A 288,358-nucleotide genomic window follows, 5' to 3' on the forward strand; every position below is an offset into this window, starting at 1 on the left:
CAGGTTAGGAGAGTTAAGGAAGTGAGCTAAGGTGGAAATTGCATCTTCACTTTTGACTGTGAGAAGTTGTGTGAAGGGTCCCTTCTAATGCCACGTTTGGGAAATATGTTCGGGTCAAGTCTCTATAGTGCCAAGTTATTCCTAAAGATTGTTGAATGGCCCCAGGTTTGTAACTTATAGATGATGAAAGAATAAACATTGTGTTTCTTTTATTTTTTTAAATATAGTTTTAAAAGCTCTTTCACTTGAGCTTCAGGGCTTGGAATAGTCCCAGATAAAATAGTAAGTTTCACACAGGTTTGCTTTTACCAGGCAGCTAGGAACAGCCTAAAATTCACAGCCACTGGGAAATCTACTTACAGAGGTGTGTAGTGAAGCATTGCAGATGTAAAAATCATATAAACCTTTTGTAGGCACTTACAATATGCTAATTGCAGAGATGTATATAATAATATAGTAGAACTGTCTGATCTACCTTAATTACGCTATTAAAAAACATATATACTGTACATACCCTATTTCACCAGCAATCCATAGAGCATCTGAGGGCTTTTAATAGCTATCATAAAAATAATAATAAAATATGTTAAGGACAAGCTACCATGAAAATTGCAGAGGAAAATGGTGAGCTGTGTATTTTGAGATGAAGTGTCTTACCTGTATGTTATGGTGTTACTTACATTCACTAAACAGGTTATTGAAAGGATGCATTTGAGGGTTAGGTAACCTGGTGGGCTACTGCACAAGATTTCACATCAGAAGACTGAAGCCAAATTTGATTTTGGCTGTAAGTTATTTGGGTTTTGGTAGGTTCCACTTCTTAATGAATCTTTCAAGCAGCAAACTATGATGGAGTTTGGTATAATTCATCAGAATTAATCTTTTCTGCACAGGAGGAATCCACAGTAAGTGTGTCTGAGGCCATGAAACAGGTTGCAATGGAAAAGCTGAACTGCAATCTGACCAATTACGCCTTTAATGTTATCAAGCAAATAAAAAATAATTCACTGAGTTGCTGCTAGGAGCATTATTCCAGAGCTAGTAATGGCCTGGTGATAACAGAAAGCCCTTTTTACCATTAACTGAGAGGCCGGAGAATGTGATTATCTGTAGTTACACACACATCTACTGTGCAGCTCCAGGAAGAGGTCCCGGGTGGCTGGACCCAGCACTTTTAGTTACATATACTCTAGTGTGGGTTCATGTGTCCATTCTGGGAAGCAAAGCCATACTCTGTCCATGCCATCTCTGTTTGGCACTGCACTGCACTGTGCTTTGTTGGACACACCTGCCTGATTTGTGCATCTGCAGGAATTTCTTCTACAGGGCTGAAATGCACCAGGGTAAATCAGTGGTGACTCCAGGAACTGATTTACCTGGTTTCTTTAAAAACCAGAAAGCTAAAAATGCTTCACATTTGTAAAAAAACCAAAGCTTTCAATCTGGAATTATGCTTTTCACTGTCTTAACTCTGTGTTTTTCTTCCTATTAGCTTTGTGCTTCAGTCTGTCAGTGCATAACAGCAGAAAGTCACTGTGGATCTCCCATTGCCTTAGCTGTGGTATGAAACTTCCCTCTCATGATCAGGGATACAGCTCTGCCCCTGGCTGCCAAATTCAGGCTAACCAGCCTCTTGCCTACAGCACAAGAACTGTGTCTGCTTGGAGTTTGCATCAGCAGAGTGGCTGAGACCAACTCATATGCACAGAAGCTGATTGATGAAGCATGATGCATCCCTTAATTAAGCAGAAGCTACTAATAAAAATGAACTTACTGGATGATTTGTGTGATTCTTGCAAGGCAGCCATATGTGCTGCACACTGGTAGTGGGAAAGGGTGGTATGCAGCTGATGCTGGGAAACTACAAAAGAGGAAACTTGTTAAGGGAGGCAGTTTGGGTGCTGTCACTATTCAGGGCAATCCATAATTAATGCCCTCCTCGCTTATCCTTGTTTCTGTGATAAGTTGTCCTTTCCTCTCTCTCTGCACCCTCTCAGCATTAGTCCTTGCCATTGCTGCTGCTCCCACAACTGCATCTATTTTTACTTCTTCTTTAGCTGTGACTGCAGCATTTGGGGGGGATAAAATTCCTTGAATCTGCACATCTGTTCCCTTTTCCATGAGCCATAAGCATGTGTGTGTTTGTCTCAGCAAACCTTCACAACAGTCGGGGTCCAGATGCCTCTTCCTGGGCTTCTCTACAACACTTCACTGCAGCCTTTTCCAAAGGAGCTGGAATGGGAGCACACCTGATGCGCGGGATCAGGAGGAGGCTCCTGGAAGTCCTTCTCTATGCCATTGGCCACCTGCAGTTGCTTTTCCTAAGTATGCCGTTCACCTCTAAGATCCAGAGTGGTTTCAGTAAGATGGTACAACCTTGTAGGGTTGTATTGCCAACTAATCAACTAAATAACAGCCTAGAGGTCAGGATGTCGTAAAAACGTGGCAACACTTTCTTGGTTACTGTCCATGATCCACAAGAATTCCTGCTGCGCACCAGAGATACAAGCACAGAATTTAAAGGGAGAAGTGATGTGTGACGCTCGTATCCTCAAGCTCCCTACTCCATATGTCTGAGAATTAAAATATTCCTTCCAGATGTGCGTTCCTTTAACAGACTGAAGAAAACTGACTCTTTCACCTCATTTGCTTGGGGGACATGATAACATTTTCATGCAAATAAATGCTCCTTTTCTGCAATTGTCCGCAGTGAAAAACAGCAAAAAAATCCCTTCTCCAGTATAGTCAGTCAGCTTCTGTTAGAAGCAAGCTGGAAATGAGTGGCAAGAGCTGTGTAGGAAAAGAACCTGAATTTAGCACAAAACAAGAAAGGCTGTCCTTAACACGTGATACAGGCCTTTCATTCTGCAGGGCACAGCTAAGAGTGGAGCTGCAATGTTCGGTTTCCAATGCCACATTTGAGAGAGAGATGGTCCTAACAAAGGGAAAACAAATGTTCAGAAGTCTAAACAGCAGCAAAATAAAAGAACTGGGATTCCTTGGTCTAAAAAAAAAATTCAAAATAGCAGAGAAACATAGGAGTCATCTTTCTATTTGTAAAAGGCACTTGATTAAAAAAAAAGAATAAACTTTTTGCCATGTCCTTGGTCTATAGAACAAAAAAATAGCAAGATTAAACTGGAGCAGTGTTGATTCAGAGTTAAACATTAGGAAAAACTTTCAAACAACAAGGATAGTTAAACACCAGAATAGATTGCCTAGGGATGTTTTGGAATCTGTGATTGGAGCTTTATAAGAACAGGTTAGACAAACATCTGTCAGGAATGATTTAGGTATAGCTGATCTTGCCTTGGGGTAGGGGGATGAACTAGACGACCTCTAAAGGTTCCTTTCAGCCCTCTTATGATTCTATAAAAAAATACAGGAAATGATTGCATGTAGAATTGAGTTTGGCACCTTTTAGTAAATCTCATTGTTTCTGCTTTTCTGTTGTTCGCTTTGCAGCTCAGCCATGCTGAGGACTCCAGGTTTCAACAAGAATCTTAAAAGGCTGTTTGATGCCAAATAGTGCTCTGGTTCTTTTACACTGTTACATTTAATTAGGGTTTCTAATTAATCTTCTCTGTGTATTACACTATATCCAGCCATCAATGTTAATAAAATCTTTGCTTAGTTTAAAGATTCTCTGAAAGTTTTCATTTGGAAAGTGAGACCATCTGGCCTCTCTACCTCACTAGGATTAGATTCTGGGTAAGGCATACTCCATCTGTTTCTGAGATTCATGTACATACTACACAGGAATGTGTGTTGGGGCGAGGCTAAGGAGGGATTTCATTGCAAAGATAACTAAGATACACTCAGATCTGTCTAGAGAATCTCTTTGATATTCTTGAGGCAAAAAATAATTAAACTTCCTTTTCAAAGTGTTCTCACCATCTCTTCAGAGAAGGGTTATTTATTGCTTCCCATTGTGTGAGGTGAAGTCCTCCACTGAGGATATACTTCAATCCTGAACATATGTAGTATAAAATATTGAAATGGCAAACCCTGTTTGGCAACCACTGGGGGACCCAGGAAAGATTCCTCAGCCTACCCTGGTCCTGCTGAGGAATCACTGACATACTGGGAGATGTGGAACTGTGCTCCTGGCCGACAGCACAGCAGTGCAGAGCAAGCCCATATATTTAAACACAGTTTGTGAACTATGATGAGCCTGATCCCACCTCCTCGCTCATTCCTTCAGATCTTCTTAGCACCCACATATGGTGTCTGGCCTTTTTAAATAGTCAAATCAAATGGTTTACTAATCCTATATCTGATTTGGTATTGAACCACAGACTATACATTGATATGTAACAGGAATATCACTTTTCCAGGCCTTTTTTATTCAATTTGATTTTTATTCAATCACATTCTATAGACTGTATTCTCAGAAAAATGCCACATCCTATTGGATTCTCATCCTTCTTGACTGAAACCCACTAAGAGAAGAGCTTTTCAGCATTAAAACCCCTTCACTAAGAATTGCAACGAGTATGTGGAATTTCTTCCTCTTTTTTAGCATGTCCTGGTTTTCTTCATGTGCAGTTTACTGAAAAACACAGCCAAACAGGGAAACAAAAACTAAACAAGGAGCAGAAGAGTTTTGAAAGGGGAGAGTATGACAATTTGGCTCCTGGATGCAAAGAACCATTAGCTACGACTTAGCTTCCTTAGCAGAGCCATTTAGAACCTCAGTAGATAACAGTGACTTTCATTGATACTGGCAGATTTATGGGGCCATCATTAAAAAAGAGCAAAGTGGCCTTGATCAATGTTTTCAATGGATGAGGTACATACTTGCTTTCCATCAATATCAGACATGCATCACTACTTTTCCTGCCTATTCTTTTTTTTTTTTTTTTGAGAAAAGATATAAATTGTGGACAAGGGAAGACTAGATCTTTTCTCGAGGCTCCCTGCCATAGTTTTTCAACGGAACAGACAGAGATACACACAAAAATTTTCTCTGCTCTGCACGTAACTCTAATCTAATAGGTTCCACTTCAGGTCTCCAAGTAAAGATTCAGATTATTTGGGCGTTGTTAGTAGTATTTTATATTTTGGAAAAAATCAACATGATTACTTTCTTTGTTACATAAAACCAGAGATGGTATCTGTCTTAGAATCCATCACTGACTAACAAATACCAGCAGGCTTCGTTATCAGAAGGGGCATCACTGGGATCACAAGGATGAATAAACTATTTTCAGCTTCTGATTACAGTTGACATAGAAATAACTTTTGCCCTTCTTTAATGTTGAGGTTTAGGTGCACTTTTTAAAAAGTCAGCTCTGTCAAAAACTGCAAAGTGTTAAGAATATCCAATTTTGCAAACACTTTCAGCAACCCATCAAAGTATTATGATGAAGAGCTGTAAAACACACACCTGCTCCCTCTGAGGTCCCAGGAGTGGTTCACAGCAAGGGGTGGCAAACAGTGTCTGAATAGCCCAGTAAACCAAGGGAACTGCTGGATTGGGCCCACAGCCAGGACCCTGACCAGGGTTAGCCCCAACACTCTGACTTCTCAGTTAGATTTTAAATCTCTCTTGTAAAGCCATTTTTTCTATTTATAAAATTTTGAGTAAAATAAAAATAAATTTTGAGCAAAATCCTTTTGCCATCTTTAACTACTTTCTCTTGTTAGAGAATAAACTGAGTTGTTTCTAAGATTATTCATTTAAAAATTCTGCATAGCAAGTGCCAAGACTGATCCCTCTAGTCCTTGCTTCTAACTCCTAGATAGCAATAAAATACTTAATATTTGAATTGATTTCCTAATTCTATGTGACAATCTGAGTAACAGATGTATCAGCTAAATGTGTTCTTGCTGTGAAGAGACAGTTTATCAACATATTTTGAGAAAACAGCATGGCTAGACTCCTTTTATCAGTGTAAAAACTGGGGCAGCCTACTAGTTCTCAAGCTCAGCAGAAGGTTAGTAGTGACTTGTTCAAGGTGAATCTTCTCTCCATCTATCTTTATGTACACATAATGAGGAGAAAATCTGAGTCTTCCAAATTTCAGCTGTTTATATAAGCTCTTCATATTTATAATGGAATCTGAGATTCCCCAGAAGAAAGAATTCTCAAGAATCATTGGCACAGACATTGTTATTTTCTTCCCAAGTGGACATAAACCTACCATTATATATAAAAAAAAGTAAATTATTAGTTCTGGCTAGCTGCTGGACTTTGAGAAAAATCTGTGAATAACAAAACTACATCAAATATTCACAAGACTGAAACACAAGTTTCACTTTTTTCTAATTTCTTAAATTATCAGAACAATATTTTTCACCTGTTAATACAATCAGCTTTGTAAATAAATACCTGTACTTTCTTTGCCAATTCTGTATCTGCTCTTAAAAAAGACCTATGATGTAAGAACACATTTTTCCAGCTTGAATGCCCTCAACAAGAACAGCTGTGAAAATCTTTTGCATCTGATCACCTTTACAAGTTTGTCTATATCTATCAGATTTGTGCAGAGTGGAAGCAAAGACAAGTGAGATGTGAGCAGGTACTGTCAAAATCTGTTGATATTTGGAGCAATCATTATTGAAGAAGAACCAAACTAATGAAAGGAAATTATAGGGGACAGAAATAAAGATACTCAAGAGCCAGATTTTACATTAGTCATTTGTGGGGATCTCAAGATGGTATCATGGGAGAGATTTTCAAAAATTGTAATGCTCTCTGAATTCAAGCAAATTATTAAATGTACAAACCCTCACACATACCCACCCTTACTCAGAGCTTCTAAAACCTCCCACAAAAGGGCTATGCTTGCACAATGTGCCTCTTTACATTTTTAGATAATAGATAGGTAGATAAGTAAACCTGCCAGAAACATTTTCAGTCCGTGGAGATACTCTCCCAGTCCACATGTGGTCAACTACCAGACTGCTACTGAACCTCAAATGAACTTCCACATGCCATTCCTAACAAAGCTGTGAATTTCTAAGTCCATGCATGTGGAACTATTGCAGCACTGCTAGTTCCCAGTTTACCATAGATTTGTAACTTGTTTGTTAACCTGACAGAGATGTAAGTGGATTAAATATTGAGGCAGCAAAAGCAATTTGTACCTTTTGGTACAATTACACTGGAGAAGGAATCATGCAGTCTCCACTGTAAAAATAAAATGTTGAACAAGAATATGTACAATTGGAAATCTTTCAAACATCTCAAAGATGATTATTAAACTTATTTTTATTTGGTGGTTTCATCTCAACACTGTGAGCTGTGAGAAATTAAATAAGCATATTGATAGTTTTTATGAGAAATTAAATACACCATCACTGTTTTAACATTTCTAGAATGCGCTGGTGCTTAAACAGAAATAAAAACTTGAGAGCAACAGGAGAAAGTATTCTTGTTTTTAACAAGAATCATAACTTGCTATTGTAAATGACTAGATCTCACCCTTTGATGATGCATTTGTATGGAGTCATCAAAAACCTTTCCTGATTCTTGGTGTTCAGCAACAGCTGTGAGATATATGACCATGAATAGAAATGAATGAGAGCTAAATCATGTGTTAATCATTGCCAGAAGTAGGTCAGACATAAGCTCTCTCTCGATGCTAACAGACACAGCTGTCTGTCACGGTCATCCTCCACAACTGGCATTAGACTGCAAGTGACGAACTAACAGGTTTGCAGGAGCTGTGCTACCAGGCAATGGAAAGTGGTCTCAGTCAGAATTCCTGCCTTCTCGTGGGCAGCATGGGTCTACAGCAAATTCCTTACCACAGAGATCTGGCTTTGAGTCACTGTGCATAGATGAAGAAGTACTGCCATTACTGCCTTGCACAAAGCCCTCAGTAACTCATGCCATTGTCCAGAACAGTCCTTTCCCTTCCATTTTCCTGTTTAAAGCCTGGATAAAGTGCTCCCAATACTCACAGTATATGTCACTAGCTGGACTACATGAGCAGGATGGTTTCTAGGGTTCTTCCAGTCACTACTTTCTTTGCCTGTTCCCCATGGCTCTCAAACTTGCACTCTCTTTTCCCTTTGTATTAAATTTCTTTTCCTTTTGATATCTGAAAAAGGGGCAGCAAACAGGAGGATCTGTTCTGAATAAGACACATCAAAACTTGTGAAACCATACCAAGGTCTATCCCCAAAACAGACTCCTGAAAAAATGTAATGGGCAGAGAGCTGGACAAGTGTGTGTGGATATAAATATATAAATATATAAATAAAAATATATACACACACATAAATGTAACTCTAAGCCAAACCATAACCTTAGCCCTAACCCATCCCCTAACCCTGACCCAACTCTAACCCTAAGACCTAACCCTCTCAGTTGTTCCCAGTAGCTTGAAATTTGGTCCCAGTCGCTCCCAGTATGATCCCAGTCCCTCCCAGTTGCTTCCGGTAGCCCCAAGTGTGGACCCAGTAGGTGCCAGTTGCTCCCAGCCTGTCCCCAGTTGGCTCCCAGTGTGGAAACAGTAGCTCTCCATAACTCTAAGTCAGGTTCCATTCACACCCACTATAATTCCAGTCTCTCCCAGTATGATCCCAGTGTGATCATAGCCACTCACAGTATGGTTCCATTCACTTCCAGGATGATCCCAGTTGCTTCCAGCGCGGTTCCAGCTGCTCCCGATATCAACCCATCCACTCCCAGTGTGATGCCATTTCCTCCCAGCGTGATCTCAGTTGCTCCCAGTCACCACCAATATGGTTCCAGTTACTCCCAGTATGATCTCAGTTGTATACAGTCTCTCTACCACTATATCCCAATTGCTCCAGCATGCTCCCAGTTGCTCCCAGTTGCTTCCAATCTGATCCCAGTTGCTCACAGCCACTCTCAGTCACCCTCAGTGTGATCTCAATTGCTCCTAGTATATACTCATTGCCCCACAATGGGGTCCCAATTTCCCCCAGCATGCTCCTAGTCACTCCCTGTATGATCCCAGTCACTCTCAGTGTGGTCTCAGTTGCCTCCAGCATGGGCCCAGGGATTCCCAGTTCCTCCCAGTGTGTTCCCAGTGTGATCCCAGTTGCCCCTACTATAGTCACCGCCAGTACCATCTCAGTGTCGCCAAGTGTAGACACAGTCACTTCCAGTTGCTCCCAGTTGCCCCCAGCATGGTCCAGTTGTTCCCAGTGTTGGCCCCTCCAGTATCAGTACAGACACTCCCAGTATATCCCAGTTGCTCTCAGCACACTCGTTCCCAATCATCCCAGTTGCCCCAGCATGGTTCCTGTTGCTGCCAGTATGATCTCTTTCACTCCCAGTATATCCCAGTTGCCTCCAGCACACACCTGCCATTCCCAGTTGCTCCCAGTAGCCCCCAGTAAGGTCCCAGCATTACAAATGAGTGTTTGAGTTCACTTAAAGAATCACCGGCGAGGGGATCAGTAAATACCTGATTTAATATTAAGCGACAGCATGACAGAGTTCATTGGCAAAGGTTCACTCTGCTACTTAGGAGATGGTTAAGGCACACTGAGGAGAAAAAAAAGCAACAAACAAAATCCAGTCCATCAAAACAGAAATAAACTGAGAACTGTGTGTGTGTGTGTGTATGTGTGCGTGTGACAAAAGGATAGAAAGGGCAAGGACAAAAAGGAGTACAGCCTAAAGGCTTAAAGGCACTCAAAAGTACTTAAATTTGATTTATAACTTAAATTTAACTTCTTTACCAGCCTAACTTACTTATATATCTCAGGTACTTAAACATCTAAAAGAGCAGCCTTTCTCCCAGATTTGCCATAGCATTTGCACACTTGTATGCACACAGGCATAAAGAGTCAGTGCAAGGTACCTGTGAAAAATTCCCCTCGAAGGCAGTGAAATGCTCACCTTGGATGCCTTTGCATCTTCTGGAAGGGTGAAGGGCTGAGCCTGAAGGAGTTGGGGTGTCAGCCCAGGATCCATGGTCATTCAGTGATCCTCTGAGTACAGAAAATGTGAGAGTTCCCTGGCTCTGAGAGGCCCTGCTCAGAGGGAGGTTGCTGGTGGTAGCCACTGCTGTGCAGGAGAACTCCATGGGTCTCCTTTTGGACCACTGTTTATAGGCTGCAGGACAGTGGGCTTCAGTCACAACAATGCTTCTTCCTGGCCACACTTCAGGTCAGCACCCTTTCTTTGGAAGTGTGAGAACAAGGGTGTTACACCATTCAGGAAAAAAACAAAATAGCTTCCAGGGCTTTTCATAAAAAAAAGCAGGAGCTCACTAGACAGCACAAGTTCCTGGGAGCAGACTATATATATATGTATATATAGACGTATATATATGTATATATATATATTTCTCTGCTCTTCTGTATCTAGTTTAACACTACAACAACTACGTACTTCAGGGGAGTTGTAGGTGACCCCATTGATTGTAAAAGACTGGAAACAGAGCCTAGCAATATGGATAACTTAAGTAATCATTTGGACCAAGGAGGATTTAGGATTATTTGAACTTTTAGAAAATATATCATAAGATACATTGATATATTCTGAGTGGGATTAAGATATAAACTTATTCAGTCAGACTAAGAGTTGCATAATGATTATGTTTATGGTGCTGTCAAAGGTGTGTTCAGGAGACTGGGAGGAAGTCAGAAGGACCCTTCTGATTCAAATAAATGTCCGTGTTTTGTTTAAGAGCCACACAGACTGCTTCAGAATACTCCATTTGCTCTGCTGTCTAGAGCAAAAGATTGATGGCAAACCAATTCTCCTCTCATCTGCAGATGGCAACACTTGGTGGTGGAGGAGATGCAGGATCTTAAGAGGGAGAGAAATATTGCAAACAAATATTTTAAAGATTTGAGCTTTTTACTCCCAATTGATCTTCAGCTAATTTCCATTGAAGATTTTTTATGCCACTATTAGCATATAGTAAAAGTATCCTAGGATCCAGGGGAAATGGATCCAGTGAGAGGATAAAAGCAAAGCTCAAAGAAAGAAAACCATGGGGGTGAATGATTCCTAGCAGGTACACAAGAATGTCACCTACATGGATTTGAAAAACAGGAAAAATGGAGCCAACAAATGGCTTCTGAACTGAAGTGAGACCCATGTCAGTGACTGTTTGGTCAGTGCTGAAACGCAGGTGATTACTAGGCATAGGTGAGATTATTATTGCTACAAAAAGTATGAGCAGCCCATTTCTTTTTTTTTTTTAATATATTATGTGAATTTTCTCCTCTTAGCAGTGATTCACTGGCCCAGATTTTGATCAAAATACCAATGAGAAAAACCAAGAACAATCTGACTCAAGCAAGAGAAGCTACATTAAGGGCACATTCAGAGGAAATTTAGCACCTGTTTTGCTCATGAATGAATGAGCACAGACTTACAGCTCTAGCTTGCTTTCTTTTTCTTTCTTGCTTGCTTTCTTTCGTTCTTTTCTTTCTTTCTTTCTTTCTTTCTTTCTTTCTTTCTTTCTTTCTTTCTTTCTTTCTTTCTTTCTTTCTTTTTATTTCTCTCTTTCTTTTTATTTCTCTCTTTCTTTCTCTCTTTCTTTCTTTTCCTACCACTGAGTAGCTCAGACTTTATAAACCTGAAGAAAAGATGACAAAGGTTGACAGTAGAAAATGATCTCATGGAATCAAATGAAGAATGTGGACAAGGAATCACCACCATCTCATGCTACAAACTTTGAATAAGTGAGTTGACTAAACCTAGCCTCACCTTCTTCTCACAATAGTACACAAGATGCATCTCTCTCAAATTTATAAGCACTGTCCCTTCCTAAAAACTGAGTCATTGTGAGTTTGTCCAGACTGCAACTACAAGTGCCCCTTATTTGTACCATGACATATAGAATGTAAAAGGCTGGGGTTTTGACATTGTTGAATATCTTCAGCCAAAACAAGAACAACTTTAACTTTCATTAGACAGCATAAATAAATTAAGGGTGAAAAAGAGGGTTCAGTTTGGGATAATTCTGATCTAGTCTGTACATGTTATTAGCTGTTATAATAATTAAACTTGCATTTGAGGATGTGACCATGTCACACGTACAATAGCACCAGTAAATGGATTTTTTTTTAACTGTTATATACATAGAATCTCAACAATTTTCTTGAAGTGGCTGAGTGATTTATCTCAACAGATTTCTGCACTTGGGATTTTCTTTACTCAAAGATGCTCAAAGGAAGCAGTTTAATGCAAACTCTCAATATGTCACATTTTGGCAGTGATTGCTTAATGCAGCAGTGCACAAATGAATTGCTCCACTGCATCCTCTGATCATGAATATGAATCGGAGTACTATAAACTGAACTCAATGTACTGATAAGTGACTGCATCTGATTGTGCCAGCAGCCAGATGATTTTCTCATTAATGAGCTGAACTATTAAAAGATGTAAAATATGAAGCCAAGCCAGCATTGCCCAAGCCTCTTTGCTGACATTTTTCCAGGCCTACCAGAAAGCTTTGTCAACTAGTGAAAGAAAATTCATCCCAAAAAATCTTCTATGAATGAAGACAAAAGCTTCAAGGCACAAATTCTGTTTCGGATTACATGGATGTGACTCCCTTGTAGCTGTAGTGTTTCTACTTTAGTATGGGATAACCCAGATTTTGATATTAACAAATTATGCTCCTCTTTTGCTTTTCACTCTCTGCTATTCTGCATATAGGAGCCCATGGCTGCCAGGAAAAGACAGAGAATATCATTTGACTAAGCAGAACTTCTAAATTCATTAAACTGAGAGCCATGGGTTTATGGAAGGCTTGTGGCAAACAGATCCTTTGGAATAACAGTAAGCTGTTAGAAATATTTTTAATTTGCATGTTTTCAGAGTCTTATTCAATTTCAAGCACTGATGTGTAAAACTCCATTATTGTTTGCAAACATCACCATGTTGCTTTGCAGTTTAAATATGGCCCCATCTCATTTGAAAGCCCCTGCAGTCCAAGTCCAGAATGAGGCATCTAGATTAGTTGCAGATCACCTAAAATTTCTAGATCTCTGCTCCTATAGAAATGTGACATGTGGATAACTAAAACAAAAACAAAAACAAAAACAAAAAAAAAAAAAAAGAAAAATAGAAGAAAAAACTCCAAACCTGTTTCTTGAAAGCTCCAGTGTGCAGGACCAGAAAAGTGAAGAGCCTATCTGCAGGCACCACCACTACTATGGCAAATCTGCCTCTAGAGGGCATTGCAAGCTAAATGTTTTCCCTCACAAGTGTTGAGAACATCTTGGATCAGCCCAGAAGACAGTTCTTAAATTACCTAAATTAAGAGATTTTGCTGTGTTTACTACATCAGTTATGTAGCAGTCAAAAAAACTATTGGGCAGCAGTACTGAAGGATCTTTAATCCACTGAGCAACAGCAGATAGTTTTGGTAAGAATAGATGTTACCAGACATTTTCTAATATACCTGAAGCTTCTCAGGATGAGACAGGTTGTGAGCCAGTTTTTGCACATAGCTCTTTCCTTTTAATGCCTTTGCCTACATCTTTCTACGAGCACTGTCATCCCCACAAGTAGTTGAATCCAAAGATCATTGGCCATTAGCAAAGAGGTGCAAAGTAGCTTTGAACCTTCAGCACCTGGCACATAGGCCAATGCATCTGATACAAACCAAATAACATCATTATTATTAAGGTCGATGATCTATACAAATTGCTCAGATATAGGTGGGCATCAAGGTATTAGGTTCCAGGCTTTTTGTATGTAAGACGAAAATATCTAAGTGACACATCATGAGATGCTCTGGTAGTGTGCTGGGAGGATGGGTTCTTCCCAGTATGTGCTGTTTTATAAAGGTGTTGTTAAGCCTCTGCAGACACACAGTAGGAAAAATCTAAACAGTATTTTTTTTTTTCCTCTGCACATGTAAACTAAAGCAGTTCAAATTACAAAAACTACTTTTCTTCTGCTGGAAAGCAAGGATCATTCTTGTCTTGCTGGATGCTGAAGGCCCTATTTTGTTATTGCAGAGAACAGCAATGTGGTCCTTTGCTGTAGTTTGGCTATGGATGTTTTACTATTCACATTTGTTAAACTACAATTAACTGAAATACATTCAATACATTCCTCTTTTTCTGAAGACTGATATTTGTCTAATTCCTTACCATCACAGTGATTCTTCTTGATTTTCAGGTACTGCTGTGAGAGTTTTGCTAAATGTCATAGTAAACTACATTTCTAAGAGGCTACAAGTCTTGCAGGCTCATCAAGGTCCAGGAGTTCCTTACAAATTTTCAGCTCATTTTCTGGTGCCATTCTGTGTGTTAAGACTTTGTACTGTGAGAATAGATTTTAACATCTCCTATAAGACAGAAATGTCTTCTCTGAAGTACATAGCATGTTATAAAACAACCATTTCATTAATAAGGAAAACCCAGAGTATACATAAAATGTTAAAAAAAACATTATTCAAATATACTTGAAAAAGCAAGTCGATATATAAAACAGAAGGGGAAACTATATCAGTAAGAAAGTTACACAGGAGTAAAGTAAAAAGTATTTATACTGATAGACAGTTGGTTACATAAGGACGTCATCAAAATTCTTCCTGTCTTGTTCATTATATTATTGCAGTGAATAGAAATATCAAAATTTTAGCTTTAACTGGCTTTAGTTAAAACTGCAAGTTTGCTACATGCAAACATTTTGATTTAAGCAAGACAGCAAAACAAAATGGCCCCTCTAGAATAATTATTAAATAGTTTGTCTAAATGTAAATGAGTAAGTGATGGATATACTTAATGAGAAATAAAAGGATTCCGGGATTATACTGTGGCCACACAGAATAGTTTGGATGCTATATGCTCATGAATGACATAAATTCGTTTGAACTCCAGATAAAGAAATTTGGGTTCCCTGTGGAATACAATTTGCAAAAGATGCCCAAAATCCAAACCTCACAGGTAATATGTTTGCTACTTTATTAGTTTTGTGGATGTTTATTTATCTAATAAAGTAAACAGACCTGGTTTTTGTGTAAGAATGTTTCTGGTTATCTGCATAGAAACAGAAAAGTTTTGGTATTTTTTTGGTAAGAGGAGGAAAGGTGTCTGCGTATCAAACAATTCCCTTTGGAAGTGTGTAACCTCCTTCTGTGCTCTGGACCCTCAGCTATGAGCACTACCACCCTGCAGTACGGGCTGAGTGGGAGGCTTTTCTTTGTCCTGGGGTCAGAGACACTGAAAGGAAAAAAGAGAAAGAAAGATTAATCTGATAAAGGCATTGCCATTTCTAATCGGACTGATGGGAAACTGTGGTATGAAGTTAAAGAGGCAACACAGGGTGAATTACTGTAATGAACTACCTTAAAGCTGGAGCAATCAAATAGATAGCTCCCACATATAAAAATTACTGTGCCATCTTTATTCATCAACAGTTTTGCACAAGTGTCTCATGTTCAATCCCTTCCAGGAACAACTAAGGCACTCTGATACATTGGATCAGATTAAATCTTATCTGGGAAACTCAGCAGCTGGGGTGGCTGCTTCCCACTTTCCAAACTTAATTTTTCTTAATACAAATAAACTTTTTAAAGCTTCAAAACAACAAACTCCATAAAGTAATACCAGTAAAGCCCAGTGTCTGCTGTTGCAATCTGCTGGAATGGAGTTGGAAGGGCTTTTACTATGGTGTGTGGTAGCAGTAAAACTTTTTCAGATAGCCTGACAGGCAAAAACCTAGAGAAGGGAAATTTGTGACTCCTAGTTTATAGAATCATAGGATGGCTGAGGTTGCAAGGGACCTTAAAGATCATCCAGTTCCAACCCCCACGCCATGAGCAGGCACACCTTCCACTAGACCAGGTTCAGAAAGTATTGATACAAGCAGACACTGACGTTTTCTTCACATTTATAGGGCCAGAAGAATCAAATGAAAAAAAACTAGTAATAAAAAGCCTACCACTAAGTAACAGATAGACAGATATATTTGATTCAAATATAGTCAAATGATATGAAAAGCAAATATGGTATCATAGAAAACTCAGCATAAAACTCCTGTAAAAATTCACATGATTTTAAGAATCAGCTTATAGTTTGATCTTTAGATATGCTGAGATCTTCCCATGATGCTGAATTCCTTGAGCCTTTTGAAGTGGATGGGCTCTGAGGAACTCAATATTTTGCAGGACTGCTTGCTAAGGGGCAGAGGAAACAAGTATCAGTTTTGTGTCATCAAATGTGTTCTTCTGACCAAGCATCACATGATTATGTACTCACAGCATACGAGACTAGGAGTAAATGCAGAGGTAGTGATAAAGAAAATTAAGTGGAAATACAAAAACTGACCCAGTAATAAGGTATCTATGTTTTCAGAACTTTTTTTTTTTCAAGACTGAAATTCTTTCACCCACAGAAATGCTAACAGGATTTTAAATAGTATTTTATCTTCCATGTAGATGGCTATCCTGCACTTCTGAAGTCACAGATTGGTTAAGAATACCCAACAAGACTGACGATGATGAACAACCGTGATGAACCAGATACATTTATAGTTGTGAGAAAAAAAAAGAGATATAAATTTCTAAACTTTTTTCCTTTTTTAGAGTTAACCTCACTTACAAATGTGTAATAAAGAAATGTGATTCCGAGTATTTTATTTGATGACTCTGGTTTTGTATCCTAAGTTGTTTATACTAAATAAAATACAGCAGAAACAATTTTCTTAAGATACATTTTTTTAAAAAAAATATTTTTTGATAAATCTTGGAAGCCATATTGCCTAAATATCAAGCAAAATCAATTAACATTACTTCAGACACAGTACAAATCACAAAAGGTGTATTTTATGGGACATTCAGTCAACATGCTGCCGTGTATTTGCTGAAATACATTTATTGACTACTTTTCATGTGTCTTATAGTTTGTAGTTTCCAGGACAACTACACTATTTGCCCAGTGCTGGAGTAAGTTTTTCCAAACTTTTCAAAGAGAGCAATCGATGAAAACAGTGTTTCAAAGTCCTAGAGAGAAGAGAGACAAAAAATGATGTTAAGCTTAAATGGGTTTGCCTTTTTTTTAAGGTATTTCAGGGCTCTAAATATTGTCTTCTCATTACATTTCATAATGTAAGATAGAATGCAAATTATGCAAAACAGTGAATATTAAATATACTTTTTTACATTATATGAATATTACCTTGAAGAGGAGCACAAGAATTGCTTTAATTACAAGAAAATATGTATTTTAAACTCTCAGCCACTATAAGAACTGCAGAAATTTCCTGCTCTAGAAACTAGATTTTAGAGTCTTTGGCAAATCATGGTAAACAAAAGTTTATTCTCCTCCCTGGCAACCAGGTAGGTTAAGGAAAGCACAACAGCCCTGCTATATTTTAACTTTTCTACCTTGCTTAACTTTGAAATATGGATACTAAACCAGCCACATAAGAAATGGTAAAAAAAAATTAATATATATTACGTAAGTATTAGTGGCAACAAATTGATTAGGAGAAGCAGGGTGATCCCTGAACATGTTTTTTTCCCAGGAAAAGTTCTTACTTATTACATTTAATTTTTTAAATCCAAATGCTTAAAAATCTAAAGTGAATAACGGAAACACAAATGAAACTATGCCTTAAGAGTACAATGTCAATTCAGCCAACAAGCGAGAAAGTAAAACAAACTAAGTGTTCTAAACTATATTTTATTTGTCTACTTACTAATAAATACTCTGGTAAATGATTAGCAAGTCCATGGTATTTAGGATCAAGGTATTACAGCATTCCTAATAAAATTCTTTTCTCTGAACCTGAAATACTGAGGATAGTATAACAATAGAAAACACTTGGTTTACATTAAAACAGTTTTTACTTTTAGAAAGTAATATGCCACAGATGAACTCTCAGCTTTCTAGGATTTGATGGTTCATTTTTAAGAAGTCTCTCTGAATACTTTGTATTGTTTTCTATTGCCAACAAGTAGCTCTGCACAAGTGGATGAAATTGAAACATCTTCATGGGATGTCTGAGGCCATGAGTGAATGAAAGTGAAAAGTTTTATCGTTTCAACTCATTTCCCAATTTGAAAGGTTTCATTTTCTCTTAAAAAGAGAATAAAAACTTTTTTTTTTTTTTTTTTAATGACATGAAGCAGAATTATCACTCCCTGGACAATTTGGATTTAGCTGCTTCACAAACTACAGTTCAGCTGCATCTCTACAAACAGAGCACCTCTGAATTCTAGTAAACATCATGCAAACACTGACTGGTCCCACCTGCGTTTCATCTGCATTGCACGTTGCCAAACTGGAACCATATCATTTCTTACATCTCATAATTAAATTTGTTAACTATGATCCCTCCAAAATTCTGGTGCATAAATTTTAAAATATCAAGGCAGATATACACTCAAAATTAAATAATCTGTGTGTGGTGTGAAAGCGAGTACTATTCCATTCTTAAATGATTTACAAGATTTACTTTTTAATCTTTCTCTATGCCTTCTACTTGCCAATTTCTTGTTCAACAGAAACAGTCCATTTGCTTATTTTCATATTAAACTTTAAGCATGGCATAATATTCTAATTTTCAGTGTCTGTTCAGCATCACAAGCACCTTCTTACAGCAGGAAAAGTTGTCCATATAATTATTATAATAAATATTATAGTATCTCCAACACAACTGCAAATGGTTTTCTTCTAAAGTGAAGCTAGTTATACTTAATTCAGTAAATTAACCAGACTAATTCTGTTCATGGGAATGGAAAAATCAACAAACCAGCTTTAGTTGCTGAGAAAGCAAGCAGATAATCCAGCAATAATTTAGGATTAAGCAGTAATTCAGAGCAGAACACGATATCCATTATTTTTAACATAAGAAGTCTCTTATTAATTAATGCTCAGGACAGTTACGTAGAGCTTAACAAATCGTGAACAGCTTAACAAGTGGTGAACATTGGGTGAGACAGGGAAACCAGTGAAACCTGTGCACCCCCCATATCAGGATAAAATCAGGAATGGGAAGGCTGAGTATACAGAGATCTTCATTTGCTGGAGCAGACGGCTTTTGCTATTAGGATTCCTGGCCAAACAAAAACAATTGGCTGCCAAAATTACCTCCTTGGGACGATTTAGGAGCCTTTGAAGTGAACAGTGTTTTTGAGCTGGAACTAAGCCCAGGTCCAGCTTCAAACTCAAATCAAAATGACAAAGAGGAAATTTTCTGTGCCACACGCCCCCTCAGTGTAAGATTACTTTGGTTTGGCAGCTGTACTGTTTATCTTGTTATTTAAAACTATTCCACTAGATACTCACAACTGAGCATTTAAACAACTGGCTCTGATTATGACGACAGCAGTTATGTTTGACCACATTTAGGAAACATTACAGAGTCTGATGGATAAATAAAAGCATGCTGACTTTAGAGTTACATTAATCAAAGAAGTTAAGAATGTATACTAGATAAATGTTATGCTAGAATTAATATAAAATATAAATATGTTTTTAAGAAAAAGATCTTGTTTCTGTTGTTTCTGTATTTGAAGATAAAGATTTTAACCAGATTTTGACAGAGAGATAAAGTAAGGCCTGAAAACACCACCTGGCCTTGCAAGATCTACCTCACAGAACTGAAGAGAGTCTGTGTCACTGTACCATTGTAGCACCATAAAGGGAAAGGAATTGGAAGCCAGGTTCTCACATCCATCTAATGTGATGGTGAAATGACAACTCAAAACATGCAGGGAAGCCCAGCAATGCACTGCTCATTGATTCTGATAGGAATCATATTGAATTTAAGCTATTTGCTACATGGCATAGAAGTTATGAAGTTATGTAAATAATCCTTTTGAAGAACATAGGTTGTGAGTGGAGAAAAACTGGCTTCTTCAAAATTAGTTCATCAGTTCCTCACTGTTGGCAGCTGGAATGAATAGGCTTACCAATATGAATTCACACATATTGGTGAGCTTGACCTTATAGTTTTGCACTCTCGGGATCACAGGAGCATGGAGCTGAGCTTTATGGAATTTTTCCACAATGCATTCTTAAATCATGCCATATAATTCTCAGTATTGGATACCTGTAATTCTCAGCACTGAGACCTGCTTTTAAATTCCCCAACAAAGTTGTTTGTAATGATTCCTTTTTAAACTTGTCCAGCTTTGACTCCTTTCATGCTAGTAAATTGTAAGTGATTCAAGTTCAACTGACAGAGCTTAACAAAACCTAAGGACCCTTTCAATACATTTGACTACTTGAGCTTGTGAGCTCATCAGCTCGAAACAATGGAGTCAAAAAAGGTGGCATAAAGCCACCAAAGATTCGTCTCAATCAGCACTCTGATGTCATAGATTAGACTTGCCAAATGGTTACATAGTCTATATTTGGAATGTTATTAAAGCAAATTCCAAAGACATTTTTCATCTGACTATGCAGACTTACATAAATACAGATCACGTACAAATGCTGGCAAATGAACAAGACCTTGTAGACCTTCATATTGGTTTGGAGGCCTTTGAAAATGCCTTCTGTGATATTCTAGAAACAAATTTGTACTAACAGTGTTTCTTCCCAAGCAATTTTGAGAGTACTCTACAATATTCTGTAATATAAATATGTAGTTCAAAATGAGATAGGAATTACAATTGAGTATCTTCTTGGAAATGTAATGAAGTAGAAAGTCAGCTGCCTCAGACCAAAGCAAGAACAGACAAACAGCAGTAGCATATCTACTCACAGATTGTAAGGCAGAGAGCACTATTATTAGCATTTATTCTCAGCTCCTGCACACACACTTCAGGTAATTTCGTGTATCAAATCTCTGAAGTCCATAATAATTATGAAGCTGTTAAGCATGTGATAAACTTGGAACAATAAACATACAATAAGCTCACGTTATCTGATTTATAGTATAGCATAGTCTTTCCTTTCTCTGTAATGACAAAATTTGGGTTTGCTGAATAAGCAGGGATTTGGTTGCATAAGTGGAGGTTAAAGTTGTGTTTGGTTGTGCCAATATAGATTTCCTTCATAGGTGAGTAGAAGCAACATGTGCAGAAGTTTCAAATATAGATTGTATAATGAAAAGTATTGTCTGTAATGTAAAGCATTCCATCTATAGCAGATATTCAGAGCAGTGAGTCCTTTTCTGAGTCTATCTAAAAATACTAAAGACAATGTACAAATGCATTATGGCAACCATGGCACCATGTGCTGTGAGAAAGGTCAACAATCCATGAAAAGTTTGGACCTCAGAAAAACTCTTTTGTAGTGCTGGAATTGTATCTGCTGCTCCTATAGTGAATTAGGTCTCTCCTGTTCTTCTCTATATAAAACACCCATTCTAAACGTAAATTCTGTTAATTAATGGCAGAAGGAATAACTGAAAAATGAGCACAGCTGCTGGAATCATAATTCTATCTTCATGCTACTGAGTAGTAAAACCAGGAAACAATACTCTGAAACCAATACCCACAGGTGGACACCAAGGCTTTAGAGGATGCAGTGGGGAATTCTGCACAAATGTCCCTGCAGCAGGTACGTTCTTAGCATAGGGTAAGCCACTGAGCAATCTTGCTTTCCCACAAAGCCAGGAGACATACCACATGCACAACTCCTTTGGAAACCAGGCAGTACTGCCAAGTGTCACTGTAGAGCTACACTCCACAACCCCACCTGTTTAACACTAAGTGGTCATATTTAAGTGTTTCCTATGATCCTAATGCTTGTAATAGTGAAATTAGAGTCTTAAATTGAGCTGTCATAGTAAGCCTCCTGACCTTTTAATAGCCACAGAAGTCTCTAACAAGGAAGCAAACCAGAAACAGCAAGCTTTTAGACAAGTAAAATGTTGATCCAGCTAACTTTTATTCTCAGCAAATTTATCAATACTGGTTAACAATACTTCCAACTAGTACAGGGCCTTCTGACATGACAAAATGAGTGTAACAACCCATTCTGTCAATACAACACAAATGTCATTTCAAGTGCTCAAAACCCACTAAGCTACCCTAAAAAAGATTGATTTATCTGCTCCAGTGTTTCTTTGGGGCAAACTTTTCTCACAACTGAAACCAATTAGTGGGCCTGGCACTTGTAGTGCAAAATGTAGGTCAGCATCAAGTAATAAAAAAGTATTGACTTTTCTCTGTCTGTAAGCAGCATGAAAGGGGTGCCATGGCCTTGTCGTATATGAAAAGAGCTCCATTAATTTCACTTATTTCAACCAGGGCTGTCAAATACTAATGCTTCTATTGCACTTTTCACACAAAGTACATTGACACCAATCCTGGCCCCAGTGTAACAAGTTTACAATATTTCAGTCAGTGAAAGGGGTACTATAATTTTTAATTCCCTGTTGTACATTTAGTCTCTTTAAGCAGCACTGCTCATAAGACTTACTAAGAGATATGAGCTGGGACATTAATAGTGGCTTCACACTTCTTCCCATGGGCAACAGAACCTATTTCTTGGGCACAGCTTCAACAGCTAATTAGCCATAAAGTTCAGGACACAGTTGTTTGGCATAACTCTGTTTTTGTGGCTGGTGGGCACAGACTGCCAATTTTACTTTCTGCTGTGGAGAAAAAAACCAAAACCTAGGAAGAGGTCTTCCATGACTTAAGGCTATAAAATTGAAAAGCTAATGTGTAAACCAATTGGGTCAACCAGCCCATAAGAGATAATAACAAAAGCCTGGATCATGCCTCAGGGACTGGATCTCATTGTGTCAGCACAGAGGTATTGACTTCCAGGGAAAAGCGTGCCTAATCAGAGTTCCCTGCCCCACAGCTGACAAGGGACCACTGCTGTGATGAAGGGGGTAGAATTGCACCTTTCTCTATTCAGCTGACCAGCACAATGCAGAGGAGGAGAAGGAACCAACTTGTACCTCCTCCTTCAACTGTCTACTACTGCTACCCATTTGAAAACCTCTACATTTTGTTCTTTCTGGTAGGAGCAATTAAGTTTTCATGGAATCACAGGATATTTTAGTAGCTTCTCCATATTATGGATAGACACAGCAGAGGTCAAAACATTACGATTCTGTTTCCCTCTATTCTCTGCAATTTGCCTTCTAAACTGACTTTTCTTTTTTTCAAGTGAATTTTATGGTTCTTGTTGACAAGCTTGAGGACTCTGAGTGTGATGTCTAACTCATTCCCCAATTACCTCCTGCAAATGTACCAACAATAAAACTCTTTGATTTAAAAAGACTGGGTGACTATGGTAGAAGGCAATTTTCTACTTGCTTTAATGACTTTGTAAGTCTTACCCTTTGAATCAACTTGCTATTAGATCTTAAATAAAATTATATTGTACAGCCATCATAAAAGACAACTTTATAACCTTCTGTGTTACACATACATCAGGCAAGTTTCTTTCTATTTGTTAGTTTTAGTCTTTTATTGACATTATGATAATGTGTTGTAAAAAAGAATCAGGAAATTATGTTCACAGTAGGAAATTTAACAACGCTATTTTAATATCCTATCTTCCAAACAGAAAGAGAAAACATTAATTGTTACTTAATTTATGTAACAAACAATTCATTATTTTTACACTTAATTTTTCATGGATATTTATAACTATCACTGACTCTTACATGTTTTATCTTTTTATGAATTAAAAATGAGGAAGCCAAACTCAAACAGGGCTTGCTAGAAGTTATGAAAGATTTCTAATGATGGCTTATGAGTTTGAAAAAGCACTGACTTGATAATCACATAGTTTTAGATATTTTCTGTGTGATGTGTCAAGTATGAGCAGCACAGCCATGTGTGCTCCCCTGGGACAGCCTAACATGGAAATTATAACTCCATTCCTCCCTTTCTGTAGCATTTGGAGAAGTGTTCTGCTACTAATCTGTGCTCACTGAAATTTCCTTTCATAGCTCAGCAGCTAAATTGTACTAATTTGTGTTTTGGAGATAGTTGGAGACAATTGACAAAAATCAAGCTCTAAAACCTCTTGTCATCACCTGTGCAAGGTAGGAGAGGATGTGTTCTAGGCTTGAAAAGAGCCTATTTTAGCTCCTGCATGGTTAGTAGTAGTTTGGACAAAGGAACAAAAGCGTATCCCATTTCATAGCTGCACAAATTAAGCTATGACATGACAGAAAATAATGATGCTCTTCAGAATGCAACAGTTTGAGCCATTGTACAAGGAAAGCACAACTATTCCTAAACTAGTAAGATATTCTGTGATCACTGTGTTCATTAAGGATCACAAATGTGTCAATCCTTACTGCCCTTCTCACAAGCAAAGGCAAATTATCTCTGGGCTTTGATGGAAGTTTTGTGCAAGGAAGGACAAAGGAAAAAAAGGGCAAGGATTTGGTCCAGTAAATTACTTTTTCCTGTAAGTGTTGTCTCTGTAAAATTAACCTGGGATCTGAAACTAGGCTGTCCTTTTTGTCATGTGTAGTATAACCAGCAATGAAGATTTGTGGTCCAAATTTGCATTTGTTACATTTACTTAGTACCCTGCAGTCATTGTTGTTGCTCAAGGGGAAGGAAGGGTGGAATTCCCAGCTGTACCCTCTACATTCATTTATTCCATTTATTAATGATCTGTAAGCCAGGCACTGTCTGGTTCTTCCTCTCAAACATGGACTAGCTTTGCAATGCTTTAGGAAGAAATACATTCTCCCTTATAAATAACTGTTCAGTTAATTAATTTCTTTATGTGTGTAAAGGTAATCTACTGAAGAAGAAGAAGTCACCCTGATGTAGACACTTTTCAGGTTCTTTTAGACCTGTTCAGAGTCAGTATCAATATTACAAGTACAGTTTGCCACACAAAGTTACAGTGCATGCTGTACCATACTTTAGGCAATGTTATGAAACATCACCCAAATTCTATTCTGAATGTCTGTATGTGAACCAAAATTGCCAAAGATAATACTCTATTTTTTCAACTATGTAGCCTTTTTTTTACAAGTAAATTAAATTAAGAAACCAATGTGAATTTCTCCGCAAGCTATTTCATACTTGGATACCCTTGAACTTTACTGAATCTGGGCTAAAAAACAAATGTGCAGTTGAAATAGTTCAGTAAGTATTCAGAATCCCAAGAGATGTTTATTTGCTATTGTCTAGCAAATGTCTACCTCTTAGAGTGTATTTTAACAAAATATTTTTGAAGAGGGGAGTAGCAATTCATCTTAATCTATTTAAGACGTATAAATAACATTGTCAAGAATGAAAACACTCTAATGAGAAATATACAACCCTTTAAAGAAGTTATTAAATCTGAGGTGGAACTATGCCTAACACTGCATTCCTGTGTACAGAAAAACACAGACTTAAAAAGCATCTGATGAAAAAAATAAAGGACATATTTTTACCACGGTGCTTGTATTTTTAAACGAACTTCTTGTCCCGCCCATCACACACACTCTGCTAGCAACAGGACTTGCATTAGAAACTACTGCACCTAGGGATAAACATCTTGACTTATGCCATTTGTAAGCTGCCCCTTCATTGTCTAATCTGTTCAACTACCACATTCTCTTTCCAGCTGAAAATAAGCCAGTGCCAAGTGCTCACTGCCAAGACAAGCTCAGAACCACTTTTAACCTGCAAGACTAAAGCCAGAAAATGTTTAACCTGCCAAGATCAAGTTGCAACTCTCTCTAAGTTGCCAAAATCTTGCCACCAGGAGTTAAGGAGGAAAAATAAGGAGTTTAAATCCTCAAGTGAAAATATTTTTTATCTTATTTGGCTTCTGATATGCAGCAAAACCAGTACTCCAGTTAGATTTCATCTGGTTTCACATGATTCTGGATGACACTTTCTAACCTGGTTGCTTTCTGTGATGAAATGACTAGACATATAGATCAAAGGAGAACTGTGGATGCTGCTGTCTGGTTGAGCTTTAACAAGGCTTTCAACACAATCTCCCAGAGAATCCTTTCAACCAAGTTGGTAAATTATAATATAGATGTGCAGACTAATAGATGTAATAGCTTCCTGGAGTCTCAGGTTCAAAGGGTAGCAATGAATGGCTTCTCCTCTAACTGGAACCTGGGTACCAACATATTTCCTCACGGGCTGTCTTGGGGCCTATCTTAATATCTTCCTCAGAGACCTGGAAGTGGAGATGGAAGGCACTCTGCTCAGGTTCCTGGAGAACACCAAAGCAATAGGTACCATGGAGACACTCAGGGGCTATCACTCAGAGTGATGCAGACAGGCTGGAAGAATGGCACCTGGCAAAGATTCACCCCAGAAGCAAAGCAGGCTGGAGGCTGACAGGCTGGGCAGCAGCTCTGCAGAGGAGGACCTGGTGGTCCTTATGGGCAACTGGCTAAACATGAGTGAGCAATGTGCCCTGGCACTGATGAAAGGTAAAAGAGAAAACCAGCTTTCCTCTGCCAGAAATATATGATACCTTCAGGAGAGACAGAAATGATCAAACAGGAATATTTTCTTATTTTTCAGGCAGCTTACTTTGCAGATGGGGCTAATACTAGAGAAACTACTCATCTCCCATCCAGTGTTTACAAGTGTTCTCAATAATCAATAAAAAAGAAACAAAAGCTTTTAGACTAATACCTATCGCTATTTTTTCTGTCTTTACTCATATATGATAACATATCTTCTTTATATGTCATGTTTTCAATGGCACTTTTTCTCCTGTGTAAATCTGCCAGTTCTTTGATACAGTTCAGGAATAGCTTCAGCTACAGTGATTACTCACTCAGGTGCCACAGATTTGTTTTGGCATTGGCACAAAGTTAGTTCTGACAAACCTGCTGATTAGAAGCTTTGGGGAGAAGAACAGCTGGTATTTATAGCCAAACATTGTTTCAGATTCAACACTGTTCAGAAAAATTATATGGATTACACTTACTAGCACAAATTTTAAAAATAGATTGCTGACCAATTCAAAAACTAAAACCATGCTGCATTGGTTCTGATATGAATACATGTTATGTATATACTAAATGCAACAACTTGTGCTGCAATATTCTATGGTAGCCCATAAGCAAAAGTTTATTTCATTTTTCAGTTGGACAACTTCTGAACTAAATTCAACACTCCGTTGGCCACACTGAGGAAAGAATTTAGCCTGAGACTTTAACATGTCTATACAGAACTTTCAATGTATAGCTGTGTATGATTATATCTTATAAATGAAGAGGAACTGGGAATTTTTACAATGTTTTATATGCTAATTTATTCATTGACAGTGTAGTAGCAATACAAGTTATACTGTTAAGTTTCCCATACTTCTCTGAGGACTTCAGATTTGAACTGAAGTGTGGGAATTCTTTAAATAGCAACACATTTTGGTCTTCCTTTTACCAAAGGCTTGGGCATCTGCAAAAACTACAAATCATGCCAAACTCTTTGAGTGATATATGGAAGACCACAATCCACTAGGAAATAAGCTAAGACGAAGTCATTCATTTCATTTAGGTCTTTCAGTGGGATTTAAACCATCCAGCCCACAAACCATGTCTCATGAGATTGCAGTGTACATCCAGCCCACAGTAATAATGATTACTATACATATATGTGTATATGCTTTATTGCTACCTTTAGCTGGATTAAAAGCAATATATCAAATTTTATATTTCTGCTTCTTTTATTAGCTTTCTAGCACTTGATCAGCTGATAGAGGCAATAATGAAATGTTTTTTTATAAACTGGAGTTTGTAAGTCCTGTCCTGAGAATGTAATATTTCAAAAAATAGCCTAAGCTTTGGGGAAAAAACCAATTACAGAAACAGCATTAAAAATGCCAAGCACTGGGCAGAAGCAATTCTGGATCAGTTTAAAAAAGTGATTGATGAAACTCTAATCTGAGCTGAAGGAACAGTTTCACGACAAGCTGTGACCATTCCACACACTTCATTAGCTGCCATAATTAGCCTGGTGTTTCAATTTGTTAGAACTGGTGGGGACAATTTTACTCAGAATGCAAACATCAAAAAACAGGGTGCCTCAGACTTCAGAAGAGGCTGATGAGAAGCTTTTCTAGTCTCTGTTAACTAAAAGATTAATTACAGCTGATGGGAGGCTGTACTCTGATTGTCACTCTGTCTATGTGCATTACTTTTAGCATTAGAAGAAAGACATGGTTGACACTACACTGCTCAATCAAGCAGCTTTGCCTTAGTGTACAAAGTCTGTTAATGTGCAATGTTTTATTGTTTCTCTTTTTCCTTGTTTCCCCCCTGTGTTTGAGACTCTCATACCTAACAAGTTATTCTTTAAAAGAGCAGGGTGTTTGGTTGGTAATGATAAGCACTTACCACGTATGCCACCATTCCTTCACATGACTACAGGTGAGAAATCCTGACATGTCTCAAAGCTACAAGCCAGGAATGTTATTAGTTCCTATTATTGCAGTCAAAATGTAAATTCCCTCTCAAATAGTCTCGTTATGAGAAACAAAGCCAACAGAGTTGTGAAACTGGTACTCTGTGCTTCAGTCTTTATACCCTATCCCCTCTACCTGAGGTGTGGTTACCACTATACATTAACTCATCAAAGCTTGTAAGGTTATTTATATGGAAGTGAAGTCTGAATTTGAAGTGCAAAGGTTAGTCCTGAATAATTCCATACCTTTCATTCTAGAACATTAACACATGGCAATACAGCTACTCATAAAAACACTCCTTATGTGGATATGCCTTTCAGTTTCCCTACAAGTATTATGCTGAGATCAACAAAAACTGTAAGAGAAGAAATAATATAGTATATCATGGTGGAACATCCTTTTATCCTGAGTTTGTAAAGGGCATGTTGAAACCAGCTCTTCATTGCATTAAATGAATAAACAGTGTAGTGTATTCCAAAGTGAATATCATAACGCGATTTAAAATGGGTCAAATGAGTTCAGAATCGATTCATAATATAAATTTTAAAGAAAGAAGCAGTAGAAACTTATGTCAAACCATTAAGACAACAAGCAGCCTGTACTACTTTCCATGTCTCATTCACTCCAACATAACTGCACAAAGCTTTTAGTGTGGTTTTTCCTATTCAAGGAATGTAGGTTTCTCTGAATTTCATTTTTCTGCAATGAAGCTCTGAGAATAATGTACATTTGCTCTCTGCAGAGAGCATCAAAACAAACAAACCCCCCCCCAAACTTACAGCCTTTCTTTCAACTTGGGCTCATACCTGGCATAATATCTTAAAATTCTTCCAGAACACCTATAGGTATTATTAGCATTTAAATTATAAAACTATACAATCATAATGAGTCAGTGTAACAAAATCTCTATCTCAGACATCATTTCAAGATGCAACAGTCTGTAGTTCTAAGTGTATCTGTTGCAAGAAAGTCATCAAAATATGTCTCTGATCTTAGCCCTCAATTTTGCAAACTCACCAGCAATGTACATTTAAAGATGAGATTAAAAAAGTCTGTTTTTCTGAGAAAACAGGTAACACCATTTTTCCTAGAACATTCTGTCTGAATGGCATGTATTTACATATTGCTGATATTCATTACAGGCCAGATCCTTACCTGATGCCAATTAGCCTAGCTCCATGGATATATCTCAAGTATGCTAGGGCTCAGGACCAGCTCTCAAACCTGCAGGTTTCAACAGTTGTATGGCCCATGTAATTCTCAGAGGATTGTGAAAAGCTTTCGGTTATTTTAATTTCAACTCTATTTAACAAGCACAAACAAAGTCTTGGTGAGTATTATCAAATAGTAAGTAGCTTGCTTTTGCAGATAAGTTCCATAAAGAATTTTAAGTGACTTCAAAATATAGCCTTTTTAATTCAATATTGTGGCAAATTGAATTGAGTTGAAATACATTATGTTTGACATACATATAAAAAATTCTACTTAATTCCAAGAATACTGAATAGCCTATCCAAAACTGACAAGGCAAGGCCAGGGATTTCCTGGTTTAGTGTATGGATTTTGAATTCCAACAAAGAAAATCATATCAAAATAGTCAAGGCCTAAAACCAACATAAACAAAATAAATTAGGTGTAACTCCAGTATCTACTGTTTCTAGATTAACTGATTTTCTTTTTTTTTTCAATTTAAAACTGTGCCACAAGTTACTGTAATGTACTCTAAGCATGTACTGAAGAAATTGGGCAAGATACTCTATTTCGAAAGTGTTTCTGATTAAATAAGATGCTTTAAAATGTTTAAGCAATGTGTACAATGGGCATTATTTAGAAAGCTTAAACATATATACATCTCCCTCAGAGAAATACTGGTTAAAGTTAACTCTTACTAAAAAAGCAAGGTTTTCTTCTATACCACTAAGATGCAAGTTACATTATTAAATGAGGAAGATAGGCAAAGCAAGACATTTATCATCCAACAGACAAATGACACGGGATTGCTAGTTAGACAGTATAATAAGTGCCATCTAATTTTCTCTTTCGAATCAATTTATTCTTCAAAGCCTTGGATCATCATCAAGGGACTGCATTTTCCCTCTGAGAAATTACAGACCTGAAAATCAGGTTTTATAAAATATTCAACTAGTTGCCCACAAACCCTTACAAATAACCACTAGAATGGATTTGATTTGAGTAGTGATGACAGTATCTCTTCTTATGCAAATAATTGAATAGTTTGACTCTTCTCAGACACTACTTTGTAGCATTCCTTCAAAATCAGACCCTGTAACTCATCAATAACCTCCACTAGAAAGTTTATTCAGCCTTCCAGTTATCCACAGATTCTTTTCTGCATTTAGATAAACAGTAGCCAAGGATACATTTTGCATGTTTTAATTTGCTTCACGGCATTTACCATCTTTCTGCAACTAAGAAAATAATTTGAAATCTCACTTATGTTTAATAATCATTAATAATCGTATATCAAGCATAGCATTTTTCCAAGGCAACTCAACAGTGGTGATCTTAAGGATTTCTCAAAGGAAACAATATACAGCTCAAGAACCTTTCCAGTGGGAGCACTGAAAGTGATCTTCATAACAAAGTGTATTTCTGTAATTAAGACAGTCATAAGGAACCTGAAAGGATCATTAGAAATTGTCAATAGTTGGAATTGTCATTTGCTTTCCTGGAAGACTGAATGGGTGCATCTTATAATAAGAGATATTTCATTCTAGTCCTGTGAATGAGAGGTAATGTTTGGTGTTCCCATTTTTGGACATGGCACGCTCCTGCTTTCCTTAACACCTTTCCTTCGCAACAGTACATTATGACATTTACTGAAAAATAGAGAAAGAGATCAGAAGTAGAAGTTGCAAAAGTGACTTAAAGATACTTTTTGCAGGCAGTTTCAGAGACCACCTGCTTATTAAGTTGTTCTGTGATATTGAATTGGGCAACACTGCTCTTTTTCTGTACTGTCTAACCAGGTAGCCACACACCTGAACTCCAAGGAGCTCACAGCTCTGGACAGTAATGCTGCTGTGGGAATCACCCTGTGTGGAGGCAGGGAATCACTCTGGTTGATTTTCATGTGAAGATGCAGCAGCATTCTGACTCCAACTGGTTCTTCTGAGAGCAGAAAATATGTGTTGCAGGGTAAAAAAGACAGAGTTTTTGTGAATAGTACAGGATGTATTGTTGTAGGACCAGATCCTTGGACTTAAATGATTTGGTTTGATGCAGGACTCAGGATAGCAAAAAAAGTGAGAGAAAGCGGTGTTTTGTTGGAAGCAGATAGCTGATAACTCAAACTAAGGGTCCATTTGAAGCATCTGAGTAGATACATCAAGTCATGCCAGCAGTAATAACCATACAGGGGCCACGTCATTGGCCGGGGATCGCTGGACTGCATCCCACTCTGGCAACAACCCTTATTATCCCTGACATGGCTCATGAGGAAACCGGTACTGGAACAAGCAAACCCTTACAGCTCATCTAATAATTCCCTCCTGGCTGCCACATTATGTAAGCTCTGCATTGCCTGCAAAAACACACTGACTTTGGATTGGGGAACTAGGAATCTGATATTCAAAATATGTGCTAGCTCTTCTCATGCACATTAGTAACTTCTATCACAAAGCGCACTGGTAAATATGGCCTTTAAAGTTTTAAAAGGTAATAAAGCTGACAGTTCAGATGCATGTACATTAGCCAGTATTACACCGTAGTAAAAAATGTTCTTGGACAATCTTTTTTCCTAAATAAAATGAAAACAATCAAATTGCTTTAAAAAAATGAAGCCACAGTCTGAGCAAGAAAAAAATTAAAACTTTACACAGATTATACCTATTCTTAAGTCAAATCACTAGAACGTTACAAAAATGGAGTTGGGGTGGAATTTAAATAAATTTCAGTATAGTCAGGGATGGAAAAGCACAAATAGTGCATCAAAAATCCTGCCTCATAATGACATCATCCGCTAGCCATGACTGTTGTATGTGTTGGCCCTACAAGAGATAAAACTAATTTTCAAACAGAAAAAATCACTTTCCCTCTCTACAAGAATTTTTTCCGTCATCTGTTTTCCCTATTAACCCAGATTGAAAATCTGTCAGTTCTTGGACAAAGAGACAAATTTATGCCTGGTGTAAAGCAATGAAACTATATATTTTTCATTATACTTATATTGTAACATTCTTTATATAAACTCTGGCTTGAAATATACACTCATGCTCGTGTTTATCTGTTATATGTGCCATGATTTAATTAAATACTTCTGCAACTTCGTGCAATCGCAGTTGAAGGCAATCACTGTTCAACAAAATCGACTGAAGCTGTTAATTGTGCCTTTATCTACACTGGCTGAATCTGAGCCTGTAATTCTCTGCCTCTGGTGACAAAGATGGAAGTGATATAATTTATATATGGAACAACTATTGCCTGCTCTAATGGCTACACAGTACAGTGTGAAAATGCCAGCAGTGTTGACCACAGCCCTGTTTCTACTGCTCCACCAAAAGTAGAATTGTGTTGGTGGTGAATTAGAAGAGCTATTTTTCTTAGCCCAGGCAAGGCCATGATAATCACAATTATTTGAAGTTGATATTTGATTAACACTGGCAGTGCTCTATAAGTGATTTCCACTAGACAACATCTAATTATTTAATTATTTCCCATTATTAATGGAATGAAACAACTCAAAACAAACAGCTAGAATGACTGTTTTGCAGGAAGCTCATGAACATCAATTCATGCATGTAGAAATCTTACTAAAATTATATCAAGCTGGCCCGTTGAACTTGAAAGGCATATTTTATCTCAATCAATGCATAAAAGTAAAATTATCTATAACTAAGGCATGTTTCTCTGCTGTACAGTTCAGCTGTAATGATCCCCACACACTGCACTTGCACATCAATTATGATAATCATAATCACGGTCGTTAAGCTGAATGTTCATTATTATCAGGATGCTGGTGACAGCAGATTCAATCATCGGGTGCAATGGGCAGGCAGTCACAGTCCCACCCAAGTTTCTGCAGACAGCGTTGTGCCACATTAAACCTACGATGTGTTCCACATCCCACTCCATTCCAAAAGCTGTAGACGGTAAAGGTCAACTTTATGTTCTGTGCAATATGCTTAGGTTCTCTAAATTGATTCTTTGCAGTCCTGGGTATTTTTATGCGTTGTAGATAATAAAATCCTGTTTAGGGCCAAAATGCCTGTGCAAATAATGAAACCGTGATTCAGTTGTACAGTAATTCACCTATAATAAGGCATCAGACGGAAGAATCTATCAGAATGGAACATCTTAAACTATCACTTCCTGAATTTTACAAATAAGAAAACATTAAATGCTGTCATTAAGTCAGTTTTCTAAAATGCATATGCAAACTAATTCCAATACAGATTAAAGACTGTAAGCTATCATTTCTGCCTCAGCAAATATGAACATATGTGAGTGTTTTGACAGCTGAAAGGCTATAGTTAGTGTATTTGATCCCTTGACTGTCCACCTACATTGGAACCTATCATTGTATATTAAATTCCTAGTGATTAGTAAATTTTTTATATTGAAACTTCTCACATAAATTCTATCAAAGGCATTCCAATGTATTCAGATATATAATGTAAAATGTGTAAGCATTTTTATGTTTTATACTGATTTACTGAGTAAACTGACTAGGTTCAGTTTCACTAAAGGTATAGTATTTCCATTCCTTGTTTATTTATAATGAAGAATTAGAACAGAACACTTTTTCCCTTAACTCAAACTTCTTTGAAATGTAAACAGATTGAGATAAAAATTTTCTGATTATAACTAGATGAAAAAAAGAACTATTAACTTTTCCTCACATAGATATGGTAATTATTATGTTTAGAGGAAGTCTATGCTAATACCCTTTCATTTTCCAGAAGAAATGTAACAAGGTAATATTTTTCATTGTTGTTCATTTTGCTTCTAAAGTAATTATATAATTTACATACTAATCTTTTTGTGACTTGAATTAAATTGCAGAGTAATAAACACATGAAAACCTCAGGAAAATACAACTAGGACATAGTCGTGCACACACACACAAGGAAACTTTTTTATACATAATATGAAAAAAAGCCAGCTAGTATCAGCTAACATCAAATAATACCTCAGCAGCTCAGAGGGGTCACTGATCCACTGACCTGACTCCTTGGAAGAACTTACACAGTCTTACCAGCAACAGTACACTGAATTTGTTTAGCATAAGACTGTCAGAAACTGAGCTGAAATCATGGCAGTGTTATCAGGAATTCATGTTGTAATAGAAGTTGCATCCACAGAGATATAACCTCATGGGCGACTCAAAGGAGGGTTGTGTTCAGCAGACAAACTATTAAGCAAAAATCTGATTTTTTTTTTCTAATATTTTGTTACACACCCTTTAGTCTTGTGATTCATTAGAGCAGGATAATTTTGTTCATAGCACTGCTATATTCAAAGTTTTCATAGAGCTTAGAAATGAGAAAGTGACAGAGTTCTATCAAATTTAACAGTTATGAAATTATGACGTCACACCTGCCTACAGGCCTTTTTCCATTAAATTGCAGTGAGGAGCTTAAGGTTTTGTGGTTCTTTTTGGGTTTTTTTCCTGATAATAATGACCCATTAAAGCAGTAGATATGTCATAAATGGCCCTTTTCTCCTCTTGTCTCTCTGTCGGGGTAAGCGGCTCCTAATGGAAGCTTCATATTGATTTAGAATTGGGGTTGGAAGGCTCTGTGTCATGTTGGGTTAATGTATACAGCTATTCACCTCCAGAGATTTAGGCTGATAACTATCTAAGATCACAAGTAAAGTGAGTTTTTTCAGCTAAGCCCATAGTTTATATATGTGTGATATGATATACAGTATAAATATCATTAGATTTTTGATATCATCATCTGAGCCTGAGAAAGAACTGCTAAGAACTGGAAAACCAAGTCTTTACAGGACAAGATAAGTACCAGAAATAAGACATTTAGGTCCTTTCTGTATATCATGCTGTGGGACTTCAGCCAGTCATATCTTCCACTCATTGCTTTTGAAAGACAAATTCAGACCTTTTTGTTTGATTTTTAATGTTTTATTTGTAAGGAGATATAATTAATGCACGTTGAAATACCAAAATTTTACTCTGAGCTCATTTTTAAAGCTTGAAGTTTTGAGGGAAAAAACTTCTAAAAATGTTCCTTCTCAAACTAAGGTGCCTTGGAACTTGCTGTATATTTACAAAAGTTAAACTGATTTCAGGGAAGTAATTTATCATATCTTACAAAATCCCAGAATTGTTTAGGCAGGAAGAGATCTCCTGAAATCACCCCTACAGCCCCTGTGCTCAGCTAGAGCAGGCTGCGTAGACCATGGATATATCCAAGGACAGAGATTCTACAACCTCTTTGGGCGACCTGTGCCAGTCCTCTGTCACCCTCACAGAAAAAGAAGGAAAACAAAAGTGTTTTCTTGTGTTCAGATGGAGTTTCATGAGCTTCCCTTGAGTTCATTGGCTCTTGTCCTGTCCCTGGACGCTACAGAATCTGAGAAGTTTGGCTGCCTGTTCTTCCTTCACTCCTATCAGGCGTTTATGCACCTTAGTAATATCTCCCCTGTGCCTTCTCATCTTCAGACTGAACTGCTCTAGCTGTCTCAGCCTCTCCTCCTACAAAAAATGCTCCAGTCCCCTAACTATATTGATAGAGAGTGCAGCACAAAGCCAAAGTCCATTATCTTTTTTGTACTCAGAAATTTTAATGTGATTAAGATACCTAATACAAATAGAAGTAATGAAAACACTACACAAACTCATGAACTGAGAAAAATTACCTCAGGCAGCACTACAAAACCAGAAATTTATGAGATGCTCCTGACAAAGCAGGCAATTTAATGAGGTGATCTTAAAATAAAAAACAGCTATTCACTAGTTTTAAGATTTTTCCAAAGAATTTAAGCAGTAAAGTATTGTGTTGTTTTTATCAGTTTTTGCTATAATTTCTTGAAGGTTTATCTTAATGTACAAGAGTAAATATACAACCTCTCTTAAATCAGAAAAGGCAATACAAACAGAATGAAACTTAGCAAAATGCATATAACTGAAGCTTTACTTAATCAGGGTCTTAAATCCTGATCTTGTAGGACCTAAGGTTTTGAATTTCCTCAAATTGTATTTACCAGAGAGTCAAGGAAATCTGACATCTCATCACAGCTCTAACTATGCGATTTTATAACATGCTAGAAAGAATCCCATTGGATTCCATGATCTCTGGATCATACTGAAATTCACTTAGTTCTAATAAAATAGCAATCTAAAAAAGTAAATAAATCCTTGATTTTTGCAGTGACTTACCTTGTCTGCTATCCACTTCTCAGGACACACTTCTCTGAAATGTTTAGTTCCATAAGCTTCTTGGCCATATTTGCCTGATCTATGAAGTAATGGCTCATACTTTTCATCATTTTTATGGTATGAGGAAAATGGCAGAAATCTGAAATTCAAGAATATTTTAAAATCAGTTATACTCTTCTCTAGATGCCACATGATTGATGTAAATAATGGATAGCAATGCTGCAGGAGATGACATGGACATATGTTCCTGCTATTTTTCACTACCTTCTTAATGCTCTCCCTCCGTATTGTGGGAGGATTACTGCAATTTCTCCTGCAGCTTCTTTCAGATTAAACTTGGAGCAAAGAGATAGTAAGTTTCAACAGGATAAAATGAAGACTTTGTGCACAAGGACAAAGTCACTTGTTCACTTGCATTAGTAGATTATTACTTTGTCTGTATCTGCACTAACAACTGGTGGGATGTACAGGATGATCAGGGTTCTCTTTGCTGGGATGTGCATGTTGATACCTCAGGTCTTGGCAGGCAGTGCAGCCTGTGCCAGCTGTCAGGAGCAGGAACTGCCCATGCACAAGGATAGAGACCACCTATGGAGATAGGCATCTTTTGGTATCTGATAACCAAAGCTAAATAAACCATAATCTCATTTAAAAGAACAGAAACTTGCATGTATTGCTAAACCACAAAACAGAGAAATTCTTTCTTCAGAATTCACAGACTGTATACCTTACTCTTAAGTTATAATTATGTCCTAATCAGCAATCTTTTTGAGCCAGATTCTTTCATTTTTGGTCATAATGATGATGGACTTGCTGCTTACATAGTGCCAGCGAGCAGCAAAGCTCCAGCTACCTGCTGGAAGGGGTTTTCAGATGGATGTCCCTAACTGTCATGGACAGCCACAGGTTTTCTGGGTAGGTTCCACAGCAAACTGTATGGAGGAAGGTGAAAAACATCTTGTATAGAAAAGATCTGCAAGACACCCTACAAACGTGCCTTAGTTCCATCTATTTCAGTTTCCAAGAGAGTAATGAGAGCAAATAAGTACATTTTACTATAAAGTAAAACATTGGGAATTAAGCTTATCGTTGCTGGTATTCTGAAAAAAATCAACATGCATTCTGTATTCTAGAAGTGCAGGAAAAAATATTACTCAGTAGAATTAGAAATACATGCTTCAGAAGTCTAAAACATCACTTTTAACTGCCATGTAGTTAATCAGAAACCTCCCCTAGCTGAAAGCTTTTCAGAATCAGAGTCCCTATAAGAGTTAGGCAAACAAGATTCTGATAAAGATGAGGATTAAAATACCCTTCCTTGTCTCTCAGCTGATACAGATGCAGAAAATGATTTATTTTGACTGATTTATCAGCAACTGTTTGAGTGTTTTCTTAAATTATTTTTCTTTCTTTCCACCTTCTTTCCAACAAGAAATTGTCTTAGAATCTTTCCAGCTGTATCAACTTCTCCTATCACGTGTCACAAACAAATGTCATGTAAAGTTAGTGAAAGAAAAACCCTGAGTTAGCAGAGTTTTAAATAATAAAAAGCTATAGTAGCATGTGTATCCCCATGGGAAAGGACACCCTCACACAAGACAGATTAGGGCACTTGTAATGCTAATTTGCACATGGGATGGACATCACACACACACAAAAATTAATGTGGCCCCAGTGTCCCAGAGAATACATCGAAGGTGCTGTGAGCCGGCTGCTCCACTTGCAGATTTTATCACTTCTGAATTGCATTTTAATAGTACATTTTTCTTTTCTTCAGACATGAAAGAAAATTGGCTTTCTCAGGGGATTGGATAGCTGAGAAGACAAGGCTTGAAGTTTAGGGATTTGCCCATATATGCACAGAATTTAGTTAAGCCACAGCATTCATAATTTAATATGAATACCATATCTGTAAAATTTACACATAGAATGATTAAAAAATCTTGAGTAAAGCAGAAGTAAATTATTATAAGTTTTCCCTTTAAAATTTTCTAGACAGGTTTCGATTTTACTGTGGATCAGTTAATCTTTGTCTTTTTGGCAAAAAAATACTGAGAGTAATGTAGGTTCTACTACAATTCCAAAAAAAAAAAAGCCAACCCAAAATTAATACTTCAAGACACAACTAGCAGTATGTTCTACATGTAGTTAAGCACAAAAGTGATCTGCACTCTGCTGTATATCTCCTCTAAGATCATTAGCTGGAATATGTGCCATATAGCACATGGAATGTATGTGTATGGCTGAGTAAAAAAACTTGTATCAGCTATGAAGTTTTGAGGAAGAACACTGGACAATGACAAATACTTAAATTTAAATGAAAGAACAAAAATATAATAGGGTATAATGGTATCAAGTAGAAGCTTTTTCTTCTGTTTACAGTTCTGCTCTCAGAGTCAGGGGTTAGATCCTTACAGTGATGATGCTGTAACTACAAGAAAGGATGATATGCTTGTAAATTCAGTGGCTGTTTAAAGTAAGTGAGAATTTTCATTATGTGAATAAGTAATTAAAAAATTACAACAATTTTTCATGTTAAGTAGGGTAACCAAATTAATGGGAGCAATACAAAAGCCATTATACCCCCCAACCGACAATAATAGTAAGAAGTAATAGCACTACAGAACACTTCAGTAATGGTATTATGTTCTATAGCTCTTTGTATACACCTGACACAGCTTTTCCCAAAATTATTGACAGTATGTGCTCTGAAAGTGACAGAAGACAGTGATGGAAGAAGAAAATTAAATTCAGCCAATGATAGGATACCATTATCAACTGTACAAGTTTAGATTTCAACGGTTTAGAATTCAAAACATTCACTCGTTTTTCCTACATCTAGTTTTCAGCTTTTCCTTGTGATTTAAGTGTAAATTCATAAATTCTTAAAGGCTTTCAGTAAGCATGACAGAGACAGAGGTACCAATCAAAGAATTAAATTCTGTATTGATGTTTTAGTGTGCTCTAAGAAAATCAGTATAAGCCGAGACTTCCCAAAAGATGATGATTTAACAGAAGGTGAACTTTCCCTAAAGAAATATATTGAAAAACAAAAAATAATTTCATGCCAGCCTGAATGAGAGATATGCCAAAGAATACATTCAAAATGGGGAAAGGGTTGGAACCAAAAATGGAAATCTACAAATGGCTGTATTACTCACTCATACATAACCTGAGAAGGACCAAGGCTGGCTATGTCACTGATGATGAAGGCCAGCTGCACTGCTGCCAGGACCTCGCTATACTGAACCCAATTAGCATAAAAAGACCTAGAAGCCTTTGCTGAGTAGCCAGACCAGGACCTGACAGCTGCTAGTGGTGTGTATTTAAATTTCAAAGACGCAGTAGATATTTGTTGCTAGCAAAAACAAAAATTGCTTTATCTCTCCTCTCATCCTGTCTTATACCTTCCCTCAACTATTAATTTCATCTTTCCAATCCTTTTTCCCCTCACATGTTCACACTCCCCCTCCATGACTTTTGTTCCTGCATTCCTCACCTACCATTTCTTCCCTCTATTCTGTCTCTTTTATTGCAATCTCTCTCACTATTTTGACAGGAGATGGAAGAGGCCTTTATATGCTGAAGGCTTTCCAATTGGATTGGCAGAGATGACAGAAGCAGCAGCAGGAGCTGGTATCCAGTGTCTGTGGCAGTGTGAGAGGAGCACAGCAGCACAAGCAGGAAGTAGAATTTCCCAGGTCCATCACTGACTGCTGGGCAGCAGTGTCCCAATGTTATATGGTACCTTCCAACAGGACACAGGACAGAGGCAGTGACTTTTTCTTGACATTTAAATGACAACAAAAAAACAGAGTGGTCCTTCAGTGGGTTCTCTGAACCTGCCCAAGAGGAAAAATCCCAGCAGTCTACCAGAGGGAGCAGGTAATCCTGATCCCAGAAATGCTTCAAAACATACCCAGGCTTCTGAGAAAGAACTGCCAGATCTACTGCTGGACTTCCATGCATGTGGCACTGCCAGGGCACAGTAAGAAATACAAAACCCCAAATACTGCTTATGTGTTTTTTCAAACTTTCCTATTTGTATGTACCTTACATCTTTGTAACTTAATAGAAAAGATGCCAGCAAAATATTAACTCTATGACGTTGTTAAATTTTTATCTAAAGTATTCTTATGCAATAGCAATTCAATTCCTTGTTGTCTTGATTTAATTCAAATAAGACAATTTTATCTCACTTTGAAGAACTCCATGAACAATTAGCTCCAAACAAGCCATGCTTCTCTATCAGGAATCTGTGAATATTTTATCTTTTTTTTTCTTTAATAAAAAATGACATTAATTTTAAGCTTTCAAATTTGGATTAAACCTCTAAAGTAATTTTTTCATCAAATCCAACAGTGTATATCTTTTCACTTGGGGAACTGAGAAGGAAGCAAAATGGTTTTCCATAGCAAAACAACTGCAGCAGGGCAGACATCATTTAGTTTATAATGCATGTATATTAAAATCAAAGTGTTAGATACAAGAATAAAGATGGAATATTTTACTTAACATATCTAGTCCCCTTATCTTTAGTGCACTATTTTTGCCATGAGAAACCTACTTGGGTGCATTAGTACAAATATTGTTTCTGGTAATATACTAAATACACAGTTTATTGAAAAAGTATCAATCATTTTGATTGTAACATCAGTAAATCTAAAAATCCTCTGGCCATTTTTATTTAACCCCTGTCTGTGATAATGTAAAGTGGCAAATAAAAGCACAGCCTAGTTCTTGTAAGAAGTAAAAGAGATCTCTTCTGCAGCAAATTCCGGAACTTCTTAATTATACACAGACTTATTATCTGCATCCCCAGTGTTATAAAGTACCAGAACTTCATTAGAAAAATTAAGATGGAAAAATGAAGGCACTACTTCGCAAATTTCCAGTGGAAATTAGCTGGAAGAAGCAGAGGAATACTGGATCAAAAGAGGGTAATCATGCTTAACTGTGCCCTAGAGCACCCGCATGTATAATACGATTTGCACAGTAACTACCTCTCCTATTACTGCTTGTTTGGAGTATTCTGTGTTAATGGGGTTAGCTAATTTAGTATTTTAACTTAAAAAGACTCTGCTGATTAATAAATGTTGCACACTGTGCTAGTAATTAAAATAAATGGAAGAGTTACAAATAGAAGTTGAATTGTTAAGAAAACATTATCTGAAAATATATGATAATCCCTGTTTATCATAATACAATAACAGTCTGGAAAATATGCAAATTGCTGAAGTTGCAAAGCATATGACAAACTAAGTATAATTTGAAAAAAGTTTTCAGATGTGTTGTATTTGTATGACATAAAATGTAGTAGCCATTTTCACTGCAGCTAAGTCAGAAATACAGTAAAAAATTTTATAACTCTAGAAATTAAAGGATTTTTTAAAATCCTAAATCTTAAAGCAACTTGTATTTTAAGTTTTCTTACCATTACCAACAGGCAGCTCATAACATCGATGCTCTCTAAGTACAGAGCTTATTTAGGTCACTGATTTCTCTGCAAGTGTACCTGTCATGCCCAGCACAGGGCAGCACAGCAGCACTGCAGCTGCTCATAAAGAAAAGCACAATCTTGCTGAGAATAAGCCCATGAGGAGCTGGGTGCTGCAGTATTCACACAGCATGGGAGAGGCAGGGGGTGCAAAAAAGAGTGAACCAGTGTGACCAGGACCAGGCTGTGCATCTCCAGCACAGCACTGAGCACAGACATAGCCAGAAGCTGAGATGATGTTTCTGATGTCACACCAGAAGACTACAATAGAAACCAAAGCCTTACACTATTGCTATCACCACACTGCATCTCGTTCTGATGTTTGCTGACTTCATAAAGATGTTTAATAGTACACTTTGAAGTATGAGGCATATTATGAGAGACAGATTTCATCAAAGTTAATGAAAATAATTTACATTTTTATTCTCTGGAAAATTAGGCCAGCAGGCATCTGCACACAACTGAGGAAAGAACTTTCTATGCTTTGTCTAAATCTGCTGGATCCAGCAGTTGGTGTCTCAGACTAGACACTATATTAAATGGCCATCCCAAAGGAATGCAATTGTCATTCCTATCCAAGTGGAGGGGGAAATCACTTCATTTGTATGAAAAATAGTACAATAAGGTAGTAACAGCTTCAATTACATGAGAAAAAGGAATCATTCTTATTAGGCTGGATTACCCAGTTGCTCTTTCATTACAGAATAGGAAATTCCAGCAGTTGCTTTAAGTAAGTATAGTATTCTGGTTTGGTTTCATTTGTACTGTTTCTGCCTGCCTCAAACTCTCTCACAGCTTTTCCAAATTTTTTCTGCATTTTATCAAAAGTAAGAACTTTCTCAGAGCTTGCAACACTCATCCTATCATCCTGTAAACAACCACTTTAAAGAATCCTGATAATTAGAAGTGTGTGGGAATTCTGAATGTTGTTGAAAATTTCAGGTACACGCCAACAATCTTTCAGTCTCAAAAGACACCACACAATACTCACTCTGGAAATATACATATCAAGGATTCAGTCTGTCATTTCATGCAAACACAAGCTTTCTCATCAAATGCCGCATACTTCTGCTGCTCATTCTCTCCTTATTTTCTAAAACAGAAGAATAATCAGCATAGGAAGCACTACCAGGAAGAAATAAAGTCCCAAAGAACACAATTACATAGCAAGAAAGAGAAATTTGTCAATTCATAATAGACACTGCTGAGAAAAAACTACTGTAGAATCTGAGTAACCCTTTGCTGGCTCCTCCCTGGAGACCAACATCCCACACAGCAGCTGCAGCATTACTAGGGAGCGTTAGTCCTGGCAATGACCTGCAGCTCTGTCATCACCTTTTCAAGGTTACAGATGTGACCCTCGCATGGTTGGTTGAATAAGAAGCACAAATGGAATGATCACAGCCTGAAAATGTATAATACACTCTGCATTTAGTGTGCATGAAGCTGAGAATCATTGATTGTTAGGACATTGCTTCTGTGCATTAAGGATGGCACTAAATGTTCCCTTACCCGTAAGTTAAATAAAGACTCCATATCAAATAATATCTACCAAAGGTGGAGGCTCCAAATTTAAACTGTACAAGACCAAATCTTCACAATTCCCTCACTGAAGAGTCAGTGAAATATTTATTACAAGGTCTGACCTTCTGAAACTGTTGACACAGTGATGTCTGGGGTAAACTTCATCAAATAAAGACTGGGCAATGTAGTCATGCCTATAAATGAAGGACATCATTTATCCTTAGTTGTAATGCATCAACCAAAACTAATTCAGTGAAGAAAACACTTTAAATGAGAGGTAGAATATTAATTACTACCTAGTGATAGGGGTTCTTTTAAATTTCACCAGCAGAAGTTAGATAAAAAAATGAAAAGAAAAAAAGCATGAATTTAAGGTGAGATGTGAAAGTTAAGCTGCTTCCTCCTCACACCAGTACATGAAAGAATACAGAGAGGAATAGAAAAGGGAAGTATATTTGTACTTGTAAGTGAACTCAGTTATGATTTTGGTATGAAGGAATAAAAAGTGCTATATCTAACTAAATTAAAAAAAAGACCACCAAAAACATGGTCCAAAAGTGAAGAAGTCTAAAATATTTTTTTTTTAATTTCAAAATTGGTTTTGAGTAGAATTTTCATTCAAAGACACTATTAATATTAAATAAGGAGGAATGGTCCAACAATAAAAACATAGAAGCTAAACCACGTAAACACAATTGATTCTGGCACTCTTGTCCCAGTCCTGAAGCTGACACATAGCAATATGGCACTGATAAAAAAGCATGAAACAGATCAAAGATAGCAAAACATCATGTGCCAGTGAACCAGTGGATCACAGGCAGTTCATGAGGAAAAGTGTTTTCCTTCTCTCCCAAATTCTGGTATTGAAGGGTCAAAGGATTGCCAAGAGCAGTGAATTCAAGGAAAAGGGTGACAAAACATAATTCTTTTTCTAGTTAACTACAAAGCCAGAGAAGGTGACTTAGCAGGCTTTTGTTATGATAGGATAAAACAGTGTTTAACAGTCCATTGTGTTAAAAAAAAAAAAACAAAACCAAAAAAAAGGAAATATTTTGGCAATACCCTTAGATCTATTGGGACAGATGCCTTAATCCTTTGGGATGGATTATGCCTGTATTTGAGATTTTATGGAAAAGAACTGGCCTGTCTGACACTATTACAGATGCTACGGCTTAGGAAATCAAACTTCTTCAAAGATGATTCCAGTTTTTGTATCATGTTCTAACATGCAACATATGCTCCCTCCGCTTCCAAGTGAGCTGTGGTACTCTTCTGAGAGAGAAAACAAGTCTCATTGGCATGCAACACCATTTTTTCCTCCCATAACCAGTAAGCTCCCAGAACATGAAAACTCAAACAGTATTTTTTCTTTGGCAAGGTGCATGTGGGAAGACAGAATTTGCATTTGTTTTCTTATTTCCCATTAAAGCCATCTGTTGCATCACATATTATTATTATTACATGTTCTTCTACAGATTCATAGATATGGATGGCACATGTCACACAATTAAAAGATAGGGTCTCTGCCCCCAGCAGTTTATAATCTAAGGACACAGAATTTAGAAGTACATACATAAAAGGTTTCCTAGTAAGCTGTCAGGTTTGACATTTCATTTTGTCAGGCATGAAAGGTTTCTGAAAGCAATGGAATGAAGAAAACACTCTCATAACAATATAAGAAAAACCAAAAAACTTACCCATTGTCATGTATGGGATTTCTCTGTTCCTCTCTGGCCTTGGCTGGTGGTGGATTGCTTGATTCTGCTACTCGCAGGGTTGGCTCCAAAGGCTTGTAGCGCTGCCACAACACTTCAGCAGGATTGCGGAAAGGCCCCTGAAAGGTGTAGGATAATACTAATGTTTTATTTGGGGGTTACAGTTCTTTTCTTTCCCTCTTTTATTCGTGGCACATCACTGTGGAAACAGACACAGAATGTTTGGGAAGTGTAGTAAGACTCCTCTTCCAAAATAAATAAAGCAGCTCGTTTTGGTAGAGACTTACAAATAACATAAAGGTTGATAACAAACTCTGAAGTTTCAAAGAGAGTGAGAAATGTGCACTCCGATTTTATTTAACTACTAGTAAATACTTAATATTTTTAAAAATATATCATTAGAACTGATTAGGAAAACTTAATTTTTCCTTAGAAAACAATAGTGGTGAAATAAAAAACAAGCATGAACTATATCTAAATTGTGCCTAAGTAGAAAACTTAAGTATTTTACTTTGCATAGAACAAACCTTAAAGAACATGCTCTTTTCAATGTAACTATAAAGCTACCTACAAGGGAACTTAATGCATGACTTAAGATACAATTCTTCTAACAGAATTCAGACTCATGACTTCAGCAGTATAGGCATACAGTCCATTTTCAGAAAGTCTAATTTCACATGAACTTTGTTATTGTTAAAAAATATGTGTCTTTTTTTTTCCAGAGTATGTTGTTTAATAACCAATTGTATCAGTATCTACCATTTAACAACATGGATAAATAGCAGCAGGAAGTCCTCTCCTGTGCTGCTGAAGTGACATATCCTATATGTCTCACTTTTAGTATTAACTCTTAAGAACTTACATGAAATATAATTAGTGCCATGTGCCACTCAGGACAGTTTAATGGCAACCCTGGACTTAGAAGTATTACTAATTAATTTTTATTTTCATCAGTGTTGATCTTGCAATGAACTAGTGAAACCTTTTGGAACTCTGAACAGACAAAGAATCCTAATCACAGCCTTTCTTCTTAAAGACATCCTTCTTTAAATAGGTTATCACTAACAAGTCACAGCTGGAGTTACTGCAAGCACTGAGTGAAGACTGTGGGGCTAATAAAAAGAAATGATTCACGCCTCATTTATGTTCACTTATGTTTTACATTAATAGAAACCAATAATAGGAACCAGTTACCATAAAAGTCATGGACCGTAAATAACACAAATGGCAAATAAGTATCATCTAGTACTTTTCACAGCTGGACAGGAGGATTGCTATATTTGAAAGTAGTTAATGGATTTTTATTGGAACTTTACTTTTTAAAGGCACAGCACCAAGGTTTGGAGATCTTTTTAAAGGTCCCAGTAAGCAAATATGCATATTTACACTTCTTGTAGGTATTTTCTTTCTTCTGTTTTCTAAGTCTGAGTAAAAAAATATGTTCAATTAAAAAGAAAACAGAAGTCTTTAAAAACAGAATGAAAAGTGTTACCACCCATGAGAAAATAATCAATATTAGAACAGGTCATTAAAACTAGTCAACAATGTTCTAGTAATACATAACCTGATGATCAAGTCATCAAAACATTTAAAATTTATAATAAAAAAATTAATATGCTGTTACAAGATGTTTGCATTAAGTGGATATATGGAGGAAGGAAGAAAGAAAAGTACACTACCAAATAATACCAAGATAATATGTTTGCTTTTAAAAGTAGTCTTTCACAATATTGTATTTTTTCTTCATTGGAAAACATTGACTCATATCCCTCCAGGATAAGAGCCAAATCAAATATCCAAGCAAGGGGTTTTCCCCATCTTTAATTTCTGAGACCTAACTAGGAGTTAGATACATAAAAAATCCTAAGTCTATAGTTCAAATAAAATTACAACTACTAATAGGAGGAGAGGGGGAAGGGATGTAACTAAGCAAAGGTCCCCCAAAACACGGCTGTGTCATCACTAATGAAAGCAGGGTATATATATTAGACGACTAAGATAATTCTGAACATTCCCTGGAGATTTTTCCATTCCTCTGAGTCATGTACTTGAAGAAATTTACTTAGTAATATGAACCTCAGGAATGTATCTTAAATGAAGACCTCTAAAAAATCCATGTGTCTATTTCCATTTTACAAGATCAAAACTTGTGGAAACTGTGGTAGAAGAATGGTGCTTAAAAATTTTTCAAATTGACAATGCTTGCAAGCATTTCAGTCATCCTGCTTCAAAATGGAAATCTTTCTGGGGAGGTCAAGCTACGAAGGGAAGGAATCAACCAACAATTTTTACACTGAAGGAAACTCACACAGCTCTATGCTCTATGTTTGGAATTTGTACTGAGTAGCATAAATCTTCTTGATACCCACTGGTTTGCCAAATAAAGGTTAGCAGATCAGCATTCTTGGTACTTTATCATAACATCAGAAACTCAGGATAAAAAATACAATCTGAATGAAATTATGCATTCCTCACTGTCCCTATTCCACAACAGATAATAGCATGCAAAAAATCTAAATGGTAGTGTGCATTCTGTTATTAATACATTTTAAAGAATAGATGACTAATTTTAGCATTATCTGTGTTTCTATCAAACTGTAATTCTAGTTAACTCAGTAATAAAAATGATAGATCTAACTATGTATAAGCATCATTAAAACCTTTCTTTTAAATACACTATCTTACACACACTGAGCTTACCTATTAAATGCTAAATACCCACTTCCCTAAGAGAAAACTGAAAGATAGTTAATTTTTTTTCTTTTAAACATATATAATTGACATCCTCATATAAAATATCCAAACTTATGGGCAATAAAAATTTTAGATACCTGAAAGAAAGTAACAAGTGGCTCACAGTGAGCCAGACAGATATTAGAAAAAGAAGCTTGGTGCCAAAAAGTGTTACCACAAAGAACTAGGACACAAGTATATCTAGTAATTAAATTTCTTATTGTCACACCAGACAACTTTCAGGATGATGCGTTCTGATGGGTTTTCATTTCCAGCTGTTTCATCAGCTCAAACCAGTGTCCTTTTTCTTAGACATACAACCCTAAATTGTCAAAGTGTTGTGCAGGGATTTAGCCGTGTGACTCCCATTAACATCAATAAGAGTCGGGCAGCTAAATCCACGCGCTGTGCTTTGAAAATTTACCCCACAGTGTACATCCCAGGGTGCTGAAAGGATTAAAGTATTATATAGTAAATTCCCTCTTTGAGGTGCAGAAAATAAACAGAACTCTTCTGTTTTGTTCTAAAAGGCTATCTGTGCATGACTGCTGTGCGTGAGTCTGAACTTAGAAAGGTCTATAAAATATTCCAAATCCAAGCAGAAGCTTGTAAGATACTTTGTATACAGTAAACCAGTTTTGCAAGAGCACCTTAACAATGGAAGAACTGTGAGTTCCTTATTTACTTAAAAGCCTGATTCCTGCACCATGTCCACAAGGCAAAATCTTTCTTATTTCCTGAGAGACAATGCAACCAGTCATATCCTGCTCAAGGACTGTCATAGCCCCCTTGGTCCCAGAAGGTAAAGCTATAATGTCATGTTTATGTCAACTGCAAACTCCCTGATCACCCAAACTGCTTGTTGGCTCACACTTTGTCTCAATTCTAATGTGAGTCAATGAGGTCGTTCTATGAGGAAGCTCAAGCAGTCAAGGTAGGGAGAACACAAGGAGGGAAGGACAAATGTGGGGAAATGCCCTGAAGTTGATTCTTACTGTTAGAAGCAGTGGGCTCACCTCTATTTCTCCAGAGGTGTTCTCAAAGGCCTGCACCTTCTCAAAATCATAGAATCATAAAGGTTGGAAAAGACCTCCAAGATCACTGAGTCCAATCTTTGACCAGACACAACCTTGTCAACTAAACCATAGCACTAAGTACCATGTGTGATCATTTCTTGAGCATTTCCAGGGATGGTGACTCCACCAGCTCCCTGGGTAGCCTGTTCCAATACCTGACCACCCTTTCAGTGAAAAAATCCTTCCTGATGTCCAACTTGAACATCCCCGGAATAGTTTGATATTATGTCCTCTTGTCCTGTCACTGGTTGCCTGAGAAAAGAGACCAACCCCCATGTGACTACAACCTCCTTTCAGAGAGTTGTTGAGAGTGATACTGATTCGAATAAAACACCATTAAAGATATACATACATTGCTTATTGCTCAAGTTGCTACATTTCTGCAGATAGGTGATAGCTGCACTCAAAGTTACTAAGAAGGACTCATTTAGAAGCATTGCCTTTCTAAGCAAGACACAGGTAAGGAAATTTAAATATAGAATGAAGTACGAAAAGGAAAAGTGTCAGAGGTTCTGAAGAGGTTGTGTCACTCGAAGTGAAACCAGATGGAAAGTGTATGTGTGAGCTAAATAGAAGATTCAGTAGATTGGGCAAACTAAAAAATTCTTCAGAATAGAGGGAAAGACAGAATACTCCTATCCCAAAAGTAAAGGTTATCAGGCACTGACTGGCAAAAGCTAAATGTCATTGTACTGTCATCAAGTGTGGAACACAAAGGTCTTAAAAGTTTTTCTGCTGTATATATTGGTCACATTCCCAGCAGGTTTTGATAATAACGTGGCAAAAGCTGTTTTGCCATCTTTTGAGCCATTCACTGGTGCATTGCCTCACAGATGTCCATTACTTTACAAAAAAGAAAAAAATCTACCTGCAATATATGGTGACATCAACTGAAATTAAAATTGAGACCATCATGGTTGAGAATGGAAGCTGGGCAACTTTTCCATGATGGAGCACAACATGTAGAAATCATTGCAATTACAGCTGGCACACACCTATTGGACACGGGAGGGCAGGAACTATTCTGAACTGAGAGGATGCCTCAGTCTTCATATGGAAAACAATTGCAAACAGAGGAAAAAGTTATCACAACTACTTAATTTGTCCTACCACCTTTCATTTCTCCTTTTTAAATTGATTTAAGATTGGAAATTAGTATTTCTAGCTATAATGAATCATAATACTGATAGTCTGTTATATCAGGTCATACCTTTGAAATATCATAAATTATGCTTTTATCCCAAAAGGACAAAAACAATATATAAAGAACCATATTTCCCTGTTTTTACATAACACATGGATTTCTTTTTCCTTAAGTCAAATCTGTGTTTCAGACTTTATATCTTAAATGCAAGCACTAGTTTTATATTTAAAAAAGAATCCACAAAATGGATTTTCAGACCTGGTGATCCAACTTGAGATATTCTGTGACAATCTATGATAAAAGATGTGAGCAAAAGCTGCCTCAGAGTCACTGGAAATTGTTACCTGAGGTTTCTGTCTGTCAGTAGGTAGCAGAGGCAGTTCTGTGACGAAAGCTGGAGGCTTTTTACAAGTTGGCCAATCATTGAGCCCATAGGCAAAGGGACCCTTCACTTGCTGCTTTCTGTGGGTCAGTGGCTTTGACTTCCGTAGCAGCAGTTCCATTGGATCTGGGGATTTTCTGAATGGTGAATTGTAGATGCCTGGAATCTGAGCAGAAGATGGGATTATCTTTGACTTCAACTCATTTAAATTTCTACATACATTAGGAACAAAGTCAGACAGTAGCACCTGCAGCACTTTTAAAAGTAAAACAGTCATTAGTTAAGGAGAAATAAAGAGAATTTATGGAATACCAAAACCCACCAATTGCTTTTTACCCAACAGTATAGCCACAATAAGTTCCTGAATAACTACTACAATGTGTTTGGTCTTAATGGCATAAAACATGTGAGAAACAAAAATTTAGCACAATGATTTCTAAATTGTGACAAAAATTGAAAGGTTCATTTGTCACTGAATTTGATTTTTTTTTTACATCACTAATTGTATCACTAGTGCAATACAATATAACAATTACTAATATAAAACACACATTTCAAATTCTGTTCTAGTAATCTACATCATTAACAATCTGTGAATATCTGGACAATCACAGTTATGTGACAGACTGTTCCCAAATCATACCTATATATGTAGGGATTTTATCAGTTGTATATAAACAATTCCCAAATAGACATATGTGAGTTTACTGAATTAATTATGAACTGTTAAATATGAGAATTCCTATTCCATATTGCACAAAGCCACTAAATTTCCTATAAAACATATAATGTATGATTAAAATACACAAAAATTAATTTAAAGCTACTGAATTTCTTTAAAGATAATTATATTTTCCACAATGGTATACTAAAACTTTTAAAGTAGACTTGCTCAGTTAAAATATATTGTCCTTTGCTCTTATTATAATTCTAATTACTAATAAATCTTGAATAAAAATAGTAGGAAAATAAATCAGTTTCAAGATGCAGGAAAGTTAAGGAAAAGAGTAAATGTTTAAAATCTTGTATTGCTCCTTTGGAACACTACTGAGGACCCATGAGAAAACTATGTAGGGCATCAGCCTCCCCACAAAGTATTAAACTCTTGGGGCTGAGAGGATTGAACACTCCCCAATTAGCTCTACTGCATTTTTCATTAACATATCCTACTGGGAAGTTCCAGTTCCTTGTGTCAAAACAATTAAATAAGGCACATATAAAACATACTGTCTAATGGACAAAAGTATTCAGAGATGGCAGCTTATTCAAAACACTGTTGGGGTGTTCAAAATTTTATGGGCTACATTCTTCAACTCTCTAAGTGATATGGATCTAATGACAATTTATTTTGTTCCTCTGTTATATGTTCCCCTCTTAGTGCAAACCCTACAAATAATTTCACTAATGGACTAAATGTACAGCGGGAAAGAAGACACGAATAGAGGTAAATGGTAGAAACATTGGCCAAACAGCCACTGGTTGTTCCTTCAGCTCTTCAGGATGCCAAATTAGAATGGCAGGGATCCATGCTTCAAACAGCAGGCAAGCAGAATCACTGGAGTGAATGTGGAATTCCAGGTCCCTCTCTATGATCTGCAAAGTCCAGCTGCAAATCAATCTTTGGCTCTGCAAGCCTGGCTCTTACTCACATAAACATCTCCTCATGCTGTTATTATTTTTGTAGTACTTTATGCATTGTTATATTGCAATTTCCTTATCAACCCAGTAGAGTTTTGCTTGTGAACACTTGGTGACCTGTAAGTGCTACATAAAGACGAGTTCCACATCTTGTCTTGGAATTTATTGCACTCTCCCACAATTACTGAATGCATTTACACAATATACTTGTTACACAAGTTCTCTCAAATATAAAATGCCACAGTGAATACAAATTCCATACAAATGGAATACATTAGATTCATGCAAATTAGATCCCTTGCTGGAGATGAACAAAATTTCTATGCCACTGTCATTGGATCTCTTCACTCATTAGTCCTACTGCAGCCTTTGGATCTGCCTACATTCAGACCAATTTTTTGCTTTCAATATGTTGATGACAGTAAATATCCAAGTAATAGCCTGTAACTACCTTTGTTATATATTTCACTGAGCTGCTCATTGGATTGTTGCTTCATTTTTCCACCCCTTCCTGCCCCAGCCATACTCAGCTGTGGAGATTGTGTTCTAGCCATGTCACAAGCATGCAGAGGTTCCCAGCTGGGTGAGAGATACTGCTCTCATGGTAGGTCTGTGAAACACATATTTTATAGAAAGTAATAATGGCACTGAAAATGTAAATGTTTTCCAGAAGAAAAGCATCTCCATGCGCATCACTGAGAATCAGGGTGAGCCAGAAGAAAACACCAAGGCATAATAACAGCTTTCTAAAGTTGGCAGACATGGATTTGTTGATCAGTAGCAAATTCTGATCAGGGCTCTATCGCCCCAAAATTTACATCCCTTTTTAAGCCTTTTCTTAAAAAAAAAAATTTAAAAAAAATGCTGAAGAGCAAACTGAGGAGGAAATATTTTAATTTTTTTTAATAAAAAAAAAGATTATTTCAATCTACATAGCACAGGTTTGGGCTTTGGGTTTTCTTTCTCCAAAGTGGAAAAATACAATATCTGTGATAATTTAAATGCTTTTCCTCTGAATAATTAAATGCAAGAATAACTTTAAATTGATGTGCTACCTGGGCACTTTTAGTCACACTGAGAGATAGTGTAAGTGTCTCCATGAGTAAAATGGTTTTCTGAAACTGCATTTTGCAATCTCTATTAAAATACTGTACATATTCTACTTAGTGCTTCTTTGATTAAATGTTTGGCAGTAACAAAAAAACTATAGTTCATAAAGGGTTCAAACACTGTGAAATGCTATGGAATATCTCGAGGTGCACTTAAAGAATTGGCTTTTAGCACTTTTAATGAAACCAAAATTAGCTACAATAGATGTGGAAATCCATTGATTCAGTGTCTTTTGATTTATTATTGCTGAAAAGGTGTCTTAACAAAGAGTCATCTTTTGTTGCTCTTTTTTTACATACATGTCAGGTTAAATGCATACGGATACTATACCAACTACGAAAATGGATTTGGAGTTTAGGGAGGCCAGCTGGACACTTTAAAAGTTTTTGCTTCTAAAATGGATGAAACTCCTTGTAAGATCTGGGTCAAAATTGATTATAAAGTGCATATTTAAATAATGATTTTTCAAGAAATCCTTGCTAATTACTTTACATTTTAATTATATATGTTCAAGTATTCAACAAGACGCATAGCAGAGCAATCAACAGAGTTAGTATCTAGACAGATAAAATTAATACTAATTTACTCTAAATTCCCCAAGGTTTGTGGTAAGGTTAGGCCTAGATTTAAAATTGGTAAAGTTTGGTAGGAGAGACAAGGGGATGAGTTTGATTCTACTTTCCAGTTCAGATGAATCTCTGGAAAAATTGCTTCCATTCTTTTTTTAAAATATTTCTACGAATTTTGGTCTTGTTTTTGGAATTTCTTGCACTGCGCAGTGTTATGATAAATGCCCTACTCACTCTCTCCTCTGCAGGGAGCTGGCAGTCTACAGAAATCTAAGAATTTGGGGGATCAAAGCCTTTGGTACTTAATACATTTGCATATCTTCTTGAGACAAGTACAATGTATTAAAAGCATTACTTCATTTTTTCCCTACTTTAATACAATATTCTCTCAACTAAAAAACCATTGTACTTAATACTGCTTTTTCAATGGTAGAAAAGTATCTGTCTTGGATATTATCCCATACTATGATTTCAATATTTTCCCCACTTTTACTCCATAAGAAAATATGTAACACTCCAAAATATCATCATAGATAACAAAAAGTACCTCTGCTCTGCAGGGAGAATGACACATTTTTTGTACCTGTGCTCTTCAACACTAAGAAGGGACTCTGTCAAAGCCAGCTTTCAGGACTTCATTTCCAGGAACAATTTTCTAAAGTGACAAACACTATGGGGAAATCTGTGCTAACTGTTAAAAAACTTACAACTGGGTTATTTGCAGTACTGTCATGCTAACTTCCACCTTAATAAGACCAAGGAACTCTCAGGAGAGGACTCTGCTAATAGCTTCTTACTGACCTCCTTACATCAGGCCCTTCTGGTGAACAGTGGCCCAGTAGTGAATATGGCAAATGAGGTGTGAAAGCAGAGATATATTTTTTTTAAGACTATGGTTCTGACTCGTCAGGAAAAATAAAAAAAAAAAAAAAAATTGGAAAAAAAAAAAAGAGAGAGAGAAATGAGTTATACAATAGATATATTTTCCCCTAGAATTCTCTGCCTCAGACTTTCCATCATGGAAACCCAAGCATGACTTGGAATATTAATTGTGTCAGGTCAAGCATACTGGCAAATGTACCATTTGTTACCCAGTCATCCTTAGCATTACATTAATATTTTGTATCATTTTGCATTTCTAACACTCTATCATCTAGTTTCCTCCCAATCATTTTCTTATCTTTATAATTAATGGTCACATATAAAGAAAGAAAAAATCATAGAGAAACAAATATTAATTTAATGAACATTAGCAAAGAAAAGATTTGGGGTTTTTATAGTCTGAATTGCTTCCACCACTAATGCTGTATTTACTCTATGCTAAAGAATATCCATTTTTGTCTTTTCCTGTTTATCATTTCAATACAGAGAGAAAGAGTTAACTTCTTTTGTCTTAATTAATTTTTTTCAGAATAAAAGAAAAAAAATTACTAAGAAGTTGCCTTGAAAGGTAAACTACGAAGTAAGGCAGCAGCAAAAGAAATAGAAAGAAGGAAGGAAGAAAGGAAAGAAAAAGGTGCAGGTAGAAAAGGAAAGACTAGGCTGTGTTGATTATGCCGGACAATTCCTTGGAAAAGATAGGTGACCCCAAGTGGTATCATAAATCCTGAGAAGTTTAGATTCTGCAATTTTTATTTATAAATTAATTATTTTTTAGTCTTCTTTCCTACTTCTTGGCTGAGCTTTTTAAGTTTATGTAAAAAATTGCAAACCAAATATGTTCTAAGACACAGCATAGCTACTGTGCCACAAATAATTACACATATGTAAAATTAAAAACTGACAAAGTTGAGTTGGAGATAAATTGTAAGCATTAAGTCAATAGAAAGTGTATTCTAATATATTTACATATTTTTATTGTAATTTACCTAATCAATAATAAAGATAAGCTGTAGTTTAATTAATTTTTCATATCCACTCTGAAAGACTGAAATAATCAACATATATCACGAATATAAGTGCTTCATTTAACAGTCATTTCATCTTGAAAAAAACAGTTTTGAGGGAGGAAGCTTGTGCAAGTGGTTATCACAGTAAGACCCTAAATAAAGTGCTACTTTCTCACTCTGGTCTTTTAATGAGGAGTTAAATGAGCAAGAAAAGATTTCAACAAAATAGGGACTTAACTTGAAAATCCTTTCTTGCTCCATTGTAATTTGTACAAAAACCTAAGCAAGCTGAGATGAGAGGTAAGAGATCTTTAAAAGCCATAAAAGTAAAAGCATGAAGGAGAGCTGTGAATGAAATATTTGCTAGAGATGGGATTGCTGAATCAACACTGACCAGTGCACTTCATCATAATTATCAGGACATACTACTGCCAGGGGATTTATAAAAATCCCACTCAGCAAATAATTGCCCTGCTGTTAGGAGATAGTCGGAGTGTTAACACACTGTCACAGTCCAGCGTTTAGTAAGATATTCAACATTCAATTACTCTTGCTGAGAACTAAAAGGAAACATGATCATTTCTCAGCTACTGCAGTTATGCTTCCACGTGAATTCCAGTGAACAATCCTGTTAATCCCCAGATATAGTTTTTCTAGGAGGGAAAAGAAATACCCTAAAACATTAATGATTCACAAGGAAATAAGTGTTTATATAATGTTTCAAACATGCCTTAAAAAGAAAGGAATTTTAAACTTCTAAATAACTAGCTTTTTAGAGACTGTCAGAATATTTCATATTTAGTGAAAATAAAAGGACAATATTTAATATGAGATTTATTGTAAAAAGAACATCTATAAAAAATCTGTAAATACTGTTCTAGCACCAAGTACAATAAAACTATGTCCATGAACTCAAATGCAAGACATCAAAATATTTAAGCTACAATAGAATTCATTCTACTAGCAAAAATCTGCAAATTTTTAACTAATGTGAACAGATTTCTGTATTAACAATTAAGAAATACATTGTCAAGTTTATGCAGATGTTGGAAAAATACCATAGTATGGTTTAACATTCTGCTTTGAGATAAAACTTCTTTACCATGCTTGACAATAGGAAAAATGTCACCCAGCTTTATAAACGTAGGTTCAGTCCTCACTGAGCTAATGCTGCTCCTCAGGCCTGATCCTCTAATCCCTAAAAAATATACTCTCAGGAATTCATCTAAATAGGCACTGGAGGACCTAGCCTGTTATTGCACCTAAGGTATTTTACCTTTCTTTGAGATACTGCTTTTATGGAGAGACTGAAGAATTCATAAATGAGTGATGAGTAGCGTGTTTTCTTTCAAGTGGGATTAATTACCTGTCTTCTGCTTAATATATATTCTGTTTAAACAGAGTAATAGAAGCATTAATTATTGTTATTCTGCCTTCAGACTGTAAAGCTTGGTTCAGTCCTTTTCATCTGTGAAATGTTTGCTTGATATCAAAATAATAGTGCAATCACAGTTTAAATGCACTTGTATAAGTAAACCAGGCAGCTATTTTATGGACTATACAATGAGGTGATAAGGAAATATTCAAGTCTGGTATCCTGGCCACAGACCATAAAACCAACCTCTAAACTTGCAAGGCACTAAGTTCAGTTGCAGGAAACAACATTGTAATTGAGTCTCCATACAGGTACCAACTGCTTGGGCATTTAGGCACCAAGATAAAAGAGAAATATAATCATAGTTTACTGCATGAATCATTGTGGCACAATATCCAAAACACAGCAGCCCATCAGATGCAGAGGCATCCCAAAAATGCATCCACCTTTCATTGATTGTCTCTCTGACTGAGGCTTACTCTGTCAAATCTAATTCTAACGCAGGCTCTTGATGACTTGACTAGATCAGGAATAATAACTTGAATGACTGAGTGATGGCATGGGAAACAATTCCATTATGGTGAAGACACAACATAGGGACAGTACATTCAAAGTTCTCTTACTGTCTTCTCATTTGACTTCTGATTTCAAAACAAGCAGAAAAATACAACTTAACTGCCGAATGGCTTTATTTTAAAAATAGGAGTGGGAAATTCTGTTACTGTTATTTTCTCTGTAAGAAGTGCTAGGCTGAATATGGGATAATATACAACTTATAAGAATCTCTGAAAATAAACCTGTTTCTATAACTACCTTGTGTAAGTGCAAATTAAAGAACTTAGTCTGAAAAATAATCTCTAAATTCTCTAAAAGAAGAATTTATCTTCCGTGTCTCAATAATTACCTGCAAACACACAAACAGTATTTTCTTCCTTTACAGAGCTATTTTGAGGCTAAAAATATTTATGCTTGTGAGAAGTTTTCAGAGCATTAAAACACACACCTACATATGTGATATCACTCGTGTCTTTAAAATGGAAATTCCATCCACTGCCATTGTCATAATGGAAAAGATTAGCTTTTTACAAAAAATCTACTTGAGATTCACTCCTTTTCTAACTGGATTGAGAAAAATCCTTATAATTACAGCACTTAGAATCTTTGAATTTGTAACACCAGAATTTACCTGCAACAACATATCAGAAGAGAGGAGAAGCTCTTTGTAGCAGGTAGGGATGGAAATCATATGGAGATTTCCTTTGTCAAGGAAATAATTGTTAAATGGAGAATTGCTTCACTCCTCAAAAATGCATAGGTGCAACCAAAACAAAGTAACATTTCACTGCTTTTCCTTGTGCCTTATGTCTGTTGCATTGTGCTTACATGTGAGTATTCCCTCACAGACATATATTCTGACAGATTTATTCAACAATTTGCTGTAGTAAACATGTAGGATTAGGCAATGAGTAAAAACTCAGATTGTGGCAGAATGTTTAACAAAGCAGTCTGCAATGAGACCAATAAACAATGAGGGGAAGGCTTAATGAACAGTTATAGTATTGTATAAGAGAAAGAATAATGAGGGAACAAAACTATGTTCATCTGATTAGTAAAGGTAGTCAGAAATTAGTAGAAAAGAGTGATATAATCAGAAAAAAACCCAACAATGAAGACTTTACTAAAAGATTGTTGAAATGGAAAAACTGAAAGCAAAGTAAACAATAGAGGGAGATGTACAGTGTTTGTCATGTCCCTTGCAGGACAGACACAACTCCCAAATTAACAGTATGTGTCAGACACTAAAAAAAGGCACTGAATATTCAATGAACAGCGCAAGTTAATGAAAGAACTTCACTACTATGCTATTCTGTTGCCAAAGAGCTGAAAAACAAAAGAATTGGTATGTACATCACTCATCTTGAAGTCTCATTAAAGCAAGGATACCATCAGTGCCACTTCTTAATCAACAGGAAGGTTTGCTGTTGAGACATGTATGGTATTTTATCTTCATGACTTCTCCCACGCCATTCCTAACCTCTCTTCTTACCCACTTATATCTTACTTAGCATGTACTCCTAATATAACAGGAGAAAAAAATTACCTGAGCAAGACCATAGCTCACACAAACTTGGTTAAATACCAGATGGACTACTATGCATCAACCAAATTTATACCAGTAACTATTGTAAGAATGCCAGTGGAGTTTCACTGTTTCTGAATGTGGCTTTGTGAACTACTCATGATGATGTTGCAGCTGATGTTGCACTGCATTATGATTTCCTTGCAATATAGATTATTTCTTCAACGTTTTTACCATATAATACCCACAGCCAGCATTCAATATATAACTCAGTCTTACCAGTTTTCTAACCCTGCAGCAATCCAACCCTTTTGCCACCACAATTGACAGTAATATACAAAATGTGGTCATGTTTTTCTAAGATCTCAGCATGTACACTTTTTGATAGATCACACAGCTTGTCCTTTAAACTCTGCCATTAATCCTACCCACAGGAATTGAGCACGAAGTTTGTTGTCTAGAAAAAATCCACGCAAATAGGGATTATGCAATTCAGATGCTAAAAAAGACAGTTTAAGTGCAGAGACCTTCTAGCCAGTGGATTTTTAAATGACTAAAGCTGAAATGCTCAATGCTATAATTCATGGTAGATACAGAGATGTCACTATGCTATAATATCCAGCTTTGTGTGACATGGCTAGTAAAAAGCTATTTAGAAGAAGCTCTGAGAAATATTGCCATGTCTACATGGACATACCTTTAAAAACTAAGCTTGCATAGGATCAACCAGAAAACAGCAGTCAAACTTTATATTTTATTGTGTGTTAAGCTCTTTCTAATAAGAGATGAATTTTTTGTGCAAACTCTCATTTCTTTGAACAGTAAACCAGTTATCAAACAAACTGAAATGATTTTGTAACAGGCAGCCTTTAGGAAAAATAGAGTTTACAATGCTGTCATAGGTAAAGCTTAAAAGTTCATTCACTGACTATCTTTAAGGAATAGGAAGTGAATATCTTGTTTTCTGGGAAGTGGGACAAAAGGAGAAATTAGTGATTTCTGTTGGAAACACTTTTACTTACCACCTGAGCTAGACTGAGACTTTAGGGAAGAGTGAATGGGAGGGGAGTTCTATTCACTGACACTGGGAAGAAATACATCTGAAATGGTGCACAGCCATGGATTTTGCATAGGAGATATAGGTTATGGTGTCAGCAGATAGCACTTCCTCTAACCACAGCTACCCTTTTCCGGGCATGAAGACCACCATGCTCACCATCTTAGTTTTGGCTTTGACTGTACTTGTCCTCCCTAGGGAGATAACCACTATTTCTTAAAGAACAAAAATGTCTGATTGAAAAGAATATGGAAGATCTATGGAAGTTATAAATTTTGTCACTAAATTATTTTGGCAATATGTGCACCAGATAAATTTTGGAGATGTATTTTGTCTTTCAGCTCTCGTCCTCTTTTTTACATCACCATGATACTGTTGAGTATCAGAATGACAGTTCTGAGTGTCCCCAAGATTAGTTATCCCAAAAGGCAAGAGACGGACTCAGATTTTAAGAGAACTAGAGATTTTTGTGTGTGCAAATCACTTAAATGTAATTTTTGGAATTTAGAGCTAGAAATCAGGTACAACGTCTTTCAGCATCAGAAACAGCTCAGTTGCTGGCTTCTTTCAGTTTACCTTACTTTGTCCTTCTTTCTGACAGAAACATTGAGCAACATGAACCGAGATCCTTTCCAAGTGAACTGAGATTGTGTGTGCAATACCCCATGAGGCACAAGATTTGAATGATTTTCCTAGAGTGAATACCTGTGAATAGACTGATATATCTGGCTTCCAATGGGAAGTGAATACACCCAGAAATCTTGCTGATCAAACATAGCTGTCACAAGTATGGTCAGAAGCATATGTAAATTGTGAACCCTTTGGAAATATTATTTTATAAAAACAGAACACTGCAGCAGGAAATGCTTCACATACAAATGCAAGCCTGCCTGACAAGTAAGAAAGCTCACTCTCCTCTGTAATTTAAATAGGATATTTTATGGTACAAGCTTTGGAAAGTACTCAGAAACATCTGACTACTTGGCAGAGAAGTGATGAGTGGATATTAAACACCCATGGATAGGTGGGGATGTTCATTGATTGGGGCACCTAGAATAAAAAAAGAATTGACTATTTTAGTTCATCTTCAGGAAGTATTAGTACTTATAATGAATGATAATTTCATCCCCTGAATGTTTTAGAGACAGGATAATAAAATTACAACAGTAAAGAGGGAGGAAATAAAATGTAAAAGGTAAGAGCTAATTCATTCTTCATGCTAGCTCAGTCCTTGGCCTTTCCTGAACAGACACTGCCAATAGTAACAAATTATGTATAATCATTTTGTGATGTGGACTGTTCACTCGGGACTAAGCTCAAATGACCAAACTTGCAGCCTTGTCTCTTAAACTGTGGATCTGAAGATCAAAGGCTAGGGCTTTATCCACTGAGTCCTCGCCTTTATAAGAATAAAACTGCCAGCTGTCCAGAGACAGAGTGGGTGTCAAACAGTGTCATTTTAGACCAATTGTTTTTCAAGTTCTTACAGGACAGCACATTAGGTTAGAAGCATATTAATCAGTTGTGTCTCCTGAATATTCATTATCCTGCTCCAGGAAGGATTTTGTGGCCTTTTTTTTTTCTCACTTGGAACGTTAGACATTTAGACCTGAATAAGTGCAGTAACTTCAATAGAATTAACTCCTGATTTCCAGTAATGTGAAAAGGGGACAAAGGCAGTCAGTGTAACAATTATGAATTACCATCTCTGTTGACAGGAAAAATTTAATAAAAGAATACCTTAGCACTGAATAGAATTTGAATTTAAAGTATTTTACCTTAGGAACTGACAAATGCTGAATAGATACGGAAACAATTTATAGAAGTGATATTTTGAGTTCTACAATAACTACAGAAAATCAAAATGAAACTGGCCTTAGAAACAAAAGATGAAAAACTGGGGCATGTTTTTACTTCCTTTATACTCAAAAGCCTGAATGCAGAATCCAGAGAAGTTTGCTAAATAGTTCCCATTAACCTAAAGTGGAATTGCTTATGGAGATACACAGAGACAGTAAAAATGGAAAAACTTGGTTCTTGTTGCTGACATTAGAAGTTTTTGCTGTTATTCACTTGAGAATAACTCACAGCAAACATTTCCTTCCTTCTCACAGAGCATTATTCTTAAGGTGGAGGTTTTGGCCTTTTTTTAATGTTTTCTACAGTGCTAATCTACTAAAGGGTTGCTTTCTCATATGTTTATGTCTCCCTGGGAAGGATCATCTCAGTCAAGACTAGTTCCATTCAAAATACTTTCTTATTTTATAGCACCAGCTATAATATCCTTACAAGTAATCATTTCCAAACCATTATTTCAATGGGAATAAATGTGGGCCAATACCAGCCACATACCTACATGCATTAGCCTGGACTCAAGAAAGAGATAGTGACATACTCAAGCAGGCACTGAAAACTGAACTACTATGATCCAAAACCAGAACTCGTGTCTTGTTACTAAAAGGAATGTCATAGTTTCTAAAACTTCTACAATGAAAAGGGCCTATTATTACACATGGATTTTGTTCTTCCCTTGTAGCTCTAATTTACCAGGAGCTTATGAGCGGTATCTGTTCACAAACTGCCAAAGGACAGCAGGGAAAACTGTCACTCTGCTAAAGAGGGCTGCAAAGTGATGGACTTAAGTGTTGCTTGGAGTGGCAGAGGCAATCCCCAGAACCAGATGAAATTGTGGAGAAAGAATAAGGCACTCCACAGTTGCATATGCTCCTGTGACAGAATACCAGAGACAGCAAAGCTGTGAAATGAACATGAATGAGCAAAACAACACTGCAAGGAGAATGAGTGAACCTGGTCTTCCAAGGAAGCACAGCTTGAGAGCTAGTGTTAGTGCCAGATCTCTTAACCCACTCTCCCTGCCTAGGTTATTCCTTCTCTGGGTATTGAGAGAGGCAGGAATTGAAGAAATACAGAAGCAAAAAATGAAAATCTAAATATTACAAAAACAGAAGGCTGTACAAATAAGAACTACAAGTCCTTCAACTACTGTTTGCTGGAAACTGAGAGAATATTCTTGATAGTAATTATACTGCCCCATTGCTCCATTTTATTCCTCTTCCCTAGGCCATGCTTTTGTCAAAGATAGAATGCTTGGCCAGAGGAGTCTTCAGTCTAACTCAATCAGGTCTTCTAATTAGTCAGGGGCTAACAGAAAGGAAATGCTATACAAAAATCCAGAGTAGACATACACACGTAACAGCATGATTAATTTTTCTAAGGTCTCAATAGTTAAAGCTTTCAGATAGAACAGAAGCTCCCAGAGAAGAGAGGACCAGTATTAGCTGATCTACTCTCAGCATGATTTATCACAGAGCAGGAGGTCCAGGTTTAGAAATGAGGCCGTGACTCAGTCCACCAGCCACAGCAATGATAAGCTTAACTGCTGCATGTGTAACATCCCCCTATCAACAATGTACAAATACGTTCTGCAGTTGTGTGACAAAGCTCTCAAGCTTTTGCAGCTCAAAAGAAATTTGGCTTCCTGGACTAGTTGTACATTTATTTTGTCTGACAAAAAGTAATTGTGCTTATCTGTTTAGAAACAGAGTAAATGGAGAAAAGAGAATTAAAATTCTCTTTTACCTCACCCAGAACTGTTTGCTGTACAGTAAAAAACTACAGGGAAAAGATCTGTTGCTCTGCTGATCCTCCAATCCTTTTCTCAGTGACAGGAGAAACTGTAATAGCAGAAGGCCTTTTCAGCTGTGGCACTTGGAACACTGTTTCCATAGGGCTCTTTCCGTGAACTCAGTTTACTTTACAAGACACACACCACTTCTGCTCTGTATTTCTGTTACCACTGGCTTCAGCTCCCCATGCCACTGTGGACTTGCAGGTGCTGATGCACCTGCTCCCACTCACAGAATCACCTCAGCATTGCTGCTTGCTCTGTCAGCAGATACTGAAAACAATACAGGTCTGCATTCTAACTTGATACTGGATCTCCAGATTTAGACTGTCGTACTGACTCTAATCACTGTTGTAAGACAAAGACCAACTGCAAAATTTCTTGAAAGGTTGGAAATACCAAGGACCAGAATCATGCTGATGCCATGAAGATTTTGCCCTTTCCTTTATACCCCTGTTATACCTTTTTACAACTTCTGTATTCCTAGTGCTTTTTGCCTACATTCTTGAACTTGTTTGTTAAGCTAAGAGACAAAACATTTTAGAAGCTTTGTAGCCAGAGATCAGTGTGCCCCAGAGCCCAAGGTCCTCTCCAGAACACATTCTGTAAACCAAGATAGAACCATCCAGGGGAAGGTTCCTTGGGGAGGGGGGCTCACTTGAGCCTCTCACTGGGGAATCTTTGATAGATATGCTAATTAGTAACACCTATAATGTTATACCCAATGTTGGGGAAGGGGTCAGAGGTGGAGACAGAAGACGAAGACAGAGATAGACTCGGTGGGGTACATCTCGATGTATATGACCTGGACGTGTGTGTAAGAGACGGTCCAAAGATCCCTCATCTGCCTCACGATCATCGCCGAGAACAGAGACTGAGCACAGGAGTCCTGGCCCTGCTGAGGTGGGATGTCTGCCGAGTGTTGCCTAGGGGTGTGCCCGCTGGGAACTGGTACGCATTCCTGAGGAAAATTAGTGCAGGTCGCAATGGACTGCGCCGTTCTTGCTGCCCAGGCGGGAAGGACTGCGCCGAAGCGGAAAGGAACGACCTGCCCTGCACACCTGTCCTGCACACCGGTCTTGTGCGTCTGTCCTGTACCTGTTTCCCAAAGCAACAGACTCCACAACAATGGCTGTAAATTTCCCAACCTCTTGGCCAGTTGCCCCTCGCTTCTGAAAAGGACTATAAAGGGACTCTCTGAAATAACCAAGTCGGAGAGATCTCCCCCACGGAAAGAAGACGAATCTATTGGCGGAAGACCACGAGGACTTCGTCTCATCCGTTGGTAGCTATTGCCCCCCCCCCCTCTTTTTCTTCCTCCCTACTTTGTCTCTCTCTCTCTCTCCCTTTCTCTCTTCTATTGCATTACTGTGTTGTGGGCACTTAATAAAGGTGCACTGTTTTGATTTAAACTGAAATTTCTTGTGTCCTTTTTACACTCTGAGATCTATAAACGAACCATCACGACCCCCGCTTGCATTAGCGGATCGTGACATTAAACTGGCGTCACGGACAGGATCTGACAGACAGAAGGGGTTGCAAGGTTGTGTGTAGTCTGTAATAGGGGAAGGACGTTTCACTCCAGCCGCACCTAGCCCGACACCCCAAAAGGGGTGAGCGGTGTCTAGAAAGCAAGGGGGGTGACTCGAATTTCCCGCAAACTGCACACGCCTGGGTGAAAAGCACCCCATACTCAGTTGAGGGCTCTGTCTTCAGATTTTTTGCAAAGGATCTCTTAGTGTAAAAGGAGGAACTGTGTTTTTTGGTGTGTGCATGAATTTGGACTGCTTGGTGTAGTGAAGAGACAACCATAAGTAACTTAAGGAGTACCTCCCAAGCAGATTTGGTCTCTTCACCCACCCAGGGAAGTGAAGGGAGACACAGCGAAGCTGTGTGTGTGTCGCAGTGTGTAATTAACTTTACCTCCTTGTGGTGGTTTTGATCCTGTCATAAAATGACTGAAAACCCCAGTGCAAAAGTTAAAGCTGCGTTTTATGCTCTGCTAGCAAAACATAATGCCCGGCCCTCTCCGGGAGGGGAAGAATGGGCTCAAAATAACTGGTTTAATTTAGATTATGTGACTGATAGAGTATATTCTTTACAACATGAGACTAGATTTAAATTTGGCCGAAATAAAACCATAATCTGCTCTGTTTTAGGGGCATGCCTTGCGGCAGCCATAGATCATCGCTTAAAGCGATGTACTGAAGAGAAAGCGATCATAGATTCCCTTCAAAGCCTAGTGGAAATTTTACAAAAACAATTAGATGAAGAAAAAAATAAAAATCACTTGCTAGAGGCTGCTTTAAAAGAGGAATATTTTAGAAATTCGAAAAATGCTGACTCACCAAAAGAGACAGAGGAAAAGGAAACTCCTCACATTGACCAAATATACCCCCAAAAAGAACTAATACTAGTAAAAAATTGTGGAGAAAACTGCTGCCCTCGTGTGAGACCTCTGATTAAAACTGAATATAATTATATCAATGATGAAGATTTTGAACCGCATATCACCACTAAACAAATACCATACAGTGCTGTTGAATTAGCTAGATTAAAAAAGGAGTATGGGCGGCTTCCCCACGAATCTGAGACAGAATATGTCTTCCGAGTGTCTCTCACCGGAGGAGACCAAATTCAATTAACTGAACAGGAGGCCAGTGGATACTGGGGACATGGAGTTTTCTTGACAACAGGAGACAAACGTGGCACGTGGTCCCTGACTCAGCGTGCAGCCTTCTGGGCCGGGGGACTTAATCCTTTAGAAAGGGGAGACCCTTTAGCTATAATTGGTACCCCCGAGCAACTCCTAGAAAGTGTCCACAAAGCTGCCTGTTTGCAAATGATCCATGAAAGAAAATTAACTCCTGGATATGAATCCCCCATGCAATTACCTGTCAAACCTGCACTGATGACCCCTTTAATTCGAGAATCACTCAAACCTACAGCAATTGCCCTTCAAAAAACCATAGCGGCTGTAGGTCCCGTAGAAAGGCTAGATAGATTCCTTGGAAACCCAAGCGACCAAACTGGATCTACCGATCCTGGGTTTACTCCCTATTCAACCCCCTCTCAGCCGCCAGGTTCACAATCGAATTCACCTGCGGGTGATCGCAAAGTTTGGACATGGAGTGAAGTTGCAAAAGATCTGATTGATTACAGTAGAAAATATGGACCTATAAAAATTCCAGAAGAAAAATTAGACAAAACAAAAGGTGTCAGGTACATTCGGGCTCCTCATGGCGAAAAGCCAGAGAATGTAAAACAGATCTCTAACCGTCAGCATTGGTGGTTATTAGGCATCAAAAAGGGGGTCCCCAGAGATGTGATGGATGGCTTACCCCTTGATAAATTGAGTAAGGTAGTGTCTAACTGGCACTGCCGAAAACCCGTTCTACCAAATCCATCAGTTCAACCCAGTGCACCCCTCCTCCCTCAGAATCTGGGCAGTGAGTCAGACCAACCACTCCCTCAAAGTCTGTGCAGTGAGCCAAAACAACCTCTCCCTCAAAACCAGGGAAACTAGACCCTCCGTCTCTTGTCAGTGAGCGAAGAGATGGAGCATGGGTATACCTGAGAAGGCTCACTAAAAATAAAAAGGGAGATATAATGATCACAGCTATTACAGGCCCTAAACGGGCACCTGTAACTTTTCTAATTGACACTGGGGCACAAATTTCTGCGCTGACAAAGAAAGATGCCCAGAGATGTGGAATTGTCCCAACAAAGAACCGATATTGTGTTTTAAATGCCTTAGGAACGACAGAATCTATGAATGTAGCCCTAGTTAAGCTCATTTTACCTGGGGAAGAAAATCAACTCTCTATTAATATGGTGATTGGAGATATCCCAACCAATCTATTAGGGATGAATGCCCTCGTTGGGAGGCAGTGGGAGGACTCAGAGGGTCTCCTGTGGTCTTTTGGCACACCACGTTTTAACATCAGACTGCTCGAAGCCGCACCCTCCCTACCATTCAGCAAAGTAACTAATGTGAAACAATACCCCCTCCCCCTGGGTGCCAAAGAGGGCATCAAGCCAGTGATACAGGAGCTGCGAGAACAAGGAGTAATAGTTAATACTCATTCTCCTTTCAATTCTCCGGTGTGGCCAGTGCGAAAGCCTAATGGGAAGTGGAGGCTGACAATTGATTTTCGCAGGCTAAATGCCAACACAGACCCTCTCACAGCAGCTGTCCCAAATCTAGCAGAATTGATAACACTAATTCAAGAAAAAGCTCATTCAATTATGGCAACTATAGATGTCAAAGACATGTTTTTTATGATACCTTTACAGCCAGAAGACATGGACCGTTTTGCTTTCACATGGGAAGGACAGCAATACACTTTCACTAGGCTTCCCCAAGGGTACAAACATTCCCCCACCCTGGCTCATCACGCTTTAGCCCAGGAGTTAGAAAAAATACCCAAAGCTGACAATGTGACTGTTTATCAATACATTGATGATATCCTTGTGGGAGGAGATGAAATAGAAGAAGTGAGAGATACCCAACAAAGAATAATCTCCCACTTAGAAAGCCTTGATTTGCAAATTCCCTCAGAAAAAATCCAAAATCCTTCACATGAAGTGAAATTTTTGGGAATTTGGTGGAAAGGAGGTATGACATGTATCCCACCTGATACCCTAACCTCTTTAGATCAGATTAAAATGCCTGAATCCAAAAAAGATCTCCAACATGCTTTAGGATTATTAGTGTTCTGGAGAAAACACATCCCAGATTTTTCCATAATTGCCAGACCTCTTTATAACTTGTTAAGAAAAGGGATAAAATGGGAATGGAGTGCTTCTCAAGAAGAAGCATTGCAATTGTTGATTTTTGAAGCAACAGCTCACCAAGCCCTGGGCCCTATTCACCCTACAGATCCTTTCCAGGTGGAATGGGGATTTGCCTCTTCAGGGCTGTCAGTACACATATGGCAGCGGGGTCCTGAGGGTCCAACGAGGCCTGTAGGTTTTTACTCTCGTGGCTTTAAAGATGCTGAAAAAAGGTACACTACCTGGGAAAAAGGATTATTTGTGGTTAGCTTAGCTCTCATAGAAGTGGAGAAGATTGCACGACAACAACCAATTGTTTTGAGAGGCCCTTTCAAAGTTATTAAGGCAGTCTCTACTGGGACCCCCCCACCTGACGGGGTGGCCCAGAGGGCCTCAGTAAGGAAGTGGTATGCTCAGATTGAACATTATTGTAGCATCTTCTCAGTAACTGAAGGAGCTGTAAAAAATCTGGCAATCCAAGAGACTGAAAACTTGAGTAGCAGTCAGGACAAACCTGCCTCAGCCATCAAAGTAGCCCCTCCTTTTTCCCCCGAACAGTCAGCAAATTCTTGGTTTACAGATGCTTCTGCCAAGCGAGAAGGAAAGGTGTGGAAATACAAGGCTGTAGCCCTGCACACCTCCTCAGGTGAACGAATTATCACAGAGGGGGAAGGCAGCGCCCAAGTTGGCGAGCTGATAGCTGTTTGGAGTGTTTTCCAACATGAGGCACAGAATACTTCTCCTGTCTGTATCTACACCGATTCCTATGCTGTGTTTAAGGGATGTACTGAGTGGCTTCCTTTTTGGCAGCAAAATGACTGGGAAGTTAACAGAATCCCAGTATGGCAAAAGGAAAAGTGGCAAGAAATTCTAAATATTGCAAGTCAAGGGAATTTTGCCGTGGGGTGGGTAGCCTCTCACCAGACAGATGGAAATGCAGCAGGAGAGTGGAACAATAAAGCTGATGAATTAGCAAGACTAAGTCCTTTGAAAAAGGATCAGATTACAGAAGACTGGGAGCACTTATTAGAATGGTTGCATGTAAAAAGACAACACACAGGTGCAAAAGATTTGTACAAAGAAGCCCTTGCTCGTGGGTGGCCTGTTACCAGAGAAATGTGTAAAACATGCATATCAGCTTGTGAACAATGCCGCAGACGGCTGGAAAGACACCCTTTGGAAGATGACCCTCTGCATTTAAGAAAGGGTAAAGGCTTATGGGATGCGTGGCAGGTAGATTATATTGGCCCCTTTAAAAAGTCAGGAGGTAAACACTTTGTACTGGTAGGAGTAGAGATTATATCTGGGTTAGTCCAGGCCGATGCCTTTAAAAGAGCTACAGGAGATAACACTGTCAAAGCATTGCAGGGATGGTTTGGAACTTTCCCAAAACCACAAGAAATTCAATCTGACAATGGGTCTCACTTTACTGCCAAAGTTGTACAGGACTGGGCAAAAAGTGAAGGCATTAAATGGACTTTTCACACCCCTTACTACCCTCAAGCTAACGGCATTGTAGAAAGGACCAATGGTCTCCTGAAACGACTTCTGAAACCACAGGAGGGAAACTGGGATGTTCGGCTATGGGAAGCTGTGAAAGGTGTGAATGATAGATGGGGGGTAAACGGGTGTCCTAAAATCACTGCCTTTTGCCCAACAGCTCCAAGTATAATTCCTTCATTACAGGGACCTAATGATCCTAAGAATCCTGCACACTACCCTGGACAACCTGTTTTGGTAGACCTCCCTACTGTAGGAGAAGTACCATTAGTGCTGAAAAGCCCTCTAAATAAATATGCATGGGTAGCCTCTGATGCCCTAGGGAGAGAGCATCGGATACATACACGCTGGATAATTCCATCATTCTAATTTTTTCTGCCTTTAGTGGCAGACTCTGTTTGTGTTTGCTTTTCACAGAAGAACTCCGAGGGACATAAAAGACCACATAAACCATGATAAAACTGGTGATACTTTTCTGCATCCTACCACAACACCATGGCCAAAAAGCAGCTGAGTGGCCATGGTCTGGTACTACCATTAGGTACACTAGTGCTCTAAGATCCCATCCTAGAGATCGTCGCCCAAACCCAGACACTGCAGTACTGCACGACTCTAAGGTATACCATTCAAATGAATGGGGATGGGACTCAAAAGATTGGACTACAACCCTAAATGGAACAATTGGTGAGAAAATTGAGGTAAGATGCAGAAAAGTAGAAGGACCTTTCTCCGGGAAAGCTTCCACCATTACAATCACCGGGAATTTTCTAAAACCAAATGGGAAAAGTGACCTGCACCCCAACATTACGGCCGAACTCTGCCCTACAACAGAGTGGGCGTGTAACACACAAACCCTCTTCATCCTGTGTTGTCGTCAGAAGAATGTCGGTAACTACAGCCTAGACCCCAGTACCAACAATGTCCAAATCACGAAGCTTTGCAAAAATGAACCAACTGACTGCTGGTATAACTTTACTCTAACTAAATCAGCCTATGTAACATGCAATTGGCAAAATAACCAGACAGATCAGCCAGGTTTGAAAGGTTTAACTTATAAATTCAAAATAAATGCTGTAGCAAAGCCCATACTAAGTGTAGTAATTACGTACCATGGTATAAGTACCTCCCTCGTACTAGATGACAAGAACAACGTTTTTCCTCCCTTTATGGTAACCCAAGGTGATGATGTTTCAATACGATGTAGACTAATTGGTAGATCTTTTACTAAACCTATACACAGTTATAGCATTGGACCTCATGACCGCGTTTTGTTTTGTGAAATTCAAAACCAAGATTGTTGGCTAAACTTAACTGATGTGCAATTTTCCCATAAAGTCATGTGTGGTAAAAACGATACAAAACACTGGGGAAAACTCAATGTCAATGTTGTAATACCTACCACCCAACCACCGGTTATGCTGAGCCCAAGAATTTTTAAAGTTGGACCATATACAATCAGGAAAACAGGCCAACAACAAATACTATTTAATCCAGCATGGTCTCTTAAACAAGTCAAATTGCTCATGCAAAACAATGTCTCAGAAGTTCAGCCAGCTTGTTCACCCTTTCTGCAAACTTCCTTCGAGGGGTGGACAACCTGGTTGCGAAAGCGAAACCCTTCTAAGAAACGAACGCAAAGAGACATAACCGGTGTCATGGGAACAGGATTGGGAATCTTAAATAGTATTGATTCAGAAGTATTAATGAATAAATTAATTGCCACAACTACAGATTTGACTAAAATACAACAACCACTGCAGTCATCCCTATTAGCCTTGGGAAGCCATCAGTGGTTGTTATCAAACATATTACCAAATTGGGAAAAGGTAAATGTGAATGACCACAAATTGATAATTGACGCACTCGATGCTACACAAAATAACATTTCTTTAGCTCTCAGCTGCATCCAGGCTCAATTATGGATGCAGTCAGTTGCTGCCTCAATTATAAGAGAAGGCGAAGAAGGCACTTTTCCTACTGAAATTCGGAAAATAATCTGGGACAGTGCCACTGATTTTGAAAGAGAATTCCAATCCTGGTGGAACTTAGTAAACTTTACCTACGATCCCCTCACAAACACAGCCACAGCCTTTGTACTGACTATACGTAATGCTTCAGTGCATCTGATATTCCCTGTCATTGCATTAGGGCTGAACCATGATGGAGCTGTTCTCTATCCTTTCGAGCATAGAGAATGGGCCCGTCAAATTGGTGAGAAGTGGCAAACCGTTAATTTAGAAACTTGTATTGTCCGAGAACAACAAGGGTTCATCTGTGAAAGTAATGCAATTAGAGCTCAAGACATTTGTTTAGATACAGAACAAAATATCTGTCATTTTGAAATTCATCCTAACGAGACTCCTGAAACAGTGCTTGTCTATATAGGTAATGGATGTGCATGCTTAAGAACTGCTTGTGATGAAGTATTTGTAGAAAATTTAGTAGTAGATACAAAAAATCATTCAAATTTTTGTGTTTGTAACTTTACTAAAATCATAGGATGTGATTTTTCATATTTAGCCCCAGTTACTTCTTATCATCTTTTACAGTCCAATTACACATTGATCCACCAATTATTGCCTACCCCCATTGGGATGAACCTTACTTTGGTAAAGCAATTGTTGCTTCACCAAGATTTAATTGAAATTTTGGAAAAGATCAAGAAAAATGGACAGAAAACCTTAGTAACTGTTCATCACAATGTGAAAGAAATACATCGTGTTCTAGAAAGGGTAAAGAAAGATGTTGAACACAGGTGGTGGGATACTCTTTTTGGGTGGTCACCTACTGCTACAGGTGTCCTGAACAAATTGTGTCATCCCATCATTGTTCTCTTGATTTTGGTTTTGATTGGTTTTGCTTTATCAGCAGTCTTATACATCATGAATTAGAGAATGATGAAACGGCTAACACAGCTTACATCTATAATAGATGTCCACAATTTAGCCAATACCCCATCCGCTGTAGACACACCCAAGGTTATTGACATGAGACAAACTACACGAGTATTAAAATAAGATGTGATAAAAAATTAGAGGTATTTTAATTAAAAAATTATATGTGTATTCTGATTTAAAATTATTCATTTCCTTCTCTTTTGTTTCCTTCTTTTTCTTTTCTTCTCTTTCCCTTCCTCTCTTATGTTCTCTACCCCTTTTCCGGGATATGCTACCAACATTGACGAGTCCTGAAGACTTCACAACGACACTACAAAATCGTGCAGATAGAGCTCTCCTGACGACAATCGTGAGTCACGGGGTGGTGTAAGAGACGGTCCAAAGATCCCTCATCTGCCTCACGATCATCGCCGAGAACAGAGACTGAGCACAGGAGTCCTGGCCCTGCTGAGGTGGGATGTCTGCCGAGTGTTGCCTAGGGGTGTGCCCGCTGGGAACTGGTACGCATTCCTGAGGAAAATTAGTGCAGGTCGCAATGGACTGCGCCGTTCTTGCTGCCCAGGCGGGAAGGACTGCGCCGAAGCGGAAAGGAACGACCTGCCCTGCACACCTGTCCTGCACACCGGTCTTGTGCGTCTGTCCTGTACCTGTTTCCCAAAGCAACAGACTCCACAACAATGGCTGTAAATTTCCCAACCTCTTGGCCAGTTGCCCCTCGCTTCTGAAAAGGACTATAAAGGGACTCTCTGAAATAACCAAGTCGGAGAGATCTCCCCCACGGAAAGAAGACGAATCTATTGGCGGAAGACCACGAGGACTTCGTCTCATCCGTTGGTAGCTATTGCCCCCCCCCCCTCTTTTTCTTCCTCCCTACTTTGTCTCTCTCTCTCTCTCCCTTTCTCTCTTCTATTGCATTACTGTGTTGTGGGCACTTAATAAAGGTGCACTGTTTTGATTTAAACTGAAATTTCTTGTGTCCTTTTTACACTCTGAGATCTATAAACGAACCATCACGACCCCCGCTTGCATTAGCGGATCGTGACAGTGTGCACCTAAGGATCCTTAAATACCAAGGTAAAATCCCTTTTCCCCTTCTAATCGTGAATGACTCTCGATTTTAAGACCAGGAAAAGGCATCAATGCAACCACATATTTCAACACAAGTGGGCTCTTCAACACCATTTCTACAAAGTGCCATGAATATATTCAGTGCTTCTCTCCGTAGTTGACTTTAAAGGTCATTTGTCAGCACTTGGCAGGGGATGGCCCTTACTACAAATGTTGGCCTTGAAAATATGACAAAGAGCAGAAGTAAGAACCTACACAATTATAGTGAAGGTTGTGGATACAAAAAGAGGAACTACGGGGATATAGAATAATAATCTGCATAGGTAAACATGTTTATAATGGAAACCCACATTTGACAAGTAGTTAATTTATTAATGACAATTTGAAAAAAAAAGGATCACTACCACTGTAGTGGAAATAGCATACTGTGATTTTGGACTAATAAAAAAAACTTAATTATTGTAAGTTTCATGTCTCAATAAGAAATCACAATTCAGTTCACCATAAAACAGGTAAAAATGATGAAAACAAATTGTGTTACCAATAGGAAATGATAAGAAATATTCTTAACAAAAACACTTGTTAAATATATCTTTTTTATTATGTTCATCATAAAGTCAAAATTTATCAGACTGATAAGGTAAAAAACACATAAGAAAAGAATTTTGTTATATAAAAATTTTAAAACCTGAAGCACAGAGAATCTTATTTTTAAAATTGAATTTGGTTTGGAAGTCCCAAAGTTGCCATCTTATAGATTTATTTCTTGCTGTATTTCACATTAGACTCTCTTGCAGTAAGCAACCAGAAAGTGGTTTTTCTTTATAAAGGTAATAGTTATGAAAGAAATAAATGCTTGAATAGCAAGTTATTTCATGAAAAGGACAAAACATTGACTTAATCATAGGCCATGCTATTATGTCCATACCAGACACCCCTGTATATTTCTAACACTCACATTCTTCAGCTTTACTTCTTGAAAGTAAAACAATGTTAGCAATCAGGAATGGGAACACCTTGTATAAAGACATAGACATAGATATAGATAAAGATACAGATAAAGATACAGATATGTATATATAGATATATAAACACATTTCGGAGATGTTGTGGGCTTCATCTTGTAGGGAGAGAAGAATGAAACTTGACATGCCTTTCTTTACAAAAATTGAGGAGCAACAACTCCTGAATTCCTTTCTGTCAATAAGTAAACACCCTTTTCCGACCCTTTTTGCCTGTATTAAAGCAAAAATATTCCAAACTGCAGGATATATTTGAAACCATTATTGCAAATACAGATTTTGCAATGCTGTCCATATAACCTGCCTGAACACCTGAAACCTTGATGCACGGGGTGGCTCAGCTCCATCATTCCACCTCGTTATGTATGGCAGGAAGGGGAGCAGAACTAAACTTTAACAGGTCATCTCTGTAACTTACTGGGCTTTAGGTAATGCATAACTACAGTGAGTGCAGCTCATCAATGTCCTCTTTTCATTTGCTATGTGCCTTGCTTACAAATGATACGTTTTCCTTAACTCACTCAAAAGTGTTGACTTTTGCTGCCTGTTTCTACTGAGACATGAATGGTCCCTGCTCTGTAATCCAATTAACCATCCTTTGAAAACAGCAAGATGTAGCTGTAGTCAGATCAGAAGACCAGACATTTAGAGAGTAAAATGTCAGGCTCAGAGCATCAAACCAGTAAATTCTGCATGGAAATAATTTGCCCTGTATCTTAGCAAGATATCATATTCTATAACCATGTGCAGTTGTGGAATACAGACTTCGACTGCAGTAAGTAGTTAACTTCAAATATATCTTTGCTGGTTTTCAGATTGTCGGTAGGTTTTGCATTGATTTACACTTATTTATGTTTTGAAATACTACCTGCAAAAGAAGATGGCTCTTGGAGCTCAGTTCTGTGATAAATAAAAAATTCTGTGGGCTCTAACTTTCAGTATTCACAAACCATCTCAGCAAGCAAAACCAAGCATTTTTTTGTTCTGCTAGATAAAAGCACTGCTAGCTAATTCTGTAAAATTAGTAACCCAAATTCATCAGAATGTAACAGTTACTGCTGCCCTCTACCAGCAGTCCTCCAGGTGGATGGCTGAAATGAGGAACTACTTGCCGTTCCTTAAAATGTGTTACAGCTTGCTAAGCCTGTACCATTAGAGGTGAGCTGAGCTTACTAAAATCTTATTAGACCACAAGTCATTCAATGTCTCTAACCTGACAATTTTTGTACTCCAGGTAAGCATATTAATGTTTATGAATTTGTTTACACAAATTGTACTGTTCAAAACAGGAATTCCCAATTTTCTACAGTTTAAAACAATATAAGATACTGTGCAGATTATTCTTAATATCCTAGATCTGCATGTGGAAAAATAAATTAGAGTGAGCTGATTTCAGTCATTAACTAGCTTCCTTGTCTAATAGCCACTGGGAAAAATTTTATGCTATTTTTTACTTACATTATACTATGCTTTTAAAAAAAATACTTAAACAAAAGGGAAGATTAAATATTTTGTCACTAAGTGTCATGGTATTTTTTCCTGCATTCTTTAGGATTAGCAGTTCTTACGCACAGATTATAATTAACAACTTACAAAAAGCAAGCATTTAGTTCATACTAACACTTCATATTAATTCCATATCCATATGAAGAACAACCAGTTAACAAATACTTCTGGAGACAAAATCCTTTTCTGTTTTTATGAAAGTTCACAAAAGGGGACTAATAAAAAGGCAAACCCACAAACTTTACCAATCATATCAATTTTACATAAGTATATCTACTGGCATATTTACCTGCCTGTTTAAAGCAGCTTGCATAAGAAAACTTGGAATAATATACCAGTAATATAGATACAATACAAATTAATAATAAATATTTAAAATTTATGAGGCATTTTTTCAGTGAAAACAATCATGCTAAATAAGCTGATTCAGGAAGTTCTAAGACAAGCTTTATCTGAAAACCCACATTTACAATCTATCCTAAAAACAAGCAGAACACTGCACCAACCCAAGCATTAGCTCAATTAAAAAAGGGGAAAAAAAATGAAATCTCTTCTCAGCTTAATAACTTGTTAGTTCTTGACAAGTGCAACAACACAACAATAAGCCAGTCAAAATGAGTTTTTAAAGCGAGGTTATGCCCTTCATGTTGTGTTATCACAGTGGCAGATCAAACTGCTGACTTGGACTCTTTCTGCCAGCAGTGCTGATGCCGCCTCTATGAGCTACTGTCACAGAATAGTCATGGTACCTGCTCTTGCCTATAGAAAAGCACTAAATTGAACTCGAAGTAGTGTCTTTGTGATATCTTTTCAACAAGTCATGTCCCATTCAGCCTGCTAGTTTATCTCTGTCAGGCTGGGGGCCCAAGTGGTTTGCATGAGCTGTCAGGGATAGGTCTACCAACCTGCTCAGTGCTAAGGAGGTAATGCATCTTTCGCGCTTGGTATTTCTTTTCCTTTTCTTTCTTTTCTAGGTCTTTCATTTTGTCTTCATTTTCCTTCATTTCTGCATACTCTTGAAGTTCACTCCTGTAATAAAATAAGTCTGCTAACTATATTATAACAATAAACGACGTGCTACTGTTCTATTTTACTTTAACCCTTTCATAGCTTCACAGTGTTCTGTTCCTATATATTAGCAGTATACTGACACCACTGGAATGTAAAATTACTATTCTTTCAGTTCCACAGCAGTAGGATACTACATGGATATAGCTATGAAGAAACAGGATTAAAGTGATCAAAAGTAGGAGCAGTATATAGGTTCACAGTGCTTTCAGCTTGATAAAATAATATCCATATATGTCCTTTTATTTGCCTTTAAGTGTCTTTTTACTTTGAATTTCTCTAAGTGGAAGCTATTATAATACAGTGATTTTCCTTAAAACGGTTTCAAAAAAAAAGTTTTTCACTTATGTTTCAGCTAGTGCCTTGCACCACCTCCTGATCTGCAGCCAGGGGCAATTTTATGGAATGAGAAAGGAGAGTAGACATGGGATAAGAGATGACATTCACTCCTGGATCCTTGAGCCTTTTGTAAGGTTGAGAAAGTAGGCACAGAGGAAAACTGGATGGGAACCTTTCATGCATACATTGTCCTTAAGAGGAGTTTCTGTGGCATTGGGCTTCTTGCACAGCTCATTTCTGCTCTGGTTTGATGGGAGCTGTACAGGCCACCACAAGAACCAGGAATGAAACTGCTTCATGAAGCACTGCATGACAGAGGTGTGAACACAAAGAGACATCTAAATGTGTGACTCTCTGCAGAAAACCCTTTCATCATAAAAGAAATATGGAACTATACCTAATACCAGGTTTCAAAGAATGGAGAAAACTCATGATTTCAACTGAATGTTTAGAGAAAAACTTGAAGAGAAAATGGGCATAAATTTACTCTTCAACGGCTTTTTTTTTTTCAGAGCCAGGCTTGCCATAAGTTATGCAAATTCTAGAGTGAATTAATGCTCTATAAGAAACAAAATTCCATGCTATTGTGCACAGTGCACGTGTATAGAATTTTTTGACCCAGTTAAAAAAGGTTAGTTTGATTAACATCTGTTATTTTTGTTATTACAAAATGGCTAGTTCAAATTAACCTGTGTGCCAAAGACACCAAGCATATTCAGTCAAGCATTTAGATTGCTAAAAAGTTAATTGAGTAAATTGTAATCTTTTTTTTTCTTAGTATGTGTATATATGATGAAATAAAAAGAAAAAAATACTGTTCACATAACTAGATGATTCAAATACTCCTGCAAAACAGATTATTTAGAGAGGTCCACATTAATAGTCTCAGTTGTTTCAATGAGTACCAAATAAGACACTGTGAGGACATGGGTCAAATTGTGTCAAAATATGCACATGGATAAGTTTGCTGATATTAATAATCCCATGGAAAAGTCATATTGCTCCTGAAAGTGTTTTTGAGATTGGAACTCAGACTTACTCTTAATATTTTAATTATCATTAAATTAGTTCATCAAAATATGTGAAAGAGCAATAATTGCTTTACAAATACGAACACTATAAAATCAGATTCTTAAATACAAGCTGCAATGTAGAACTTTTATTTGTTTCATGCTATCTTTCAAGATTTTATCAATTAAAATAAGTAAAGTATTAAGTAATTAAACAATTTATTTTAACTATAAAAGTGAAATAGAATGAAAAGGAAATACAGGTCAGAAAAGATGCATAGGTATTTTTGAACCTCTGAAAATATTTTTTGTTGCAGTTTACTGTTAAAGGCTGCTAATACAATATTTCATACAAGGTTACTTATGAAGCACACTGACGTTTAAAAATCACCATGCTATGCTTTTGCAGCAGTGTAATTTTTTTCCAACATAAGATTAAATTGCAAAATAAATGAATTACTTAGAGTGGCATGGCCCCCATTTTGCCACCCTTCTCTTGAAAATTGCTTATTAATATGAAAAAAGAAGTTGGAAAATAGCCTGTTTTACTTTATGCATAGCATTCCGGGGCCTCAAAGCCTGCAGAGCCGGAGTAGCTGCACATTTTAGATTGTGTTGGCAAGGGGGACGATGACCTTTCTGACCTGCATCTCAAGGCTATTATTAATCGCTAAGTAACCTGGTAAAGCCAAACAAATTTGTTTCCATTGAAAGGATCTCTATCTGTGTCTGAGAATTTGTGCTGTACCAAACAAACCTCATTAACTGTGTCCATTTTTGACAAAGAACTAGGAGTTGGAGAGATTGGCGACCTTTCTTTGTCCTCAAGGTACAGATTTCAGAGTCACTACATGTAGGTACATAAGCATTTCTTACTAGGAAACTCTTTGTTCTATATCCATCAATCATAAACAAATGAATAAATAGACAATACATATAGTATTAACTTTGTTCTTTTATTTTATGCCACTTTACCTTCAATATCAAAGTGCATGATCCATGGTTTACATGTTTAATACTACTCCTTTTCGATTACAGACCCCTCTATTCAGCTTTAGTACCCCTATCTACAACTGATGAAATAATTCTCAACATATTACTACAGGCTCTTCATGTTCTTATATACTGAGGTACTTCTTCCTAACAGTGAATATGGAGGCTTTTTGATTTAGAGCACAACTGGTGATGAAAACGCACAAATAATGTCAAAAGTATAGATTTGTATTCCATAAATAATGATAATGGGATGCAAAATGTTTCCCATTGTTGTCAATGGGAATTTACCAGATTGTTTTTAATGAAGGATTAATAAGCATTACTTGCTGAAATTAAATCAAGTCTAAAATACTTGCTGAAGTTCAATTTAACTTGTGATCTTTTTAGACAGTGCCACCATCACGATCATTCCTGATTACCACGTACCCTCAGTAATACTTGTAAAATAATCCATGTAAATTTTGAGATTTTTTAAGCAGTTACAAATAATTTTCAACATAATTTTCAGCCTACACATTTTTTCAGTTCTAAAATATCTCTATCAGGCATTATACTGTGTACAGAACATGCAAACAATTCTGTCACAGGGAAAATAGCTCCCAGGATGATTCTCTCCTGAGAGGCAGTACAAAATAAGTTGTATGTAGCAGTCCTAACATTGCTTGACTGGAAACATAGATGTTTTAGCATAAATATAGATTTATTTTAAAGCTATTTGAACCTGAAGCTTTCATCTCCTTTACCATACTTTCAAGCATTTGAGAAGGAGCAACAAAAGCAGAGAATCTAAAGCAGTTAGATATGAATACACTATTTCACACATGAGCAGATTAATATTAACATGTCATGCACTGTGCAGGGGTTTCACTGTTACCATACAGAATAACATGTAGAAGGATAAGTGATACTAAAGACATAAACTTAGGCTTCCAGATGGAGCTAGGGTTCCACACAGCTTGCATGAAAATGTGTTCACTGAGCAGTTTCATGCTTGGGACCTTGTACATGTATGCCTTCCCAGAGAAAATAAATCCAAATTCTATTAAAGTCAATTGGAAATCAGTTGAAATGATTTTTGGATTTAATCTGTACACTTCCTGCCAGCCTTCTCTTTGTTCACAAATATGATGGGTTCATTGAGCAATCTTTTCTTGGGATACGTGGGTGATTCTCTGTGACATTATGAATACTAGCTGTGGCTTCTGAACCAACTTTGCTTCAGGATGAACCTTTCCTGGTTCAGTGTGAAGTGGAAGAAGGCAAATTGTTTAGCCCACTTTTTTAAAGCTTCAATAAATTTTGCAGAAGGAAAAGAGTTCTGTATATGCAGAACATGTGTTAGGTTATTTCATAATCTTGTTCTATTTTTGTAAGCAATCTGTCTGTTGCATGGTTCATAGCTGGAATAGTACTGCTTATTAAAATGTTATTACTCAAAAATTGGGTAATTATTTTAGCATATAATCTTTTCTTTATCTTAAAGCTTATCTCAATATATTAATAGCATCTATTGCATATTCCTACAAACCTGGCTTCCCTTATAAGCTTAGTCCAATCAGACTTTCTCCCACACAGATTTTTATAGAATAGCTTTGTAGAGGAAATATGTGGATATTTTAACATATGTTGTGTTTTATCATGGTCTGAAAATAATTAAACAAATCAGAAGAATATCAGTGTTTACTACTGCAAGTTTAGGATGCATTTTTTTACTAAAAAATGGTTTTGGCCAACACAAAGTGTATTGTCCTTGTCATAGGAAATGTTTCAGGTAATTGAAAATAAGCATAGGATTATCAACATATGTGCTCAAACCCCACAATTAAAACTGATCTTGTGTAACAAATCTGTTAAGTAGCTACTGAATTGTTAATGATGAAATTATTTGTCTGTATAGTTCAAAATTTAAAAAATTTCATCTGACAAGGTAACTTATTGTTATTCTGATACTTCATTATGCAGTAGGCAATGGTGTTGGTTCCTGCTATGAGATGCAAATTCAGTTGACAGTGCTCCTGCTGTCTGTATAAAGGTTAAAAATACACATATAATATTGTTCCTGGCACTTTTGGGAAGGTCTTCAAGTGATGATTTCAGTAATATACAGATTTTAATAATTCTGCATAGAACTGCATCATTTTACAAATTCACACTGACCTATGTTTCTTAAGTTTATCAAACTATTGCATTCTGTTCACATTTCCCCTGGCATTCTGTGGTCCCTTGGCCAACTAATATTACAAAATTATTATATAAATTAAAGGGCATCCAATAAAAACTAATAATTAGTACAGTTGCCTACAGTATCCAGAAAAAGTATTAAGTTATTGTGATTTGAACAGTTCAGACACTGAATCATAAAATTCCTGCAACAGAGGCAGTAGGCAACCTTAGCATACAAAGAGATAACCTAAATCTATTTAATCTTTCTGACTATATATCATTCTCCCTGCTCAAATACAGAATACAGAAGTGAAAATAAAATTAGTGAGACAATAATTTTGGTATACCACTGCATGCCACTTGATTTTACATCACATTGGTGTAGGTGAGAATGGAATATGACCTGCCATGATAATATTGTTTGACTTAATTGATTAAATTTGGAAAACAGTGAAATATATCTATAGACCAGCCTAGGATGTAAAAATAGTTTAGAGAACTCTGTACTTTGAAGGAAAAGTTTTAACAGAATGCACATACTACATATTTAAGTTAGCTATGTACCATCAGACAGCTTGGTCATCCTCAATATTTTTCTGGTTTTTTGAATGAACCTCTTCAGATTTGCTAAGCAAATCAGGGCAGCTCTGTAACTCTCTTCTCCTGTCTACCATGATGTATAGTCCTGTGTGTATCCTGACAGAATTCCTTGACCAAAATATTTGATCTCAAGTTGCAGTTAGATAGATGCTCAAAGCACCAGTCAGTTATTAGTGGTACAAGGTATCTTACTGCCTATGAGATCTACCACAAATGGATGTCCAAAATTCTCACTAATTTTAAATGTGAATGTTTACATGAATCTGTTCAACAAATTAATCATGACACTCTCTTCAAGATCTGGAGGAATGTTATTGCTTTGCAGTGAATGTCACTGTAGTGCAGCAAGTAGGAAATATGACTTCTTAATATGAAAAAAGTTAAAATAAACAAAGCCAACGTGTAGGCATATGAAAACACCCTGTATCTCCTATTATTATTAGTTTTACAGAAAGAAATTCAGAACACCTTAAAATCCCATTATAATTTGTGCATAGTAGCACACAGTCTGTCCCTCTTCCCTTAATCACATAGTGTACAGTGCCAATGGAATTAAGTGACAGACCACTTCCACTGTCAAGGCCCACAATGTGATCAATACACGGCGTAGGAAATGTGATGAACATAGTGGTGAAGGGCACACAGTGAATGAATACCTTGTGCAGATCAGGAGATCAGGGCACAGCATGTACCAGACGATAGGGAAGAACAGACTGATGCATCCTTCTTATCCTTCCAATTTCCACTGCTGCACAGTTACTCAAGAGAGTGCAACAGCCTTTCAAGCTACTGATTGCAGAGGCAGCTTAGAACTAAAACCAGAGTATTTTCCTAATCCAATATGCAGGTTCTTCTAGTTAAGGTTTCAATAACAACTCATACAGAATTTTTCCTCACATATACTAAAAACCTAATTTTTTGTCATATATAATCCCTTAAGATTATTCTATTTTCTCAAAACATGCAAGCTTCTTGGTCCAAATGTTTTTCCCTTGTGTACATATATCCTTAAGGCAAATTTACTTTATCGTCACTGGCAGCAGAAAATGCTGTGAAGTTAAAAAAAAAAATATGTAAAACGTCCAATCTAAACAATGATTTTTCAGCTTAATTATTTTGATTTAATTAAGCTGTAAACCCCACCCATTATAGATGTGGCATAAGAGTAACTCAGCACCGAAGCTTCTGTTGGTAGAGGAACCAGATCAAGGAAAATAGTTCAGCTTTATTTATCCCCAAGTCTATACTGAAAAACCTAACAGCAGGAAAAATGTTTTCACTTAGTGTCTGTTTGGTATTGACCCCTTCATGAAAAATCAGCCTGATTGATTAGCTTAAATAGTGAAATTAGTATTTGGTGATTAGCTTAAACAGTGAAATTAGTATTTGAGGGTAACAAAGCCGATCTGGCCCAGAATGGATAACAAAGCCCCAACACAATTTATTCTGACAGCAGTTTAGCAGCAGTGGTCATTTTTAGCACAGTGTCAGTGCTAAGCTGCTAAGAGAGCAGTCATGCTCCTAATTTTTCCTGCAACATATAAAAGAGGATGTCTAACCACAGCCAAATACCACTGGAAGTTTTCTAGTGAATGTCATGTGAAAGTATCTGTTATCTTTTGGCACTGCAATTCCCAGAAGACTACATATGCTACCATCTGCACAGTAATAACTAGAGGAAAGCTCACTGCTATGTTTTGCTACAGTTAAGCTGCTCCTAGTACTAGAATGAACTCATTTAAGCTAACTGTTATCTCTCTGCTGCAGTACAGTACAATGTAGACATATCTGTACTCCTTTTACTTTAATATATGGTACTTGGCAATATTTACAATATTCAACATTTTGTGATTTAGAAAGCAAACATGACGTTATAGCTTCTAAAGGTCATCAGCTAAGTTGGTTTTCCTTCTCAGTGTATTATGAAACAATTTGACTGAGGTCTACTCACTAACTCACATCTTTCACTTACTTTCACATAAAAGTCTGCATACACTTGTAAATAAAATGGTACACTTTGTCCACATTAAACAGGCAGGGAGAGCTTTTATGTAATGATCCATTATGTATAGCAGAGCAGCAATGCCAAGTCTCACAACTTCATCGTGATTTTTGTGGTACCTCATGGTTTTCTCAATTTCCTATTCAGGGAGTGGTGTTACCACTTGAGCATCTATGATGTCATTTTTATTGAAGCATAAAACATTATGAAAGACATAGCAAATGAATATTTTTTATTACAGAGCAGTTGTAATTATTTTGGGAGAGATCTGACACATTCTTTTAATACAGCAGTGCTACTTGTAAGAATGTGATTTCACAGCAGTGGCTCATTGCCAAACTGAAAATATCAACTAGATCCCAATTTTCAGAAGTGTTAGGAAATCTTATCTCTTACTGTCTTAAAAACATTGAAGTAATCAACACCAAAAAAAAAAAAAAAAAAAAAAAATCAGGCATTTTCAGTATGCCATGCAAGAAATTATACTAAGAATAAAAGAATATTCTCTGAAATTTTGGTTCTACCTAATAGATGAGACTACACTTAATTATAGATTTCAACATCCAATTATACATGCCTAAAGGGTACATCCAAAAAATTTATTCTATCTTCTATACCTAAGCACATAATCTTCTGGTCAGACTACTGCATCCTTTCCTGAGAGGCCAAGCACAATGCTATAGATGGTTGTGAGGCCTGTCACCACCAAGTAGAAGTAGGCAAATGAGTGCTGCATCATTTTGGGTGTCATACAAGCTGAAAGACCAAATCAGTTTGTTAGAGGAGGCTGTAAACATTTAAAAATCTGTGAATTAATTGGACAAGAAAAAATAGCCTTCTTGGAGAAGAGAGGTGGAAAATGTTGCTTCCTTGAAACACTTGTTTGTTTCATTTGGTTTGAAGGTAGCAGGAACTGGGAAGTTCAAGGTAAAACATTGGGATTTAGCTTCACCATCAAGGATAAACCACTTAATGGACTCCTGCAATTATCCCTACAAGGTGAAGACTCTGAGGAATTTGAAGGGAGTATAATAGTAAGTAAAAGTTTCTCACAGTTGAAGAAAAGTCATGTTCACAATATGAAGAATTATGTGGCTTTTAAAGGAGGTATTCTGAGCAGGTTTCATAGATATGAAGAAGCTCGTTCATGTGATAAAAAGCATTCATACAAATGAATGCCTAAACTGACAATACAACAGAAGGAAAAAAAGATTTTTTTAAAAATTTCCTAGGCATCATAACTGTGCTGAGTTCCGATGCTGATAGTATGTTAAAGGACATTTCAAGGTCTGTCTGAAATTGCCACAAAAGTTATTTTAAGCACGAACAACAACTTTCAGTGATCTCCATTGTTTATGTCTAGCACAGTTTTCAGTCTAGTAGAGCTGAATATAACAAGAAGCAACGGTTCAAAGATAGAATGAAACTGCTTCAGTGGGGAAATACAGGACATACTTGGAACACCAAAGGTAGTTAACTCCTGGATTAGAATAGAAAGGGTATTTACTATCTTTTGATGTTATTAAATCAAGACTAGACTGTTCAGTCAAAGCTTAATGTGCTTTTTATAGATAGTGCTATAAAGTTGATATTGATAGACATCATATTGGTGATAGATCTGAAGTCAGACTAGATCGTCCGATTCCAAATAACATCATTTTCACTATTACTAGGACAAAAACCCAACACTTTCTTGTAATTACTCACTACTGTTCTAGACTGTAAAAATAGAAGACAAATAGTTTTTCTGTTTTCTTCTCTGAGTGACCACTTCAGAGACTTGACTCTCCTTAGATAATAGAAAAGTCTATTTATAATGATTTAGAGAATAAAAAAATTATTAACTAACAATTTCTTGATCCCTTTTTTTTTTTTCCATTTTGGACATTCTTCCCTGAAAACAAAACAAAAACATGCTCATGAGAGACTACATACTTCTTTTCATCTCATGCAATTCTATGATATCTCAAGGGACATTATAGGATACAACAATATAAAGCAAAGGACTGTAATTTTCCACTGTAAAAAATCTGAAATGCCAAAGAAAGATCAATAAGCCTTCACATCCTCAGACAAAAATTAAATCACAAACTTGGAAAAACACAGTGCAAAATCACCACACTTCCAATAACAAAAACAACTGTGATGCGGCTCATTTTAAAGGTCTTCACCGCTGTAGTTTCTATTTCTCTGACATAAATGGGAAATTATAAAAGAAGTCTAATCTCAAAAGCCTTTCACTGGGTAGAGCAGTGCCAAAGAACACTTTATTTTGTTTGGCCTTTACATTCTGCTATCTCTGGGCATTTTGCTAAATTGTGAAGAATGCTACTTATTTGGTAAAGAGTTATGAAGTATGGGAACAGTAACCAGCAACTTTCTAGCAGCACTCAGACACAGTACCTTACAGAATGTTTAAAACAAAATAGTGATACTAGATCAAATAGACTGTTGTGTGCTAACTAAGAAAAATAACATTCATGTCTTTTGATTTGTTTTTTGTTTCTTTGGAGATCCCAAAATTAAGCTACATTATAGCATGTTCTGGAAAATCCATATGTGTAAATTAAGTACTCACTGATGTGAGTACCTGCAGATACACTCACATATGAGCTGGAATACTTGGGTAGTGCAGAGCAAACTTAGTTACATAATTGTATATAAAGTGCTCCTACAAATAAAAGAAATACCTAGTTTTCTTATGTAACACATAAATGAATCCATTTAAATTTTATGCTTCATTATTAAGCCAAAAATAGGACAATAAAAAGAATTATCACCTTATTTTAATAACAATAGAACTGCTCTAAGTGAGTTGAGTAAATGGCACATAAAATTTGTCATACTTCTAATGACCTAAACAGCTGAAGTGACTATGGCACATGAAAAATATTTATATACTTCTCCAGGAGTCTTCAGTCTTCAAGTGGTAGAGCCCTTGCCTGGTAACCTCGTATAGCCTGTATATAGATGGCCTGTCATGTCTCTACAATTAGATAAACCAGAACTGCTATAATGTAATCAGTTACAACCTGAAAATTATATTTTGAAAATCAAGTTTATTAATATGTAATCTTTAGGTAATCATATTTATCCTCCTAATTTACACAATATTTATGATAGTCTACATGTCCTTGAAATAGGGAACAGGGACACTACACTATGAAAAAGTGGTCTAGCTGCTGGAGTTCATAAATTTTGTTCAGCTTTGGATGAGTTCAAAGAATTGCCATGTAAGAAAAGCCTTACAGAGGGAATTTATCTGATTATGGCAGTAATAATTACCCAGCTGTTTATTGCAGATAGAGAAATAATTCATGTAGGCAATAGGCCGTGGTGGCAATGACACTCTGCATTTAGTAAATATGCAAACTGTTCACTTCTAATTAACCAAGCTAGAGGATGCCCTTATTAAATGTATAAACTAAAAGTGCCTTCCTGACAAGTGATGAATTGTTACATTGCACAAACTCTTGCCACAGAGTTACTGGAGTGAACTTGGGGCTTAACTTCATTAAGAGATCTTGTGGGATAGTTAAATGAGGATGGACAGCATAACAAGACCTATCTGACAGTCAATGATATGTAAGAGCTTAATGAAAATGTACCTCTTCCCCTTTTCTACTTATTTTACAGTGAAGATCCTACTTCAGACAAAATAGAAGACTGTGAAGTCTATCTCTATGAGACAGTTTAAAAGGCTAAGATTAGTCAATCCTTGTCCACAGAAAATGTTTTATGAGCTGTCAGTAATTCTAACAGACCTATTCCAAAATAAAAAAAATCTATCCAGACACTACAGCACCTTCAAAGCTCACAGGTATAGAACTGCTGTTATTCTACGATACTGTTTTCACACCTGTTTTTATTCTACCTTCACCAAAACTAATCATTTATTCTACCGTCATTAAAACTAATCATCTACACCACAGACTATTTGACCCAATGAGTGTACAGAGGGATCTCAGATTTCTTTCTACACCTTCAGACAAAAAAAATTTTCTTTGGATACAAGTGAAATAAAGCTTAATGTTTAATCTGTTAATCCTAATGGTGTGTTTAGTGCAATATAAAAATACATGAGAAAATACTGCCTTCATGTCATTGAAGACCTCAGTCTAAGCAGCTGCTTACATTACTTATAGTGTTCATGTTTATTGCAAAACTTCAACTATTTACCCAGAACTAGCTAAAAACATGGTAAGACTGCTTCCACCCCTTGCTCAAGAGAGACATGGACAGAGTAAGACTCATGAGGCATGTGTAGCTGAATCTGTGTTGGAAATTCAGCTTACTGTGTAAACATAATGGTTCCTACATTAACCTCACTGTATTCAGAAAGTGCTTTCCCAGGGAGTTAAAACAGGCCCATTGCCTGCTCTATGCGTTTCGACACTTCATTTTAATTTCATGATCGACCCCAAAAGCTCATTTTTTATATCTTACCTATCCTAACAGCATCAGATTTGTGGCTACAGAAGTACTCCAGGATCCTCAGTGGATTACAGTTTTAAGATTCCTAGAAATCTAGCATTATGCTTAAAATCCTTTGGAAAAGGCATAGGTATCTTAAATTATGTGACCTACCACTCCAAATTAGTATTTAAATAGAAGAAAGCATACTTGGCACTTGTCTCTATTTCTGTAGCTCGCAGAGAAAGCTGACAGCATAAGTTTACATTCAGAAAATTCAAATTACAGGTAAGTAAGTTAAAAAGCATAATGTATTTCCTCTACATATCTTTGAAGACAAGTAAAAAAAGATAGGTTGAAGATAAAGTAGTTAATTAAACATCAAGTGAAAGACAGTATTACAAAAATTAGGGGTTTATTGTTGCAAGAATTCCAAGGAGCTATATGAAAGGCTTTGGCACTAATTGAAAATAGACCACAGAATCAATTGCTTCTGCAGTTAATGATGAGGAACATTTTAATTGAATTATAAGACAATATATACATTCTTCAAAACACTTTGACACTTGAGAAGATGGCCATCACCTGGACTTACCTTTATCAGAAAGGAACAGAAAGGTGGAGAATAAGTTCTCCTCATATTACTATGACAAGAGATGATTTATTTCAAGCCCACTCCATGGAAAATAGCTATACCTCAAAAGTTTTAAGAAGCCAAGTACTTTCCATCTTAAAAGGAAATACACTTCAGTAATGGTCTAGTAATCAAGAATAAGATAGATAATGTTTTTTTCCATACTGCATTCTCAGGCATATTTACAGAATAACTAAACATTGGATTACATCACCAGCAACATGTAAGTACTATATTTCACTCTTCATTAGGATTATTAAAAATCAAGCTGCACAAATGATTTCTGAATATACATATTGCCAAGGAAGTGATTTTTATTGCTTTGTATTATCTATTTCCTGACATGCATTGAAGACCTAGAAGTTTTAATGATGACTGTGAAACTAAATCTTCTGATAGAAAAGCTAGTCAAACTTGGATCAAAGCCACACTCTCCAGGGCCACTCACTACTAATGCCAACAACGGAAAGAGGAATTTTGTGTTGATCCTCTAAGTATGTGAAATTCCTAATTTATAAAGTCGACAATGTTTACATAGACTATGATGCTTATTAAAGGTAGACTCAGGCCTAACTTGGCTACCTTTAAGTCAGTGTTCATTCAGTAGCCAAGAAAGCTGAACCACCTGCCTTGATTACATAAGAACCCCAATGCCAGTACTTTGCCACTGCTTTGTTAGTTTTCTGACACTGCTATCTTTGCCCAGTTCTGCGCCTAGGGAAAAATTTAAATGGTGCCATTCATCAGTAAATGGAACACTACATCCCAAAATCTTATCTCTACTTGCACACCTGACATATAGCAAAGTTGCTTTACTATAGTTTAAAGGCCAGTGTGTAGATAACCTTAGGCAAAGAACTGCAAGTTAATCACACAGTTGGGCAACTGACATCACCCATAAATTCTTTGGATATAATGGCACCAGCATGCTAATTTATGTGAAGTGATGTCCATTTGCTTATCATGGACTGGAAACTGTTTCACATAAAACAAAATTCTAATGCATCATATGGAGTTACAGCCTATGCTAATTGCTTTTGGCATATTTCCCCTTGTAACCATTTAGCCAGCTCTTAGAGATGGTAAATGCAGCTTTAAGAATGTTTCAAAAGAATGTATTTTCCCTTAAAATTAAATACATTAACTGCACTGAGAAGTAATGAAATTTACTTTGATGCATATATTTATAAATGAAACCATCCAACTAACCCATATTCAGATAGAATACAGTATATATTGGTACTTAAATAAAAACGGATGCTATCAATGAAGATTTATTACTAAAATATAAATAACAAAATATAGTAAAATAAATATTTAAGAACATGTTTCTTACCTGCTTCATTAAGGACTTCCTAAATATTTTAGGAAAAAGAGAACTCAGGACTAATGAAACCATTTCATTCTTACACTGAACCTAAACTGTACAAATGTTAAGAAAAATCTGAGTATGTCCTTATGTAGACAGAGTTTAGGATTCAAATTTGTTCTTTTCCATCTCTCAAGGGATTATTTCAAGCACTTCTCTACCTAACTCGTAGGGACTCTACTGGGGACACCAGCAGCCATCAGACCAAGTAGTTCTGTACTAGTGGGAAGTAATAGGAATGCTGGAGGAATTCAGCCAGTCTGGGAGCTTAAGCCAGGACTGATCCTCAGTTTGTACAAAGACAGTGCCTTAAGTCTGTTAAGTCTAACAGTGCCATAACCAGTCTGTTAAGTGAGTGGAAACTCACACATAATATGACTATTATTATTTAATTATATTTTAGGTCAATTTCTGTTAAATCAATTTCTGTTAAACTTAATTACATCCCTCTATGGCTTTAAACTGGGGCAGCTTCTATTAAGTTTACTTTCTCCTGGGGTTTTCACAGTAAAGACAAATGATAAAGGTCTGGCTACTAAATGAGGGCAGCTATTAAATAAGGACGGCTTGTATTAAAGCTGAATGGTAAAGATGTGGCTACTGGTTGAGAAAAACACTTAGTACTACATGTGTCCTTTATTTTAAAAAAAAACTAAGGTAAAGGAGGAATGAGAAGGAAATGAACTTTGGTCAATAACTCGTATGAGATACTTTTTTAAGAAACTTACTAGAATGTCCGAAGTTTCATGACAACTTCCCCTGAAACTTCTCTTAGAAATGAGTGAGGGATGGTTTGATATATGCTCCTCCTTAATGAAAGAGGAGAAAATTAAGCATAAACCCTGGCTCTGGTGTCCAAAAGATAGGAAGACTTGCAATGTGATTTTAGATAGGTGTTGACAAAAATTCTGTCAGTGTTAGTCTAGAATAGATAAGACAGGACTGTACAGTGTAGTTCACTTTAGAATTACATCATAGTTCTAGAAAGAATGCAATTTAAACAAATTTTTGAAATTAAAAATATATTTTGCTTTTTTTTGGGGGGGTGGGGGAAAGTTTATATCACTCTGGAGTTCTTAAAATCAGCCTCTGTTTTACTGTTGCTTAATTATTATTTGTGGACAAACTGGTTTCTTTACTAGCACTGATACTGTGCTCATGCACACATTCTGATGAAAACAGCTGTAAGACAAATAAGAAAAGTGCATTATTTCACGTCCCATGTTGTGCTGCTTTATGGTGTTCTAGAGATGTGAAACACTCAAAGGCAGTCTAACCTGAGTGCACAAGTATATCAGTCTCTCTGTCCATCGACAAGTAAGCTTCCATAATGTTGATGTTTTAATAAAACCCAGCTGCTTCACAAATGCATTCATTCTACTTCTGACAATTCCTTGTGTTTTTTACAGTGCACAGTTGCAACAATTTTTATATGCAAAAATATTTACGAACAGTGAGGTTATACTTGTCCAGAGCCAATGTGATGGCTGATGAAAATATGAGGAGAATCTTTCTTCCACCTGGCTAAATATTCCACATAAGAAACACAGTGGGCCACCTTGGGGCCAAAGTAGTTGGCAGCAACTTAGCCCAATGACAGGAAAAATCTGTTTGGCTGAGGGCCTACACCTAATCTTCACTAAACATCTGTTAGATTTCATAAGAAGAATGTTGAAGGTGATATACATATTAGTTTTCAAATGTACCCCAGTAAAGGGATTACTGCAGCGATCCTTGATTGCACTTGGGAACTGATGCATTTTTAAAACTGAAAGAATAAAATCCCTTTGTCCAAATTAAAGCAAAAATTAATTTTTAACTTTTTTTTAACCAAAAAGATGGATTTTTTTCACCTAAAAGACAAGTATTACATCAACTCTGGAAGACAGAACTCAAATTAGCAAACTATCAATATATCAGTTGCCAGTTAAGAGCTCACACAGACCAGCTCTGAAACATTGTGATGTACCTGGAGTCCTACTACTCACCTGTTAAAGAACACAGAAGCATTTCTTGGTTAAAACACCTATGCAGCCCATAGGCTTTACGGTTTTTAATAACCTAAACTAAGTACTAGGGAATTTGATCAACATGTAAAAGCACTGAAAACCAAATATTTTTTTAGTCCTGCAAAGTTAGGTATATCCAGCAGAGATGTATTGTGGGTGTGGGGAAATAAAATACAAAGCTCCAGCCAGTCCATGCTCAGAGTGCAGCAGGAACACCACCTGCTACCTTGTTCTGTTGGCACACAGCAAAGGTCAATCTAAGTAACAACTTATGAGCCATGGTCCAGGTTTAGGCAGGGAATGGAGATGAGTGATAAAATTATTATGAACAGAGAAGCAGGTTGTTTTTGCAGTTTATTCAGTTATATGGATTTTAAACCAGGAAGTTATGGCTTCTCTTATTTTCCAAGATTTAGTCTAGTCTTCCTAGGATTCTACATTTTCAAGAAGAGAGCATATTTCAAGGATTTCAGATCAAGAAGATACCATTGAAGATATAACAGAATTTTTAAGTCTATTTTCGCTGAGTTGTGAGCTAACTTTCTGCATAGAGTACACTTAAATGAATAATAATGAGTGATCAGAGGAAGATGACTATCAATATGATTCATTATAGGTAACAATGCAGTGCACAAGAAATAATGTTATGACAAAGAGGACGTAGCATCAGCTGTGCTATGGAAGAATAATATCATTAATAACCAGCATACAAAGAAGTTAGATAATCCTATGTTTTTTCATACAAAAGTTGCATACACTGCTTTATGTAACAGTCTTTGCCATGTGATTTAGACAAGATTTCCAGAAATATGGGTTTACTAGATTCCCTTATATTTCTCTGATTGAGAAAGCAAAGATTTGTCCCAGATGTTCTGAACTGCAAACACTGCATGGATTTTGTCCAACAGCTTTCATTTACAATGAGAGAGTAACGAGCATCATCACCCAGCATTTTGGCTGTTTGTTTCCACTGTTATCTGAGTAATGGTCATGGATCAGGATATCAAATCCACCAGAGGAAAATAATTACCTTTATTTTAGAGAGGTTTCAGCTTAAGTACAGGGAAAGACAATGGATGGATTGGAGAAATAGAGTAAGAACATACAGCAACAACCGTTCTAGACAGAAATCTGACAGGCTACTCTGTTCTCTCCTGTAACTATGAAAAAAATCTGCTTCACTGTATCCACTCATACCAGTATCTTTCCTAATTAATATTCCTAGTATGGCTCATGCATGAAACTTAAATCCAAATCTGCCCTTGCATTCATTGTCAATAATCCATATTCGAAATAAATTACGAAAAGAAATTTTTTGTTAGCTTGTGTATACTGGGCAAAAAAAATCTAGTTCAACAAACCCTATTTAGGGCATAATAACCCATGAGTTCTCAGCATAGGTGAAGAGCCAAATCCATTTTTATTAAACTAGTACAAACCCAGAGCACACCTAATTAATTCAAAGAAATTATTCTGAATTCATAACAGTGTAAATGAGAATAGAATGTGATGCAACATGAATAGGCATAGAATAAAGACAATGATGACTGATAGATATATATTTGATAATGGAGGGGAGCCTACACTCAAAGAAATAGTTTAATTAGTGCCACAAACTTTTTAGAAATAAAAGAAGAGGAAATGAATGCTTTACCACATAGAGCTTTTATCTTTACCTGACAAGCTCGTTATTCACAGAAACAGCCTTCAGGTATTTCTTCAGTGCATAAAAATTATGGTTATACTTCCGAACATAATAGCCTCGCCACGTTTTCTGGATCTGGAGGAAATAAATATTTGCTTAGTATATTTCAAATCAGAAGTTTGCATGCATATCAAATATATGTAGTAAATCCCACGTACCTCTTTCCTTAGAAGTGATACCTGGCAGAAGCACCAATAAGTTTCAATGAAGAAAATTAGGGCAGGATGTAACACATTGTAGCACTGAGTCACCACCTCACCAACATCTCCTGCTACACTTTCACCTTTATGTTCTGCAAAGGTGTAAACTGAATAAAAGCCTTCCCAGTCAACGAATCAGAGTTTCTGGAAACTTCATTTACAAATTGCAGTTCTTTCACCTCCAATGCAAAATGATTCATGTCTATTTGTCCCACATTAGTTCAATCTTCTCACAAAATACTATTCTCTTGCATAAAAGGGAAAGCCTAACCTGGAGAAGAAAAGCTCTTTATCTGTAGCTAGTTATAAAGTCATACTACAAATAGAAATTAGGTAGCATCCTTCACCAAAAATGATTAATATTTTGGTGCATTTTGAAAAGCATCCATTGGAAAAAAAAAAGAAAGAAAAAAGTAAAAGAGGAGGAAAAAAAATACTTACTCTTCCCAACTTTTCCCAAGAACTGATTTCAGCTCTCTGATACTTGAAAATTCTAATCATGATGTTTCTGAAATCATTACCTGTTTACCAGATATCTGCTTTGTGGCATGGGAAAGCAAGCATTAAGAATGGACAATTAAGCATTGGAATGGGCTGCCAGGGACATGGTGGAGTCACATCCCCAAAGGTATTCAAGAAACAAATGAACATGGCACTTAGTGCCATGGTCTAGCTGACAAGGTGTTGATCAGTCAAAGGTTGGACTCAATGACTTTAGAGGCCTTTCACAACCTAAATGGTTCTGTAATTCTGTGATTCTGTAATTAGGTAAAAAGCTATCAGGACTGCCATTTGGTGAGTTATGTTTATCCCTATGCCATGACATGTACAGGTGGAAGATGTAACTTGCTCTATTCAGTCGTGCTGAGGGCTGCTCTTGCTCCCGATTTTCTTTGCCATAAGAGGTCAGTGTACTCTAGATCTCTGCATCTGAAAAACACAGTAACCATCTTTTCCTCTCTTCTCAGTGTCTAGTTCCTCCATCTTTAAATTCTTCCATCCTTGAACTTATTAATTTTCTTGCAAAATATTCTTTACTTCCTTTGTTGCATTTTGTCTCCTTCTTTCCTCAATATTTTTCTAAGTTAAACTCCCAATTTCTATTTTCCACTCTGCAGTAGCTTCATTTGCTCCAACATCCATCTCTTTGACCTTTACAGCTTTGAAATCTTAAAAGACATAACTGCTGGAAGGCAGAATCTACATTTAAAAAGTAAGAAGTTGGAGGTTTTGCTATCCAGGAGCAACTCCAAATGAGAAGCTATTCCCCTTCACTAAATGCATAGAAGAGAAAAGTGTTGCAAGGTGCTAAGAGATCTCCTTTGCCTATGGGCCCCTAGCTACCCGACTTTTCAAGAACTTAAACACTTCAGTGTATCTATAAGGAACATTATTCTTTTTTTTTCCTTTACATCAACCTTTCTCTATCCAGAACCAAGGGACGACTTTTTAAGTGGAGTGAAATCCATGTGTTTGTGCTATTGGGTTTTTTTTCTTAGCCTACCTCTTTCTAAATAAGCTCTTTTTTTTAAAAAAATGGGGCAGGGGGGGAAAGAATGTCATGGTTTTTGTGTTTGATTTGGGAAGAAGGCAAAGAAAAAAAAGCTGCCCATTGCCCATATTATCAGTAACCTTTGTACTCAGTAACTTCAGAATCTTTATCATCAAGTCTTGGGAGTGCTCTTCAGTAACAGGCAAAATTCTCTCTACTCCTACCAGTTCCAGTGCAGCCCAATTCTGTAGCACTGTGACAACTGAGAAAAGTTATTGCAATTTTTCCACCTCCAGACTTTTACTGGAGCCATCTAAAAGGAGACCAACTAAAGCAGGGCTGAATATTTCATACTTTGGTATCATTTTGCATTCACAAACCCCCAAACACTACTCTTCAAAGTAAGAACCAACATTTGGCTTCAATTGATGACACTGTGGTACAGGTTATGATTGTCTTTTTATGTAAGATTTAACAAGAGAATAAGAATCACAGAAAAGCTTCCAGTAATTCTTTGAGATATGTGTTAGTCATTAGGAATAAGAGGACATAATCTTCCATTGTTAATATATTCTTCTATTTCCCCTTTGTGCATCAGCATGTATTTTCCTCCCTCCCCAAATAAGACTCAAACCTAATTTCAAAAATTGGTATTTTCCTTTTTTCATTTTTTTTGAATGAGTGAAAGGGGTTTGGACCTCTAGATGTTGTTATAATATGAACAAATAATAGTTCTGGGAACAAGAAAGGTTCTAGATATGCTGCTTTGCACTAGGTAGTAGTAAATTTCATATTCTTTGCAACACTACTTTCTCATACACAAGCTTATTGGGTTAAAAAGGAAGAGAGAAAGAGCAAAGAATGAGTATGCCTTCAGAGATCTAGGATTAAGCAAAAATCCTTTGCATGTGAATAAGGATCTTAGCTTTGTTTTTCTGTTTGGCTTCAAAATTTCCCAACAAGAGCAAGTTGGCTCCCATATAGCCATGTGCTCATTAATGCAGGATTATGGTCCCTTTGAAACTCTTTCTGACAGTCTTCACCTCACAGTTATAAATGCAGAACAGGATATTTCTGGGTTAAAGGATCAAAACTCAAACTGAAAGACAAAAGGCTCAAATTGTATAAAGCTATAATTACCTCCAATGGGCTCAGTGTACCAATTAAATGCTGCACTCTACCTTTATTTACACCACTTTCTGTTCAGAATGAACTCACCGATTTCAACTGAATGAAACATAAGTAAGAAAAACTGCATTGTCTCCTAGATTATTTTATGCCTGATTTCTGTTTCCCTAATACTGTATGTCAGAGACGCCAAAACTGAAGATTAATCTTTGTAGGAAAGACCATTTTCCACAAAGCTTCTGATGATGCTCATATTTTCAATGAGAAAGTTCTAAATGTTTGCTTTTATAAAGAAGTATAATGTTACGACTGCATTCCTATTTAATTCCAAGGTGAATGTTTAAAAAATTCTTGAAAAAAAAGAGACAAGTGTGTGTATGCCCTTCAAAGTAATTAGCAAGTTTCAACAGTGATTGGTACAAAACAATTATTGTCATTGATCAGCACTGAACAGATAATTTTAAACAAAGTCATTGTGTGCTCAGCAGATTACAGCTTGTTAACGGGCAAGTTCTAAATGACCTCTTAAGCTAGTCAAATCAATGATGCATATTCCTCATTAAGTAACATCAAAATGTAAGTGGTCTTATAAATAATGTTTATTTTAAGCACTAAAACAAATGGCAAAACCTTGATATATCAAAAGCCATCTGCTCGTGGAATTTTTTTTTTGCCATAGGATTACGTTTGTTGCTGAAAATTTGCAGCAACCTTAAATCTTTTAAGAGAGAGAATCATTTTTTGCCTCGAAACTGAAACTGATTAAAACAAGATATCTGATTTAATTTTAGAAGGTAAAACTGATAGCTCTTATTACAACCAAATGCAATCCAGAAAGACAAGATACGTCTAAGGCTTCAAAACTATGAGCATGTGTTTGCCCTCAATGATACTTCAAATGCCAGAATTGAAACTGCCTTTCTAAGGAGTGACTAGAAACTGAAATAAATATTTAATAATACTATGAGACAAAACTAAGTGGTTAAATAGAGAAACATACACAGTTATTGTTATATTTTTAGAACACTGAGCTATATTAATCATGAATCAAACTCATGATGTGTAAATAAAAGGCACTGTTGGCTTAGGAAGCCTAAAGTCTGAGCACACATCATCTATGCAGAAACTCAACAGGCCTGATTTGCTATTGTCCTGGACCTTGGTTAGTTCTTCAAGAAACACATAACAGAAAAAAACCCCAAAGCAGTCAGTGTTTCATATTGGTTGCATTTTAAGTCTGCTCTGCAGATATGGCTGCACAAGATTTAGACAGAGGAGAACCAGATTCTGACATTTGCAACTAAATAAAGGTCTGTTCTATTGTTTTCTACTGATTTAAATTTCCATTAAAGAAAAGGACATGACTGAAAAAATGGTACTTTGAAGATTTATATCACCTAATGATTCATCATTATATTTCCATTACAAATGAATGGGAACACATTCAATTTCTCTTAAAAATGAAAGACCAAATGCAAAACTCCATTTGACTAGAATACATAATTACCTCTGAAATTTGGTCATCAAATGTCTTCTGAAGGTACAGAGACAACTTTTAAGAGCTGGCTAACATCTTATGTTTTCTCACTGATCTCAGCTGCATGAGTAAACAGCACTTATCCACTGTGGAATACTTTCAAACTAGCTAAGTAAGAAATGAACTATAACAACAACAAAAAGGTACATTTGTGAGGTATTAAACTGCTGTTATACACCTTCAGTTCTCTAGCATGCACCAAATGTAAGAGTCTACTTTGCGCCTTTGAGAGAACCAGAACTAAGCAAAACACTTGATGAGTACAGATCTCTTGACTGACTTATTCTGGACCCAGAGAGGCCACAAAATTAAAATCTATTCTGAGAATCTTCTTACCCTACAGGAGTTTCCCTGGGTTAATTTCCTTTGTCATCATATTCCTACATTTGGTAGAATTCAAAAGGTAAGGTGCCTGGCCTAAAAAGATATAGGCCTCTAAAGTAAAGGAGTTTTATATCACAAAATGAAAGAAACAAGTAACATAAAAAGACTTAATCCCAAAAATTATTTTATGTTCTTCCCATATTTTTTTCACATATTTATTCAAGTGCAGTTTCAAAGTTCAGGAAAAAGAAAAGCTAGTTTCTAGTTAAATATGTTTTGCAGTTTCACCCACAACAAACTTCATTTGCTGCAGATTCATTGAAGTTCAAGGTCTGTTTATATTCTTCTTCATCTAGCAAAATTCACTCATAATATCATCATCAATGAGATCAGTTCACTTCTACCTGTATGTTTAAGCAATGAAATTGTTCTGTCCTAACTCCTGAGATCTAATACATCAACTGTCATGTACCAGCAAGAGAAAAAGCACAGCCACATAAACAAGCTTAAAAACCCTGTGGTTTGTCAGAACTGTAAATATATGTCTATATTTGTAAGAACACTGGCAGATAGAATGTTTGTGGGTTTTATCAGTATCATATATGATCAGGTCCAATGAACATTTAAACGGTGTAAGACACATTCAGGTACCTTAAATTCAGCTACAGTTTTCAAATACCACCCTGACTACTCAGTGTAACTTTAATTTTTAACTATGTACTATTTCCTGCTGTTGCCATCAGCATATCAATCAAGTGTATATTATTCTGCTTTGCTCATTTTATTAAAAGCAAATTCGGAGCACAATTGACTTTTCATTTGTTTAACAAGTGAAGAAATATTTACCCTGACAGCCATTTGATTGTAGAAATTCAGCTTCTTAATAAAATATGCTCTCTGTGAATCAAGAAAAAAAATGATGGCATATATTTCAGTTACACAAAGGCAGTGCTGCTACTTTTACATATAAAAGATAAGAATCTTTATACATAATACATAATAAGAGTTCTAGGCTTAGAGAGAATAAAATCAAACTTTGTATTGAAGAGATAGGCTTCCTAATACATAATGCAGCCTTAACCAGAAAAATCTATGGTAGTCAAACTAGGAGCTAATGGAGATATATGATCATAAAATGCTCTCCGCTGAGTTTGATAATCAATGGTGCTCTACTGAGAGTAGAATAACAAAGCAGAAATATTCACAAGTGCTGGTGACATGTAGTATTGTATGATTTATTCACTGGGGTTCTTTTAGCCAAAACTCACAGAAACATAAAAGGAATTCATATTTCAAGACGTCTGGTTTAATGAAAAATTCAGAGAAATGCTGTCTTCAGTCGAAATCGTTCAAGGATATGGATGCAGTGATGGAGCAAAATTGTGCCTTCCAACCATCTGTACTAAATGTTATGTACTTAGCTGCCTCCCGAGTAATCGTTGGGAATTTTGTTTCATTTAATATTCATTTTAACATCATAAAATCATAAATACAATGATACCATGTTACAGTGAATCCCCTGATATAGAAAACATTTCCTGAAGTCCTGGTTTCCTTCCAATAAAGTAGAATTCCTCTCATAGTGAACGAATCCCCTATTATACTAAGCAATCACTTGGCAGCATAGGTTATTTTAATGGATACATCACTTTAAACTAAGCTTTCACATCTGTTCCGCCCTCTAATTACAAATGCAAAATGAACATAATTCACAATTGTATCATAAAAAGTAAAATATAAGTACTTTGAATGCAAGAGTATGTCCTTTATTTAGCACAACATGCAGCTTTTATGTGTTTCTCATGTTTTAGACACAAATCAAAGGCAAAAGTGCTTTCCCCTGATATAGTGATTTTCTCCCCCATGACAAACAGGAATTCACTATAAAAGGGTTTCACTGTAATTAGTGTTATTTGAATTGCCTAGTCTGATCCAAAGCAAATTGTCTGTGGAGAGCAGCAGGACTGGATTATTTATCAACAGTCTGGGCAATTAAGAAACAGTTGGCTGCAATATGTTATTTACAAATGAACACAATGATGCTACTTCATTTTAAATTCTCTTTCTTCATTACATTAAGCAAGGCATAATTCCTGCAGTTTAATTAAGGTGCATTTTAAATGCTCACTTTAATATCATACCAATCTACTAATAATGGAAACAGTACAAAAGATATTACTTATGTGAAAGAAAATTGCAGTAAAGTTCAAAGAAGTTCCACGTGTACGTGTGGATGTGTATACATATACATACATATATACATATATGTATATACGTATGTCTATATGATTCTCTCCCCTTTAGTCTCCATAAATATTTACTGAGCTATACTAATTGTAGATGGCTAATAATGGATTGACATAATGGTTGCCTGACTCAAGCATATTCCTAAACTGTTTGATTTAATTGATAAAATTTTGTTCTGCAACTCATCTTTTCTTTCTTTGGAAGGGAACATAAGAATTACCACACCACCAAATAGATAAAATACATTTTAATGAAAGTTCCTAAGTTTAAAAATGTTCATCAGATTTCTGTCCACCAATGATTAAATTAAACAATTTACACCTTTCCGTTTATTCTTCTTATATTTGAAGGCTGTGAGCACTTAGGCCTCAATACATCCCATTTCACTGAAGAACCTAAATTGGAGACCTAACATCATTAATGCTCTTTATATCATCAATACTGAAAGACAATGTGGGACCACGTTCCCTCTGAGCTTGGCCAAGTATTGAAGAACTTTGTCTGCTATTTACAGAAATAGTCAATGGCAACTAATGTCTGATCTTGCACACCCAACAAGGTGTGAGGAATCCAGGCCTTACTTAATCCAGGCCACCACTTAAGAGAGTCACCCACAGTAAGAAGGAAGTTACACATTCCTGCTTTTACTCAACTCTTGCTCTAGATCACAAGTCTCCCAAATGCAGAATTGCTCATGCAACTGTCATACAACTTTATTCTTGCACCAAAAGCCAAAGGCTGTGTCACCATCTAGGTTCTTTAGCAAATGGATTTGGCCTCTGTTTTCTAATCCTGATTAGAAAGTTCTGCTGTTACAAATGATGGAGAATGTGTTCATCCCTATTCACAAAAGCAGAGTCATAATTTAGTGCTTCAACCCAAGTCTACGTTTACGTGCTCTCCTAATAAACAAAACATTCTTTCCTGAACTGCAGCCCTTGTCCAGAAGACTCTTTTCTTATGCTTAAGTGGAATTTCCTGAAATTCAGCCTGTGCCCATTGGATTGCCTCTCATTTTTTCACTGAGTTCCAATTCAAAGGTGATACGGCCAGGTTGACTCTCTGGAAAGAATTACTTTTCCATCTCAACCATGTGCCACCTCTACTTCTGAGACAGGATGTCTTTGTCTTTGTCATAAAATCTGATGTTTATATACAGGCCTTCTTACCAGCTTACCTTAAGTGTAGGTTTTCCAAACATATTTAAAGCCTTTTATATTTAAGCTGCTGTATTACTTTCTCCTTTTGTACTTAAAAACATGCTTGGGGATCATCTACAAATGTGCTCTGATTAGTGTCTTCTTTTGCTTTAAAGAGTTAATACAAAATGACACATTCAAAGAGAACCAGAAATCTGATTGAGTTTGAGACTGGGATCAAGGTTGAGAGAAGGAAGCAACACATGGTCTAAACTGGGAATGGGGTGGTGGTGTATTTTGGGGTTTTTTGTAGAACAAATAAGTATTTGCTTAATTCCTATTGGACTGAAACTATTTAAAACTCATTGTTGAGTTGAAGCTAAATCATTTAGGGTGGTGTCAAGCTATATAACATAAAATACTCACTTTTCTCAACTGCATCTCATTCCAAAATAAACTGAAAATGTGGCCATCATGCATGCCAACTTCACATAGCAATGAAATGTTACAATTCCCCTTGCTTTAACAAGTGATTCCTTGGCTTTGAGAAAACAGTAACAAAGAAACAATGATGTACAGTTTGTTTCACGTTCTGGTGTTTGCCGGGTTCTAAAATTCACATTTTCCTGCAGGTCATGCAAACTTTCAGAATCCAACACAATCAATGCAAACAAGTTATTAAGAAAACTGTAGGAGAGTAGTTCTTAATTTTAGTTTGAGATTAATTAGGAAACAAAGCCTTATATCAAACCACCTATATTTAGAATAGAAAGGCACATAACTTTAATCATATAAATGCCATCAATAGGTGTTGGGGTTTTTTACCCAATGTATCTTAGCAATCCAAGGAAGAGGCACTAGAGGAGAAGTAAATGAAATACTAGTGCTGATGCACATATGGACAGCCAATCTGATGAGCCTCAGCCTTTGTTATTTTCCGCATCAGTACCATTCACATTTCACAATTTTGAATATAATCATTAAAATGATTTATTATCAAGCAATCATGGGTATTTTGTGCATATGCTTTGCCTTGTTTGCTGGCAGCAGATACCAATCTAATCATTATCAGCAGACAAATTTTAAAGTGACCAGTGTATTTAAGGAACTATCATGGCAAATGTATCGTATTTCATTGTCAGGAGTCATTACAACATTTATTAGCAAGAGTTCATTGCAAACATTATCTGATCCTTTAACTTGAAAGTTATGTTACGCTGCTGAGATTTTGCTTTTTATATATTCCAAATTCAGCCATTAATTTAGTAAAGATAGTAAAACAAAAAATATAAGGTATTAACTCAAACTTTATATTTAAGTCCACCCCAAAATACACAGCAGTCCAAAGGGAGTAGAATATGCCTTTTTATCTGATACTTGTGTAGTTTTCAGGTTGGCTTCCAATCAAACTGTCCTATTTAGTCTTCTCCAATCAAAGAGATAGCAAGAACAAAATGAGGTGTTTGAGGGAAAAAGATAATTTCCTGTGCTGATTGCTGTAAAATTTGTAAGCTTTCTGATGAGATTCTCTTCCTCTAGAACCCTGGCTAGCACTGGATAAGTACTGGAATCCAGAACCTGGATGAATTCATGACCTGATTTAGAATGAGTGTATTAAGCTGCAGAATTTTTTGTCCTACATTGTTCCACAGACTTCAGATTTGGCAAGAGTTTTTCAGTTATGTCTATTTGAAGAACTAAATATGCACAAGGCTTTATTAATTAAAGACTTTTTTATCTTACTTTTCAGAAATATATCCGAGAAGGGAAACCTGAGGGGAGTTTATGATGTCAGCTCTCTCAGCTTTGTGATCACAGGAAGTACGCTTGATCATGTTGATTTCTTCCTTCCCTTGTCCCAGTGACTGCACAGATCCTTTCTTTTCATTAACAAATTTTAAGATATATTATCATGTCTCTCTTCTACAGAAGCTTTCCTAGATTAAATAAACCTTCCTTAAACTCAGGAACAATATTCAGCTCCTACTTTTTCAAAATAGAACCAAATGCAACCATGCAGCTATCTGTTCTGCATTCAAGAATTAGCTTTAGAAGATGATTAAAAACCAGAGAGTGAAAGGATGGTTCATAATTTAGCACTTAAGTAATTTCAAAGAGAGGAAATCTTTGCATAGATTACTGACAGACCTGGGGACCAAATAAATTATCTTTCAGGTACATGAGTCCTGCTACTTGAAAACATAGTTTAGTAGGGAGTATGAACTTTGGTCTGGAATATATGGTTTATTATAACTTTTTTTTTTTTACTTCTTGAATTGTCTGGTTTGACTTAAACACAGCAACTTAACAAAATTAATCAAGAATAAATAACTAACAGTATTGTAAAACATTAACATAAATTGATAAATTAGTGAAGTAAATCACATACTAAAAATCTGATTTTTTTATGTTAAATTATTTTCTTCTTAGTCCCCTAAACATGTTAACAGAGGTTTTAGCTTGTGTGCTATCATACACTTTTGCTCTCTTCAGGTCCATCACGGGAATTAGATTGACCGTGATCTGTTGTGTGCCTTAAGGCAAAACCTCAAATACTTCAAGGTTCATTAAGTAAGAAATTTAAACCACTAAAACATAAAACAGCAACGTGTAGACACATTGGCTTATTTTATTTTCAAAATTAAAAGTTCTGCCAGAAAAAAAAAAAGCCTCTTGTAAAGCTTCAATTCTGCAATTAGCATCATGTGGGCAGACTTCTGCATGAGCAGATCTCATTGCTGGTTTGGGGACCAATACTCCAGAGCTGCAAACACTTAAACACTGACTTAACTTGACTGTTATGAGTTGGCTTACTGAAATTAATGGTGCTTTTCATTACAGTAAAGCGAAGTGCGTGACTGTGTGTATAAAGGATCAAGTTTCGGCTTTTTAATTTCATGATGAGTGAATGAATTTTTCATAGTATTCTACAAATAACCAAACAAGTATTTTTCTACCTCCACTATTTCTCTGAAGTGTTTTCTTCTTAGATAACCTCTCCACCACTTCTGTATCACAGTCGCCATTTTGCTCAGACGTCTAAAATGAAATATATTAACAAAATAATGATTTTTTCAGACTTCAGACAAATTAACTTTTCATAATAATAAAAATAACATTCAGCGTATTATCCATCATACAGATGACCACTACAAATATACTGTATACATATACATATATATACACATATACACATATACATATGCACGCTAATAGACCATTATATACATATACTTATTCATACATACATACTTTATTTTTTGGAAAACATGGGTTACTGCAAACTTACCTGCATACTTTAAGAAAAGTTTAATGAAAAAGCCTTACAAATTTAATTTGCATAATAGGCTGTTTTATTTTCATGGTTTTAACCAACAAATCTGACTAGTTCAGATTTTTTTATGTTGCATGCAACATTTTCACAGCTGTACCATTTTTAACTATTTGACAAAACCCACTGATATTTGAATCTTTAGATACTATATTTGCTTTTAGACATCCTTTTGCTTTTATAAAATTACACCTAGCTTAATTGTAAATATTTACTTTGTTTTTATTTCATATATGTGTATTTATATACAAATATATATATATATGTTGCTACTGAAAATTTCATCATTGATGTCTCACACCATTTTTGCAGCAAATAATACAGTTATTACTTTGGGACTGACTAGACAAAGATGTATAAGAGATCATTTATATCACCAAACTATGGACATCAAACTTATAAGCCTTGCACTCCACTCAGTGAAGGAAGTCTTTGGGTAGCTCAGAACATTGAGAATTGGCTACATTGAGCCTGTGCTCCTAAGTAAGCCAGAGAGAATCACAGAATTACAGAATCATCAAGGTTGGAAGAAACCTTCAAGATGATCTAGCAGAACAATAATCAACCCTAAATCATATTCCTAAGTGTCACATCTAGACACCTCTTGAACTCTTCTGGAGATGGTGACACTACTATCTCCCTGGGCAACTCATTCCAAGGCCTAATCACTCTTTCATTGAAATTGTTTTTTCTAATATCTCACCTGAACCTCCTCTGGTGCAACTTAAGTACATTTCCCCTAAGTGCCCATAATGACTGCAGCCTATCATTCTATGAGTGAAATATTGGCCATTAAGTAGATAATTTCATTTAAGCTAATAATTCCTTAGGTTTGATACAGTAGGTCTGAATGATGTACAGTTACTTGCAAGAGGCAACAGGTCAAACTAGAAGATGTAACAATCCCTGTCCCTCAATGGCCCTAAGTTTTATGAAGATACGAAAGTTTGAGCACGTGAGTTTGGCCAGTTGGGCTTATGATCATAAAAACTGGAAGAGGGCTTTTTGAGACAATGGATCAACCATAGTTTCCAAGAAATTCATATCCATGTTATAAAATCATAGAATCACTAAGGTTGGAAAAACCTCCAAGATCAAGTCCAGTGCTGATACAGCATCTCCCAGAACAAAGAGGGTGAAGGGCCTTGAGGGGAAGCTGTGTGAGGAGCGGCGGAGGTCACTTGGTCTGTTCAGCCTGAAGGATACTGAGGAGAGACTTCACTGCAGTCTACAACTTCCTCATGAGCGGAAGCAGAGAGGCAGGCACTGATCTCTTCTCTCTGGTGACCAGTGACAGGACCAGAGGGAGTGGCCTGAAGCTGTGTTGGGAAGATTTACATTGGATATTAGAAAAAGTTTTTCACCCAGAGGGTGGTTGGGCACTGGAACGGGCTCCCCAGGACCGTGGTCATAGCCCAAGCCTGACAGAGTTCAAGAAGTGTTTGGACAATGCTCTCAGGCACATGATGCTACTCTTGGGGACAGTCCTGTTCAGGGCCAGGAGCTGGACTTTGGAGATCCTTGTGGGCCCTTCCAACTGAGGGTATTTTATGATTCTATATGAAAAGTCTCCGAAACAGCATATCCAAGGGACACACAGTTGTTTCTTTTTTCTTCCAGTCATAACAAAATTTCTTAAACAATACCGTGTATCTATTCTGAAGATAATTTCCATAATTTCTGGCATCATGCCTTTTTAATTGTAGACAGTTCTGAAAGTCAAAAATTATTTCTTACAGTACCACAGCATATATTTCATTCTGTCGAAAAACTGGATAGCAGTTATTGCCTTTTTTTTTTTCAAAATGCTCCCACTTTATTAAAATCAAGTAATACCATGAGAAATTTTGAAGAAAAATTCAATGCTGAAACATGGATTAAGATAGGCTTAATATACTACCTCAGATAGGCTCGGACTACGCATGCTCGAAACCAGCGCTGGATCTTGACAGCAGCTTTGTACTTCATCACTTTGTCTTCATCTATAGCTCTGAAAATATAAAAGTAGTAATACTTCTCAGCATAGTAATGTAGAACCAAAGCAAAAATATTATTCTAAAAATGTTTTATTGTTGCAGCTTGGGATCCTGTTCACCAGGTTTTTCACATTTAATTTTACATAATTCAGTGGTAGTGCAGAAAAATATAATTTGCATTAGTTGCATGATATGAAGGTAAGAACGAATATTGCAGCTCTTAGAGGATGTAAGTTTTGGGAGTGGGTATTTCTTATTCCCACACAATACCTAGATACATGTCAGCATGTCACATGGACTTCTTCCATTGTAGGTGAAATATGTGGATAGTGCTTTAACGATAATTAGGCCTGAGTTACAACAAAAATCCTGTAACTGTATAAAACTGTGTAGCTACAGTGTTTGTGACAAAGCTAAAAGTCATGTTAGGAAAATCATGAATCTAAAAGAGATTAAAGAAATATATTATAAGTCTGGAAGAGACTTTTCAGAGACTTCAGGAAGAAATCATTACTATTATGCGTTTTAATGCTGAGGGGTAAAACTCAGCTGTGAGATCACCTCTAGCATTTATTCATTTCTTGTTTGTTTCAAAATGTCAGTTATAGTCAAATCTTTGAACTTAAAATTAAATTTTAATTTTCATGGATTTTTATTCTCTTCCATTTTTATTAGGAACATATTTACCAAATTCTTTAATTTGTTACACCTGACAAAAAATAACAACCAGGTTACTATTACTTAGTTTTCTTAATTAGCTGATATTAGTTAGCTCTCCTAACAAAGTTTCGTGTCAACATTAATTGCTTCAGTAAATACCAACAAGCTTATTTTTTATCTGATAAATTAGGATTATCCTCATTATATTTCTGAAAATTAAATGAATTGCAGATTTACTACCAGAGATCAAGAAACATTAGCACCACTCATTTTATATCATCTGGTGCAGCATGTGCTCTCAAATCACATTAAATAGACACAAATTTCACTGTCATCTGATGAGCATCAGTCATTCTCAGTACCTAGAAGCTCTGGGAAACGGGCTTTTCTACCGAAAACCACAAAATGAATAGTTTTCAAAACTGGCTAGAGTTTTCCTGCTCCTTTCCTGTGCAGGTTCCCAGTCTTCACAGGAAGCAGACACCTTCCAATGCTTTTACTTTGACAAAAATGATTTTGATCAAAAGGGTAGGAGCTATATGGCCCTGGACAGGCAGCCACAATTACAGCCTGGAAATGAAAGGGATGTGGTACTGGCCGTGTCAGAGGTGGCAGCTCCAAACCCAGTCCTACCCACTTGGCAATGACAAGAGCCTTCTGGAAGAGCAGAAGCCTTCTCCTCTCTTATACTCCCTGTTATGTTTTTTATAGTTGGCATTCAGTCTTGCCTGGCCAGGATGGGATAGAAGTCCTTGTAAAGTTTATTGAAGCAGACCAACAACAGACTGTTTTTTCTCACAGGACACTTCTGCAAACACTTCCAGCTGCCCTTGCCAGCAGAAGCATTTTGAGGTGCAAATTTCTCAAGCAGATATCTGCCCTTTTTATCAGATTTCACAGTTGTCATACTGCTTGAATCAAGCTCTTGAGAGTCACAGATAATTCTCAAAGGCTGTACTGAAAGTTAAAAAGGCCTACTCAGTCACCTGACATACAGATGCTACAGTAAATAAAAGTAGGTTCTTGAACAAGTAGAATGATAAAATTGTGTAACACGAGAATGAACAAATGGATATTGTATATTCTAATCCTTATGCTGAGGGTATTTCTCAAAATATAGGCTTATGGTATTTTTGCATTGTGGCATCATTGGGCAAGTTCTTCCCTAGAAAGGTGCTTTTCCTAAAAAGCCAGTTTAGGATACCTCATACCTCTCACATAAACAAGAGCTCTGCATCAAGCACAACAGGAATGTTATTAAGATCAGAAAAACATTAGGATTTGTTGCTGAGCTGGACTCTTTGAATCCTCTCATTTGCATTCTCAGCTGCAAATCTGAATTTTCTGAAACTGACAGATCATAGCCCATTCTTAAAAGGGAAACAATTCGGTTTTTGAGAACTCTGCCAAAAAAACAAATCCCCATACATCAAGCATGCTGCCCTCCAATGGATTTCCAAGTCTGGCTCAGACTGCTCTTTCTAACCTGAAATACGTGAAATCCAAGCATAGTCTCCTGCCACTGATGTTTGTTTAGTGAACTGCTGTGTGTACAGCCACAAGAGTATGAGTGAAAGTTCAGGGAAAGAACAGAAGAACACAACACTTTACATGCAGGCAGGACTTGATCTCTGTAACTTTTAACAATGTTCAGGAGCTTTGTTATTCATGCTAATGATGTTGTAATTAGATTCAAAAATAAATGATTCATTAATTAGTGAAGAAAGAAATTACAACTATGCTAAACATGTTTGGGTTTTTTTTCTGTTTGAGCTTTTGCATTACACGTATAGCAACAATGCAGCTGAACAAAAGGATTTATAGGACAAACCACTGCAATACTTAAGTCTTAAAACATTTCATCTCCTAAAATCTGGTCTGAGAAAAGTTGGCCACCACCATTTTAGGAGTCAGAAATCTCGGAAGCACAAACTGTCCCAGTTGGTGAGGACAAGGGTAATAGATCTGATCATCTTTCAATTAAAAAAAAAAAAAAAAAAAAGGAAAAACAAAAACAAAACAAAAACAAACAAACAAACAAAAACTTTGTCCTTGCAAGAGGACAAACGTCCAGGCACAGTCACGGATCTGAGCCACGAGCGCAGGGACTGAGGGCTGGCGCGCCGGAATCCGCGGTCGCCATGAGCGATCGCCAGGGCAAAACAGCGCCGCTGGGGCGGGACAGAGGTGGGAGGCTCCTGAGGCGGGACCGGGGGCAGGAGGGCGGCTCCCGAGGCGGGAGAGGGCGGAACCTGCGAGGCTCGGCGCGTTTCAGGAATTTCCAGAGGCGCCTTTTCCCTCACAATTAGCAGGGCGGGGGGGGGGAAGAGCGGGACGTTCAGTATTTTCAGTGTATAAACGGGCCCCTTAAAGACGCTGCGCTGTGGCCACCAGGTCTCCTCAGGTCGCTCTGGCAATGTTTGGGAACAAGGCGGTGGGTTGGTGCTCTCGGGAGGGATTTTAAAGCGAAACAGTTTCACAGAATCACGTAATCATAGAACAGGTTAGGCTGGAAGGGACAACACGGTGGGTCATCTGGTCCAACCTCCCTGCTCAAGCAGGGTCACCCAGAGCACAGGATTGTGTCCAGACGATTCTTAAACATCTCCAGTGAGGGACACTCCACAGTCTCTCTGGGCAACCTGTTCTAGTGCTCTTCTTACTCATATTCAGATGGAACTTGCAGTGCATCCAGTTTCTACCCATTGCCTCTTGTCCTATTGCTTGAAACCACCGAGAAGAGCCTGGTCCATCCTCGTCATACCCTCCCTTCAGATACTTAGACACACTGATGCGGTTCTCTTTCACTCGTCTCTTTTCGAGGCTGAACAGGCCCAGCTCCCTCAACCTTTCCTCGTAAGAGGGATGCTCCAGTTCCTTAATCATCTTCATAGTCTTCCACTGGTCTTTCTCCAGGAGCTCCATGTCTCTCTTGTACTGAGGAGCCCAGAACTGGGCACAGTTTCCAGGGGAGCTGCCGCCATCTCGTTGCCGGAGAGAACGGGGATTTCCCCCCCCCCCAGCCCAGCATAAGGCAGTATATCCCGCCCCACCACCGACACAGCCCAAGTACCTCTTTATAAGGAAATACTCCTCCCGGAGACCCGCCAGCCGCTCTTGAAGCCGGGCCAGGACGGCCATGCTCCCTCCCTCCTCCCGCCCTCACGACGCTGACGCCATGGCAACGGGACCGTCCCACTGCGCTGGGGCGCGGGGGTGTCGCTGCTACCGGCGGCCCCGGAGCCAGGCACGGAGAGCGCTCCGGGGGCAGCGGGAGCTCCGCGGAGCTGTACCGAACCCGCGGCGGGGGTACTGGAGGGGATGCGGCGTCCCTGGGCAGCGGCCGGGAGAGGAAGGGGAAGAGGCGAGGTGGTCGCGTCCGGCTTCCTCCGGTGCCGCGGCTGCTTCCGGGCTCTCATCATGGGGGACTGAGGAGCAGAGCCGGCCGCCCGCGCCCTCCCCGCCCGGCCCGAGCCCTCCCGGCCCCTGCCCGCCTCCCCTCGCCCAGTCTCTGCGAAGCGGCGCCAGCCTCCTCGGGGAGCGGCCGGGGGAGGCGCCGGGTTCATGTTCCGGGTCGCTGAACCTACCCCGACCCGAGCTCAGGCGGCGAGGAAGAGCTGGTAAGCCCGGGGGGGACACACGTGTCCGCCGCCCCCGGCCGAGCGCGGGGCCGCTGTCCGCGGCAGGGGATCCGAACATCGTCTCCGCGCCGCGTGGGGGGCGAGTGGTGGCCCCGCTCCGGCCTGGCCTCCCCGCTGCTGCCCCTTAGGCTGGGGGGAGGATGATGGTGCCCGTGCCAGGCCCCCGGGGAACGAGGGGCTGGAGGTCTGAGAAGTGCCACTGTCGTGCCTCAGCGGCTGGACGCTATGAGCGTCTATAAGCGAGCAGTGGGCTGGAGGAAGAAACTTTTACGCCTTGTGGGAAAACAGGACAGCAGACAAAAGATAAATCAAAACTTTTGTCCCAAGCTTAGTTAGGTTTTCCTGTGTGCTTGGGTTTTTCTAGTAGTGGTAGGCTCTCTAAGGCCTAAAGCCCTTGCAGTGTGTGCAGGTGAGCATCCAGTGCGGTGTGTTTCCTGCTCTAAAGCTTTTCTATTGCAAACCAAGAATCAACAAGTGCTGCTGTAGCCATCGAGCAGGGAGGGTGTGGGTAGTTCTGAAAAAAAGCTCACAGATTTACTGTTTCATATAATTCCATATGCGAGCATAGTGACTCCAAAGGCTATATTGTCTTTATTGTAGCACTGTAAGGAGGGAAAGCTGAGTAACAGAATAGAAAAGGTCATTTTTGTTCATAGGCCTTGGAGATATAAGGATTGGTAGTGGAGAGACTTGATGGAAACAAGATGTTCCATGAAACCAGCTGGGAAGCCTTTTATTTTCTTCCTGAAATGTTTGGTACCTTGTGATATGTTTGGTATCAACTGGTGTGTGTAGCTTCTCACTCGTTTCAGTTATTAATGGAAGCAGGAAGGATTGTGATGGAGTTTTGTTCGTGGGGTTTTTTTCAAATGTTGATAAACATCTTTTAGAAGCTATGTTACATATGCAGATACCTGCTGGTAGATTTCCCAGATCTGAAATATATTTCCTTTCATCTTTTTCTTTGTTTCTTTTCTGGGGATGGGGAGGAAAAGAAACAAAAATATTTAGCACTTCATTTTTTTACAGAGAAAACTCCATTTCTCCTCCACTTTTTCTGATACCACCTTTTTTTTCTCTGTGGGTATTTTTTCTCTACATTTTTCTAAATGAGAAAACTTTCAAAGAGAGATTTTATTTGCCCAGCTGATAATTATTTGCTAGAACAAGTTTTCTAGTGTTGCTAGGCATCCAAATTTGCCTGGTGTAAATTTAACTTCTGTTGGTGTAGTTCCAAATGTTTTAGAGAATGAGGTATACTCCAGTGGCACAAGTATTTTTATTTGAGTGCTAATGCTGCATACAGTAGAAACATTGCCTAAGACATTCAAAACACGTATCTGTATTCTGTGAAAGTCTTCACTATTTATTTGATCTGTCATTTGTCTTTAAATTTCACTATTTTGAGTCCACATAAAGTAATTTAGTTCCAGGGGCTTTTAGAGTAGCCTTCAGCAGCATGAGGTGTAGGCATGTTATTCTGTAATTGTCATCAGACAGTAATGATTTTGCTTATGCAAGTACATTGCTCAGAGGAATTCAATACAGGGGAAAATATCGAAATGTTTTCCATTACAAATCTGACCACTCCTCAGAGCTGCTCTCTTATTCTTCTACATAAGTTATTTCAGAAGCTGTCTGTTAAAGGATGCCCATTGGAGTGGGATGCAGGAAAATATTTTTTACAGTGTCTAATACTTGATGCAGAAAATTAAGAACTTGTGCTTTCTAAAAACATTAAGATCCTAAAGAGGTGAATAAGTACAGAGTAAAATTTTTCACTTTGGGTGGTAAAGCACCTCCAAAGCAGAATGTTTTTCATTTAAATTGTGAATTCATGTGGCAATATAAGAATAGTTTGCAGTTTGGATACTCCCTGGACACTCTGATTCTTTTGATAATGACTGTGGTGCTTTAGTGTATTACCACGATTTGACAGCTCATGTGATTCTGCACCTTGACAATTAATTAACAAAGTCATACTTCGGAAAAGGGCAAGCATATCAGTAAATGGCAGCAATGGGATTGCAAGAATTGCTCTCTCTCAATGATAAATTGCTCCAAATCTCATTTCTGGCTGACCAATTCATTTGTGTTAGAGCCTTGTTAAACATAGTTCATGTCAGCATCTTTCTGACTGTATGCCGTTGCTCTGTAATGAACACTTTTTCACTGTTTAATATGAGTAGACTGATAGTATTTATTGTTGTGCCTTCTTAGATAAGCAGGAGTTTTAGAAAAGTCAGATGTACTTACTTCAAGTTAGCCTGGCCCTAATTTTTAGGGGGATCAGCAGTATAATAGGTGTGATAAAATTACATCATTCCTGAAATACTTTTTATTGTATAGGACAGAATTACTGAAACAGTCAGGCTGAAAGGAACCACAGTTCTGGTCCAACCTCCCTGCTCGAGCTGGGTCATCCCCAAGCACGTGGCACAGTATTGCATCCAGATGATTCTTGAATATCCCCAGTGAAGGACACTCCACAGCCTCTCTGGACAACCTGTTCCAGTGCTTGGTCACTTGCACAGTCAGGAAGTTCTTCGTCATGTCAGGAAAATCCACAAATGCCAGGGGTTTGTGTTCAAAAAGGAGACAGAGGAGTCCTGCACCTTTATTCAAATAAAGGGAGAGAGCCCACTGGGGCACACGCCCGCGGGGTTTTCTCTCTCTCTCGGTTTTGGAGGGCACAGCCTTGTTTTATCCTAAGCTCCCGGCTGCATGTTGCCCTCTTCCATTCCCCATTGGCTGAGGTACAGGGAAGGTACAGCCTTCCTGAACTGCCTACCACATATTCCTCCCTTTTACCCCAAAGTTCAGTAGTTCAGGCTTGTGCAGACCCTTGTTTCAGGAGCCAAGCTGAGTGGGCTCTGCAACAAACCTGCTGCCCAGAGTTAGCAGGGACATTAAGACCCCTTTGAAAGACGTTAACACCCATACCTTCACGCATCAAACTGCTTGTAAAGACATTACCTGTCCTCTGACTCATATTCAGGTGGAACTTCCTGTGTATCAGTTTCTGCCCGGTGCCTCCTGTCCTATTGCGTGGAGCCATGACAAGAGTGTGGCTCCATCCTCTTGGCACCCTTGCTTTGGATACTGACAGACACTGATGAGGTCCCCTCTCAGTCATCTCTTCTTAAGGCTGAACAGGCCCAGCTCCCTCAGCCTTTTCTCAGAAGGGAGAAGCTCCAGTCCCTTAATCAGCTTTATAGCCCTCCACTGGACCCTCTCCATGTCTGTCTTATGGTGAGGAGCCCAGAGCTGAACACAGCATTCCAGGCCTTACTAGGGTTGGGTGGTGGGTCAGGATCACCTCCCTTGACCTGCTGGCAATGCTCTTCCTAATGCATCCCAGGATACCTTTGGACTTCTTGGTCACAAAGGCACTGCTGACTCAGGGACAGCTTGTTGACCACCAGGACCCCCAGGTCCCTCTCTGCAGAAGCTGCTTTTGTGCACGTCCGACCCGAGCCTGTGCTGGTGCACAAGTGAAGGAAACTCCAGAAGTTGTCTAAAGAAGTTTCTCAAATACAGAGTTGTTTCCACGAATTAATGTATAATGTGTGATTGGAGGAGTAAAATGTTGATAGTAAATGTGTGCATTCAAATATATAAGAGCTTCATATTTGATATAGAAAAAGTTTGTAGACATTTCCAGCAAGCGTAGTAACCTGCTACGCTTTTTTTGAGGAATAGTCACTTCCATAAATTTTCTTTTTTTTTCAGAATTCTCCTATACTTTTATTATTTTGTTTACATATGTAACAGATTACAAAAAAAGGGAGTTGGCATACCTTGAAGATGAAAAATAGCCTGGGATCTTGGGGTTGGTTTTCTCTTTTTGTATATAGATGTGCTCCAGCATAGTATCCTGGTTTGTCTCACAAGTCCTCATCTTTTATAACTGTCCATCCTATCTCATATGAAAGTAAAAACCATTTAATTTCTGTAACTGTCCCTTCTGATACTGTCAACATTTTAAAATTTTATAGTATGAAAATTATATTTGCATTAAGTTTCTTTCGTCTGCAGGTCAGATTTACTTTGAATGTGTTGCCAATGTGTTGGCTCTTAGTCTTTACAGGAATGAGGATCCTCAGAAGTTGGAAAGTATGGAGCTTTTTTGGTAGGTCGCTGTTATGCCCTGCAGTGGTGGTTGATACTGGATGGAAGGGGTGGCTTGTGGTGTGGTTTTGCATACCTGGCTGTCCAGTAGATAGTGACTAAGGACATAAATAAGTGTGGAACTGGATGCTTTGTCCATCTCTTAGTGATGGCTTTTTAATGACAAGGGAGTGTAAATAGTCTAGGCACAACTTCAGTTTCTGATCATAGAATCATTCAGTTTGGAAAGACCTCTGAGGCAGAGTCCGACTGTTATCTCAGCACTGCCACGTTTGCCACTAAACCATGTCCCCAGGTGCCACATCCACACACAGTTTTTTTGAACACTTTCACCAGTGCTTCCACCCCTTCCCTGGGCAGTTTGGTTCAATACCTGACCATTCTTTCAGTGAAGAAATTTTTCCTAATATCTAATCTAAACCTCCCCTGGTACACCTTGAGGCCATTTCTTCTTGTCTTGTTACCTGGGAGAAGGGAAATATGAGCTTCTATGTAACAGGTTTATCAGTGATGCCTAATCTACATCATCTCTTGCTAGCTTTTTGATAGTTGTAACTTAATTGTGTTGCTTTGTTTTGCTTCCCCATTTGTGTGTCCCAAGAACCATGATAGCTCTCTTTTTCTGAATCCGTAAATTCTTCAAGCAAGGCAGGGAGATTTATCATATGCTGCTCTCTCCCAAATACTTGTACCTTTTCAATCCAAATTTCAGTAGCAGTCATTAATAAAGCAGAGATCTCAAAACTAGTGTTTCTAAAGCTTTGTGAAAATAACTTCTGAGGTGGGGAAATGGGATTCAAGTTAGTACCTGTCTGAAGATAAAGGTATACTGTGAGTACAGCTGTGTTACGAGACATCAGAGAATCCATATGGGAAAAGATTATAGGAAGTGAGGTTTTATAATCTCAATGTTGAAGGAACTATTTGATTTTTCTTGTGCTTTTAGCTTGTGATCAAGGTGGCTTGTGAAAGAAGCAAAACTCATGGTTCTTTTCAGAGCTGATGAGGCACAGATGCCGCATAAATTAGCTGCAAGAAACCCCAGTCCTATTTAACAGGAAAAGGCACAGAACTAGAAAATAAACGTAAATGCAGCTGTTGGTTTGGCAAGAGATAATGCCTCTCCTTAAGAGCTGTGCAACTAAATTAACTTTCCCATTGGTGTGTGTTTGTTAAATATTTTGTGAGCAGTCAGAGCTCTACATTGTTAAGTTCTGTAGGTGAGAGGTGAACACAAATGATACTTAATTTCACTTTCACTTAAGTGAAAAAGTGAGTGCCCATTATTTCCATTACGATTTTCAATTTCAGTATAGATACTGAACAGAAGCTGTGTGATATGTTTTGGAGCAGGTGAAAGCAGTTATGCTGTTTCCTGCAAACAGAACTTACATGGTCTGTTCTGGTAAGGGTTAGAGAGGAAATGAGTCAGCCTTTGGTGAACTACATTCAAATTGCTTCAGATAAATGTAAAGGTCACTGTAGGCAAACTAGATTTTCTTGTAGTAAAGTAGGATCCTCTCCTAGTGAGGACATTACAGTTTATTGCTGGCTGTGGGCTGTTGCTGTAACAGCATTTTTATAGCCTTATGTGAGTCGTGCTAAACTGTGGCTCATCTTAATATTTTATGTACCTCAGTATGTTGTTCTACATTCATTGTTACAACCTTTGAAATTTCTTATCTTACTGAACACCACTGATACTCACTGGCAATATCCTTAATACTTCTTGTAGTTATTTTTCAACTTGTTTCAAATGCAAGTATTTTTGTTATAGTAGCATCTGCAACGCTGATTAAAACTGCTTCACAGGTTTGGAATACAAGTTTGGCAGCTGGTTGCGAACAATAAAGTTTCAAAACTGAGTTTGTCTGATAAATAATGCTATAATAGAAATATGGTCCTGAATTTTGGAGATAGAACAGTTAATCTGAAATCTATCTGACTGCTGCTGCCTTTGGCTTTTTTTTCTTCAATTTTAGCAGATGAAATGAGAGCACCAATAAAATTAAGCAAAAGAGATTTTTTGGGTTTTCAGGGGAACAAATTTTAATCTGCACCACTGGCATGTTGAAAGTGCAGTGTGAATAGAAAGCTGAAGTGGTTTGTGTTTGCCTTCTCAGTATATTGCAAAGGAGCTTGCACTGTCCCAAACTGATCAAGTAATTCTCGTAATCATCCTAAGGAAACATGTTGAAATAATTAAAATATTAATTTGTCTGATCTGCATAGGAGGTGATGCAGTTATGATAAAGTTGTATTATACATTGGACCATGGCTGCAATTTTTAGGGCAAATAAGGTCACTGCCCTGTACAAATCTTAGTTCAGGAGCTGCAATGAAGAGACTTGATATTCAGTAGAAAAGATTAATTGCAGGAGTTTCATAATATTCAAAGTCACAATCTGCTGGAAATTAAGTCCCTTTGCTGCTCAGAGTCTTTTAAGAATCTTGTTATCCCTTTACTTCAAAAACACTTGAGGGTGTTCACCTTTCTTGAGTTTCATCTTTTGATCTGGCACCGTCTGTACTGCAGTATTTTGGGAGGAATTCAGAGCAAGTTTCATTCAGGTATAAAAAATCAGAGCTGGTTATATTTTGTTTGATCTTGAAGTATTTTGTGGAACTAAGGCAATTTTACCACCGTACTTGTGCCATTATCCAGAGTAAATTGGTATGTCCACTCTCGGAGCTCCATTGATTTTAGTGATAAAGTTACCCATACAGATTAGGGATACTGACTTGAAGGAATTTATCATAAACTGTGGTGCAAGGCTTTAGTGTCCCTGTCTTCTCTTTCCCTTTTGCTTTGTGTTGCAGGGTCACTAAGAGAGTGGGCTGCAAGAGATTTATATAAGCTAGTTCATATTCCGTCAGGTTAGCAGAAATCTGTTCATTTGGAGAGCTAAATCTGGGTTTAAGCCTACAAGTTCACGTTTTGTTGCACCTCCACGTCTATCAGTTTGCCATAGATGCAAAAGTCTGTGGCAGGAAGGGCTGGGCAGGCCTTTGGGGGAATTGATGTCTCAAATTAACCCAAATGTGCTGCAGTTAGTGTGTTCAAGTGTTACGGCTTCTGTTAAACTAGTACAGAAAAGCCCCTTAAATCTCAAGGGCGCCTCATTTCAGATACATGCACCTCTGGGGATACCTGTCCTCATGGGGGTTTAACAGGAAGGCTGAAGGGGCAAGTGTCCTCCTCACTGCATCTATAGCCATGGAGAAACATGGGCTAGTGCATCTATTTAAGCATCCTGTGAACCAAAAGGATTACGGAGAAAGTGTAGCACTCTTCAGAGCTGTCTCCCCATTTACAAGACGATATAATTCTGCTGTACTAAGAGCCAAAGACATCATTGAGGAAGTAATATGACTAGAGGTTACATCAGGACAGAAAAAGAGGTATGAGAAATAAATGCAAGTGACGCAGCAGTTTCAAGAATTCAAAATAAGCTTCTGTTTGTACCACTTTCTGTGCTTTTATTGTGCTTGCAATTGAAATGCTTAAAGTAAGTATTTCTGAAAATGGTTTAAAAAGAGAATATATAACTGCTTTAGGTAAGATATTTCATGAGCAGCTTGGATTTCTTCTTAAACATGTTCTTCAGTTCCGCCATTAATATTTAAGACTGCCCATTCAGCCATCACCATTAAGTACCTTTGATGTTGGAGTTTGTGCTAAGTGGCAGCTGAGAAGCGGTCTGTGATCTGTCTAGGTTTCCTCCACATCTACAGCACCACTGAGTATGTGTAGAAAACTTGTTACCATGGGTTCTTCCAGCCATTTATATTGTAAAACAAAGTGAAGAGTCTTGCTTTTAAATGTCCTCTACATAATTTGCTGAATGTACTATGTCTTCCGTATGTATCAGTTAGTGCGATGTAGTAGCAAGCATGAAAATTATTCTTTGCTTTACCTCATGGAAGGGGGTCCTCTGATGTTTTGATGTCAGAGTCTGATTGCTGTGTTTATAGAGAAGGTTCACAGCCTTCAGAGAAGGATTAGAGTTCAGCAGCAATCATTTAATGTTTTTGTAATTACATTCATGTAATGCATGGGTAAACTTACGGAAGCATATTGAGTTAAAGACATGCTAAATGCTAGTGAAATTTGAAGAGGAAGGAGCAAAACATTTAAAAGGGTGAGTTCCTTAATCTGACACTGTGTTTAGGGATTTTTTTCCTTATGCAGGCATGGGATTCTATGGATGCAAGTGCCTACATGTGGTAGGAAACTCTGCATTTAATACTCTAGAAGCTGGGTATTCTCTCAACTTAATATAGCTTCACTAAATTGATATTTTTTAAACATCAAACAAATATCAGCCATTTGGAAAGACAGAATTAGTTGCTACTAGGAAAAAAGTCATATTATCCAAGGATTGCTGTCTTAACTTCATTTTGGCATTTAGGCAGCATCAAGAGATAATTATCCTTAAAATTATTTTATCATAATGAAAGTCTTAAGCAGGACTCCTTAATATGGAATCCCTGACAGTCATATAAGTGTGATGAGATTAATTAAAACCTAACAATAACAGTGAAGCCAGAAACAAATGGGGAAACCCCCCACCTGCCTCTTCTTTCCAAGACGGAAGTTTGGGAAGATACCTTTTAAAAGGAACTTAAGTCAATGAGTTGCAAATTGCGTAGGACTGGTTAGCAAAGTTTTGTGTCTTGGCAGAAATAGTCAATGTCTGTCCTATAAAGATTATTCTACCTTGCCTAAAGTGACTAAAATGATTTTGCCAAATAAAGTTGTTGTAATTTATGCTTAACACTTTTAATTCATTTGTTTCCTTGTGTGGTTTTTTTCCCTTTGAAATCTATAGGCATTTCAGTAGGACTATGGAGGAGCTGGTTCATGATCTGGTCTCGGCACTGGAAGAAAGTTCAGAACAAGCCAGAGGAGGTTTTGCTGATACTGGAGATCATTCTCGAAGTGTGTCTTGTCTTCTAAAGAGACAGGCAAGGAAAAGGAGGGGGCGGAAAAGACGTTCCTTTACCACCCATCATCCCTGGGAGACTGGTCACTGCCTAAGTGAAGGTTCTGATTCCAGTTTAGAGGAATCAAACAAAGACTACAGGGAGAATCATGCTACTAAGAAAGACCACAGTGATTCTGATGACCAGCTGTTGGTTGCTAAACGTAGGCCTTCCTCAAACTTAAATAACATTAGAGGCAAAAGACCTCTGTGGCACGAACCAGATTTGGCTGTGGACAGTTTGGGGAACAGAACTTTGCGCAGGAGAAGAAAGGTAAAACGCATGGCAATAGATCTGCCATCAGAAGTCTCTAATGCACTGACAATAACTCAACAGCAGGATAACAGCAGAGATCAAGAAATGGACAATAACAATAAATCATACCAACACCAAGAGTTTTCCAAGAGCAAAGTGAAAAAAAGAAAAGTATCTGCAGCTCGACAGGGACCAGAAATCTTGGATGAAGGAGTGGTTATAGAAAATGAAGAAGTGAATCAAGCAAATAAGGACAAAATGGAATATGAGGAGCAAAAAGGCTCAGATGAGAACATGAGTGACAGGTTATTCTTTCTTTTCCTTTTTACGGAAACTTTGGATAATATTTGTTTGCTTTTATTACTGTTGCTTGTATTGGGAATCTTTGGCTTTTTTGTTAATTCCAGAGTTAAAATTCTAGCATCAATAGTATCTGTTTTAATAACTTAATTTTTTTACATCTACTAGTTTTTATATATTAGTTGCTCAGGTTAAGGAATTCAGCATAAAATAGAGAGTGATGTAGCACAGGAATAACCAAGAAAACAGTTTCGTGAAATAATATGTTCTAATTGTTTCAAGATTAAGAATAAAAAAATATGCATATGAATAACACAGGTTTTTCTGGATATTTCAACTGGTAACAGTTATTAGACAAGAATTTAGTGTTCTTCCAATTTCTAGACATTGGTGCTTTGATAGTTATCTCTATTCGTCAGAAAGGTTGTCAGTGTTTAGAGTCACGATTTAGACAATACGTTCTGATGTGTCATAGGCATAAAAAGTCTGCAGGTTGCCAAGGATATACATCATTTACGAAATGCAAAAACCAATTTACAGTTCAGAAACACCTGAGCTTACCATTAGAAAAATGGAGGAATGATGACCCTTTGGCAGTACACCTCATCCATCCATTCCAGACAGCAGTCATACTACAGTGGTAATGGTTTCCAGAGTACTATTTTGACAACACAGTAAGGTGTAAGTCATTTTTCCACCATACACAGGGGATGTTAACTGCAGGGCCTGGTAAGCCTGGTTCTGTTTATTCCACATGCCAGGTTCGGAATGCAGAAGTGTCAGCAGGACAGACATGTTAAAAGATATAATTTTGATCAGTTCCTTGATGACACTAGTGTCCCTGGATTTTTGTAGGCATGTTATCTATAAACTGTTAAGCCTTTTCCTTACTGGGCAGGTAGAATTGAGATGCAGAGAGTGATTTTGACCAGAGCATTTTAGATTGGTTACTGTAACAACAGCAGTGTTGGTGAGTGACTAACTCCAGTTATAGTCAGAAAAGTCCCAAGTCTTTTTGTTTCATACCAGCTCTGTCCCTTACCTGTGAACAAAAAGCAGCTGAAAGAGCTGAATAAATTCCAAGCCTTAAACATTTTTCCTTACGTCTTAATTACTAGAGCAGAACTCATCCTTCAGGGCAGCCAGTGTAACTTTGGACACCTCCCTTTGACATGCAGGTTAGGAGTCTGTGCTGTCAGGAAGCCTTTAGAAAACTTCTCTCTTCTTTGATGATACTTGGAGTCTGCTCCTCCAAGTTTGGGACCTAAAGAGAGATGTTTGAAAATCTCCTGCAAACTAGGAACCATTGCATAAATTTTCATATCTCCATAGTCTTGTAGCATTTTTTATTTATAAAAGACTTTCTGTTATGCTACAAGGGTAACAGTCAAAAATTCTGTAGCTGATTTTTAGATGGAGAGAAGAGTGATCAGTAAGAATAGTCTCTTGTAGAATCCCAGAACTGAGCTACTCTCAGGTCAGTCTGAATCTTTTCACAAAAGAAACATTATTGTTTAAAAGTTGATCTTCCTCTTCAAAATGCTTGATGTTTTGTTACCCCCAAATGCTGCAGTTGCTCAAGTCATACTCCAAATGCTTGTCTATGGCCCCAGTACATGGTCTTTAAAACCATTCTCATCTTTGTAGGGTTTTCTGCTCATGCACATGGTAGAGTGATGGTCTGTCATTCTACTGAATTTCTTTCAATGGTCAGCCGTACAAAAAGCTTTGAAAATTAAAAATTTGCTTTTCATAGTGTGATTAGAAATCTGCCATATCTAAGCCTCTCGGGTGATACTGTATCAGAATATTTTGTATGTGCATAATTTTAACTGGTTTTAATCTAACTTTACTTAAATGCAATAGTGCCTCTGTTAGAGATCATTTAGCTAGAAGAATTTGAAAGAACCAGCAAACTCCTCTTAAGAGTAAGTCCTGAAAGTGAAAGCTGAGATTTTAAAAGGGAACATGAGATTGCATAAGATACAAAGAGCTAACAAAGCATCTTGGATAACCCTGCACTTCAGCAGCACTTACTGGAAGAGGAAGAATGAAAAGTATACAAAGTTGCTTTTGTTTTGTATGCAGTAATGTGTGCAGTAGTGTTCAGTAATTCTTAAAAAAAGGACTAATTTTTTAGAAGTTTGTTTTTTTAAAAACAAAACGAAGCTGATAATTTTTAATGGAAGTTAAATTGCTTGGCTCTAAAACCAGTCAGAAGATTTCAGTGTATACATTACATTATTTGAAAATAACATGTTTTTGAAGTGCACATTAAAAATGTTAAGTGACACTTCTCTTGCAATCTTTTATCTCTGTGTGTGAGTGTTCAAACACCAAACACAGCAATAACCAGGTTTTAAGTGCATGATTCAGAAGTAGGAGGAGGAGTCTCCAAATTCTTGAAATGTCAGCATCTAAATGATCCCAAAGATGAATTCCTGGGAGGATTGTTTTAAGCACTGGAAATTAGATTTTTGTGATCAGAGCTTATCCGTCCTTATCCTCAATGCTCAGCTGTTGGCCAGTTTCAGCCAAATTCAGCAGTATGTGGTGCTCTGGGTGTTATTTAATTCCCACAAGCTTTGACACTTGTTTTTGTTCGAAGTGACTAAAGAGAGGTGAAATCTCAATTGCCTGTTTTGAAAGAGAAGCAGCAGTGAAGCTCGGAGACACCAGCCACTGACCTGTGGCCAGGGAGCTGGTCAGTTCCTGGGGACAGCACAAAACTCCCATGTCTTGTATAAAACCAAGGACCAGACAGCTTCTTAGTCATAGGAAGTGTGAATGACAAGTATTTTTTCTTTCCATAAGTGTTAAAATAAAGCTGTGAAAGCTTTTTGGATAGCTTAGCTGTTCCTTCCAAATTTTTGCTTGCACACACTATTTTATAGGACTAAAAGGAGTCTCTGGCTATTTTCTTTGTCGTGGAAGTCTTGCTGGGAGTGGAATTCTCATTACACAGCAAAGGAATTAGCAGTATACACTGCAAAATTATTTTAAAACTGGAAATAAATTCCATCATAACAGCTTTCATGTACTTAGATATTAATGTATTAATTTCAGAGGTTTTGAAATTATTCAGTGAAATGACTGCCATGTCGCAATTATCTTGACTTCAATCCCTGCCCTATGGGACTGTGGCCTGAGGAGAGTGAACGCTGTGGCTGCTATGGATATGCCAGTGTTAGTTTGAAATTCTAATTTTTTTTTTTTAATTTTTTTAAAAAGTTCAAGTGGTTATGTTTTCATGTACTGACTAGTCCTTCAGTGAGAATTATTTCACAATTGAAATATTTAAACTGGGAAGGAGACTATTCTCAAAATTGGAAATTTTGGTAGGGAAAGTGGCTGCAATATCAGGGTTGAAAAGATTTCCTGACTTTATTTTAAAACATGCAATTAAACAATAAATGGACAAGGAGAATCTATGAAGAAGGGATGCTTTTTCCTTTGAAATTGATGATGTAAAATTGTGCACAATGAACTCTAAGGGCAGTAAAGCCATCTATGTTTTAATTAAAGTGAGGATGGGATGCTTGCTAAAAGGGAATTACTGGGACTTGTAACATTAGAAAGTTCAAGTCTTGGTCTCCCTCATGAAGGATTCTTCCATTCTCATTTCATGCATGTCACTTTTCTGCTGCTTAGGGCAACTGTGCAAGTGCCTAAGTCTGTTCTGCTTTTATTATGTATAAGAGATAGTGTAAGTGTTGCATATGGATCAAGAATTTGGATAAGCCTAAGATACAGCAACAACTTCATCTTCAAACACAGAGCTGTGTCTATATATACATATATTTATATGTTTTAAAAAACCCTATCGCTGCTTTGTGTCGCCTGCTACCATATTGTGTTTCAAATCCTGTTGGGATGCCTCCCAAAGGAAGATACTAAAAACATATATATGCTTATAATTAAATAGGAATTAGGCAAATTTTATATAATTCATATATTCATATCAATAATTCATATATTCATATATTTAAAAGCCCAGGACTTACTTTTGAGAGAAATTAGAATTTAAAAGGAAATAATTTTCTTAAGTATACTAGTTGTTTGGTAGAAAATAAAAATAATTTATTATTAAAAAATAAAAATAATTTAAACCAGTTGATTTGAAGTATAGGGCAGCATGCAAATTGTAATATGAATAAGTGTACAAAGGTTATCAGACCTAAAGTTCTTGTGAGTGGCTCGTATGGCACATCAAGAGTAGCTATAGTGTTTATAAAATGTACTTGAATTTGTGTGCTGGACTGAAGTGTTTGAGGGTTTTTTCAAATTGTTCTACATCTCAGAGTAAGTAAAACGTGATAAAATTTTTTGTGAAAATATTACGTCCTTAACATAGCAACTCTGTTGATAAAAAGTGAAATAAAGGGTTTACAAAAAAGTCCTTTCATGTGAAAGTCAACAAACTGTGATCTGTGTTATTAAAAGACCAGTCTGCTATATTATTTAGGGACATGTGGATTATTGTATGTAACAATGTGCATACAGCAAAGGGCTAAATACCTACTCATGAATTTAGAGATGTGGGTGCATGTTGTATATACACATTCTGATTTTAAGGCCACACTGCAAGTCATAGAAAAGTAAACTGTACCTTGCTTTTTTTGTTGTTGTTGTTGATATTATGATCAGGAATCATACTTTTTTTCTTCAGGGTGACCTTTATTTTTGATTTAATTGGCTACCTTTGTTATAAATTTTTTTTTGTTCTCCCCGAGTAGTGTGTCATGAAACCTTAAGCAGTGTCTTTTCCTGAATATTTGCAAATGATGTTCAGAAAGGTAGTTCGATTTTCGGACTCTTATATTTCATGTGCTGAAGGAAGGCTTAGGCTGCTTTTGATTGAGACTTTTCCTATTTTATTGAGCAGTGGTGTTCCAGGATCAAGCTGAATTGCACAGCATAAGAGCGGAGCAGTGAGCATTTGATGGAAGCTGATAATAAAATGCATCAGTTGTGTCAGCACCTCGTTGCAGTCACATCTGGCTTACTGTCAGGGTACCATTAGATTCCCATGGTTTTATGTGCCAAAAATAATACGCTTTGTAGTTAATGGAACTGGGATATTTGCAGTTTGATTAAAAAAAATCATCCTATTTTCTCTCCGATCTCTGTTGGGCTTAAGTTCAATCTGAGCACAGCCTTGTCTCCTTAAAATTTTACGACTGAAAGATCAATTGTTCTTTTGATCTGTTTCTTTCTTTCTCTTATTACAGTGAATCCAGCAGTCTGAGCAGCAGTGATGCTGGTTTGTTTACCAATGATGAGGGAAGACAAGGTATTGAAACAATCTTTCCCTTCTCTACCCCTCAAACCACATCAGTTGAAATTCTGTAAGCGTTACAAGTTATTTCATTGGTTAATTACTGTATTTCAGTTGCTATTACTGTTTTAATGAGTGGAAGTATAGCTTGCCTCCTATTTTTTTTTTTTATTGTTATCAGAGGGTGTCTTGAATGCATGACTGTAGTCAAAAGCTGTATTGAGAAGCAGCCTCTGTAATATGATAAAGTTACTTAAAACTTGAGCATCCCCTAAAAATCATCTATATTAAGTTTTAATTCCTCAGTTCCTCCAATTTTCTGACAGGAATCTGACTGTAGTACTGGTTCTTATGCTATTCTTGGGGTGGCTTTTTTCCTTCTTTTCCTCCAAATTGATAGGGCAGGATTTTATAGTTCTTTTTCATACAGTAGTTTGTTTGAAAAGTAATTTCAAACAAACTATTTTTTCTGCAGTCTAAGACTGGGATTAGAGCTGTTTAACATGTCCCCTCTGAAAAAATTTCTTTAATCTGAAACACAGTGAAGATTGAAACTTTTCCTTTAGTATGCATAGTATTCTCACATGGTTTTATGTGATAAAACTATTGAGGATGGAAGTAAAAGATTGGTGTTTTTATCAGCTTTAGTCTTTATTGCAACACATTTACCTATATTATGCTATGATGGAATAGGAACTCACTGTCTTTGACAGGATACAAAAATGAGACAAAAATAGCCTCTCAAGTATTTAAGACTTGCTTTTCTGTTGGAAATTTCAAGTTAATGGTACTTAAAATATTTTCTTAGACAGCTTGGCAATGGCAACTTGAGTGAGTGCAATAAAACAAATCCTGACCCATTCCACAAATCTAGGTTAAAGGAATGTTTGAGTTTTTTTATTTTCTTTAATATCTAATTCTGTGTTTTCTAGGGGGGGGTTGTCTTCAGTAGTGAGAGCATTTTTTCTACTTAAAACAGAAATGTTACCTTACTTGTTCAATGGTAACTTGTGCTACACAAACTGTACCTCCCCAGTCTGAGTATTTTGTTTCCAGTTGTGCTTATGTTTTTTTAAGAGTTTAGGTTCTCTTTGACAGTGTAGATTGATCTTTTAAGTTCAGTGCATCAATGCATTAAGTCTTTAAGTATAAGTTGGGACAAAAAGATTGGGTTTTACTTCCCTATTGGAATTTCTCTTTTGACATGGAATTTTTAATGCATTTGTCCTCTATATTTATAGGTAAGATGACCTGTCACACTTCCTAATTGCATATGTTTTCCCAGTACCCTTCTGATAATATTTCTATCAATATTTCTATCTTTAAATCCTGAACTGTATTATTTAAATCTTTGAATAATATGACTGAAAACATCTCAGTTGCTTTCTGGTTTTCTTATATACTTTGTGTGAAAAGAAAACAGGACAGATCAGTGACCAACTGCATTTTTTCACTGGTGTGGTGTTACCTTTTTTAGTCTTGGTTCTTTACTGTAAAGTTGTAGTTCTTATTTTTGTCTGTTTGATTTTTGAATCTTGTTTCAGTTTGCAATTTTCAAGCAGAAAGCATTAGACCTGAAATAGTATTCTGAAACATAAATAAAAAGAACAACAATAATTAAACCTGAAAAGGATATTGGCATGACAAAACATTATTTTTTCAATCTCTCCTTTGAACTAATAGTTTTGTGGGTATGATCAGAAACCATTAGCTTCGATCTGGAGCTGAGACACTTTTAAATCTGCATTATAGCTTTGGTTTTGTGAGACTTTTCCATGAAAGTACTATCAGAGATCCTACTTCCAAACCAAAATTCTTGATTTTCTAATAATGCTTATTCCTCCCGATAGTAAATACTAGTAATTTGTACTCTCCTTAAGTAAGGTGAGGTTATTTTATCTCTGTGAGTTAATTTGTAGCTGAACTGAAACACATACAAAATTGACAAGAATGATGGAAGGAGAAAGTCAATCTGTTAAAAGCAAAGGAACTGGGTGAGATAAAGCTGGAAGAGAACAGGATGAAAATGTATAAAGGGAAGAAATGGTTGGTTTTGTTTTCTAGTCATAAAGCTAGGCTCTAATTCCTGTCCTGCCAGTGTCCCTTCTCCAGGATATATATATGTATCTATATCTATATATATGTTCAGAACAGTGTCTTGACCTCATTTGTAGTTCAAATTTTCTGCACTTCTGACTTCAGGTTTCTGCTAAGTCAAGTGGTGAACCAGAGATTGAGTAATGCTGCCTGGTGAAATACTTGGTTTAAATGATGTGCCTGCCATCACTTAGAAGTTTGGGTAGCAGAGGACAAGAGGTTTCTGTTCTTCTGCTCAACATTTGTTCTGTATGTGTTTCTGAGATTAAGAACCACATCTCATTTATTGCAGACAAATAGTCTTTATAATACTTTAATTAGTTCCCAAAGCATAGTCATCTTATGGCACTGACATTCTAGACAGGGAAGTGACTAAAGCAGCAGTTTCTTGGAGCATTTGGCCAGTCAATTAAATAGTTGAATATTTAGTTATGAACTTTGGAGTGCCTGACCTTGTGACCTTTAATATTTTCCAAGTTTTTTTGAGAAAGGATATGGAAATAAATTCAGTTACAGTACATACTCTCCTGTGGACAGACTCTCAGAAGAGTTTCAAGTTTTATGATTTGATTCCAGAAAGCCAGGTGTAGCTTTAATTAGGGTAGGGCTAGATACATTTTAATTCTTATCAATTGCTATGATAAGAGAAAATTGTTGAGACTTGAAAATCCTCTGTTCAACTTCTAATATATGCTGTGCCATCTAACATTTTTTAAAACTTCTGTACTCTTTTCCTTTCTCTGTTCCAGTCTTACAGCTTTTTCTTTCTGTTTGATTTCTTTGGTTCCCATGAAGTCCTCATCTGAGCTCTGCCTCACTTGCCCTCCTTTTCCAAGTTATCCAAATGCTTATGTTAGGTCATGTGAGAGGGCACCAGCAGGTCTCTTGCTGTGATGTGTCCCAACTGTGGTAATTCCTTCTGGCAGAAGTAATTTGGGTTCCGCATTGGCAGGCCCAATGGGGCAAATGTTTTTATTCTGTGAAACATGGCATATCCCAAAGAATTAGTCAGCAAAGGCTTAAAGATGGAAAATGTTTAGTGAAGGTATTCCCAGGGTAGAAGGTAACTGCTGAATTATTAACAAACCTCAAGTGACTTTTTATGGGTTGTATTTTCTTCAGAGGTTTTCAAATTGGGCATTTTAGGGGTAAGATTTAATAGTTAGGAAGAAAACCAAAATACTATGATTCTGTCAAGCACTTGAGTGTGGAGGTAGGAGAGTCTGTCAACAAAGTAATTGAAAGACCTGACCAGCAGCTGAAGCTTATCTACGAGAAATCCTTATTACTTCCCTTTTTCTTCCTCTTTTTTCCTTTTGTTCCTAATAGTATTTTCATGGCTGCTTTTCAATTATTAAAAACTTTAATGATAAACAGTATTATGCCTGTTGTAGTGTAGTGCCTGGTGTAGGAAAATTTTACAAGAAGAATTTTGAACCAGAATGTCTAGTTTTGCATTGCAGCATAAAATGCAACTCTGTGATAGGTCTAACTAATAGGATCTCCTGCAGTTTCAAGGCACTTCACAGGTCTCCTTTACAAAGGCACTTCACAAGTTAAGCTTTCAACATGATATTAACAAAACTATTGTTATTCAGCCACTAGTGGGTGATATCCTGTTTGGGGGGAAGAAATAGTTAAATTGCAAGTATGTTCTTTAATGAGCTTTATAGCTTCGGCATAGCAAATCAAAAACATACTCTGCATTCCTGGTTCATCTACACTTACTCGTACACTTGGGGAAATTCAGAGTTGACTTAAGACCTCTTAAATCATGGCATGCAGCACTTGAAATGTCCTTTAAGATCTACACAAGTAGGAAGGAATATTATGTTAATAAAGTGTTAAACAGTTAAAATTGGAGAAGGTCAGGGAATGTCAGAGTTCCACTGTGGATGTGGCTACGCGTTTAAAGATAGCTGTTCATTATTTTACGATTAAACATTTATTCATTACTGTGTCCTTTATGAAAATGACCCAGTACTGATTCAGTGTAAGAATTCTGGTGAGGAACTAATTTGGACCTTGTACAGCATGGCAGTAGCTGCAGGTGACAGGCTGTGTTTGTCCATACAGAAGAGAAATGGAGTGTGCAATGCAAAGTGAAATCACACCAGGTCTGAACTGTTGTGGCAAATAGATTTATAGTCTTTGCTAGTGGAAAAGAAATAACATGAAGTTGTTGCATATGACCTGAGTAGTTGAAATCCTAAATATTTATATTGTATATTTTTTATATGTATATTTTTTTTAAGGCAGCTCTGTAGAGCACAAAGAGCAAGATGCTGTATTCCTCTGTGAATGGGCAACTTCAGCTTCTGCTTTCCTGAAACTCCCTGCATGTGTTACAGTGAATATCCTGATATCTCCAAATGATTATTACAGCTGTTAGCAGTGTGGGGCTTTTTTACCTAGAAAGAGGTACACTGGTCCTGGAAATAAGCCTAAAATTTCAGGGTGTTCACAGGCCCTGTACTCTTGCTCTCTGTGTGCAGTGCATTATCCACCAGGATAACGGAGCAGCACAGGATCATGTGGTGTTTGTAGGACATTGACACCAAACTTTTCACAGTAACCTCTCAAAGTATGTTGTGGTTGCTATAGGCAAGCACATGTAGTGGCTGCTGTTGAGCCTGGTCTGGCCATTTTGTAATAAAACAGGAAGAGGGGTAAAACTGTCTCTTTGTGTGCAGTGGAAAGTTTGTTGTACAACTGCACTGCTTTAGCTTAAGTAAGATTCAGGTGAAGCTTTTCTGAACATGAAACTGGTGGTGATGCAGAAGGTGTCTGTGTCCACAGAGAAACCACCAGAAGCTCACATAAATAATTTTCTAAACTACTTAATGAAGAAGTCAAGGAATTTACCATGGAGCAGTAGTTACATAAATATGTAGACATAATAATATAGAGTGAAATTTAGACAAACAGCAATTGGAGGGAGGGGATAGCCTAAAAATTACTAAATAAATTAAGTCAGAAACTGGCCTGAAAATTTTAGGTTTGAAGTTGATATTCCTGAGCCTTAAATTGTCTCTGTTGTACTGATCAGTGCAGTTATAATTCAATGTAGATTACTTTCAAGTAATTCCTTGAAGCATTAGCCTTACACAAACAAGTTTGCTGCATTTCAAAAATGTGTTTAGGAGGATGCATGGGCTCTATTTTTGGAGATCTGGAGGTTTTTCTACCTTTCCTGTACCTTGGAAAAATGTCATAATTTGCTGTAGTCCTGTGCTGAATCAGCATCCTAGAGGAAAGGACAGTGTAGTGAATCTTTGGAAGTCAAAAATGTTGCTTTGATCTTTTAGTATTCTTAAGATCATATTTGCTATGAATACTGTGCTGCCTTTTGAGAGCTGCACATTAAGTAGGATAAAATCCAAGTGCTTGGTTACCACTCTTGAGTGGGGAGGCCTCTGTGTTTAATGCCTATATGTATGAGGTAGGGAATTAGTTAAATGCAGTGGTTTTCCCTGACTCTGAAAATGGCATCCCTTCAGGGTGGAGAAACTGGTAAGCAAGATGGCTGTGAGCACTCTCACCTGGATAAGAATAGTAGTAATAGGCTTATGCTTGCCTCAAGGTTATAATATGATTTAAAATATTCAGAGGATTCAGAGTTGATTAATTTCACAGACAAGCTAAAAACCAAGTATATCTGGATCCTGCTGTCTTGTGGAAAAAGACTAAGAGGTTCAGATCTGAGGTCTGCCTTTGGCTGTAAGCAACATAAGTGCTTAGGAAAGTGTATAATAGCATAAAAATTAAGGTATCTTAACAGAAAATTGCTTAACATACTAATATTCCTGTTACACAAAAAGGAAAAGTAATTTTTTTTTTTCCTCCCAAAGGACTGCTATTGGATATATAGCAAAGATACCAATTTCCTTCCATAGCTGCTCTTTGCCTTATTGCACATTTCACCACCCCAGTTTTAAATTGTAGCTTTCTTCCAACACTGCACTGCCTGCCTCTTACAGCTTCTATCCCTGAACTCATCATGGAACCCCATTTCACAATTCTATGCTTACCTCCATGGATGATTTATGTGTAAGAAGACTACTTTTGAGCTCCTGATAGTATTTCTTGTTAGTGAAGGTGTCTGGAGCTCTCATGACAAAATATAAAGACAAAGTTTAACAACGATAAAAGTTCAGAAAGTGTTTCCAAACATAAAAGTTTGGAAAATCAAAACAAAGGATTTCAACCTTAATTCTGAACCATGGACCAATCTAATTAAAAGGTGTGATTCTCCTTCTGCCACCACCAGTGTCCCTATTAAGTATTCTTAGAGTTCCTCCAAAGAGCCCATACCTGGCTGTAGCAAAATGAGGACAGAATTAATGGGGAATACCTTTGTGAAATGTCATAGCTATAAATGAGGATTAGAGTGAATAGGGAGAGCAGGCTGAAATGCTTCAGGAATGCAAAGAAATTTAAATCTTATATTGACCTATGTATCTCTTTTCACCTTTGTTTTTGCCTTCCTCCATCTAAAAGTTCCTGTTCTGTAGCCTCTGCTAATTTTGCTTTTAGTAGTGGTCATTAAAGGTGTAAGGATCCCATTTCACCTGCAAGTGACCAGTGAAGGGCTTTAATTATTCTATATTGTCTTCAAATACTTGTCCTGATTGAATGTTTACAGACATTTTCACTTGTGCTTGATCTCAAATATTCTTTACATTGCAACAATTTATTTGGAGAAAGTGTGTTGGATTTTATTTTTCAGGAAATTTTTGCTTTGGTTTTCGTTGTTTGTGTTTCCACACTACGGCATTGAGTGACAATGAAATTTTCCACAAATGCTTTTTTATTCTGGAAATCTGTGTCTCACAAATCTTGCATTTGTATCTTGCTTAGTTTATTTCCAAATAAAAATTGAAATGTCAAACAAATAATTTCTGTGCAGAAATAATGAGGCATGGTTTGGATGGTTTGAAGTAGAATAAAATGTATAGCACATACCTAATATAATTTTTGGGTGGAGGAAAGGAAATTTCCCATGTCTTTCGAAGATACTTGCTGTTCTTCTGAAACTAGATGGTGTGTATGAAAGAACATGTTTTAAAAGAAACATAAAAATTAATTTTTAGTTGCCAGTGTGTTTATGAGCTAATTTTAAGATCAGATTTTCAGTCTTGTCTTATTTCTTAATTTAAATCCAAGTATTTAAATTCTACATAGATTGTTAGTAATATCTACAATATTGTCAGTAAAAATGACCAACTTTGTGTTATAATGCAGTATAATTCTCAATCATGTGATACTGTCAGTTTTCATTTAAAATCAACTTTTTCAAAACTTATTTCTAAATGAACTTAATCAGTTTAACTTCATTTAGTCACATCTGTTCATGATTGTTTTTCCCCTTTTACTAGCCATACAAATCATGAAATTAAGCTAATTATATACCATTATCAGCTGCAAAGAACCAGTTTCAGTTTTATACCTTTTAATTCCCTGCAGGAGATTAAAGCTTGGTTTTTTTTTTTAATATGTAAAGTGCAGTAACTTAAATGGATTTCCCCACAGTTATTGCCAAAAGAATTAACTAGTTTATTATTGTTTTCACTATTGTAAATTGGTTTTAAAACATTACATTTTATGGTGTTTCATTGATGGCAATGCTTGTAATGCTATTGAGAAACATTTTCCAAATAAAACTGCTATATAGCAGTAATTGTTATACAGCAATAAAACAAAAGAAATAATAATCCTGTCAGAGTATTTATTGATGGTAACATCTGATTTTTATCTTCTCTGCTCCTCCCTCTTTTTTGGGGGATTTGTGGACACTGCCCTCACACAGGTGATGATGAGCAGAGTGATTGGTTTCATGAAAATGAATCAGGTGGAGCATGTGGAATTACGGGGGTCATTCCATGGTGGGAACAAGAAGACTCCACAGAACTGGAGAGAGAATTGCCTGACCCAGTCTTTGAAAGTATCTTAACTGGTACTTTCCCTCTTATGTCCCGCTCAGGGAGGAGAGGTAAGTAGCAATCAAGGAAACGCAAGCTGTAGAATCACTTGGTGCAGTGGAAAGATATCTATGGATTATATGAAATATGTAGAATATGGACAAGATCTTGGAGTTTGAATTGTTTAATTTTTAATATATCATTAGAGAGAAATAACTCAAAATCAAATATTAGAAAAGTCAAAAGGTGGAAAACAGCTCATTTTGGTAGCCTCCTCTTTTATTTATTGTCTCGATGTTTGCATTGAGAATTTTTCAACATTAATTAAAATGAAATTTGATATTCCATTTTGTTCCTGGCTTCTGCTGTAATGTGTGGAATTCTATAGAAGTTCATTAATTCAAAGTCTGGAAAGACTAGTGTGACCATCTGCTTTGCTTTATGGCCAGGCCATGTTGTTTGTAAAGAGGAGGAAAGGGTTCATTTAGAGCATGGATTGAGATTGTAACTTCAAAGATACTCTTTCTCTTTATTTCTAAAATACTTTCAACCACTGTGCATCCAGTGTAACCAATAGTAAGTTCTACCTGTGTTGGGATTGGATTCACAGCTAGGAACCCACTCTTGTCCAAAGATTGAAGTTGTCAGACCTCAGCTTGCTGCCAAGAGTTTTGTTGTACTTTCTTCTGCCACAAGGATCTCCTTTGACATTCAACTACAGATCTTCTCTGTGAGCAGTTAAACTGAATGTACTGAATCCTTTTGTGAGGCTTTTTCTCCAGATGCTTGGAATTGCTTTGGAGGACTTGGTCTCTGCAGATGGGCCAGATTTAACGTTTCCTAGTGATGAAGGGATGCAAAAATCATTTTCTTGTTGCAGTTCAGTGTGTTCTGCTTATGCAGCCAACTGTGCATAGATCCAGGATGGCAGTAATAGCTGCAGAAATGTTAATTTTCATGACAACTTACTCTTTCTCTTGGTTTTCCCATTCTTTGCTCTGTGTTTCCACCAGTACAGTGTTTGCCAATAAGATGGTTTTGTTTTACAGAGTTCATATTGATAGATTGATATGTAATGGTGAATTTTGTTGGTTCTGTGGTAGAGAAAATATTCTTAAATCAATTTTTACTTTTTTTTAGGTTTCCAGAGTAGATGTAGTCATCTTCATGGAATGCCAGCAAGAAGCATAAAAAAGGCTTCAGGAAACCAGAATGCACTGGTAGGTGTTCTCATTTTTGTAAGCTCATGTGCACTGTTCTAAGAGGTTTTTAAAAAAACATATTCCTCTCATACTTGTTCCCTGATGTTGTAGATGGGTAGGGGAACTGTAAGACTCGGTGCCACTGAGTGTGGCACTGCCTGAGTGTGTGTTTGCTCTTTTTAAGTACTTTGACGCATTCCTCTGCAAAAGAAAGAGTCTGATACTGTTTCTCAGTACTTGTTTCGAACTAAGCAAAGGAAAAGGTTTCCAGTGCAAGTGTGTGCATATAAGGTACCATTTTCAGTACATATTTTATGTATATATGAAAACATGTTTCACTTTTATGATGGACATCAACCAATTTTTTTTTCTGGTAATAAAAAAATTCCAGGATGCATTGTGGTACAATTCAGGTCATTTTTCGTCCCAAAAATTTGCTTTGAAAAATATATCCTGTTCTCTTTTGTTTGGTTTACATCTGTGTGGTTAGGCGAAAAAGGTATATACAAAAAAAATCAAAGCAGGTTATCCATGCACCTGCCATAGACATGATGCATTTCTTTGGACTCAGCCTGTTCTAAGGCTGGAACTACAAATGGGTTGTTTGGGGTTTTTTAGTACCTACAGCCCTAGGAGCAATGTTTATAATTGAGGAAAAATTTTCACCTGTCTTTGCATTTCTATGCAATCTAATATTTGGATTTTCCCACAACTTCTGTCTAAAATAAGTTTCTAATAATTTTTTTTGTAATTTTTCTTTGGAGAAGGGCATGATGAGAAGAGAAATTTTACTTTTTAAATTTAAATGCTAAAATGTATTGATTATAGCCCAGTCTATTCCTTTCTTACAAGAAAAATGTTTGGAAGAGGAAGAGAATGTGGGAGATATCAGGTGTAACAAACATGGGCCAGGATAATAAATACTGCAACATGGATATTCTTTATTATTAACTGTTAATGAGAATATTAAATGTTTTCAAATTTAAGTTGCCTAAACAACATAAGTTGCTTCTGAGAAATGTAAGGGTTATTATATGTGGAGAGAATAGAAAGGAACTGCTAGAAATTTAACTCATTTTGAAGAGGCATGGTTTTTGTAATTGAAGCTCCTGTCCAATAATTGCCATTTGGAGCTGAATAAGATGCTTTAAAACCTTGGCCTGTGATCTCTGCTGTTAGTGGTCGTGAATTAGATGAATGCTGTCTAGTTCTTGGTTTCCTATCTACCTATTTTTATTTTTGGTTCAGTGCTTGCTTGAGCATATCTGGGATTTGTAGCCCATTTTCTAGGCTTATTGCAATTTCACCGTGGTATTTTATAGGAGCTATTATAACTGATAGGTTAGCTTCATGGTACTGATGATACATGGCTTAACTACCCTAAAACCTGCCTTTTCCTCTAAATTGTAAAAAGGTGATTAAATTTCAATTGATGAAGATATACTGTGAATGCATATATATAATAAAAAATCCTAATGTTTATTTTCTGCTACGCTTTCTGGATTGTCCTTAGGAGCCCATTTTGTCTTCCACTCATGATATCCCATATATAATGATGGTATTGTAGTTCCCTTTATAACAAAAATCCAGGCCAGTCTACTAAAGACTGATAATTCAGTTACCTCCAGTTATTAAATATATCATTTGCATGATGTTGTGGAAGTAGGTTGGCATGTGAATGTAGCTTCTGAGTCACTATGTTTAGGCAGGAGTCACAAATAGAAGGGATGTGCTATTAGCTCTGCAGATGCAGTTTTCTGACCTCCTTAATGACTTTATGTTTGTGGGCACATCTGCTGCATCAGTCTTTGCAAACATGGCTATATAAACCAGAGCTCATGTGCTTCCTTTTGTCAGTGATTGCTTCCTAAAGAAAATCTTCAGATACTTCAATCCAATGACAAAAAAAAGTCATTTAATACCTGTGACATCTGATAACACAGAACAAGAAGTAATTACTGCTATTAGATAGTAACAGTGAAGAAGAGCAAGAATGCTTTTAGAAAGATTAATATCCTGAGGAAAGAACACTGCAGACTCAACTTATTGAACAGAATTGTGGTGTGAATTAATTCTTTTTTAACAGTGAGGAGTCTGATGTCTGTATCACTGCTTTTACACAGGCCTGAAAGGGAGACAAAGTTAAAAAGAAAACAAAAGGGGATACACTACCTAAAAGACACACATTGTATCTTGTGTTCAGTCTAAGGATGTGTAATTTGTATCTAGGGAACGTGAGCGTACAGTTGGCCTTTTGCATACAGTCAAAGCTTAAGCTTTTTTGAAAAGGTTGCTTTAAGGTTCACAGTTATAGCAGCTAGCAAAGCCTGGGTGAAATCACGGGTTTGGGGAAGGCAGAATGAATGGCTATGATAATGCCTTGATATATCCTCGTCCTCTTTCAGAAAGTGTTTAATGCCCAACTGTTTGGATCTTTTCTTGTAAGAGAAATTTCAGGCTAAGAGTGTGAATATTACTTGCTATAGACCAAGGAAACTGCCAGCACAGTTCACAGCACAGTGGGAGCTGAGGATCAGAGGAAGAATGCTGCTCTTTATGGACCAGGTAGTAAACTGGAATTGGACGTAGCCGCAGCTGGCACTTAGATTCTCTCCAGAAGCTCTTCCTGTGTTTCACTGATGAGTTGCTTAATTTGAGCAAACTCACGGGTCTTTCTTTTGTCAGCTGTACTGCCTTTGAGTCAAAAGGCTTTTTTAATAATCACACAACATCGGACAAGAAAGAGAGAAATAAAAACCTAGCGCACACATACTTTGAAAATCTTTACGTAATCTAATGTGTGGATTGAATGAGTTATCATACAGCAGATGACAACTGAAAAGGCTGAGCAAAAATATGAAAAAAATGAAATATTCATCACAACTGGCTTATAGCCTTTCAGTTGTCCATTTACAACCGGCACGTTTGTAATGGAATCTGTAATTAAACAGTTTGTCATACATATATTTTGGGTTGCAGCTATAATGGTGGCTTTTCATGTCTTCATTGCTTTGTTTTGTGGCAGCATCAACTGTAACTAAACTTTATTTGAAAAGAAATAGAAAAGCATGTGTTTTCTCTAATACCATGCCAAGTTGATAGTAGTAGCTCCGTTGTTAAAATGAGAAAAAATGATACATTTGCTTTCATATTTAATGTCCTCTTTTAATAAGGTGTGTATTGCATGAAATCTTACTGTGGTTGAGTTGAATTGGTTGAATTCTGAGGTTATATGACCTGATCAAGTAGTCCCAAGCCTCACATTGCTTTATGTTAAGCATGGGCAAAAATCCTACCATGTAGAAATAGTGTTCTATGAATGAAACACTGATTCCTTAGAAGGAATGCTTTTTTCTTCCAGTCTTTATGTGTGTTTATATACTTGGCACTTATGTAGTGACCTGTAGTTTATATAGATGTCAGTTTTCTAGTACTGTATCTGTGTTTTTTCTAGCAAATTGCATGGGAAGCTTTGGTATTTCATAGAATAAAATCTGAAATCTAACATTTTAGATGTGTTGGAACTGTAAAGGTTCTTTTCTGTGATGTAGAATAGTAAATTACCTCTCTACCTAGAATGATTAAGGTTGTCATTTTTTTCTCAGATGGATTCCTGGGGAGAGCATAAAACCCTTATTAAAGAAAATAAGAGTTAATTATAGTTAGTGAAAACGTAACATGACTATTTTCTCATTTTCTTCAAAATGTTTTGCCCAACTTAGTATTCAACTGAAAATTCTGACTTTTGTTCACAATTCCTCCATACAAATAAGTGAAGGTTTTTTAAAATGTGTGCTGCTGTTTTAGCTATTCCTTGTGTTCTAGGTACTGTTTCTTCCCTGAGACAGGGAGAGCTATTGCAGGGTTTTGTTTGAGAGCTCTTGTGTGTTGTCTCTTCCTGCCTGTGTTCCCTGTCTGGGCTGGAAGCTGGTAAGGGATTTCACTGAGCTGAAGTGCAAAAAACATGACCAGTAAAAAAGATGCTTTCTTTTGACTCTGCCAGTTTTTCCATCCATCACTTCGTGTCATGGGGTTTGGTTTCATTATATTAAACACAGCTTGTATTGTCTTACACTCATAGATTGATTTTTTTTTTTTTTTTTTTTTTTTTTTTTGCACAGCTGTACTACTGAGCTTGACTATACACAGTTGTAATTATTCAAAATGTGCTTAAAGGATGAAAGCTGCATTTCCAGGGCCCGTTATCTGAAGGTGCCTGAGTATTTCTGTCAAATCCTGTGACTTTTTTCAAAAGTTCAAAGATAGAAGAGCTTTTCTCAAAAATTTGTTGACAGATTAACAGTCTATTGACATGAGGAGAAAAGATACATTGAGCACTTGTGCTTTTTTAAATGGCTTTCAAAGTGTAAAATCAAATCAAACATTTCTGCTTCTAAGTTCTTTCTAACTGAAGGAACAGCCAGGTGTTTTCAGGAGCTTTTTTCTTGTCAAAATAGTTTGGAAATAAAGTGAAATATTATTGGTTAAAATCCATGCTATGGATCCAAGGAATATTTCCTTAAAGAATAATTTGGGTATTGTTTTTACAATATTGGTGAGAAGCCTCTTTGTGGATGCTCTGCAACTTTTGGAACAACACTGTTTCTCAAGTTGAAGTGTATTTGGTGGTGTGGAGAATTGGTTTACATTGGGTGAGTGGTATAAAGTCAGATAAAACAATTCAGTATCAGAGAGGTGCATGAAAGAATTTATCTGTGGAGTATTAATTATTTTCTTCACTTAATGATTTTCTGTCATTTGGAGTGATAGTCTCTGTATCAAATTCTGTGGAAATGTGATGGTATTAGATTATAACAAAACAGAACTCTTGTTGGATTTCACACTTTGGTTTATTCAAGATGAGGAATATTAGGCCTCTGTCTGAGGGTGATGTTTTGAAACCTTATGCTGCTAAAACTGCAAAAGAATTTACCTTTAAGTGAGTAGGAGAGTAGGGCTTTTTTGGTATTGTAATAGGTTTATTATGATTTCCTGTCATCAAAAATACTCTCAGCTACTGAAAGCATTTCTCAGTATGCTTTTCCTTTTTTTTGTTTGTAATTACCTTAAATGGATATCTACTTAGCACAACATTCACTACATTTTGCATCTTTTAATCCTCTTTTTAACTCAGTACCTTAGTTTTACAATGCAGAGGGATAAAACTTCCTTAATGAATGGGTGGTTTCCTGCACTTAGTGCTTCCTGCAGATACTTTTTTTCGGGCAGAAAAATTTGGTTGTTAGGAGAGGAGATGCTGCTGTAATGTCAGTGTAAGCCCCACCTTTGATTCTTCTAGTGTTCAGTAACTATTGGCAAAAATGCTACAGTTTTCCTGAGGAATGAGTCAAGTGGCACACTTCTAGACTTCAAAACTTAGTCACATTGAAATAGCTTTATTTTACGAGAAAACAATAGTTTCACGTGTAGCAGAAGGTGCCCTGTTCCATGGCAGGGGCATTGGATTAGATATCTTTAAGAGCCCTTCCAACCCAAGCCTATGAATAAAAGGGAAAAAAGCTTCAGTCAAATATCAAAATCCCATTATAAACAACATGGGTTTTGAAATGAAATGTAAATTTTGTGGTTGTTTTTGTTTTGTGGATGTTGTGATGTTCATAATTTCATGTATCTATACATTTTTGGAGGCACTACTCCCTGTTCTTACACCTTATAATCCTCACTGTGTATTCAGCATAGCAAGAGCTGCTTTTTTCCACAAAATAATTTTCCAGTGCATTTTTGCTAAAGCTTTCACTTACACTGATGCCAGCTTAATATAACTTCCATCTGCCATGGTAGCACCTGATGGAGGACTAAAGCTGCTTAGCGATTTTCATAATAGTTTAGCATACTTACTCATCAAAAGGATCCTAATTATACCTGTTGCATTTTTCATGGTAGGTCAGTTCTCAAAGGAGTTCTCATCTCTAGTGACACCAACAGTGGTATCCATACATAAGGCACTGTTGGTTTGCATTTTGATTGTTCAAGGCAGAGCACTGCAATTAATAGATCAGGTTTGTCAGTGTTGATGTCATTGTTATGAAGGGCTTTGATTTCTTCCTATCACTTATGAGATTTATGGTTAAATGAAGTCTGCCTTACAAACTGCTTTGACTGACAGTGATTTTTGTCACCTGAAATAGTCCAATGACAATCTTAGATTATCTTGGTGTCATCAAATCAGTAAAGAGGCACAAGTAATACCACAGTATTTCTGTCTCATTTGAAGCTGCAGTTCATTAGCCAGAAAAGTTACTGGTGAAGGTGAGCCACGTGTGTTTTTTATTCTTTATTCTGTACCACTTACCTTGCAAATTAAAGTGTAGAGTCTAGAATTGTGTCCTGCTCTGATTCTTACAAAATCTAAGACTATCAAGAAAAAACAAATAATTTAAATGCATCAGGCAATTAATAGCTTGTAAAGATACCTTCATTTTGTTGGTAAAGTACAGTTGTTATCTTTTAGGTGTAACCACTAAAAGAGATACTCTGTGTCACAAAGTTCACAATGTTTTTTCGTGGTGTAGTTGACCTGTGGTGACAAAGCATACCCTTAAACTATCAAAGATTAACTTCTGCTTAGCTGAAGTGAGTGTGGTGACTTAGTCTCTTCTTGGACTCTCAAGTAGTGTCAAAACCAGCATCCCACTTCAGCGAAATAGTTGCCCTCCAGCATTAGTCTCAGAAATGCCAAATGTGCTGCTTAGTTTTTTAAATGCGTTCTGTGGTTTATTCATGGTGACAAGTGCTGTGAACTGTTAGGCTAAGCAGTATTTCTTGTAATTCACCTCAACCCAACCACTCAAATGATTGTCATCTACAATTTCACTTAAGTTTATTTTAAAGGAGGACAAACAGCATTGTGCTATCCCTTTCATTCTTCAGTTAGTGTCTGTCTTGAAAACACATTTAATACAGTTTTACAGCAGTCTTTACAGATAATAATGATTTTAAAAACCTCTGATCTCAAAATACGAAGCAACATGATTATTCCTCTTGTTTTCTGCAGCTTTAAAAGAAATCCCACTTTCTGGTGTGTGACTGCGTGAAATGTTTCTTCTGTAGACATTTGTAAATTGCTTATTTTGACTTGGTGCCTATGGGTTCTTTGATGTTTTATGTTTTAGTGCAATTCTAAGGGGAAAAAAATGCCTTTAAATGTAATTGTACTTCGTATCTTTTCTGCAAGAATTTCACTCAGTTGTATCTCTTTCAAAAACTTCTTTATGCCTCAGGAGCAGCATTTTGAAGAATTGATTGTAGAACAGCATCCTGTATCCAGAGTCAAGTTAGGAGTTGGATTTCCTTGTATTCAGCTTGCTGGGGGAATTGATCATTTAATGCTGAGAATAGATAGAAAAACACATGTAATAGGCAAGGAACACTTGCACAGACACTATGGTTTACCTGATGAGCAACATCTCATTTATGCTGTAATAACATCATAAGCATCAAGTAAATCATGAAAATCGTGACAATGATTTCAGCTAACACGTTGTTTAACATTTTTTAACAAAAAACAAGTTCAAGATCAACTACAGCTCCTAAACACTTGGAAATTTCTTGCTAATTCAACCCATAGTAACTTATTCACATGAACAGGTTTTTCCATCAGGGCTGCTGGTAGGTGGAGCAACTTGAAAATAGTCCCATCTCTTTTTTCAGTTGCCTTTCATATGGTGGTCATCTGTAATGAATACAACCACTTCAGATGTCTAGAGATAAGCAGAGTATTTCTATTAGATATCTAGATTAAGCCTATTAAGTGACCTTCTAGATTTTTTTTTTTTTTTAAGATAAGCAGTTTATATTCAGGTGCACACATTTGTTTTGTTCACTAGTTCTGTTCTAAAATTAGTTTATGTGATACATATTCAAAAAATCTTGTGTGAACTGATCAATAGCATTAGCATCTTATCTTCCTAATCATGACTATAAGGCAATGATGGGGAATTAGAATATTTTAATCTTGTTTGATTTATAACAAAAGCAAAAATGGTGGGGGGGAAGGTTATATGTTCAGTTTGAGTTCATATGGCTTGTACTCAGAGTAAGCGGTACTGTAAAAATAGTGAATTAAATTGGATCTGTAGTATTCTCTCCAGCAATTCTTCATAGAAATGCACGTATCAAATTACTTCAAAACACAGGACAGAAAATAAAGTAGGAAAGATACATGATGTATTGTGTTGAAGTTGAGTTGATCAAGAAAATTACTCTGCTTCTTTTCTGATGTGAGAGATTATATAGGAAAGGAGAGATTGTCCTCTGCTATTCTCTTTGGTTGCTCTGACTTCAGTTAGTGAGATGTAAAGATAGTGTTCTATAATGTGTTAAATACAACCAGAAGGGAGTGGAGCAAACCACAGTTGTTGTACCTACCTTGCTTCTGACTCAACTGGAAAAGTGACATGCTTGCTACTGTTCGGTTTTTTGAAATAAGAAAATCAGATGTGCGTATTGAGAGTGTAGTTTTGAGAAGGCAAAATTAGTCAAAACTTCTCAGGGAATGCCTCTTTTGATAGTTACCACATGGTATATAGCAAGTAAGCACATAACTGAATGCAGAACCTTTTCTTCACAGAAATGTAGGCTTTGTTTAATGTTTCTGCAACATGTTCAATTTGAAGATCTGTTGGAAGTGAACGCTTTATAAAACATGTTTATCCAGCATCAGAGACAGCAATGCTAACTTTTAATAAAATGCTGGTAAGCAATCCTAGAATGGAAAGGTCATTCCTTGAAGATAATCAGTACTTTAATAGAGCTGAGAGTTGTGAGGTGAGTCACAAAAGAAAAACTCAAAGCTCCTCCGTTTTAGTGGTCTCTTGATCTTGTGGGAAAACCCTACATAAAACATTGGTTTGATGTTTTCCAAAGCAGAATAATTATTGGTTTGTGTGTACTTGAACCATTTGTCCAGTTACAGTTTTACATACAGTATCTGGGAATAGAGAGGACAAGAAGCAAAGGTTCATTAACATCAGTGCTTGCAGCTGGAGTGGTTCAGGAGTGTATTAGTCCTTGCCTGTTAATTACTGTCCCTTCAGCTGCAACATAGCAGGTGCTTTTTAAGCTTCTTTTTGAAGTGAAGTATAAGTGCCTGTAACTGATCAAGTGAACCCTTCCTGTCCAACAGTCCTGATACAGCTCAAAGTCTGTTCCACTCAGCCCCTTGCAATCAGACTCAGCAGACTCTTTTACTTGCTCCTGATCTGATTTTTGCTGTGGATAGTTTTTCCTTTTCTCACTGCTAACTTTGGATAGTCCCTCATTTGCAGGTGGTTTTAAACACCTGCATCCACAAGTAGGAGACTAACTTTCTTATTTTGTTATTTCTCAGCTTTAACTTAGCATTCCTGCAGACTGTGGTTTTAAAGGTCAAGGAAGAAACTTACCCTCAGTTCAGAGAACTGAAAGTTGTTTATTTAGGGAATAATTTTTCCTTTCTGTTAGCTGATGGGCAAACTCTGTTGCAGCTATCTTGCTTTAGATGTATATTTCTTTAAACACCTGTGTAGCTCACTTTAAAGAGCTTTTTAGATAAAATGTGCCCCATTTTCTCTTTACCCTGACCTGTTTGCTTTGAACAAGGCTTCTAAAAGCCTTATTTTACAAAGACCTAAACAGATACATAAAGTACATGCACAGTAGGCTGCATTTTTATTCCCTGTAGAATATGGTCAAACTGGAGAAAACCATTTTTCCTGTTTTCTGTCACACCATTGTGCTATGGAAAAGAAAGCATGGCATGTGTGGCAATTGAAAATTTTTTGCCATACTGCAGCTGTTGTTAGTGCTTTTTAAAAATCTGGACATGCTGGTGTAGGTCTAAGGCAATTTAAGACTATTTGCAGTACCTAAAAGAACTCTTAAGAACATTGCCTCTTAAAAGTTATTCTAAGCTCACTTTTCCATGCAACAAAATATAGCATTTAAGCAAAAGACAGGAAATGACTACATAAAAAAGAGGATGGGGAGGGTTTGCATAAATAAAAGCTACCATTTCAGTGTTAAGTTGGGCATAAATATTATAAAATATATTGTTACACCTTGTTCAGGAGAACATTTAACTGTATTTTTTCTGATTGAGAGTAAGTATTAGATATTGTGTGACTATCAAGTTTAAAAACTCTGAAGGTTTTATCAAAGTTTTCTTTGTACACAAAGCAGTATCTTTATTAAATTAATTCCCCTATATCAGTGAGGCAGATGCGTATTTTCTTTAGGATTTAATGTGGGGTCTTTTTTTGTTTCAGGAAAACAACTTCATTTGCATAGGGTATTTTACTGAATCTTATATTAAATATTACTAGAATGTGGAAAATATTTTAAAAATATTTGGGGGTTGATGGATTGGTACTCTTCAAAGGGAAACAAAACACTAAATATTTCTAATCCTGCATTATTTACCGCATGGGTGGTTAAATGCTACTTTAAGCCCCATAAAATTAAAAGGGAGAAATCTGCCAACTGTAGCAGGAATTGGATTTAGGAAGAGTGGTACAGAGCCAAAATATTGCTACAGAATTAAATGTCAAAAATCTTCTTTAATAGTAGATATATAGTTCACAGTGTCTGGTTATGATTAATACATTTAATCTAAATCACTGAAAGTTGCTCTCTCCTTTTCCATAAAATACAATAGGACACAAATCAGTTTTACTGTAGGTGGATAACAATTGGAAAATAATGCATCTTCCCGCCCAATAAATTGTCAGTTATACCTTTTAACTAAAATCGATTCATCTTTCCAAAATTTATTACGATTTCTAATAATAAATCTTTTCAAATGTTTATTCATTTGCTTTTTGATACATTTGTGCCACTTTTGCTATGGTCTAATGTTTTTTCTTTTGATTCATTGTAAATTAGAAAATCTATTTTGAGTCAATTTTCTAGTTAAGAAGTTAAAATCTATAACCCAGCCATTTTTTCATAGTCTCCTTTGCACATTTTAATACCCTTGAACTTAGATCCAATCCAGTAAATTCTGATCAGAAGGTGATTAAAAGACTTTTCACTTCAACTTCTTGACTGAGGGCCAGATTCGTAAAACGAGTACTTATGAGATTGTTAGCTGGTTTTTTCCTGCACATCTCCCTGAGTCAAAGAGGAGGATTGAAACAATTATAGCAGATGAACAGATACATAGGTTTTGGTCAAAGGTTTTCAATATGGGCAATCAGAATTGCCCTTGTGAGTGAGAACCCAAAGGTGGTGTGATAGAAGCCTCTTTTTGTTGTCCCTTTGTAGCAGAAATACAGTGGTAGAAGTGTTGATTGCTAAAGCATACTCTGTGCTGTATTATTTGGGATGTCTGTAATTATCCAGTGCTAACCTCTTCAAGTGTGGTCATCTGCCATATAATGTTCTTAGAAGTAACACTTTTTTTAAGAAGAAAGTGTTTTAAAAGAAATTTCTCCGATGATTGATATTCTAATCTGTGTTGTGAAATTGTGTTCACTGTTCAGCAGTTTTCTGTTCTGTACATAATAAAACGTCTCAGAGGGGGATTTTCTTATTTTTTTTTAAATCTTCCCAATAAGTGTATCCTGTTATGATCCAGTTAAAAATGTAATCTTAATCAGATTTCTGACAAGAATTATGTATGAGAAGGTTAAACTGGTATGGAGCCATCTCAAATTTCTTAAAGGCACAAATGTGTTTTGTTTATAATAGAAATGTGAACATTGGCAGAATAGAGGAAGAAGGCTGGAAAATGTTTGAAACATAACTGTAAGGAAATTACAGTCTTAATTTGAACTTGATCTACAGTATCATTTATTGGCAAATTTGTGTAGCTGAAAGCATCTTGGCCTTTAAAGTGATTTATTTCAAAGTTAAAAAAATCATTTGCGCGGATGGATTGGAATTCATTAATTTTACTAATTACACAGTGAAGAAAACAGATGTTTTCTTAGGCAAAGATCAGGCTTTAATTACAGGTCTTACCTGCTTATCTAAAAATAGTGTCAATATGTTCATGTCTCTATCTCAAAGTTAATTTCTTATTTTTACATGGAAGTATGATTTTTTTTTTTTCCACATTTTAAGCCTTACTCTAATTATGCACAAATACAGATCTAATACTCAGATTACTTACTGAGGGGTACATATGTCATAATCCTGGATTAACATTCTTCAAGAGTAAGTTGGATGAAAAATGCCTCTTTAAATTGTCAAAATCAGAACCGTCCAGTGCTACTCTAATTGTAATAATGTGTTACAAAAGGAGTCAAAAACATTTGCAACAAAGCTGAGTTTCCAGCAGTGATATAAATCTGTGTGGCCTCCCCTTAGGACTTATTCTGAGGTATGTAGTCAGTAGGACTACAGCCTACAAGAGAAAGGCAGAGAAAGCTGCCATAGAATTAGAGAAAAAACAGAGGGTTTGTGTATGCTTGTTTTGTGCTTTAGCCAATCTCTATAAATGTTGTCTGTTTTAATTGCTTTAAATATGTATTTGTGACCGCCTTGGGGAAGCAGAAATTACTTAACTAATGCTAATAATTGGCAAGATCCAGAAAGACATGGTCTTTGAAAGGAGCATTTGCGACTGAAGATGCATGATCTATTGCAAGAATAATTCTATTTTTGCCACATTTTTCTGTGGTTGGATGAAGCACAGAAGGAAACAAGCATCAGTAAGTGTATAATGAATAATTTAGTGGTGTAAACTGATGCAAGGCTGCAAAATAACTCTGAAATGTAACAATTGTCGTATTCAAATCGTGATCGTTTTAACTTTGTGTAAACTCTTTCTAACTTCAAAACATAATTTTCTCAGAACTGCATTAATACTGTCCTTTCTCAAGATTTATTGCTGCCAGTATGCTTTAGTTATTTCAAAAGTGCATATGTTGCATGGAAGAGAATTCTCATCTTTTCAGAAGAAATGTGCTTTCTTCCAAATTAGAACAGTGAGCACAACTTCTAAGAAAAAAAAAAGGATTGAGAGGTGTGTAATGTAAGGCAGCACAAAATGACAAAACAGAAGCAGAGTCAATATAATCCATTAGTAGCAAACTCCAGTGGTTGTCTAGATGTTCCATTACGCTCTTCCTTTTAGATGTTATGGGGTGGGGAAAGGTGCTTTCTAAAACGCAGTCTGCTTGTGTGTTCTTTCAAGGTTTTGGTTGGGGATTATTTTTGTGGGTTTTTTTCTGTGGAGGGAGGTTTGTACTTCAGTTGCTTATTTCAGGGGAGTTACTACTGCAGCTGGTATGACCAGAGCTCTTCAGCACTCTTAGAGAACAGCAGGCCCAAAATCTCTTGTGAGTATGGAAAACTTCATTATGACTACCTGCTTCTAGTTGAGGTGATGTATTGAAATGTTGTGAGACCTTGGAGAAGTAGGTACTTACTCATTTTGTGATCTTTTAATTCTAGTTTAATATATGTGATACTGCTGTATTGTGGTAGATGGCATCCATTGTATCTATAGTCTGCTAGTTTACCATGTAGTGATGAGAGAGTAGAAAATATTTTCCAAGAGAGCTTTTGATGCCATGAGATGGCCACTTAAAAAAAGAGGCTAGACAAAAATAAGAGAATAAAAGTAGGTATTTATTTGAAGGGCCTTCAAAGGTACATCCTGGGCAGTCAAAAGGCTACACCCAAGATGGACCCTGGGTCACGGGTTTGTTACACTTTTATAAGTTTGGCCCATTTGCATATCAGGGTAAATTCTCCAATCATAACCTCAGTTAATGATGTAATTACCCCAAGTTTGCCCCCCTCTCAAGGCTTTAGTTTACACATTTTGGGCCCTGGTGTCCTTGAAGAGCAAACCCAGAGAGGTTTTGTTATTTGTAACCAGCATGAGACAACAGTAGCTAACAGGCCACACAAAACTTCAGAGTTACACACTAAGCACTACAGGATTTGAAAAATAGAAAACTTAAAACCTAAAGCATCACTTTCAGTAAAATTACCAAGTATTATTGCAGTCTTGATATACTCTTTGTTGCTGGTTCTTTGAGAGAAATTGGTGACCTTTCAGTTAATGTTATTGTGTGGTTTTTGGATTTCTTTTGGATGTGTTTCTTCCACGGTTTTTCCATTAAATTAGTAAAGCAAAGAAACTTAATCTCAATATAATTGAAATGGGAACATTGCAATGTGGAGAATGTGCTTGAATGAATAGCTACAAATAGCATTTGTGGTAGCTAACTGTTTTGATGAGATACTGAATGTTGTTATACCATTCACTTTTAAGTTTCGCCTTTGTTGCCATGGAGAACAACTGTAGAAGTATTATTCTTGAAAGGAGATTAATTATTGCCTCCTGTGCACAGAAGTGTTTAGGGAACAGGTAAATGTTTAGACACTCTTGCTTTGGAAGGTAAATAATATCCTTGAGGTATTGTACACCGTGGTTTTCAAAGTGTGTTACCAAGCGCAACTATTTCTTACACCTTCAGAAAAAAATAAACAGGCTCTTGTGTCTACCTTAAACCTAAAGGGAGACAGAAGAGTGCCTGGAGATTCAGGTACATCTGGTGTCCCCTTTATTCTTGCTGTCTTGCTGGAGGAGCTGGTAGTGGCCAGCCGTGCTGTCAGCCTACACATAGCCCAGAGGTCTCAAATGGCCTTGACTTGCGCAAAATAGATTATTCCAGTAGGGTGACAGAGCTGGTTGGCTGTTAAGAGAGCTAATCAAAGCAGACATGAACCCAAGTATAATACTGGTTATTAGAAACTCTGCTGGCATCAGACTAATTAAATGTAAACACCTAAAGCATTCATTTATTTCCTTATCAAAATTATCAAACTGGTGAAGTGCCCACAGCTGGGGAGAGGTGGGACTTTTTGACCTCACTTAACCTCTCTAGTATAACTAAGAGGATTTGTCTTGGCAGCCCCCTCTCCAAGGGGAGATCATCAAAACCATTAATGATCTACACTTTGGCAAAATGCCTGGCACAAATTCTCTCCGAGCAGACTTTTTAAAGCTTTGTGTGCTTTCCTTAGCATACATCTTCTAACTGAGCATTCCGAAGAAGCTGGTGGTACTTGTCTAGGTTGGTGCATCCAATTAAAGATTTTATGGTTGTATGCTTTATAGAGATCAGTCTTCTTGATCACATGTCCAGTGTTGTTTAGTATGATCTAGATGATGTGTGGCCTGGAAAACAGTATTGCATATTGTTGTTTGAGCAGCAGCACCTATGCACTTCAGTACTTGTCTCTGACAAGCAATTTGGAGAAGGCTGGCTAACCCCAGGCACTTTGAGTTTTCTCTCACAAAAGTGATAACCCAAACCAGCAATCCTCATCAATTAATCCAAAACAGGAAACCTCATCAATTCTTAGTTCCAATTATTCCTGATCAAGGGTCTCCTATGTTTGGCAGGGTCTCATCTACTGTGCAGCAATGGCTAATTTGAAAGGTGTCAAACAAAAGAGGTTGCATAGGGAGGGTTTTTGGGCGGGCATTGCCATGAGGTTTTGTCATGTGCAGCAGAATGGTAGGTTGTGAAAGGTTGAGACTGGGGAGAACCCCTTTGAGGTTTTCCCATTGTTCCCATTGCTGTGTGCTTTCTGTATAATTTGTTTAGCCTCTTTCAAGTGGAGCAAGTTGACCTAAGAACTGTGGATTATACCAGTCCTTGGCTTGTTTTCTTTGTGTTTCTTTGTCTTGCCAAGAGATGTTCTGGCTATGTATTGGTAATTTGTGTGCTCTCCTGGCTATGGATGTTTCTGAATTCCATATGTATTTTTGTTTCTATTAGGAAGCGCTGACTTGTTTTTGTGGGTTGGAAAAATGGGCCTTGCTTCTAGGACTTTCAGTACCAAGTGCATATGTTTACTATGCTAGATTTCACATGGCAGACTTTGAACATGCATTTTCAAGAGGTTGAAGATTGAATTTAATGCCAAGTTTGCTTGTTGGCAGTATACGAAATGCAGTTAGCAAATACAACTTTTCTTGACCATCTCAAAAACCTTCCGTTTCTTAAGGATTTTTTTCTGCTGCCATTTGACAAATTTTTTAGCCACAGGAACTTTTGCTCCCCCTTCCCTTTTTTTCCTGACTCAGTCTTTTTTCTATTCCCGATGATACCCACAGTTCCCTTTTCATAGCTATTTAAACCTGCATACAACCATCATAACTCCAAACTGCCTGTTTGAAGAGGGGCAATGTATGATGTGAATTGTTCCAGGCTCCATGTGTGAGTTGGCTCAATTTATGCTGATGTCTCCCAAAACACAGCTTCAAGTGCTTGATTCCTGTGTGGATGTGGAGGGAGTGAAGTCTCTCCCACTTTAAGTGAAGAGTAGATCCAAGATCACTTGATGAAGCTGAGCAGCCACAAGTCTATGTGTCTTGATGACATGCATCCCAAGGATGGGGGGACTGCCTGATGTTGTTGCCAAGCCAGTCCGTGTAATATTTGAAGAATTGTGGCTATCAGGCAAAATCCCCAGTGCCTGGAAAAAGAGAAACATCACTCCCATTTTTAAAAAGGGGAGAAAGGAGCATCTGGGGAGCTACAGACTGGTGGGTCTCATTCTTGCGTCTCCTGTGTTTAGCACTTGTTCCATTCTGGCATCTCCCTTCTGCATCCTCTTGTGTATGTCTCCTTTTGGCTTTTGCCTCCCATTCCTAAGTACTCTTTTCTCAGAAGCAGCAGGGACTCCTGGTTCCATTTTGGTGTATGGTGAGTTGATTTTTCCATCATGGAGCCAACTGGTACCAAATGTGACTGGCACAGGCCAGTCCCTGACCACCAACTATTGAGTCTATTGAGACTGTTAACCAGATTTATAGAAGCCAAATTTAATTTATTTCATCCAGTCAAACCTAGTATTGTCTATTAGTTGCCTCTGAGTAATCAAAGCTAATGAAATCTAAGGAACAGAGACTTGGGGGAGTTTGCACTCTGTAAATCTGTGTTTATCTCCATGTGGGTTTTTCATATATCTGTCTAATACCTAATAACACCCTCCCTTCTCTTCGATAGGAATGCAAGAAGAAAATACATGGCAAGTTGAAATGAATGTGTGTTAGGGTATGGATTATAAATGTGGAATCATGTAACTTCTTTTATTAATTTTAACTATTTCTGCTAATTGCTATTATTATACTTTAGGACCAACTTCTTAGTACTGTTTGCATGGATAGCAATGAGCTCTACTCAAGTTCTTGATGAAATATATCTGCTTTTAAGCTTTGATTTGTGGTAGTTTGTGAATTTACTAAAAAGGATTCAAGTACCATCTTGGAAAAAAAAAAGGTGTGATACTGGAACACTGTCAGAAGAACCTTGAAATTGAATTACAGCTTTAATATTCAAACTGGGGCATGTATTGTTATTTGTAGTATATGTAAAATGACTTTTATAGATGAAATTTAAAATCGGTGGCGCAGAATAGGGTTTATAGTGCATGGTCTTCAAGAAGAACAAGGAAAGATCTTTGATGTAGAGCATGTTGCAGAAAGATGCATATTTATTAAATAAAGGAATTTTTAAATGGGGATATGATAAAAGGTTGTTCTTGTTGATGTGTTATAGTATTCATTGCCAAAAACAAATGCAAAGTGTTTCTCTGTACTTAAGTATTTATTAAATAAGTATTATGTAGATTTACTAAAAAAATTAAAATTGTAAAAGATTTATTTTGTAAAACAATGAGAGAGCCGTTTCAAATCTTAGTGCTTGAGGCTCTCATTTCTAGGAGTCTGATTGTTTGTCCTGCACTGTCAGTATCACCTGTGTTTCTAGCAAGGTGCCATGCTTTCTTCCCATCCCCAGCATTCTGTCTGAATTGCCAGACTTGGCCAGTTACGCCTCTCTCTATCTGAGTTAGATGTGCGAATTGCAGAGACCACAGGAAATCTGTGTAGTATTCCTTAGGACTCAGGGGACACAAGCGTGTGAGTAGAAGCAAGCGTCCAGAGAGGCACCGCATGAACTGGCAGCTGGCTGGCTCCATCCTGCTCTGTCTGGTTCCTATCCTGTAACCCTCTGCATGCATTGCATCACCCCAGACCATTAAGCTTCATATATGTAATGAGAATCTTCAGAGTTCTGTGTTGTCCAAATATAAGCTAAAAAATGTCTTGCTTAATTGTCTTATTTAAGACAAGAAATAAACCAGAATCTCCCTTCCCTCTTCCATCAGTCCTGCCTGGGACTGCCACTTAGTGTCACTGCAAGGGCATGTCTGGAAGAGGATACAGGGAAAACCAGCTGCTGTATTGTCATATATATTGTTTCCTGGACTCCCATTTCCCAGAAATGTTTCATGGCATTTTCTCTTTGTGTTTTTTTTTTTCCTTTGGCATTTTCATGGCATTTTCTCTTTGGGTCTTTTTGACAATATTCTTTATTCATCATTTCCTTCCTTACCACATTGTTTATACTGGTTTTGGTAGTCATTTTAAATAAATTTATTTGTCACAGTAAGCCTAATGCTTACTTCTGCATTGCCATTGAAGAGTGGTGACAGCAGAGACTGAAAAGCTGTAACAGGCCTTGCTTGGCAGTGCATCAATGCTGAAAATAACACCACAGCTGCTTAGGAGGATTATGAACTCTGGCCTTCCAGAGACTGATTCAAGACAGTCATCCCAGCAGAAGGGATTTACTTGGATTGCAAGGGATAGAGTATTGTAACCAGCAACCCTCTTTCATTCAAAGGGGAAAATTCTTAATACTTTGATAAAAATCCTTGGCAGTGTACCAGGAAAAGTCAGGGGTTTTTTTCCACTACTCAAATTACGTCAAAAACTTTGTTGTGGGATGGGTGTGTTGGCTGAGAGAGGAATGTGGTTTTGAAGATAGAACCCAAATAATCAGGAAAACAGTGCAGTTGTTTTCAACATACTTTTGATATTTTGCATTTTTCACTTTTAATGATAAGATAAATGTTCTTTCTGAATTATTTAATCCTCTATTTGACCTAAAGTGTCATGAGAAACCTTTTTAAAGAACCATCATGGTATATTAAGTACACTTCTCACTGTCTTGTTCAGGGATATCAAACTGGCTTGCTGGGCAGTTACAACGATCTTAAATTCTATTACTTGATAAGTATATTTGGGGGTTTGCACATTCCAGTGGAATTAAAAGGTATTCTTAAAACAACGTTTCATTTTGTTATCCACAACCATTTCCCAGAAGCCATTTATGAACTTTACCTTTGGATAGGGATTAGCTATTAGACATGAATTTATTGGTTGGTGTTTATAGGAAGTGGGGAAGAAAAGAAATGAGAAATATTTTCTCAGTCTTTTTAAGATCCCAGTTGTTGAAATCCACTTTGAATGATTGGTGCTGGCTCTTGCTTCTAATCTTCTCTGACTGTAGTTACAAGTAAAATAATAATCAGTCTTTTACCATTCATCACAAATTTAGCATAGCACCATGGTGAATGAACAGTTTGCCTTGTTAGCACTAATTTGTTATGATCAAAGTTGTAGTCCAGTTTCAAATTACTACAAACTTGATGAATTCATTTGCATAAACAGCTGAAACTGATTATATTCTAGGCTATAGCAAGTAGGGCAGACACAAAGAAGAGCAGTAGCACTGCCGAGAAAATTTTTGGTCGATACAAGTGTATGCAATGAAGGTGACATCATTGTTTCTAACATAGGCAATTATAACTTCATAAATTTAAGACTATTCTGAAATAATCTCTACAGTTTTTTCCTTTTTTTTTTTTTTTTTTTTAAGACTGGCTTGGCTGCCTTTATCACAATTACCTTTCCATGGTGATGAACATAAAATGAGAACCATAAATAACTATTATGGAAGACATTAATTAACACTTCTTTAACTTGAGAAGCTTGAGACTGTCCCAGCTTACCTGCTCCTTCTCAAGTAATTACTCTGTCAATACATAGTTAATAGAATCCTACCTCATCCCCTTTTAGTAATGATTTCCTACCAAACTTTTATTTTGAAATTTGCTAAAAGTATATTTTGCAGACTTGAAAAGAAACTCCTACTTTACTGTAGTATGTTTGTTAATGACAATAACAATAATAATAATACCTGGGATTTTTTTCAGGGTATGGCACACCGAGGTCCATGTTAAAATGTGAAATTGAGTAGTGGTTTTAGATTCATATATTTTTATGGCAAATTTTTTAAACTTAGTACATCTAAGAGACAATGATTAGGAAAGGTGGTGAGGTAATTTTGAAGCAGCATGGGGAGAATGTGTGGGGGTAGTATTATACCATAAGAAAGAAATAAGGAGTCTTTATTTACACTTGAGACATTTAGATTTTTTTTTTTATAACTTGTTTTCTTTTCTCCTTCTGACATTCATTTTGCTGAGAGCTGCCTGAGTCTGAACTTTATGACAGTAACAAGTAGTTGGAATATATTGCAAAACAAAAAACTTGAGAATTTTTCCATGGTTTCTTTTCCTTGACTTCATTAGGTAAATTCAAGCTAATGGTAATAGAGTTCATTTCAACATGTTCCTACTTTTAGCTAGTATGTTTTTCAAAATGTTTGTGATGTTACTTGCATCTGAGCTTTACATACCATCTTGTCTTATCTTGTCAAAAGTACCCAACAAGCAAACCTCTCTGATTTGTATGTGCTAAGTGCATAGATTTACTGCTGCAGTTTGAACATTTTTTAAATTAAAATATATTGCTTGTTCCAAATGTATTGATTTACACATCTCTTTGTCAATATTAAGTAGAGCAACTTTTCCAATAAGTTTAAAAAGATCTGGCAAGACAGGTTACATTTAGTGGATTGGTTGAAGTTTATATTTCTGCATTTTACATGTTTGTGTGTTCTTGCTCTTTTGCCCTTTATTCTCAATCACTGTTACAGGTATTTGTAATGTCCCTTAACTGAGAAGAGATGCTGCCAGTTGCACTCTGAATTCATACAAAGTTGCAGTCATTTAAATGTGACCCTTCTTAAGTTTTCTCTCTGAGCTTTCAACTCTTAACAAGTGCTTAAATACAAAGGTATTATTTTTTAATGCCAAAAAGATCCTAACACGGCATCAAAGCTCTTAAGTGTAATGGTGGTGTAACAGTAGTGAATTGTCAGAATTACTGTTTTTACTGTAAGTGCTCTTCAGTACAATGTGTCAGTTGCATCTTTTTTGAGAGGGCAATGTAATCACCTCTTTGTCCACTTCTAGTCATCAGCCAGCTGCTTGTGCAATAGCCATTTGTTTTTAGAGTATGTGTAGGAGTTACCAATGTAAACAGTCTTACTGCTGCTCTCTCATCTCAGGTCTCTTGCACATGAATGTTAAACTATTCATTTGTCCTAAGTCAGCAGATCAACAGGTGTGTAGTAGTTGATAGGCTATAGGGGCATCCTCTGACTTACTTTGCTAAAACTTCTTTGTCCATTTCTCTGTCTGCTCAGTGTATTCCGATTGCTGATCTGAAAAGCAGCTGAGATATAAAGCTGGACAATAACATCTAGTGGGCATAAGCTTGCTAGTGGAACATCAGTCTGGTGCAGATCAAGAAAACACTATAAATTTGAGTGGTTTTTTGTCTGTAGACTGAGGTCACACTTAAGTTTGTAAAAATCTTGCCAAATGCCAGTTAGATCCACCTGGGGACTGACCAGTTCCCTAAAAGCTGTTGTGATGTTTTTTGGTTTTAAGTACTGTCATTCCAGTTGCTTGACCTCTAGAAAGTCACTAAGAGATTCTTTTTGGGAGTGATGGATGCTGGAAAAAAATTAGAAGTCATTTTCTTCTCATTTTTAAGAGGTCAAAATTCTTGCTCAGTGTGGTCTGGCTAGTGTGTATCTATTAGTATTAAACATGAATGTAATTCTGAAAGTAAATATCTATTTTAATACAGTGCTAGGTTTTGAATGCTTGCAGCAAGTTGAAAGAATGGATTATGATAACAGATGGCTTGTTTAAGTGGAAATCATAGATTAGGGAAGAAAAGGAAAATTGTAGAAACATTTTCATGTACTGTTAAAAAACTTCATTTGAGTGGCATTGGGCAGCCACGATGTAGAGACCCTTCTGGAAGTAGGGTATAATAGTTCCTGTGTTTAGGGATGAGTTGAGAGTGATTACCAGAGCCTCATAGCAGTGGAACATGTGAGGTCCATGCTGTGAGGTCTGCAGTGTTTCGTCTGTACACAGGCAAAAAAAAAAAAAAAGCTTGTCCAGATGTCCTGTATATCTGTAGAGTTAATACAACTTAGAAAAACAAATTGAACAACTTTCTTTGTCTCTCCAAATGACATTACTTTGGACTTCTAAGCACCTTATCTTAGATTTTCTTTAATAACTGAAATGTACATCTAGATTTGTATAACCTCTGTTGTTGATGATACGTTCTGTGGAATTGGTGCCTCTATCTTTTCCAGTGTAATAAATCTGTTTTGTCAAGAAGAGGGAGAGAGGTGTGTTATCCATTGTCATTCTCTAGTGGAAAGCCAATTTTTTATTGCCTTTTTTTACCTAGGTTTTCTATGGAAGCGATGTGAGCTGTCATCACTTTTCTTTCTTTCTTCTTGCCTCATTCCAATATCTTCAAAAAATTCCAAGTTAATTTGACAATCCACTTAAATTTGACAGTCATTCAGATGTAAATTATTATTAAATACCTCAGGTTTTGTGAAAAGATGTAGCCAGCTGAAGTGACAAACCTAAATTTATTAACTCCCTTGAGGAAAGGCTTTTGGCATAAACTTAGTTATTAGCATGAGAGAAACCCATGTGGGAGTAACATTGTAAAGGCTTCAACATTTGATCAGTGTTTGTGCCTTTGTTAGACCTCAAAGTCACTTAAATGTCAGGTGTAAAGCTATAAGAAACCCAGTAGAGTTGCTTGATTTTTTTTATTTTTTTTTCCCCCCCAGTTTGCTTTATCTCCCTCCAGAATGCATCATGAGCAGGTAGAGATAGAATAGAAACTTAGAAGCACTGATTTTATTGATTTGTTGGCCAGGTCATTTATGTTTAGTAATTAGTACCCTCTGATATTCTTAATTATTTTAGACAATGTTATTTATATTTGAGTTAATTATACTCAAAGCTTTTTTCCAACAGAAACCATGCTGATTTTTTTTGTGTGCATGTCTAGATCTATGGCTGTAGTGACCTCTAAGACTTACTTTAACTTTTGTCTGAATATTCTAAAAATGTTGTGTTTTCCTGTTTTAATAGTGTCTAAGGTTACATTTCCCTGAGGTACTGATAAAAGATAATGCCAAGAAAATTCTTGGCAAATCTTCAAGAAGGGCAGGTCCCTTGAGTTCCAAGAATGATGGGTCAAGGTAGAAGCAGACATTCGCTTTCTGGTAGCCCAGAATAGGAATTTGGTCTCTGCTAGGTTTAGTCAAGTAAAGCACAAACAGAAATGACAGCAGACTAATTCTTTGAATTTGAACTGTGTATAAAGCACATTTACACCCAAGAGCACTAATAACTATTAAAATTAAATAACTACTGTGCATGCATCTTCATGCTTTTTTTATATGTCACTTGGAATTTTAGTCTCTAGAAGTTTGGTGATTTCATTCCTTCCAAAATCCCCTTACCTTGTACTATGTCAGCTGCCAATCTTGATGTCTATTTGGATCAAATAAGCAAACTGAGTAATACAATGCTACTAAGTTGCTTGAATATGGTAATTTTTTTCCTTTGGTTTGCATAGAGACAGGGTTCATGGTTCAGTACTTCTGATAGTGGAGAAAAACTGTGTTATAGCAATGTAATTCTGCAGGAATTTAACACTTTTGCTGGAAAAAAATGTTTTGTTTTATTTAAAAACAATGACATTCAGAGATAATAAGGGTTTTATTCAAAAGAGAGTGACACAATCTATCTGGGGTTTTTTTTCCCCATATTTTTCAGTGTTATTAGCATCCTCAGGAAGAATTACAAACAATTAAAATTTATATTACCTTTGCACAGCTTCAGTACCATTCATTCACACTGACCGACTTATGTCCTTTATATTATACTAAAGAAGTTGTGTTTGGGAATCTAGACCACAGGAGGAAATTGTTTGCTAAGGTTTTGTGTGATGTTTGTTCCATGTAGAAATACACTCTTTAGATGTGTGTCTGTGTTTAAAAATAAATTAATGGGGATTGTAGCCAAGGCTAAAGTAAGATTGCAGCCTGATAGGTATATCAGCCAAAATAAATAATCAGTAAGAATTTCAGGTCTGCCCTTTCTCCCATTACTTGGAGTATTTAAAAAGATTTACAAAATGGCTGTGAAGTTAGCTTCTTAAATGTCAGAAGTCCACTAACTTCACGAAGACTGCTTCATTTAACTGAAAATTTTTTATGGTTCCATTTATTACATTGAAACAATTCTTAAGAAGTAAGAAAAATACCTCTAACATAATTTAATTGCATTGCTTTGTGGCATTCAGATAATTGAGGTTGAAGTGAGTTGTCAAGTTAATGTCATGTCAAACTCTTGCCTTAGTGGACTCCAATACTGTGCTTAGGGTTTGGCCTGGTTTTGTGATTGGCTGAAAGGCTAATGTATATAACTGCTACTTCGGGACATGATCAGAGTTACAACACTGGATTCTGTACATATTCCTTTCCCATGAGTTTTTTTAAGGCTTTCTGTAGGGAAAAAAAAAAAAAGCAGAACAGCAATGCTAGCTGCTCTGTCATCTGCTTAATCCTTATCCCCTTCACATTGTCAATACTCATCTAATTCCACTTTAACAACAGTAATTGGCTGATGGAGTAGCAGATATAGATTTATTTTCCTGATGACTCCTTGACTTTTTTCCTCTGGTAATACTAATAGAATTCCAAATCCTTACTGGTGTGATCATGTCATGAGTAGGTCAACAGTCATGTCAAGGTCCTATTGGAAACTTCATAGCCAACATCTTAATTTAGACTTAGCTATCTTTTTCTCTTGTATGTGCAATTGTAAGCAATTCTTTCAAGTATCACACTCATTCCATTATAACACAATTCATTTGATGCAAAGGGAGGCAGTTCTGCATGTGAATTGTTTACTGAATTGTAGTGGGTCACACAAGCTCAGTAAGCCTCTTCCAGGTGTGATACATTATCTGAATTATGTGGGAAGCTTGAAGGAAACAAAATATTGCTTGTTTGTTTTCAAAGTTATTTCAGTCTTTCAGTTAATGAGAATTGAAATGGATATTGTGGCTTTCTAATATTTAAAGAAAACATGTCTGAAAATATGAAATGTCAGGTCTCTGGGGTAGCTGAGTTTGATCCAGTGGCTTCCTGCCACTGGAAGGCAAAGGCTTGCTTAGTTTCTTGCTTTCTTTATTTCTGTCCTAGCTCTTAACCTACCTGCTCTAGGCTGTGTGGTTCCTGTCCTACATTTTGCCCGAGCTCTGAATTATAACTGATTTCTGAGTTGACTCAATCCACCAAAGCAGTGGTAAAAAACCACAGACTTTTCTTTTGAGGTTAACTTTGTCACCATCTTAGTGAGCTGGAAGTGATCTGGAGAAGGGGAGAAACGTCATTTCTGACATGTGAATGTGAAAGTGGCAGCAAGATGGAAGAAGGGTATGCAGGACAGCCCCTTTTAGCAGTAATGAGTTATTTAGGACAAACTGTTTCCTGGTGGGATTTTACCTTTAGTTTTTAATTATGTAAGTTAGAATTGAGAAATGAAACTATCAAGTTGTTTGTAAACCTGTGTAGGTTTGATGGACTAATGACCATCTTTCACATCACCAACCAGCTTTACTTTGTCTTTCCTATTACCTGAAGCTTCATATTTAGTTTTGGCACCAGTGTATATCCAGTCTGGAAATGGGAAGTCTGCTGAGTTGCCTTTCCTGGACTTGAAGTAATATTGCAGAAGTTTTAGGGATTGACTTGAGTAAGAACAGAGTTGAGTGCATATACTCAAGCTGTCAGAAAGACCTGTAACAACTGATTAAACACCTTTTGTCTCTTAAAACATGTCAGACTTAATTGAGTGGTTAAGAACCAGTTTTGGCAGAGACTTAATCTCACTTAGTCTTTTGGCTAACTGAATAGTACTCAATATTGAAAGGATGCATGCAGTCTCTTGATAGAGATTTATGCACTTGACCAAGTGCTTAAATTTTACAGGGAAACATTTAAATTCAAGTGCTTTGGTAGTCCTACCTCAGAAGCAATGCCTATCTTGGGAATTACCACTATTAAATCAGCAAGGAATATTAACCACAGTCTACAGCCTGGCTTGACTGCTTTAAAAGCTGCTCTTTTTATCCTCTGTCCAAAACCTTCACTCTGTAAAGCTGTTGACCAATTATGGGGAACTCAGTCATTAATAGTGTCTGTCCAATGTCTTAGCTTTGGCCTCTTAATGTTTCTGTGTGAGTGATAGGTGAGGGAAGGTCCCAGAATAATGTTTACACCTGGTCTAATATATGAAATGTGCTTATGGAAATACTCCTTTAGTCTAAAAAAACAACAGTCTGCTTTGCTGTAGATAAAAATGCATATTATTTTTTGAATTCTTGATTATATTGATTTGCGGCTTCTGGGACAAAAGCCCAGACAGTATAAAAATAGTAATCTGTGCTTAAGAACACTTTTTTTGAAGTTTTCCACTGATCTGTAACTGAAAAAAACCCCAGTAGTTTAGGATGTTAATCTGTAGTTTTAGAAATGTGAATTGCCTCAATGTCTAAACTTTTATTATAAGAGTTGTACTGCTATGCTAAATTTATGTATTGAAATATTTTCATTTCATAGTGTTGTATGTGTAATAACATACATGATTAATGCATGAGCAAGTGGAACTTCAAAATTTTTTTTAAATATTGGCAAGTGCCACATCATTGCTCCATTTTCTTTTTATTTTACATTCAGCTCCCTTGTTAAATTAATTGCATCCAGCTAGTTGTCAGATAGACAAGAGAATGTAACTGGGGCTTCAGTAAAGTGACCAAAACATGTCCTTAATGCATGTCATTTACTTGTATTTCCTCATTACTAGTAAGTCAAGAAATTAATGTCTGTAAAAGTTAAGTTTTGTTTTCCCTTAAACTGAACATCTTTCTGTCAGTATATTCTATGAAACTACTTAATAGGAATGAGGTTCTTAAAAAATTTGTTATGAAATATAGTTTCAAATCAGTAATGCCAGTAGTGTAAAAGAATTGAAAACTTATAATAATTCATCTAAAATTATTTATAATGTCATTCTTAAGAGAAATATTTTCTTGGGTTCTTTTCCTTAATATATATTAGGTTTTCTTTTGGTCAAGCTTGTTGGCTTTTAGATTTTGTTTCCATCTTTCTTGTTCAGGGTAGAATAGGTTAAGTCAGCAGCACAGGATTTGTTTTGTTAAAGAATTTGAAACATTCTTCTGTTGTAATCTCCCCCTATCAGTACCCTGAAGGTTAACAATTTATTCAGTATCCTAAGGAGAAGTTAAATAGAACAGCCAAACTGGCTTAAAACAGCTTGCCGTCCCTAAAGGAGGGAAGGGTAAGGGGACGCACATCCTTAGTTGATCCTGCTCTTTTGCATCTAGTGAAGTAGTTGATCATTTCACTGAAATTTCTCAACTTGAATTTGTCCACTTGCTTGCACCATCCCATGCCACTTCTCAGCATTTGGGTGGGTTGAATCATTTCACTAAAAAAAAGAATTGAAAATTACAAAGGAAAGCTAGACCTAGCATAGTTTATAAAAGATAGCAATGACACTGACAGATTTAATTTTTACTATTTAATTGGAATTTATCGGTCATTTCTTACATGTTTACAACTTGGGATTTTTGTTCCTTGTGGACTTAAGTCTCACATAGTTACACTTGTTTTCTGTTTCTCACAAAGTAATGGGTACTTTGCAAATATAAAACCACTGTTTCTGCCACAAGGACATAAAAACATACATGCAAAGGAGATTGAGGAAAATAGTATAGCAGGATATGTGACTGTTGGCTGGTAAATAAGAATAAGCTGTTCTGTTGGGGTTTTTAATTAACTTGTCAGTATAAATCAGCTGGATTTCCCATGGGCAGCATGGCAGATGAGGGTCTTCCAAAGGGAATTAACTGGAGGAAGGGTGAAAGCTGTACAGATGGGTTTGTGAAAAATGTTCTGTGTACAAGAGACAGGAAGAAGTCAGAGAACTGCTAATGCTAGAAGCATTAAAAAACCAGTAAAAAGAAATTTGTGGTATGTGGTTTCTCTAACTAGAGCGGAGGAGATGGCATGAAATAAAATAGATAAAAATATCTGAGGGGCATGAAAAATGATGAATTAGATTTCTTGATACTGGTGGTAGAATTTACCTAATACTGGAACTTTGGATCTGAAACCTGAACTTTTTTCTAAGATGAGAATAGCAGGCAAGGAAGGAAGATTGGGCCATCAGTATCACTGTTAGTCACAGTTCTCTAGGGTTATTGAAAGCTTTTGGAAGCAAGAACAGAAGCAGGTGATTGGGGGTTTGTTTTGTTCTTTTAGAACTGTATTAAACTGATGCTGAGACGTCAGGATGAGGTTTCAGGAAAGGAGTTGGGATCTGTGTTAGATGAAAGCTAACAGCTGGAAGATGAGCACTTGAGACCCATCAACACAGATGCTTGTGCTGCAGAACCTCAGCTTGCTCTGTTTTTCAGGTTACAGAGCTAAACATCCTCCAGCATGCAGGCCTAGCTTGATGTAAACGCTGCTGATACTTGGAGTACTTCTCCATTTTATTACACTGCAACAGAAAGCTGAAGCACTGTTCGGAGAGAATTTTGAGTGTGCCATTGAAATTACTTCTAATTTCAATCAGGCAGAGCACAGGACCAGTCATGGGAAGACAGTGTTTCTTCAAGGCCTTCTGCCTTCGAGGAAGTTCAAGGACAATGGGCATATAGAGCTCTGTGTCACAGGGAAGTCCAGGTTGTTGTATGTAAAGCACAGCCATGCTATTAATGGCATTGGAGATGGTATCCAACAGTAGTGGAGGAGCAGGTTCTGGGGAAGTTGTTTCATAGGGTCTAACTCTTAAGAATTCAGCTCGGGAACCTCAATTTCTAAGCACTTGGTAGGCAGTGGGATTTTAAGAGTGACCCACGGCACCATATGTTTCAGCAGTTTCCTTTCTGTGTCACCATTCTACCCCAAACAAACTTGCCTCTGTTGGTAGGGGCTCTACATTCTCTGTACAAGTAGATAGTAATGGTATAAAATGCAACCCTTGTACATTTAAAACAGTGCTATTTGGTTTGCATGTTAAGATACCAGCATGACCAGTTTCACTTTGTATGTGTTTTTTCAGTTATTCTATTAAAAGAAAGTTTCTGTGAAGCCAAGTCTTACAATCAAGTGAGTTTAGGAGCTCACTTATTTGCTTGCTTGAGCCTGAATTTGGTATTTTCTTCATAAATCTCTTTATGTGCTTTCATACTGTCACAACATTATTCTGATTTCAAGCCTGATTTTTGTGGTGGTATAATTAACAGACAGAGTATGTTGATACAAAAAAAGACATCTACTGGTTTTGACACTGAGAATTAATTATGAAATAAAAGACAGATTTGTGCTCAGGCTAGCATTAGCCTAGCAGTTCAAAATATAAGCAGTCACCTTGGAATCATGTAACAAAAAGTGACACCCTTTCTTTTACTATAGGCTAAATATATCTTGTGAACTTTAGTTAGATAAATCATCTGTGTGTCAGTTCTATTTGTTATTCTGTTTAATTAATTTAGAAAATAGTTGCTGCTTTCCTTTGACAAGCAGAGAGTTCATGTTTGTTAAATACTTTAAAAAAATGGTTATGCTTTTTGTAGTGGTTTAGATTATTATCAGAGAGGTTGTTCATTCTTACTAGAAAAAGGTGACATTCAGCATATCATTGGTAGCCAATTTTAAATGAAGTTTCAAAAGACTACCTATAATACCGTTTTTCAACCCCTTTAATTAGTTTTTGCATGGAATACTTTGCACAGAGTGCTGGCATCGTCTTTTACTCTTGTTCCCTGCAAGTGAACACAATTTGGATGCCTATAATGCAACTTTCCTTATTTTACAGCAACAAAGACTCCTCCAAATATCTCATGCTGGTTAATACAGAAGAAACATTGTGTTAGTGTGTTAATCTTGAGCTCACAAAGAACCACTGGAGGGTAAGAGGAGGGCATCTGTTGGATAAGCTTTCAATATGATGGGAATGATAACAGGCCTACGACTGGTGCAAAAAACAGCTAATCTTTTACAGTATGTGATTAAAACCAGTGCATATCTTCTCAAAATTTGTTTATTGATGCAGAGGGGAATAGTAGACAAAGAAGGACCTTACTTTTGCAAAACCTGGCCATTCCAAGCTGCCACAATTTGTCCTGGCTGCGGTGACCATTTCAAGTTTTTAGGCCTATATGTTCTGGGTGGGTTATTTTTGTGATGGATTGTCACTGTGATGGACGATCCTCTGCTACCTCCGCTATGTTTTTGTCAGTACAATTGTAGTTGTAGTAGCTTGTAGGCTTTTATAGTAAGAATTCTTGGGAAGATCAAGAAGTTATAAATCATCTTAGAGTTTTGCATAACTAATGAAAAAGCTTTTATTATAATGAAGGCATGGTTATGAGGAAGAAAATGAAGATACTGAGAAATCTGCTTTGGAAATCTGTAATTAATTTCTTCATTTCCTTCTGAATAACAGGACAGACAGTCCTTCGTGCATTTTCTAGTTCCAGTGTAATTGATATTCTGATGCAGATTGGACCTTTCTTGAAAAGACGGGGATTTTCAAAGATTTAGAAAAAACTTCAAACTATTCATGTTGCTTTCAGAAAAGGGTTTAGCAATTGTGTTCCTTATAAAGATGATTAGCAATTGAAGTATTTACAAAATGGTATGTAATAGTATATAAACACCTTCCTAGGCCACAAAGTATGGCAATTTTCAGATGTTTGTGCTACCTTCTGCTTAGCTGGCAGTGAGGCCACCAGCAGGTGATTGTTGATTATTCTGCAGACCTACAGAAACCACATGTAGAGCTAACTGATTGCTGCCAGAAAGGGTGTTCCTAGGTTTTCTACTTGAGTGTTTAGCACATCCACTAAGGAGCTCTTCAGAGCTTTATTCAAATGTTCTCTTCCAATAGGTTGGTAATAATTAAGGTAAGTCTAGAAATTAAGTTAGTGCACATCCAAGTTTGTGGGAAGTTAGTTCTGGCCCACAGTCCCTTCTTAAATCCCGTTTAAGAAGTTGCACGCATTAAAAAAATATTCCTGTGTGTGCATGTTTTCTAAACAATAACCAAAGAGAGGCATAACAATCTGGGTTGAAGTGTTTGGGCCTCAGGTTTTGTGCACAAACTTGTTATATTTAATAAGACTTCCATTTAGCAGTGTGTAACATTTTAGCTACCAATGCTGCTGAAGTTTCATTTAGACTTAACAGATACATGTGAATTTATATATTTTTCCTAAAACAAAGGAAACTGGTGCTTCTGGTGTCAACTACAGTAATGAAATGAACATGTAAAGGAATCAGGTCCTTGCTCATTAAATTCAAAAGCACCTGCTATATTATTATTTGGCTTTAAACCAAAAAAAGAATGGTTTCGTTAAAGCTGAGGGGAGGGGGAATCACTTAATCAAATTTATACAGCTTTCAGAAAGTTACTGGAACTAAAGTAGTTGGTGATGTAATGTATGAAGTCAAAGAGTGTTTTGCTATGCTGGAGAAAACTAATGGAAACATTCACTTGGGGTAAGACAAATGGTATTAAATGAGAAAACACACCATGAATTGCAAATGGAGCTGAGTTAATTTGTTGCTACAGTAGTGTTGCCCTACTGTTAAATGAAGGCTGTGTAATTATCTTGCTGGCAGAGATAATGTCAAAACCTCATTTCTCCTTACATGCCTCATTTTTACATGAGGGCTAATTGAGCTGCAAGGTGACAACTGATTATATATAGCTATCATCAGGTCCTCTTGCTCAATTTGCAAATAATGTTATCTTTTTTAAGTGATGATTTTTATCACATGTCAAATTAAGGCATTAAAAAAACTTTTTAAAGCTATTTTAGTAATTTGTAGCATTACATTTCTGTCACCATTTTATTTATATTTTTCAGTATTAATTAATTCTTCCTCCAAGATTCTTGCTATCCATTTACTTACTGTCCCTTTATTTAAAGCAGAGAGACATGTGCTAGTTACTTTCTCATGCCTCTTCATCATCATGAATGAAAGGGCACTTCATAATCCCAATTACATTAAGTTTTCTTAAACTTTTCTGTTGCGTTTTCTTGTTTATTGGAAATGCTGCTGAATAATTCTTGTTAATAAATTTCAGACTTAACAAATATATTTTCCTTATGCCCTAAGAAGCCCAACAATACTGTGTCAAACAGCAGCACCATTACCTGTGTAGACACAAAGTCACAGAGTGTGTCAGGTTGGAAGAGACCACACTGGGTCATCTGGTTCAACATCCCTGCTTAAGCAGGATCATCCTGGAGCACATTGCACAGGATTATGTCCAGCTGGTTCTTGAGTATCTCCAGTGAGAGAGACTCCACAGTCTCTCTGGGCAACCTGTTCTAGTACTCAGTCACCCCTTCATATTCAGATGGAACTCCTGTGCATCAGTTTCTGCCAGGTGCTTCCTGTCCTATGGCTTGGCACTATCAACAAGAGTGTGGCTCCATCCTCTTGGCACCCTCACTTTGGATACTGACAGACACTGATGAGGTCCCCTCTCAGTCATCTCTTCTCGAGGCTGAACAGGTCCCACTCCCTCAGCCTTTCCTTGTAAGAGAGATGCTCCAGTCCCTTAATCAGCTTTGTAGCCCTCTACTGGGCTCACTCCATGTTTGTCTTGTACCAAGGAGCCCAGAACTGGACACAGCATTCCAGGCCTCATCAGGGCTGAGTAGAGGGTCGGGACCACCTCCTTCAACCTGCTGGCAATGTTCTTCCTGATGCACCCCAGGACACCATTGGCCTTCTTGCAGACAGGCACTGCTGGCTCAGGGACAGCTTGTTGCCCACCAGGACCTTCTCCTCAGCTGCTTTCCAGCAGGACTGTCTCCAACCTGTCCTGGTGCCTGGGGTTATTCCTCACAAGGTGCAGGACTATGAGGATGATATGAGAGGCAATGTCAAAAGCCTTGAGGTCAAGGTAGACAATATCCACTGCTCTCCCCTCATCCGTACAGGTAGTTTTCATTGGAGAAGGCAGTCAGATTGGTCAAGCTTCATGATGGTCCAAGGGCCACTTCACTTTGTCAACGCAGAACTAAAACCTAACATCACTGCTGTGATGTTTTTTTCTTGGTCTGTTTAGTCTCTGCTTTACCTGTACATGCAGTGCTGTCTCTTTCCAAGATCTTAGAGTTTTTTGACTCTACATTCACAAGAACTAAAATGGAAACAATTTTACATTCCACGAATAAAAAGGAGCCAACCTGGATTTCCATATTCTTGCTCAACAGTGCTGAGCTATAGAAGCAATCTGTGAAATGAGCCTTAAGACCATGCCTGGAAAAAGAGAACTGCCAAAATCTGGTGCTAATGCTTAAAAATAAACTATTTTTACAACCCTTCATAAACTACTTGCATTTTTTGGAAGTACTGTTCATGAAAAATAGGCAAGTCTGAAATCATCTTACTGTATTTGCCCACTTTCCCCTTGCACAGACAACTTGTATTGAAGTGGGACCTGGAAATTTTGATATCCTTATGGTGACTGTCTTGTGTTTCAGAGTAGTCAGACTACTACCAGGGCTTTGATTGTAGTCTAAATAGTATTTAAGAACAAATTTAAAACAGGAAAACTTCTTCATTTGTAACATGTAAAGATCAACTCAGTTTGTGTTGCATTACATGCATGTCCAAAATAAAAGCATCCTTGTTTCTAACTGATTGAAGCTCAATAATGTGAGACTCTCTTATTTGCTAAGGCCCTATACTTACTCAGGATTCTCAGATCTTTTATTAAACTTAAATATGTGGATTTATATTTTAAATAGATACTCTTCTTCATTGGACATGAAGACACGTGACTTGGCTTTTAAACAAGTGACATAATTATGCAAAATTATCTAAAGTCTTTTATTTTACTGTATATTAGGCAGTAAGAGAATAAAACTTTGCTTTGAGATGAAAAAAAATATTTTCTTATACTGACACTTTTCCAGATTATTTGTATCTTCTAGGGTAGAAAAGATACCCTTTTTTATTGGAAACCTCATGACTGAGACCTTAAATCATTTTACTTTATTAGATCGTTCTGCATTTGGAAATTAAATGATGCAGCTTAAAAAAGAAATTACTCCAAGACAATTCTGTCTCTTGCTTGTCTGACATCAGGGGAAGGGAGGAAAAAAAAATCAGAGAGCTTCTCCTGGATGAAAGGAGTTACTTGAAAGTGAAATGTGCAAATCCATCGGTGATATTTTAATAATGCTGGGTCATGTTGAGTTCTAAATAATTTAATCATTTGGTGTATGTTTGCACTTCTGTATGAGACTTTGTTGGAAAATACCTTTTTAATGACTGACTTGAATCCTGAACTATTTTTTTAATAACCTCAATGTTCATGTGATAGTATTATAAATCTGAGTGTATAGTAAATTTATACTTATTAAATTCTTCATAAATAGAGCACAGTTCTCCCTCATGCAGTATAGTTATCATAGGAACTGAAGGATACTGCTGGTCTAACAGTACCAGAAAAGTTAGGTTTTTATTGGGCTTAGGCAACATATGTAACCATTTACCAAGTCAGAATGACATTTTATTTTTTTGAAAGTTGCATCTTTTGAATGACTTCCAGGTAGAAACATTTTTGCTGTGTTTATGTAGTACTTACTGTGAGGTTCTGGTTAACTCTCTTTACTCGTGACCTTCAGCCCAGTTTAAGCCTGAAAAGAATTTTTGGTTTTTTCCTTCATCAAGCTACTTGACTAAAAGCTTGAATTTTTCCCTTCTGCCTTAAGTGACTGCCTGTCATGAACAGTAGAAGCATTACTCTTGGTTTCCAGATACTGAGTTCTAGGGATTTTTAAATAGTGTGGACATTAGAAAAATTGTCAGGTTTTCTTAATAATATATCCGTGATTGCTAATAGAAAGTAAATCCATGCTTCACAAGATTTTCACTTTAGATAAAGGTAATTGTTTTAATAATGGAAAAGGAGTATTGAGAATATTATAATAAAACCAGGAAATATTTTAGACAGCATTTGTCTACTTGAATATTTACCAGTACCGAAGAAAACATCAGCAGTGAGTAACCGGTTTCCCCTTTTAAAATATTTATGTAATAAGGAACCTGTGATAAAAGTACATGATTCTTTCCATGGCATTATTTTCTTAAGCCACTTATTTTTTATTTGCTTAACATTAGCACATTGCTCATCATGTTCTTTTGTAGTCTGTCTGAAAGGTACACTCCCACTGTACTTAAGATAAAATTATTTCTTTACAGATACATAAAGTAAATATTAGTTTACAAATACAGAGTTCCATCTCTGACTCAATGGATTATGAAGCAGGTGTAAAGTTTTGCTATGCTGTTACAGAATTAGAACTTCAAGGATGCTCTGAGGCATGTGTATTCCATAACCACAAACTAAGTCTGACGTTCCAAAACATCCAAGATAGTTCCTAATATGCCAGGAGTAACATTGGTGGTATTCTCTGCAGATGCTCGTGGGGACTTGCAGAGCTCTGAGGATGTGAGGCTGCCCTCACTTGTGACCTCATAATTTCCAGAAGCAGGTGGAGGTGGCAATTATAGCTATGGCCACTATCTTGAACCTTCTGTAGTAGGTGATGAATTGTAAATGGCTAGACCCGGTGCACAACAATAAACTCAAATAAATCTTCAATGTGTAATAATGACAAGACTGAAAGACTGGCAGTTATAACAAGGCTGCTGTTGTCACCCACTTTACTGTAGCCTTGATATCCATCATTATCAGCTGGAGCTAGCTCAAGAGTCGGACAAGAAGGTCTGAAGAAGGATGAGTTGTTTGCGCTGAAGCGTCCAGTAGGTCCCATCTGGCAGAGAGTAAATGGGATTTTTTTGCCTGTTCACTGGGCCAGAGCTGTCCATCATTTTGGGCAGATATCTGATCACTTCATGCTGTGGGACAATATGGCTTTGTGCTGTTTGATACAGCAATGGCAATTAAAATAACTAAATTTTTCATTTATTTCAAGCTTTTTTTTTTACATTAGCCGAAGGAGATCCTAAGAAGGGATCTTTACATTAGCAGAGCTTTTTATTTCTTTGATTCAGGAAGTCAGGTGAGACTAGTCAATATCAGGGTACTGAAAACTTTAAAGTGGTAATGTAAAAATATTTAGAAATACATGCACAATGGACTTTTTTGTCTGTGTTTTCCCAGTCACATGCTTTAGAGTACCTGAAAATACCAAATTAGAACACAGAAACTGGCGGAAATGCAAAATCATCTTAAATGCTTGTACAGAAGTAGCAGGGTTGCCTAGCCCCTGGCAAGTTTCTTGTAATTACTATAAATCCTAATTGTCTTAATGCATCTTAACCTGATACTTTTCTCTGCTAAGTACAACTCTGCTGGGTTTACATCACATGTGTAGCTTTCAAATGAATTCATCAGACAAGCATGAAGGATTATTCCCAAAAATGTTGTACACAAGAAATAAAATGTGAAAACTGAATACTGCTTAGTTTAACATGGCAGCTTATCTAATATTCGTTTGATCTTTAGACTTTTCAATCAGATCATAGGATTAATCAACATAACATGTTAATCAGCGAATCCCAGATTGATTCGCCCTGCCTTAGAGGTATAACACGTCTTCAACAAAAGACAATTGAGTTTATTGAATATTAATTTATGAAGTCAATATAATCGCACTTCGTAAATTTGTTTTGTACTTTTGTTTTAAGATACTTAGTTGCAAGAAAAAAAGCCCATCAGATGTCATAATTTTAAAATGAAGGTGATTTTACTAGAGGTTAGAATTTTATAGTATCTAGATTGCAAGCTGCTTAACAGCAGTTTGTTCTGTAAAGCTGTCTTATTTTGCATTCAGGGTACTTCTTACAAAGCTTAATCCTGGCTTTAAAAGATTCAGAGTTGTGAAGTGATGCATTATAGATATATAGAGTCAGGTGTTCTTTTAATTTTAAAAGTATTAAGTGCGATGGGAAAGTGTTTTTTCAAGCTTGTATGTTTTTTGTTTGTATTTCAGAAGTGTTACATTTTATACAGCCTCAGCTGCATGATAGTGGTTATTTTACAAACATTTTAATGTCTGTGATGATTAAAAGCCTATAATGCAGGTTCAGTAACTGATGTCCAGGCCAACTGACATACCATCATTCATTTTTTCTTTATTTCATAATAAATCTTGAAGCCTGAAGGCATTAGACCCATGCAGATTTCTCTGTGTTTTAGTGTCTTGACAGAATAACAAGTTCCAAATTTGAAGTAGTGGCATATTGTATTCCATCTCTATAGACTTAGCTCAAAACAGCAGTAGGCACATGAAAATATATGTCAAGAACACTGTTTTCTCATATTGGAATTTAGGCAATTTGTTTTCAGTCAGAGAGCTGTTTCTAACCTATTTTTGGAGCTCCTCTGTGGCCTGACCATACGTTCTAACATAATTTATGGTGGCACTGTAACATATGGACTTTTCATCATTGTCCAGCTGAAATCCTCTGTTGGACATGGATGCAACCCCATACACAGGCTCCCAAGGCAGGTGTTTTAGAGTACTATTTAGTTTTGTATAAGCTGAATTCATCAGTGTGTCTAGCATGGTGTCAGGGTTGTTTTGTGCTTTTTCTTTTTAACTGTAGTAAGAATGTTTCTTGTGTGTATTTTATCTACAAATTGTCAATCAAATTTGGAATTTTTAGTAAATAAGCTACTTCCTGATGACCGTAACTGTCATGAGACCCCAAAACTTCAGGTTCTCATTGGGCATGGCAATACAGAAATAGAAAGCAAAGACAGTCCTAGACCCAGGGAGCTTCACAGTTTTAAATACCCAAAAAAGTAGAAGCAGGATGCAAAAATATTAACTCCAAATACTGATACCTTGTGACTGAAACAATATTGTGTTTGTAATGGGGGTCATTTTTTTCTCTTGTTTTTTGGATGGGAGAACATAAATTAAAGGAGGAAAGACAGTAAGGGGCTGGTGTAGGAAAACCGAAGGAAAGACAATAAAAGAGAATGGCTAGAAATTGGAGACAGGTCACAGAATATAAATAAATTGAAAGAAAGAAGGGAAGTTGTTAAGTGCTTTTGTTTTTCTTTACTGTGGGAACTGATGCAGCTGATATTAAGACTTAACAGTAACTGGGAACTGTGAAGTGATGTAAATACTAATAGTAAAGTAATGCTTATTATTGTTGTCTGATAGTCACCTTTTAAACATTGTTAAAAGATCTTTCTCTGTATACCTGTGCTTCTTAAAGTCTGTGGCCAACCAAACAGAAGAACTGACATGAAAAATAACTTATCTTTGCAGAAGGGTAATTCTCCTAATTCCCTATTTTTTTTTTCTTAGTGTCTTCTTTGTTTTCCATAACTAATAAATCTTAATTGTGCTAATTAGAAGATGAAGTATGGGGGGTTTTTATCAACAGTATGTCTCAAAAAGATGAGTTTATTTTTCTTTTGGCTAATGACAGACCCATTTACCAAGAGGATATCAAGGCAAAGATGTCAACACCTACAAACTACACTTCAGTAAATACTTTGCTGGCTTCTGCTTGCTGCAGAAAAATTGATATAATTTTTTTTAAAAATATTTTTTTCTGTTCTCTAGTGTCATATTCAGTGCATGTGTTGCTCATTGGGCATTCCAATGCCAGGTCAAAAAAAAAGCACACACAGAAATGCACAGAATTAGGAAATATATAGGTATGACTAAAACCCAGATTTTTGTACTGAGCTTAGACATTTGAGCCAGGATTGTTCTCTCTCTTGCTGTTGATATGTCACCAAGCAGAATGGAAAGTAGGGCCTGTGGGCAAGAGCCAAAGCAAGCAAGGATGTAAGCTGTTGCTTGAACTCTTAGATTTCCCTTCTTGAAGTACTTCAGGGGTTATTTCCAATCACTCTCTGTTATAATGTGCAAATCTGCACATAGGACTGTTTGTACATTTATATGCATAAGTTTGTACTGAATTTATCCTTTGGTAAAAGAAATATGTTTTGATAAATATTGCAGTTTTGCACACTAATTGAAGAATTGGAAAGGGTCTGTGTAGCTGCAGAAGATCTGGCTTATGATCATGGAGGTGTGCAAATTTGTGATAGGAAGAAATTCCCAAGTTCTTTTCCAACTAAATTTTAAGCACACTTCATATCAAATTTGAGAAATAAAAGTGGTCTGGATTAATGCCTTTAAAGGAGTTGCAAGCTTTCCTATAACTAGTGTTCTGATAACCCTGCACGTTTTTGTTATCTGGGTAGGCTTGCTTTTTTGAAAAACTGAAGCAAGAAACCCGAAAAGCCTACAAACAGAAAAACCGCCTCTAAAATACTGTAATTAATCTGTCATCAGAGCACTGAACTGTAGTACTGTTTATTAATTGAATCAGTGACTGTATTTAGTTTGTGGTGAAGTTGTCTTGTTAACTCACTTGTTAACACAGTGGAGTTGAGATACTGCAGTGATGGATTTGAAAACCTGTGTGTAAACTGTCAGTATCCTCAGGATCAGCCCAATACTGGTGGTTATAGTAACGTGTTTATCACCTGTTGTACTGGAATGATGTTTTTTCTCTCTTCTACAGCTGCAGTTACTTTGCTTTTTACACAGCAGGTCTTTTATTATATAAAGAATTAGTACAAGAAAACCTTATGAATTTTTAATTTTGTTCATAGAAACCTGTTGTGTAACAGAAGTTGCAGTGGAAGCAGAAGTCTTTTTAGTATGTTCTTGGTGGTACAAAATACACAATTAAATACTGTCAAGCTTGTAGCAATTACCTCAATTTTTTTCAACTCCTTCCTGCTTGATCATCATACTGAAAAAAAAAAAAAATTGCTCAGGGTTTTGAAATGTGATAAACATCATACCAATCGAAGAATCTTCAAACAGATCTACTCTTGCTTTGTTTGTTTACTTTGTTCCAGTGGTTTTCGTCTCTAGAAAGCTAATAATTCCAACCAAAGAATGTATAGAAAGAGTTGTGATAGTACCTCATCTGGCCCAATATGTATGGATGTATTGCAGCTCAACTTAGTATTTCATTAATATGGTAGAGCAATTTCTCTATACTGGGAACTGACTTGAAAATCTAAGCTAGTTTTATTATAAAGTTCAGACTCCTTACTCAGATATCATTGCTGATATTTTTAATTTCCTAACTGCTCTGCCATTTCTACTACTTACATTTGCAGACGGTTTATTCTAGAGAAAAAGCATTCCATCATTTAAATCTGTGATACAAGCTTGATTATTTGGATGTAATCCACAATATAAATTCTGAAAGACTCTGGAATCTCTTAAAATGGTCGTTCATCATTTCGAGGAAAATTTTTAGAAAGCCTGTGTAATTACAGGATAATTGTATAATTGCACATCTTAATTATTATATTTCTTACTTAACAAGTTATATGTATTTGCACTAATTATGCTACCAAAATGTTTAATTACTAAATTACAGTTGTATGTGGGGGAGACTCTAATCTGCCAGCTGAAAACAAGTTTGTAGCTTGTATTCTGCAAGCACAGTTTTGTTAAAAATAAATACATCCTACAAAAAAAAAAAAAAAAAGATTGTATACTATTGTGGTGTTCTCAGGTTGAACAGAAATAACAAAATGGTTGTCTGAGAGAAATAATCATGACAGAATAGGGGTATACCAGCAGATGGAATAGTAGAAAGAATTTAGTATGTAGAATTGGTGTTTAATTATTATAACAAAGAACAAAGAAAACCAGTTTTTACAACAAGACATTGTCCATAGCTACTGCCTATACCCACATCACACAGTTCTTCACTCTTACCTCTAGTATTTCAGTATCCCATCTGGACTGTCTTTATTTTATTTTATTTTATTTTATTTTTTTAATATATATGGCACTCGCTTATTTAATCACTGTGGAGAATGCTCCCAGCCTTTGTCATATCAGTCAATAGTGAGTGTCAGCTTTGACTTAGCTTTCTTTCTAAATCATATTATTTGGCTGTCTTGCTAAAGAAACAACCTTTCTTTTTCTGTCTTTCTACACAGTTTTAATCTTTTGCTCATGCTCCCATCTTTCTGTATTTTCTGTTACAGTTTCTTGTCTAGCCTTGACAAAATCATTTTTGCCTGTTTATATCCATTTAGAATGTGGTGACAAAGATGGTTTTCTTAGCTGAATGTCTTTCCAGTATTATCCTTCCACTGCCTTCCCTTTCCCAATTTTTTTTTTTTCCAAATTTAAGGTGCTTTTCTTTTTCATGAGATCCTTTCAGGTTTTTTTATTGCAGGCAGCACTCCAGTACGGAAAGGTTTCTGAGTTTAAAATGTAGTTTAAGATTCATACCTTGCTTTTAGGGCTTTTATATGGAGTTTGTTTCTTTTGTTGTTCTCTTGTCAGTTGTGCCATGTAGCTCAATGTACAAGGTACTAAGACTATAATTTCATTTTCCTGTGTTTTCTTTCATCAGTTACCTCCAATAATGAATGTAGTCAAATTGACACCTTAAAGCAAAAGCAAAACCAGTTCCTCCAATATGATGATATATCAGTCATACTTCCTTGTATTGTCACTTTACGTTCAGTTTCAAAATAAAACAGTTCCTGGGTGTTTTTCTATACAGCTGAAAAACCTCCATCATTGCAGTCTCCCTCTGCATTTTGCCACATGGATCCATGATCTTATCCTAGGAAAGTTGTTTTTCGTGTATCTAAATCTACCTTCTTCCAATCCTGAATTTGTTTCATAAATTCATTCATTCATTAATAGACATTAAAATATACATGGTTTCTTACTGTCTTTGAAGGCATGTATGTCATTCTTTCCCTCTGTTTTCTTCACACCGAGCCACCAATATGGTGCAATATGGTGTGTGAGGAAGTTGTGATCCAAGGACCCAAAGTCCTTTCACCACCATTCAGTCAGTGTGTTCCCAGAGCACAGAATGGGTTGGAAGGGAACACAGTGGGTCATCTGGTCCAACCTCCCTGTTCAAGGAGGGTCATCCTAGAGTGATGTCCTCTTCATGAATTTATCAGTTGTTCCATAGCACACAGCTTCCACTGCTTTTTATCAGAAACAATGGTGAAAGGCTGGAGAAAGCCCTCATGGGGGTAGTTTTACAAATGTCAGTCCGTACCCTTGAACAGTTTTGATAAACCGGTGTTTTCCCAGGAGGGGAGATGGGAGTTCAACAAAATAATTCAGAGTCGCCAAAACCCAGCAGCCTCTTTCAAAAGGACAGCTTTAGAGCTGTGAAAGCTTGATTTGTCTGCACTTGTCACAGTTAGATTGCCTGTGTGCTAGTTGCTGTGACTTACTGGGCTTTTTTCCCCAGCTTTGCATTCTTAGCTTTTTCCTATTCAGTATCTTTATCAGACTCTGTGGAGTGCTGCTAGGAGTATATCTATTGGAAAAAGATTCCCCATCTGTAATTATTTCTGAAGATGATCAGCTGTGATTTTAATCCGTTGTATATACTATGTGGCGTATTGATTTTTGACTAATGATAACTTTTAATAGACCTGTCATGGAGTATCAAGTCAGATTCTTTAGAGGATTCTTTAGACTTAGCTGTACTTCATAACCTCTACATAATGCAGCAAGTGTACTCACCTTAAAACAGTTGTGTTATCTCTGTTGATGAGACTTAAGACATTCTTCCAAGCATGTCAAGAGGATCACTGTCACAGCTCTGTTTGTTACCTAAGAGATGGTGTCTCACACCAAAACCAAACAATAAGCCTCACCTTTTTTTTCCACAAACACCATTTCGTATCAGTAATGCTGTGTCTGATGGTGTGTTTGCTTAATTTGTATAATTAACACCTAAGAGAATTTGGAGTTGGATAAAGAAGAGTTTTATTTTTTCCAGAGATGTGTATATGTTCTGTGAAAATAGGAGACTTCTGGGTAGGGGGAGTAAACAAATGATCGGTTTTATTTATCTCTCAGCTTCACTGAATGGCTGTGGACAAGTAATATGTCCTGATAGTGAGATCCTTGGTCACAGTTTCCATGGATGAATTCTTGGTCCTTCCTGTACAGTCATTGCTGACAGCTGCTTAGTCTTCGTTTGTCTGAAAAAGTATTTTTCCTTCAGTTCCTAAATTAGAGCCTATTTTCACTCTACTGCATAATTGTATGTTTATGGAAGATGTTCTCTGATACCAATTCTTAAATGTCTCAATTTTGTGAATACTGTAAAAGAAGAAGTTTTTACAGCTTTTAGTGGTTAGGTAGTTATCTGTTTATTATCAAGAAAACTTCAAGGGACTTGAAAAAAAAATTACCCCTTTGTTCTTAAGTATTTTCTCTTATGACTGCTGATATTTTTTCTGTTTCTATGATTGCATGTTCCAGTTTTCAATGGCAATATTTTTTGTCCAATAATAATCTTTTGTTCATAAGAAATACAACATATTTTACATCTGAATACATACTTTCAGAAAAAGGAATCTTCCTTTTTAGAGAAAAGATAAAAAGACATATATACACGCTTTTACATTTTAAACATTTTAGTTTCTTCTTTTTTACAGTTAACTGAGGTGACATCCTAGTATATGAAACAATAAAAATCTCAATATATGAGATTGTTGTTAAATTCACAAGTTTTTATCAAGGCCATATTTTGTGGAGGATACAAATCTGAAATAGAATGTTAGAAAAACATTGGGAGACTCTTCAGATACATTGTGCTTTAATTTATAATGTATAATCTATACATACTGTATAAACTATATAAAGAATCAAGCAATCATGTCTTCCAGTGTTATCTATTGCCATCATTCCCCATGCATTGAGGCTCTCACTATAGCTATTACTATAAAACGTTCCCTAAGTACATAAAGGCTCTAATCGTTAAGATTTTTATTACCAGCCACACATACAGAGCTGCAAATTGCCTTGTTTCAGATTTATTATGTATTACTCTAGAAATTCTATAAAGATCAAAAGAACTGATTACAATGTTGACCTTTGCATTAACTCATCTGAATTTAAATTCAAGTGTTTGATTTGGGAAAATAAGTCCATTTATCATAGGTCTGCTACTGAGGGGATTGTGCAGCCCTGATTGGGAGTGCTGAGACCAAATTTATTTATTGAGCATGGGCTTGAAAATTGTTTGTAGGACAAGAGGAGCAAAAGTTTGACCTGCCATTGTTGCACCCAGGGAACAATGTGGCAGCTGCCCTTTTCAAATATGTAGCAGTTTGTTTTTGCTGAAGAGCAAACAGATATTTATAGTTTAAATACATTTAACTACTTCAAAAAAAGGAAACCAATAAGCCTTTTCTCCTCATGATATAATTAACTGTTAAATACAAATATTACAGTCTAGCAATGTGGAAGAAGATGTGGCATTCTGGATCTTGGCATTTCCTTTTTCAAATCCATTTGAAGTTTGCTGTCCTGGAAATTTAAATATTTATGGATGTACATTATAGAATTGACTCCTCAGCTAGTAAAGGGATGGTAGCTTTATCAATTAATTAATTGTAGCTCATTTAATGTGCATATCTGTATCAGCTGAAAGGCCAGTCCCTTCAGAAAAGTAAATAAGTGAAAGAAATTGGAAGTAACAGAGCTGGAAATGCCATATCCACACAGAGTCTCTGTAGTAGTGTTCACTTTCTAGTGAAATGCTAAAAGTGGGGATTTTGTCAAATAACTGCAACTTACACTTTAAAATGTTGGACTTGGCAGTTTTGTGGGCTTAGTCTGAGGTATTAGTGTGTGAGAATGTAATTTACTACTTAAAGATATCTCCCCTCTGGTTTGGAATAAACTTGTTATATTTAATGTAAACTTCAAGTAATTAAATTCTGATAAAATGCTGGTCCTTATTTGTTCATCAGGTAGCGACAGCAGGTCTACAAACAGGGCATCACAATATACAAGGCTGTTTGTAAAACAAGACATTTGTTGTTTGCATGCTTGTATTTTTGCTCTAAAGCTGGTAAACACACCAATTTAAACACCACAGTGACAATGCCAGTATGTTTATTACTGCCTTACTTGATTTTTTTTTTTTTTTAAGTTTAATCTGAAGGAAAATATGTATTATAATCAATTATTTCATCAGAAAATGCCTTGGTTGAAACTTTGGTATGTTGGGAATGTGTTGATGTGCTACCTCTCTCCTCAAACGATTCAGTTAAAAGAAGAGACAAGTGGAGATGAAATACCATTTCTGGTATGAAAAGAGGCTTGTCTTGACATGTGAGTAGCAACACTTCGGCCTAAAGCCACTCCAGGCAGCCAGCAGGAAGGGGAGGTTTGAGAAAATAAAGTTAATATTTGTTCCACTCCTAAAATAATACAGATCTGTTTAAGATGCCCAACGAAGTCTGCTTTAGGAAATTACAGTTCAATGGAGGCATTTTTATTTATGGATCTGAGTCATGTGGCTGAGAAATTAAATACTCGTAGTGGAATTGCATTTTTTGTCTCTTAGGATCAATCCAGCTTTTAAGATACGTGTATGGTACATTAAATAAAAGTGACACTGCTGCTTGGGCTTTCCTAGGGCTTTCCATTTTCAAGTACGTTGAAGATTACCCACCCTATTATTCTGTTACCGTGTAGCACCTTTAAAACTTCGTGTTTGGAACTTCAGGTTCACTTCTAAGAGCCAAATTTGAGTGATGATTCAATAATAGATGAGGACTGCTTTAATGCATGCAAAGGATTGTAAGTACATCCTGTCCAAATCAGCCTCAAGTTTTATGGGTTCTGAAGTCAGCAAACTTTAAAAACAATTGTGAGGGATATTGTCTCATCTCTGGTGTTTATTCTCTTTTAGACACCTAGTGAAAACCTAAGTGCTCTATTAAAATAAAAGGCTGCAGCTTTGGGGAAATTAGTGGGCTTTTTGTTTGGGATTTGCTGGGTCTTTTTAGTCTACTGCACTGCTTGTTATCGGCACCATTGTCTGTAGGTTTATGTTTTTGCTATGTGAGGAAATGTATTCCAGAGTTGAAAGGAAACAGCTCCATTGTATTAGGGGTCAGATTTCATTCTGCTCAAAAGGTGGTAGACATTTATTTAATGAGGATTCCTGAGGAACTGTGCAAACTTGAACTTTTGGGAACTTGCTTTTCCAGAATTGTTCAACTGGAAGGCAGTGGGAAACTAACACTCATCCCAAGTATCCAGTTTTTTACTGAGGTCCCATATTTGTAATGTTTTACTTAATTTCATCAGTAAGAATTTTGTAACTCTGCCATAGACCTCTGACAGTATTTTACCTAGCTTAAAAAAATAAGTGTCTTTTAATAGAAGCCAAAACCTTTTGAGAGGATGCAAAAAAGGGTGTGTACTTCTGTGTTGATCAGAATCCTGAAGCACTTATGGGAGAAAATATTATTCATACAGAGAAGACTATTGTTTTGGCATGAAGGCGTTCATTGGTTGGCTCTGTCAGGTGGAAGAAGAACAGACACTGAAATGTTTGGGTTTTAAAAGTGGCTCCTTTATTTAAACTGAAGTAATTTCCAAGCATAATTTGAAAAACTTATTATAGATATACCTACAGAATCAAAACAGAATCCGAATCCCTTGGTCCTCCTGACCCTTGCTCCCAACACTTGGTCTTTTAAATTGTAAAATGTTAAGCCTGTTTGCATGATGAAGAAAACATACTCCAGTTGCCTGAGGATGTACTGGAAGGATGTCATGTCTCAGTCTTCACGTATCAAGGATTTTTTTCCCTGCTATTTTGTTTCTATGTTTACCATTTTGACTTCAAACACTAAATCTTGAAGATAGAATTCTTCCTAAATATTTTTTAAATGGCAGAAAAGGCACAAATATTCAGGTTTAACAAACCACAACGGTACATAATTCGTGAATCAATCAGGAGCAGTGCATTGTGTTGTTTATTTATTTTGCCTTTCAGTAGATATGTTTTCCACATGGTAAACTATGATCTTACCCAAAGATGAATGAAGCCTATTCAAAGAATTCCAGGGGTGTGGAAAAATCCTACAATAGGAAAGAGGAGTTTTCCATCACAGTAAAACAGTGCTATAATGGTGGATATTACAGGGAAAAAAAATTATAGGCAATAACTTCAGAGATTTTAAACTTAAGATACAAATGGAAAATACGCTCTTGATAATTTAGCCACAAAATATCTCTTGAATCATTTTATATGAAAGCTTCTGTAGCTGATAGGCTTTCACTTTGAATCAATGAAAATAATAGTATATTCTCCACATTTTATGATAGAAGTAAGTAGATACTTGTTTAGAGCAGAAGCTTCCAGAGGTGATCTCAACTCTGCAAGTAAAAGCAGGAAATAACTCTGAATTCCTGCAGTAGACTGAAATCAAATACATTTCTGAAAAGGTTGCATGGGAATAGTAATTTACCATGTACCAGAGATAAACTATTTAGCTGTGTAAGGAGATGAGGCAGATATTTTTAGTGGTGTCTTTAAGAAGAAAACAGAGGATTTCTTTGTGTATCAAGGTAGATGAATATGAAATTTTCAGGGTTTGGGATACTTCATCATGTCTGAACCTTGTTTAGTTGATGTTATGGATGATAAGCTAGGCAAAGGATGTATGCCTACATCCCTCCATTTCAGAGTTGGAAAGATTTTTTTTTTCTTTTTTTTCCTAAAGATTATTGTGTGTGAATGTTGCTTTTCCAGGATGGTGCCTTGAACCATGTAACTAATGCCATATTTTCCCCCACCCCACGGAACAGGCACTCCCTCAGTATGCACCATCTTCTGATGGGCAGGTGACCTCTAATTTAATAGTAACATGTTTCATTCCTTGTGAATATGAACAGCTTTGATAACTTTCCAGAATCTTCTGTAAGTTTTCTTTTTTCCATTCAATATTTTCCTCAGTACATGGCTGTATGCCGAAAGAACTTGAAAATGTTCCCAAATATTTCATGGCACTTATGGCACCTTTTCAGTGAACATTTATTTCTTGCCAACAGCATTCTGCTTAATTAATATATCACTGTACTTTTATTATTTTTAAAATAGTTTATAAAATGTCAAAGTTTATTTTGTTTTGTGCTACTTAAATATTTCTGGGTCATAATGCCAAATTCAAATGACTGTCTCCCTAAATTTTTCTTCTTGGCAACCTACACAATTTAATGCTATTGAGCATATGATACATACAACAGAGTTCTCTGCCAATATACACAATTTATTGAATGCTGCCATCAAATTTAATTTCATAAGAGATTCAGCCAAAGTTGCAGATGTGCCTGGTTTTTTCCCCCATGAACTGAGCTGTTTATAAATTCTTCTTAAACTCAGAGTTCCTCTAACTCTTCGTAAATGTTACAGTTTCCAGATAACTTTGTGGAATGCAGTATTTATGCTTTTGGTGTCCAGTTAATAAGTTAATAGATGAGCTTTATCTTGACCAGCAATTTTGATTTTTCTAGGAGAAATCTGAGCATCTTACCAACAGTTTGGAGCCTACCATGTTTTCTAGTGTTAAGCCTGCCTGCACACTAAACCAGGCTTAATAATGTGCCAAGTTACCTCAATTCAGCCTCTATTCTGCTGTTTAAACTTTTAGGTGTTTGGTAGGAAATGGAATAGTCTATCAACATAGTATTGCTTCAGTAGCTAAATTAAAGGTACTGATGCTGAAAGTTACATTTAGTAAGCAAACATCACAGATATGCTTTGGCAGCAAATGAAATGAAAACATAATAACTCACTTTAAAAATTTTGTACCACAACCAACTTGACTGGCAAGCAGTGGGTTCAGCAAGGCTTTGTTTTGGTGGTATTTACTCAGCTATCTTTGGGGATGGCAGAGAACATGAATCTGATTATATTGACCTGTTATCTTTGAGCCTTGAACAAAACAGAGGGATTCAAAGAAGTCCTCAAACACCATTTCTTAAAGAGATAGCTATTATCTTTCAACAGTCCATTAGTTTTTTATCTTACTGAAGATTTCTGTGAAGGTGTACATTTCCAAATACTCTCATTTTTTATATTAATATTTGCACATGAATTTCATTCTGGTTAATTTTCCTATTCCTTGCCTCTCCAATTAAAATGAAATCTGTATTCCAGAATCCCATAGGAGAATGCTTATTTTTTTGTACTGGTAGTAAAAATATTTCCCTTGACTGAAAGTGAAGTTTACATCATGGAGATCATCAGATTATGCCATGAGTAGTCTATGAAAGCTTCTGGACTTGTATAAATTTTAAGCACAAGAACTGTCACTCATAAATAGCTGAACACAATGTACTTCCATCTCTCTGTCTTGGATGTTGTTTTGGTGAGTCATGTCATAGTGTTGTATAAGTTGTAAGTTTTAAGGACAATTTGTCTTTATTAGGGACCGAGTTAGCTCTAGGTGTTTCTGTAGTAACATGCTCCCAAAAACCTAAAATGTTGGGGTCTTGACCAAGATCTTGTCTGTGGCAAAATCTTCTCTTTGCCGCCTTCTGATTTTCTCATCCCTTAATAACAGGGAAAATAATGTTTTAACTCCTCAAGAGCAACTTAGGTTTTCCTTGGAGTTTTGCTAGGAGTTCCTGATAACCACAGGCCAGAATTCTATCATGTATGAGGCAGGTAGAAAGTCAGTCTTTTCCAGGACCTTGCAAAATGTGCTTTACAGCTTTGTGTCTGAAAAACAGTTCTGTTCTCTGTGGCCTGCAACACATTAAACACTTGCAACAGAAGGAAAAATGTTCTTTACTTCATCCTCTATATCATCAGGACCCAATAAACCAGGCACTCCTTTTGTTCTTGTTTCTACAGTGATGCTTTTTAAGTAGAAGATATGGTTTTGCTGGGAAAACATTTCCTGTACATGGTTCTATCAGGAATTTCAGAAGCCTAAGGCAACTAATGTGTTGCAGAGTGACCAAAACCTGTGTTCATGGATCTGGCCAGAAAAGTAAAATTGATGCTACCAGAGTCATCGGGGAAAGTGAATTGTCTTTCCGCCATGTAATTTCCAGGAACAGGGAAGGGCCTGTAAATGAGAACAGTGCCTTGATTTCTGTCCTGCAACAGACGCAGCCTGTGTCGTCACTCACACCAGCACACATCTAGGCAGTACTTAAACTCTGTCTTCTGTACATCTTTTTAAATTTTCTAAGAGAAAAGGTTTTTCACATGCTGAACACAGCTTTCTGACAGAAACACTGTAAAATTCCGTTTACAGCACAAAACCTGCAATGCTACTTGATCTTGCTGAAGGAGAGGATAGCAGGTAGAAGCAGCATTCTGCTCCTGGAACGCAGGCTTCCCTTCCTTTGTGAATTAATGTTTTGGGATAGTTATCAATGTAATGCATTGCAGGTTTAAATCACCGTAAGGAACTCTAGGCTCTCTTAGGATCATACTGTGATGTTTTACATCATACAGGGCTTGATATCCTACAAAAAGAACTTCGGAGCACTCTCACTGATAAGGAGGGATTTAAGAGTAAGATAATACAGTTTAGTCTTAAAATCAAAGTTGATGATGATTTTGCGCAGTCCATTCATGAGCTTAGCAATCAGAAGGATACATCTTTGGGATCTGCATCGTATTAGAAATGAAGAAATTCAATGCAGCCTTATTCAAGTGTTGATATCCTAGTGTGGTACTGCTTTAAACCTAAGAAGCTTGAGAGTTTCTTTTAAAATGTATGAGTGGAATTCCCACTTTTGATTTTTTTTTTCTTATTAGAACCTCCTTGTTTCCATTTTTTCCGTAGTAGAAGTCATGAATTATTTATGTTTGAAGACAAGGTGATGGAAAAGCTAGAGAATGTCTTGCTAAGAGAAATTATATTTATTGTAACATGTTTTAAAATGCATTTTATTTCTATGTCATTTTGCTTGGGGAGAAAAGTTGAAAATATATCTTAAGCCTGAATTTAGCTTGACCTTAAAAATGCCCAATGAAAAGTTGATTTCTGAGCTTCTGCATGCTTCTCCTGTTCATCTCTACCGGCATTTACAATCTGAAACAATGGTTATAATTGTGTATTAGAAGTTCAGATGGCAGAAAAAGTGGCAAATACAGAAGGATTTCTAAAATCTGTTAGTCGTGTAAGCTTGTACTGTGAAACATTTATGTACAGACCAGTTCAAAATAATGAGAAATATCATCCACACACATACTGTCAACAGTGAAACTGTCCAAGTTTGTGACTGAGACTCCCCTATAGCCTTTTTCCTGTTGTTTTACCACTGTTGTGAGCCTTTCTGGTGGGAATTTCACTTGAAATGAGAAAAAATTGTTTTGTGGGCACTAGTTATTTAAATGTTATCTGACCTAAAGGGCAAAAGGTTGTGCTTTTATTTTAGCAGTTCAAATGTGTAAATTCCATAACATCTGTTATTGATCAAACTGCATGGATTTTGAAAGGTGTTTTATTCCAAGTCTTAGCAAAGTGTAACCTTTTAATCCACAGTCTTCTGATACCTGAACTATTTTCTTCACATGGGAAATTTTGAGGTACACTGCTATCAGCATTCTCTTGTGGTCAGTCTTCTTATCACCTCCTTCTCCTGATAATTATAGCTCAGGTACTGTCTGGTTTTTGTTGTCCAGGCTGTAATACAGCTCATTGGGTGCCCCTTGGGAAAAACAAAAGGTAACAAGTTTTTCATGCAAATGAAACTTTTAACAGTTCAAGACTTTAAAACCATGCAGGACTGTAGGTGTTTTGATAGGAAGGCGTTTGGTGGCTGAGAGGAAGATGAGAATTATCCTAGTAGATCTGTCAGGGGTTACTGATCCTCGCCTGTTTCCCAGTCACTGGAAGTACAGTAGTATGGAAAAGATGGGATCTCACTGTTCTTCTGTTCGCTACAACTCGTTTTTCTGGAAGACTGTGGGCTTCAGTGCAAAGCAGGCAATGGGTCATTCTGTTTGATTGCAGTGGTTGGCCATTTCATTTTCGTTTCATTCATAAACTAAAATCCCTTGTCTTTTTTGTAAATAAAAAGGTATTTCTTGCAGCCTGCATTCTTGTCAGTATTTTTCATTTGTTTTCTGATGATGGAATCTAACAATAATGTGTCTAAATATGTTTATGAGTGTATAGATTAATGGAACTCATGTCAGCATGTTTAAAGTGAGTTTTAAGGTGTAAGTAAAATGGAAGGACTTTAAAGCAAATTATTTGGCTCAAAGCTCCATTTATATGGTGTATGTTTCAAGCTAATAATCAGGGCTTAGTGTGGGTCAGCATGTCATATCCCAGTGGTGTCTAGTGAGATGGAGGGTTATCTTCTATGTCAGCTAGATAACCCTATGAACAATTTGGAGCAGTGGAGATAATGGGACTGAATTCTGAAATGAGGTAGAACTCTGAAATGGGGCAGAATTCAGAACAGAAGCTGGAAATCACCGGGTACAGGGCTGCATGTGAGCACCATGCAGCTGCTCATGAAGGCAGTCACCTTTTGGCATCAGTAGTCACTTGTGTTTGACAATAATCCTTCTTGATAAGCTGCAATTAAAATGTGAGAGAATGGCAAATCAGGTACGTATTCCTAGAAAAAAGGAAAATGAAGTAAAAAAAAATTCCTTGCTACTGGCCCTGGTTTTTTTTTTTTTTTTGGTCATGTTTTGGACAGCTTTTCTCCAAGGCACATTGTCCGCATTTATTGTGGTTTTTTAAAAGAATTTATAGTTTATTCTCTTTTCTTCTTCACAAAACACGTTTTTTATGTACTTGGAGGAAATTGTAGGTCATCTTTGTGGCAATAGACACACGTTCATACTTCAGGCTTTTAATTTTTTTTTTTTTTAATCACTCTGTATTTTACTGATTTTGACTTTCTATATAAGGAAAAGGCCAAATCTGTTTCACATTTTTGAATAGTTATGTGGTCTCTGGTTTCATATGTCTCAGATGATGCAGCAAGCTTTCTAATTCGGCATCTAAATCAAACTGTTGATACCACAATTGAAGTAATTCGCTCTTCATACGAAATACGTAATTTATGAACAGACTATACACTACTTGAGTTTCAGGTTTGTGCCACCTTTAGAGCTAGCACAGTACATCCTGCTGAATTCCACTGTGATTTTAGAAACTGGACTACTGCGTGTATCTACTTGCAGCATGTATTTGGACAAATCTCAGGAACACAGATATTAAAGGCATTTTTCCCACTGTCTGTTGTATCACTCATCTTACGTTTGCCGTTTGTTTTTAGCCACAGCCTAAGTGAATAATTTAGCACTGACGAGCGTATTCTTTCTGTTGCATTTGTTCCCACACTAGATAACCTCAGCTGTAACTCGGAGCCAAAGCTGGGTGGCTCCTGTAGCCTTTGGTCAGCCAGTAGAGGCCACTCACAGCTTGCGACTGAAGCCGGGCGGCGACTTGAAACTGGGGGTTTTGTTGTGTGCTTGGGGTTTGAATCCACGCCGAGCCAGCTCAGGCTGCCATGAGCTGTCACTGTACAACTGGTACCTGCAAAGGGCTCTGCTAGGAGTAATTCTGCTCAGATATGTAAATGCATTTAATATTGATGCTTTTCTGTTTCCTTTAATAAGTCCCATGGCAGCAGGAATAAAAATCGCCTTTCGTACTTCAAGCAAACTCAAAGCAATTGCTTAGGTGACATCTTTTGTTGCTGGTACAATCTTGACTGTCATTATATTACTTTAACAAAGTAAGGACATACTGTTACAGATTGCTTGGGGGAAGGGAAAGGAGGGTCTTGTTTAAATATTTTTCCTGTTTTTCCCAAATGGAACCAGCATCTCCCAGATCAAGGCTAGCAGCCTAATTAATCACTGCTCTGCTCCTTCCTCCTCTCTGTATGACTGTGTGGGTAACTTACTTATTGATGATAATTTTACAAGTTAAAACATTATTTCAGCATTTTAGATTATTCTTATCTAAAAAGGGTACAGTCCCAACACTACTTAAATCAAAATTGCATTGATTTAGTGAAGATTTCACCTAAGAATAAGTTTTATGTCTAAACAGACAGCTAAAATATCATAATAAAGATATTTATATTTATATTTATATTTATATTTATATTTATATTTATATTTGTATTTATGCTGCATATTATTGCAGCATTTAATTAGTAGCTCTGTTTCCCAAATAAGGTAAGTCTGGTTTGATTAAAATGAAATTTGTTAAATATTAGCTATTTACAGAGTACTGAAGTAGCAAACTTTCGGCCATTGTTTTGTTTCACAGCTGCCCTGAAGATTTCCCCTTTCCTGATATAAAATATTGAAATAGTGGTGCTGTCTGGTGTGTTTTTGCAGTCAGGAGGATCTTACATTTGCCTCTTTACAAGGAGTTGATTTAATGTAAATATAAAAACTAAGAATTTCTGGTTTATATTTTCTTCTTGAGACTTATAAGTCAGTCCATTTTTTGCAGTGTTGTGAGCTGCTGTTGGCGCAATAGTGCCATGTAGTACTATTACATATTAAATATTGGAAATCTCAGAAGAAACTCTCATACTGACTTCCTTGCAGATGGGAGACTTACAATTTTCAATTTACCTGAGGCTTTCTCCATACACCAGGTTTTTTTGTTACATTATACAGTAGTATTGTTTCCTCTAATAGCTCTTCCAGTGTTACAGTATTACAGACCTAAAACCAGCAGGAATGCACTAATATATATATTATTACAGTGCATCACTTAACTTACTCTCCCTATTCTATAGTATGTAAAAACTGGTCCCGTTGACAAAGATTTAAGACAAAACATGGCGTGTGATATTTTCTGTCAATATTACATTTTAAAATAAACATAAAAATTACACCCAGGCCAGTCTCTTTTCAAAAAGTACCTTTTTGTTTTAAAGTTATATTATTTAACTTCAAAGTCAGGTTTTATCTTAAAAGTAGCAGAGAAAAACTGTGAAATAGCAGAAGTTTACAAAGAAATTCCCTTATTTGCTTTTATACATAGGATTTACATTTTCCATTTTTCTCTGAAGTAACTAGATTCAATGGTAGGGTTTTCTTCTTTTGGTCTCTGATATCATGGTATTCCTTTTCGATCTGTTAATCATTCAGTTGAAAGCTGTGTATCAGAATATAGAGGCAGTTTGATCAGTTGTGTGAGAAGAAATGTAGAGAAAACTCTTAACAGTGTGTGAAATCACTGGACAGATTGGAGAGCTGGGACATATTCTGTCATGCCAAGAAACTTACTGATTCTTATTTTATCTCTTTTTCTTTAATACATTAAGAGAAAACAGGAAAACATGTACAGGGAGGTGCTTGTTTGTTTTAGGATTAAAGTCCATGTCTTTTGACCTATTTTTCTTAGAGTTTTTTTTCATTCCATATCACTTGCATGTATTTTGCAAGCAGAATGGCAATGATCCATTGACTTTTGCAAGACTGTGTTAGTAAGAGGTTAATTTTAAAGAAATATGACTGGAGTAGCAAGAAACTGGTATAGAACTATTCTGCCAGAGAGCCATGTCTTCATGGAGACTTTGCAGAGTTTGACTGAGCATCACTTAAAGGTAATCTGTACATTAAAGAGATGCTTCTCTGGAATGGTCAGTTTGGGCCCTTCAGCAAGAGTGTGCTTTCAGAGGGAATAAAAATGTAATGGTAATGTCAAGCAAGGGTTATGGTAATATTCCAGTAATGTATACCGTGATAGCTATTTTTGTTTTCATAATTTTCTATATTGCTCCAAGTCAAATGTGCATCTATATTTTTTAAATACGTATTTTAAATCCAGAACTTTTTTACATGCATGTATTTCCAAGATTCCTAGTGAAGAAGGGGTATAAAATGAGTAATGCTAAATAGATGCTGAAAATAAATAGGTATTGCTCTTGATCAGTGCAATAAAATGTGGAGAATAGATTTTTCTCTGTTTCTTCCCTTGATATAGTTTGATTTAATTTCCTATAAATTGATAATTGCAGATATGTGAATTATGAATTTGACATTGTCATGCTGTAATTTTCTGCAAAATCATGTTCTCCAGAATTTGATTTTAATTGCATTTCATTTTGGAAAACAACTTCTTTGCCGAAAATCCTGCCTGAGAAAATTTTATTTGCTATATAACTTTTTAAGCTGTAGTTGATCATAGCAGTTAATTTATGGAGCAGAAAAAGGAACCTGTTCTTTCATTTAGGAAAGCAGCTAGCTTATTTGGGTAATTAGTGTCCAGCAAAATTTTACTGGAGTTTTACTGGTTTTGCCTGCTATGAATGTGCCATATTGTGATGACTAAGCTAAGCTTTCAGGTCAAATACTTCCATAATTATTTATGTGGCTCTTTTAAGCACATCATAGACTCATTTAGATTAGAAAGAACCTGTAAGAAAGATTGAGTCCAGCCATAAACCCAGCGCTGCCAAGTCCACCAAATCATAGCAAGGAAATACATCCTGTAAAAAATGAGCTCAGTAGTATCTTTTCATTGCACATGCCACGGAGTGCTTGGCATAAAATCTAATTCAAGAGGCAAAAATACCACTTTCAGTGTTTAAAAATTACTTAATCTGTGAGAAACTTACTTTTTCAGTAATGGAAAATATACCTGAGGAACAGTTATGAATAGGACATAGTCTGTGTTTTTTTAAAAATGTTATGCCCTATGATAAACATAAATTATAAACAGGAAATGTATTTGCTCACTTGATTGCATGATAACATGGGAAAAAATAAGGCACAAGAAGTATGGATGAGTATGCATATTAGGGTTGTTTATATTATTTAAAATATTAAGAAAATACTGAGTCTTGAACACATCCATACTTGGGAGCTTTCTATCATAGATGTCTTAAAAAATAATTAATGATTTTCTTTGGGCAATTCAGTAACTGAACATTAAAACATAGTTCAAATGAGAAGCAGAATTTTTAAATAACATGTAGCATATTTTTGTTTTGTGTTAATGTGTTGTGGGTTTTTGTTGGCACACAGTAGTACCTTTTCTTTAAACTACTACTTTAAACAGCACATGTAAATTAAAGTAGCACTATCATATTCAATTAGAAGATGCATAAATTGATCCAGTAAATTGATTATTTTTTATGGAATAATGTTCTGTACAGGCTCCAGTCTTGGACACCCCTTAGCCTGTTCATATAAAGTGGCAGTGTTCAAGCACCCTGTGACTGAGCTGTGGCCTCTTTGCTCCCTGTCCCTCAGTGGTGTGAGCCACTCAAATGGGGTGATGGTCTCGCAGTATCCACCACTGGTGCAGCCTCCCCTCCCATGCAGTTCTGGGCCCCACGGTTTAAGGACGTGAAGGTCCTTGAACATGTCCAGAGGAGAGAACAAAGCTGGTGACAGGGCCGGAAGGCATGTCCTGTGAGTTGTGGCTGAGGACACCACGCTTGTCTGGTTTAGAGGAAAGGAGACTGAGGGATGACCTCTTACAGCTTCCTGAGGAGAGGAAATAGAGAGTGATGGCCTGATCTCTTATCCCTGGGACCCAGTAATGCAGCATGTGGGAATGGTGCAAAGCTGTGCCAGGGGAGGTTCAGACTGGACATCAGGAAGCATTTCTTTACCAAGGGGGTGATGGAACACTAAAGCAGGATTCTGAGGGACATGGCTGATGCCCCAAACCTGTTGGTGTTTTTGGACAATGCCCTTAACAACACGCTCAAAATTGCTCAGCCTTGAATTGGTCAGGCAGTTGGTCTAGATGATCAGTGTAGGTTCCTTCCAGCTGAAATACTCTATTCAGTATTATTAGCATTTTAAAATAAAAGTTGGAGTGCTCAATATTATTTTTGCAGAGTGAAATCCTCTGGTTTTCTTGTCGTTTTTCTGTTTAATCCCACCATTTTTCCTTGTATCACTTCTGAAGTTTGTCATGTGTAGTATCTGGCATGGGAGGATCAGGTTAGATATTAGGAAAAAACTGAGAGTGCTTAAGAATTAGAACAGGCTGCCGAGGAAAATGGTGGAGTTGCCATTCCTGGAGGTGTTCACAGAATGAGTAGACGTGTCACTTTGTAATATGGCTTAGTGGGCATGGTGGTACTCAATTGAAGGTTGGACTTGATGATCCTGGGGATCTTTTCCAACTGTAGTGATTCTGTGATTCCGTGGTCTTGGACAGCAGTTTATAGTGTTGTGTATTCTGAGGCAAAACTTGAATAGTGTTCCATTTCTCTGTGTCCATCAGTTTAGGTCATAATTTCTCAGGCAAAGCAATCTTTGCAAACCAGGAGTACTTTGTCTCTGAGTTGAAGTACCTGTGTCTCAGGGATTCTGTAAACAGGATGCAGCCATCACCTTGTCATCTTATTCAAGCAGTGGTGAAAGGACCTGTAGCCAGAAGAAATTAAGTGTTCCAAAAATAACCCTAAATTTTTTTAATATTAAAACAATTACATTAACTGTAAGTTTGCAGTATTTCTTCCTGGAGAGACTTTTTCCCAGGAGGAAGATGACAAGCAAGGAAGCTCAAACATTTGCCTGATTTCTGTTTGCAGTCCTACTTATATTGTGGCTTTATGCAACTAAGATGCGGTAGAGGTGCAACACAATTGGTCTGTATGAAGACTTGTGGTGTCTTTTGCACTTTTTAGAGGTCAGTATTGTTCCTCATCCCTTAGGATATCATTCCTAGTGATTTGCTACAGCTAATAATTTTTTTTAAAAGCTCTAGTCTTAAATTAGAAAAAAGTTATAGATAGTTTCACTTTTTATATTAGTTAAGTTACCGAAGTCCCAGTATTGTCATTATGTTTGATTATGGGGTAGTGTGACTTCTAGATACACAGACTGTTAAATAGTCTGTTAAGTAGTTAAAAATCTACTAAAAAGGTTGAAAGATATTGGAATTTCCTAGGCATTTTAATGTCTCATAAGAAGGAACTTTTGAAGTCAGAATTCTGTTCATGTTGTGTGTGCACACTTTTGAGTGTGCAATGGCTTTTTTCCACAAAAGTTTATCCATCAAAAGATTTGAAAAAAAAATCTACTGTATTTATGTTATTACAAATCATCATCTAGCAGATGAACAGATAGATAACAGCTTTTTTTTGCATGAATGCAGAATCTGAGCAGTGGAGAGGGTATTTGTTTTGATTTTAGTGTCCTGTAACCTGCTGTCACTTTGGAGCCATTGGCGCTCACTTCTGTGGACATTCAGCAGATCTTTGGAGATTTTTGTAACAGGGAGGTAGCAGATGAAGGTGGGCAGTGGGTTTTGGTTTTGCTTTTTACACCCTGGGTAAGTTTTGCAAACAGGAATTAATTTGTATTAACATGTTGGGAATCTTACAATAATCCGCACTGAGCTTCATGCAAAGGTCTGCATGTGTGTACCTTGTGAGTTTAGTTTTACAGATACTCTGTGGCTGGGTGGTAGCTGAAGCCATCTGGAGTGTGCAGGAGAAATGTGAACTCTGTACTTTGTGATCAGTTGTAACTGTATTCCAAGCAAGTTCATATTCTCATATAAATTGGTGGAAAAACATACTTCTGTGGTTTCTATATTATTTTAAAACTGGCAATTTATCAAGTGAATTTTCTTGAAATTTCCATGCTTATTAAATTCCAGATTATGTATTTTGAGTAAGCTGGAAACTTAAACTTGTTTCCATAAGTATGGCTGCAGGTAAACAACCAATTTTAGTCCAGAAAATAGCTTTTGCTTCTGTCAACATGTTGTTTATTTTCTCCCTGAGATAAAAAGTTCAGTTTTCTGATATTTGTACCAAGATAAAGTCTGTAAACAAGATTAATATAGTGTGGAAAAGGTTGTCAGCAGCCCTGGCAAAGGAAATAAGTTGCCTGTACACAGAACATACTGTAAACTGAATAAAAGTGTCAGGTCCACCATGAGATAATGTGATCATGAACCTCTAACAAAGCATGACATAGGCACGGTCGGCTTTTCTTATAGCCACAGTGTAGAAAATGGATTACTATATTCCAGGGATACCCACTGGAATAGCATGAAAACCTCATTTTGAGATTAATGCAGGATATAACTCTCAAGAGCTGAGCTGCATACTTACCTCTAGTGTTAAAGTAACAGTTTAGTTATTCATCTTAAAATTTGGAAATTACATATTAAAATGCTGGTTTATATTTCCATGTCTGTCTTTGTGAATGGCCATTTCTCAGTTTTATTATTAGATGAACCATGACATTGAAACAGTAGCATTTGGTCAATGTTTTATTGTCATCCCATGGCTGTGTAAGGCCTTGATCAGTCTAGTAAAACAGTAAATTCCAAATGGGCATAAAGCAATAGGTGATGTTCTCCCAGGTAGCTGCCGTGATTTCCTCTACTAGGATTTGTATGCTTGCATAGATTTTTCAGAGGTGAGATATTACCAATTCTTCTTAATCCCCGTCAGCCAGAAAAGTGACAGCACTTTATTGTTTCTCAATTCAGCCTAGAGTGACATCATTCTTCAGGTCAAAGAAGCAGATTTTGGTCAAATACTTTAACCACTTGGAGCTCTCAAATTATTCAGCAAGCATTCTTTGAAAGTCTTCCAGACTTGGAGCTCTGACTGCCCTGCCTTTTCTCCATTACAAAACCACATTAATAGGGATTCACTTAAGAGTTGAGCTTATAATTCTTCTAATGACGAGTAGGCTGCTTTTATCCATGAATCTCCAGCTTACATAGTTTTGGCAAGCCCGAGCCATGTAAATATATTACCATTGAGTTTTTGTGGTCTCCTGTCAAAACTGGCCCAACATCTGACTTCATTCCACCTCTGGTTATCTCCTGACTATAAAACTGTGTCCAAGGAACTGAAAGTTTGTTCCTTCATTCTTCCCATCAGGAAGAGTTTGCCTGCTGCTCTCGTTCTTGAGCATGTGTCTCATGAGTTGTCTCTTACTCTTCTGCTTTTACCTATCTACACATGGGCATGAATTAAGCATTTTGAAAAAATAAAAATAAAGCTGTTTGAATCCATTCTTGAGCAATATCAGAATGTCATCATCAGCAAAAGTCTGCATGTGCTGTCGTGCATTCTGAAGATCATACTTCAATTGACGCTATCACATATCTTAGGTTTCAGTTTATATAAAGCACTGGACAAGGGCTACAGTACAGTGTGGTAAAAATTATTTTACCTTTGCTTTCTATCCCCTGTCAACTTGAATTTCAAAAGTTTTGTGTTGGGAGGGGTTTTTTTAATAATTTTTTTGCTGTATGAGCAATAAATAAGGACAATATATTGCCAATGATTTTCAAAACATCTAATTTTCATCTTTTGGAAGTAAAGTACTTCATGGACTTCACAGAAAAGTAACTTAGGTCCTTGATATCTGTGTCTTTATGTCTGACATCCAATCAGAATTACACATAAAGGATTTTGCTTAATCTCATATAGCACTTTCTGCACTCAGGCTTTACTTTAAAATTGCAGATATTGCTAATTGCATTTACTGTATTTAGTATAATGTGTCTATTTTGTGTTTAATGTTTGTGATGTATTTTCTTAATAAGCAACCATTTTGTGCATATGCTGCCCCATTATTCAAAGACATTTTTCCTTTATGTTTCCATTAGATAACTCCAGGACCAGGTGGTAGCAGGAAAACAGTTCACTTGTCCCAGGATTCTCTTCACCATGAGTGAGTATCAGCGATGGGAGTTATAACTTTTTGCTATGGTTTGCTTTACAATGGTACCTCTGTCTCAAAGCCACATTTTACAACTGCACAAATGTGATGAGAGCCACAGCTCAGTTTACCTGCTGGTCTTTATTTAATAAGAGTACTTAAAATCCTTTTTATTTCATTTTTTGTTTCTTAATGAAACATGAAATTCAGGTCTTTGTAAATGTGTTTTTATGAACTTTCTAAGTATCCTTTCCTAAAATGCAAACTTGTTTAAGGCTGGATAGCAAAAATGGGTTCTTTGAAAATACTTGTTTTGTTTTTCTCTAAAGAGAAATTCAGAAATGCCAAGCTTGAATGTATGCAAATACATAAGCATCATATCTTCTAGTCTTTCACATGATGTATCGTGTGAGGAAGAAGTTTATAATAATTTTCACAAAAAGATATTGAATTCGTTGTTTAAACACCTGTAATAGGGAATGTAATTCACTTTCTTTAGTTACTCTAGTGTGTCATTACTGTAAACTCTATTCTCTTCCCCTGACAACATTAACAGCATTATTTATTGGTTACATCTTTTGAACACTTGGAAGATTATATTTTCCTTTATTTTTCAAAACAAAACTCTAAAACATAGACATACATGATGAGGAAATTATATGTAATTTGTATATTTGGAGATACATTTATATGTTCTAACTGCTACTAGATACATCATCCACAGTTTAAAACAAAACTTGTCAAACCAGAGGTACTACAAACATCAGCTCCTCAGTACCAACTGTTTTACACCACTAATCCACCTCTGATTCATCTCATAACTTGAAAATGTGTGTGTAAATTCAAGAGATTGTGATTTTGTAAGTTATTTCTACCAATTTCTACCAGTAATTCAACTGTTATTTTATGGGTTTTACTTATTTTACTTAAAAAGACAAGCAAACAAATAATACTGTAATTAAGGGAATGGACAAAATGGTAAAAATCAGTGTCAAAGCTGTGTGTACATGGAATCTCGCAGTTTTCACCAGATTTTGAACTCCTGAGTACAATTGATGAATGTTTCATGTCCAAAATACATAGATGTCTACCTTATCTCAAGGTATACTTTTTACTTTATTGCTGTCGTTCCTTTTTCACTTCCATCTCCTTTTCCTTAATCACCTTAAAAGTAGAAAAAGCAGTATGGAGGTTTGGGTGACAGCTGGTCTTTTATGCAGGAATGAGAGAGTTGGCTGCTCATTATCAAACTCAGAAAAGCTGAGTGACAAAAAGCCACAAAACTTTCAGATTTGTGACTTGAAAATAAAGGGATCTAAACCAGACAGTTCCATGGAATCTGAATCTTTTCAGTATACTAATTAAAGTAAAAATTGAAGTGTAATTATATGGCTGCTTGGGGGAGAAAATGGGACTAAATTGCATTGAATGGAGCTGTTTCAGAAAAAGCATGGTTAAGTTAAGCTTGTAATCTTTGGTTACACTTCTAGAGGAATGTGCAAGCATAATAGCAGATAGTGGGATGCTCTTTTTGTGCAGTATTTCAATGGATGGAATTATTTTATCCTTTGACCAAAACCTGTTGCTTGCTTACACAAATAGTATGTAGATACTACATGTAACTTGAGATCCCCCTTGTTGTAGGGTTTTTTTTTCTTTCCCCTTTTCCTTTTGCGAGTGTGCAGGTTTGTATGATGCTTGCTACAGCTCCATTCAGATGGTAATTCAGTTCTGTGTGACCACAGTGTGTATGTGAGCCAGTATTATTATGCTTTTACTGCTGTTGAGGGAAGAGGCACATTGTGACATCCCTGTATGTCAAAATCTTACTCTGAATTTCCATCTCTATGAAATAAGGCTGCCAATAGTCACAATTTTGCAGTTGTATGGAGATATGAAGCCACTAGGTTTTCAGACTGGGCATTTCACTTTAGTTTCAAACTCAGACCTCAGTTTGTGAAATAATACATTAACAGCTATCAGGTAGTCCAAACTACTTTAAAGTCTTTTCAGCTGTAATCATTAATAAGTACCATTTCAGTACTAAATATGGAATTACATTAATTTATAGCATGTACATTGTAGTATATTAAAATACCATCATTTATGTATTATTTTAGCTTGTTTGACAAAATATAATTACCTATAAAGCCAGCAGCTGCTCAGAAGTGAAACTGTGATGCATTCTTTCAGAACTGTTACAAACTTAAAGCGTTCAATAAAAATACCCCATTAAAATAAAGCATAGCCAACGGCTGTATTTTCCTGGCAGGCAATAAAATACCCAAAAGCATGCACAGACTGGTCATATGACAGCATGTGCTTTGTTAGTTATATTGTTAAACCTGTCTTTTCTTTTTCTCCCACAGTCACTGGTTTAGCCCTGGGGCTAGAAAGGAACACAGCCAGGTAAGAACTGCTTTGATCAAGAACAGTTTACTTGAGATTATAAAGAACTTTACCTCTACTTCAGAGGTAGTGGGCTAATATTTTAAGACATTGCAAACAAAGCAGATATCATTTCATATCTTCTTTTAAGCAAACATATTAACAGCAGTGCATTTCCAAAATTCTCTTAATTAAAAATCTTTAATTAGTCACTTAATTTCACTTAAGTATTCTTGAGGTTTTAGTGTTTAAATGAAAATTCTGATTTTTTTTTTTAATGATTTTGTCAATTGTGGTATCTCCAAATGTTACATTTCTTAAAGTGCTGGAAAGCAAAAGGTTTTGCTCCCAAAATCAAGAAATACAGAACTAGTTACACAAGTGGGGAGCCTTCTACAGGAAGATCTTCAACTCCATTTTTCTGCATTTCATTGGTTAAAGTGCCTACTGCAGTAAAAAAAAGGAACTGTTACATCTCCATCATGGTGCAGATATTGGTGAAAATACCTTGCTAGGTTGTCTGCTGAGCCCCTACAGTGCAGTCCCTGGGAGATCCAAGCCTAGAGATGTGGTTGCAAGAATGTGAAGCCATATTTAATGTTTGATTAGCAACATGGCACTTAGTTCCTTAGCTTGTCTTCAGACATGGAGGAATACCTCTCTCTGTGTGGATGGTAGTGAGGTCTAAACAGAACGTACTTTCCAGGACTATAAAATGTGAGAATAAATCTGCTCTCATTCCATAGATGTATAGTTAACTTCAACTGCTCAGTAAAAGTAGCTGAATATATCATTAACGCATTGAAATTTAACACAAACTTTCCATTTTTTTAAGTTGGAAAAAGTTGATATAGCAGTTGATTGCATTAGATCTGTGCCAGTTTGCTGGTACTTTTGCCAATGTAAATAAGATTTGAAACTTCAAAAGGAAAGAAAGTCTGAAGAGTCTTTGGAAGGTTCATCTTCAGATGATCCATCATGAACTCTTGTAGCTCCAGTAAGTCATAGTTTAAACCTTTCCTGTTCCCTCCCCTTTCTTTTGAACTCCAGAGCAAGCAATACTACTTACCCAGAACTGCCAGAGTGGACAAAGCACAGTAGTTTTAGCTGTAAATTGGGATTCCAGCATGTTACAATAAGCTGACTGACACTTGACCTCTAAATAGACAGCTTTATATAATTCACGTTTAACTCTCATTGTTTTGAAATAAATTTTCTAGTGTAAGGAGCATCTAAAAAAAACTAGGTTACCATGAGTTTGATGAATTAATCAATTTTTCTCCGATAATAGCAGATTTGAGTTAATTTTATATTTTATGTGGGTTTTTCCATCTTTCCTAAGAGCTGTATTTTCAGAGCTTATCTGAAGTTAACTGAATTCGTAATTTACAGATTACTAAGGAATGGTGAAGTAAAGCTAATGTCACTAATTATAGATGTTACTGGTACATAATGGGTTTGAGCTTTTTTTTTAAGACAGGAAGAAAATAATGAGTGTGATGGTGTCATGTAATTTTGACAACCAATAAAATTCTCACTAAATTTATTTATATAGTAAACTACTGCATCTGAGAACTAGATAGTTGAAATTTCAAGAAGCATTCCTTGTACAAGAGGGAAGCTGTAGAGAGTTGAGGAGAAATTGTTTAGTTTTTCAAACTGGTGGCATTTTTTGGAGTCCATGGTCATCTACAACATTAAGGGTTGGTTGTCCAAGTCTTAAAGTTGATCATTTCCTAATTTCTACAGGATTTTCAAGTGTCTTTGCTGTGAATATTAGGTTGATTTGCCTCTCTTTTGTTTCTAAACAGTCTTTCATTCTAATCTTCCTTCAATATATGAGACATTTCAAACATTTGTGGGGTTTTTATACTGTCCAGTTTTAATTTCTTTAGTATAGCATTCTCATGGTTGTTTTTTACTGTCAGTGTGCCTTGACTCGTCTGACAAACGTCATAATGCTGGAAATACAATTTTGAGTGTTGGCATCTGAATGAAAAGTCTTCCTTTATTTGTCTAAAAATAAACAAAATAAACCACAGCTTGTTTCAGAAGCTGAGTCACCATTTCAGTTAAACAAATCCTTCACTGTTCCTACTTCCTCACTATTACAGGAAGCTTTAATACTGTGTTTTTGTTGATTCTGCAACTTGCAAATTACTAAAGCTCCTGGGGCTTAGAAGAGTTTACAACTGTTTCATAACTGCTTAGATACAAGTGCTAACCTGAACAGTTTTTTTATAAATTAAGTGTCCTCCGAACAGTTCTAATTATATGACTTCAAAAATTTGAATTGAAATTGTGAAAATTGTAAAATTTTACAGATAAAGTTAATTGTGAAATTGTGATTGCATGGCTTTCTAATATGCTTTGAAAATGCTTTAATTCTTACATTTTCAATTATTCAGGCATATTAAATTGGTGGGATATATACATTTACATATTAGCTACTATTGTAAAGTTCTATTAACGTCCATCTCAAAGTCATGGGTGAAAACTATTGACAGGTTACTCAAGAGAGGAAATAACTGCATTGTCAGGATAAAAATTCTAAAAAGCAAATGAAGGCACTGTTTGTGAGACTCTTCTGAACATGTTTTCTTCTAACAGCTTCAGCTCTTGCGAGACAACCGCTCGGAGAGGGGACACAAGAAGAACAGCTCTGTAAAAACAGCCAGCAGGTAAGTGAATGTGGCAGCTGCCTTTAGTGCACTTCATGTATTTGGTGATTTCTCAAATCTTTATATAAAACACTATTCTTTTGGGGTATTTTCAAAGGTCTTCTGGGTTTATTTGTAACTTACTTTCAAGAATTTCTTTTGAATGCCATAATCTTTGCCTTATGTTTGAGTGTTTGGCCTTCTTTGGTGACTATGTGCAACTGCATTTGCCGAACTTAATCTCTTTAGAACATCAGAATTAAATGGATGCCAAAGTAAGGTTTGTGCTTCTGGCATGTAAATTAAGTGCTGGAAACATATAAAATTATATTATGCATATCTGAAATCAAGAAGATAAATACTGTAACACTTAAATTGTTCATATATTTTGACAATAAACATTTCATTGTGAAGACTTAATAAAAACAAATCTACTTCTATCTCCATCTTCTTTCCTTCTCCTCAAAAGAAAAAAACTTCAAGACTGAACTTACAGAGGGGTTTTTTTATGTGCAAGTCACCTGCTGAATCTATTCTACCAAATAATTATTTTAATTTTAACATTTTTTTCAAATGAGAAACTACAGAAATGCTTCCCATGCTATGCACAACACTTTACACAATTTTTATGTTGTCCTGTAAAGATGGCAATGTGCCATCAAATTACTTTCTTCAAAAAGTTGTAATAAATTTATATCATCAGGTGATTCTACCACTTGAGACAATTTTACCATGTGATTGTACCACTTGAGACAATTTTCTGTCAGCCAGTTGATTTTTAGTATGTATGCAGTCACTCAGACCAAAGATTTTAATATTCTTAGGTACTTGCCTTGCTGATTACCTGGAAAGGGAAACCAATTTTTTTTTTTAAATATGCATATTAAATATGAATCTGTTTCATTGTATACAAGTTCTGGTTACATGCTCTCAAACATAGGTTACAGAAGTGTCAGTCATTCATCTATAGAAATTTTGATTATCTTTGTCTATCAAACCTTTTATATTAAAATTCTGAAAATTTCTGCATTATTTTCTTGCAAGTGCACTTGTAAATGATATTTTCACTCCAAACTTTTGAATGAGTTAACCTTAGATAGAATTTTCACCATAAATGCACTACTATCAGAGTGCTCACAGGAAACTGAGAGTATAAAGTGGGTATAAAGTGAGCAGTAAGGAACAGATTATATTCAGAGTCATTTTAGGATCTTTTTTATGCTGTAGCAAAATAAAACAGAGTATGAGGAATTCAGAATCATAACTTACATGTTTGTTATCCTGGCCAATGAAGCTCTTGGGATCTGTTTGTTACCTGCACAAGCAGTTAGAAGAGAGAGTTGTAAAGTGGCATTAAATACATGAAGTGATCTTCAACCTCTCTTCATGTCCAGTCAACAGTACCTTAATAGACTCTTATCCCAATAAACATGTGGCAGTTTTGTGTAGAAGTAATACGTGTCAAATCCAAGAGTGAAGATTAGCATTTTCAAAAAAAATCCATATTGTTAAAGTAGCACTTACATAAACTATTATTACAATGTATTACAAGGTACATGATGTACACAGTCCAGATTCATCCAAATAAGTCAGGTTATTTCAAAATAATTACTTGTGCTCTTTCAGAAAACCACCATTCTCTCTGTCTACCATAGAAACTTGAAGTGACTTAAAAAAAAATTCAAAGTACTACAAAACTCGTGTTCTTAATAGGCCATCTGCTGTCTTAGAATATGAAAGCATACAGTCTTGTTTACATGGTATATATTAAACATATATGGACACTTCCAGCTACTTCAGATGAGCAATCCCTTAAAAAGAGGCATACAAAAAGTACTGGCTCTGACCTTAAATTGTCTTGCTCTTTGTTGCTAAATGCAGTGAGAGAACTGCATAAGTGGACAAGTTTTGGACATTCTGTAAAATTATTGTACTTATCCAGAATACAGCTGTTTTTATTGCAAGACTGAATTTCTGTGGGTCTTTTTTTTGTATCATTTTCAGATAACTGCATTTCTTGTTCATTCTGCTATTCTTTTGTTTTTCATATGTGTCTTGAGATGTGTACACACACATTTTTCTATGCTTGCCTTGACTTTTCTTACCCCTTTTGGATGACTGAACACAGTTCTTGTCTCAGCATGTAGACAATATGTAAATACCCTTATTACATTAGATCAGTGACTTGTGGAATAATTTACTGTGTAAATACATCAGAAAGGTGTGGAGCTCTAAGCATGGCAGTGGTCTGCAGCTGTCTCGTTGTGGTGGAATCATACTGTCTGGGATGAGTTTTACTGTACTGGGTTTAATGTCTTAAATTTCTTCTGTCAAAATTAATGATAATTATCTAATCCTGTACAAACTAACATGAACTTTTGCTAGTGCCAAGATAGTCAAGATTGTAGAGAACTGTTGATATGGCTACTGACAGACCAGATGTGGGGGACAGTCCTGCACTACAAAATTTATAACCTGGATAGGTTATATTACACTGATACAGTTCAATATATCTATCTATTTATGCTACCTATACAGGTAAGATTTAATCTGCAAATATGTAGTTTTCCCATTCATTATTTAGATTATTAACAGTACTGAAAAAGGCTCTTTTAAAAGTGGCATTTCTTTCTCTTCTAGAGCCTTGAAAAAGTTCTGTGTTTATGTTATCTCTCTGCCTTAGGATGGGAACGGTCTCCTCTCCAAATCAGCTACACTCCTTAAAGGATAGATAATTCTTCCAGCTCCTTGTTTTCATCCCCTATTCTTTTGCCAGTAGAGAAGGTTTTTTGTCTGAATTTTTTAATATGTTTTGGGCAAAACCAGCCTGGTTAGCTCAACTCACCTATTTAAATTAAATTGGCTGGTTTTGTACAAACCATATTAAGGCGTGCTCACATGATTTCTTCCTCCAGCAGAGCTGTGGAGCTGATAATCTCCAGCAGATGCGTGATAACAAATAGCTTGGGATAGTAATGTCTTCATCTGGCGCAGTTGTTAGCAGACCAAATGTCTGTCTGTAGCCCGAGGCAGTGGGCAAACATGATTGAGTTACGGGGAGTTAACAAGTTGCTGCTTGGCAGCTGAACTGCCAGAGCTGATCATGGGCTCTTTGCCTGCTCCCCTCATGAGGTAAAATACGTTTTCTTAAGTCACTTCCTTAAAATTTTACAAAAGAAGAGTTTTACCTAAAGGAGATTCCCCATGGCTAAGATTCCTTTGATCAGCAACGGGGACAGTGTTGAAGGATATTTTGCTGAACTGCTGTAACATGATTTTGAAATGTGATTGCATTGTTAACTATGGGGGGGGGGGGGGGACCTCCATCACACAACTGTCTCTCTGTCTTTAAATACCTCATGTACTTATCCTCACAGCCTCCTTAAGAAGAGGGGAAGTACCTTTATCCTCATTTGACAGAATAAGCAGGATACTTAACCAACTTCATATTTTGCCTTTGGTCATACAGTCAATGCCATAACTAGGTAATTTATGCTGTAATCTAGAAGCAAGAGAATTGCAGGTTGGGAAAACAGTGGACTCTGAATAAGTTACTCTCGTGGAATCATTTCCTTTACATAGAGGTCTTGTGTCATATTTCTTTTGTAGTCTGCTCCTGTTAAGTACCTGAGTTATTTCATCTATGTATTTTTTTTCTTACTGTATTGTAACTGTAATTTGATACATGCCTGAATTGAGAAACTGAAAAGAAAATAGCGCCCAAATTTTTACCACTTAGTAATTTTTTTGGGTTGAATCTTGATAATTCTTTGTTGGCTTTCCACATGCCAGTGTTTTCCCCAGAGATGTCTAAAAGAGGAAAAAAAAAATCTACTTTAGTTCCTATGCAGTTCATTCCTGGCTTGAAAGAAGATTAAGTCATACTCATGAAAGTGGTTTCAAGGTAGAGTAGAATTTTACATGTCAGGTTTCAGCTACCTAACTGAGGCTGTGTTAAGAATTTAATCTATGTAGCAGCAGTTTAGCATGAGCTAGTTAGCCAATTCTTGTGGCTGCAAAGTAGACCATAGCTTGAGGTAGAGGTAGTACCTTGATATTTCTTTAAAAATCAGCAGGAGCTCCCTACTTGGCCTTTACTGTAGTGTGGCAGGAGGACTGTGTGCCAGTCCTCCAGTGATCACCTGAGCTGGCCAGAAGTCTTTGGAGTCTTTTCCTGCCATGGTAAACAACACTGATGGAAATTCCCTGTGGTTTTTGCAACTCTTTCTTTCCCTCCTTTCCCTAGTTTTTTCTCAGTCCAGTTTAATTCTGTGCTTGTGCTGATACAAGAGAATGACTCTCACGTCTTTTCACTTCTTATAAATGTGTTCTCTGGGAATTAGTATTTAAAGAAAGCTTGTAATAGATAAAATGGCACCAAACCTGAGGAGAGCTTCACAAAAGACTGTAATTGTTTTGGTTAAAATTGCAACTTTCTGTCTTTCCCAGTTTTAAAGGATAAACCCTATTTGTGCATTTGTAGAGCACTTGTTCATTTTCATCTGATGATATGGAACACGGTACCTTTTTACACAGATATGACAAATAACATTACAGCTGCTCTTTATTTGATCTTCTAAAGAGACAAAGATGTGCAAGGATTCTGCCTGCTCCCTCTTTCCCATCGTGTCATCTGTTGTTTGGGAAAGAGTCCTAATTTGCAACAGATACAAAACTATTTGTCGAGGTGCAGGTTGCCAAAAATAAATGAAACCATTAATTACTACATTTTTTGAGCAGCTGTTAATGGATTGGGATAAGAAAACTGTACATTAGACTACTGGTTAATTACAAGAACTGTAATTGTTTAATGTAGCTTTTGTGGAATGAAATTACAATACCAGAGGAGGTAAATTCAGCCACTTTTTGAAAATTATACACGAACACGTGCACATACTTACACTGCAGAAAAGCAAAGGAATGCATAGCTGTTTTATTAGGTGATTTGCTTCTGCTATCACATGAACACATATTCTCAACAAAAATACTTTAAAATAAAGTCATATTTAAACACACCTTTTAATTCAAGTGTAAAATTATTAAAGGTAGTAAGTTAATGTCTTGTAACCCCAGAGCTAATAATGCAGGAGATTCAGATACAACATTAAAATCCAAATGTGTTTACATCATTAGAAATTAACAACTAAGCAGTTTTATCTCCTCTTTGGAGTGCCATGAAGCAGTAACTGTGCTGTTATGATTGCTGCTTAATAATATTTGCAGTTCCAGATTAAATTATGTGAATGTTTGAGGACACATTGCTTCCCTCCCTTGCTGTCACCCGCAGGGACAACATTATTCCATCAGTTTAGTATTTTTCTTCTCTGGAAAGGATAAAAGATGGTGCTGTTTTGGGAGACAGCAATTCCTGATTGAGTTTTCTGTACTGTTGCCTTATTTTTAAGGTGCTGAAAGGATTTCCACTTGGGAGAGGAGGACAGGGCGATGAGAGTTTAATTGTTATTTCAAAGTGTAGCAAATATGTGATATTTTAATTTTATGGAAATCTTTGAGCCTCAGTAGTGTTTCATGGATAGATTTAAAGTATCTGTTGAATAAATGGCCATTAATCACCTAATGTCTTTAAAGTGTTGCCTTTTAACTGGACTTCCATAGTGAGAATTTCACAAAAATAGAAGAAATTTTGAACCAGGCTCTGTTATAAAAATACGTTTTTCCATTAATTCCATCAGAGCAATTTCTTTGGCATCTTTAATGCAAAATTAGGTACAAAACCACAAGCTGAACTTTGTTGTTCTTGCACTAGAATCTAATATACTTTATAATAAGGTACATAAACAAGCTGCTAAATGATACTGAAAATTGTCATTTAAAATGGAATTCCAGGTACATGAGAGTATATATTTAACAGGAAGTTAATATTTCCTGATTTTAAAAACATTTATAGTAAAAAAAATCAGATAACCTCTAGAAATTATGTACCTGTGGATCCTCCTGATGTACTATCTGGATTGAATTTTTCCCCTGAATGAACTGATAGCAAGTTTCTCACTTTCAAGTAACCAAATTTTAGCACATGGTGTGCTTGTTTCTCACATTCACCTGCAATAGATACTCTGTCTTGCTGTCTTTTTGCATAAGTTTGTGCTCCACAGCTCAAACTTTGCTTGTCTCAGCTTACCTATTAAAATACTAACGGCATAAGGACAAACTTAATTTGCACTCCAGAGGTCTGAAGACCCCTCCTGCTGTGTAAGGTCTGAGGAGGAGCTGTGCACAGGGGCTTGCTCTGTCCTTCCACAAACTCTTTAACCTGGGGTTAGGCAGCACTGCAGTCAAGGAGGTTGTTTTGCCCTCTGGTTTTCCACTACTCGTTTGTCCCATCGTCTCCCCCACCATGGGAAATTTGGTTTTGTCTCTCTGTGTTCCACCACAAAGGCACATTAAAGCTGCATATCATAAGGATGAAGATGAATAGGTGTGCATGAAGGAAGGGTGGGCTTCCCTCTTTCTGGTTTTATTGCACATTAAATTGTGCGGTTTTTACATCAGGTTGCTACTAAACTCAAAAGGATCCCTGAATCTCATATGTGTAAATCAGTATCCCCTGGTGCACATTCATTAAAATTCTGAGGCATAGGCACACTGACTTCTATCCAGACTGTGGTTTTGTGTAAGGAGAGAAAGAGTTTAGATGAAAATTTGGGTAGTTTGTTTCAAATTGCATACAATTTTCATGTTTTGTCCTCCATTTTTGAGCTACTGTATTACATACTTGGATTTTTAATGTTGCTTCTTGTTCCTTCCCTGTTATAAAACATTTTGAATGCAACACTAATGTTTGCAATAATTTAACCTAACTCTATATGACTGTAATCCAGAACTTTAAAATGTGGTTTTTAAAATCTTTTTGACAAAATACATTTGTCCCATACTAAGTTTATTTAGTGAATATCATACTTGGTAAACAAATATGTATCCAGAAATACCTGGAAGAAATGGTGTAGCTGAGTACACTATCAAGTCCTTCCATTAAAGTGTCTGTTCAAATCCATGTTTACTGCTCAAGTCATAAAGATATTTTCTAAAACACTTCAGAGCTGGGTCAAGGCCCATATCTCTAAAATAGCAGCAATGTTGTTGCAAGATGAAGAGGAAACCAAAGAATATTTGCTTTAGAATTTGTGAAACAATATTGTCCTGTAACAGGATGACATTCTGTTACTGTGACCTATTTTCAAACTACATTTCACCATTGCACAAATATGAGCATTTTTTTAATCATGTACTGCTTAACACAAAACAATAATGGAACTTGCCATCAAAAATATTTAGAAATATTCTAAATGAATATGAAATTTATATTCTGAGTTAGTATAAATAGTAATTTCCTGTATTGAAAATGTGAAATCATGTCATTTGTTGAAGAAAACTGAAAGTTTTTTGCTGTCTAATTTTTGACAGAAGTGTATTTTTTGGGTTTATTTCCTCAGTGTTCCTTGGTGACTTGTTTGTACACCAAGATATTGGTTTGGATTTGCCTTTGTGTAATTCATATACTTTTGATCAATTCCAACTCATGCCCAATTATATTACACTAAATTAACATAATTCAACAGATGTTGATATTTAAATGTTTTCTGGCATTCACATCTTGGACAGCTGTCTTAGAGCTTGGGGAAAAGGCAAACATTTAGAGTTAAATGCTGAACATATGCTTAAATTACTAATTAGAACCAAGAAAAAACAATGCATTATCCTTTCTTAGGGCAGTAGGCCTCTACTACAGAATTATTTTTTAGGGTCTCTTTTCACAAATAAAGTGCATAAGTGACTTAAGTATGGGTGTCAGAACATACGTAGTGATGCAGGTTTTTGTTTTCCACCATGTGCACTAAAATTATGCCAGTGTGAAGTTGAATGTGTCGATTTGTAGTGTTCAGATAAATTTTGGACAACTACTGTGTTTGAATGACAAAAGTGCTGCTAAAGATAACAAAAAGGAGTGTGCTAGGATATTGTATTTATTAAGTGATGAGGTAATCTGATGGGCCAGGGAAAGATTGTGTTCTAGTCATAACAGATTGCACTAGGACCTTCAATAATACAGGTGTGTCACCCTTATGTCTGAAGTTCTGTTGTGAACAGATTGACATTGTATGAAAGGAGTTTGATAGAGTTGCCTGCATTTATCACATCTTTTTAAGATGTAATAAAAGGGAAATAAAGTGCATAGCTCTTCTGGTTAGTGTAATGGTTTTCACACTAGCAGAGGTAAGTGAAGCAATCTATTATATAGATGATGTCATTCTTTAGACAAATTTGAAGAAAAGCTTTACTGTTTGTAAAGGATGAGGAGGAATCATGCATGGAACTGATTTCATGTTGTCTGAGAAAAGTGACAAGAAAGCAAAAGAGCAAAAGAAGGCAGGTGCCTTCTTTAGAATGGAGAAGGAACCATCCCTCTCTAACTTTCCGTGGGGCAGATGCATTACTGCACATGCTAACCTTCTCTGGGTGTTCAAGTAGACACCAGGAGCTGCATTCATGTTTTGACAAGCTGTGTACCACAAAGGAAAGAGGATATCTTTCCTTACAAAATTCCTTAGCCTTTTTTTTCATGTATTTTTTCTCAGAAACAAACATGCCTTGCATATTTCAGTGTAATACTATGAAGTCATCATGCATCTTTTCTGTGGTTAGATTGATACACATGCCAGAGGCAAAGATTAAGTATTTTGTTATACCTAGATAATACAGAGTAGTCTTCCCAAATTTACAGCCCCAGTCGCTTTGTACATGTATTTGGAGTGATACCTTTTAATGTAATCCATACTTCTGGAGACTCAATCAAATGGAAATGTAGAATTTTATGTTTGTCTTAATTTAATTAGCTATTAGTGTTGAGATGTTTAGAAAGACATATATAATAGGGTTTTAATGGTGCTTACCTCTAAACTTATCATAAACTGTTCCATTGACTCTGATGCTCTTGAAGCCATTGTCTGTCACTTGTGGTAATTTAGGAATGTACAGGAAGAATTAAAGTTCCTCCAAACTCCCTTATTTAAGCAGCACTAGTGGATGTGTTCCGCTAGACACCAGATACAGCAGTGCCTGCATTTTAAGCCATGTAAAAACTAGATAGGCTGTACTACAGGTCCATTCTGTGTAAGGAGAATCATTTATGTGATATTTTTGTGTAAAAGGTACTTGAATAATGGAGTATTTTTTGATTTTTATGAAGTTGAGCTGTTCCACACATTCCATTTTTTTAATCATTTTATTGGCTTGTTTCTCTGTTCCACAATCGAGTTCTGTTTTTTCCATCTTTAACTGCTGCTGTGAACATTGCTTCACACTCTCCCTACTCTATTTCAGTTTGTAAGAAATTGCCCAGGAATTTCAAGCTTAAAAGTGAGTTGTCATCCCTACTGCATTCTCTCTACAATCATATCTATATGAATATGTATTTTTATCCATGTTCTAAGACTGAGATCTGACAGTTTCAGTTAGATTTCCCCTTCAAAATAATTCTCTCAAGTCCCTTCTAAAATACAAACCAGTTAACTTTTGTCTTTTTGTGATGTCTCATGAAAGAAGTTGACTTAAAAACTTTCATCAAGCCTCTGCATTAGCTGAAGCATTCAGTAGTGATAAACTTGCAGAGTTCTACAGCCATCTGCAGGAATGCACTGATACTGTGGCAGAACGGGGTGTCACTGTTTACTGTGTGTTTCTTCCTCAGGTGAGAGATGTTAATTGCAATGTAATGGATAGGCAAGTATTGATCATTACCAATTCATCTAATTATGGAATAGAAATTAGTCTTCTTGGAAACCTTATTACATCATAATAATATGCTGCATCGGATTTTCCAAGTTAGTGTACAGAAATTTGGTAAAAACTGTTAAACAAAAAACACTCCTTCACACCTGCCTTCATTAGTAAGTTTTGTTTTGTGATGATAGTGAGTACAGAAGCAGGTAATATACCAGAGAACTAGAAGACATGTTCAGGAGTATCTGCTGTCCTACAGCCATTTTATTGTGTTGTTCTTCTCAGTGACTGACAAACTTTCAACTCTGATAGTGGCAAGGGTGGTAACTACCAGTGATAGAGTGAAGAACCCTGTTGGGTCCTCAGTTACTCAGAAGGTGGATTGCATTTAAAGCAGCTCAGCTGTAGGTTCCCCCATAGAACAAGATGTATATTTGGAGAATGTAACCACATGGTCTATGGACTACAGAGGTCAAGGTAGATAAAAATCTGACATGGCCTGTTGCAAATGTCTTCGAGAGGTGAATGTGTGTAACTGCTGAAAGGGAATTAATCAGAAATATTTGCATGTGGAGCTATGAAAATTACAGAAAAAGAGACTGTGTTGTATAGGCACGGATATAAGTGTTTGGGGAGCTTAAAGAGACAATTCTAGATGTGTTACTGTAGTAAGGGCAATTACCTTGAGAAAAATAAATGATAAAGAGACTGCAACTATTTAAGGAGGAAATAGCAAAATTTCTATCAGAGGGAATGTTTCACAAAAATGCAGAGATGCTTGTGAATTGCTTTGCATGTCATTGCTTCTATAAAAGTGTTTGCTGTATCAAATATGTGGGGTTTATTTACAGGATTTTGTGGGGTTTATTTAATATTTCAATAGCTTTTTTCTGGTTTTTTGTTATTGCTGCCTCCCCAGTCTGTCTTCATTTTTGAGGCTCTTATTTACCATGTAAAAAGGAGAATCTAAACACTGTGTGCAAGATGAAAAATGAATAAAAATTGACAGCGGCTTTTCTAGTGTTTTGTTTAATACGTTGAGGCATGACACAACAACAACAAAAATTCTTGGCAAGCTAGTGTAAGTTCACACCAGCCTGGCTTTTGCAGCCCTCTTATTTCCCTCTGCCACAACTTTGCCGCTGCTATGACACTTGCAGGCCTGCTCGGCCGTGGTGCAGCTGATGCCCTGTCCATGCTCATATTTTTCTTATTGACAGTGAGTGTTCTTGCCAAACGCCAGGGACCATAGTCACATCTGTTTGTCTCCCAAGCTTGTCTGAGGCTGCTTGGGAACACTTTTTATCCAGAGGGCAGCTTTAACTAGGCCTAATACTCTGAAAAGCCTCTATTTGTAAATGCATACAATGAGGCGACAAGTTCCTGTTGTCTTTCCTTAAAAATTATTCCATTTGACACTGCTTGCTCCAGTCCCTGTCACCAGCATGTCAAAAGCCAGGTTTTCAGGCAAGGTGGTCTTAACAAGTTTTATTTTTTCCCTAATAAAAGGCCTAGCTTCCCTCCAGAGCACTATTTATAAATGATAGCTGGAAGCAAGCTAGGGGTAAGTAGAGAGAAGTCAGGCAAATAGCTTTCTTCCTTTCTGTAATCCATGCTCCTGTGATTTAATGCTAAGAAACATAATGCTGAACTTAGCCTGATTGAGGGTCAGAGTTCTCTCTACTTTATAATACCCCCATTACAGGCATTTCAAAATGTATTGTGCAGCTTCACAACTCTGCTTATTTTTGTCTAACCTGCCAGTTCCAGAGCAGTAATAGTTCTTGTCTGGTCCTCTCTAAATAAATAAATAAATAAGAGCTTTTTGTTTTGCTGTGATTTACACTGGCAGAGCATATCAAATGTTAAGCCCTGACGAAGGCAAATGCCACTTCACAATCGCAAGTTGGCTGAACATTTGATGGTAGTGGCCATAAAACTGGGTTTGACAAAGCTTAATTGGTGCTCCATATTGTTATTTATTTGTGGTGTAGGGAATTTTTGACGACAACAAAGAAAAATCCACTCTCACCTTGGCTGGTGATGGGGTTGTTGTGATCGGCAAAGGCAAATGATTCATTTATGCTGAAGGAACAAGGCTGCCTCTCAGACGTTCATTGATTTTAAATTAAAAAGTAACTGCTGTGTTCTACATGAAGGGTGACAACAATAACAAAGTAGTCCTTACTTAGTGTTATTTGTTGCAACTCCATTCCATGTGCCTGGAGGAAAAGTGGGGAGACCCCAGTACCATAATCTTACAGATCAATAATCTAGATATCTCAATGTAGTGTAACAGATAATCAATTCTGGTAAAATAACTCAAACGCTGCTCACTGTTACTGCTGTGGCTCAGGTCTTCAGGTTCAATTGCCTGACTTTATTAATTTTTATCTTTCATCCTACTTGTATTCCTGGAGACTTTCTCCCTTTTTCATTCAGAAAACAAGGGTTTCACACTGTAGAACATATAATTTATCACACAACTTATACTGCATGTTTGATACCAGTGTTAAATACTGATCTGTTGATGATCAAACATCTCAGGTATCTTTTCTCTAATAATTGTTTCCCCATATTGTATTTAAATACTCATTTTCTTTATCATACCATCAGTTATGAAAGGGTTACACTTTGTGATTTCTTTCTAAATTCAGAACTGAAAATTATCATCCTGTTAGTTAACTAGTTCAAGTGTGTTGAGTTTCTGGATATTAAAATAGGATGAAATTTCATCTTGGAATTGCGAGGAAAACATGTCTTAGAAGGAAAGGGTTCACTAGGTGAAGTGCACTAGTGCACGTCTCTGTGAAACAAGTTTCTTGGAATATTTTATTATTTAAATATAAGCACTGTGGTACTTGTAATCTGCTGTGTCTTTTTAGAAGAAATATTCAGAAAATTGTACATTGTCATCTTATTCATGAAGGCATTGTTGTCACTCTTTTACATTATTGAGCAAATCTGAGGTCTCTCAACAGTATGTGACCATTTGTTATTCATTTAGAAGCAGCCTAGCTTTAAAAAGTTTATAAATGCAGTAAAGGGTAAGTCATATATCCACACTGAAACCAGATCCCATGAGTGACAGTGTTACTATGCTGCACTAGATTGTCAGATGCAATTTTCAGCTTGTAATGTTATCAAAATCCACTGCACTCACATGGCAACAAACACAGTTCTCAGTAACATTTATAGAGACATATTAAAATTGTGCTGTTTAGAAATTACTGCATTTTTCCCCCCTTCTGTTCTAGTTCTTTGAAAAAAAAAATGTCAGCAACGTATATTCAATTCTGCAGGCATTGTACATTACTTCAAGAAAAATAATAACTGTAATTGTCCTTTGAGATCCTATTCCAAAATTCAGCACTTGAAAGTTCCAAATTTACCATTTGCTGTGGTATCTGACTTCTAATAGCTGGATTTAACACAATAGCATTTGCTTGTTTGCCATCCTCTGCATCTCCATCAATTTTCCAGTCTCCAAGTGCAAGCTCATATTATTCAAGGAGCCTATCAGATACTGTGCTTCCATGGTATTCTCACAACTTGCCAGTGAATTAGAAGAGGATAAATTGTTATGCTACAAGTTTATTTTATGCACCTTTGAAGAGTTTACTGTTTCATGTTTTCTCATTCATTCTTCATCTTACCTTAAAAAAAATTGATAATATTTTCCATGTAATAAATGCTGCTCTGACAGTCAAGCATTACCAGCCAATTGATAACCTACAAACAGCATTGTGATCTCTTTAGATAATTAATCTTGGCTATTTTCCTGTCAGGAGCAACAGTGTTTTTGTTTTATGTTGAGCTAGAAAGATTGCGGGTTTTGAAAATTAAAAAGCATTCCCTTTATATTTATATTTATTCATTCCAGTAACAATTTATGATGCTGCATTTAGATACTGAGCGCTTGTCAACAAACATAATTATGTTTCGATATAAACAAGATTGGTGGCTTGACTGTGCAGCTTCATCTTGGTTGAGAATGTTTTGATATAGGTTCAGATTATACAAGCTGTGTATTTATGTGGCAGTTTTCTTCCTTTGTTAATAGTTTTCTCCTATAATTACTTGCAGGCAAACCAGTGTACATTTAGGATCATTGTGCATGGGAGACATCAAGCGGAGAAGGAAAGCTGCTCCCCTGCCAGGACCCACAGGTAACCAATTTCCCTGGGACAGAGCACAAACCACAAGATGTTAAATCTCTGAATACAAAACAGTAGGTCAGTGACCTGGGGAAAAGCTTGATAAATTCAGTAACTTCCCAATATATTCAGATTTGTCCCATCCTTATTTATTAATAAAGATTAAGAAATAAATAGGCTCTCTCCATTCTCCTGCAAACATTGCCAGTTTCCAGTCCTTTGTAGCACAACACTTCTTTAAAGACAACATATCTTTTTTTCATGTACTGAGACAGCAAAGATTACTGCTTATGTCTTCAAACATTACAAGGGAAGGAGACCTGAGGCATCTTTTTTTCTGCATATGAATGCTCTGAATACCCTGCACAATAAAGTTAGGATGTGAATTCTTGGGTAAACGACTGAAAATGTGGTGATAAGGCTTTGGAACACAGCTTTAAAATTAGTGCTGTAGATTAAACAGGAAGCACTTGCAAGCACATTTCTGAAAGATTTTTACAGATATGAGGTCACAACCATTGGATGCATTTTGCTGATGTCACAGCTGTGAAATTAGGGTTAAATTTCAATACTTAGCAGTGATTTATAGAACTCTCATCAGTTTGTTGTATTAATTATATATGTGCATACTGGATGGATTAAGTTGTATGTGTACCCATGTGAGCCTTTATATATATTTCTAATATAGAAATCTGGATTGCATGTCCTGGTCATACATAAACTACTGCAGCAACAATTGCAGCACATAGAATTCTTCAAATATATTTCAAGTAGATGTCTTTAGAGAAGCCTAATACTTGTATTCTAACTGAATTCCCCCTCCTGAAACTTCTTTGTTTCAAACCTCAGTGGCAGAAACAGACCAGGAATAATATTAAGAATGTTATAAAAGCACCTTAGTGGCGGCAGCAATATGAGAAAAAGAGAATCTATGGGTCAGCTTCTAAGACTGAACATATGTGAACTGAGAAAGAAAAATACTTAATGGCTGAAGAGAGAATAATGTAATTATTTCTACAAGGTAATTTTCACTTCACAACTTTCAAGTACTAGAGGATGTCATTTTGTACTGAGAGGTTATCAAGTATAGTGAAATTAATTTTATTATTCACTTTACCTTGGGCTTTCAGCATTCAGAATTTTATTTTACAAGCTGGCTCCTCTGCGTAACTTTGCAAAGCCAATATTTTGATACTAAGGCAAATATGTGGTCATTCAATGTTATGTGTCCCTGTAGTCACAGTTTTAGAGATTGTTTTGCCCCAGAGTTTGCCTTTATATGAAGAGCAACAGAGAATAATGGTAGATAAAGGTATCATATGAGTACCTTTTAACTAATGTGCCTCTTTCTCTTTTCAAGTTCAAGGTAATCTTTTCAATTTTGTTCTGATCAGGAGGATTGAGAATTTTTTTTGTGGTCTTATGGAAGTTTTTTGTACACTTCATCCTTGTGAGTTTTTAAGCAAATAGAAACTTTGGTAAACATTAAATAAGCTTGTACATATGTATAGGTAATGTATAGCATTCTAGAGTTTATTACAGTTTTCTCAAAGGCTAACCTTCCTACAGCTAAATTATTGTTTATCCATCACAGGCCTTGGTTTTTGTCAGTGTTCCATATGATTTTATGAAAGAAACAGGGTTTTCTTTTAGAATGAACGTACCTTTGGAAATTTGGATTAAAATAAGAGGTCATTTATTTGATTGTTCTTCTTTCAGTAGTTTGACTTAGCTAAGATATAGGAATAGAAGGACTCGATTTTATGTAGAAGAATATGTGAACATTTTCCTTGAAATAAAATAAGGATAGAAGGTGTTCACATGAACAGAAGTTGGAAATGAAAAAAGCATTCTCCTAATAATTGTATTTAATATCACAGTGAAACCTGAAAGGCTGTCTGTAAATGACTCATTTATATGGGCTTTCTTTATATGGGCTGCAAATTTGCAAAGTTTCACCTAATATGAGCCAATGTGTTGATAACACTATTTTCTAAATTCTCATCTGCATTTGAAAAAAAAAATACATTGGTAAATTAACTCTTGTAGAAATCTGCACAGTGTTGGAAATGGTCATTTATACCTTTAGGTTCGGTAGTAGTGATGAGAACGACTGGTGACCCTAACAAGGTATGGAAATATTTTGCCTGGGTTTGAGTCTCACAAGGGTAGCACCTGCTACTTTCAGACACCTTACAAAGCCACAGACTTCTGTAGCAAGCAGTGTGATTGGTTAAACATTTATTAATTGTGACAAGAACACCCAATTTATTTCAGTACTCCAGCTTATTTACTGCTCTTTCACCTTTGTATTTTGTATTGAAAAAGTAAAATGAATATTGATAGAGTTAGATATTGATTTCTAAATTTATAGCCTGTTCTCAGCCTGCAGTCAAAGTCACATACCAATAGGTTTGTGTATATTAGTAACACGGGATGTAGCTTTACTTGTACAGCATTGAGAAACTATTGAAGCAAGAAAGTTTGAGCAGCACAGAGCATTTTATAGTTTCAAAAATGTCATTTGTAAAGGTGAAAAAAAGATGTGCTGAAAAGCAGTGAGGAAAATGGGATGTGATATAGGCATGGATGGTTAGGAACTGACAGTACTGATACAGGAATGCCATATTTTGTCTTTTTTGCTAAGATAAATTTTCTATTTTGTGGATGTTTCATATATCCCATCTGTGTATTGAACACAGATAGTTAATTAATTAATCAACTAAAAACTGATACTAGTAAAAATTGATTACTTCCTACAATTTAAGAATTAGGTGTTGTACATTTTAAATACTCTTTTGCATTACTTCTTCCATGAAAACAATATTATTCCAGTGAGTCTGTTCACATATGGACCAGGTCATTCTCAACGACCTTCTGCCCCCTCTGACTACCTGAGTGGTAGAGCTATTTCATGTGACACCCTGACATATTTCACTGCAGCAATACAGTGCTCTGAAGTTTGTATAAGAACCTCTTAAGAAACTAATCCATTGTCATGGAAATAGCCCTACCAAAGCTGGGTCCAGTGTAATGAAAATAGTAGCAAAATAGCAACTGCAACAACAAAAGAAGAACATTCTTTGCAAGTTAGTACTTGAAACACGTGCACTGGGAATATTTGCAGTTATTTCAGTCTCAGATTATCTAGTTTAAGTCTTATATCAAACCAGTAGGTGCTACAAAACTGTAGATGCCATACACTGAATGTGCATTTATCCCAGATCCTTTCCAATTGATTCTTCTTCTGTACAAGATTTTTGCTTTTTTTCATCTCCTGTTAAATCCCTGAAATCTTCTAGATTTTTTTTTTTTAAATAACAAACCTCTAATTCTTAAATGTTGGGGAAAAATCATCAAATTCTGCTTCACATCTCATATTTGTATGCCTTGTAAATAGCCATTTATTTTTATTTCAAAACAATCTTTTTACTGTGGTGTTACATAGTGTGGTTTACAGTTTGGAGCAGTGTTAAAAACCTGCAAAAAACAATTAGAAAAAAAGAAAGCTATTTTATACTTAAAATGTAGAAAATGTGTATATAAAATAGATAAATTACTATGCATGTTATGGGCACTTTAATACTTACCTTTTGCAAAAACAAATTTCAGATGTCAAATTCTTTATCTAGTTGGCATGTTGCATGCACATGCTACACTTCAGGCTGGTCCTGATTGAAATGACCAAGTTAAAAGTCTCATTTTAAAGAATGTGTTTTAATGAAAAATATGACAGTTTCTTAATTACAGCAGAAATACTGAGCACTGCTATAATGCCATCATGACTCACTTTAACAAGGTAATCAAAAGGGTACATGTTTTCATTCCTTTTTAAAAATTGCCAACGGAACAGCTAAGCAAACTATTTTGCTGATGCTTAATATGTCAGTGATTAAAAATCAGACCTGAATATCTGCAGAACCAAAATGATGATTTGAAAAAGATTGTGATTACAGTGTGATAACAGAGGTGGCTGAGGCTAAGTTTGTGGTGAAGGTCAATTTCGTGCAATAGTTTCAGAGGAAAGGTAAACTTTTGGGTACTTGAATGAACTGACCATAAATTTCCAAAACTCTAGACAAACTATTATAAGCCTACTTTCTTTTTAGCTTGATTCACTGCTTTTCTGTCTACCAAATGTACAAGTCTATAGCAGAAATCCCTTGTCACAGGGCAATACAGCACTGGCATGTTGTGAATACTTTCCCTTATTGCATTGCACCATTTCTTATCCTTAGTGTGCCAAAGTCCTTCCTGGCATACGCTTCATGCCTGCTTGGTTGCCCAGCCCATGGACACTTGTTTTTCTTTGGTTGGTATCTGCAGCAGGTTAAATTTTAGGGACTTCTTCCTATTTCTTTGTTTCTTCTACTGTATTGTCTCACTAAACTAAAAGTTAAAAGATAGATAGCAGCATCCAGTATTGGAAGCTGCTGCCCCTTCAGAGCAAAAGGCTTTTTGTGTTGAGCTTGAGGTGGCTGGTTCGGGCAAGGTGTCTTACATATAAGCACCAGCATTCAGAAAGTTCAGTAACAAACTACAGAAGACCTGCAATTCAACCAGAGCAAGCTTGTCCTGGAAAATTGCTGATGGATTTCTTGTGATCTAGAGGGAAGACAATATTCTACAGGCTGTACAAACAGCCACTATAAAGTCAAGAAGAAACATTCTGATTTGTAGAAGACGACTGTACCTGTCTTTTCTACGTGATGTTGTCTTCTGAAATGTGTAAGCTTCAAAAACAATTCCCCAAATTATTCTGGGAGTCTTTCCTAAGAAAGCTGTTTCTGGTTACAGAAACCATTCAAATTGCCTCTACCGGGAGCTGAACTTCACAGTCCTCATGGGTCCCTTCCAACTTGAGATATTCTATGATTCCGTAGATTTTTTGGACATCACTCTCAGGAACCATAAACCAGCTTAACGGAGAATATAACCAATGAGAGCACCCTTAATATGGTGGAAATTGTGGGAAAAAAAGGCTAAACCAGGCATTATTTTCATGTTCCAAAGGTATGTTCCATTCAACGGTTGTACACTTGAGGACTAGCTTTGAGTGAAACAGAGATGTCAGTAGGGAGACTCATCCTCAAGGTCAGTTATGTGCTCTGCAAGTTCTGCACATTCTCTGCCAGATACCATAATAAAGTGGTTCCCCACAGAGAGGGGCCACCTCCTTTTTATGTGCAGTTTGTTAGAACCATCACCTTCCTCAGATGGGCAGATGGATGTCCTGTAGTTTTCCTAGAACTCAACCAGTAGAAGTACCTGGCATTTCTGTCAGTCTGTTTTAGGTTGGTAATACCAAAGGATTTTTGTTAAAACACAGATGGTTTGGCAGTTAAAATGTGTAATTTTTCCTCAGTCAACATAACTTGTTATCCCAGCTCTCCACAACAAGCTCTTGGTTGATGGTGACTAGTTTTTCTTTCACCAGAGGGAATAGGGAGCACTGCTACAGTCCCTGGTATAGATTATGCAAAAACCACTTTTCTTAAAGGTTTCTCAAAATATTATTCACTTTTTGAATAAGGAAGGAGGTCTGTCCATAAACTGGATAGGTTTATGCAGAAGGTTTTGGCACTTCAGAGGAATAAAAATACATGTGAGAAAATAAAATTCATTGATCAGGTTTCCAGAGCAGGCAAGTTTGGATTTCTTTCTGTAAAAGCTTTGCAATTGGTGGAAAAGTTCCTGATAAAATCTGTTGTACATACTCTGGATTTCATGAAGAAAATTTTTGCTTTGGATTTCCACTGGGTTTTGTTCTAGGGCTCAAGTCTTTCTATAAAAGTGGGGGAATGCTTATCAGATGGGATCCATTTTGCTGAATTTTGAGGGGTTTAAACAGAGCTTTGGAATGTCCCCCAGTGAGAATGCTTCTTCCAAAGTGCCATCCAGTGACAGTGTTTCTGCCATCAAAGACAAGGTGTAAAACAAAGGCAAAACAACCTTCTTTGGACTCAAGTGAAAAGACAGTCTTGGGTATTCAAGAGATTCCCTTTACAGAGGGATAAATGGCAGTCTAAAAATACAAACTCTTCCAGCCAGTTTATAGCAGCAAAGACTGAATGGGCATGAAGTTTCACTCCACACCCAGTGTAATCCAATAAAGAATGGAAGGAGAAGAGCACCAATTGCAAATCCAATTCCAAGTGATCCATATTTCTGGATAACCAGTTGTACCTAAAATTCAGTGTCACAATCTTCATTGGTGTGTGAATTTGTGTTTATATATTCAGAGGAGTTGAAAATAGATTTAAATCTACAGTCTATGCCTTGAGAGGGTGTGTTTACCCAGGCCATATTTAATACCCCTTGAGATGGGGTAGTAGGAATGAATGCACTTATTGGAAGTGCAGACATCAACAAAACTCTGCTGTGGATATGGGATAAATACAGAGGCTTCCAGCACCTGCTGAAGTCATAGATATGTCCTCTCTGCTATTCTTATCTCTCTGTTAGCTAGAAAAAAATTCAATGCAAGCAGACTCACCTGAATATAATAATTCTAAGGTTATTCTTCATACAGTCTTAGATAGCTCAGTGTGAGAGATGTGTAAAAGTCTGGTGAAATAATGCAGTCTCAAATATTAGCTAAATAATTTTCATAGCATTCTCATAGCTGAGTTGTTTTAGTTCTGGTTTGGTGTTTTGTGGGTTTTTTATAGATATAAAGCCATCCTGTACTGAATTTTGAAAACCACTGCAGGTACTGAGTTTTAAAATCACCATACAGCTGTTGGCTGTACTTCTGAAGCTGTGTCTGTGCAATTACCCAAAACAATTTTAAGAACATAAACATCTAGGCAGTCTGATTTCCATTTTGCTAGTTAGAGGGAGCTGGCATAAAAAGATAGACTACAGCAATGTATTATTCTGATTACTTTCCTTATATATCAGGATCAGTCCCTACTTTTCTGAGCTTGTCTGTCTGGTGAGGAGTCAGAAAAGAAAAAGAATAGATGAAATATTAAATGCTTTCAGAAAATGAGGGGGAAAGTGCACCAGCTTTTAAAGAGAAGCAGCATGTATCATTTCTGCTTCCATTGGCTGTTTATCCAACATCAATACAACACTTTAGGAGCCAAATTACTAAACAAGCTGCCAATTAGGCTTGCAGTCAGCTGGATAGATTAGTGGCTAAGAGAGGCAGATACAAGATTTTCATCTCTTGAGCCAATTACGCAAGTGAATTACCATCCACAATGCTCCTTGGAAGATTTGAGGTAGAAAGACTGGCTCTGCTGTGATAGACATAAGTGAGATCCAGGGTAGGGGGTTAGGGTTAGCAGGCCATGCATTGCAAAAATTACCCAAGCAAAAAGAGATCCTTCTAGGAAAGGATTTAAAGGATTTAAGGCTGCTGGGAGCGATAGAAGAGGAAATAATAGTTGTGGTATGCTCTGCGAAGGCAGCGCTGTTCTGCTCACAAGTCTTAATCATATAAAAGAAAGATGAAAGGGCAAGACTATATTTATGTACGGTGTCATTTTCTCAGAACTGTTTAAAACCCCGTTTTCTTAACATCAGAAATAGTTCGGTGGCCAGAGATGAAATTACTTCACAATGCCCTCATTTGTTTCTTGCAGCTTGAGGGGGTTGAGAGGGGAAAAAAGAAACACAACAAAAACCGCACACATTTTCTTAAATAAGGGTTATCTGAGAGCTTGATCCTAGCTGTATTCTGGTTTTATTCAGCCCAATATAAGCCAAACATGCTTGATGTTAGTCTTATCCAGTAACTGGACCATACAAATAAATATTTTCACAATAGTGGTTTATGAGGTCACTACTCCTTTATTATTCTATAATAAATGATAATTTCAATGGTGAGCTTTGAATTTGTAGAAGCATTTTGCAAATAAAATGGGTCTGTCAGATCAAAACTCTTCATAGGCTCATTTGTTTCCTGCTGACAGTGTTGTTCACTGGTGTAGCATTGTTTCTTAAATATGAAGCAAATTTAAAAGCCGAACTTTTGCAAGCTGCTGTATCCAAAAATGATTAAACAGATGTGGAGCCTGCAGCAGCATTAGACCTCTGATCTGATTTTAGCTTACAGATGGAATTAAATTAATTCATGGCAATCACTGTAAAATCAAGGGTATGGCACTGAATGCTAGTGTACTGTTTAACCAGGATATACCTGTCTCAACAGCTGTTAAGAAAAAAATTACATACCTTTATTTTTCACTGAAATCTGCCTTTAATGCCATCATAAATATCATACCAGAATTAAACAAATGTGATGAGTTTTTTGCTTTTCCCTTCTCAGTTTTGTCACTTACTACTCATCGATTTCATATTCCATGTATGTAAGGTCATATGCATAAGACATGTAGACCTTGGAGTGTCTCTATTCTTATACACAAAGATTTGAGGATTGGCCTTTTTTTCTGTCAGCTGGCAGTATTGCAGAGAGAAGGAGCATAAGCTTGAGGGTATTTTACAGTGCTGTCTTTTCAAACAAGTTACTGTACGTTCATGTTTGCTCCTCCCTCGTATAATGGCAGCCATTTCTACATGCAGACTACTCATCTGGTAGATCAGAAACCAGTTGTTAGGGTTCTAATAACATTTTCAGTCTGTAGAAATAAAAGGTACTGCACAGGAGATTCCTACAAATTATTACTGTAGAGACATTCTCGTAACTCCTGGAACCCCAGGAAACCTCATACAGCAATAAATTTACAAAAATGTATCCCCACTTTTTTTTTTTTTTTTTTTTTTTTGTAATCTGATTCTGCCTAGTTATTTTTTGTGGGACAGCACAATGGGTTGGTTTTGCTCTTGCTCCTGGGTGGGTCAAGACTGAACATGTCCCAGAGGTAGCACAGCCCTTTTCAAGGCCATGTGCTTGGACCACTCTCTCTAACAGGCCCTACTGGCTAGTCCAAGAAGTGCCAAAGGGATGAATTAAAAACTGAACTTGAAGATTAATATTGCAAGGACAATTACTGCTTTTAATTAGAAAATAAAAGCCCAAAGCACAGGAATGGGGGTCAGGGGAATAGCACACAGTGTAGCACGATTTTTAAGAGCTCTTTCCCGTCATGCACTCAATCAGCAATGCAAATGTTGGGGTTTTTTTCCAACTTGCTGATGGAGGAAGAGAGCAGTACCACTATCTGTATTCTTTGGATAGTAAATATATCCAAATTCTTTGGAAGTAAAATATATTGCATTACAGATAAATTTTTCAAGTGATGGGTGAAAATTGTAGGAATCCTAAAGACAGACATAGATAGTATTCATATAAAAACTGGCTATACTGTGAAAGAATGGCCAGCGTCTATTAAATATTTTTCACAATTCAAATAAAAGCAATCTGTATTCACCTCATTTACAAGAAGGAGTAATTAGTCAATTAATAATATAGGCAAGATGGGTGGGGTTTTGGTTTTACTTCATTCTTGCTGCAATACAAAGCCTCCAAACACATTATCCATTGGACAGTGTATGCTGTTTGATTGTTTGCCCAAAAGTGGCTTGTGAAACCAAGTTTATGGTGGCTTCTCTTCTCTTCCTTTTTCTTTTTTCTTCTTTCTTCTTTTTGTTTTAATCTGATGATATGCAAGAGTAAAACAGAGCTCTTAGGGAGAGCCTGTGTTTTAATAGGAGATAGAAAAGTATGTACAGTGGAGGGAAAAATAGTTATCATATACACATTCTCAAAGTACTTATATGTCTTTAAAAGCAAATTATTCCAATTATCCTATCACAGAAAAAACACTGAACTACTTCAAAAGGTATCAAAAATAGAAGCACCAGTTTACTAAATAACGTGTCAGGATACAGAGTGTTCTTTCATATATCTTCTTTGTGAGGTTCCTCTGGCTGTCTCAAGAATTGAAATTCATATAGAAAGGTACATCTGTTACAGGAAGAGGTCTGTGGGTTTTTCCCTGAACAGACTAAAACAAAAAAGCTGTTTACATTGTCTCAGGCTACGCCTTGCATACTGTTCCAGCAGCATTGCTGCCTTTGCCTAGGCAGCATTATGAATGGTTTAACGTTTCCAGTTTTTAGGTGTCATAAAATACACTCTTGTACCTGCTCTTTCCTGCTTGGTCGGTCTGTTGGATCTTTCTTCCCCTTGAAGTTTTCCCCTTAATTGTTCCACAAACATTTACTGGAATGATGCTTCATTTCTTACCATTACTTCTTAAAATAAGTGGACCAAAACACACTTCCAGGGTTTTACCTGTGAGGTTTACCAGAAATGTTGTTAAACAGTACCCTTTCTTCTTTTGCTTTTTTTTATTTTGAGCTAGAAAGTATAACTGGGAAGGTTGCAAAGCCAGTGTTGTGTATGCCAGGCAGTGCCAGGGACTCATCTGTATGAAAATTGCCTCTGCCTGTGGAGGCCTGAAAAGAAAGGAAGTCTTGGCCATTGAATTTTGTGCTGGTCAGTTCAAGAGGAACCCTCTCGGGGACTGCAGGCTGCTGACTTAAAAGCCTTTATTTTAAGCCTAGCATTAAGCATAGCTTCAAACCAGTATTAAAGGATGCCTTCCTTCAGTGCACTCCCTTTTTGCTTTGACTCAGGAACTGAGGTACTAGAAAGCAGCCTGCCTTTTATGTAGCCAGCGTTTTACTGACTATGAACAGATCTATAGTGGATAATGCTGCTGTACTGTAAATTCATCATCACAATTATCCTGAGGTTTTTAATGTTCACCTCGTTTTGAATTTCTGTATATGCAGTTTCCACTGTGGGACTTTGGGGTTTTTTTGTGTGTGCGATAAATGAGGCTTTTTAGAAGCTCATCTTCAACTTCTTTGTGTTCTTGTTTAGTAAGTTAGTATAATGATAAGCCAGCTGCTTGTCAATGGTCAGTTCTTGGCTGAAGATATTATAGTCTCCAAAAACTCAAAAACCACAGTCTCCCACTACAGTATTTTTCAAAAAGTAGCAGGCAGAATAAATAGGTAGAAAATTAAACAGATAGTTTTTGAAGCTGGGCACATTTTTTTTTTATTCTGTTGTTGGGGCAGGGAGATGTTGAATAATGCTGAAAACAAAATCCAGCTGTCTACCTGCAGCTGCTTGTGTTCAAAAACTTCAGCCCTTTTTAAAATTGTTTATATGGGGGAACTTGATGAATTTTAACACAAATTCTTGAAATAAATATCCCTCATGCAAGATACTTATATATAGAAGGCTTATCCATGCATTGTCTCCAAACTCTGGCTTGGGGAGTTTGGTTGTTGAAGGGGAAAAAACAGCTTTGTTATCTTGACTTAAGTTGTTTTTTTTTTTTTTAATTATGCATTCATGGGAAAAAAAAAAACCCTACTATTAATAAAATGAATCCGTTATACTAACAAACATATACAAACACTTGGAATGTTGGTGCTATTTTCTGTGGTGTATGCAGCTTTTCTGAGAGGTCTTGATGCTAAGGAGAGAAGAGTGTAAACAACACTTAACAACATTGAAAACACCAAAAGTAAACTTGGACGTATCAAATCTCACAATGTTCAGTAAAAGAGAAACTGAGTAAAGGTACAGCTGAATTTCAGAGGGGTTGAACACCTGTCTGTACTGTTTCTTTAACAGCTATAATTGTTTAATCAGAACTTATTTATTGGGTTTTCTTGAAGGAGATCATTGATAAATATTACTAAGAGCAGTGATGGTCATGTTACTATGACATGTCTCTGCTTAGTAACTGCATAGGACTAGAAATTCAGGTGTTCTTGACAATGTATTGGTAGACACCTGCAGCTGATTTATATTCTTTGAGGCTGATGTGAAATCCACCATATTGGAATATAAAAGATCTGTGACAATATTTGTTATGTATAAAAATGGACTGAGTCTTCAAAAGCATTGAAAATAAAAGCATAAGACTGTATTATTTAGAATCATATGCAGTCAAGAGGTCAACATGTGCAAAGACAGCCTGTTCTAGAAACCTGTTAGATGAATTAGGAGAATAAGAAGGTTTAAAGCTTTACGGGAGATTATCCTGCTCTTCTCCACATGGCAGGCAGTGCTGATTAATGCTGTGTGTTTCTTTAATCTCAGGGTTTGTAGGTGAAAACACCCAACCAATCCCAGAAAACAACATTGGAAACAGAATGCTTCAGAGTATGGGCTGGACCCCAGGCACAGGCCTCGGACCCGACGGCAAAGGGATAGCAGAGCCCATACGAGCCATCCAGAGACCCAAAGGACTTGGACTTGGATTTAGCTGACAGAGATGCACTCTGGCTGCCCAATAAAAATCAAGTTCAAAATTAATTTTAAAAGAGAAAAAAAAAAAAAAAGAAAGAAAGAAAAAAAGGAAAAAATGGCAAGCATATTGTTTGTTGTGGTCGGCAAATCCAGTTTTTCTTCTCTGAAAGATGGCTGAAGTCAATGAGCTCCACATGAGCTCCACCAGCTGCAAGGTATAGCCGCAGTGACAGAACCGGCATTCGAGTCTGACTTCATAATGGTGCTAAAATGTACAAAAACTTCAACTTTTTTATTTTCTGTGGTCTTAAGGTTTGTATTAAGCATAAAATTCGGTATACTCACTTTTTTTCTTAAAGCTTCTGACACAGCAGGTTTTAGTATATAAGTAAATTTTGTTTTGTAAATGTAATTTCGTCTCAAGAGCCTTGATAAGATTTGTTGAGGAAAATGGAACTTTTTACAGCTATTGTGGTTTCCCCCTTTTCAGGTAAAGTTTCCAAACCTGGTATTTATAGTGTATGACATTTGAGGATAAGCTGTCATTATGCCCGTAATACATACATGTTTCCCACTGGAAGGTGATATGTTATACAGTTTTGTCTAAGAGCATGAAAAACAGCTTTGTTGTCATAGGAATGCCATTCCAACACCATTTCTGACAATGTATTACTGTCTTCCACATTCAAGCTCAAAAGTAATGTTTTTATACTGGTTTTTACATTTACAAAATTATCTTTCCTCAACAGATTTTTTACAAAGTTAAAGTTTACTCTGACTTTGGCTTTCCCTTCATACTAATAATCCTCATTGTTGCCACATTTAAGAATAGTTTGAGCTTTGAAATGGGAAATTGTATTTTAGGGATGACTGTGTTTCAGTGTTTATGTTCTGGGGTTTGGCATATTTTAAACAATGCAGTGTTCAACATGGTGTTATCATTTGGTTGTGACCGTGCTGTTGCCAATGAGCCACAACCTTTAAGGATCATGAACAGAAAAAGGGCAAGGAGAAGCAGGATTAGGATGAAGGAAAGGAAAGAAAAAGATACTTTGATGGCATCTCACAAATCTAAGCTAGCAATTTAAAATCAAGAGGGATCATTAAGTGTTTTAATCAGTATCCTAATGTATCTAATGTCAGCAGAAGCAATTTCATTAAGCACCAACCAATCAAGCTCCTAGGGTACTTATTAGTCTGCAGGATAAAACAAATTCCACTTTAAAATTAAATTATAGGGCTGAAGGAAACTGTTTTTCAGATGGACTAAGGAGAAAATCCTGCCCCTCTCACCACCCATGCCTGTAGTAGCTGGCAATATTTACCCTCACTGCAGAGGGAACAGGATTTGATTCTCCAGGTTTTTTTCTCCAAGAGGAGGATGTCCCTTCCACAGCTCCCAAGCTGCAGAGAAAAATACTTTGTTCCAGATGCTTTCAAAAATATTTCTTTAGGATAAAAAGAGCACAGCTTTGTTCATGTAACTGTGAAATGCAGTGATTAATTTTAAGATGTGTTTTTATTACTTTTCTTTTTCTTTCAGCTTCACCCATTTTTTGAAGAAAATAGTAGCAGGAAAATAAAAAAAAGCAGCATTATAGCACTAAATTTGCTTAAAAGAAATGTTCATACTTTCCAGTGTGATTAATGTCTGTTTGGGAACGTTGTCTCACCATACCACCATAGTATAGAGATTACAGATTAATACCTGATGTTGTTTTTATGATAGTTGAATGCACATGTTCTCTGAGTTTCAGGAAGCCTATTTATTGCTGTTCAAATACTTTATATGATTGTGTGGTTTGACTTTTTAAAATTATAAGAAATTTTAAACAGAATTGGGTTTTATACAGCAAAACATACTTTTAATTGTAAGGTTTTGGGGCATAGCATAATGTGAGTCTGCCACTTCAAATATGTCTTGCACAACTGAACTTGGTTAAATACATTCCATATCCAAAGAATTTCAAGGCCACATAGTTGCAAAGGGCCAAGAGCCTGGAATTCTGCAGCTGGCAGAGGTGCCCACTTGTGTGTTATTCCAAATAATGCATTTCTGTGGCCTGCACCTGTTCTGTCAGTGCCAGGTGCTCCTGAGAGCAAGGGAATTCTGTCGCCCTCTTTGTTTTGTACACAGCAGTCAGAAATCCCTTAAAATCATTTTCAGCGTGTGAATTGCAAAAGTGAATCTTCTAAAATCTGTACCTCTATCTGCAAAACTGTAAAGGAATACTCAGTCTGTTAAAATTCCCTTGTTTTGCTTTAGTTCCAACACCTGCATGTCTTGGACTGGAAGTATGGCACCTATAACACTCCTTTGAAGTATTTCTGTACAATTTACCATAGCAATAGTTCCTCAAGAAGTAAGTGTAGAGTTCCAAAAGTACTTGAAAGTGTTTCCTGTTTTTAAAAGGTAAGAGGGAAATAATGGATACATGTTGAGGGAAAACATCTTTAGCTCATGCAACTCTTTTTTTCATGCATTCCTACAGGTATAGTGAAGCAGCCAGCTTAGTAGACAGTCATAATGGAAGAACTATGTATTCAGATTGAAAATCTTACAATTTTTTGTTTTAAATCAGCCTATTAGGGAGAATCTATTAGACATTAAGATTAGTTAAACTGGTTTCAATATAGAGGTAGATACACTTTGTTTTCCCTGGGTATTATCAATAGATGCCACAGCTGACCATACACTTTATCTGTTAGAAGCTGTAGAACAAAGTGATCTATTAAAATATTTTAGTGTAGTGTTTTGAGATATTTTTTGTGCAGTAAAATTCCCTTTCTGACTCACACTATTATTTCATTTTCATTTTTCCACATCTCACAGGAGTGGTTTTAAAGATACTCCAGTAGTATGATTTCGCACAGTTAAAGCTAGTGTTAAGAAACAAAATAAAAATTAATTATAGGATTTTTCTTTTTTTTAAGCCACTGCAATATTATTTGGCTTTGAAACAGGTCAAAACATTTGGATTTACTGTTTTGTTTTCTTCAGATCTTTCCTATGTCTAACCTGCAATCATACTATGATGCCTGCTATAAAGCTGGTACACATTATTTTAAAATACAAGTTTTTTCAGATAATAATTCTTTGTCTGTGACACTGAGGTTTTTTGCTTACATAAATAAATATGGGATCATCTTGTATCTAAAAGTTGTCATCCATCACTTGCCAGATTCTTTTCACTTAGGTATTTGAATCAGTAGCTCAGCTGTTACCATAATATTCTTCCTCTGAAGAATGTTTAGTGAAGAGAAGAGATGTTGCCTATTATCAGCACTGCGTTTTGCTACATGATCCATGGTGTCTCAAAGTTCTGTGAATTGAGCCATTAACTGTTAATAAAAGAAACCCATGAGCAGTATCTTATTTCTAAATAAATATTTGTCAGAGAAGCATTATCGATATGCTCGTTTTAACAAGTTTGTCCCTGCCTTTGTCTTTCTGCAATTAGGTCAATAATGGGTGTATAACAGCAGTAAATAGCTAAATAATATGTATAGAATGCTTTGCTTTAACAACACAAATGCAAGATGGAATAAAATAAATAGACTCAATTCTTCATGGGCTTTGTATGTTCTTTTCTTTAAACTGCCCTTTTCACTAGTGCTGTTATTGCACAGGTGAGTACAAAAATGTGCTGTTTCTGAAAACACAGCTAAAGTTGCTAATACCGTGTACCAAGCAAATGCATACTATCTTAAAGCTACCTTTTATGTACCTTTTTACCAGTACTTCTTTCCTAGGTTATTATTATCCAGCTGAAGAGGTTACACCACAATGTCAGGAAATGCCTCGTTTAAGATGTTTGCAGTGCTTTTGTTATCATATTCTTCTAAGACTTCTAAATACAAGTTCCCTTCACTCCTTAGGTATGTGTATACTTTGATAACCGTGGCAGGGCCTTGTGCTTTCTCTTCAAACAGTTCTCCAGAATTGTTTCTCCAAGGAAAACTCACACAACCTTTGTTTTATTTTCCTTTTCCCCATGCTCCCAAGGCACTTTCAGTAAAGGCATATCAGAAATGGGAATCCCTTCCCTCTTACTCTTAAATCAAGAATGGTGGCTCCTAATTAGACTTCCATCCTTGGCAGAGTTTTCAGGAGCAGTGGGTTAGTAGTTAGCACACATTTACCTGCAACTTAGCACACTGAGTTTTTTGGGCTTCTTAGGAATCTCTTCTGTCCTACAACAAAACAGATACTGGAGCTATTTTGACCATGATGCTATGTTGCTTGTATTTGAATATTCAGGCATTAAGTAAAAGGCTGAAAATCACTGAGATTATGTAAACTTGATCTCCCCCACCACTGAGAACTGTGTTTTTTAACAGCTATGAAAAGTGGTTTAAATCAATATCAGGTATTCCGTCTATAGAAAGTTGTTATTTTGGCCTGTTTATAACATTGCTATGATGAATTTAAGTACTGGGGAGTTTGACTTCTGAAACTGTGAATATGAGTCACTAGCCTCTGAGGGATGTATGTGTTACTGTAGTATACTTACATTGATAAAATATGTGAGCTTATTGAAATATCATTCAGAATATTTCATCGTAGATATGCTCATTTTAATTGTGCCTTGTCCACAGTGTCGTTTTTCATCCTTAATACTCATCTGCTTTTCTGAAATACTGCAGCCCTGTGTGTATTTTTAAGTGATAATACCCAGTGTCTCCTCTCTTGAAGTGTAATCTCCTCTATGTGCCAGGTGATGCCGCTCAAGATTTTCTGTCATTTCTACTACTTTACAGAAGTTGCTTTTTTCCAGCCCCTTCTTAGGACAGTTTCCTGAAGGGTGACCTGTTGCCTTCATTAGTTGTAAGAGATTTTGACTCTGAAAACTTGAAATTTCTTTGTCCTTGGGCAGGCTGTTGTGTTGGTTCCTCTCCTTCCTGTGGCCCCAGGTCAGTGGAAGATTTGTAATGCTTTGTGCACATATCTCCCATTGGCTTCAAGATGTGAAGTACTACTTAAGTCTAAAAATAAGCAGCATGGGAGCATTTGCAGACTGAGGCTGTGACTTTCTTCCTTGTAAAAGATATGGGTCCTAAATTTTCCATGGCATCAGAGTTCCCTCAGATCCCAGCTGCCTGTTTGCAGGATTGTGCTGGCCCATCTTCAGCATTGAGCTCTTCTAGAGCTGCTGTTTGGCTGCTGTAATGAACAGGTTGGCTGGTGGTTAATGTCAGCCTGTCTATCCTTTCAGTACCCATGGCAATACATCCCAGCAGTGTGGGGAGTCAGGCTGCCATGTCAGCCTGGAATATCTTGATTTTGCTCAGTTCAAAATAAGGCATAGCAAACCACTCATATACAGTTGTCAGTTTAGTATTGGGGAGGTGATTCTCTAGGTGTGATGTGGTCTTTTCTTTTTCAATTCAAAAGGGATATAGCAGAAAAGTAAGAGTTGTAGATAATGGAAGAGAACAAAAATCACTTCTGAAGCTGTAATACAATGAGAATTTTGAAACTTCTTAAATTTGGGGGCAGATGAGTAAGGGAAATTGTGCATCACATATGCTCAGAAAGAAAATGTAAGTGTTCCAAGTAATATTTTCTCTAATTTACAAAAAAGGTGTCAGTGTTTGGCAAAACAGGCTCAACGTTTTGACCCACCATTGGAGAATGCTGGAGGTTTTAATGCCTGGGGTAAGTTAACTTCTCATGCATCTACTACTTTGAATCCTGCAAACTTTCTCCATCTTCTTCTCAAGCTGCTTTATTGTTGGTGCTGGACCTCACACTGCTCCCTGCATGTCCATTCCCATGAGTTTTGTTGGGATTTTTTAATGAGGTGTGATATTTTTCATCCACTTCCTTGGAAGCTGCCTATAATGTTGTTTCAACTTACTATCCTATAAGGTGGATTTGAGTAGTTCAAGGAGATTCTTTGAAGAATCAGCACAAATGTGTTCTGGTTTTCCCTCCCATAAAATGTTTCTACATTTCTTTGAGGTCTTTAAAGACCCCTACTGCTGTTCACCATTGCTTTCTCTCTTGCACAAACTTGGCTGTTTTCTTAGAGAATACTGTGGTGGAGGGCACAGGAATTTTTCTGGTTGCATTTGCAAGTGTGCAGATTTTCAATTTTGTGCCTTTGGTTTCGAGTCCTCAGAACTGAGTTTGAATTCCACGTGTTGCTTAATTTTTTTCAAAAGTTCCAGGTTATCTAGATGCTCTGCTTATTGTGAAAAAAGTGGAGTGTTTATCTAAAATTTTCTAGATGCCAGACTCCCCGTAAATGTGCTGGCCCTCACACTTCCCCTAGTAACAAATATGATCTGCAACATACACCATACATATGTATGGTATATATGGGTATACAGGATGCAAAAAGCTGTTGAGTGAGAATGCCAGTGATACTCAGTATGTTAATTTGGATTAAACTCAAATAGTTCCACTGTCTGGAAGAACAGTTTACAGGTTTTATTTTTTATATGCCCTGGTGTGGATACAAAAATGCTGCTAGCAAGAATTTTTCTTGCTACTTTCTAAGTCCATGGGATACTTTTCTTTCTCACAGAAGACTTTCATAGTGTTTATAAACTATGAACACCTGCAACCTTGCCGAGCTTTATTTATAGTACAGTAGGAAAATATTTTGATAATGGATGTTTTAGGATTTTAGCCAATCCACCCCCAAGTCTAATTTGTCCAATTAGACTATGAAGACAAAAGTCTATAAAAGAGTTTGTAAAATAATTAAATAAATCAATCTTGCTGCACAATTCCTGCCTGCTGGATTTCTCTGCTCCTCCCTACGGCTGCAGGATACAGTAATATTCACTGCACTAATACCCTGGTATGCCTTATTACTGAAATAAGAGACTTTGAGAGTGAACCAATAATGATTTTTAAGGGTTTTCCTAATGTGATGTAAATAATAACACAATTACCTAGTTGCCTTTATTATACTCACTGTAGTGTGCAAGCTTATTTATTTTTCATCTTCTTTTGTCAGTGAGCATGTGAATTACAGTTCTTACTAACTGAATTTAGACAATTTCTATGCATTGCCCATAAATATAGGCTAGCTGCTAAACAGTAGCTCTTGCCCAGGAATTTTATAGGAGAAGAGATCTGGACAGGAATGATTCCACTTGCAAGTGTTGGAATAGAAGATCCCCTTTCAGTCTCTATGTTGTACCTCCTTGCACTTTTTCCAGTAAGCATTGGGTCTTCCTTAGTAAAGGTTCATGGAGAAATGGTGTAGGGAATCAGACCTGCAACCTGGAGTCTCAGGGTCTGATACCTGTTTTACTGTTATTGCTAACATTAGAAATATTCCTCCCACAGCTGGGTTCCCTCTTAAACATCCAGGGCCATGAGTGGACATCACTCAGGGCTCCTGGAGAGCTGGTAGTAGAGGCACTTTGCACTGGGTAGGCAGCCTCAGGTGCTGACTTCCTCATGGGCTTTCCTTTAATAGAATAAATCCTGAATTGCACTATGATCAGCCGAATCTGTGACTTCAGAGGAAAAAGATTTGCTCCTTAGAATCAAGGTATTCTCCTATGAGATCTGGACTCTATATTCATTCAAGAAGTAAAAATTTTGTCTCAGATAATGTTTATTCAGCAAAATCTAGTGGTTTGTGGAATTGTGCCTTTTCTGATAAACTGCAGCCAAGACACAGTGTATTCCATGGGTTAATCAGAGACTAAATTACCCCAGTCTTCAGTTCTGGGTTACCAGTCCTTCTCCATAGGCGCAGAGACGGTCTCCCTTCTGGAAAATTAAAGACCCTGAAAGCCTTGACAATTTGAGGCCCCTGAAACTTTCTGGCTTCAGGCCCTGCAGAGAAGGTCTCCCAAAGTCTCTCCAAACTATGGGGAATGCTCCCCATCACAGAGCAAAGAACTGGAAAACCTGAAATCACCTTGTGGCTTTTGTAGTTCTGGTATGGGTCAATCATTGGAGGCTGCTCTTACAGCAGTTTCCATGCTTCCAGCTCAGGAGGATGTGTTTTGGGAGGCTGGGGAGACAGGGATAGCCAGGCTTCCTGCTGGGGAGCTGCAGGCTGGGCAGGTCTAGAGGCTTCAGGTTCACAGCAAGGAGCACCAGCTCAATAAAGTGTGTTTTAAACAACACATTCTTGCTCCTCAGCTTCTTTTGGAATTATTGGAATGTCCTGTGAAGAACAGCATCCAAGGCAACTTTCACTTCAGATTTAAAGAAGGGTCAGCACATCTTGGTTTCTGAGACGTTAGCAGTAATGTCCTGGTAAATGAATGGTAAGTACAGATTTGGACTTCCCAGAAGGGTCATCATGGAGTTTGTAGCCACTGCTGTGGGATTTTGTGCCAGGTACAGGCTGCCATCTCACCAGCCATCTGAGAGGTTCATGCACTTCAATGCAGGAATGGTTATAGATGCAGATTTTTAGGCAGTGTTTTGAGAAAGAGATCACTACAAGACTTAATTGCACTGGACCATGACAAAAAGGTTACAATGTCATAGCAAGGGGAGTATTCTGTCATGATTCTTGTCACTATCTGGGATAGTGGATCTTTGAATATTTTTGGCCAGAACCATATCCCTTTGCTGTCTTTGGACCTGGTGAATCAAAAAAAGAAAACCTAAAAAAAAAATTAAAAAAAAAAAATTGAGTTTACTGTGTACTTGAGAAAATTATTTCCGTGTGTATGTCTACACAAACAAACACACGTGTATGCATAGAGGTGTAGATCTCTACAAAGAACAATACATAAACTAATGGAAACAATGGCTAAATATTGGGCCTTTTGGTACATGACCACCCCATCAACCTCACAGAAGTGTGACAAAACCTTTGGTTCTGCTGAGCCTGCTGTACTTAAAGGGGGTGTGTTGCTTCCACAAAAGTCAATAAATCTACAATGTATTGTTTCATATTCTGTCTTTATGTAAACCTAGCCAGGTTTTTTAGTTGTCTTCTTCCTAATCAGTGGTAAAGTGTATTTAATAGCTCACTTAAGGTGTCATCCATTACTATGAGTTACTGTTAGAACTAATTAATAGACCTGAAATTATTTTGTAATGAGAAATTGAAGTATTGCAGTGTTGAAAAAAAATTACCATTCATAGCTAATTAACGTTTAACAATGCAAATAAGCTGATAATTATTTTTCAAGCCATAGAAAAATTCTGTGACATTTTATATACTACCTTTGTGATCTTAATTGTTTCTGAAAAATACCTTTAGAGATAAATAGTCTGAAGAAATTTCCCTGGATAAAAGGCATATTCTGAAGTGCACAATGAATGAAAGCTCTCCTTTTGTTTGTGTGGGGCCGCATTCAGCAGCTATTTCTCCCTGTAAACACTGATGAAATGAAGGAAAAATTAAGGGTCACAAAGTCAGGTGGAAGAGGAAATTGTATGGGGTCTTGGGGAAAACTTCCTGGCTGCTCCAAATCTGCCATTCTTCTCTCTGGCTGCTGTAGATCCTATATATGTGGCCCTGGTGGGCTGAGATCCTTTGGATCCTTCGCAAGAGATGATGGTAACAAGTGAGCACAAAATTCAGAACTGTTTTTAGGTCATATATGTGGTAAAGGAATGCAGAAACAAAACAGAAAACTGAGTATTACCTTGTATGGCAGCATGTGGCATGTGAGATCACAGTCCCCCAGAAGTCGAGATTTCATCACTTAGGATGTTACTTGAAGCAGGAGTTTTCAAAGGAAACACTGAATTGGCAGTGTCCTTTTAGGTGTCCAGCCTGATGTCACAGACATCACCTGCTGACCAGGCAGGAGCCACTGCAGGCACAGCTGAAGTTTTGTTCCATTCTGTGTCATTTTTCACCCATTTTTCACAGTCCAAAGCAACCTTAAAATCTGTTCTGCGCTGGCGCAAGTGGCCACTCATCACTGTTAATCTTGATAAATTAAATATGCTTTTACTGTGCCCTGATTTTTATCCTAACTTTGTAAACTTTGTTGTATTTTAGTATGTCAGTTCAATGCAACAAAAACTTTATTTTTATCACAAGTTTTCCTGAAAGCCGTCAGGTTTTGCTGGTGGGTTTTTTGAGTCAACTGGCAATAAATACTATTTTACTTAGCAGATAATGTGTAATCAGCAGGGGCTCCTGATTGTGTCCTTCTAAACGCAAACACATTATACACCTGGTGTTTTTTAAGTGTATCCCAATTTCTCTTCAGCAAGATGGTGTCACCAGTTGCCAAGGGTGTGGTCTACTCTTGCCAGTTTTTTACCTTTTTATACATATGTTAGAGTTGTCTTCTGCCTTGAAGTTGTCAAATAGCATAAGTCATCAGGCACCACTCACACTGCCACAGAAGAGCATTCTCTTAAGACAGTTCTTAAATTTTTCAGCAGAACACAGAATGGTTTTTGTCATCCTGCTCTCAGATACTTGTTCTTCCTCACTGTGAACCTTTTCTCCAGGACTGTCCATCACTGCTTTTTTTCATGTTGAACTGGTATCAACCTATCTTCCTTAGAAATGCATTTCAATTTTTATGTTGGTTTAGACCTCAGATAAGGCCTTGTGGTTATGCCCTGTATAATCTGAGAGTTTCCTGTAATACCACATGTTTTGCTGAAAGCCATCACTTCTGTTTGTGTATTATCCTGCAAAATTTTTGCCTGGAAAACATCACCCAATTGTCTCTGGTACCAGAGGAAAGGGAAAAAAACAGTGAAGGTAATTTTTATTTTATTAATTTGTTTAATTATTTTAAATTGATATTATTCAGTGATGAAAGACGAGTTCTGAGTCAAGACTTCCAAAATCTTTGTGTTGACAGAATTGAGCCTGTGAACCAGGTTCATCCTTTGGTCAGCACATGAGTCATGTAACCTCTTAAAACGGGGGAAATGCTTGTAGGCCAGCAGCAGGTTACTGTGCCACGGTTTTCCTGCCATCAGCCATGTTTAGAACAGCACTTGATGATGTTTTCATCATTCTGTATGCTGATTTAATAATTAAAGTACTAAACTCATTCCATAGGTAAGCCTGTCTTTGGTCAGTATTTTTTACAACTTCACATTAAATGTTTAATAGCTGGTGTGGTTGAAGGGTGTGACTTTAAGGATTCTGTTGCCAACTTTGATTCATGTTATTATGAGGCCCTACCTGGGTAGTTTCCATATACATTGAGTCATCCCAAGTCCTGCTTTTCATTCCCTCCAGGACCAAGCACATGCTTGTTGGCCACCTCTGCTTTGGACCTGTGGCAATCATTTTCCCTTCTTGGCTCAGGACAGTTATTAATGATAGTTTGAGCACCTCTTGGTGTAAAAGTTGTGGGTATTTCACAATTAAGCATTTTTTCACATTTTAATAGATATTTGAGAAATGTAGCATGAGCAGTAATGCTTTTGGCAGTTTTATTCTCATCAGTCTCCTGTTGTGTTTATCAAATTGCAATGATGGTGTCTGAAACCTTCCCCTGTGTGTGACAGAGCAATGAAGCACTTTAGAGAGGAACGCTTTCAGGGCAGTTCGTAGCTGAAGTACACAGATCTTTGCAACTTGCACCTCTGCTGCAGCCATAGAATATCAAATGTCTTAAGGTGTGGGCTGAATTGTTGCAATTCAGAGTGCCCAGCACAGAGCGTGGATGCTTTCAGGCGTTTCAGTTTCTGAAGGCATCGGTACAAGAGGCGGGGGAAGGCTGAGCAGCTCTCCTGTAGCGGCTCTCACGCGCTTCTGTTTCTCCATCACTCCCGTTAACAGCTACACGAGAGAAACAAGCAGCAGATTTTTTTTCCACTCGGCGAGTAATTGTCTGCACAGCAGTGACAGATGTGCAATATAGCAGCTTCTTCAGGAAAAAATTAACAGTTTGTCCAGCATGTCAGCTTGCTCTTTTTAGTGCTTTGGAGGTCTTGGCCCCATTATGGATGATTTAGAAATTGAGGCAAGCTAAGACCAGCTGCCTGGGTTGAAAGCCTTAGTTAGTAGCCCTCATCTGCATTCCAGTATTCACTTACATCTAGAAATTGGTAGGGCCCCTCTGGCCACAAGATGAGTATGGGCTGACAATGCCTTGATTTGTTGAGAGAGAGAATAAATGGGTTTTTCAGAAGATGAGGAAATATCACCATTACTGGCCAATTTACAGCATTTTATCTGTTCTTCAAACATGTCACTTTTGTTATTGTTGCATGGTAATTACATAGTGAAACGGAAAGAAAACAAATTCTGGTTACATATTCAGATGGATTGCAAAATCATATAATCCTGATAAATGCCCATTTATGATACACACGGATGAAAGGTTCATTTTAATTTTGAATAGCTAGCACAGCCATAAATAGGATATAGGATTAGATCCCACAGAATCTGATTACCTAAAAGCAAATAGTATTTTTCTTCACTTTTTTCATAATCAGGAAATTCAGTGTGTGCAGGGTATTTAAATGAGCAGGTTTTCCACTAAAATATATGAAGTATATAGTTCAATAATTTCTTTATTTTAAATATAATAATTTAGGACTATTCAGCTAAGTCTTTTCTGAAGTACTTGTTTGTAAAAAGACATCAACCCACCAATACTGCTGAGAAAGATACCTCACAGCTGTACCCTGTTGCAGGCTGTACATTTATGACAAATAGAAGAAGCTTTGCTTCTCAGGTATCTTGTGCAGCAAAGCAAAAGATGGTCAGTCTTGGGCCTTTATGGGGAATGGCAACTGTTAGACCTTCGTAGTTGTTTTAAACAAAGTTTCCAAGCTAAAAATGAATTTAAGAAGCAAGTTCTGACAAAACACCAGGCAGCTGCAATTTTGGCAGCAGCTTTCACACATGAAATAAAATATAGGAAGCTCAATTTTCCTCAATGGAAAGGCACAGGGAAAGGAGTGGTGTGAAAATACATGCATAGTTTAGCAGAAATCTGTGCAATACATTCCTGATCATTGAAGAAAAGAAACTGCTTTGTAAAGCTATCTGCTTCATAGAACACTAGTGTCCAAATTATCTTCATGAGATGAGACAGTTTTCTCGACTTTAGGGAGGGCTTGCCACTGCTTCAAGAGTAGGGATGGCAGGGAAGTTTTTCTTGAACTCCCTGCCCATGAACAGACATCTCTGTCCCTGTAGAGAAGCCAAACTCAGGGCATGCTGACAGACATGGCACGGGCTGCCTGAACCACCTTAAGTGACCTTCCTTGCAGGAGTGGCTACTACAGCTTGCGTGTGCTTCCAAGAGAAGAAAGATTGAAAGCTTCAGGTTTGGACATGTCTGAGTACAGTGCCACGTGGTGCTAGGCCAGTCTTCATGTTAGAGATTATGTTCTGCAGCAGAGAGTTAATGAAGCTGGTTAATCAAAAGGAATATAATTAGGCCCTTACTAAATGTCTACATGTAGCAAAGTCTAGCCAGATTTTTTTTCAGCTTTTTATTCAAATACATCATAAGTGTAAGTAGGTATCAGCAATCTGAGGAAACAGACCTCAGTTGGATCTGGTCTCAAATGATTAAATTTTATCTGCCTGAACTTGTTCACCATGTAATCATTTAAAGGTTTATAGTTTGGGATCAGTTCTTACAGTTCAGTTTATGAATAAAATAAGCCTGATGTTATCACAGGTAAATATAACTTAAATGATTGGTATTGTTCTCTTCCTTGGCCTCACACTGTATTTGTAAAAACTTACCTTTTCCTTCCTCTTGGCAAGTCCTTAATCTATTTATAGCTATTGACAAGGCTGGTACTAATGGAAGACTTCAAAACAGAACTTTATTGTGGGTCAGACTTTCTGTTAGTTGGAGATGGTATATATAAAAAGCCTGAATAGTTGGTCATCACATCTAAAAAGACCATAGTTTTTCCATAAGCAAAATTATGAAGAAATCCTTCTTTATTATTATTATAATCTTGAATTTCCTAGTGGCCCTGAACCTTCCATAATATGCAGCCATCTGGAACAATTGCTTCCAAATAAAGCCTTACATTTGATTGTAGTGTCTGGAACATCAGCCTGTAGGAATATGCTGCTAAAAGCATCTTCCCTTATTGTCTGATGTGAAACAAATGTAGGATGTTGCAGTTTATTCAAAAGCCCTGGGTTTTTTATATCTTAGACATATTCAGAATAGTTGGGATTGTGCAGGCAATACCTCAAGAAGGCAAGGAGAAAGCCACACCAAACTCCAATAAAGCACAGTAAGGATGTGGATGTACTTCATATATAATTAAGATGAAGTGCAGTTATCTCAAGAGTACTTCAAACCACTTGTTGATTGAAAAAAAAAGCTCTTTTACTGGGAACTGGTGTAAGGTCACTGAAATGAGGTTTACCAGCAGGAGTTAAAACTATACCATCTTCATGTTAGTGATAGAATAGGCAGGAGTCAGCTTTCCAACCTCTGCCAGCTCCAGCAGAGAGACGTCTGGAGCAGGCAGAAGGAAATACAAGGCTGGCACAGTCCCCAAAGCTGGGTAACATTGATTCTGCTGCTGCTCCTCAACCTCTGCAGCAGGACAGGGATGCTGCCATGCCCTCCAGCCCTTCTCCCACAGCAGCATGCTTGGAGCAGGTTGGGAATATGTCCATATGTACAAGTAAAAGGCACTTGGCTGCAGAATAGTTTCTCACTCTATAATGCCCAAGGAGTAGCCAAGATTGCAGCATATAAGGATTTGCATTCCTGTTCTCAAAGCCACCATGTTTTCTCATGGGTAACATGGTGTTTAAGGGACTGTTCTTGAGATTTAGTTAGAGATGACACCAGGCTTTCCCTGGCACCTTAGTGAAAGCATTTAGTCTCTCTGATTATATTCCTCCAGAGAAAGCCCAGATTATTCCTCTGTGTTATTTATCTGTATATCCATTTGTGTCCCATTTTCTGTGACAGCTTCAAGGTGTAACCTTAATCCAGACCAAACACAAAAGCAGTCCATGGGTTTAGGTCAATTCTGATTTCCATTCTCCCCTTAATATTTTCCTTTATATCTGTCAACATCCAGATGCTTAGCAGAAGATGTATCTGCAAAAGTCATGGCATCTGACAGCATGGTGGTCTAAAGGAACCAACTACACTGCTCATAACAGATGCTTCAGCCAGGTAAGGGCTTAATGGCTGGTCCTGGAGTCACTGCTTGTTTTGTTTGGAACTTGTGTCTTCAGCCTGCCAATTTCTCTTCATTTCCTCTGGTATTTTACTTACACAGTTAGTCAATAGGGCAGTTTTTAAGGCAAAGTCACTTTCATACATTATGTGGTTACTCCAGTGCAATATATAAAATATACATGTAAAATACAAAACAAACCAAAGCAATAGAAGTGCTGTTAAAATACAGCAGATCAGTGTGCTGTCTGGTTCCCAAGCCCTACGTGCCTTGTACCAAACCCAGACCCTTGAAGAGTGCTGCCATCATCTTTGAACAAAGACAGCTACCTTCTCCCAAGGTGTGGACTTCACATCCATAGCCTGGATTAGTTTGGTTACCCTGGATGCTACTCTTGTTCCTTATGTGCCATATTATGTGTGACCTGCTATTGAGACGTAATACCCTTCAGCCACAGAGGGAAAATGAATTAAAACTTCAGCAGTCCCAGAACTTGCCAGGTGATCTCACTGGTATGTGTTAGTGACAAAATAACAAACAATACTCCTGGGGTCCATGTGCCCTCATGGAGCTGCTGCAGTTGCAGATTTTCATCTCCACTGCTGTGCAGTCTGGGGATGTCCTCACGGGAAGCTCCAACAGAGCTCGGTGAGACTCCTGTGGCAGAGGGAAAGAGAGTGCTGGTGGTGAGGGGCTCCTGTCAGCCCACCCACCACATGGGTGAGCACTCACCAATGGAGACAGGATGGAGACAGCTCAGCAGCATCACGTCCTATTTAAAGAATAAATGCTGCAGGCTTGGATTTCAGGAACCTGGTGACTGGAAGAACCCAGTTCTCTTTCCATAACAGCAGTCATCACTGCTGGTGACAGATCACAAAACTGAGTATAAGCAACAGCTATTTTTCATAGTGTCCTCTGCCATTCCCTCCTGTAAATAGCAGGGCCTTGTATGTTAATGTTTCTATTGTTTTAATATTCTTGTTTTCCTCATTGATATTCGAAGGTATTATTGTTTGTGCCAACTCACTTGATTTATTATTTAGAGCAAGCATTTGTTCAAAAAGTCAGCACTGGATATTAAATGATGATTGCTTGCAATGAATTTCTTCTTAACATCTGCAAAGACAATTTTGCCTTTTCTTCTTCCACTTAACTCTAAATGAGAGATCTTAAGCATAGTTAAATAGGATTCATAATATCATGCTGACTGAAAATCATCTTGAAGTGGGAAGTATGAAGGCAAAAGTTATCCGCATATAAAGTCCTCTTCCCTCTGAATTTTAAAATGAGAGGTAAGGGCAGAGTGTTTGCTCTGGGTGTGCACTGCTATTCCTGGTAATGAATGTAAGTGAAGAGAGAGCAAACCCCAGGGTCAAAGCCTCGGGTTTACAGGAGATGGAGATCAGAACCACTGGCATCCTCTCCCTTTCCCCAGGTCACAGGCTGTTGGATATAATGGTTTAGTGTGTGATTAGCAATAGGGAAAACAATCTATGAAATAATGCAAGTATTTTTTATCCTCTTAACTTGCATGCTACCTAAAAATATAGCTAAAGCCCAGTGGATTCAGGAAACATTTTCCACTGATTTGTGTGAATGTTGTATCAGGTTAATATTCAGTCTAAAATTTTTCTGTCATTATTATTTTTTGGCCCAGAGAGTGACATCTCAGTAACTTTTCCATTAGAACCAGCATCATGGTAAAGAAGTAAGATAATGCATCTATATTACTTAACATATAAATTACAATTTTTACAAAGCTTCTTTAAAAATCCTTGTGGAAGCCGAGCTGCTAAAGGCACTTCATTTGATTATCCTTGAGAAATAAACATTAAAGTAGCTATAAATAAAGGTGCAGTTTAGATGTTCACTGCTACTAACCAGGTTGCAAAACTGGACAAAATGAGAAAAAAGATAATTAAATTACAGATTTAATTAAAGATTACCATCAAGGAGGCTGGTAAAACAAACCAGTATTTTATAAATGTCCCAACATGAAATGTATGAAGAGACTGAATATTTTAGCAATGCTTTTGGAATTTTTTTTTTTAATACAACTATTTTTCCAGAAATGAGAAAATACTAGTGGATAGCAATTTCCATAGGGGAAAATTTAAAAAGCAGCTTTGGTTTAAAATAGTTGGCTCCTTTAAAACATACAGCCACAATAAAACACTGAAGCAGAAAATAGTTTCTGGCATAGGATGTAGCATTGTATTTCTGAATATATTATTATGAAGCTAATTGTCACAGAATTATGTTTGAATTTTATGACACATCCTAACAACAGTGACATGAGATGCAGAGCAGGCATTTCTTACATAAATATTTTGCCGCCTTTCTATTTAGACTGTGACAAAGAGGAAAAATAACTCCAGCTACAGCACACTTGGAAGCCACAGACAGACTGTGCTCTCACTTTAAACCTTGTAGTTTGAGTACCTTGCCCTTCTGCTAAATCTTACACATCTGCTAGAGAAGAGGGAAACATCATCATACAAATTGATTTGATACTTGGTAATTATAAGGAAATCAAGAAGGGCACAATAATGGAATATTAGCTTAATTTTTTCTCATTTTATTCATAAGATGTAGCTGTTTTATTAAGTACCAGCATGCTTGATAGTGTGATGTGACCTAAAGTTTCTTTCAGTATTCATTAGACATGCTTTTCTTACCAAGAGGAGAATTCAGACTTAAACCTGCCGCCTATGTCTTTTTTTCTGAACCATTATGTATTCCATGTAGGCCACACAGGTTGCAAAATATTATTCTGCAAACAAATCATTCTGTTGCATTGGGGTTTTTTTTACATGTCTCTTCATACTCCAGTTTGCCTTATTTTCTAAAGGCCATATTATGGGTTTTGAAGATAAATTGATAACTAACGTATTTTAGAAATATCTGTGATTACTTTGGAATGGGTAATTTTCAAGGCTATATGTAAATGTGTATGTGAATATAATTCTTCTTTATCCTGATTTCTAGAGAAATTTTAAATGGTGATGGGCTCTCTTTGGGACAGACGGTGACAAGCCTGTGTTTAAATCTCAGTGACTTCAGCTAAAATGTGTGCTCATTAACATCATTCTGAGCAGGAATACTTACCTGGTCTAGGGCTGTGTGGAAAACATGCTTTAGAAGATAGAGGCACATAACCTGACATGTTTATGCACCTGCATTCTTGGGACTTGATTATGAATCCTTGGCCCAAGGTAAGCGGCATCGGAACACGCCGTGGTGGGAAGGTGCAGCTGGCTGCCCGGGAAAGCACCAGTGCAACTTCTGCCCAAGGTAGGGCAGTGCTTGGAAGGGCTGAGCAAGGCTCCCAGCTTGGGACAGGGGCAAAACACGAGGCTTGGTCCATGTCCATCCTTGGTCCATGCCCATCCTTGGTCCATTTAGCTCCTGGATGCTGACCTGGGAAAGGGTGCGCAGTGACACTGCTGGGAAGCCCCTCTCGCGTGGGGGACATGAATGAGACCATGATGATTATTGGCCCAATAGGCTATAGTGGCTCCTTCTGAGCCAGTAGAGATCTGATGTATAGATTTGGAATTGGAGACCCTTAAATAAACTCTGTGAATCATCTGACAGACTAAAACTTCTTCCAAAGTTGCTGCAGTTGGTAGTGTAAATTCTCAGTTCTCAGATAGCTGAACATCACCTCAGAGGCTGCCTCACAGGCACACCACACCCAAGAGCTGAAAACATTAGTGTTAGTGCTAGGATTTGTGATTTCCTTAGTTCATGTCACTCATCACACTTTTTAAGCCTCTTTTTCATGTGGTCAACCAACAGCTACCAAATTAAAGGACTGAAACCAGTTCTTTAACTGGTTCTTTAACTTTTGCCACAGGAAAAAGAAAAGCATCAGAAACCAGTAAGCCATTTACTTGTGTTCTGTAATTTAGAGTTGCTGTGTACACAAGCTGCTTTTTTCTTTCTTGTTTTTCTCTTTTCTTTTCCCTTTTTTTTTCTGGTTTTTTTTTTTTTTTCCCCTGAAGTGCTTCTGGATTGCATCTTTGCATATGAAATTTCAGCCTAGAGCTAATTGTTACTGTTGATGAATTAGAAACTGTTTTAAAATAGGTTATAAAGAAATTCTGGCATGTTCTTGAGTACAGTAGCGTGATCTTGCTTCCCTGGCACCAAAATAAGCCATATTTTCATCCTTAAATAAGTTCTGTTAAGTCATCCACAGTTTTCAAACCCTCATGCATTTCTTTCATGATTTCCCTGTGGAGTTATCCTTGTTGTTTTGAGAAGGATAGTCTCAAGTCTGAGCCTGTACTTCCAAGTCCTGCTCTCTGTTGCCTTAGGAGTATACAAAGGTTTAGATTGCATCTTTTCAATGCATTATGGCACTGCAGCCTAAAGCCAATGCTTGTTTTTTAACTGGCAACCTGCCTGTACGAATGGAGGAAGCAGATTGCCTCTTTGCTGAACACTTAGACAAGGTACTGATTTAACAACAGTGGACAAGCAGCTGGGAGCTGGGCTGTCAGCCTGTCACACACTGACAAATCTGTTGTTCATATTCAGGCAGGATGTTCCAGTTAGATTGCCATCAGTATCATCCATCTACCACAGGCGTGCGAGGCGCACCGGCGTCTCCCGCATACCCATAGAGCAAATGCTGGTGATTCAGATTTCTGGGGGAACCTCAAGAAAACAGCTAATTCCCCCTTTTTCTTCTTCTCCCACCCCCCCCCTTACAGTGGTCTCCTGCAATAAGACCAGGAAGGCAGCAGGTTCAATTTTTGCCTCTCTCTTTGTTCCCTCATTTGGTATGCTGGAATTATGTGTGCAAATTGTTGGTTGCTCCAATTTCACGTCTCAGCCATGAAAGGAAACCTCTGAATGGAGCCTTCCCACTTCTGATAAAGCCATGAAAGCTTTTTCAAAAGCCAATTCAATAAAATGCAGTCTAACTAAAGCAGAAATAATCAAACCAAAAATGGTGATTAATAAAGATACACTGAAATTACATTGTTCTGGCTTCCAGACTAATATTTAACATATTTTCATACAGCTGCTAGATTTGTAACACTAAAATAATACAAACTGCGGAACTATTTCATTCTCATAGTCAGGCTTAGTCTGTGGGTGAACTCTGGGCTAAAACCTGTCTGTTTTCTGTCTCTAAATTCACATTAATCAGTTGAAGTCAATCCCTATTGGCTTTGTGTGTAAGAGTGGGTGTGGGGAGGGGGTGTTTATCAAAGCTGTAGAACATGTGCTGTAATAATTTTATCACAGACCTATACTTGCCTTTTTCTTTTTTAATTTGGAAAAGCTGCTTTTAAATATGCTGATTATATATTCAACAGATTATAGTTTTATATTATCTGTCCTTATGTCAGAGTTACCCAATTTGCAGCCCTGTGTGCCCTTCTCCTGTTCCAGCTCCAGATCTGTAATCCCAGAGCCCACAAAAAGAACTCCTGAATTTAGCTAGTGGGAAAAAACTGCTACATCTGTATAGTTTCATCTGAATTTGTCATCTGAGTTTTCTACTGCCTGTTCATCACCTCTGAGTGATAGAAATAACCCACAGCTTTCTCAAGGAGGTGACAGAGGAAGGACTCCAGTTAACTTGCTACTTATTCTCACAGTGGCATAGAAATTTTATGTTTTTAGACTGGCACTGGTGTGATTGAAAACAGTAATGGCTCTGAAAAGTGGTAAGCTAGTAGAATTCTTAGTATTAATCTATATCTCTTTACATGTTACCTTAGAGCTGTAAAAATCACGATGTGGCATACATTTACATAGTGTGTAATTTAATCAGCTAAGATCTCCAAGTGCTCTTCCCAACCTCTCCAATGTAGTACCTCTTCTGGTCAAGAAAGCCATTTACCTTCACTGTATTTTTCACAGTAAGGTTCAAGATCTTCTGGAAAACACCAAGTTTGTGCAGATTAGTAAAGTGACCTATCTAAAAGGAAAAGAATCTTGCAATTTTTTGCCTGTTTTGTTTTTAGGTATGACTGTCAACAAGAAAGTAGAAAATAGTGTAGTACAGATTGCAGTAAATTTTCACACAATGCTCAGAACAGTAAGTCAGTAAAAACATGCATAAAGAAGGCAGGCAGACAATAATCTGTATTTCTTATATGGTATGCTGTTGATTCTTCATCTTTAGAATGAGTTAATTTTATGTAACCTCTCTTCTCTCCCTAAAAAGAATCGCAGTTGTTATTCCACACATAAGGGTGTAAAATCTGAAATCTCTTTAAATTGTTATATATATATATATATATATATATATATATATATATATATATATATAAGTTGTGTTCCCAAATATGAACATTGGAAAGAATTTCCAGGTGAATGTGCTTTTAAATTCATTACATTTGGTCTTTCTTTCAATCATACTGAGAAAAATAAACCACATAGAAGATTTCCCAAATGGTGAGCTACAGCATTTTTTAATTTGTTGAGGTCTACTGCTTGGTCCTCTAAAACAGCCCTACAAGTTCATTGGGCAGTAAACATGGCAGAGAAAGTAAAAGTATTTCTAGATTCTTGTTAAAAAAAATAAAATCTGAGGGAATCAAGCTACTTCTGTGGTGGAACATGAATAAAAAGCACTCTTTAAAGTCTTTTGTACAAGGCCACATGTCAAGACAAAGCTCCTACTTTTCATACACAAAAGTAACAATATCAGTTCCTTATCTTTATAAAATCTCTATGTGTTCTTTGCTCAGAAACCTCTGTGATTTTTGATTGACAGAAAGATTACCTAATAAACCTTCACCACAAACTAATTAATCACTGTGAGTACAACACTAAATTGGCAAGTATAAAAAAGCAAATGAGATGGGTGTTAAAGACCGATTTCAAATGACCTTAGTTAAAAACCAAGTACAGAGTGTTGAAAGCATCAATAATCCTGCACTGCTGGTAAACTTCCCTCTTTACCAGAGCTGCCCACTTACAGGAGGCAGGTCAAGGTGAGATATTAAGCTGCACCATTCACAACTGCACGAACCCAAACACATTTTGGTCATTGGGACTGCAGTGAGAATGGGCACCACCTCTGCTGAAAGGGCGTGGGCAGGACGGGGATCTGGTTTCCAGCACTTCTGCACTCCATTTGCAAGTATTGTTTGCAAATATTTTTCTCAAAGAAAATATGTTGTAGTAGTTATCCTGATGTAGAAATGTCACTGCATCCTTGAGCCAAGGTTTTATTTTACTGCATGAGGATGGCACACTGGCAATGCAGCAAGTGGGGCTCCCCTGGTCATAGTGGCTCGTGCAAGCTGTGAGAATGCATCTTCCCCATGCACAAGTTTAACAAAGATAAAGTCACCACAAAGTGATATTGCTGACAAGTTTATCTAAGTCTGAGGCTTAGGTCAGTATAAGATCTTAGTTCTCAGCTTTCTTTTTTTCTTTTCTGATGATTGAATACCACCACAGTCTTATTTATGGCTCAGGTATAGGGTATACCAGCATCACCGCAGGAAATACACTTGTCAATTTCTTAAGCCTTGAAATTAAAGACAGGAGAAAGCTCTGATGGTTTTTATCCTGCTCGGATTGTTCCCTCAGTTCAGGGAGGCTAATATCAGGGATTTTGTTCTGGCAGTCCCTGCCAAGGTTGAGATACACAACCCCCCCAGGAATACATTGCCTTTGATAGAACAGCTACCTCTGGTGCTAATTCACTTCCCTGTGAAGGGGTGGCTTGGCTCCTGGGGGCAGAGCAGACCACAGCGCCAGCAATAGGGGTAGAAAGAAGCTGGGCTGCAGGAAGGGATTGTGAAGCCTCTCAGCCACTTAGAAGTATGAAGGAACCAAAAAAAAAATTAAAAGCAAATTAAGAAAACCAAAATAGTGGGATGAGTGCTGTGGGGTTTTTGGCAGATGAGGGAAGCAGTAGTCATGTTTCTGTCATGCTTTCACCTATAATGAAGGCTGATAACCTCTGTTTCTGTATCCTTTCAGCTGTGTTCTGCTGCATATCCCAGCTTAACATCAGTGTTGTGTTGCATTAGGATGCTGGTTTACTCATTCATCTTAAGAGAGGTTGGAATAGGTTTTCTTTCCTGCAGTTTTCCAACCAGTATCTGTATAGCATCTCAGTGGCTTGCTAACTTTTTGGTTCTTATCTTCTGCTTCTTCAACAAATCTTAGGTAAACTAATGGAAAAGGTTTCTGTGTGCCATCTATTTGTGAGCACACAGGTGCAGTGTACCAATGGCACCTCTGCATTTCCCATTCATCCACTTAACTGGAATTCTATTTAAAAAATAATTTCAGGTCAGTGTACTTGGTTTTTAGGTGGTTTTTTTTCTTGCTAAGGCTTTGTTTCATGGTTTAACTGGCTTGTAAAATTTTTTATTTTGTAAGTTAACTTAAAATTGATTAATTTTAACTAGTAGGCTGGTGGTAAGGGATAATCATAGAATCATACAGTCATAGAATGGTTTGAATTGGAGGGGACATTAAAGACCATCTAGTTCTAAACTCCCTGGTATGGGCAGGGACACCTTCCACTAGACCAGGTTGGTCAGGGCCCCATCCAACCTGGCCTTTAACACTTCCAGGAATGGGACATCCACAGCTTCTCTGGACAACCTGTGCCAGTGCCTCACCACCCCCAAGAAAGAATTTCTTCTTAATATCTCATCTAAGCCTACCATTCTTCCCTTAAAGCCATTCCCCCTTGTCCTATCACTACATGCCTTTGTAAGAAGTCCCTCTCCACTTTTCCTGTAGCTGTCTTTTGGCACTGCAAGGTGCTATAAAGTCTCCCATGGGCTCCTTCATCTCACAGTGCCCCAATGCACACAGACCCCTCTGGTCTCCAACCTCCCAGTACCCTGAAGTTCAGCCCTGGACCTGCTCCATCTCAGGAGCTAAAGAATGAAGCAAACTTCCAACGCTGCAAATATCCAGTTCAGTTTTGGTACAACTTCAAAGGAGAAAAAAAGGAATGGTGTGCATTGCGTTGCAAGGTTGAAGCCAGGGAGAAATTTTAAACTGGGTCCAAACAAGCATCAACCAGAGCTGGACTGCCAGTTTTCACCATAGCACTTTCATCTTCTGTCCCCTCTCAGTTGTCCACGTTGTTTTTATGGGAGTACAGAGGCAATTTGTGCCCCCACTTGCCCCGGTGGTGGTGGCTGCCTCTCAGGAGCAGGGTGGTGTGTTGCTCACCCGGGATGGGTGTGAGCTGCCTGCTCAACCCCCAACCTGCCTGCCAAGCTCCAAACACACACATGGCCTTTCCCAACAAGCAGCAGGCACTGCTTCTTCCAAGGATTTTAATGAATTGGCCTCTTTTCTCCAATCCACTTATTTGCCTCCTGCAGCCCCCCGCCTCCCTCTGCTGGTCTCCTCCCTCCCCGCTCCCATCCTGGCTGCTCCCAGGCAGAGGGAGAGAGGAATTATTTATTGTGTGCCTGTTGAAAATGAAAGGCTTTTACATTTTAATGAGCACTAAATAGGAGCGAGGAAATATTGTTCATTAGCTGTAATCTGTGGAATTGCTTGAGTGAACTTCCTTTGGAGGCCGCTTTAAACGGTTCACTCAAGTAAAGCAGTTTGTATGGTAATTAAGGGAGCATTTTTCTGTCAACATCTGTGCTGCTATTTATAACGCCGAAGGTATCTTATTACTCCACCAGAGAAACATTAAAAGAGCTGGGCAGAGGGGAGGTTGTATTTTATATATATATGTATATATATAATATTACTGTTTTCTCTCTTCAAAACCCCTTCCTTTTCCTTGCTTCCTTTTTGCTTTCTTATTTTGTTCTCACTCTTCCTACCACCCCCCAATTTGCCAAGGAAAAAAAATCCTGTCTACTATTTCCTGGTAGTAAGGATTATCATTCTGACATCTTTTCATTAATCACACCCTTTGCTCAGCAGCCAGGCAGGGACACTCAAGCTGCTTGGCAAAAATGAGAGGCCTGTGTCTTTGGAAACCATTCCTTGTCCCACTTCTCTCCAGAGGAAAATAGATGCCTTTTGGCTGGGCTGTCGAAGTGTCCCCAGAGGGGTAACACAGAATCACCTCTGTCCTCCTGCCATCCCTCAGGTAGCACTGCTGCACTAAAGCCAGCCCAGGCTCCTGGTGCTTTTCAGTGAGGATTGTGAGAGGACAGGGAGGGATAGGGAGAAATAAGCTTTAGCATACTCAGTGTTGTTATAGTACTTACAATTTGGAGTTGATATTTTGACTTTGCTGCTCTGAGGAAAAGGATTTGGGTTTAATGACAGAACCTGGGTTTTACATACAAAAATAGAAGGATTTTTATTTGTTTGTTTTCATTTGATTAACACCCATAATTTTAACCCATACCAGCTACATTGTGCTAGGGCAGAAAGGAGCTGTCACCCTGAGATGTAGCTTTACTTTTACTTTTTCCCCTCTTTGATTTTCCCTGTACTCCTAATGATGATGTTTGCATCCTGCAGCTCATCACGGATACGGGAAATTATGTCCTTTAGGAGTTGGAATTGCTGAAGAAGAAACACCTTATCCAACATTGCCCAGCAACTTCTCTCAGCCTTCATGGCTCTAGGTGATTTCCAAAGGCCTGCAAGCCATCTTCTGTCATGGATATGTGCAGTTCTCACTTTTCCAAATCTTTCTCCTTCCATGTCTTCCTCCTTCTCTTTCTCACGTTCTGAATGTTTCATTTATGCTTCCACTGGTTTACTTCTCCCTTTGAACATCTGACATAATTTTCTCCCTCATTTTAGTTCACCTTTAGTTTGGACTATATCCAAACCTGGATTGCTTAGATGGGTTTGTCATTGGTGTTGGGAATATGCTGTGAAGATTTTATCCTTTTTACTAAAAAGAACCTCATCATGTATGTGGAAAAATGAACAAGGAAAAGCAAGAAGTAGAGTTAAGCTTGCTAGCATGCCCCAGATACATGGCTCTACAGAAATTAAATATGCTGTGCCAGAGCCAATAAGTTGTATGGATTTTTCTCTACCTGTAATGAAGGAAAAACAAAAATGACTATCATAAAAAGTAAACATTAGAGATAGAAAATCCCTTTTTCAGCATTCAGTCCATCTTTCTGCCAATAACAAGTTGTTCCCTGTAGTATATTTTTCTAGTGATTCCTCCAGTCTAGTGTTAAACATTTCAAGCGATGGGCCTTTCTATTCCCCTGAGAGATGAGCTGAAAGCTTAGTGCATTTCAATGTCAGGAAGTTTTTCTTGGCAACTTTAATTTTCTCTATCTGTATTCCTTCCTATTGGTCTTCGGATATCCCTATAATTACGTAAGTTCCTTTGAATTTTCTGGTTGGTGCTGTTTTGGAGTTTTCTGTATTGCCATTTCATTACCCTGCAACAAATATTCCAACTCCACATTTCTTTTTCATTCTTGGCTTACAGTTTAATGTATCAGTAATGTTTCCTTAATGTCTGCATCTCATTTACAGTTACAGAGTTTATCATATCACCAGGCTCACTATCGCTGTTCTTTTATTGTAACGGGTAACCAAATCACAAGACCCTGACATCTGCTATTTTTGGTAAGGGGCCAGCACTAGTTTTGGAGTCAGGAAAGGGCTTCCAAAGAGAAAAATTACAAGTAGACAGAGAAAAAATTAATGGAGAGCAAAACTGTCTAAAAAGTAAAAGAGGTCGAAGATGAAAGGGAGAGGTTTTTCAGAAGAAAGCAGCTGAGTGAAGGCCTCTTGTACAGAAATGAGTGATTTACCTGGAGACTGTGAAGATTTTGTAGTCAAGGAGAAATAGAAGTTTTCCTGCACCCATCCTGAAAGGGTTACATCACACCTTGTGTGCATCCACCCACCCAGGAGATCAGAGGGGCTACCAGCACTCCTGTGCTTTGAGCAGTGGATGTTCAGGTGTACACCCTCTCACAAGCTGGGATCACCACAAGCAGTGGGGGCCATTCTGTGGGGCTGAGGGATTTGCTCAAGAGCTGGAGCCTTTCCATCACACCACTGGCAGGAGAGGTAGAGGCTTTTTGCCATGGTCCTCATGAACCTAGACCTGCATCTTCCAGATATGGCGGAAGGGGAAATGCGCCCAGATTGTGACATATCAGAGTGCTTAAAAAATTATGACTCTGTCTGGACTTCCCTATGTCTAACTAACTGTGTGGTAAATGCTGGAAGATGGATCCTGGAAGTTTTGTCTATCTGTTTTTTGTTAACATTTGGAGTCTACATGAAAGGCATATTTTGCTGGCAATTGTGTTTGGAAAATCATCTCTCCCAGAGCATCCAAAACCCCAAAAGACATAGTGATGTTCCACAGTGATATACTTTATATACTTTTATATACTTGCATAGTGATATACTTCTTTACTGTATAGGTTGGACACAAAATGTTTCAGGGCCCAGCCACCTTCAGATGAATATGATGCTGCAATTGTATGACCAACCAGTAAAGGACCAAGAAAGAAATCTTCCTAGTAAGTAATTATTCATATCTCTTACAAGACGTACTTTACTTATTTTTAATAAGCAATTAGTTTGGTCCAGGTTTTTAAGAGTCTTCTCAGGGAAATAAAACAGGAAATAATCACAAAAGGCAGGAGAGGAAGAATATAATCTGTGCAGTAATTCTTCATTTTCTCCTCAATTATATTTTTAGATGAGATGCCAAGTAAAGAAACAACTTTAAGCATATGAAATGTTCCTATTTTTTGCTCCTAGTGAGGTAAGCAAACTGTATTTTAGAAACATATTCCTTTCTTACTTGTCACCAACTTGTTTTTCCCAGCTCTTTAATGTGTAGCATTCCTTGGCATCATGTAAAAGGCAGCTTTACAGACAACTGGCTCTGCAGCATCAGTGCATTTCCTTCCAGCAAGAAGCTCACACGTGTGCTTATCTTTAGGAACATGTAACTTCTGATGGAGCTCAGTGGAATTTAAGCACATGGAAAAACTGTAATGCTTTGCTGAGTGGGAGTGCATTTTAGTATATGCTCGAGTATTTTTCTCAAGAGGCTTATCTATGCATAAGACTTCTTGAAAGGCCCTTCTGAGTTAAAAATACCTGAAGTTCTTTCTAATGAGGATCTATAGCGTTCTGCTCTAGGTAATCAAGGCTCACAGCATCTTGTATTTCAAAGTCCTTATTATGAAAGAATAAAAAAGGGTTGCAGTAGATAAAATAAGCACAGGTTAGAGCGAAAGATAAAAATGGAGGGGGGAAACAGTGGAGCAGAAATGTGTGGGCATCTCTTACTGAACTTCTTCCTTCGTAACCTTTCTTAAGCTACACTCTATTTACCAATTATCTCTTTAAGGCAAGGATTCATCATTCTGCAGGTACACGAGAGGTTGTTTATGTTGTTCAGGGTGCAATTTAATATTTAAAACCAGATCATTTTCTACAGGTTTTATAGAGTTTATTTGCTCTAATACCATCTTGTTATTTATTGAATATCTGAACAACACAATAGGCACAGACAGGCAATTATTCATAATAGTTTACAAAGCTCAAAAACATTCTCCTCAGTTTTTGGAAGTTATTTCTGAGGCTTCCCAGGTAGTGCACCATTGTAATATGATATTAACAGGTGACAGGACATGTTTCAGAGGTCCACTAACACATACTGTGGATGTGCAGCCTCATGCATTCAGTTACCAGAGGGGAATATTAATGGACCATTAAAACATGCCCAGGAGTGTCTTAATGCTATTACAGTATGGCTCTACAAATTTTAATTCAACTTTTATATAAAACAATTCTTTTCGAAAATACCTTTTTTACTATACTGTGAAATCTCTCGTATTCAGAAAAGAAAAGGATTTTGTGACATAATAATACAGCAGGACATGGATTTAAATACCTTTTTTTTGCTACCATTTTAATACATTCTCTTTTGATTTATATTATTTTATAAATAGCATAGTCTTAAGGCTTGATTCTCTTTTTTTTTGCTGACCTACCTTTCCACTGCTCAGGAAGGGTAAAGGAGTCTTAAAGTGCCACAAATGTAAATCACACCCCCAGACTACTTAGCTTGGTTGCTAATTTCAATAGACGTTTCTAGGTTTCTAGGTGAGTAAGACATTTAAGCAGCTTTGGACTTTTGTTGAAGGAGCAAAACTAGAAATCCAAGCAGTTTGCCCAGTAATTTTTGTGTTAGAAGGCTAGAACTAGGGAAGGAAAAACTGGGTCTGTCACAGGTGGTCCTGTTCTTTACACTCTCAGTAAAACATTGTAACTGACCACATCAGTTTCACAGCTAATTCTCAATTTAATTAAATCTATAAAATAATGTTATCATTCAGTACTATAATTTATTGCAGTTGTATATCAGTAATACAGAAATTTTTGTTATGCTAGTACAGCAGTCATCCATGATATCTTACTCAATCCTGTGTGAACACATACTGCAAGCTTTGAAAGAAAACTTATCCTTCTATGTCATCCTGTTATTTAAAAGTCAGGAGCAGCATAAAGAGCTTAGAAGTACTTGAGCCTGACTAGAGAAGGTGTCTTTAATAATAGCCCTTTTGAAAGAAGGCCATAGACCACACTTCAAAAAATTTACTATCTGCCCCAAAATAAAATGCTGTCTCAGGTTAATTTAAAAATTGCATTTTGCTTTTGCCTTTATTTATTTGTCTATTGATTACTCTGTGTGTGTAGCTGAAAGCAGCAGTCGTTTTGAAACAGAACATTGCTGCACATTGTTCAAAAGAGATTGTAATTAGGTATCAAAGCCTTATTTTTCCATGTTTCTTCCTGAAAACTATTTAAGAAAATTCTTTGCCTCTTTCTGAATTAGTTTTCTGATAGAACACACTGCAGTGGAGCTCAGCATTTAGACTAGCATCGCTCAGGGCTGTGTATTAATCATCATTATCATAATAATAGCATTACGCTGTTATTACATATTACTCCTCCTCTGAACTGTAGAAGGTACAGTGAGCTGTAATTTGTAAATACCAGCGCTGCTTCAGCTGCATTTCTCATTTACAGTGCTGCAGGAGGAGCACCAGAACAATGCCAGGTTTAGGTGTAGCAGCACCACCTCAGAGCATCCTCAGCCGTAAATCCTGGCTGCTGATCCACAAGCGGGCAGAGGGTCTGGAAGGATACATGGCTGGCAGCACAGCAGGTGCATCTGGGACTCTTCTTTTCCTGCTGTCTTTCTATGAGAGCTGTGGTCCCTGTCAGCCTCAGAGCAGGAAGATCTGCTCAGTGTGGCTGGTTTGATAACTTAGAGCATTATAACAACAAGTTGGGTTTGAGAGCTTTTTCTCTGTTCTTCCTGATTTCATCCACTACACTGATTTCAGCTGTGGGGGGGAAAAAGCTTTTTTAAGAAGCTCTTTTGGAAGGAGGAAGAAGAGATGAGAGGGCACTTGTGTTTGGGTTTTGGGGGGCTAGGGGATTTGACTGCATGCAGTCCTGAGTTCCTATATTTGCAAATACAAAGAAAGGAAGCTATTATTGATATCCCTACACAGGAATATACCACAAGTGTATATATATGTATATGAACACATATTCATAACCCAATGATGATGATTCAGGTCTTACCAGGGCTGATAGGGTCAGTGTCTTGTAGTGGTTCTCAACAGCTATGGCAGTGTTGTTGTTGACTATTGCTTCCCAAGAAGAGCTTGTAGCCTTCCTGGTAATTAGATTTTCCAGTTGTAAAGAAATCCCTTAAAACTACATGAGTGCTGAAATGAACCATATCACATGTTTTCTTTGAGGCTGAATTCATATATACATATCATCTCCAAATGCCTTTAAATTATTTGATCCAGTTAGAGCAAGACACATGGTTTGGACCAGGAACTAAAGACAGTCCTAGTTAGGCACTACAGTTTTTAACTTTGAAGCCTGTGGCTGCCAAAATTTAATCTAATTCAGCAGTTAAACACTTCATCTTCCTCAATAGGTTAAGTCAGATGCCCCCAAATTTTTATCCAAAAAGTGAGAGCCTGGAGTGGGAAATGCAGTCGATTGAATCAGTAAGCAAAGAGCTGAATTCTCTAAATGTATTACACATTTGCTTTAGGGCTCTTCATGGGTGTGAAAGAAGTGCTAGAATGTAATGCTGAACCCGATTATGTGAGGAGAGTAGGACTGAGCATAGGAATCTAAAGAGAGAAGGGCAGGATAGGGAAAAAGTCTATAGAGGGACAGGCTGAGACTGTCAAGCTTGGGGTAGACATGCAGAGGCATGGATCCAGTACTGCCTGCTTTTCTCCTCTACCCACAAGGGCCTGGATTTTTACCTTTTATTTTATATTATTAAGAGTTTTATGTCTTATATAGTTATATATTGAATTGTATATTTATTGTATAATTTTATATTCTATTATTATTTTAATCTCATGCATCACTTAAAGGAGGGCCATTACTATTTATAGTCAGGACTCCAGGATCCATCTGTGATTTATAGCTTATACAACCTTAATTTACTCCTTACAGCCTGAAAAGTATGTACAACATGGTTTTACCATAACTAGCACTGTAATGCTGCTTCCAATATATGACTTTATGGAGACTGCTGTTCCCTTCCTGAAAGGCAGCTCGTGCAAGTGTCAGCTTTTAAGATATTTGGAGTTACACATAAAATAGATGAGGAGAATATTGTGCATCTATTGATCATCACAAAGTCAGGTCATAATTATTATAATCAGTAGTAAGTAATGGAATTAACAAATATTTGTGCAGCAATTTGAAAAAAAAAATCAAGAAGCATGAAAGTGCTCTGTACAGCTAAGTACTGGGTTTAGTATTATGATAAATGATGGAGGTATGACACCCCTCAGCAAATGCCAATTCTTTCTAGACTTGTTTGAGAATTACTTTTGTAGGGTTTTCTAGGCAAGTCAGGAAAGAGAGGCCTTTTATATAGTACAGTACAGAAGATCCCACTGCCCTTATAGATACTGTGCTACCAGTTCAGCTGGCATTTCACCCAGGAGCCACATGACTTTCTCCAAAATGGTCCCAGACTAGTTGCACCTCAGCATTGAGATTGAGGCAATTATTCAAATAATGTCTTTTTTACAAAAGTAGTAATATCTAAAATATGGCATTGTTGAAAATAATGTTTTTTTAATATAAGGGCAGTTCTGAAAAATAATTCTGATTCCTACCCTGAGCTAGCACTGAATTTTAGTTTTCCGAAAGCAACTTTCCAGACAAAGCACCTTTGTCCCAAGTAAGAAGAATATTAGAAGTTAATTAACCAGCATGCTTTTCAGAAATTCTGCAGCTTTTACAGATTTCCAGATGAGGAGGTAGAAATTTCCAAATGGTTGCATTGAAATGGCTTTTCCTACCCAGTTTTGTGTCAGTTTCTGTCATGATAGGAGAACACGGGGTGGGGGGAGGAAGTGCATTCAAGTTCTGATTACAAAAAGCCACGTTAAAATTTTCTAAAATAATGCTCCATGACATGCTCAGAGATTGATGTGTGATGGTAATGATGCGTAGGACAGCTCCTAACTTTTTCTCTCAAAGGCTCTGTGATTGTCTCTTACTGGGAGAATGATATCACTGATATAGTTTGGGGTCCCTCCTGGCAATTAGTAGTAGCAGCTACTTCAGACATGGACATGACAGATTGAAAGGAAGGGATCCACACTTCAAACAAGATTGCCCTGAACACCACTCTGATGCAAAGTTTCGAGAGAAACCGTAACACATTACCTGAAATAGCATCATACTGTGATATACATGCTTACATAGCAATGATTTCATGAAGAAATCATTCGTTTACTCATTTGCTGAAAACACATTATCACATTTTAAACAAGGCAATAACAAAAATCATCTTCCTTAAAAAGTGCATCACTAGAAGACAGATGTGGGGGAGAAGTATAAATCTAGACTGCAGAGTATTTAATAAATTGTCTTGAATGTAGCACTGTTGTAGCTGTGGTAGCATTAAAATCCTGCAAGGTGTTCCTGGGAAATTCCTTCACTGGCGTAGCTTTAACCTGTGTTAAATGATCTCATGATGGACACTGCCACTTAAGCAGCAAACGCTAACGGAGACGAGATGGGTCACGAGAAGGGAAAATCAGAGTATCAATGCACAAATGCTGACTGCCATCTGGCACAGATGTCATTTACTGCTGTTCATGAATCAGGAACCAGTTAAATTTAACAGGTTTAGCAGTCCATCTATCCTTGTGCAATGCTGGGTAATACGGTAATTGTTCTTTGAAATCGCAAATTATCCAGTTCGTTATTTTGTGAACAGAGATTCTGGAGATTTTTTTAAATTAATATCGATTTTAGAGTAATATTCTAAATACATAACATACAAAATCTAATAGCAACATAAACCTTTAACAGCAGTAATCTTTCAGCTCTAGAATGTGTGTGTTTCCAGGTTGCTTTTTGAAAGAGAGCTATTGGGATTTCTGGCATAAGGGGAACTGCTGAATAGGTGGGGGTTTTGATTCACTGCACTAAAAATTAAAGTTTTCAGCTTAATTTTTTAGAAAACCACATGTAAATTTTTTTTTTCTAAGAAATGTGGCTGTTTTGCTGAGTATCTGTGAATAAAGCTTTATATATGGCATTATATAGCCATACATAGGTTTTTAAAATATATTACATTACATAGCACTAGAAAAGTCCATAGCATAATTTCAAATACTCTAGGGTGTTTGCATTTTATTTTTTTTTAAGAATAATTACATGTTTACAGCATTCAATGATTTAAACGCCCTCTGTCCAACATTTCCTTATAAAAGCAAAGCTGAACTCTTGAGCTCTTTCCAAGCTGCAAATTAATATATTGAGGAATCATCATTAATAATGACAACCAGTCTATTTTGCTTATATGTTAGGTAACAAAAAGCATCCTATATGGGTGATAAAAGATATTAATTTTCTAAAAGCTTTAGAAATTTCTGCCATCAGCCCTTGGACTCTTAAAATTTGATGTTGTAACTAGGTGAGACTGAGATGTTTTCAGAAGCTTTCTCTGGCACTCAAAAGCTGGGAAACAAAATGACAATGTTATTCAAAACAAAACTGAAAATGTTGAATGTTGTTTAAACATGAGTTCTGGCCTGCAGGTGAGATAACAGCAAAAAGCAGGGAAGTGGGGAAGGAGTGAAAGCAAAGGGAAGCAGAGCCACCACACCAGTTATAAAGCCTTTTTAAAACATGGTTGCTTCTAGAATTATACTGTTAGCATTAACTACCCTGCTAAATGTAATTTCAGAGCAGCTTGGCTATGCTGGGACCAATAATGTTTCAGCAGATGTTAACAGTGAGGGAATTTAAAGATTACAGAGTTTCATGGGTGTAGTAAAGCTGCAGTGGGAACAGAAATATTGCCGTAGCTGTTATGTTCTGAGTGCACCACATTTACTGACAAGTAATACATGAGTGATAGTGAGGACCATGGGAACAGAACTTTATACTTACTGGTCAGCAGCCTATAAATTCCATAAATTAAACAAAGTTTTATGTATTTTTCATTTCTTTTCAGAATGATCTTCTCTAAGGGCCTCTGCTTCATGTTAATTCCATCGACAAAGCGTAGCTCTGTCTTTCAGCTTTTTTCATAAGGGTATTTCCCACATGCATGTTCCCTTTTCCTCCTCCCACTGCCCTCCACTTGGAGGTTTTCCCAAGCAGCACTTCCTTCCTAGTGATCCTGCATGGGCCAAGCCTTGACAATGAACTGAAGAGCCACAGAGGGCAGCTTCTGTAGGAGGGAGGTCCCACACAGACAAGCCATTTTTCCAAGATGGGGCCAAGATTTCTGCTCAGAGTCTCCAGGCAGGGAAACAATCACCATGACTTACTGAGAGTGCTAGAGATTTATCGAAATTACAAAGTTGATACCCTTTAATTTGCTTCCCTAAAATATTAAGATGCAAGCCTGAGACAAGCAAGGAGAACTAGGAAGGTTGTGGTACCATGTAACAACATCCCCTGCAGTACAAGCAGTAAATGCAGAGTGGGGGTAAATAAATTGGCCAAACACTATATACACATCAGACACAAGGTGCATGTTGGCTTGTGGACCTAGCTAGAGACAGAGCATGAGCCAAGTGGGCATTGCAGAGACCAGGCCTAAACACGCAGAAAGCTGGATCTGCTGCATCCAGGCTCAATTGCTTAAGTATGGATAAAGTGTTAAGATTAATTGAAGTATTATGTTTAGCTGATATTTAGCTGGTATTCAGCTTCTCATGATCGTGCTACTCAAAGAAAAGGAGACTACGCTGTTCAGAGAAACAAAGAAAAGGGATAAAATTTATGCTGTTTTCTATCAGAAAATAGAACAGATTACAGTTTAGCATGAATGTTTCCTGTGCAGAAATGAGATCAGGAGAAGATAATTAATATATTATTATAATTAATACAGTCACATTTTAAAGGCACACTCTCACAGACTATACAGTGCCTGCTGACTTCTTTCCTCCATTCAGGTTGGGCATTAGTAGGAAAGGAACGGCCTTTTGTCAGCTTTTTCCATCTCAGAGTTCACTACAAGGCACCACTGCCGTAAAAGTTCCCTTTCCATCCTGCTGACTGTGCAGAGCCCACTGCCAGTGCTGGTCCTGCCCCAGACCTTTCCCTCAGTGAGCTGGATGTGAAAGGGAGCAACGCAGCCCCAGTGTGATGCTCGTCAGGGTAGGAGATGCCAATACGACACAAGACAGAGTGAAAGCCTTTTTATTTTGATGGCAGCCTTTCACTGTCTATCATAAACTTAGTGAAGCAGGCTTTCTCTATCCAGCTCTCCTTTTATTGGGCACAAATCACCGCTGACAGGAAGTTTTATGCCTAAATCCGTTTACTGTCCTTGTTGGTAGTCTTTAAATTAATATTTATAAGCTGAGAGAGGCCTAAAAGGATGCAGCAGTAAAATATCTAAATGCTTCAGTTTGGCTTGAGTTGAATTTTCTCTCTCTCGACCACTGACATTCCTTAATTACTACTGACCCAGGCATACATTGTCTTCGCTGCTCTGAGCCTACAAATCACCGCCTTCCTCAGTGTTGTGGCTGACAAAAGGGGAGGTTCAAAGCAGACCAGTTTGTATGATATATGGGAAGAATAGATGTGGGGTCAGGCTGGAGAGAGAAAAAGAAGTAACCTTAGACAAATGCCTTAAGAGAAGTAACTTTGAGCTGGAACAAATGACCTGGCTTTGAGAAAAAATGAATAATGTTCGAATTGGCAAAAGCAGCAGATTTAGCTGCTGTAATTTTTTTTAAAAAGTGGAAACAAACCAGAAACAAACCAGAGGGCATACTGAGCTCAAAAAAAAAAAAAAAAAAAAACCAAAAAAAAAACAACTGGGTTGAGCATATTCACATCTTGACTGGATGATACATAGCACACCCTCAGCAAAATGACCATTTTCATTAAATCAGTATGACGGACAGTTCTTTTGCATATTAAAAACTGTTGGGCAAGCTGAAATTAGAACAAAGCTGATTAAAAGTAAAATTTTGTTGTTCAATCTTTTCCTCCTTTTTGTCACTGTTTTGATCATTTTGTTCCTTGGTGTCTTATTTCTGTCAAAGTAGGCAAAGGGTGTGCAACAGAAAAAAAGTAAATATAATAAAAACCAGATCAGCTGTCACCACCTTAGTCCATAAGCACATAAAAATAATGAGGCTGGATAGACTGAAAAAAAGTAGGGACAACAAATGGTGGAGTCCTCTTAAAATGTTATTCTAGGAGAAAAAGCAACCTGTAAAAGAGAAGAGGTACAAAGGATTCTCACCTGCAAGCTGTGAATCTTCAATCTCTTGCTGATGCAGTTCAAGTTTTGGCACATTAATCACTTTATGATTGCATGGGAGGATTCCCAAACAAGAGCAGATAGCTGTCCATAGCAAGATACAAGAGACCCAAATCACCACTGTCTGTAGATTGTGTGAAATCTTTTTCATAAGGAGTGAATGAGACTTTTATGTACCCCAGGTAACAGAGAAACAACTGAATAGTTTGTAATAGAACCACTGAAAGATGTAATAAAAATATTTCTAATCTACTGCTCATGTCTTTGTACCCATTAGATCTCTGCCTAAAAGGAAGGTCTGAGACATGGGTTAATGCATATTTGTTTCAATTTGGGAGTGAAGCCATTCATCATCCTATTTCCTTAACTCTGCAATGACTAATTTGAGGACATAAATGATACTTATTTTGCTTAAAACCTCTGTTGACTCTTTCATGTTATTTGCAGATTTGATTTATTACCCTTGGCCAAACTTTCCTCTCCATCCCTGACTGCTGTACCTCTGAACCCGTGTGCTGGTAAGCCTTTCATCACCTCTCTTCCCAGGAGTGCTATACTTCATACATGCTACATTCGCACATTACAATAGGAAACATTTGATACATGGAAAGAAGACTGGGAAATAAGCCACTAATTCTGTAGCACCTCAAACCCGCTGTTCTTTTGTGTTCAGAGGGTTAAGCTGCCTCAGGTAGTCTTCAAACTTCTTTATAAACAGTGCTCCTGCCAGCTGGGATAGCTAATGAATGTAACAAGCCTACTCTCACAATTATAAAATAGGCATGATTATCTGTTCTGTTAGAATGACTCAGATGCACCCTAAATCCTATTCTTCCCGAGAAAGATAAAATTACAAGACTTGTAGAATAAGCCGATCGTCTGCTGACGGCAACTAATTCCCATATAAGTCTCCCTGCTCTTGGGTAGTCAAGCATCCAAAGTGATTCATTCTAGAGCTAAGAGGAGATGGCATTTTGACACCTGGGCCACTACCCTGAATCTCCAGATGCAGACACACGTGTGAAACTTGAGGCAGGGCCATACATGACAGGACATGTGTGACCATAGAAAGAGAGACGTAAAAGGCAGGATGATGTCAGACAACAAATGTAAACTCAAGAAGGACTAAAGCTGCCCATTAGCTTCTAACTCACCATTTCCCAACTTCACTCATGCTCTTTGTAAGGGCACAAATAAGCAGGGATAGGTTGAAAAAGCAAAATGTGGCAATATTTCCCTTTGCCTCTTTTTCTGGAGTTTTAATTTGGACCCTTTCAAATACATGAGGTATGTCATGAGCACAGGGTGCCCTTTATCTCTGTCAGTGATGAGTCACCCAACCTTCCTGGACACGGTGCCTCCATTGTAGTGAACCGCAGTGACCACTTATCAGGGCTGCATCTCTCTTGGGCCTTACAAATATCATAGTTTTCGCCTTCTTTAGTTCAGATGCTCATTCCTAAGCCAGACCAGTGAACCACCCAAATTCAAACAATTGACCCTTCGCTTTTTCAACATCTTTAGGGTTACTTGTCTGGCTGGTTTTGTTCATGCTTTTACTGAAAGATAAACGCGTAACTGGAGCACTAAATCAGTTTATAAATGCTTGGAGGAAAAAAAGGTCTAAATGCCTTAATTTTATTCTAGCTGTTCAGCAGTTAAGATAACACTGTTAATAAATATACTGTGTTTTGTTCTTTCCATCATCAGGACCGAAGGCACAATAGTCCTCAGTCACATTTCTGAGTCTGGCCTGCCAGCCACTAAGCAGCACAGCAGTAACTAACAGATCTTACATATTCAGAAATTTTTTTTTGTACAGGGAGATGCCTGTGTGGAGCCTTACCACTGAAACGTCACTAAAAACTCCTTGCTTTTCAGTGGTGTTTTTCCTCCAAGTTGGATGAAGATGAGGTGCACACACAATCGAGCATTTGTTGAGGGAATCTGTGCCTATGGCTGAGGGATGCCTGCTAAATGGACTGTCATGCTTTCTAAATGCACTTTCCCTGGTGCCTCGACCTGAAACAAAGCCCCATGGCAATCATTTTCCATAGCTGAGAGACCTTTAAATTGAAATGTTTGGAAGTTGCCTTTCCATTGGCTCCAACCCATTGTTCTCAATAGGCCATTTACTGTAACTTCCAGCTGTCCTAATAGGGACGGAATAGTCAGTTTCCCCTTCCGTGCTGTGCTATCAAATGCCTCCCTGTGTCCTGGTGTGCAAGCTTTGCTCCTTTTGGGGAAAATCCTTTAGAAATCGAGTTTTTCTGGTCTGCATACCAGCATGCTGAACGTCTTAGCCAAGATGTAAATTTTCTATTAAGCTATTTAGGCTAGTAAGGAAACAGCTGTGTCTGGGCTTTGCATTGGGAATCCTGTATGCTAACCCTGATGTTATGGAAGAAAATACAAGAAAGGCTTTTTTCCTTTTATTTACTGTTCTGGTTTGTCTCTGCAGGTGGCTTGTTGTTATCTTGTCTCCGTTCTGTTCATTACCCATTGCTCTTCCTCTGTTTTTCCACTTGCTATCCAGAACTTGTCAGAGGCATCATTTTGGACTGAATACAGTCCCTTTCTCTCATTTCTCCTCAGGTATCTTTCCAACTCTTTTACTTCAGAGCCTTAATGCCACCTTCCTGCCTTCCCTCCCCATCATTTCCCTAATTAACTTTTTGGCAGGACAGGAGGTCAGGGTAACAGGACTTATTCCTATGACCTGAGATAAGACAAGACAATATTTGTTACCAGTTTCATGTGTCCTGCCTTAAACAGAACTTCCTTCAGGTCAAAGAGTGTTTTAGAGAGGGGATGGGATTTAGGCATTTAGATGCCTTCAAGTCTGATCCTCCATTTCTTCTTCCCCTGGGCTGAAGAGATGAAATCTTGTGGTACTTTGCCTAGCGAGGTCTCAGTACCAAAGCTGATGCTGTCCTCAGTGTCTGAGGGAATTACAGCCATCTGTGTTTGGCCAGAGTTGTGAAGGGCTGGATGGTAAAGATGCTAGAAATAAAAGGAAAAGGAAGGATTCTTCAGGCTGCAAGAAGGCTTTGGATGTCCATATCCAATCCGTTCTCTAACCAAACTCCGCTGAGGGTTAAAACCATAAATAAGGAGCTCTGAGCTGCTGCACAAGACTTCAGTGCTGCCACATCAACAGCTGTAAATCTGCTCTCGAGCTCTTCTTGCTTACCCTGTAGGGGAAGCACAATTCTGCCTGGATGAGGCAGAAGCATTTGGCGGCAGCACTCTGGCAAACAGATTTCCAGATGTTTGATGAGAATGACAGCCTCAGAGTGGGAGTGCTTGAGTGTGTGCATGCGTGCCACTCTTTAAAATTCAAGACTAGCTTGCAGCATTATCAGGGAGTGAAAATGTCAAAAGAAGACAGTGTTCATAGCAGGCATCGCATTTCAGGCCTTAGGAGAAAAAAATAAAAGAGGAAAGACAGCACTGAAGCAATTTAAAATATAAAGAAGGCGGGGATGCAGTAGTTAAAACAAGTCTGTGAAATGTGGATCAGAACCCCCAGTCCAAACCCATGTGCCAGCACTTGTCTGGCTTCATTGGGCAGTATTTCAGATCTCTGTGCCCATCACATTTATTTGGTACCCCCACACCCTTTGCAGAACCCCTTTACAGCTACACTGCATTCAGGAAACTGAGCTCTATGTTTTTCCCTACAATGTCTGGCTCTTGCCTCTGACCTTCTCTTGACTTCTTCAACAAATGTCCTTCACTGCCATGCTATTCCTGCAGTCCCCTCTCAGGCTTCTGGGATTTTTGCTTTCCACATGTCCCAGTTTCCTCTGTCCCTGAGGTTGTGTGTCTTACTACCATCCATCACCTGCAAAGTCAATGCCGTTGCACAGCACATTCTTACACTGTATCCTGTTCTCCCATCCTTTGTCTATTTGGCCGATATATGTTGTATGTATAACAGAAATATGTTAAACTTGATCTGATTTCTTTCTTTTTTCACAATATCTGGAATGTTATATTAGCTTTTCCTGGTTTATTACACATTTGAGTGGAAAAATACATAGATAAGGAAATATACTAAGTAGCATTATAATTTCCCAAACACTTTTTTCCAAGTTTGAGAGCTAATCATGTTCTTAAGTATCTCAGCTGCTGTCATTTCCATATTGGTTTATTTCCTTCTGATGAAAGCTTATGAAAATCACATACTGAGGCCATGAGTATTTACTTGTAAAAATATTTTTGCATTCGCATTTGGATATGCTCCCTTCCATCTGGAATTCCTGCTTTCCAAACTATCTCATGTATGTTTCTCATTGCACTAGTGATCTTTGCAAGTCTATGCATTGTAAATATGAGCTTTGCTATCCCTGAAAAAGGCAAACCTTTTGCTTCACAAATAAACTTATTACAACCCTCTTTATTTTTCTTCCACTTGAATGTAAATCTCCTGTAATATGACCTAGATATTGCAAAGAGAAGAATCTTGGTTTGCTTTTGTTTGGAAAGAGATTTCAGGTGGATCTGGCAGTGTTGGGCAAGGTCACACTGGCCAAGTGCACTAATTGCACCTTCTCTGTGAGCCATGCTGAAACCACAGGTTTTGACAAAGTACTTGAACATTATTCCAATAACCAACTGCCCTTCATGTGAAGTATCCACACGGCTCTGCTGAGGGGAAGGGAGCTCATGGCTCAGTGCACTGCTCTTATTCCAAAGCCTCTGCCGTCTTCCCTAAATAAACACCAAGGACTGATGCTTTCCCTGGTGCAACACTACTGACCTCTCCGAAATTACACCAGGCATGAATTTGATCAGATTTGTCATCAAATCCATTTTGTACCAGCAGGAGCACAGACGAACGAGGCGAGCCATCCCGCAAGTCCCATCCAGGGCTTTTCTGTTGCCCCCGCTATTACCCCAGGCTCCTTCCTCACCTTAGGCTGAAGGGAATGATAAGGTCCAACTTGTCAGGACTTATTACTTATTCACAAAACTATCACACCTTTGACACATCTGTCAGTTTTTATACAAAAAATGAATGAGCAAGGATGCTGAAGTTTCCTTTCAGCACACTGGAGGGCAGTCCTTTTTACCACACCCTTAAGGCTTTCATGTCAGGGCTTAGTTGCAATGACAGAGCAGTGTGAGAGAGCTATCATTTCGTCTGGCCATACTGTGCTTTCCTCTGGACAGATTATACTTGCCCCCTGGTAGTTAAGAGAATTAAGCTTTCATCCTTTACATAAAATATAAAGAAATAAATAAATGTGGTACATAATTGTTATAAATATCTAACATCAAACATCCAATTTACATTAGTTATGGATTAGATGAAGATGTATCCTTTTTCTTTTTTCAACACTTCCTAAAATAAATTTGGCTCATTGCCTCATCATAGAGATCAGTCTTTTTGCAAAAGCAATGGCAATTTTTTCCTTTTTTTTTTTTTTTTTTTTTTTGGTAAAAATATGAAATCAAGAAAAGCCAAGCACAGAATAGAGCAGTATATTTTCTAATGAGTTTGTGGTCAGATCTTTAATTTAAACTTGACAGTAGAATCACAGAATTCAGATTAATACTGAAGTCACCAGGGATTTTAGGAAACATTATGTTCAATAGAGTGTATGGCTAATGGTTACAAAGTACAAAGGATATGGATAAGCATGGCTGATTTATGAAAATTCTGTCTGTATACTGAATGTATTTATTCCAGCATTTGGGCTTTGGTTGCATTTAAAATGAAAAGGAAGGCTGCTTATTAATTTTACATGAGCTTTTTTGGCTATCTTATTCAAGGCCAAGTTCCAAGCGATTTGCTGCATCCTGCTCTACACACAGTCATTACATGGCCTGAACTTCAAAAGTGGTTCTAAGTTTCCAATGGTTTGATAATCCTGTTTTCACAGTCCCCATTTTCTGAAAATCACCATAACTAGGAACAACCCCTTTTAATGCTTCAAATCATTAACATCCCTGCAGACCAGAAAGGAAAGGTCCATGTATGACAAAGTTCTTCAGTGACAGCACGCACATCACTGCAGTCTGAGCTTTTCCTCAGAATCCGTAATGCATTCCAAACCTGAACTTCACAGACTTGACTTCATGGCATGTTCCCATGCTGGCAGTTAGTTTGTCATTTCTTGTTGAGCTCTTTTGGCTTATCTCTATTGCAGTTCTCGTGAGTGTTGGTGACTTCTCCTTTGTAAGAGAGGATGCCAAAAGAGGGCAAGGATTAAATGATAGTATTTTCCCTTTGCTTTTACACATTATGAAAATAAATATCTACTGGGGCTGTATACAACTGGGAGCCACCTTTCGTATAGAGGTAAGGCTTATTCAGTCACATAGTTTGCATGTTTGTGTATATGCATGTGTGTAGTTTAACCTATGCAGGTTTTAATCTCTTTGGTGATTTCAGGCCAATTTGGCAGAGCAGTAATCTTTACGATTAAAATAAAATTCTCTACTTGTTGTGGAAGGATGGAAGGAGGAGGATGGTGAAGAAAAGACATCGGATCAGGAGCCTGCCTAACAACAAGACTGCAGAGTGAGTTCATGCATTATTAACCATAAAGAATCCACACAGTATATCTATCTATATATTTCTCAGAGAGTGTGAGAGATGGACCATATGTGCCCCACCCCTGGGAAAAGCTTCAACTGTAGCTCACAATTAATTATGAGGCACAAAGCTGTAGGAAACAGGGCTTCATTAGTTCTGTTCTTGCAAAACTATTTATTTATGTTTTTATTTTCCTTCCACGGCACCTCTGAACACAGAAATTGTGACACTTGAATGTACCTCAGGACTTCTTTAGCAACTTATTTTGCTACCACTTTTCAATCTGTAAAAAAGAATAAGCACATACATTAAATAACACAAATGGAGTTATTCTTCTTTGTGCACCTATTGCTCTCTTTGTCTATATCACCTCTCTAGTAGAAGCAGAAGTAGTAATAATAATAATAATAATAATAGTAATAATAATTTAAAAACACATAGACTCTCCTCAGTGATGTCAGAGGAAGTCAAGTTGTTCCAAATATTAAAGCTAGCAAAAGCCGATTCAGGAAAAATAAAGTGGACTGACCTCCCTACACAGCATTTCTCAATTTTTATCTGTGCATTGGCACTTAAACATGATTCTCATCATCATCCTTAACATCAATGAAATTGAACAGCTTTCCTGACTCACTGGTGGCTGGGTGTGTATATGGAGAGGGGAAAGGGTGGTAAATGCAATAAGGAACATCTTCAAATCCGCCAGAAATGTTGTGCTCTTCTCCCTGCTTTGTATTCTACCTTCATTTCCCACTTATTGGAGAGATGAATGAAAGCATTACACAGAGAGAATAACAAAATGATCATAAAACAATTACATCATCAAAACTCACATTGTATGCTATGTCCTAATTGCTTGAAATGTCCTGGTCCAGAAATGATGTTTTAGTTCCTTCCTCAAAGTATCCTGACCGCGGCTGAAGTCGGATCAATTTTGAATCAGCTAAAGCCTTGTTACTGTGCTTTTGTTGCAGAAAAACCTCCCCTCTGCATTGCCTTTCCCATTCTTACACAGCTCAGTCCATGTATTACTGCAGCACATCCAGAGCATGGTCCTGGCTGAGCCTGACCCAGCTCCCACTGGAGACCGCAGCAGGACTCACCCTGACTTCGACTGCAGATGGATCCGAAGTGGAATGGGAATGAGCAGATACATTCTGGATGTTTAAGGAGTGTATTGACTCTCAGGCACTGGTTTTGCACAGAGAAAAAGGAAGTTAAACAATGGCTAAATAATGATTGTTGTTTTGAAAGGAAGAGAGGAATGGGGGAAGTAAAAGAGCAGCACTCTTTCTAATTATATGACAGACAGCAGTAAGCAGAAGTGTGTGATGAGGGCCTGCTACAGCAACACAGCTAAGCATAGGCTTAAAATTAAGCATTTATTTAAGGGTTTTGCTGAATAAGGATGAGATCATTCACATATTAAAGTTAAATGTATGCTTAAGTGCTTTGCTGAACCTGGGCCCAGATACATAAACCATTAAACAGTCAGTTAAGAAAGCGGTGGAAAGCTGTTACACAATTTCTAGACCTTTTAAGTTACTTCTCCTACATGTCCCCCTATCTCTTTCTTATTAGCTCAAGGAGGAGGTTTTTAAAGCTCCACTTCCTCAAAAACTGTAATGTTCATTGCCACCCGATTGTAATTCAAATTGCTCCATGCAGCCCCAAGCTTGTGTTCAAACATATAATCAGGCAAACAGGAGACTTGAGTCTTGCCAGTTGGAATACTGTTGGTAACAGATTCCACACTTTTTTTTCTTTTTTTTTCCTTTTTTTTTTTTTAAGCATAAATGAGGAGGGGTAGAGAGGTTGATAAAAGCTGGCCTTTGATGTCCAGTTTTGGTGCTCCGTTCCTGTGGCTTGGGTTATTTGGGTACATGTTGCTTTGTGTCTGTGAGGGCTCTTTTTTTTCCCCCCTCTCTCTCCCTCCCCTGGTCAGAGAAGCCGTACTCATCACCTGGAGTGAATGCTGACAGGAATGAACATAGGCAGGAAGCAGCGTGACACACACATTGTCATGCATGACTGACCAGCAGCCATCAACAGCAATTAAACATTGAGAGCACTGGATCCTTTTGGACAGGTTCAAGTTTCCTGGCACTGCTGTGATTAGATGTTTTGCACTGTTTCCCCGTAGTCAGTATGTGACACATTCCCTTTTGCTTGCTCTTTTCTGATATTTATTTTTGCACTGTCCTGGTGTTAGCATCTTCTCATGGAAAATTAATCACTTAGAAAGGGATCATTTTGAAGGAGACTTTTGAGGTGGGTGAAAGAACAAGCGGATTTAAAAAAAATCAGTTGGGTATTTATTTAAACACAAAATTCCTTGCCTTCGGTTGAACATTATAGTGTTTAAGCATTTTTGAATAACTATAGGTGTGCATGAGATTCAACGAGAGAAAACTGTGAATGGCAGAAACCAGCAAAGAACAACACGGGCCTTTGGGTTTACCCAGCTGACTGCAATTTTGCTGTAATTTAAGATGACAAAACACAATGCCCTTAAAGGCAAGACTGAAGTGAAGAGCGGCTGCAGTTGTGCTGGGCTGTCACTCGCTTGCCCTCATTTCAGGGCTGAGATCCAGAGCAGTCCAACTAGCCGGCGTTTTACACCGGCCCAGACTTCCAGGGCAAGGTCTGTGGCTTGGCACAAGGAGCCGCAGCTCCGGAGGCTGGGGCGAAAGGCCTTTTGGCACGCAGCGAGGTCTCCTGCCTAATTGAATAGTACAGGGTCTGAGGCCAGAAGGGCTCATTAAGGCTCCATTCTGACCTCGTGGATTGTCGTCCTCTCCGTTCCCCCGGATTGAGTCCAGCAGCTTACATGTGAGTAATTAATTGCTTCTGTTAATTTGCACTCTCCCAGTCTCTGCAAGGACCAGGAAGGTCCGCTAATAAGTTGTAAGGAACTGCCGGACTTCTACGTAGGAAACCTTTGTGTTTACCTTCTTTCCATCTTTCATCTTCCGTGTGCAAGACATGCTCCAAACCCCATTTTGACCAGTTGGAGCAATCAAACGAATGAAGTGATCAAAAGTAACAGGGTTTCAGCATCCCACAAGGATTAACGTGAGAATGTGGTTTAAATGGGCTGTGCTCTGCTGTGCTGCCACCAGCCCAGCCAGGGCTTGGAGCCAGTCAGTGTGTTAGGCTCTTTTCCTGCTAGTTCCCTCTCACACAGCTAATGAGGGTTGCTCCAGACATGCATCTGTTTTACCTTTATATTCTCACACTAGCGTTTAGAGGCCAGAGAAACCCTGGGGCTTTGATACCACTGCCTTTCGTTGATAGTACAACTCTTTAAGAGCTTTTTTCCTCAGATAGGTGTCTGGGATCGTGGGGGCAGATGTAAGAACTGCTGTGAGAACTGGTTCTGAATTTGTTGCTCTCAATAGTCATTCTAGATTGACATATTTGTTAAAATAATTCCACTATTTTGTGAAGCGTTGTGTATTGATAACATTAAATAAGCCTCAGAAGAACCGTGTGAAGCAGAAAATGTAATTATTATTTCTGTAATGCAGATACAGAAACAAAGGCACAAAAGGGATGAGTGACTTGCCCAAGGTCATACAGTAAATCAGCAGTGTAAATATACCCGAGCCCCAGCCACATCTCATTTCCTTATGGGGTGGGTATATTCAGGAATAAATAGCCGACTTGATTCCATGATCTTTTGCAGTCTTTCAAAGGCTTTCTACTTTTCTCTTTGTAGGCTTCCAGGATGTCCTGATAGACCAACACAGGCACTTCCATAGACACTAAGGGAAGAGCATCAGGTGGTAACAAAGTCATGCTTGAATTTCTGTTACCAGAGTAGATGGCAATCAAGTGGACTGGGCAGCCAAGCCTGGGATGTCTTCTTTACTTGGACCTTCTGCTGATGTCTCAGAAAACTAACTGTGGCATAAACAAAGCTTTGGATTTCCAGCCTAGGGGAGCCTATGCACAGATTCATAGACAACTGTCTATGAATGAGAAGTGTATGAAAAACTGGGTATGCACTGGAGAGACAGAACTTAATTCATTAAGTAACTTCAGCATTGACTTCTCAGTGTTATGAATAAACCCATTAAATCACAGCTCAGATGCATCAGCTTTTGCTCTAAGAATTGAAGCAGAGATATATAAGAACACAGCAAACCAGAAGATTAAAAAGTAGTACTGCATAAGTCAACTGCTAGTTGCTGACATCAATAAAATATTGTCCTTTATTATAGTCATTAGGGAACCTTTTAACAGTCATTAAAATTTCTTAATGCTGTAGTAAAATTTTTAGCTGTTGCCTGGAAAAAAGAAAGTACTCTGAACTATATGGCATGCAAATATTTCAAACAAATGCTGTCATAGGATGGAGGTATTAACAAGTACTTCTTAGATCATATGGGCTGTTTTTGGAACACACTTAGGGAAAAATATATATATGAATATATATTATATATAATACAAGAACATTGAGATTTTTCTGGCAATGAAATAGGGATAAATGATTTAAGCCCTTCACAAGGGAGCTGAAACCTATTAATTAAGAAGTTCTGATACATACTGACTGGGCTTTGGTGTTGGTTTCAGGTCCTAGATAGCATCTTCCTTTTACCTTCTGCATTCTGTTTGAAAAATGTGAAATCATGAAATTAAACTGAATAGTTTCAAAAGGTACAGGAAATGTATGATGATGGCAGTAAACAGTAATAGTATAGGAGCATTGCTATTGATTAGGAATGTCTTGGAAAAGCTGTGGTTTAGGTAGCTAGAAGGAAATTTTTATTATTAATTAATTAATTTTTGGAAATACAATAAACTGATATTCAATGCTACCTATATAGTGTTTGCACTTCAAGTGCAGGCACACAGAGCCAGGATTGTTCTCTTAATACTGTAATGGCAGGAGTGTTTCTCTACTTCAACTGAAGTTCAGTTCGTATGAGCTTGGCACAGGATGTGTGAGACCAATCATATGATTTTTGATACAAAAAGACAGGGAGCTTAGAGAAGCTTCCTACCTGCTCTGTGTGCTGCAAACAGCCCACTGTGACTGGAAAACTGGGTCATATTCTGATGCATTTTAAATCACAACTGGTAGGAGAAGGCATGGGGAAGCACGACACATCTAACGGCAGCAGCAAGGATTAAGGCAAACAGAGCATAAAGTTCTTAAGCAGCATGTTGGCTGGGGAGAGGGGTAATGACTTGAGCCTGGTAACATCCTCTGAGACCTTTTACAGCCTTAAGTATTCAGGTTACACACCATGGGAAAGAGAGCACTTTTGGAGCTGCAGTGCCCCACAGAACGGAGTGAGAGCACTGATGAGAGGGAATACTGACCAGCGGCTGCAGAGTCGTCAGTAGGTAATTTCTTACCTGGGAGAACAGAGAATCTCTGCTCATTGCTCACAGCTTTGATTGCACAGGGGTCTGGTCCAGACACTCTCAAACTTGCAGTATCTGTTTAAACGGGCTAGTTTCTGGTCTTACATTTAATCTTACCTGGAACCTAAGTGAATCTAAAGCAGTTAGTAAAAATTATATCAAATACATTCCCTTTCTCATAGCAAACCATTTCTATTTAAATGCACAATACACAGATTTTCTCAGTTCTGAAAAATCTTTGTGATTATTCAGATCGGAAGTAAAAACTCGACCATTTGAAGGAAGAATTCTCATTCACACCTGCAAAGAAGCAGGTGACATCCAAGGATTATCTTTTCACTTTGCATGAATGTTCAGTGATGGATCCAATCTGAGAGTGATATACCAGGTTTCAGTCGCTCTTATCCAGTACCTAATCTTCATCAACTTTTTGGGGCAGCCAAAACTTTCAAAATTTAAGGTTCTACTTGTATCTGCAACACAGCTTGATGCAAGGTAAACAGGTGCAGGAAGACCAGTGCTCTGCTGTAGATCAGAGAATTGGATAGGGATTTACTAAAGTTGAAGTAAGCATAGGGCCTTAAAATGTCCAACAAGGTTCATGTATCAGCATGTCCTGGGAGTTCATCCTGCCCTTTGCAGTGCCCTGTGAATGGGTGTTACAGTAGACAGGCAATGGGAATTTCAGGGGAAACTTCCTGATTTGTCTTTCTCACCGTTAGTACCACCTTATAGTTGTGATATTCTTTAATAACCAGGAAAGTCACTGTGAAAATTTTTAGGGGAGAAATTTCCAGAATATTGGATGAAAAATTTAAGGAACACAAATAGGTTTAAGGATGAATTAGCTGTTTCTTGTAATCTTAACTCTGTTTCATATCATCGTGGTACATGGTACATACATTTCACCCTGAAAGAATACTCTGGGCAACATGGAAGATCACAGTGCTCAAATGATGAAAAGGAAAATTGTAACCCATGGGCAGAGAAAACCGAAATTTAATTTAGGTCAGTGTTAGCGATTAGCAGTGTTTTGTCCACGTCTCTGGCTCACCGGTAACCTCTATTTGCTACCTGTTGCCACCAGGTGATGCTTGCCCTGTCCCTTCTTCTGCCATCATGAGGCTGTTACAGATCTCAGGAATATGGATAAGGTTGGTTTTTCTTCACTCCTTCCACAATGCACGTAACCGAGAACGGTGGTGGGGCAGCGGTGCGGACGAGGATCTCTTTCAGCTCCGAGGGCCGCCTTTCCAGTGTGTGCTCTGTTACTACCTAGTTTAATTAACATCTGTGCCAATCACAGCAGCTGCCTATAAGATAGAGAAGGTTAGCCGAGCATTCAAGAAGATAAATGAGACAAGGGGTTGCCAAGGGGATGGTGTGTCAGACACGTGCCGTGGCTGCAGCAAGCGTACACATCCCCATTAGCTGCACTGCTCTGGAGTCTGGGGGCAGAGCTAAGGCTTTGAGGCAGGGATGATGCATACTTTAACTTCACATTTTTTATATTTAAAAATGGGAATACAGATGTACTGGCTATTCTGAAAGGCTATTCATCAGTCAACTTTAACCCTGTAAGAATAGAGCATTAAAGCAGCTAATAGAAACAATTAAATATTTGACATCTGAGAAGGATTTCAGGATTATGTATGGTGTTCCCTCCAGGAAATCTAGAAATACTAGAGCTACCTATGTTCAAATGAAAAGTACCTCAAAACCAGAAAATTAAGAATACCTTGCAAATTAGGGTTCTCCATTCCAACTGCATGCATCATATCCCAGAGTCTCATGACCCAACTGGTGCTATAATAATATGGAAGAGTCCAGGCTTATGTGCCTTACTAAACTTGAGTGCCCTTCCCAAACCTTAACAACCTTTCGTATTGTTTTTGGATTTTTCAGTTCTTTTTATCTGTTTTTTCTTTTAAATTTATTGGGAAAACAAGCCCACACTGAGATCATCGTATCTGGACATATTAGCTTCAGAATGATTGCAGTAAAATCTTTATGCCCCAGCACCCTGACAGCATTGTAATGCAATAGTCAGAGGGGCTAGGCATACAGTGGAATAGTTTTACCATCACGGTCTTGCATCCAAATGGCCTGATAAGACAATCCCTGTAGACATGCAATGAAATCCTTTCCTCCAGTGACAGCATCACAAACTCTAATTGTTAGGCATTATTCTTCCTTTGACATTGACGTGAAACCTGTACGACAAAACACAGATCTCATGCAGGTTTACATTGCATTAGCACACTTTATTATTTGCTTACGTACTAATTATTCTCCAGTTATACTGAAGTCGTACAAATGTTTTGGCTTTTCAGTGTTTTCCTGGCCTAGGTGCATTACAATGGTTTTGGAGGGAATAAAAGCTTGCTCATCGAGGTTTGAACAGGGAAACACTAGCACTGGTCTTGAAAGCATTTGAGCAAATGATTTGGAGTTCTATAACAGAAAGTTGTTTCTCCTCTGTTTCCACCCCCTCCCCCCCCCCCCCCCGAAACCTAAATTGTTCATAAAGCAAGTAATCTCAGGTTTACTTACAGCAGGATTTTCATTCTGTTTTTCTCCATACTGTTTCATAAAGAAATCCTTTACAAGGAACCCATCAACAGTAAGATAAGAGCTACTGTACACTTCTCTAAAGTTTTTTCTGAAGTGACAAAGAATATTAACTCCCACTGTCACCTATGCATCTGCAGCAGCAATACATTCACAGTAAGTTATAAAGGTGTGGGTTTTTTTAAATTATTTCTAATTTCCTCTCAGCATTTCTTCAAGAGCAGAAGATGATTGGTCTTAGAAGCTGAAGCACAGAGAGTATTACTGTGCTTAGCTCTACTATTGATTTTCAGTACAGTCACTTTGCTTCAGCAAAGTCTGGGCACCTCTGTGGTGAGGAGTATGGGCCTCCAAGGAGACAGAGGATGTACGTACAGACGTGGGCAAAGACAGACATTTGTTCTTTTACAGCAGATGTACAGTCTAACAGTTCTAAGTTCTTAGCTGTTTCTAAGGAAAAAAGCTGAATGAAAGAGCCATCACAGTACCAGTCAAAACAAAAAGTCCTTCCTTTGTTGGCACTCTCATCTGCTTTTTTGTGTGCTCTCATCCCAAAGGGGAGCAAGGTTGGGAGTCACCCTAGCTGCACAGGGCAACCTGAAGTGGACAAAACCTCTTCTCCTGTGAGTCTCCCAGGGTGCCTTGATTGGTACCTTGGAGAAGAGCAGGGAGCAAAGATTCATCATAATGGAAAAGTTCTAAACTTTGCATGGCCAAAAAAACTAACCTTGTCCTAGGGATGGTTTTGGTAGGTATTAAATAGGGATAGTGGGAAATCACCCTGGCACCTCTGGAAACCCTGGACAAGGCAAGAGTGTCTGGAGGATGCTGGTGGCTGTCAGTGCAGCTCCTCATTGCCACACCTTCCATGGGAGAAACATGAGGATACTTCGCTCTAATGTAAGATTTTGCATTTCTGTAGACTTCTATCCCCATAAATCAATGAGATATTCACACACTGTCTGTGTGGTGTAAGCTGTAGGCAACACAAAGGGTCCAAAAAAATTTTGCTGACATCTGGACTACATTCTATTGGGGCATGCCATCAAAGGTTGTGTCACCAGCTAATCTGGGTTTAAAACACTTAGGTTTCCTTTGTCGTGAGCGGGCTGACACTGACAGAAATCAAGACAAAATGCAAGCCTCTTTTTAACTACCAAAAGAGAGTGTGGGTATTCCACCAAGTCCACTACACACTTGAGCATCGTCGTTGATTTCACTTTCAAGGCAATACTCCAGCAGTGCTGAGCAAGCAGTACCAACCCTCTAATAAAATGTTCTAATAAAGAAAAGTTCCAGTGAGTGGCAGGCACTTAGGCTGAAATGGGAGTATTGGTCACATAGGAGTATACGGTTGAAACAGGGCTGTTGGCAGATGAAGATAAAAGAGACACTGCCACCACTTTCATGGTGAAAATGGTGTGTTTTTATCCCAAAATAAAGCTTCACTGAAGGTTTTGCATTTGAATATTTTCACCCACATAGAGGAAAAAAAAGTCTTTTCGTTAAGGAGTCCCAATGTGTTTTAAAAATGCTTTGGTGCCTTGTTCTAAATTTAATGATGCGAGTACCGCTGCAGTGGACTCATTTGGGGTGCATGCATGCATACTTCGTGGATAATGAAGTCATCTGCAGTTGCTTGGCATTACTGGATAACTAAATAAGTACTACAGCATTGTTGTGAAGAAGCTAAAACAGCCTGGGGCAGCCCTATTTTATGCATCTGAGTTTTCCCAAACTAATTCTGCATTCATGAACTGTTGCTATTTGTGTCTGGAAGGATGAAGCTTCCAATTTTTTACCCTTTTCTCAGCCTCTTTGGAAAATTTCTCAATTTCTTCTGTTCAAATAAAAATAGTGGGAGTTACCCTTCATAGGAAGATGGAGGGAGGGGATGATGTACACATGAACACAAAGAGTCCCTCAAAGGGCAAATCACTTTTCAATCTGTCTTATGGTAGAAGCATTTTTCAGATGAATCATTACTAGAATACAGCTTCTCGTGTATCAGAGTAACTCAGTTGTTTAATTCACTAATGTATCCACTTGATGTCACTGTCACTGCCCAGTAGAATTGTTAATGTCAAAGGGTTTTCTGGTCACAAAGACTTTGCACCAGTAAGTGACTGAGCTGCACAGACAGCCACCTTTTGGACCCTTCCAGGTAGCTTTATTCCTGTGACAGTCCATTTTGTTGACGTGGACACTTCTACTTCCTGATCCTCTTCATTCATGTTTTGCGTCTCCCTGAAATACAAATACTCATTTTTGAAGATTGTATTTTCCTGCATAGAAATGTTCATTCATTTTATTTTTCTTGTACAAGAAAAACCTTGTAGCATTACTTTAATGGTTTGTTTTTACTCATTTCTTAAGGATAATGACAATTTTTCAGAAGTCAGTGGATGGCGTTTGTTTATTTGTTTATTTAATTATTTATTAATGGCATGAAGCTGAGTCAGGGCAGGTTTAAGTTGCATACCAGGAAAACATTCTCCACCCAGAGGGTGGTTGGGCACTGGAATGGGCTCCCCAAGGAAGTGGTTACAGAACCAGGCCTGACAGAGTTCAAGAAGTGTTTGGACAACGCTCAGGCACATGGTGTGATCCTTGGGGTGTCCAGTGCAGGGCCAGGGTTTGGACTCGATCCTGATGGATCCCTTCCAACTTGGCATATTCTGTGATTCTATGTTGTGTCTTCTCTTAGTACTTTTGTCATCATTAGACTTTTTAATTTTACGATGAATTAACTGTTTTTTGAAGTTTTCTCTCTTCCTCATTCCAGCATGCTTTTTTGTTTTCCTGCCATCTCCCATAACTTTGTTTACACTCATGGAAGCAAAAAGGTGATGTACATCTGTTCCCTATACATTTCTTTTCATAGTGAAAATAGATGTTTCCAAAAACCAGATAAAACCTAATTTTTAGTTATTTTTGCATCCCTTTCCCCTAGACTTATCAGACTGGGAGATCATCATGTGAGAGGGAGTAGAGCACTTAACTACTTTAAGCTGGGATTTAGGAAATCATCCACAGCAAAACACAGCTATTGCATGTGAACTGTTCCTTGCCAAAGCCCGTTGGCCAGGATCAAGTTCTCTGGGGACAGCTGTATCCTGGTTTAACAGGCCTTGATCCTTTCACTGTTGCCTTCTTGCTGCCCGGGTCATAAACACTTTCTGTCAGTCTATAGCTCTGTCTTCAGTGCCAGAATAAAGATCTGACCTGACAAAGCATTTCAGTATGTCCTTTGCTCCTTGTTCTGGGTGTCAGCATCTAAGCTGTCCTCCTGCCCCCTCTCTAATGCTACTCTGTTGGAGCCCGTGGAAGGGCTGGAAAGCTGAAGAACTGGCATGCGGTTCTGCATATTTGTGCATGGGACTTTATTATTTTTGTGCACATAGGTATTATTGTGGGGGCTGGAAAAGAAGATTGTAAGCATTTCATGGAAACATGCACTCAGAGCCAAATCCTCATTAAAAACTGCCTTAGCATCCAGGCCAGGAGAGAATTGCAGGCACAAAGATTATTTGTGTATACTGCACTTTTAGAGGGTTACTGAGATTCATGTTCCTTTCTACAGCATCTCAGACAGTCAAGCTTTGCTCTAAGAGGAATTGCCAAGATTTTCCCCTGTGGAGCTACAACAGCTTTACACTGCCCCAGAAGACCAAAGCGACCTTAAAACTGGTGAAGCAGGAAATAAGAGGATTATATTATTTTGAGAGACAACTTAGAGATGGCATTCTCAAAATCAACACCTCACTTTGCTGCCAAACAGGATGCATGGCAATGGTGCTGCTTGCCCCAGTTCATGCTCAGCTCTTGCACTCCTGCCCTCTGGGCTGTTGGTAGCCGGTGTTATTTAGAGCCATCCTTATGCTTGGACTGCAGAGCACTTGCTTGGCATGCAGCCACTCCAGGCTCTGAAGATAGCAGAGGCCAATGCTTCTGCCCTGAGCTGTGCACTCAGGCCATAGCAAATGATCAAGATCAAAGGTTTTGTCTTTTTTTCTTTTCAAAGCTTAGGGGTTAAATTCTTTCCTGTGAGAAGACTCCCTTCAATATATTCTTAAGAGCTGTTTTAAAGGCATTTCGCTCCCTCCCGTGGATAACAGTAATTACCAAGTTGTGCTGAACTGTAATTTTGGAACAGACTATTAGTGGATGGCTGTAGCTATACACCACCATTCCCAAAATTTACCCTTCATCACGCAATGAGAATAAGAGAAAGACTCACATGAAGGAAACTCAAGTCTGGCACACTTAGGTGAGTGTGATTTCCTTTTTTCCATCAAAATTTTAATTCTTTATGAGCTATTTGTGGCCTTATTAGCATCCCTTTGCAGTACATGAGCAGCACAAGGAAGCTGGAACTGTGGAGAGAGTCTGGTTCATTGCCATAAACAGGGCAGCAGATGTAGCACTGTCCCCACAGCAATCTGCCTTGCTGCCATGTCAGCTAGTAGCAGCTGCAAATATGGCAGTTCTCCATGTTTCACCCTATTCCTCTATTCCTCACTGAGGTGTGAACTTGCACACTCAGATAATGCTGTTTAAATATTAGTAACTATAGGTTGGGATTTATTCCATTAGTCTTTTTTTTTTTTTGGCCTGAGGGTGAAATGAGGTGACATCTGAAAAGAGGAAAACTTGTTCGGGAATATTATGGAGAAGAATGGTAGAATGAATAATTTTTAAAATTTTATTCATGTCAGCTGCAAAATTGCAGGAGAATGAAACTTCTTAATACAGAACAAGTCAAAAGCTAGCTGTACATGAATTTTATAGAACACCTGTTACATCTAGCTCATCCATTACAGGTGTCTGCATGACCTGGCTCACTGTGTTTCTCAGTGTAAAGGTTTTGGCTCAGAAGTCTGACAAATCTTTCTGCATGGAAAGTGAATTCTTCAAGCCTTTACCTGCTCTGCAAGGCCTGGCCCAAATATTAAGGAATAATAGACAGGTTTTGAAAGGTATGCTTATAGAGGTGCATCATACAATGTTTCCTGAATGCTGTCAATTATTTTAAGGATTTGTTAGGGTTTTCTTCCCTGCATTGATAGGATTTCAGAATACCCTGATAATAATGCCTTTGTTGACCTCAAGGTCTGACGCTAGCAGTATAATTCTCAGCCTGATCTTAGAGACAAAAAAATGAGTTTAAAATGTTACAAGAAAAATGGGGTTTATACAGATTGGGATAGAAAAGATTAAGCTGGATGTTAACACGCTTCAACAACACATTGTCTCTACTAACCCCAGCAGAGTGAATGGCTGCTATTAAAAGCTGCCATAGAGATAGGGTATGTTCTTCTATGCCTACTGGGAAAGTTTCTCCACTGAAAGGGCTGTCAAGCACTGGAACATGCTGCCCCAGGAAGTGGTTGAGTCACCAACCCTGGAGGTATTTAAAAGATGTCTAGATGTGGCACTTTGGGATATGGTTTAGTGCTGGGCTTGGCAGTGCTGTGTTAATGGTTGGGCACAATGCTCTTACAGGTCTTTTCCAACCTAAATGATTTTGCGACTCTATTCAACTGGAGTGACAAGTGACACCAGCTAGTCTTATCTCTAGCTAGTCTTGTCCCTTGTATGTCTATCTCAGACTTCCTTGGTGCTGTGTAACCACCAAATATTGCACGTGGTCTCCAACACTCCCCCATCTGATCGCCGTCCTGGTGTTTACAGTTAGAAAGGACACTCATAAAATCACCTTTGTAAACCTGAAGGGAGAGTAGCTAGAATAATTTTGGTTTGTTTTTACCCCCATGCTTTTTTGTGAGAAATGAGCTGCAAGGGGCAGCTGGGAGCATGCATAAACATAGTCTTGAAGAAGCAATCAGAAATCTTTTTTCTAAATTGTAAAAAAGTTGCACTCAAACTATTGATCCGTCTTTCACCAGTCCAGCTCTAATTCTGGGTCCTAAACTGATCAGCAGGTTTATGAAAGCAGCAGCTGAGGCGCTTTCTTTCAGCCAAGAGCAGCGTCAGGAACTGCAGATCTCTCCAGCTTACAGCTGCTTCCATGTAGATTTTATTGAAGAACAAATAAAACTGAATCCATTTGTTGTTCTGCAAGACAACAAAGGTCTGTGTGCTCCAGCGTTAGGCATACCACGACGAGAAGAGGAATTTCTGCTTCCAAGAAGCAAATGCTTTTGAGTATCTGAGCCAGGCCAGAGAGAGGTCACTTGGATGTTCAGGTTTTCCAAATTCTCACGTCCTACAGCCTCTGGCACCAGAGAGTGCGGCAATGTAATGCAGGGACACAAAGGGACTGTAACCCTTTAAGAGTCAGCAAGGCAAAGTGACAGTGTGAGGGGAGCACGCTCACACCCTACCTCCAACTAGGTGCTGGTGATTGAACTCTCAGTAGGAAAGATATTCCTCCATAGGGAGTCCCCTAGGAAGTAATTTGTTACTGGAAGCAAGACCAGGAAGCCCTTCTTGGAGTATATCTGCCATGTGGCAGTGCCCTCCTGGGTGACTGCACAGCCGCTCAGTGGCTCTGGGAAGGGTCAGACAAGCTGTCCTCACCGCCCAGGCCTGGCCAGACCTATAAACTCTCTCACACACAGCGCTGCCCTCCTGCAGGAGCGCTTTTCCAGCCTGCCTTCCCCAGACAGCCCTTCCCATTAGGCACAGCCAAGCAGCTGCACCTTCAGCAAGCTGCTTCCCGGCCACCTGCTGCCCGTTTTGGTGGTCCAGCTGGTGAGCATTCCTAGGCTTTCACCCGATCTGCCTCTCCTTACCCCCGAGGTGATGATATGTTCTCAGACGGGGCCTCAGACCCATGGCTAATGAAGCAAATTGTTCTTGGAACTACTTCCTGAATATTGGCAGCCTTGTTCCTTTACATCTTAAAAACAAACCCAGATTTTTAATATCACTGAGCACAGTTTGTAAACTCAGGACAACTCTTGCATGTCAAAGACAGTCATGCTACTACTGTATGACACGATGATTGTTTCTTAAATCCCCACAGTATACTGGAGTTCCCTAGTTTGTCTTAAAACCCCTTCTTTTTGTCTCAATGTCCTTAACAGAGTATCTAAACAGTGGCTAAACCCTTTCCAAGCTAATTCCTTTCCCAGTTTTCAGAGAGCAGACGTGAAGACCTCCCACCCTGCAGCCATTATCCCCATATCAACCAGTATAACCCCATGCCAGAGCCCAGCAGAGCCACTGCTCCTCATAAGGGAGCTCACCCTTGAGGTTGCTCACTGCCCATACATTAAATGTAAGCTCTGGCCATCTCCATTTTTTACATACAGCCTGAGTACCAGCTAACTGCTCTGGCTGACAAGTGGCTGCAAATCAAGGCTAAAATGATTTCAAGTGTTTCAACACTGGCTGGGAGGTAAATGTATATAAGCTTCAACCTGCTTTTTCT

The 288,358-nt window shown here is 37.4% G+C and overlaps 3 protein-coding genes across 5 annotated transcripts; 2 read left to right on the forward strand and 1 right to left on the reverse strand.

Annotated features, from left to right (window-relative positions):
* Positions 1 to 16,760: 16,760 nt before the first annotated feature.
* Positions 16,761 to 112,450, reverse strand: SPATA17 (spermatogenesis associated 17). Of its 2 annotated transcripts, none has more exons than XM_069009518.1 (10): positions 112,194 to 112,450; positions 108,385 to 108,474; positions 106,111 to 106,192; positions 100,614 to 100,664; positions 95,058 to 95,161; positions 77,684 to 77,807; positions 50,608 to 50,811; positions 45,293 to 45,429; positions 36,575 to 36,713; positions 16,761 to 16,904 (listed from the first exon to the last, which is right to left on the reverse strand). In XM_069009518.1, exons 1-10 carry the CDS (start codon positions 112,259 to 112,261, stop codon positions 16,824 to 16,826), a joined length of 1,080 nt encoding a protein of 359 aa, XP_068865619.1. In that variant the 5' UTR covers positions 112,262 to 112,450; the 3' UTR covers positions 16,761 to 16,823. The 2 variants fall into 2 exon arrangements, with proteins under 2 accessions (XP_068865619.1, XP_068865621.1); XM_069009520.1 differs by lacking the exon at positions 16,761 to 16,904 and adding an exon at positions 33,130 to 33,439.
* Positions 64,831 to 73,176, forward strand: LOC138108840 (uncharacterized). The gene is made up of 2 exons (XM_069012028.1): positions 64,831 to 65,294; positions 70,703 to 73,176. Exon 2 carries the CDS (start codon positions 70,738 to 70,740, stop codon positions 73,174 to 73,176), a length of 2,439 nt encoding a protein of 812 aa, XP_068868129.1. The 5' UTR covers positions 64,831 to 65,294; positions 70,703 to 70,737.
* Positions 112,451 to 112,573: 123 nt separating the features above from the next.
* Positions 112,574 to 233,258, forward strand: GPATCH2 (G-patch domain containing 2). 2 transcript variants are annotated; one of them, XM_069009517.1, is made up of 10 exons: positions 112,574 to 112,740; positions 121,725 to 122,438; positions 127,665 to 127,726; positions 135,618 to 135,800; positions 136,870 to 136,949; positions 198,504 to 198,568; positions 200,926 to 200,965; positions 203,555 to 203,625; positions 217,432 to 217,514; positions 218,352 to 218,510. In XM_069009517.1, exons 1-10 carry the CDS (start codon positions 112,685 to 112,687, stop codon positions 218,372 to 218,374), a joined length of 1,377 nt encoding a protein of 458 aa, XP_068865618.1. In that variant the 5' UTR covers positions 112,574 to 112,684; the 3' UTR covers positions 218,375 to 218,510. The 2 variants fall into 2 exon arrangements, with proteins under 2 accessions (XP_068865618.1, XP_068865617.1); XM_069009516.1 differs by lacking the exon at positions 218,352 to 218,510 and adding an exon at positions 229,540 to 233,258 and having other exon boundaries at positions 112,587 to 112,740.
* Positions 233,259 to 288,358: the final 55,100 nt, after the last annotated feature.

This window comes from Aphelocoma coerulescens, chromosome 3, assembly GCF_041296385.1.
Source record: "Aphelocoma coerulescens isolate FSJ_1873_10779 chromosome 3, UR_Acoe_1.0, whole genome shotgun sequence".
In the NCBI taxonomy this organism is placed as follows: domain Eukaryota; kingdom Metazoa; phylum Chordata; class Aves; order Passeriformes; family Corvidae; genus Aphelocoma; species Aphelocoma coerulescens.

Coding starts and splice junctions, on each gene's coding strand:
- LOC138108840 (XM_069012028.1), top strand. CDS start 70,738: ATGATAAAACTGGTGATACTTTTCTGCATCCTACCACAACACCATGGC.
- SPATA17 (XM_069009518.1), bottom strand. CDS start 112,261: ATGGCCGTCCTGGCCCGGCTTCAAGAGCGGCTGGCGGGTCTCCGGGAG. Junction 108,475..112,193: donor GAGTATTTCCTTATAAAGAG/GTACTTGGGCTG, acceptor TTATATTTTCAG/AGCTATAGATGAAGACAAAG. Junction 100,665..106,110: donor ACTTCAGAGAAATAGTGGAG/GTAGAAAAATAC, acceptor CTTGATTCACAG/AGAGCATATTTTATTAAGAA.
- GPATCH2 (XM_069009516.1), top strand. CDS start 112,685: ATGTTCCGGGTCGCTGAACCTACCCCGACCCGAGCTCAGGCGGCGAGG. Junction 122,439..127,664: donor GATGAGAACATGAGTGACAG/GTTATTCTTTCT, acceptor CTCTTATTACAG/TGAATCCAGCAGTCTGAGCA. Junction 203,626..217,431: donor TCTGTAAAAACAGCCAGCAG/GTAAGTGAATGT, acceptor AATTACTTGCAG/GCAAACCAGTGTACATTTAG.